Source organism: Giraffa tippelskirchi, chromosome 3, assembly GCF_054371585.1.
Source record: "Giraffa tippelskirchi isolate mGirTip1 chromosome 3, T2T-mGirTip1v1.2.pri, whole genome shotgun sequence".
NCBI classification, from domain to species: Eukaryota; Metazoa; Chordata; class Mammalia; order Artiodactyla; family Giraffidae; genus Giraffa; species Giraffa tippelskirchi.
This window is the reverse complement of record NC_137277.1, coordinates 149187145-149462404: the sequence shown is the minus strand read 5'-3', so window position 1 is coordinate 149462404 and position 275260 is coordinate 149187145. Positions and strand designations below refer to the sequence as shown.

General features: G+C 37.5%; 2 protein-coding genes, 1 long non-coding RNA gene and 5 other non-coding genes across 12 annotated transcripts; 2 read left to right on the top strand and 6 right to left on the bottom strand.

Annotated features, from left to right (window-relative positions):
* Window positions 1–39069: 39069 nt before the first annotated feature.
* BMPR2 (bone morphogenetic protein receptor type 2) lies at window positions 39070–195579 on the bottom strand. Its single transcript, XM_081581950.1, has 13 exons — window positions 194146–195579; window positions 103376–103546; window positions 102264–102434; window positions 76050–76160; window positions 75175–75266; window positions 72487–72717; window positions 71630–71744; window positions 65545–65705; window positions 64151–64298; window positions 55027–55163; window positions 46602–46774; window positions 42116–43395; window positions 39070–40849 (listed from the first exon to the last, which is right to left on the bottom strand). The coding sequence occupies exons 1-13, from the start codon at window positions 194219–194221 to the stop codon at window positions 40599–40601; spliced, it is 3117 nt and encodes a 1038-aa protein (XP_081438076.1). The 5' UTR covers window positions 194222–195579; the 3' UTR covers window positions 39070–40598.
* On the top strand, window positions 80265–80336 carry TRNAC-ACA (transfer RNA cysteine (anticodon ACA)). Its single transcript has one exon. It is a non-coding gene; the product is annotated as a tRNA-Cys (tRNA).
* LOC145542668 (uncharacterized) lies at window positions 154591–165291 on the top strand. Its single transcript, XR_014080058.1, has 2 exons — window positions 154591–156192; window positions 163059–165291. It is a non-coding gene; the product is annotated as an uncharacterized LOC145542668 (long non-coding RNA).
* Window positions 195580–244187: 48608 nt separating the features above from the next.
* NOP58 (NOP58 ribonucleoprotein) lies at window positions 244188–272475 on the bottom strand. Of its 5 annotated transcripts, none has more exons than XM_081581942.1 (16): window positions 272221–272475; window positions 266957–267033; window positions 265013–265065; window positions 264692–264811; window positions 261460–261581; window positions 260011–260147; window positions 258005–258069; window positions 257033–257167; window positions 255837–255982; window positions 254866–254992; window positions 253126–253289; window positions 252245–252379; window positions 251698–251759; window positions 250501–250634; window positions 244889–245052; window positions 244188–244487 (listed from the first exon to the last, which is right to left on the bottom strand). In XM_081581942.1, the coding sequence occupies exons 5-16, from the start codon at window positions 261565–261567 to the stop codon at window positions 244437–244439; spliced, it is 1428 nt and encodes a 475-aa protein (XP_081438068.1). In that variant the 5' UTR covers window positions 261568–261581; window positions 264692–264811; window positions 265013–265065; window positions 266957–267033; window positions 272221–272475; the 3' UTR covers window positions 244188–244436. The 5 variants fall into 5 exon arrangements, with proteins under 5 accessions (XP_081438068.1, XP_081438067.1, XP_081438066.1 ...); XM_081581941.1 differs by having other exon boundaries at window positions 272225–272475; XM_081581940.1 differs by lacking the exon at window positions 264692–264811.
* Window positions 254637–254721, bottom strand: LOC145544053 (small nucleolar RNA SNORD11). Its single transcript, XR_014081277.1, has one exon. It is a non-coding gene; the product is annotated as a small nucleolar RNA SNORD11 (small nucleolar RNA).
* On the bottom strand, window positions 255698–255783 carry LOC145544055 (small nucleolar RNA SNORD11B). The gene has a single exon (XR_014081279.1). It is a non-coding gene; the product is annotated as a small nucleolar RNA SNORD11B (small nucleolar RNA).
* Window positions 264831–264917, bottom strand: LOC145544029 (small nucleolar RNA SNORD70). The gene has a single exon (XR_014081253.1). It is a non-coding gene; the product is annotated as a small nucleolar RNA SNORD70 (small nucleolar RNA).
* LOC145544030 (small nucleolar RNA SNORD70) lies at window positions 265594–265682 on the bottom strand. The gene has a single exon (XR_014081254.1). It is a non-coding gene; the product is annotated as a small nucleolar RNA SNORD70 (small nucleolar RNA).
* Window positions 272476–275260: the final 2785 nt, after the last annotated feature.

Genomic DNA, 275260 nt, shown 5'->3' with positions numbered 1-275260 from the left:
TTTGGGTAAACTCCGGGAGTTGGTGATGGACAGGGAGGCCTGGTGTGCTGCGGTTCATGGGGTTGCAAAGAGTCGGACACGAAAAAAAAAAAAAGAGTCAGACACGACTGAGCGACTGAACTGAACTGAACTGGCACATAATAAATGCTCAAAAACTACTTAAGCTCCTGTCTGTCTTGTTCATTCTTATATCCTCACATTTAGGACAGTGTCCAGAATACAGCAGGAGCTCAATAATGTCCTGTGAATGAAATAAATGATTTTGCAACTATACCATTCACAGATTCAAAAGTCTTTTCATACCTATGTGTCTTAGACTCCAAAGACAATCTAATCTGCTCTCACTATAGGATGTTACTCTAGTTCAGTAGACAGTCTCAAAAACTGGTGACAAATACAAGTAATGTGGTATCCCCATTACAGAAATTATAGAAAATTACAGAAATTACGTGCTTGCTTAAAACTAGAACCCAGGTCTTTTGACTCAAATTTCAGCATTCTTTCAACATAGCAGGGTTGACTTTCAACCAACTAGCAGCTGCTCTGGGTATTTCAGTTCAGTTCAGTTCAGTTCAGTCACTCAGTCGTGTCCGACTCTTTGCGACCCCATGAACCGCAGCACACCAGGCCTCCCTGTCCATCACCAACTCCCGGAGTTTACTCAAACTCATGTCCATTGAGTCGGTGATGCCATCTAACCATCTCATCCTCTGTCGTCCCCTTCTCCTCCTGCCTTCAATCTTTCCCAACATCAGGGTCTTTTCAAATGAGTCAGCTCTTCGCATATGGTGGCCAAAATATTAGAGTTTCAGCTTTAGCATCAGTCCTTCCAATGAACACCCAGGACTGATCTCCTCTAGGATGGACTGGTTGGATCTCCTTGCAGTCCAAGGGACTCTCAAGAGTCTTCTCCAACACCACAGTTCAAAAGCATCAATTCTTCTGTACTCAGCTTTCTTTATAGTCCAACTCTCACATCCATACATGACTACTGGAAAAACCATAGCCTTGACTAGACAGACCTTTTGTACCTAATAATTCACATGTGCTGTGAAGAAAGAAAAAAGAAAAACCAAGGAATCAGATTTGGGACAGTGAGTATTATCACTTAAAAGAATCTTCTAGGGCTTCCCTGGTGGCTCAGCAGTAAGGAATCCACCTGCCAATGCAGGATACACAAGTTTGATCCCTGATCTGGGAAGATCCCTCATGCCTTTCAGCAACTAAGCCCATGCACCACAAATGCTGAGCCTGTGCTCTAGAGCCCGGGAGCCACAACTACTGTAGCCTGCGTAGCCTAGAGCCCGTGCTCCACAAGAGCAGCCATTGCAATGAGAAGCCTGCGCACCACAGCTGGAGAGTAGCCCCAGCTCACAGCAACTAGAAAAAAGCCCACACAGTTATAAAGACCTAGCACAACCCAAAATAACTAACTAAATAAATAACATTATTTTTTTTAAAAAAGCTTCTCATATTTCTCTGCCATGCGAGCCTTTCCATCAAGATTCAGCTAAAACATCATATGAACTTTTTCATTTCCCGAAAGCTAGGTATTCACTCCCTCCTCTCTTTGTTCCTTGATCTTGTGCTGTCAGAGATATGGTTCCCATTATACCAGCAGTTTTGTATCTTTTCAGAAACTCTTTGATCCGTGTATTAGAAGAAACATTAATGAACAAAGGCATGGTATAGAACAGTGTACACTGCCAATAGGCTTTTCTTTTCTCTTTAAGGATTATAGTTACGCACATGCTTGTATGTGCATGCATAGAATATTTCTGGAAATTCTCCCAAGAAACTGGCCTTTGAAAAGAGGAACTGGGAGGTGTAGGGGTAGGAGGAAGATGTTCTTTTTTATGTGTATTTTTTGTACTGCATTTGAAGCTTTTAAAGCATGTTTATGTATTAATTTTAGCAAAAAAAATTAATATAAAAAATTCTCAAAAACCAGATTATTTTGGTAAACACTCAGGTTTGAAATTATGATTTGTAAATGATAATTGCAGTCTTTTTCTCTCTCTTTTTTTGTTAATTTATTTATTTAGCTGTGCTGGGTCTTAGTTGCAGCACACAAACTCTGAGTTGCAGCATGTAGAATCTAGCTCCCTGACCCAGAATTGAACTCAGGGCCCCTGCATTGGGAGCCTGGAATCTTAGCCACTGGACCACCAGGAAAGTCCCTTTTTTTTTTTTTAATTGTAGTCTTATATAAGCTTCAGTATCCAAAATATTTCTCTATTTTGTTTCGATTGAGTAATATTGAGGAAATTCTGATTAATAAAGATAAGGAATTACAAATGGTAACGGTGTTCTTTTAATTGTTCTTCAACTGGATAGATTCAGATAAAAAGGAGTAATGGAAAATATTTATTAGAAAAAATAATAATCAAGTAGGGAACAGATGGAGATTTGGATGACGTTATGAATGGCAAACTATAACTGTTGAAGCTGGGCTATAAGTGTAGAGTTGTTCATTACTGTATTGTTCAGTTTGTATCTGTTTCAAAGTGTTCATAATACAATGGTTTACAAATTGGTTCACAAAAATAGCCAACCACTGCTCACATGCTTTACTACAAAAGTCAAACAATGAAAACTTTATAAAACTTTAAATTTAAGGATCTGCAAAATCCTATCTACCCTACCTGTTATACATTTATCTATTATGGCACATAAGAATGTCCATCAAGCAGATGAACTTGAACTTTGCTGTGTATTTAGTCATGTTCAGTACATATATGCTGTGGTTGCATAGTCTCATTGCAATTATTATATAAGCACATTTACGCAGATTAGATTTTTTGAAAGACCAATATAAAGCTACAATCTTTTTACAAAATATTTTTATTTTATTTTATTTTTGGCTGTATTGGGTCTTCGTTGCTGCACAGGCTTTTCTCTAGTTGCTGTGAACTGGAGCTACTCTCTAGTTGTGGTGTGCGGGCTTCTCATTGTAGTGGCTTCTCTTGTTGCAGAGCACAGGCTCTAGGGTGAGTGCGGCACAGTAGTTGTGGTGTGTGGGCTCCGTAGCTGGGGTTCCCGAGCTCTAGAGCACAGGCTCAGTAGTTGTGGTGCACAGGCTTAGTTGCTCCGAGACATGTGGTATCTTCCTAGATCAGGGATTGAATCTGTGTCTCCTGTATTGGCAGGCAAATTCTTTACTACTGAGCCACCAGGGAAGCCTAAAGCTACACCCTTCTAAGTAATGACACGTTTACAATAAATTCAAATATATGCTCAGAAATAACAGGAAAAATTTAGTGCTGATAGCCACACAGCTATATTTATTATACTAAATTAATCAATTTTATTACAGGTGTTTTAATATTTAAATATATTTTGAAATGAAATTCAGATCAAACATTTGACCAGATCAAACACTCCATCCTTAAAGCACCAGGCAATTTAAAAACCTTTCCACTAGACTGTGATAAAATTGAAGGAATATATTTTATTCATCTCTGTCTCTCTAGTACCAAACACAGTATTTTGATGAATGAATAGTGTTAACTGAAGGTATGGAAAAATTGATTTCTAAGCTCCAAAGTAATCTTATTAAAAATTCATCTGATAGTATTGCATAAAGGATGGATAGGCAATAAGGTCATACTGTATAGCACAGGGAACTATATTCAGTACCCTGTGATAAACCATAATGAAAAAGGATACAAAAAAAAAAGAACATCTATATGTGTATAACTGAGTCACTTTGCTGTACAGCAGAGATAGCACAACATTATAAATCAACTGCATTTAATAAAAGTGAAAATAAATAAAACTAAAAATTCATCTGTGTTGATTTTTCTTAGTACATGAAGTCCATCCTCAGTATGAACAATGATTCAACACAAAAATTTTTAATTAGGAAATAAAAATCCACAGTTCCTCAAACTTTTGTTTTTCTATGTATAAAGTAATATATAGAAGAAGTTTTTTACTTTAAAAAATAGAGTCACATCTTGGATACAAATTCTGAGATCTGTTTTTTTTTCCCTTACACATATATCCTGGACATCTTTTTGCTCAGTATACATCTAGATTCTTTTTCTTTCCTTTTCAAGGGTACATAGTATTCCATCATTTGGCAGCACCATAATTTAACCAATCTTTCACTAATGGACATTTCATTTATTTTCAACTTTTTGATATAGCATACAATGGTGGAATGATATCTTTGCACTTATACTTTGCATTCTTGTGAGGGTATTTTAAATAAAATGTTGTATAAATGCAATCAGTTCAGTTCAGTCGTTCAGTCATCTCCGACTGTTTGCAACCCCATGGACTGCAACACGCCAGGCCTCCCTGTCCATCACCAAATCCCGGAGTTTACCCAAACTCATGTCCATTGAGTTAGTGATGCCATCCAACCATCTCATCCTCTGTCGTCCCCGTCTCCTCTCGCCTTGAATCTTTCCCAGCATCAGAGTCTTTTCAAATGAGTCAGCTTTTCATATCAGGTGGCCAAAGTATTGGAGTTTCAGCTTCAGCATCAGTCCTTCCAATGAACAGTCAGGACTGATTTCCTTTAGGATAGACTGGTTGGATCTCCTTGCAGTCCAAGGGACTCTCAAGAGTCTTCTCCAACACCACAGTTCAAAAGCATTAATTCTTTGGTGCTCAGCTTTCTTTAAAGTCCAACTCTCACATCCATACATGACCACTGGAAAAACCTTAGCCTTGACTAGATGGACCTTTGTTGGTAAAGTAATGTCTCTGCTTTTTAATATGCTATCTAGGTTGGTCATAACTTTCCTTCCAAGGAGTAAGCATCTTTTAATTTCATGGCTGCAATCACCATCTGCAGTGATTTTGGAGCCCCCCAAAATAAAGTCTGACACTGTTTCCACTGTTACCCCATCTATTTGCCATGCAGTGATGGGACCAGATGCCATGATCTTAGTTATATGTATACACAAATTAAGAGGTCAAATAGCTAAATGGTCATTTGCTTTCATTGCCCTTCCCAAATCCTCCAAAGAATTGTTAAATCTCTCTGAAAATGAATAGTGGTTTGTCTTTTTCCTTAAAGATGCCTTAAGAGAGGCTTCTTCTCTCCTGCTCTGTTTAAATCCCAGAAATAATCTAGGATTTCTGCATAGCTGTCAGCCTGGGATTTCCTGTCACTTCTTGGCTATGCATACATCATGTTCCCTCAACCCAGGAAACTTCTGTGTTTGTTTCTTTGCTTGTTCACTCCTTTGTTTTGAGATAGCTTCTTAAGAAAGGGTGTCTAGAGGGTAAACTTTTGAGACATTGCATGTTTGCCAAAATCTTTTTTCCATCCTTACAATTAACAAAGATTTGGCTTGGAAAGAATTTTCCCTCAGAAAGTTGAAGACATGGCTCCATTGTCATACAGTATTCAGTGTTGATCCAACCTAGTGCCATTGTGATTTCTGATCCTTTATATAAGATCTGTTTTTTCCTCTGTGGAAGCTTTTAAGATCTTTATTAATGGGGTTGTGAAATTTCATTATTCCGTGCTTTTGCTGAGCTTTTTTTTTTTTTTTTTTGTCACATTCTCTGGGATGGTCACCAGATGGTTTTCAGAAGGGAAATTGTTACAGTATTATTCTTCAGTAAATTATTTTCTTTCATATGCTAGTCCTGCCCTGCTCTGAGAGAATGACCCCTGTACACTACAGACTATATCAACTGGTTTCTAGTTAGGCTTGGCCAATGTGAGATCAGATCACAAAGAAAGAAGTCAGAGTAATTCTTCTCTGCTTATGAATCCCTGAAGTGGAGCCACATTTCTTGGGCAGTAGCTACATTTCCTGCTGGGAAGCCCTACTTCCTTGGCTGTAGTTCTTGCTGGGCTCTGTGTATACCACCTCCTCCAACCTCGTCCCTTTAGCCCTGGGAGTGTAAAAGCTTCTCACTGTGACTAGGAACACTATGCACACACTATGCATGTGTGCAATGCTAAGTTGCTTCAGTCATGTCTGACCCTTTGCAACCCTACAGGTTCCTCTGTCCTTGGGATTCTCCCAGCAAGAACACTAGAGTGGGTAGCCATGCCCTTCTCTAGGGGGATCTTCCCAACCAGGAATTGAACCCACATCTCTTAGGTCTCCTGAATTGGCAAGCAGGTCCTTTACCACTAGCACCACTTGGGAAGAACCTGGACACTATACCACCCTTGTTTACCCTTAATCCTTCCTTCTCACATTTCCATAAGGAGTCCATTCATAAAAATGACTTTATCAGAACCATGTAGGTTCAATTGGGTTTGCTGTTAGGACTCTGACTGCTACAATCTGCTCTCAATCTCTCTCTCTCTTTCCATTTTCCAAGAATTATTGAACTTCCTGGACTAACCCTCTAATGTTCTCTTCTATTTTCTAATAGAAACGTTCTCTTCTATCTCATCTCTCGGATCTACCTCCTGGGAAATTTCCTTGTCTTCATCTCCCAACCCTTCTACAAATTTCTTACTTCAGTCACTATATTTTTCATTTCCAAAAGCTCCCTTTATTCTCTGATCATTTCCCCTTTTTTATAGCATTCCATTGTTGTTTATTCATGTTTTGTGGATATAATTTATCTTCAGGCATTGTCTCTTTTTTCCCCTAAGTCCTTTTGTTTTGGGATCTGCCTTTCATGATGGAGGCAATCCTCAAATGTCAAGTGACTTTCACATAATAGCTGATTGTTAGCTCTGTGTACTCCAAAGTGCTTGTCTGTTGGTGGGCTTTACTTTCGGGTCATAAAGCAGGAATCCACCTGCTTAATTTGTAGAGCTCCCCAAAATAATTTCTCTTGAGATGTTACATTTTTTCAAAAGAGAATCCACCAATATCTTGTCTAGTATTCTTGGAGCCAAGTGCAGAAATTAGGCTGAGTAGCTTCAAGTTCAGAACAGACTTTTATTTACTGGAAATATTTTTCTGGAAGAAATTCCTTGAGGTGAAATTGTGGTATCTATGGGTATGCATTTTAAAATTTGATAGATTCCAATGCAATTTTAGAAGCATCCAAGGAAAAAAGTTTAATGTGGTTTAAAAGAACAAAGTAAATGGATTTTATAAGTTTTAAATGTCAGCAGAATTTAATAAAGTGCTTTCCTTATGGGATTAACGTTCTAAGAGGTAAAATAGACTGAAATAAATTCTTTTTTTCCGTGGGTCCTACTTGGCTTCAGAATTAGTGCTAATACAGGCTATTTGAAAGATAAGAATTTCTCACCTTTCAGAAAACAAAATTAGATTCTCTATAAAGGCCATTTGATTGGTATTGCAATAGAGGCAAAAATGTAAACTTAATAAAGAGGTACTTGGTCTTATTTATCTATAAGGACCTAAGGAAGTAGCAGTTAAAAAAATTGTTTAAACCAGATGATCTTTGGTAACTGATATGTGAGTTTATGACTTAATTGTTTGTGGGAGATCTATCTCAGGGCAGTGTTTGCTCTGTAAGTTACAAGAATAATTAGGGCAAGAAACTATTCAACCACACTCCAGAAAGAGGCAGGCCACAGAACATGAAGATAAGTTACTTCTAAAGTGCATGCGTGCTAAGTCATTTCAGTTGTGTCTGACTCTGTGCGACCCTATGGACTGTAGCCCTCCAGGCTCCTCTGTCCATGGGATTCTCCAGGCAAGAATACTGGAGTGGCTTGCCATGCCTTCCTCCAGGGGATCTTCCCAACCCAGGGATCAAACCTGCATCTCTTACATCTCCTGCATTGGCAGGCAGGTTCTTTACCACTAGCACCACCTGAGAAGCCCAATTTAGCTACTTCTAAAGTAGCTAAATTATATCCAGGTCATAACTGACCTGTAGGATCTACCTCTATGGTAATCAAAGTAGGTTTTTCCTTTTTTAAAATTGCTGATCATCTTACCCCATAGAGTTGCTCCATATTTTGTCTTAAATTCTTCACTACATGGCAGACAGTAAGAAATTCTTCACAAACTTTACCCTGGAGAGGCCAAGTCTCAGCCAGAAATAGACATTTCCCTTCTCAAATTATTGTAAGGAAGACTTTACGTTTTCTGTCTCTATGGTGACAACTTGATGGAGATAATTGAGGGCTGGTACACAAAATATGCTTTGCCCTTTCAAATTCTATAACAAGCATTCAACGTGAGCTCACAGGCTACCAATCATTGCTATGTAATAGTCACTGTACCATTGCTGAACTGGAGCTGGATTTCTTAACAGAGGGAAACAGAAGAGAGAAAACAGTCAGTCTACATTGTACCTAGTCACTCCTTCTTACCTAATCTTTTGCTTTATAGATACAGTTGAACTTTCCTGAAAGAAATGCAGTTCAATGCTGTATATTGGCAAATGTACAGTCCAAGCACTGGTTTGGAGTCAACAAAATGTGAGATCTTACTAGGTACTAGTACTGTATTCTATACTCGCCACCGTCAATAAACATTTGTGGATGGGTGATTTTAGGTCACTAATTTCACCAATGATTACGACTATCTTTTTTCAGTATCACTTAGTCATGCCAGAATACAGAGCGAATCCAAACAGCAGAATGCCAAATCACTGCTTCCTGTTAGATGCAGCGGGGAGTAGCTTAGCCCCCCATGCATGTGTCTCCAGTCAGCTGGGAGAATGAATTGAGCCATGGAACCCTGTGAGATGACTTAGGCAGTTCACATGTGAATAAACTTAATCACTTACCCCTCCCATGTAGTGAAAGCATAGGCCTGCCCAGACTTGGTCTTTAGAGAACTAAAATAAGACTGCTTGTTTGACTCAGCTCCTAAGTAGTCATTACATGGGCCACAAAGACCTTTCTCCTTAGAGATCTCTTTAGAGAGAAAAGCTGCTAGAGAACAAGTAGCTCTGACCTATGAACAATGACGATTGCCTATCATGTTCTCTTCATTGTATATATATATTTTTTAAAGCAATGTCCTTTAAAACCCACTCATAACTCCCTTTAAGTACTCAAGAGTTTTGAAAGAGAGTTGCAGCATGGATTACTTTTTAATATGGGCATCGTCTATTAACAGTGAGGATGAAAAAGCAGAAACAAAAAGAGAAGTTAAATTCACATTCAATATGCAAGTTAATAAAGTAGCAATCCCACTCCTTCCTGCCCACAAAACAGAGGCTCCACACCAACCAAAGTCTTAGCCTCCCTCCCTTTCTCTCACTTCTATATGGTTTTTCTCCAGTGCTCTGAATGACTGGCATCTTCAGTTAATTCTTCTCTTTGGAACATCCTTCAATTTCTCTTCACTGCCCTCAGCATGATTTCTACTGATCCCTAAATATTCTGTAACTCAAGAGCAAAGGACTTGTGTGTGGAAAGTAACCAAATGTCTCCTTTTTCTTATTCTTGCAATTACAGTACTGTCCTGCCAGGTTCTAAAACATAGGGTGATAATAACCATTTTATTGATAGTTAACCTTTATTGAACACTCACTATGTGTCAGGAACTGGGCTGAGTACAGCACACACTATAGCACATTTATACTTTATAGCAACCCTATACTTGGGTGCTATTATCTCTTTTTATAGATAAGGAAAAGGAAAGGTAGACTTTTAAGTGGATTGTTTAGGCATTTGTGGCTAGTCAGTGCCACAGGCAGAAATCCCAGGGAATCTGAATCTAGAGGTCATACTCTCAACCATGGAGATAGGGTAATTTTCTCCCTAACTTTTTTGAATTCAGAGATGTAGCCTAGTAGTTAAGTGGCTTTGGAGCCAGAGTGCCTGCATATAAACTCTGGTTCCTTGCTTATAGTTGTATCATCTGGAGCAAGTTATTTAATTTCTTCTCAAACCGTTCTGTTGAAGTTTAAACACATTAATTCACATAGCAAGCTGTTACCTTGTGACAGGCACAGAGAAAGCACTCAGTGAGGGGTAGTCCTGATAATTGTCCAAGTTATGATCAAGTTCTGTTCACTGGTCCATCCTATGCCTCCAGGTCACCTCCCCTTCATTTCCATAGCTGCAGCTCTAATCTGAGCGCAGCTACTAACTTTTCCATGTTAGTTTATACACAGGAGGAAGATTAATCTTCCTCAGACAACTTCATACACCATTACCATGCTTAAGAATCTCCAGAGGCTCTCTATCACAAATTTTATCAGATCCAAATTCTTCAACTCAGCCTTCAGGAATATTTCTACAAAATCCTGTTTAGCTTCCTCATTCTCTGTGTATTCAACCCTTTCCACACAGCTTGCCATGTCACTTTTTAGTTTGCAACTTTTGTGTTCTCTAGAATATGACTCTGTGGGGCTTTCTTTAATCATTTAAACTCTTTGGAAAACTGTCCCTGGGTTCTTTGGTAAGTATGTTAGTATAGTCAATTACATTTGCAAGGAAGTCTTCTAAGAAGCCTTCTCTGATTAACTCCCCCCAAGTTTGATCTTGCCAATTATCTCCTAAACCTGTCTGGAAATAGTCTGCATTATGTTAATTTGTACTTGTTTGTGTAGCACTTCATGTTTTTATGCATTCTCAAGTCTCTCCTCAGCAAGTTTTTAGTCCTCAAGGCCAGAGATCATGGTTTTTCTTCCTTTTCAACCTTTCCTTCAGGCTTAAAGGAAGTGCTTCATAAATGCTGTTGAGTGATGAATGGTGTGAAACAGTCGATGAAAAAAGAAAGTTCTGTTAGAGACAAACAAAGTAATGTGACACTGGGTCTTATGTTCCTTTAAGTGCAGGTATCATAACTATATGTTCTGCAGCTCTGCACATCAGGATGATTTTCAGTGTAAGGCAGGCCACTTGCCTCTGAAAAACAGGGCATCCTTTCAACAGCAGCCAGAAAGCTGATCTCTTGATTCTCCATTCCTGGGCGTGTAGGCAGAAGAAGGCAAGGGATAGGCTGCCATGACATGTCTAGGGGACTTTGCTGAGACAACGCAAAGTCAGTAACCCCACAGTGGGGAGAGGAGTCAGGTTGCAACTAACTCCTTATCACCTGCTATAGCAGAGTCAGCAACCTGGCAGCTTTCCCTCCATCTACTTAGAGAAAATGTTCCCCCTTCCAGGCATCTCCCTGGATCCCTGATCCTGAGGAGACCCTATGCCCTCTCTCTCAATTGCACAAGAAGAAAAAGAAGATAGGTTCCATGGATATCTTCCAACTCCAGATGAGTAACAGATAGAGGGGAGGAGGTCTAGAGATTTCCAAAGTAACACTTGAAACAGGACCCAAAAGAACTGAGTCATAGATCACCTTTAACCATTGTGCCAATTACTTCCTTGGTAGAATGACAAATGGAAGCCAATAATTGAAACCACTGAAATGAAAATTAAATCATTCCAGTTATACCAAGCAGAGCAGAGAAGGCCTGTCAACACTCACACAAAAATGTAAGGGTGATCAAATTCCATGGAGCTTAGGTGTGGCTTTTACTTTAAAAATAGAAAACAGTTTTAATTCTTCATGATTCAGAAGTGGAAACAGGTAAACTCATAGAATTTTAGAGCTTATATAGTGCAAATTCATGCTTTTTAAAGGAGGAACTGAGGCCTAGCGAGGAAAATTAACTTTCCCACAGCCACAAAAGTGTGACCAAGTCAAGGTGAGAGCTCAGGTCTCCTGACATTCCAGGGCAAGGCACCTCTACTGAACAGTAAAGATGCTTGCACCTGGGCAAGGCTCCCACATTCAACTACGGCCCAGAGAACATAAGTAAATATAAAAGCTTTCCAGAAAGAGAAAGTTCCACCCCTACACTGGGCCACAACACAACAGCCCTGGTTTTTATAAAAAGTTCTAAATTCTCTGATTTGCCTGTTGATCTCTTGTACAAGTAGTGGGATAAAGCATGTGAAGAGAGAGAGAAAGAAGAAAGAGGAAAAAATCAAAATGAAACAGTATAACCTAAAGTGGAAGCAGTCTTCTCAGTGGCTTTGGAGTGTTTAGTAGCAAACTGGGACCCAGGGGGATCTGCCTTCTCCTGCCTCTATTTCTGCCACTAACTAGCTTTGAAAAGTCATTTAACCTCTTGGTGTCTGTTTCGCATCTGCAAAATGAAGGCTGTTGTTGTTCAGTCGATCAGTCGTGTCCGACTCTTTGCGATCTCATGGACTGCAGCACTCCAGGCTTCCCTGTCCGTCACTGTCTCCCAGAGTTTGCTAAAATTCAGGTCCATTGAGTCGATGATGCCATCCAACCATCTCATCCTCTGTTGCCTCCTTCTCCTCCTGCCCTTAATCTTGCCCAGCATGGGGATCTTTTCCAGTGAGTCAGCTCTTCCCATCAGGTGGCCAAAGTATTGGAGCTTCAGCTTCAGCACCAGTCCTTCCAGTGAATATTCAGGGTTGATTTCCTTTAGGATTGACTGGTTTGATCTCCTTGCAGTCCAAGGGACTCTCAAGAGTCTTCTCTAGCACCATAGTTCACAGCATCAATTCTTACGGATTCAACCTTCTTTATGGTCCAACTCACATCTGTACATGACTACTTGAAAAACCATAGCTTTGACAAGACAGCCCTTTGTCAGCAAAGTGATGTCTTTGCTTTTTACAATGCTGTCTAGGTTTGTCATAACTTTTCTTCCAAGGAGCAAACGTCTTTTGCTTTCAAGGCTGTACTCTAATAGTAAATTATTTCTAAGGCCTACTTCATCTTTAATGTTTTAAAATAATATTCAGTTCAGTTCAGTCGCTCAGTCGTGTCCGACTCTTTGCGACCCCATGAATTGCAGCACACCAGGCCTCTCTGTCCATCACCAACTCCCGGAGTCTACCCAAACCCATGTCCATCGAGTCTGTGATGCCATCCAACCATCTCGTCCTCTGTTGTCCCCTTCTCCTCTCGCCCCCAATCCTACCCAGCATTAGGGTCTTTTCCAATGAGTCAACTCTTCACATGAGGTGGCCAAAGTATTGGAGTTTCAGCTTCAACATCAGACCTTCCAATGAACACCCAGGATTGATCTCTTTTAGGATGGATTGATTGGATCTCCTTGCAGTCCAAGGGACTCTCAAGAGTTTTCTCCAACACCACGGTTCAAAAGCATCAATTCTGCGGCGCTCAGCTTTCTTCACCGTCCAACTCTCACATCCATATATGACCACTGGAAAAACCATAGTCTTGACTAAACAGACTTTTGTTGGCAAAGTAATGTCTCTGCTTTTAAATATGCTGTCTAGGTTGGCCATAACCTTCCTTCCAAGGGGTAAGCATCTTTTAATTTCATGGCTGCAGTCACCATCAGCAGTGATTCTGGAGCCCAAAAAAATAAAGTCTGACACTGTTTCCACTGTTTCCCCATCTATTTGCCATGAAGTGATGGGACCAGATGCCATGATCTTAGTTTTCTGAACGTAGAGCTTTAAGCCAACTTCTTCACTCGCCTCCTTCACCTTCATCAAGAGGCTCTTTAGTTCTTCTTCACTTTCTGCCATAAGGGTGGTGTCATCCACATATCTGAGGTTATTGATATTTCTCCCAGCAATCTTGATTCCAGCTTGTGTTTCTTCCAGCCCACCGTTTCTCATGATGTACTCTGCATATAAGTTAAATAAGCAGGGTGACAATATACAGCCTTGACGTACTCCTTTTCCTATTTGCAACCAGTCTGTTGTTCCATGTCCAGTTCTAACTGTTGCTTCCTGACCTGCATACAGGTTTCTCAAGAGACAGGTCAGATGGTCTGGTATTCCCATCTCTTTCAGAATTTTCCACAGTTTATTGTGATCCACACAGTCAAAGGCTTTGGCATAGTCAATAAAGCAGAAATAGATGTTTTTCTGGAACTCTCTTGCTTTTTCGATGATCCAGCGGATATTGGGAATTTGATCTCTGGTTCCTCTGCCTTTTCTAAAACCAGCTTGAACATCTGGAAGTTCACGGTTCACATATTGCTGAAGCCTGGCTTGGAGAATTTTGAGCATTACTTTACTAGCATGTGAGACGAGTGCAATTGTGCGGTAGTTTGAGCATTCTTTGGCATTGCCTTTCTTTGGGATTGGAACGAAAACTGACCTTTTCCAGTCCTGTGACCACTGCTGAGTTTTCCAAATTTGCTGGCATATCGAGTGCAGCACTTTCACAGCATCACCTTTGAGGATTTGAAATAGCTCAACTGGAATTCCATCACCTCCACTAGCTTTGTTCGTAGTGATGCTTTCTAAGGCCCACTTGACTTCACATTCCAGGATGTCTGGCTCTAGGTGAGTGATCACACCATCGTGATTATCTGGGTCGTGAAGATCTTTTTTGTACAGTTCTTCTGTGTATTCTTGCCACCTCTTCTTAATATCTTCTGCTTCTGTTAGGTCCATACCATTTCTGTCCTTTATCGAGCCTATCTTTGCATGAAATGTTCCTTTGGTATCTCTAATTTTCTTGAAGAGATCTTTAGTCTTTCCCAATCTGTTGTTTTCCTCTATTTCTTTGCACTGATTGCTGAGGAAGGCTTTCTTATCTCTCCTTGCTCTTCTTTGGAACTCTGCATTCAGATGGGAATATCTTTCCTTTTCTCCTTTGCTTTTCGCTTCTCTTCTCTTCCTAGCTATCTGTAAGGCCTCCTCAGACAGCCATTTTGCTTTTTTGCATTTCTTTTCCATGGGGATTTTCTTGATCCCTGTCTCCTGTACAATGTCACGAACCTCTGTCCATAGTTCATCAGGCACTCTGTCTATCAGGTCTAGTCCCTTAAATCTATTTGTCACTTCCACTGTATACTCATAAGGAATTTGATCTAGGTCATACCCGAATGGACTAGTGGTTTTCCCTACTTTCTTCAATTTAAGTCTGAATTTCCATTTAAATCTTCAATTTAAGTCTGAATAAAAATAATATTAGGACAGCACTAAAGCCTCACAACACTAACACAGTTTTATCTTACCCCAGATTAGTAACAGAAAAATATATATGTAAAGAAGGTGGTGAGCAAGTAGGTAGCTGATTGTGAATTCAACCAAAGAGATAATTATTATTATTATCCCTTTTATCTCTTATCTGCTTGCTCTATGCCTGGCCTTCACTCTCAGGACAAAGAAGATACCACCCAAGCTCTTGAGGACCTGTCAGCCTAGAGGAAACACCTCTAAGACTCTGTATTCATAGATAATCTCTAATCTAAGTACTATGGGTCTGACCAAAGATCAAACAAAATTCAGTCTGTTCAGGAAGGTTTTGCCAGAAGCATCTTGGTAGGCAACTTCCTGGTTTCTTTTCTCTTCTTACATCTCCAACCACTCCCAAGTATTGCAAGCAGTAGGAGCTGCCTGGTCAGGGCAGGAACCCACATGAAGAGCATTCCTAATTCATGCTAACTGGCCAGTAGCATGGTAGTTCAGACGCTGGAATATCAAAGCTGTTCACTGAGAGTACTATACACAATAGATGTAAATAGCCATTAAGTTACATTTTATCAGGGATTAAAGCAAAATGCTAGGAACTCGGAGCGCACACAGATGACTTTGCTCTGAAAATGGACAACTTGGCATAAGCATCTCTTTCTGTTTAAGAAATGAGAGCAAGAAGGGGTCTGTGACATGTGTGCCTCTGCAGAGGATTCTTAATTCTAGAGGTAGTCTCAAGATTTGTCAGAAGTGTAAGCAAGGTGCTTAGTTCAAGAGGCCCTCTTTATTGTAAAATTAAATTTTCAAGTTCTGCCATTGTTGCACACTACCTACTTATACAAGTATAGTGTACTAATCCATTGCTACTCCATGTAATAACCAGAGTAGTAGCTGCATTTTGATGGCCATGTAGGTGTATTATATACAAAGTGAAAGCTTACCCTGCGGAGTTGTGTGCATAGGTAACCTTGAATTACTTTATGATGTCTTAACTTAGGTGTGTTGTCCTTTTATTCAAGTAGTACCTGTTTCGAGCATAAATTACCCATGCTACAGAAGTTGGGGAAAAGAAAAGAGAGGCAGGACTCTAAGAAAATAGGTAGAGTGGTAGGCCCAGCCTATAAGAAATAGCAGACTTTAAAAGAAAAATGCCTATAGTCAATTCTCCCATGAATGAGATGTGAACACCACCTTCTGCTTCCTAAACTAGAAATCATAGAGATCAGGACTCTGAACATACCTACCCTGCTCTCTTCTTGGGAACCTACCCTCTTGAAGTTTTTCTTCTCTATTCAAGTTTGAAAATAGAGTTTAGAGCCTGTCTGATCATAAGCCCTAAACCAAGATGAATCATTCAGTTATAATGTCACTGGCAACGTCTTATGATTACACAAAAACCTTTCCAAACAGCATCCAAAAAAGACTACACTGAGTATAGTCTGAGCACTGTAAAAAAAAAGCACAGTGAAAAAGGGCACACTGAGCACTTCATTGCACTTTAAATGAGCAGGCCAACCCTATATAGGGGGAAACAGACCCAGTCAAGAACACTGAGTAAGCTTTCATATCCCACTGAAACTCACTTTAGCAGCAAGAAAGCTGAAGGAAAACTACCTAAGCAGAGAACTGTTCCCTAAAATGTGCTTTAGGAAAAGGTAGATTTCCTCAGCTTCTGTGTGTGTGTGTGTGTGTGTGTGTGTGTGTGATGATGAGGGGGCAGGGAGGGAGGAGTTTTTTTAAATATTGCAAAAACTTATTGTGGAAAAATTTTAAATGTACAATTAAGCAAAAAATAAGTAAACAAAAATAAAACAAAGGAAAAACACTCATCATACCCTCAATGTAATTTCTATGCTTTTGTGTATGTGCTTCACACATAGAAGAGAATAATACTACACATATTAATTTGTAGCCTATTCTTTTCACTGAGTAACATACATCATGAAATTCTTTCCATGTCATATAGATTACTAGGGCTATTTTTAATGTCAATATTAAAAATTTGCATGAACTAGAATGTATATATTATGTGAATGTATAATTATGTGAATGAATCATAAAATATTTACCTAACTTCCAATTCTTGGATAGGTTATGTTATGGGCTGAATCATGTCCTCCTAAAATTCATATGTTGAAGTCCGAAGTCCAGTGTCTCAGAATGTGAGTGTACTTGGGAGATTAGATTTTAAAGAGGTAATTATGTTAAAATGAGGATATTAGCACAGGCGTTAATCCACTATGACGGGTGTCTTATAAGAGGAGGAAATTTGGACACAGACATACGCAGAGGAAAGACTGTATAAAGGTACAAGGAGAGGATGGCTATCTACAAGTCAAAAACAGAAGCTGTAGAAGAAATCAATCCTGCCGACACTTTGGATTTCTAGCCTCTAGAACTGTGAGAAATTAACTTCTGTTAAGTCACCCAGTCTGTGGTGCTTTGTTAGGGCAGCCCTAGCAAACTATATAGGTTGTTTCTAGTTTTTTCCAATTAGGAACATGCTTGTATTTAACTCTCTGGGCACGTGTCTCATTATTTTCTTGGAATACATTTCTAAACAGAACTGCTGGGTCAAAGGGTGAATAGCATTTTTAGGCTTCCGATATGAATTGTCAAATGGCCCAGGACAAGAGCAGGTTTCAAGTTACTGCTAAGGATATTAGTCAAGGTACCATAATTTTTCATAAGTTTCTCTCTTTTTCTTATAATTATGTGTTTTTCAAATTTTCCATTGGGAATACATATTGCTTTTATAATAATAAAATATATTTGTTTTTAAAAAAGGAAAAGAGAGCCCTATACAGTATATATGATCTCAACATTTCACTGAATTAAAATAAAAGTTACAATGAAACCGTGGTCTGAAGAGACAAAATTGAAGATTAGCCAAGATAATGAGAAGAGAAGCCACAGACTGGGAAAAAATATTTGCAAAAGACATATCTGATAACCATTATCAAAAATATACAAAGAACTCATAAAACAGAACAATAAGAAAACGAACAACCTGATTAACACATGAGCAAAAGACCTGAACAGACACCTCACCAGAGCAGATACATGTGTGTGTGATGATGATAAATAAGCATATGAATGACGCTCAACATCATATGTCATTAGGGAACTGTAAATTAAAACAGCAGGAAGATACCATACAACACCTATTAGATAGGTGAAAATCCAAAACACTGACAACATCAAATGCTGGCAAGGATGGGGAGAAGCATTCATTGCTGATGGGAATACAAAATGGTGCAGCCATTTTGGAAGACAATTTGTCAGTTTCTTACAAACTAAACATACTTTTAGCTTATGACCCAGAGATTATGCCCCTTCATATTTACCCAAAATAATTAGAAACTTATGTCTACCTAAAAACCAGCATTTGAACTTTATTGCAGCTTTGTTCATAAATTGACAAGGCTTGAAATCAACCAAGAAATCAACCAAGGATAAATAAACTGTGATACATCCACACACTGGAATATTTTTCTCTGTTAAAAAAAAATGAGCTACCAAGTCATGAAAAGATACAGACGAAGGTTAAATGCATATTAATAAGTAAATGAAGAGGTGGCAAGAATACACAGAAGAACTGTACAAAAAAGATCTTCACGACACAGATAATCATGACGGTGTGATCACTCACCTAGAGCCAGACATCCTGGAATGTGAAGTCAAGTGGGCCTTAGGGAGCATCACTACAAACAAAGCTAGTGGAGGTGATGGAATTCCAGTTGAGCTATTTCAAATCCTGAAAGATGATGCTGTGAAAGTGCTGCACTCAATATGCCAACAAATATATAAAACTCAGCAGTGGCCACAGGGCTGGAAAACGTCAGTTTTCATTTCAATCTCAAAGGCAATGCCAAAGGATGCTCAAACTACCGCACAATTGCACTCATCTCACACGCTAGTAAAGTAATGGTCAAAATTCTCCAAGCCAGGCTTCAGCAATACATGAACCGTGAACTCCCAGATGTTCAAGCTGGTTTTAGAAAAGGCAGAGGAACCAGAGATCAAATTGCCAACATCCGCTAGATCATCAAAAAAGCAAGAGAGTTCCAGAAAAGCATCTATTTCTGCTTTATTGACTATGCCAAAGCCTTTGACTGTGTGGGTCACAATAAACTGTGGAATACCAGCCCACCTGACCTGCCTCTTGAGAAACCTGTATTCAGGAAGCAACAGTTAGAACTGGACATGGAACAACAGACTGGTTCCAAATAGGAAAAGGAGTACGTCAAGGTTGTATATTGTCACCGTGCTGATTTAACTTACATGCAGAGTACATCATGAGAAATGCTGGGCTGGAAGAAGCACAAGCTGGAATCAAGATTGCTGGGAGAAATATCAATAACCTCAGATATGCAGATGACACCACCCTTATGGCAGAAAGTGAAGAAGAACTAAAGAGCCTCTTGATGAGAGTGAAAGAGGAGAGTGAAAAAGTTGGCTTAAAGCTCAACATTCAGAAAACTAAGATCATAGCATCCGGTCCCATCACTTCATGGGAAATAGATGGGGAAACAGTGACTGACTTTATGTTTTTGGGCTCCCAAATCACAGCAGATGGTGATTGCAGTCATGAAATTAAAAGATGCTTACTCCTTGGAAGGAAAGTTATGACCAATCTAGATAGCATATTAAAAAGCAGAGACATTACTTTGTCAACAAAAGTCCCTCTAGTCAAGGCTATGGTTTTTCCAGTAGTCATGTATGGATGTGAGAGCTGGACTATAAAGAAAGCTGAGCACTGAAGAATTGATGCTTTTGAACTGTGGTGTTGGAGAAGACTCTTGAGAGTCCCTTGGACTGCAAGGAGATCCAACCAGTCCATCCTAAAGGAGATCAGTCCTGGGTGTTCATTGGAAGGACTGATGCTGAAGCTGAAACTCCAATATTTTGGCCACCTTATGCGAAGAGCTGACTCATTTGAAAAGACCCTGATGCTGGGAAAGATTGAGGGCAGGAGCAGAAGGGGACGACAGAGGATGAGATGGTTAGACGGCTTCACTGACTCAATGGACATGAGTTTGGGTAAACTCCAGGAGTTGGTGATGGACAGGGAGGCCTGGCGTGCTGCAGTTCATGGGGTCGCAAAGAGTCGGACATGACTGAGCGAGTGAATTGAACTGAATTAATAAATGAAGCCAATCTAAAAAGGCTATTTACTACATATTTTTATCTATATAACATTCTGGAAAAAGCAAAACCATGGAAGACAGTGAAAAAAAAGGGAATGATTATCAAAGAAAAGGAAAAGGGAGAGTTGATTAGGCAGAGCCCAGAAGATTTTTAGGGCAGTGAAACTATTTTGTTAAATAATATAACGCTGGATACATGTCATTATATACTAGTCAAAACTGAAGGAATGTACAACAAGAAGAGTGAAACTTATGTTGGAGAATAGTACGGAGGTTCCCTAAAAGACTAAAAATAGAGTTACCACATGATCCAGCAATCCCATTCCTGGGCATATATCCAGAAAAGACAAAAACTCTAATTAATTAAAAGATACATGAACCTCAATGTTCATATTTACAATAGCCAAGACATGGAAGCAACTTACGTATCCATCAACAGATGGATAAAGAAGATGTAGTATATATGTACAATGGAGTACTACTCAGCCTTAGAAGAATGAAGACTGCCACTTGCAGCAACTTGAATGGACCTAGGGATTATCACACTAAGTGAAATAAGCCAGACAGAGAAAGACAAATATCAGATGATATCACTTATATGTAGAATCTGAAAAAATGATACAAATGAATTTATTTACAAAACAGAAACAAACTCACAGACATAGAAAACAAACTTATGATTACCAAAGAGTAAAGGTAGGGGAGAGATAAATTAGGAGTTTGGGATTAACAGATACATACTGATATAAACATATATACATATATATATGTATATACACATACATATATATATAAAATAAACAACAAGGCCCCAGCACAAGTCCCTGTATATAGCACAGGGAACTATATTCAATATCTTGTAATGACCTATAACGGAAAAGAATCTGAAAAAGAATATATATATATGTGTGTATATATATATATATATATATTGCTGAATCATTTTGCTTGTACACCTGAAATTAACACAACATTGTAAGTCAACTATACTTCAATTTAAAAAAAGAGTGAACACTAATGTAAACTACGGATCTAGGGTGATGGCATGTGAACGTAGATTCACTGATTTTAGCAAAAGCATGACTCTGATGCGAGATGTGGACAGTGGGAGAGGTTGTGTGTGGCACCAGAAGGAATTCTCTGTATTTTCCACTCAATTTTGCTAAGAATCTAAAACTGTTATAAACGATAAAGTCAATTAAAAAACAAATAACTAAAAGCTCATTGAGAGATGCATTATTAGGAAACATGTCACCAAACTTCACATTTAAGTAAAAGACACCACCTTCCTTGGCTCAGTGGTAAAAAAAATCTGCCTGCAATACTAGAGATGCAGGAATTGCAAATTCAATCCCTGGGTCAGGGAATTTAGAAAGTTGTTAACAATGACCCTATATGCAAGACAGCAAAAGAGACACAGATGTAAAGAACAGACTGTTGGACTCTGTGGGAGAAGGTGAGGGTGGAATGATTTGAGAGAATAGCATTGAAACATGTATATTATCATATGTGAAATAGATCGCCAGTCCAGGTTCGATGCATGAGGCAGGGTGCTCAGGGCTGGTGCACTGGGATGACCCTGAGGGATGGGATGGGGAGGGAGGTAGGAGGGTCAGAATGGGGAACACATGTACACCCATGGCTGATTCATGTGAATGTATGGCAAAACCCACCACAATATTGTAAAGTAATTAGCCTCCAATTAAAATTAAAAAAAAAAAAAAATCCCTGGGTCAGGAAGATCCCTTGGAGAAGGAAATGGTAACCCACTCCAGTATTCTTGCCTGGAAAATCCCATGAACAGAGGAGCCTGGTGGCTACAGTCCATAAGGTTGCAGAGGTAGACATGACTGAGCACACACACACACCACCTTTCTCCTAGTTACACAAACCAGTAACCCGAGGATCATTCTTGAAGATTGCCCTTACCTCACTCCCCACTTTCATCCCTCTTGCTGAAAATATAATCTTAATATTCTTCCTAATACTGTTGCCACCTTTGTAGGCCAAGCCAGACTAGAGACAGTCTCTCTTATGTTTCTCCAGACTAGAGACAGTCAGTCAAACTGTTCTAGTTTCTGTTCTTGCCAGATTTTAATCCGTTCTCCACACAGCAGCCAGAGTAATCATTTGGAAACATAAACTTACGTCATTTCACTGCTTAACATTTGAAAGGATTTTTTTTTTCTGCGATGTGAATAAAAGCCAAACTCTTCAAAGCTAGTCAGGTGTCCACTTATCTTCCAACCTCAAGTCACTCCCCTCCCCGTCTTGATCATCAAGCACTGAGAACATAAGCCTTCTTTCACCGTGTTGTCTAACAGAATTCCCATTACTCTCCGTCTCTGGATATGGTTTGCTTCCTTCACAGCCCTTGGAATTTATAACTTGTTTGTGTACTTATTCTCTCTTGACCTCTCCCACTAATGTGGAAGTCCCATGAGGACCAGAGTTCATTAGTTGTGCCTAATGTGGCATTCTAATACCTAACAGTGTGGCTTGAGCTTAGTAGGCAGCTGTGTATCAGGGATGGGCAGTGGGAATAGTACCCCCATGGCTCAAGCAATAAGAGGATGTGTTTAAAAACAGTAATTCAAGGCAACTAGGAGTTGGTTTGCTTTTTATCATCACCATGAGTCTTAAACAGTGTGATAGACTACTCCTCTCAAATTCTTTTCTAAAATTAATTTTTATTGGAGAATAGCTGATTCACGGAGAAGGCAATGGCACCCCACTCCAGTACTCTTGCTTGGGAAACCGCATGGATGGAGGAGCCTGGTAGGCTGCAGCCCATGGGGTCACGGAGAGTTGGACACGACTGAGCGACTTCACTTTCACTTTTCACTGTCATGCACTGGAGGAGGAAATGGCAACCCACTCCAGTATTCTTGCCTGGAGAATCCAAGGGACGGGGGAGCCTGGTGGGCTGCCGTCTGTGGGGTCGCACAGAGTCGGACACGACTGACGCGACTAAGCAGCAGCTGATTCACACACCCCCAAATTCTTTTGTTGATATAAATTCTGTAACAATTGTTGCTGGACTTCCCAGATGGCTCAGTAGTAAAGAATCTGCCTTCCAATTCAGGGGCTGCAGGAAATGGCAATGCACTCCAGTATTCTTGCCTGAAAAATCCCACATACAGAGGAGCCTTGTGGGCTACAATCCAGAGGGTCTCAAAGAGTCAGACAAGACTGAGCAACTGAGCATGGACACAATTGCTGCTAACTGAGTTTCACTGATGAAAGCTTCAAATTAACATACTTGTATCACTTTTGCTTCAATAAACATTTTATTTTACATAAAAGTTAATTGGGAGAATTCCCAGTTAGACATGCAGACTCAGCTACACATAGGCACTTCAAGAGTAAGTTCACGGGATGTAGGTTCAAGAGTGAGGGGACATCGCTTCTCGGCCTTTTGGCTAAGATCAAGTGAAGAGTGAGGGGACATATATGTATATGGGGGTACATATGTATACATATATGTATATGAGGGGACATAGGTATACATATGTATACCTATGGCTGATTCATGCTGATGTATGGCAGAAACCAACACAACACTGTAAAGAAATTATCCTGCAATTAAAAATAAATTAATTAAAAAAAGAGTAAGTTCATAACAGTTTAAAATTATTCTACTCATCTCGGGAGCAGTTCACATCTCAAGCCCCTGTAATACAACATATTCTTGAATTTAAACATTAGATTCAAAATAAATGATAGCCTGTGATTATATAGGTTAAGACATGGAATGATTTCTATTCTCTCACTCTATGTGATCATTTAAAGTTTCATTTGTGTTTAAAATTTACAACAATGAAACGGTGCACATGGTAAGATTTTATCTGGTTAATGTATGTTTTAGTTCATACATGAAATAATTTACTGAATTTGAATAATATCTTTGAAATTGAAAGTCTTTAAAATTGTTATTTTTATTATTTAATAAGCTAAATATCATTATTCATCAATAGATGAATATATAGGAATAAATTTTTTTCAATTTTTTTTCAAAAAATACATTAATGCAAATAAAGAGTATCAACTGCAGGAATTCCCTGGCAGTCCAGTGGTTAGGACTTGTGCTTTCACTGCTGAGGGTAATGGCCCAGGTTCAGTTCCAGTTTCAGTTCCTGGTTGGAGAACTAATATCCCAAAGCTGCATGGCATAGCCAAAAAAAAATTATCAATTACTTCTTTCCTTTTTTGTACTGTATTTTATTATTTAGTCATATCAAGAGTATATATATATGTGTGTGTATATATGTATGTATACATATACATATACACACATATAAAATTCAATGAAAGAAAATTTTTGCCTTCAGATTTCTTTTCTGGCAACTATTGTTCATTTCATGATTCGATAAAAAAATGTTGTAGATTGTATGAATTAGTCAATTTGAAATGTCAGCAATATATAAAATGATTTAATCACTTTCCAAAATATCTAGCCTACATACTATTTAACATTATACCTAAAGACAGTGACAATTTTATTTCCATCTGGCAAAAACTATTTACTTACAGAAAATTCAAGCCCAGACAAAGCAAAACATTCCTACCCAGAACATGACACTGACATCAAGGTTTGACACAGACCATAGTCACAAAGCAACAATTTTAAAATGACCCTTAAATTCTGTGAAGTAAGCCACCCATTTTGGAAATCCAGACTCCTGAGTTCACCAGACAAATGTGTGGAATTGATAGAGAGCATTGATGCTTCTGCTGTTAGTTCCCTGAGAAAAGGTGGGAAGAGGGTCCCCCCACCTCCTCCAGGAGAAAAGAGTAGGCAGCCTTTTCAAACCACCACCTCCTTTACCTTTGTGACTGTACCCTGCTCTGTTTCCAGGACAGTAAGTTCCCTATGTTTTGTCACTTCTAACTTCTGGGTAACGATGTAAGTGAAATGGATTTTCCACTGCTCTAGGGATCAAAGGAGTTCTCGGCTTTGAGCTTCACGAATTCCAGCCACTGATACTGTTTTCTCAGTTTTCATTTTCTGTCTCTCTTTCTCTTACATACACACACTTAGCCACTAGGAAATAAAACTCCCTAATCCCAGCTACATAGGAGTTTTGGGTATTGGCTCACAACTTTGAGATATTAGTGCCAAGGGTGGAGCTTATCTGAAAAATTCAAGGAACTGTTTGAGTTAAAGGGAAGTTCTTGCTTTGCCTTGTTTAGTTAAAATGTAATCTTAAAAAATAAAGAGTAAGCCTCCAAATCAATTTAATTATTTTGAAACTTATAAAGGAAGAGAAATTAATAAATATGTTTACTTCTTTTTTTTTTTTAATTGAGGGGTTAATTTCCTTTCTGTTTATCCACTACCTTTTTAGGAAGAAGCTTATTTATTTAGGCTAGAGGATAGTAGAAATAAAGCCCTTTAAATTTCACTTTTGAGTAGAGACTTATTAAGAAAGGTGCAGGAAGATGGAAGGGAGGTTCGGGAGCAGGGGACATGGGTGTACCTATGGCTGATTCTTGTTGATGTATGACAGAGAACCACAAAATTTTGTAAAGCAAATATCCTTCAATTAAAAAAATTAAGTGGCAAAAAAAGAAAGAAAGAAAGAAAGGTGCAGGAAAGGCAGTATAGAATAATTAGACACAAAGTCATATTGGTACTTTCTCTAAAATTAGCAGTTCTTACATTGCTTCAGTTAGCACGTAGTTTTCTTCTCACCCTCTCAAATCATACAAGTGCATGTTAATTCACACAAAAAATGTATTACTGAAAAGATGATTTGTACCAGAGGAAAGCCTATTTAAAAAAAGGGTGGGGGGGCGGATTGGTGAATCCTTGAATCCTTTTAATTGAAGAATCTCTTTCTATTCTACAAAGCCAGGTTTTCAGGTAGCAGATTTGCTCGTAAAGAAAGGCACAGCTGTCTGCTGTATAATAAAACACACTCCTTTTGAATTCTAGCCTAAATTTCACTCAAGTTTTGGTCTAGAAAATCCAGCTTAGCAGGGTTAGTAGCATCAATAACCTTCCCCAAGATGAAATTTTAAGTTATCCATTGAATGTTAAAGGTGAAGGTACTAGAAGGTCTGATTTGGGCCACATGATTTAGGTGAAAACAAATCAGAGAAAGGTTAGCAATAAATGAGGAGAGAAAGAGGCTTACAGGAAAGTGGAAGGGGATTTTAGAGTCTGGAGAAGAAAAAACTATGGAGAAGGTTAACTGTGAAAGCTGTTTAAAAGCACATCACCAATTATTTTTGTTGACATGAACAACTGAAAGAATTTCCCAGTGTTAAAACCAGAAAAAAATTAGGTGAGCAACAGTACCAGTAGGTCTTGACTTATGAAGGTGAAGAACACGGAGGTAAGTTCCTGAGGTCAGTATCCCCATTCTGTACTTCTCTGGTTCAGTGTGCCATGAAGCCAGGGCTTGACTTGGAGAAAATAATTTCTGAAAGCCTCTTCTCTCTGGTCCCCCCATTCTAAAAGGCTGAACTGAAAGAAACTTGTCTCACCTTTCCTTTCTCAAGAGTGGCCTTTCTTGTCTACTTTTCCTGACCTTCTCACCTACCAAGCTAAAAAAATTAAAAAGGGTAAAGAAACAGAAGCTGTTATAAAAACCAAGCAGGCTTCAAGTAGGGGTGATAGTTGATGAAATTTTCTTTGGGTTTAAAGAAGCCATATTGGGACAGGATACAGCGTTTAAAAATATATATATTTAAAAGTAGTCCTCTATCCCATGAGTGAGGATTAGACCCATATTCATGTTCAGGTTTCAATGGGAAATGAAGGGAGAATAGAGAAATAAAACAACAGAGGACTTGCTACGGAAGAAGAGCGCGCACCAGTGGAAAGAGCACAAGAACTGCCTTGCTTCACAGTTTAAGTTGGGGCTGTCACTCCTCTCAAGTTTCCTCCAATATTATAAGCATTTCCTCTAGGTCCTTATTTCCATGTTATGCCTGGGACAGAAATTCCTGGAAAGGGAGCGCACATCAAAGTTAAAAAGATTAGGAAGGAAACATAAATGGGTCAATCTTTGGTATAAGACAATAAGGAATTGCTGGATTTGGAGAGAGTTCAGGTCACATCTAAAAGACATTTAAATTAAAACACAGTTTAAATATTATGCAGGTCAAACAGCTGGTTGGCTGAGTTCAGTTCTTGGCTCCTTTTTATTCCTTCCCTAGATAATAAAGTATTCTCCTCTCATGTGTCAGATACAGAAACGATATAGAGAAACAAAACTAATTAAGAGGAAGGTCTAGATAGAGTACAATTTAGTGAACTTTTGCATAGCTTAGGAGAAGTTATTTCTAGAATTTTAGTCACACTGTGAATTTAAACCAATCCTGGTTCTGATTTCTTATTTTAATTCTTCAAATCAATTTTGGGCTGGGCAATATATTTTTGTGTAAATCTTTTTGAAAGGATGGAGCTTTCCCTCCTCCCCCTCAAATAGTTCAAAAGTCTGTTACTGCTCTTTTTGGTTCTTGCTACAGTCTTCATTTTTTAATTTATTTTTTAAAATTTATTTTTAACTGGAGTATAGTAGATTTACAATGTTATGTTAGTTTCTGGTGTAGAGCAAACTGATTTAATTATACATATGTATATAATCTTTTTAATATTCTTTTCCATTATGGTTTACTGCAGGATATTGAATATAGTTCCCTGTGCTATATAGTAGGAACTTCTTGTGTATCCATTCTATATATAGTAGTTTGCATCTGCTAACCCTAAACTCCCAATCTACTCCCTACCCAAGCCCCTCTCCTCCGTGGTAACCACAAATCTGTTCTCTATGAGTCTGTTTCTGTTCATAGATAGGTTCATTTGTAACATGTTTAGATACCACATATAAGTGATACCATCTGGTATTTGTCTCTCTCTGACTTAACTTTCACTTAGTATGATAGTCTCTAGTTTCATCCATGTTGCTGTAAATGGCATTATTTTGTTCTTTTTATGGCTGAGTAGTATGCCTTTGTATATATACGTACCACATTTTCTTTATCCATTTGTCAATGGACATTTGTTGGTGATTGGATGTTGTGAATAGTGCTGCTATGAACACAAGGGTGCATGTATCTTTCTGAATTATAGTTTTGTCCAGATATATACCCAGGATTGGGGTTGTTATTTTTATTTTTTTGAGGAAACTCTGTACTGTTTTCCATAGTGGCTGCACCAATTTATACTATGAGAATATCATTCTTGATGTTGCTAAAGATTTTCATGTTGAAAGAGATCCTCTTGAAAACAAATGGAAGTCTTAAAATTTGTTACAGGAGAAACAGCCCTCAAATCCAAAAAGACTTGAAAGATTGGGAAAATAATTTATCTTTTGAGAACTTGAGAAAATAGTGGCTCAGATTTAGATAAAAGACAAAATAATATTGAAAAGTATCCAACATTTCTGAAATAGGTAACTGATGTCACATTTGACTCAGGCATGATCTATTCTAGACCAATGCTCTGATCATTTGGGGTATTTCGGTTTATCAGGATAGAGGCAGTGATGTCTTGTCCTTCCCTCACTATCTCATTTGCATCCTTAGTAAAGGAGATATCAATAGCTTCATTTACCATCTAAAATTTCCAAGTAAGTTCTTAGAATTGGGGAAGTTCCTGTCAGTTTGTACACCTGATGGCATCTTAATGGAAACTTAAAGACACAAAAGCTTTAGAGTAAAAGAAAAAAAACTGTACCCATTTCCCCCTTCTTATGATACCATACAGAATAATTAAACAAATTAAAATTAAATAAATAAATAAAATCAATTAAAATTATTTAAAAATTAAATATCAAGAAAGCCAAAGTAAAAATAGTTTTGAAAAAACCAAAACCCTAAAAGCTAAGTTTGCTTATAAAATGCCTTTATAGAATTTTGCTAAATTTTGATAGCATTCTGGAAAAATGCCACTGTTTCATGCAAGTGTTTGAACAACTTGCGATTAGTCACCTCTTCCAATGTCTCAGGAATTGTACACCATGTTTCATTGCAGGGCTGTAGTGAAGTCATAAAGAAGGTCATGTTTGTCAAATCCAGGCTTTGGAGAAAAAGGAAACTGGACTAGTAGCTCAAACCTTCTTAGTCAACAAAATGCACTGGACTCTTCTAATGTAAATTGTGTTCATAGAACCTGTACTGCTTATTATTCATAATCAACAAGAAAACACTATGAACCAAATTTGAGATGTGTAGACACTGAAAACAATGGAGAGGCCTCTAGTTCTTGGAACATGAAATAAGAGAGCCGCCTGGTGGTCAACATGAAATAAGAGAGCCGCCTGGTGGTCAACATGAAATAAGAGAGCCGCCAGCAAGCACAGGCTTGCTGCTGAGGGAGAGTGATTTTACTATTAACATGACTGAAAAAGTAAAGAGAAAAAGATTCTATCATAAAAAGATAAAGAGCATTTAACTGAAGGACCTATTTCCCAAACCCACTTACTCTGACTTTTGCTAGAACCATGTCTGCTGAATGTAGTTTCATAGGCAATACTGGTATTCGTTTATTTAAAACTCTCTGTACTTAAACAAATAAAGCACATCCACATGTTCTCTCAGTGCTTATCATTTTGGTCAATTTTAACCCCAAAGGTGTGCCATGAATCTCACAAAATAACTTACAGAATGACCTGCAGTTAAGTTATTGCAGTTCAACACAGAGAGAACTCAGGTGGACTAAGAAGTCTGAATAATAGAAGTTAGGTGAGAGTCTAAAATATTTTAAAAACTATTTTAATTTTCATCACTCCAGGGATGGATCGCAAAAGGTCTTGCTGTGATTTGTCAGAGAGTGTTCTGCCTACAATCTCCTCTAAAAGTTTTATAGTATCCAGTCTTAAACATTTAGGTTTTTAATCCATTTTGAGTTTATTTTTGTGTATGGTATTGATATCAGCATCAGTTCAGTTCAGTCACTCAGTCATGTCCGACTCTGTGACCCCACGGAGTACAGCAGGCCAGGTATCAGCATATCAGTCAATTAAATTTGGAACTTCAGAGACAGAAAAAATTGATGACTCCCTCCTGGAAGTAAAAAGATAAAAATCCAGTAAGGAGGTAACAACAAGCAGCTACCGACTATAGATGGAATTGAGTAGTGGAAGGTAAGGCTGGAAAGGAATTGGCTGATGCACTGTAGACAATTTAGAATTTCAGGTTGAGGAGAATGAATCAATGGCAACCTGATAAGGGTACTGACAAGATGACTGGCAGCAGAGTATAGAATTGCTTGGAGTAGGGAGAAAATAAAAAAAGGAAGACTTAAGACCTATCAAAACAGCTCACAAAGGGGTTTTAGAATTTAGTTAAGAAGGTGCAGTGGGTGTTAGGAGAAGGAGACAGAGATGTAACAGGTTTTATTTCAGAATTTTCTCAATTACATTCTTTTTTTTTTTTACTTTTCTAAATGTGAGAAGATGTGACTTACAGAGGGCATCACCAGTGTCACAGAGAAGCAAGTTTAATAAATGTTGTTTGCTTAAAAAACTAAATAAAATTCTTGCTTTAAAAAACCCAGGTAGTTCTGAAGTTTTGCATGACATTTAAAAGAAAATAGCTTACTTTCCTACATATATTTCTTTAGATGTTGTATTTTCTCTGACATCTTACACTGAGTTATAGGTTCAATTTGTGGAAAGGTTGCTAAGCAAAGGAAAACTTTCCTCTTACCTGTCTTATTTATCACAATTACAAAAAACAAACACCCATTTGGGGGGTTTGTTTCCTTGGATAGAAAACAAGTTTCTGGGTTTTCTACCTTCCTTTCATATTAAGTAGAGAAGAAAGGAAGAGCTCCAGTGTTGAGAAGTTAAGCTGCCTGAGGACATGATGGGAAAGGGAAGCACCAGGCAAGAGAAGAGGAGCTCTCCTTGGAAGATCATGCAGCTACAATCAACACAACCTCTGCAGTATCTTCCCACCACCCACCACTTTAGGATATCTTTTTGTTGCCATAGTTTAAGGCTGCTTTTAATACTCTTTTTATGGGGCAGGGTAACCCCCAAAATATCCCAGTACAATCATTTGTCAACAAGGTAGTCTAATAAGGCACACAGTCAGAAAAATAGAAACTTGTGTGTGACTTACTAAGGGAAGGCCCTGTACTTGAAGTGTTTCTACAGAAAATAGGTGAAAGGCATCTGTATATATTTTTTGAAACAAAAATTTGAACACGTCAAAAATGTCAATTTTAAAACCTATAAAGGTAGTCTCCTCTGGTAGCTGTGCATTCCCTGAGATTCCTTTTTAATCCTGACGCAATCTGCTTCCTCTTCCCTACCATTACTGACTCAGCCTTGGTTCAGGCTCTCATATTCTCTCAGGAGTGAGAGTCTCCATACTCAACTATACTTCACTCCCTTCCTCTCAATCCATGCTTTATACTACCAGCTGAGCTATCTAATTTGAACCTTCCCTGCTTGAATTCCACTGGTTTCCAGATAGGTCCAAACTCTCAGTATAGTATACTAGCGTTTCTGTGTCCTAGTCCTGTTTGGGTCATCTTTCCACACTTTCAGCTAGCATTCCAAACTCTATATCCCATCTAACAAGAAAAAGCTCCACGCTTTCTAGCCTCTAGGGCTTTGTGGATGCTCCAAGTTCTGCTTAGAAGGTCACTGCTCATCGCTTAACTGATTCCTTATATTTTAAGACAATCAGTAAAGTTATCTCAAAATGAGAAATTCTGACTCAGTAAGACTGGATTAGCTTTCCTTGCCATGTACATCCATAATATCCGTAGTTTTCACTCCATCATAGTCCTTACAATCTGCACTAGTTTTCTTCAAGTCTACTGTGGGGTGGGCTGTGTCTTTTATCTCCTACTACAGTGTTTGCAACACAACAGGTATCAAAAAAAGTTTTTTGATGACCCTTCAAAAAAGGAACTTACTGGTAACAACTGAAATTGCATTTGGCTTGAAGTTCCTCTCATGTCCCCAGTCCTACCACTCTCCTTTACTTTATCCTGCCCAACTGTGACTCTAAACTTCTCCAAATTACTTCTAGGCCTTTCCTACTTAAGAAACTTCAACTTGCCTATTGTCTATGACAGCAAGTCCAAAACCTGGCTTTCCAAAGTCTTAATGTCTGTTTGGTACTACATGTTCTGCTTTATATCCATTCTCTATGCTCCTTTATTTCTGGTCACTTCAAGTATTACGCCTTTATTTTTCCTATTGAAATCCCACTTGTCAAGACCCAGCTCAATAATCATTCCCTCACTGAAGTGTTCCCTAGCTCTTCAAACACATATTGAACATGTAGTTTATCACTTATTTGGGCACTTACATGTCATCCTGCCTGATGTCACCACTTCTTGGATGAGCCTTCTCTCCTCAAGATGGCTTCAGTTCCTGAGGGGGAGGAATCATGTCACACTCCATACACAATAACGATTCAATTTTAAGAAAGTGAATATATTATTTACATTATACCAATAAAATGAAGGCCGCCCAAATATGGAATTTGGCCTTAAATTTGAAAGATACCAGGTAGTGCAGTGGTAACGAATCCACCTGCCAACGCATGACATGTGGGTTTGATCCCTGGGTTGGGAAGATACACCCTAGAGGAGGAAACGGCAACTCGCTTCTGGATCCTTGCCTGAAAAATCTCATGGACAGAGGAGCATGGCAGCCTACAGTCCATGGGGTCACAAAGACTCAGACACGACTTAGCAACTGAGTACAGTATGAGAGGATAAAAAAAAGATTAGTCACTATCTCAGTTTGCCCTTTGCAGAGAAGTATATAAACTGGGAGGATGAGTCACACAGGTGTAGGTGTAAATGAGAGTAATTTTACTTGTGGCTAGTCGTTACTAAAGGTTCAGCAGTTCATTACTATGCATTTTCCCCAGGTCATCATATTTTCCATAAGGACATTTAGTTAATCATCTTGAATATTACATAGTGGGTTTTATAGAGGACTGCAATGGTACCTTGTAACATTATATTGTTAAGGCTGGGCATGTGAGTCAAAAGGAAAAAGATATCCCATACCTATTATCCTCTACAATATTTTTTAAGGTGACAACAGAGCAAATAGGAGTAGACCATGCTCCTCCTCAAGCAAAAATTCCTTCTAAAAATACAAAGGTCTAACTGAAAAGATTATTTGATGCTGTGAAGCACAACTGCATTGTCAGGCCAATAAAGATAGTTGTTTTGGTTAACTTTTCAGTAATCTCAAATTGCTTCATGTTATGTTCCTGGCTACTCTATTGAACCAGTAGGTGATTTCCATTTTTAATTTTGAGTTTCTCTTCCTATAAGCATAAACTGAAAACTATATAGTTCAAAGCAAAATGGAAAATACATTAGAATCTCATCTTTACAAGGTCTGAGTCATTTTTTAATATATAAAATGGAAATAGTAATATGCATTTTGTAGAACTGCTGTAAGAATTACCAACATACATAAAATAAATAACAGTATACCTGGCATACAGTGAGTGTGCAACTATTACTCTGTTAGTTGATTTTTTTTTGATGTATCATACTGAGTAATGAAAGTCACACTATATGAAACAATTACTATACTGATGCAAAATACCTCAAGTATCATACTAACAATCATATTTGCTGATAACCTCATAAAATCAAGATACAATCACTGCTGTCATTAATATGATCTTTAATAAATGGAATAATGCACCATTTTACAGCAAGCCTTTTTTAAACCTAAAGAACTCCCTTAAAATCTCCTTCTCCAATGTCTCTGTATCAATACAATCTTTTTATTTAGGTTTATATATATCAAAGCATTTACTTACAATTATTCATAGAAAACTCTTTAGTGGCTTAATGTCAGCTTTCATAGTGGCATCCATAGATAATACAAAAGAAAAGTGATTTGCTTTATTTCATACTCACACCGATCCATCAAATACAACTTATACAGCATAGCAAGGTTTCAGACGGCTTATACAAAAGCAAAATAACTGAAAGCAATTATTCATAAATTCATATATGATATTCTATTGGTAATGTAAAGAGCAAAACACACCAACAAGAGATACCCGTTAACAAGAAAGAGGGTTCTGAGGAACTGCCAATATTTTTCAGCCTTTCTCATTAGAGAAAAGCATCCTCAGAAATGAATACTCTGTAGCTTATGTTTCTCCTGTCCATTTAGAAAAAGCACGGTGGCTACACATTTCCATGTTTCAGCTACTACAACACCCTAAGAGTTAGTGTATTTTACAATTATCCACTTATCTTCATCTGAAAAATTACCAACAGAAAATTAAGGATGATTCCAGCTTATACAAACACTTACACAATATGATCTCTATGGAAACATGACAAGGCATACAAAAACTGCTTAAATAAATAAATGTGACCAGAAAAAGAAAAGCCACAGACTCCAAGCGATTTAGCATTAAACCAGGACTTATCTTGGAAGTTCATCTTTTATTTGTAGTTCAGTTTCCTTACTGTTAAGCTTTAAAAATATGTTTCCCTATCACACTTTAGAGGATTGGTAATAAGGTGGAGAGCCTGAGACAAGAGACTTGTTACAAGTAACTTCACTGCAAGGATTTTAAATATACAGCTTACTAATTTGGAGCTTGAACTTGTCTGGAAGAAAAATTCTATTTGGATGTGACGATGTGATAAATAGGTTACCGTAGGTTACTTTCTCAAAACCATCCAAGCTATTACTAAAGCTATAAACTCACTAGTTCACTTTTGAAGACAGTTTAATAATGTTAAATTACCTCTTGAAAAATTTTATTTCTGAGGAACTACTTTACCAAATTCCCCCATTAAAAAATAAACGAAATGAACTGTCTCATGTATAACTGTTTAACCAAAGAACAGAAATGGGTTGAAAACTGCGCTTCAACTCTAAGGCCTACATATGCTGCAACATGTAGTGAATTAGTTGAATCATTTCTCTCTATTCAGTAATTATAAAACTGGGCAAGTTTTTATGATTAATGAAATCTGGTATCTATGTAAGTTAAATCATAAGATGAAACATTAAATGAACTCTGTAACAAAAATTTAAATATTCAACTGTATCTAATTGCTTGTTTGCTATCAATCGAAGTTTTTCAATGTGCAAAGGGATGAAAGGCACCCTGAGTTTTTAAGTAATATTATGTCTATAGAGTGAGTCTAAAATAGGAAGATGGTTTTGAAATCTTAAAGTACAAATAAAATGGAAAAAACCTACATGTTGCCTTTAAAAACATTAAAGACAAAAACAAGTTGCAGTTTAAAATACAGCAATTTGCTTAAATACTGTCATAAACTGGACGTGCTAATCAGTGGTAAGATTCTTTGTCTCTTACCCAGATTTTAAAATCTGGGTTTCAAATTAAGTTTAAAAAATTAATTTTACACAATTTAATAGTAACACGATGGATATCACAGTAATAACGGAATTAGAATTTTCAAGATATATTTATTTGGGGCATAATTTTAATACACAGCATAAATTCTTAAATATTTACTTTTCAAATGTCATGAGATAAACCGTAAATTTTTCTTTATATGCACAACACTCAATTTAAACCAGTCACTTAAAAGTTAAATAAAAGTTATTATAGTCCAGTCTATGTTGCAAAACAATGACGAGTATTTCAAAAGTGGTCTGCAAAAATGTTTGTAGATAATACTTGATTGTTGTAGGGTTTGTTTTGGAAAGTTAATCTTGCATTTTGTGTTTAATATTTGATGCAAAGAAATATGTAAAATGTTGTAGCTCAATCATAATGCTAAGCCTGTTGCAATTCAGGTTAAAAATAACAAGTGAAGTGATATACAATTCTATATGCATGGCTTTTAGTTATAAACTATTGACAGTATAAAATCACAAAACTCCACAATTTGATTAAAAAAATGTTAGATAATATAAACTGAAGTGCTGATTTGCTGACAATCTGATGGTTGGATCTACTGTCAAATGGAAACATCTTAATTCTCAATTCTACCCTATTTAACTATAAATGGAGTAATAAACTTGAATATAACAAAACATAATTTTAGGTGTTCTCAAATATAAGTAGGTATGAAAATAAAACTGAGGAGAAAATGGTAAAGGAACCAAAGAAATTTTGTGGGAGGAACTGAGACTTGAGTGTTGAGAAGCTTGAAGCATACTGAATAACAGATGTTGGAGAGGATGACCAGTTGGTCATCCTCCTTTTTATTTTATCTGCTGGTTAAGAGAAACAGATACAAAATTAAACAGGAGGGAAGCAGAATAAATGTGAAGAAAACCTTCCAGACACAGAAGACTGCAAGTCAGATAACCAAGGGACAGAGTAAGACAGAAACTAAGAGGTGAATGAAGTAAACCCAGAGTGCCACCCTGGGATTTCCTCTTTTCTTGTATGTTAATCAGGGAACCGTAGAAAAGCCTACTTTTGATATTTGTGTAAACTAGTTCAAATAGTGATTTGCCAGATTTACTTAATCAAGGATTATTATCTAGGAGTGGATCACACAAGGTAGTTTTGGCTAAAGTTTACATAGTTAACAATCTAAAAGTTAAAATGAACTTTTATTTGCTGATGAGCAAACTGACAGTAAAAGGTATGGATATTTAGAAAAATCTTACTCTGAAAGACTCCTGAGGTGTCTATGGGAGAATTACATAATTTCTAGGATATTGGTCTAGATAATCAACTAATATGTGTGTACAGATTCTAAGTTTAAGAAGTTAGCTTGGAAGATAGAGTAATATATATAGCAATCTGTGAATAGTTATTGATATGTAATAGCCTGCATACAACTGGTATTAAGTTTAACATAAATTTATAAAAGGTTGTATAGAAATAGAATGTAATCTCACATTCTAGGAGCTAATTATTCCAATGAAATATTTATTTGTATAAATAAGAAAAAAAAGTTTGTTGAATTTCATACAGCTTTAGAAGCCAAGATGGAAAATATTTTAAATAAACATACTTGCCAAATTTTGATAATTCCCACTGAAACACATACTTATTTGAGTGTTCCTACCTTTATTTAATTATTGTCACATTCAGAACCGACACATTTTCCAGAGTGAGTGGATACACCTAAGGAAGCTATACAAATTGCTTTATAAAAACAGTATTTTCCTTCTATCCTTCCTACAGCCTCTTCTATTAGTTCTCTGGATTAGTAAAATTTTCTAAAGTCATTAAAAGTAGAAATTTTCAAAATGAAGTGCAAGGACTGATGGGACACATTAATTCCACTAAATCAAGAATGGAAAATTTAGGAAAAGGCCTCTGTTCCCACAATCCACCTTTGCCTTTCCCATTTAGTTTTGCAATATAAGAATGTCGGGAGTGAAGAGAAGTTAAATGACTTTAAGATTCATGATGGCACATGTGGGATTGAATTTTGTCTTGAATTAGTAATTATTTCTCAAGCAACAAACACCAGACATGTCTGTACATCTTCTTATGTTTTCCTAACTCTAAAGCCATTAAGGTATCTGGTTTGGCTTATATTCAAGCCACAATTGTGCTGGAGTTTAATGACTAAATTTCTTACAAAATGTTAGTCTGTCATGCATCCTGTCATACAGCGTGTAGGCAGTGTGGTGTGGATGAAAGAGATGTGAAGAGAGCAAGCCTAGGTTAAAAGAATCACAGCTTTGTCAATTACAAGGTGTAGACCTCAGGCAAACTAGTTTGGTTCTCTTAGCTTCAGCTTCCCCTACTGTAAAATGGGAATATTAACCATAATCCTCATATGGTTGTCATGAGGAATCAAAGAGATAATGTATTTATATCCCAGCATTCAGTATGTAATAAATGGCCAATTAGTATCTGTATCTACTCCTTTGTCTTCCCATAACTTTTTACACCAGTATTTTTTTCCCCCCAACTATGTATTTAAAAAGAGGGAACTTTTTAGGAACTATCATTAAATCATTTTGTCTACATTCAATTCAAATTAAGTTCTTTCAAAGACTTAGTTCTGATATACAATTATGATAGTTAAGGGAATCATTTTGATTACCTATTATGATGCTTTTAAGGTTATAATACTTTTAAAGTTGAATTTTAGTATTTTTTTCATTAAATGAAGGGCCTCTTATTCAAAGGGATCCAAATGCTTTTCTACATGCAAAAATTTTTGAATACAGTTAAATATTAGATTTAAGATACATTTAATATTAAATAGTTTGCAAATGAGTATTTTATGTAATTTTGCAGCTTGTATATTTGCAAACAGATTCTAAATCAGTCTGAGGTAAATTTAACTTAAAATTTATTAAAATGATCTACACTCTCTATTTCTCCTACCTTACTAAGAGTCTGCTAATGAAAACATGGAGAAAGGAAATTATTTGTTTTAAGCATGCTTGCATAAAATGGGAAACTATAAGGAGTTCTTTTAATTTGGTATACCAATTTTTGAGAGCATTTTACTATTAAATACCAAAAAATACTGAAAAACTTACAATCAACTGGCCCAAACACAGTGTAGTAGAATGTAAGGCAACTCTTCTTCTGTCTGGAAAAGATCAGTTAGACCTCAAATAGTCATTTATCTTTGATGCTTCCAATTGAAGAAGAAATATAATTTATTTTGACTCAAAGATGTTCTACAATTACTTAAAAATAATATCCTGAAATGCAGCTGGAAGACATTTAAAATTAAGAGAACCAAGGGAAATTTTACAGGAAAAAATATAAATAATTCATTACATAGATTAAAAAAATAAATGAAAAAATTTTATGCCAGATGACTGAAAAATATATTAAGGGTCTGAATGAACAGAAGGGCCAATAAAATACAAAAGGTGGAAATCTCGGGCACTAGCAAAATAATGTCATTTCTAAGATTTCAAAACCGTGTTCAGCAATCCAGCTGAATAAATGGTTAAGCACTGTAACATCTCTCTTCATAAGATCACAATAGATGGCAAACAAAAGAAGGCTTATATACACAAGTAAGTCATACATATTTTGGATAGCAAATTGAGAAACAGAGTCTGTCTTTAGCTAAGTGATGCAGATAGAAGAATATGAGTGAGAAAACTTTGTTCAGGAGACAAAAACCTCAATCAGGAATTTGTGTTTTCCTCTGAGCTTTTTATCTCCAGAGAAATCTTAGAACTGAAAGTCTATGAAGTAATCTGAGAATCTGGGGGAAAAAGGGAGCTCTTCATTGTTTGCAAATTGATAGAAAATAATTTGTGCTTATAAAAAAGTCCCTTATTTGACATAAAGTGCTTTATTTAAAAAGAAAAAAAACATGCAGAAGTTGTTTTAGAGATGATTATCAGTAATGAAAGAAGCAAAGGAAGCTTTAAAAAAAAAAACATGATCTGAATATACATGATGTTATCACTAAAAGGTACATTCTAATATAATGTAAATCATAAAACTCACATATCAAAGATGATGAAAAATCTGGCAAATGGGACATCTATGAAAATGAGATTAGTGAAGAAACACCGTTTTGAAAAGAGAGAGGTAAGTCTCAGTCTGCTCAAAAATGATAGGTTTGGCAGCAATTCTTCCTTCCACAGGGACTTGGCATGACAGTTGAATGATTTTCCACACAGTGTTTTAGGTCATGGGAACAGGAATAATTTCCAGATAAAGTTACCAGGCCTCGTTTGGGAAAAGAATAAAAAAGATACTACAGGTTCACAACTATGAATTACTTTTGAAGTTGTTTTAAACAGGATGTAATTTTATTTATGTCAAACAGCGTATTCAGAGAATGAAGACTATAACACTACATTGTGTTAATCATCTACCTACTTAAAAATTCCATAAGGAAAGCTCTGTAAGTTTTCTGATAAAAATGTGCTTCTTAAATAAATGAATATGGAACATGAACATATATATAAAAAATAAAATGGAAAAAGCTAATAGTTGACTTGCTCTTTGTTCTGTGCTCTTACGAACTTCCAAAACCAGAAATCAAATAAGTTTATTAAAATGCCTGGAAGGAAATGTTTAGGATTTGGAAGGATAAAAGAAATGGCATTTCAAATTAGGTTTTGGTAGTTCCTTCTTTAGAGCCCTTTGAGACAATGTTTCTGCATTCTCCATAAGGAGAGAGAAAGCAAGAAATCAGGTAGCTGCTTTCTCTTGTGCAAAAACTCACTGTCAAAGAACTGACCTGCCAAAAGTATGGAGGGTGGGGAAGGAAAATGTTCATATCTTGGAAGAATGTGTGCTCTGTTAGGAAGAGAGCTTACGAGAAAGCTTATTTGTGGCCTATAGACTATTGCACATTCAAACAAAACACAGAGAAAAGAATGTCCAACAGATAATGCGCTCAGGAACGTATCAACATACAAACTAGCTTGTGCCCAGAAATAAAACATGGATACCAGACACCACTGCAGTCAAACCTGTCTTAATTTGCTTCTGATTTAATGACCTTTAGAAACTGGTCCAAACTGATTATCAGCAATACATTGTTTCTGCTTTTTCTTCTTAAAAAAATATTTTGAGACCACTTTTGATACACACACATATAATTCTGTGGTCATAACAGACAAATATAACTTTAGCAAGACTAAACAAAAGTGCAAAACTTAAAAAAAAATTAAAAAATATGGAAGCATAAGCTAAATTTTTCTGCATAGCTGAAATCTATTTAAAGCAAGTCCTTGTTGCAGGGGTAGGAGGGGGAACTGACAGGAGGATAAAGCAGTTTTTTCTTTTAATGTCTTCTGCACATTTAAATGATGCAAAAAATAATTTCACTCCATAAGTTTGAAAACATTTCACAGACAGTTCATCCCTATATCTTTAGACACCATCGTCGTGGCAGTGCCTCCGTCTGCAAGGTAAACAGTGGTGCTGGATTTGGAATGCACTGCCCTGTCTTTGCCATTGTTGTTGACCTCACAGTCCAGTGGTTCAGTGGAAATGACCCAGGTGGAGGGGCGCCACCGTTTAAGAGAATAGGGAGTTTTCACTCGTTTCTTGATCTTTTCACCAGATCCTGATTTGCCATCTTGTGTTGACTCACCTACTGAAAATAAAAGTGCAGAAAAATGAACTATACATAAAGAAACTACTAAAAAGTGAAAATTAGGGTTGTAAATGGAAAAGAGATCAAATGAATGTCTACAGGAGAAGCTAACAGACATTTCTTGAAATTCATGATGCCCAATAGTATTTTTCTAAATTTACCAAAGTATTTTTGAGATTCTTTAAGCACAATGTTTCTATAATTGGTTGAATTATTCTATAGGCAAGGAAGAAAATATAGAAAAACCTCAAAAAGCAAAAACAGAGGAGAAAATTTCAAGTTCTCAACTGTATTCTCAAATCCTTTGGTTATGGGTAGAAATCCTAACTTGGCAAAATGCATTTAATCTTTTTATTTCATGATCAAAGCAGGAACCTAGAATATAATTATTTTTCAGAAGAATGACATAAACACTAGAGTGCAAATTTTCTAGTAATTTCCCTTTCCCATACCTGACAAGACATTTTACAGATGTGGACCCTTGCCATAATTTATGTCAACTCTTCAATACAAGCCACTCAAGCAAGGGGCTAGATTCTACTGATTTTTTGCCAGCCTAATCCCACTAGCCCATTTTGTAGTCTTTGACAACAAACATAAAATGTGACTTTTTTTTTCATAACTGCTATCAGTCTAAAAGAGATATCATTTTGTACAATAATGACTGTTTTAGTGAGCTCTCCTGTCTTGTGTTATAATCCCTCGAGGGCCATAAGCCAAGTATCAAGTTATTTGTGTAAGTGGCTAAGGGCCCCATAGCACAATGCTACAGGCACACAGCTCCTGAAAAAATTGACATGGAAAACCAAGAATAGCTTTGTAGTCTGTTTACAGTGACTTTTCTGAATTTTCTCTGCACTTTTCAGATTTATTAAGATTAGTCTGATTAAGCCTAAATGTGTATATAATAGGTATAATATGCTCAACAAAGGGTTTCTAAAGTTGTATCGGTATCATTTTACTTGGATGCTTTAAACTAGAAAGTACAAAATCTCAACTACGCACAGCAAGTATGTGAGCTGCATTATAAGCTAGAAGCTACATAAGGTACACAATAAGTTGGTAATTATTCTGATTATTGTGAGACTGACTTTTTAATTATCAGCAAAAAATTACCTCCTTTAAAAAAACAAATGTCTAATTACTTTTGAAATCCAACCAAATGTGGTAAAAGTAAATAATTACCAGTTGAAACATAATCTGTTTCTAGCTAAGTATATTTAAATGGTCTCAAAATCCCGCCACTTACACAATCCCTCCACTTACACTGCAAACTGCTGTCATCAAGGACATTGGTGGCTGAAAGATCCAGAGAATTAGGCCTCTGTGCTCTTCTAGGCTTTGATGGTCCAGGGTCTGCTACTGTGCTTGGAACACCCTGTGTGAGAACTTCTTGCTCGGAACATGGATTGCTGTTGTTGTTGTTGGAATTAGTTCGGCCGCCTTCTAGGGGCCGTTCTCTCCTGTCCACAAGACGATCCAGAACACCTTCATCATGGCCAGCCTGCTGCTCTCGTCTCAGTAAAGGTTCATGCTCATCAGGACTGGAATTAATGTTCAGCCGGGTGTCCTCACCAGTGAATTGATTCTGCAGCATTTCTTGGGCTCTGTGTGCCACTGTGTTAGCTGTCTGGCCAGATAGTACTACCCCATTGGCATACTGAGTAGTGGCAGTATGGGAATTAACGCTGTGGTTTCTACCTGCCACACCATTCATAGTGACTGTCACTATGTGAGGTTCTGCAGCATTGATTGTATTCATCTTGGCAACTCCAGTTTCTACTTGTTTCAAGTTTGATTTGTGCTTGCTGCCAAATTTCAGCCTGGGCTCCTTTGTCGAATTTTTGGTGTTTAAAGGCAAACTAGTAGGTCTCTTAGGAAGGTTCTGTTGCTTGGGGAGAGGATAGATCTGAGCAGGTGGGACATCAGGAATTAAACATGCTTGGCCATTTGCAGCCTGTGTGAAGTCCTGCTGCCCAGTCACTTCAACTGCAAGCTTTATAAGTGGGTAAAGCAAGCTAGAACTGGTACTGCTCAGTGGGTCTGGCCCACTGAATTGTTTAAGAGAATGCTCCATGAGATTCTCATCAGAACTTTCCTTGAGGTTTTTATCGACTTCTTTTGGGTCCAGCTTGTTGGTCTCCAAGTCTTCTTCGGTCAGTTGTAAGCAGACAGGTGTTGGCCCGACTGGCTGTGAGACATTGGTGGCATGCAGACTTGTTTCATCCGGGTACGGCACCTCGGATATAGTGGTCATGCCGGTGCTTGGAGTGAGGCCAGTGGTGTTTGTGGTTGTGGTGTTGGTAGACAAGCTGGTGACACTTGTTTCAGGGCTGGGGATTCGAGCTTGTGCTTGCTGCCGTTCATAGTTAATTGAGTTTCGGTTCTTTTCCCCTATAGTCAAAGGTGTGCTGGACATTGAATGCTCAGAGGAAATGTTCTTCACGATGCTGTCAGTGTGATGGATAGAATCTTCAATGTATGAGGAAGAAGAATAATCTGGATAAGGGCCAATCTTTGGCACACGCCTATTGTGTGACAGGTTGCTTGAAGAAAGAAAAAAGAGAATACATTTATGACAAAGTGACTCTTCAAGTTTAACAACTCTGATTTTTAAAGTACAAACTGCCTTCTCTTTTATTCCTAACTCATGTTATTCTTGAAGCTATTTAAAAATTCTATCCAAATGTTAATCCAGTATTGACAAATATTAACTAATAATTTTCTACAGGCTAGTTTTATACCATTTAAGCTTATCAGAAAACTGATGGAGATCCATATGATTTTTACAGATGTTCATTATTTTAGTTTATAAGAGTTATTAATCTAAAAAAAAAATCTCCCCTATAGTTTTGTAATGTTAGCAAATGTCTTTATGAATTGTACATTTGCTCAATTAGACATAAATTTCCATGAAAGGAGGAACCAAGGCACTTGTCTTTTGTGTTTCCATAATTCTAGATACACAGTGGCTGCTCAACAAATATTTTACCAATTAAGTTCCAAATGGTAAAAAGAACACAAGCTTTTAGGCTGTTTCAAAGTGCTCCATTAAGCAGCATACTCTAGCAAAGGAACGTATCTTCCTAGGTAGAGACTGAGCCATATCAATGGAAGTCCTCGAGCCTAGAGTATAAGGCAGAATGTGATACTCAAATTAAAAAAAAAAAAATCAAAGACTCAGAATTGCTCTCCAGTCACCAAGGGTTTTACACTGTCACTGTGACATCTTGACAATGATGGTTCTTGAGCAGCACACTGTAATATATTTATGGTTTTAAAAATAAAAGCTAGGCCAAGACACCTAAGCAACCCGATATTCTTCACTGATCGGTGAACAAATATACTATATGATTTTACTTTTATGTTGAATCTAAGAAATCAAACAAATGAACAAACAAAACTAAACAGAAACACAGGCAGAGATACAGAGAAGAAACAGGCAGTTGCCAGAGAAGAAGGGGTTGCAGGTAAGAAAAGGAATAGGTGAAGGAGATGAAGAGGTATAAAATTCTACTTTCAGAATAAATGAGTCATGGATATGAAATACACACTGTGGGGAGTATAGTAAATAACTATGTAATGTCTTTGTACGGTGATATACCATAACTAGACTTATCTTGGTGATCATTTTGAAATGTACAGAAATAACAAATCACTATGCTGTAAAACACGAACTAACATAGTGTTGTAGATTAATTATATTTTTTTAAAAAACTCACAGAAAAAGCGATAAGATCTGTGGTTAACACAGGCAGAGGAGAACAGGTAAGGGGAATGGGATGAAGGCAGTCAAAAGGTCCAAGCTTTCAGTTATAAGATAAATAAGTACTAGGGATCTAATATATAGGATAAAAACAATTAACACTGCTGTATGCTATATATGAAAGGTGTTAAGTTCCCTGGTGACCCCGTGGCTAAGACTCTGAGTTTCCAATGCAGGGTATGCATGTTTGATCCCTGGTTGGGGAACTAAGATCCCACATACTGCTAGACATGGCCAAAAAATAAAACAAACAATAAAATGAAAGCTGTTAACAGAGTAAATCCTAAGAGTTCTCATCACAAGGGGAAAAACTGTTTTTTACCTATTTCCTTAATTTTGTATCTATATGAGAATGATGAATATTCACCAAACATTATGATAATCATTTTATGTATGTAAGTCAAATGATCATTTTATACATGTTAAATTTGTAGAGAGCTACATGTCAATTATATTTCAATAAAACTGAAAAGAAAAATAACATAAAAGTGAAGGGAAGTTTAAAATCAAGTATAAACAATCAAATATAGACTGTGGGAACATTAACAGATACAAGCATCACAGGAGAAAAGCAACAACTAAAGGAAAAGTGCTATGAAGAAAAACTGATGAAGTTACTAGGGGAATGACAGGAAGGCGAGGAGCTGAAAAGCTTTTGCACTGCACAAGAGGGATGGAGGGAAAGAGTCAATACAATGAACCCTAGAGTAGAATGAATGTGAGATGAATTACGATTTGGAGGAAAATTCAGAAGTCACCGGACATGAAAAGCAGCATGTAAAAAGGGTAGAACTGAATAGCTCAGGAGGCAAAAATGGCCACAGCAAAGGGAAGCATTCAAAAAAAAAAAAAAAAGCATTTCCTCCTCTCAGTTAAGGAAAGTTCAAAAGCACTTAAAGTAAAAGTAGCTGACTCTTATGAGAGGTACAAATAGCATACTAAAGCACACAAAAAACACAGAGACAAGGGGTGATGGAAGCAGAAGACAATCTTCAAGGTATTTGTAAGGGGAGAAATTTATATTTAGAAATGCTAATTTCTATCTTCCTTAACTTGCTGATATATTAATAACAGAAATAAAGGTTTATACCCTAAAGGTAATTCAGTCCAAGCACAAGCAGCGTAAACCCAATGTGGGATCCATAGTTCAGAATACAAATTTTCTTAAAAATTAGAACAACAGAAAATATCAAAGAAAATGATTCAAGAATTCAGTTCTTTTTTATCTCAATTTTCCCTGCTTACTCTTTCTTTTCTGAATGCTTCTCTGAAAAATTTTGAAATGTTTTATTTAGATAAAATGAAAATTTGTGGGAAGACTATCCCCTAAACACAGAATGAAGAAACACAGACTACATGGTCTGAAAAGTTTCAAGTTTTAGAATTTTTTCTAAAAGCCTTTCTAAGAAGTTCTAATAAAGATAGTTTAAAAAAATCATAGTTCTAATAAGTGTCTCATAAGATAAAGTTCATGATGAGACAAAAAGACTTATGAATTGCTTTCATGTAAAAGTAGTAGCATTCTATAAAGAAAGACCACTGGATAGGGAGCTTGGAAACCCTAGTTTCCAGTGGTTAGATACATATGCAAATTCACAGTTCTATTTGCTTTGAACAAACAAAATTCAGGGGAAAAAGAAATAACAACCACAAAGGATAATCAAGACAATATAGTATGCAGAAGTGCTTATAAAACTTTTAGAACTATGAAAATGCTTTTCCTTTATTATTGTAGGGAACTTTGTGCATTAACAAAGACTAATCTTTTACCGTATTGTTAGATATAAAAACCCATGGATTTCATCCTGCACTTAAACTAAATAAGAATATTCAGTAAAAGAACAGGAATACTGAAAGAAAAGTTATGACACTAGATTGCAGGAGTTAATCATTGTATGCTTAGACTGGTTTAATAGTATTGATTTCCTATTCTCTGGTATCAGAATTAAATTCTGACAGATGTATTCCAAACCCTTAGTGTCTTACCGCTCATTCTGCATAGCAGTAGACATTGGATTGACTGTTGGGCTCACAGACTTGTTTCTTTCCCATATCATCATAAGTTCAGCCATCCTCTCTTCAGCACACTGTGCAGTAAGCCGAGCCTCTGCATCCTGGTCCCAACAGTCTTCGATTGTCTCCTTGAGTGATCTCACTGCCTGTAGTAAAGTATATGTCAAACACTGTATCTTACCAAAACCTAACTGATTTTTTTTAGTGACATGAGGTGAAAGAAAAAAATCAATTTTATTTAACCAATATTTTACATAGCTCTAATAAAATATCTTAAGACATCAGAGATTTGTAAAGGGCCATATTTCTCAAAAGGTGAGGAACAAGTACAGTAAGAAAATTTTAACTGAACTCAGTGAAGAATTATCCACAAGAGTAAGCAGTTGTAGTAAGTCATTTGTTTCTTCAATGCCATGTGTTTATGTTGTTGTGGATCCACAGCACTGTTATTTCAATCAATAACCACTAATTCTACTTCAAAAATGAGTCAAAAAATTTTGACACTAGGCTGCCTTCAATCTCTAAGCAAGCTTTTCCTCCTTTACTCTAGTAAAGAGTGCTTCATTCCAATCATAAATCTTAAAAGCCTGACATTTTCTTCTTATTTAAACTAGTTTCATTAGTATTATCAAAATCAATCTTATTCTGTAACATTCATATATATCAGCAATGAACAGCAGTGTTCCGTTTGGAGAAAGTTGGTGCAAACTCCCTTTTAAAAGACCGACTTTATATACTTTGATAGACTGGCATCCAGAATTCTTACTCACACTTGTACTCTGATTTTTTTATTAGGTGTCAAGCTCTTCACCTGCCAGTACATTTCCTGTGTCTTCAAGACATTTTCAAAATAGTAAGGCCAGGATTGCCAGATTTAACAAGTAAAAATATAGTATACTACTTAATTTTAATTTCAGATAGTTGGACAAATCATTTTTTAGAGTAAGTATATTCTCGGCAATTCATAAATTGAAGTATCTTATCTGGCAAGCCTATTTTAAGCTAAAAATTCTTGTGAGGAATCTTGGTAACATTTTTAATGTTTCCTAATAAAACCTGGGGTCTCTAGGAAACATCTATTGTTGCTGTTGTTCAGTCACTCAGTTGAGTCCGACTCTTTGCGACACCATGGACTGCAGCACACCTGGGTTCCCTGTCCTTCACCATCTCCCAGAGCTTGCTCAAACTCATGTCCATTGAGTCAATGATGTCATCAAACCATCTTGTCTTCTCTTGCCCCCTTCTCCTGCCTTCAATCTTTCCCAGGATCAGGATTCTTTTCTAATAAGTTAGCTCTTTGTATCAGGTGGCCAAAGTATTGGAGCTTCAAGTTCAGCATCAGTCCTTCCAATGAATATTCAGGATTTATTTCCTTTAGGATTGACTGGTTGTATCTCCTTGCACTCCCAAGGGACTCTCAAGAGTCTTCTCCAACACCACAGTTCAAAAGCATCAATTTTTGGGTGACTCAGCCTTCTCTAAGGTCCAACTCCCACATCCATACCTGACTACTGGAAAAACCACAGCTTTGACTAGATGGGCCTTTGTTGGCAAAGAAATGTCTCTGCTTTTTAATATGCTGTCTAGCTTTGTCTGGGAAACATGATAGTGTTCTTTCTGAACATATGCTCACTGTGTACATGCACCATGGCCCACCCTTAATACCATTTTCCCCTGGCTCTTCTGAGCTGTATGCCTCAGTACAGTATTGCTGATTCTCCAATCCTGCCCAGAACACAAATCAAAGAGTATATCTTTTAAGGCTCAACTTTACTTTGAGTTTTGAAATCTACTTAAAAGTATGTTCCAGGCTCTACTGAGTAAAAATTAAAATATGAACAATAGACATAAACACCAACTAATAATTTTCTCATTAAGCAATAAAAATCTACCTATTTCTCAAGATATCGAAGAACCTAAAGGATAGATAATGATAATCTGGAGTTTAATAGCAAGTGCATCACCTCCCTGAGGTAAAAGTTTGGTGTTTATAAGTATGGTTGAGTCTGTTATCGATAGTAGTCATGTTCTATAAAGTTGCTGTGTACTGAACTAATGATGAAACCTTAATCCTAGAGGAAATACAGGATTTAGGGACCTGTGAGTCCCTGAATATAACATTTTTGTCAACTGATCAATAAATAATCTTGTTTTACTTGTGTTTCTGTTTAAAGGCACCTTTTAAAATGTATATTATCAGTTTAAGTCAGATGGAAAAGGAGAAATACTGTATGACATCCTTTATATGTGGTATCCAAACAGAGATGATACAAATGAACTTACAAAACACAAAGCGACTCACAGACTTAGACAAGAACTTACGGTTGCCTATACACACTACTGTATTTAAAATGGATAACCAACATGGACCTACTGTACAGCACAAGGAACTCTCTTCAATTGTTATGTGGCAGCTTGAATGGGAGGTGAATTTCAGGAAGAATGGGTTTATGTATACGTATGGCTGAGTCCCTTCACTGTTCACCTGAAACTATCACAATATTGTTAATCGGCTATACTCCAATACAAAAAAAAAAGTAAAAAAAAATACATAAAATCACTTTATAAACTTGTACTCATGGTCACAACACCAAACCTCATAACCTAATGGAGTTCATCTAGAACATGTTTTCCTTTCTTCATAAGGAATATCAAACCTTTCTTAGGCTTAGGAATATCAGATAAGAGTTCAGCATTATACTTAAGGGCCATTTTAAATGGTGCAATCACCAAAAAATGCAAAAAAAAAAAAAAAGCGAAAAATAAAGCAGTGAATACATAGCAAAAAGGATACTTGTTTACAATACAAGAGATTAAACACAAAAGCCTTATTAGACCTTCAGTTGGGAACAGGTACATCTGAACTCAAATTTTTCACTGCTCTGCACACATACACAAATGACAGGGACAGTGTTCTGACCATTGATTTTGGGATTACAAGCACACTTTAGCAAGTAGTTGAATTCCAAATATGAAATTCGTGAATAATGAGGAAAGACTATATTAAATGGATTTAAAAATGACCTGGATTTTAAGATAATTCAAGAATGAATTATAACTAACTTTATTGGTTTGAAAAAATGAACTTGTCATAAGTTATGAAGAGAGGAATTTTTCTTTTCCTTTTGAAATAATTTCAAAAGTACTTTTCTTTTCCTTCATGATCTTGACATTTTAAAAGATTATGTAGACCTAAAAGTAGACCAGTTACTTTTGAAAATGTTCCTCAATTTATCTGATATCACAGTAGAGATTTGTGTTCTTCCCATTATTGTTCCTATCATGTACACATTTTTCACTTGTCCCATGACTAGAGAAGTTAACCGTAACCACATGACTAAGTTGGTGTCTGCCAGGTATTTTTCCTGTAAAGTTCCATTTTCCCTTTAATAATTAATTACTGTCTTGGGAGGGGGAGAGTACTCAAAGCTGCTGTATATATCTTGCTCTGCATTCAACTTTTCACCCATTGGTTTCAGCTTCTCTTGCTGTTTCTTGGATAAATCAATTATTTCTATGACGCTTGCCAGTAAGAAGACATTTAAAAAATGATAGTAAATCCATAACAGGAATGTAGCAAAAGGGCATATAAGTAAGAAAAACAAACACCTTTAAAATATACTAAAATGCTCAACCTTATTCACCATGTTGAGGTAGTACAATGAAGTAGTTAAGAATATTAGTTCCAAATTTGTAGTGTTAGTACCAGCTCAATCAAGATCCTTGGTTTCAAATACTGCCTTTGTTATTTACTAGGTGCAAATCAAAATAAGATTTATTTTTACCTAACACATTAACTGATGAGAAGAACTGACTCACTGGAAAAGACTCTGATGCTGGGAAAGGTTGAAGGCAGGAGAAGGGGATGACAGAGGATGAGATGTTGGATGGCATCACTGACTCAATGGACATCAATTTGAGCAAGCTCCGGGAGCTGGTGATGGACAGGGAAGGCTGATGTGCTGCAGTCCATGTGATTGCAAAGAGTTGGACACAATTGAGCGACTGAACTGAACTGACACATTAACAAAGACAAATAAAATTTCATACCACCTAGTGTAAGTGATGGGAAAACAGGCACTTATATATTATTATTGGGAGTGCCATCAACTTGGAGGGTAAATTTGTATTTTAAAACTTTCCCACGAAAAAAACTCTAGGTCTGGATGGCTTTTGGAATGAATTCAACCAAACATTAAAAAATAATAATAATAATGCCAAGTCTTCACAAGTCTTCCAGAAAAATCAAACAAGGGAGGTTATTTCCTAATTCATTCAATGAGGACATCAGTCAAACTAGAGCATAGCAAGGAACTTTGGGGGACATTCCTCCCAAGAAGCACTGAAAACTTGGCAAATATCAGAATCAACCTTACTGAAACTCTGGATGTTAGTCAAATTTTACAGTAACCAACTTAAAAACATAAACGGAAGGAGAAAGGCCACTGAAATAGGCTAGGAGAACTCTGTCATGTTTTAATTTAGTGCTGTTCCTGGATTGATGGAAAGGATGAAGATGGCAGTCCATTTTTCCCAAGACAGGTACCTGTTCCCAGGGGGAGCAGACTGACCTTGTTTCCAAAGAATTATGCTGTCTGTTTTGACATGTTTTCCCTGAAGATCCAATGCAATAGGCCTGTCTTTGTTTTGCCTAACTCAGAACTCTCTTAGCATAGGGAAGTGGCTATGACTAAATGGAGAACATTCTTTGGAAAAACTGAAAGACCAATGAACAAGTGCTATAGCCTGGGGCAAAATATAATAGTTGAGGCACACAAAAGAAATGCTGAAAGTCAAGGAAGAAAAGTTGAGTATGAGAAACTTTGGGGAATAAGGGCATTGAAAAGCTTCTGCATATACTGAAGAATCTAAAAATCCACACACAGGTTCAGGGCAGGATGCATGCTAAGAGATCACAAGCTTTCACAGCTGGCTGGCTCAGCCAATGAGAAGTCTTGGCTCAGTGCTAGCAGGAAGTGAAGTGTTATTAACAAAGGGCCCCAAGACAAAGCCAATCTGCAATGACTTGGAGAGTCTTTTCCTTTTTTGTTTCCTTTTTGCCCATAATGATATCCAAACATGTGATTTTAAACAAAAAATTACAAAGCATGTGAAGAAACAAGAAACTATGCCCCATTCACAGGAATGAAGAAAGGGACAGAAACTGTCCCTCAGGAAATACAGACATTGGAGTTACTGGCAAAGACTTTAAATACGCTCAAAGAACTAGGAACCGTGGATAAAGATGAAAGGAAACTGGAAAAACAATGTCTCGACAAATGGAGAATAGCAATTAAGAGATAGAAATTATAGAAAAGAATTAAAAAGACACTTGGGAGGTCAAAATTAAAAACACTGAAATGAAGAATTCACCAGAGTGGTTAATTGAGGATTTAAGCAGAGAGAATAAAGAATTACTAAACATGAAGACAGGAAATAAAAATTACCTAGTCTGAGAAGCAGAAAAAAGCAGAAAAAAGAATGAAGAAAATAAATAGAGCCTAAAAGACTTGTGAAGCACAATTAATCGCATCAAAACACACAAAATGAGTGACAGCCCCAGAAGAAAAAATGGAGAAAGAATATTTGAAGAAATAATAATTCAATAACTTTCCAAATTTAGTAAAAGAAATGAATCTACATATTCAAGAAACTCAATGAACTCAAGGAGAGTTCCATACCGAGACACATTATAATCAAATTATAAAAAGCCAAAGAGGAAGAGAGAATCTTGACAGCAGCAAGAAAAGCCACTTGAAATACACAGTTCAGTCTGGTTCAGTCACTCAGTCTTGTCCGACTCTTTGCGACACCATGGACTGCAGCACGCCAGTTCTCCTTGTCCATCACCAACTCCCAGAGCCTACTCCAACTCATGTCCACTGAGTCGGTGATGCCATCCAACCATCTCACCCTCTGTGGTCCCCTTCTCTTCCCACCTTCAATCTTTCCCAGCATCAGGATCTTTTCAAATGAGTCGGTTCTTAACATCAAGTGGCCAAAGTACTGGAGCTTCAGCATCAGTCCTTTCAATGAATATTCAGGACTGATCTCCTTTAGGATGGACCAGTTGGATCTCCTTGCAGTCCAAGGGACTCTCAAGAGTCTTCTCCAACACCACAGTTCAAAAGCATCAATTCTTCAGCGCTCAGCTTGCTTTATAATCCAACTCTCATATCCATACATGACTACTGGAAAAACCATAGCTTTGTTGGTAAAGTAATGTCTCTGCTTTTTAATATGCTGTTCAGGTTGGTTCCCTGGCAGTTTTTAAAATTGGTTTTTACATTCATTAATTTTTAGAAGATTTTGAGTTTTGTTACTACAAAAATGTTTTGTAATTTCAATGCAACTATGAAGCAAAATGTCTTCATAGAAAGGGGGCATATTTCATACAGAAACTACGTATTTGCTGTATAATTCTAGTACTAGATTGTCATTGCACAGAAGCAGAAATTCTATTGACTGTAGCACATTAGATTTAAATGGATTTATTGGAAGTGAACCAAATATTACTTATTTCTTACTTAGCAACCTCATCTAAATTGAGAGTAAAAAGTTTTCAGAAAAATATGCATATGGTGTATATCTCATAATGGTAAGGTTGTCAAAAGTTACTTTAGAATAAGTAGTCCAATTTCTCTGGTGAAATTAAACCATTTATGGAAGATGAAGTTGTATTTTAGTAGATAAAATTTCACAAAGAGATTTTTCTTTGAAGCATACTCTACTGTGAGGCTGGCATATCTAATGAATCCTGGGAAAGGATTCAGTCTCTTATTTGATGTCAGGGACCTCTTAAAAAAACTCTGTTCCAGTTCCTACAGTAAAGTAGAAAGTAGAAGGAAGGGGAGGGAAGTGGGAGGGGAGGAGGGAAGGTAAGCCTAGGGCCAAAAAAATCAGAAAAGCCAGTGGATGGTGACTTGTAAAACATTATTCCTCAAAAGGCAGTAACTTCTAATGACTAACATAGGATTTTCACTTCCTCCTTTATGAGTCCAAGCACAATAGTACATTGTGCCAAGGATGTTTACACAACCATAATTCTACAAAATTCTGTATACAAAATAGAATTTAATACACTATTATACTAAATTATTATACTGTATTATACAAATACAGTACTATAAAACTACAAGAGGATAAATGAGAGACAAGAATAAATAAGAATAAACATAATATTTAAAGTTATAATGGGAACTTCCAGAAGAGAAAGTTTAGAAACAAAAACAAAACCTCAGAACATTGTTAACATGAATTACTTCTGAAGGTAGGACAGGAGTAGGTAGTCTTTTCTTTTCCCATTTCCTATTTTAGCCATTCCATTTAATTTGATTTTGTTTACCATATGTAAGCATAACTTTAATTCTTCTAAAAGGTTTTTAAAATAATACAGGGTACTATCATTAATAAAGAGCAATTCAATAATTATGACATATAATGAAATACTGACCAAATGGAGAGAAAGTGATAAATATATATATGTACTGACATGAAAAATTAGTTAAAAAACAAGCTTCAGAAATGAGTGTGGATAATGAGATGATCCTGCTGCTGCTGTTGCTAAATCACTTCAGTCGTGTCCGACTCTGTGCGACCCCATAGATGGCAGCCCACCAGGCTCATCCATCCCTGGGATTCTCCAGGCAAGAACACTGGAGGAGGTTGCCATTTCCTTCTCGAATGCATGAAAGTGAAAGTGAAGTCACTCAGTCGTTTCCGACTCTTAGCGACCCCATGGACTGCAGCCTACCAGGCTCCTCCGTCCATGGGATTTTCCAGGCAAGAGTGCTAGAGTGGGTTGCCATTGCCTTCTCCTGAGATGATCCTACTCATGTTAAAAAAATATATGAGAGTGTGTGAGTATATCTGTTGTATGCAAATCTTTGTTAAGATGTTTTTAGAATTGTAGCAACAATTTACTGAAATGGTAGGAGCCTCTGAAAATATTTCAGCATTGTAACCTTCATTTTTAATAAGCGGAATTTATACATGGTACTTTGGTTTCTTTTTGGTGCAGTTTAAATTTCTATCAGTCAGTGTATATGTAAGCCTGCACTAATTAACATTTTTGGTACCACTCTCAAGAGAATAAATGGAATGGAATTTCAATCGTGTTTGAAATATTATCATGTTAATTATTCCAGCTGTTACCCAATGTGGCAAACTGCAGACACAACAGTTAGTCTCTCTAAAGGGTATTTTATACTTGAAGAAAACAAATTAAAACACCTTCAACTTTGAAAATATACAACATCATACAAATCAAGTAAGTTAGATTTTTGGCATTAAACAACTCTAAAAACTATTACCATTAACAATCTATTTTTGCTTCAAGCAACATTTGAAACATATTTAGTCATAAGTCCTCTTTTTCAATAATTTAGTTTTTCCTTACCAGGCTATTTTCTTTCCAAGCTTCTGGGAACTTGGGTCTCTGTTTTTCCCTAGACACCAGAACCTGCATATCTTCAAAAGTGGGATGATTTCCAACCTCTGTCTGAAAAGCCATCTGGTATTCTGGTACAGATTCACCTGTGAATTTTTTTAAAAAGGAATAAAATTTATAATTATCATTGTGGATTTCATACATTATTAATAAAAGCTCTACTTATAATAGTCTTTGATAAATTAAATGTTGCTATTAATTAAATGGTAGTTACAATGATGGGCAATTATTTTTAAATGGTTTCCAATATTACTGACTTGGGGGGAGTGAGGGATGGTGATTGACATTATTATATACATGCTGCTAAGCTGCTGCTAAGTCGCTTCAGTCGTGTCCGACTCTGTGCGACCCCATAGACGGCAGCCCACCAGGCTCCGCTGTCCCTGGGATTCTCCAGGCAAGAATACTGGAGTGGGTTGCCATTTCCTTCTCCAGTGCATGAAAGGGAAAAGTGAAAGTGAAGTCGCTCAGTCGTGTCCGACTCTTAGCAACCCCATGGACTGTAGCCTACCAGGCTCCTCCATCCATGGGATTTTCCGGGCAAGAATACTGGAGTGGGGTGCCATTGCCTTCTCCAGATTATATACATGAGTTAATGCTTAAAACTATACCTGAATTCTTATCCCATACAGGGAATTGAGGGTGGTGAATATGAGGAGAAAGTCCAAGATCTAGTACAACAAATGTATCTGTAGAACTAAATATACGTGGGTGGGTTGTACAATAATGTCTTATCACATCACTGGCTCTATAACAATCTAGCCAAATTTATCAAATGGCACAAAAATTTTTATGATAATGACCATCTGACAAAACAATCAATATACTGATCGATCCTTCCCCTTAAAAACAGTATCTAGATCAAGGATTTTAAAAATATCATGAACTATTCTATCACTGTTTAATAATTCTATTTATCACCAATATGTAATAGAGAATCAGCTGTTTGTGGTAAGAAACTTATGATTCTTACATAATTTGATCAAATTAAACAATCAACATACTGAGCCACACAGAAGACCTTTGGGACCAAAACTTAGAAAATCAATAGTAAGGCAAAAACTTGGCAAAGAACACAACAGAGATTCTTGATGTCTCCTTGTGCCTCCCCCCACACCATTAAAATGACAGGATAAATTAGAAGAAAGGATATCAGGATGGAGGAAAGACACTTAGGTTCTAATCTTGGCTTCATCTCTAACTTGGAAAAGTCTTTTAACTATTATGTGTTTCAGTCTTCCTGTCAGCAAAATGGCAATGTCTGCCTTCCTTATCTCACTCACATGAAGATAAAAGTCATAATTACCCAGATAGAAAGTACATTACAAAACATGCAACTGAAGTTTTATGCTTCAACTTGAATATTAAAAAAACCCATATATTTGCCCTCCACCAATATTTTTTGAAAAGTTACAAAAATCAATTCTATAATTTATGTAGCATAGCTCACATTTTTTGGAATATTACACTACCTATAAATACAAATGATATTTTCACATACTCTGTAAACATTTAAGCATACTTAGTTTTTTATCAATAAGCATCAACACTGAACTTGAAAGACACAACTCAAGTACTTCATCTGCCACATAGTGTATCACCTTCTTTCATGAAATCTCATATGATAAAACCTCAACCCATACCATCTGTTAATTATACTTAATTACAGTTACTGTACTAGTATCTCTTCTGTATTTCTGAGACATATAAACAACATAGATACACACTTTTCAAGCATTATTTTTTCTTCAAAAGTTCATTCAGTAGAATAATATTTACAATTTTACTTATTTGCTTTAATCAGATCTAAATTATCATTAGAAAACATGCTAAATAAAACAAATGCATAATCTTGTTTTGTGAATGGAATGACATTAAGAATTATCAAATTTCTACTAAATCTTCATGGTTCTCATTTGTTACTTGTATGTCTCTAAGTAGTTAGAAACTTTCTAATCCATTTCTTAATTTACACTTGTTCTTTTCCTCTTTCTTTCTTTCTCCTGTCTTTTTTCTTCCTTCCTTTCTCTCCTTCCTCTTCTTCCTTTGTACAATAATATAGAACCAAATTTATTTGTACTGTTAATATTTTACAGAGAGAGACAGACAGCCATCAGCACAAACTGTTTCCATTTAATAAAATGGAATAATAATCAAAGCATGTGAGGCACTTGGAGTTTTATCATAGAAGTTTAAAGAATATTTTTTAAGAATTTTACAATCAATATATGCTTTCTTTAGGTTTATTAATATGTTTGCGGAATATTTACACCTCATTTCATTGTTAAAAATTCTAAGAGTGCCCTGTATCCGCTGCCTGTGCTTTCTTAATATGTTTCCCTGTAATATAATTCCTGTAATATTTCTGTCTTCTCTATTTCACAGAAACTTCTCTATGAATACCAATGATCTCCTTGTATTCAAATTCCAAGATCACTCCTCAGTTCTACTTCCTTTTGACCTTTCAATTACATATATTTCTATCAATCTTGGTTCTTAATACTTTCTAACACTGACTTCACCAATTCTATCATTTCTCGGTTTCCTCTGTATTTTTATCTTCTTCACTAACCTATAATGGTGGAAGTAGCCTAACACTTAGTCTTTACTTACCAGTGTTTCTCTGTTTGTTCTCTTAGGGGAGTGGAGTACATCCACTCATAAATTCTCAATTATCATCTCTATGTACACAATTCCCCCCCAAAAATTTTAATCTTAAATTCTTCATTCTTAAAGTTCTTCAGCAGCTTTTCAAATGCTCACAGGGTGCATAAGGAAAATGATAACTGCTAAAGCCATCAGCGAGGCGGCTGCGACGGCTCGGCGCAGAAGCGAGGCGGCTGCGACAGCTCGGCGCAGAAGCATGGCCGACAGGAGCTAGGCCGGCCTGGGGCCGGGAGCCGGGGGTGGCGGCCAAGAGGGGCGGCGGCCAGGCCGGGGCCGGGGTGGCAGCTGAGAGGGGCTAGGCCAGGCCGGGGGTCGGGGACGGCGGCCGACAGGGCCTAGGCCGGGCCAGGGGCCGGGGGCCGGCGGCGGCAGCCGAGAGGGGCTAGGCCAGGCCGGGGGCCGGGGCCAGCGGCCGACAGGGCCTAGGCCGGGCCGGGGGCCGGGGCCGGCGGCAGTGAGAGGAATTACCCAAGGCCCAAGGTAAGAGAAACCCAAGTAAGACAGTAAGTGTTGCGAGAGGGCATCAGAGGGCAGACACACTAAAACTAAAACTACAGAAAACTAGCTAATCTGATCACACGGACCACAGCCTTGTCTATCTAAATGAAACTAAGCCATTCCCTGTGCGGCCACCCAAGATGGATGGGTCATGGTGGAGAGGTTTGACAGACTGTGGTCCACTGGAGAAGGGCATGGCAAACCACTTCAGTATTCTTGCCTTGAGAACCCCATGAACAGTATGAAAAGGCAAAAGGATAGGACACTGAAAGATGAACTCCCCAGGTCAGTAGGTGCCCAATATGCTAATGGAGATCAGTGGAGAAATAACTCCAGAAAGAATGATGGGATGGAGCCAAAGCAAAAACAATACCCAACTATGGATGTGACTGGTGATAGACGCGAAGTCCGATGCTGTAAAGAGCAATATTGCATAGGAACCTGGAATGTTAGGTCCATGAATCAAGGCAAACTGGAAGTGGTCAAACAGAAGATGGCAAGAGTGAACGTCGACATTCTAGGAATCAGCGAACTAAGATGGACTGGAATGGGTGAATTTAACTCAGATGACCATTATATCTAATACTGTGGGCAAGAATCCCTTAGAAGAAATGGAGTAGCCATCATGGTCAACAAAAGAGTCCAAAATGCATTACTTGGATGCAATCTCAAAAACGACAGAATGATCTCTGTTCGTTTCCAAGGCAAACCATTCAATATCACGGTAATCCAAGTCTATGCCCCGACCAGTAACGCCGAAGAAGCTGAAGTTGAATGGTTCTGTGAAGACCTACAAGACCTTCTAGAACTAACACCCAAGAGGGCGGGGCTAAGATGGTGGAGGAATAGGACGGGGAGACCACTCTCTCCTCCACAAACTTATCGAAAGAACATCTGAACGCTGAGCAAACTTCACAAAACTACTTCTGAACGCTGGCAGAGGACATCAGGCATCCACAAAGACAGCGCATTATCTTCAAAAGAGGTAGGAGAAATTATAAAAGATAAAAAGAGAGACAAAAGAGTTAGGGACGGAGACCCGTCCCGGGGAGGGAGTCGTAGAACTAACACCCAAAAAAGATGTCCTTTTCATTATAGGGGACTGGAATGCAAATGTAGGAGGTCAAGAAACACCTGGTGTAACAGGCAAGTTTGGCCTTGGAGTACAGAATGAAGCAGGGCAAAGGCTAATAGAGTTTTGCCACAAGAACGCACTGGTAATAGCAAACACCCTATTCCAACAACACAAGAGAAGACTCTACACGTGGACATCACCAGATAGTCAACACAGAAATCAGATTGATTATATTCTTTGCAGCCAAAGATGGAGAAGCTCTATACAGTCAGCAAAAACAAGACCAGGAGCAGACTGTGGCTCAGATCATGAACTGCTTATTGCCAAATTCAGACTTAAATTGAAGAAAGTAGGGAAAACCACTAGACCATTCAGGTATGACCTAGATCAAATCGCTTATGAGTATACAGTGGAAGTGATAAATAGATTTAAGGGACTAGACCTGATAGACAGAGTGCCTGATGAACTATGGACAGAGGTTCGTGACATTGTACAGGAGACAGGGATCAAGAAAATCCCCATGGAAAAGAAATGCAAAAAAGCAAAATGGCTGTCTGAGGAGGCCTTACAGATAGCTGGGAAGAGAAGAGAAGCAAAAAGCAAAGGAGAAAAGGAAAGCTATTCCCATCTGAATGCAGAGTTCCAAAGAAGAGCAAGGAGAGATAAGAAAGCCTTCCTCAGCGATCAATGCAAAGAAATAGAGGAAAACAACAGATTGGGAAAGACTAGAGACCTCTTCAAGAAAATTAGAGATACCAAAGGAACATTTCATGCAAAGATAGGCTCGATAAAGGACAGAAATGGTATGGACCTAACAGAAGCAGAAGATATTAAGAAGAGGTGGCAAGAATACACAGAAGAACTGTACAAAAAAGATCTTCACGACCCAGATAATCACGATGGTGTGATCACTCACCTAGAGTCAGACATCCTGGAATATGAAGTCAAGTGGGCCTTACAAAGCAACACGACGAACAAAGCTAGTGGAGGTGATGGAATTCCAGTGGAGCTATTTCAAATCCTCAAAGGTGATGCTGTGAAAGTGCTGCACTCGATATGCCAGCAAATTTGGAAAACTCAGCAGTGGCCACAGGACTGGAAAAGGTCAGTTTTCGTTCCAATCCCAAAGAAAGGCAATGCCAAAGAATGCTCAAACTACCGCACAATTGCACTCATCTCACATGCTAGTAAAGTAATGCTCAAAATTCTCCAAGCCAGGCTTCAGCAATACGTGAACCATGAACTTCCAGATGTTCAAGCTGGTTTTAGAAAAGGCACAGGAGCCAGAGATCAAATTCCCAATATCCGCTGGAACATCGAAAAAGCAAGAGAGTTCCAGAAAAACATCTATTTCTGCTTTATTGACTATGCCAAAGCCTTTGACTGTGTGGATCACAATAAACTGTGGAAAATTCTGAAAGAGATGGGAATACCAGACCATCTGACCTGTCTCTTGAGAAACCTGTATGCAGGTCAGGAAGCAACAGTTAGAACTGGACATGGAACAACAGACTGGTTCCAAATAGGAGAAGGAGTACGTCAAGGCTGTATATTGTCACCCTGCTTATTTAACTTATATGCAGAGTACATCATGAGAAACGCTGGGCTGGAAGAAACACAAGCTGGAATCAAGATTGCCAGGAGAAATATCAATAACCTCAGATATGCGGATGACACCACCCTTATGGCAGAAAGTGAAGAAGAACTAAAGAGCCTCTTGATGAAGGTGAAGGAGGAGAGTGAAAAAGTTGGCTTAAAGCTCAACGTTCAGAAAACTAAGATCATGGCATCTGGTCCCATCACTCCATGGGAAATAGATGGGGAAACAGTGGAAACTGTGTCAGACTTTACTTTTTTGGGCTCCAGAATCACTGCTGATGGTGACTGCAGCCATGAAATTAAAAGATGCTTACTCCTTGGAAGGAAGGTTATGGCCAACCTAGATAGCATATTTAAAAGCAGAGACATGACTTTGCCAACAAAAGTCCGTCTAGTCAAGGCTATGGTTTTTCCAGTGTTCATTTATGGATGTGAGAGTTGGACGGTGAAGAAAGCTGAGCGCCGCAGAATTGATGCTTTTGAACTGTGGTGTTGGAGAAGACTCTTGAGAGTCCCTTGGACTGCAAGGAGATCCAATCAATCCATCCTAAGAGATCAATCCTGGGTGTTCATTGGAAGGTCTGATGTTGAAGCTGAAACTCCAATACTTTGGCCACCTCATGCGAAGGGTTGACTCATTGGAAAAGACCCTAATGTTAGGTAGGATTGGGGGCAGGAGGAGAAGGGGACGACAGAGGATGAGATGGTTGGATGGCATCACTGACTCGTTGAACATGGGTTTGGGTAGACTCCGGGAGTTGGTGATGGACAGAGAGGCCTGGCGTGCTGCAATTCATGGGGTCGCAAAGAGTCGGACACAACTGAGCGACTGAACTGAACTGAAAGCCATCAGAGACCAAATTTTCAGTAGTCTATCAATATTCCATCCAAAAGTTACCATAATTAACTTATCTTTCTGATATAAACCATGACTTTTTCCTAAGCTCCTGGCTGGCACCCTTACTATTTCTCAAATCTTTGAATATTTCTCAGTTTCCTAGACTGTCTCCAATAGCTAAAGAAAACCAGATTTCTTTTCTACATTTTATCTCACATACACCTCTTTTTCCCCATTTCCATATCTAAGATTACTGGGTATCTTGATACAACTCTCTTCTTTTTCCTTTATTTTTATTTTAAACTGTGTTTAAATGTATGTAACATAAAATTAACCATTTAAACTATTTCTGAATGTACAGTTCTTTGGCACTAAGTGCATTCACAAAGTTGTGCATCCATGTCCAGAACTTTTTTTATCTTCCTAAACTGAAATTGTATATACATTTAAAAGTAACACTCAGTTTCTTCATTTTTAAACTCTTTCTAGCATTATTTCATCTTATATCTCCATTAAAATAATATTCTGCAAACAAGATATAATTGCCTTTCTTGTGCAAACATCTGATATTGTACTTCATAATTTACCAGTCCAAAAGCAATAGCTATTCTTTGAATGTAGTAACCGTTCAAAAAAACGTTGCTGATAGCAATGTACTAACTTAAGCTGATACAAGAATCATTTTAGTCACACACGCTTCTAAAAAACAAAAATTCTGGATTAGGATTTCTAAAACACTAGGCCAAAGTTTTAATAATAGAAATTAAAACTTATAAGGTTCCAATAATATGTGATAATACTGCAATCACTTCTATTTCCAGAAAAACACTTTGAGTACCCAACCAGTCAGTCAGTTCAGTAGCTCAGTCTTGTTCAACTCTTTGTGACCCCATGGACTGCAGCATGCCAGGCCTCCCTGTCCATCACCATCTCCTGGAGTTTACTCAAACTCATGTCCATTGAGTCAGTGACGCCATCCAACTATCTCACCCTCTGTCATCCCCTTCTCCTACCTTCAATCTTTCCCAGCATCAGGGTCTTTTAAAATGAGTCAGTTCTTCCCATCAGGTGGCCAAAGTATTGGAGTTTTAGCTTCAGCATCAGTCCTTCCAATGAATATTCAGTACTGATCTCCTTTAGGATGGACTGGTTGGATCTCCTTGCAGTCCAAGGGACTCTCGAGTCTTCTCCAACATCACAGTTCAAAATCATCAATTCTTTGGTGTTAACCTTTTCTTATAGTCCAACTCTCACATCCATAGATGACTACTGGAAAAACCATAGCTTTGACTAGACAGACCTTAGTTGGCAAAGTAATGTCTCTGCTGTTTAATATGCTGTGTAGTACCCAATACTTTTATTTAATTGGAAAATGTACTTCTCAATAATAACTGATTGACTTGCTGGTAATCTAAATAATTATTAATTTATTCCATTATACTATAGAATTATAAACTATTCATAAATGTTTACTCTTTTTTTGGAGGGGTGTGGGGGTGGGATGTGGGATCTTACTTCCCTAACCATGGATGAAACCTGTGCCCCTTGCAGTGGAAGCACAGATTCCTAACCACTGGACCACCATGGAAGGCCCAAATGCTCACTATTTTTGAAGCAAAAAAAAAAATCAACCCCACTACTAATCTGCTTTATTAAGTAGTTCCATTTGTCCAATGCTGGGTCAATTGACTGTTTTTCATTTCTCCATGCTATTAATGCTGTTATTCCTACAAAATAGAGACCACTTATGTCAAATTATTTTTATACATCTTAGAAGAGTGCAATGCACTGGTAAATACACTGGTAAAAGTTTTATTAATATATCACAATGACATTGATATAATCGTAACAAACGGAGAAAAATATATACTCATTTTGCTATTTCAAGTTAGCCTCAAATAAATATTTACATTGAATGAGTTGTTCTTTCATGAAAGGAAGGCAGACAGACAGGAAGGCATGAAGACAAGAGAAGGGAAATTTTTTTTAAAACGGAAGAAAAGGAGAATTTTAAAAAAGGAAGAAAAAGATAATCCAATGGATAATTCACTCCTTTTAATTCCTTACTGAGTCAATTCAGGAAACACTATGAAGTGCAGCTTCGCAAATGCTCAGAGGGTGCATAAGGAAAACGATAACTGCTAGAGACATCAGAGGCCAAACTGAACACAGGTAAGCTATTATGAGCAATTAATTAAATTACACTCAGATGCAAACCTGGAGTTCTTTCTAAAGTTTTTTTCCGACTGACATCTTTCTGCTAATAATATTTCTGAACACTAGATGGCAATGAACTAAAGGTTTAAATGAAAGCACAAACACATAAAAGTAGACAATATAGGTAGAAAAAATATGTAACTGCTTCACTTGAAAACATACGTTAACAATTCCCTCACCTGGAAAGAGGTCTGTACATCTCATAAATATCTCCCAATAAATTAGTCCAAGTGCATACATATCTACTTGTTTCAAAGCTGATTCACAGTCCCTAAGGTTCACAGCTCCTTCCAGAACTTCTGGTGCCATATATCTGATTGTGCCAACCTGATAAAAAAGAGTGATATATATTTTAGGAAATAATGTAGCATATTCTGAAGGGCATACATTAGGCCAGAAGTTATACATAAATTTCGGGCCAACAATAGGTCAATATGCTTATTTGAACCTAATTATGTCACTGAACCTTTTTAGACCTCATTTTTTCAACTATAAAATACCCTTTTTAGAACATCTTGGTTGCTTCCAGTTTTCGGCAATTATGAATAAAGCTGCTATGAACCTTGATGTGTAGGTGTTTCTGTGAATATGAGTTGTTAACTCAACAGGGTCTATATACCTAGGAGTATGATTACTGGAATACTATGTTTTCCAAAGTGAATAATATCAAGCATTCCTACCAACAAGGAGTGGGTTGCTGTTGCCCCACATTGTCACCAGCATTTGAAATTATTGCTTTTTTAAAACCATTCACAGGCAACGGCATCCTGTTTTGATTTGCAGTTCTTGAATCATGAATCACGTTGAGTAACTTTCACATGCTTATCTCCCATCTGTATACCTTCTTTGGTCAGGTGTCTATTTAGATTTTCTATTTATTAATTGACTTGTTTGACTTCTTACTGTTGAGTTTTAAGAGTTTTTATATTCTGGATACAAGTCTTTTATCAGATATGTGTTTTTTAAATATATTCTCCCAGTTTGAGGGTTGTTTTTTCATTTTCTTAATATTGTCTTTCATAGAGCAGAAGTTTTTAATTTTAATAAAATTCATCTTAGCAACTTTTTCTTTAAAAAAATACCCTCTTGAAATAATTAAGCTGTGATTTAGTCATCCTAGTCAATAGTGCTAATGCTTGTGTGTGCTTAGTTGCTCAGTCGTGTCTGACTGTTTGTGACCCCATGGACTGTAGCCCACCAGGCTCTTCTGCCCATGGGATTCTCCAGGCAAAAGTACTGGAGTGAGTTGCCATGCCCTCCTCCAGGGTATCTTCTCAACCCAGGGATCAAACCCAGGTCTCCCACATTGTAGGTATGCTTTATCATCTGAGCCACCAGGGAAGCCCAGTCAACTGTATTCCTCCTAACGCTTGACAAAAATAAGTTGGAATGGCAGTGATTTCCACAATGAATTGATGAACATCATGCAATGTTTTCTGTATATCTTAATTCTGTAATTCCTAATATGCTATAATTGGATAAGGACAACCGTCCTGAGTAGTTAGTAGACTTTTAAATTCAATTTATTATGTTTTAAAAGTATGGCAGTGCGATACCTTTTGTATACACTCACCTCACTTATGGCTGCATTATCTTCCTCCCCTGGGCGCACCAGTCTATTTCCAGTCAGCTTCATGGACAACCCAAAGTCACTAATAACACAGGTTCCATCATTTTTCACCAGAACATTTCTGCTGTTCAAATCTCGATGGGAAATTGCAGGTTTATAATGATCTGTTTGGATAATTTTCAAATATTTATTAATGCTTCAATTGCATTACTGGACACAGAATGAGCAGGAAAGTAATATAAAGAAGACTGCTTTTTTTCTTCCCTATACTTTTCTAATAACAAAAAGTACGTAAATAAAAATTTCAACTCACAATCCTCACTGTTTTCATTATATTTCACAACATAATTCCTTTCGCATCTATAATTAATTAAGCTTTAAACATTCAGCTGCAATTACTAGTCAATAAGATCTTGCTTCTAATTTTAACATATACTATTTTGGTCTCCTTTTTTTCCCTATAGTAGCAAAAGTAGGCAATAAAAAAAGGAATATTTAGCAAAAACAAACAGTAAACTTATCTAAAACAATTATCACTGTAAAACTGGCATGGCTCTCAAATTGGTATATGTGTCTTATAACCTATGACAGAAAATCCCAGTTTTGCCCTGAGGCTTAGCTATGTATCTAAGCCCACCACGGTTCTTCAAAGCAAACTAGAAATAGTTTTGCAATTGACTGTTTTCTGATTTTACAAAACAAAATACTATTATACTCATTCTGTTACTTGTTTATCAGAAGACTTCTATGTTCTATGAAGGCAGAGAGAGGACATGTTCTGCCTGAATTCAAAAGGCTTGACACACAGTCACACACACACACTGCCTGAAAGAATATATCCAACCAAGGCCTCTAACTAAAATTATAATTTTTTTCCTCCTGTTAAGAAAACCATGGAGGAGGGAGGAAGGAAGGAAAGGATTGGGAGTTCGGAATTAGCAGATGCAAACTATTATATATAAAACGAAAAAACAACAAGGTCCCACTGTATAGCACAGAGAACTATATTCAATGTCCTATGAAAAACTACAACAGAAAAGGATGTATGTGTACAGCTGAGTCACTCTGTTGTACAATAGAAATTAATACAACATTGTAAATCAACTATACTTCAAAAATTTAAAAAAGAAAACTTTACATAAATCTTATATTGAAATAAAACCACAGCTCTTAAAAGGAAAAAAAATTCTATAGTACAATTCTCAAAATTTAAAATAACTCCTTAGTTATATAAAGAAATAGAGCAATGAAAACAAAGTCAATGATAAATATAAACAGAATGTTTACATTTAGGCACAAAAAGACTCAATATTTACATTTACTGCTCTCATTATTACATGTATTAAACTGCAATTTCACCAATAATAAAACCAAAGACAGAAGATAATGATTCCTTTGACCAAAAAGAAATGATACAAATGAACTTACAAAACAGAAAGAGACTCACAGACTTATAAAACAAACTTACGGTTGCAGGGCTAGGGGAGGGATAGTTAGGGAGTTTGGGATGGTCATGTACACACTGCTATATTTTAAATGGATAACCAACAAAGACTATTGTATAGCACATGGAACTCTGCTCAATGTTATGAGCTAGCCTGGATGGGAGGAGGGTTTGTTGGAGAATGGATGAATATAACTGAGACCCTTCTCTATTCACTTGAAACTATCACAACTCCTTTAATCAGCTATAGCCCAATACAAAATAAAAAGCTCAAAAGAAAAACAAAAAAAGGATTCTTTTGGTACGGTGAGGAAAACGCAATAGCACAGTTGGAAGAAAAATAGCAGTTACTAGGTTGCTAAGAGTTGATTTCTTTCTCATTTGTTCCCTTTCCTACTTCCTGGTCCAGTCTTCCAAAGTTTGTACTAACATGGCTCACTCAACCCGTAGAAGAGCTGCATTTCTTATTCTGGATAAAACCATAACATAAGTATATATGGTTTAATCTTGGGCTGATATTTATATAAGAAAATTTATAGAGATACCTGAAAATGTTTATATAACACCATACCAATAATTAAGCTAAATTATCTCACACTAGAGAAACTGGTTTAATCATGTGAAGAACGACGCAATGAGTCAGTCAGTGAGCCAGGCAGAGGGGAAACTAGAGTAATACTTTCTGATACTATTAAAAAGGAAATAACAGGTGGAGCAACTGAGCCCATGTGCAGTAACTACTGAGCCTGGGCTCTAGAGTCCAACTACTGAAGTCCATATCCTTTCCCCCCTTCCCCTTTGGTAACCATAGTTTGTTTTCTGTATCTGTAGGTCTATTTTGTTTTGTAAATAAGTTCATTTATATCTTTTTACAGACTCTACATACAAGTGATATCATATGATATTTGTTTGGCTTAATTCACTTAGTATGATAATCTCTAAGTTCATCCATGCTGCTGCAAATGGAATTATTTCATGGCTAAGTAAGCACAAGATTCCCTTTATATGTGGGTATAATTTTTATATATATATATATATATATTACCCTTTTATATATATCATATCTTCCTTATCTTCATCTGTTGGACACATACGTTCCCTGGATATTGTAAATAGTGCAGCAATGAATGTTGGGATACACATTATCTTTTTGAATTATAGTTTTCTCTGGATATGTGCCCAGGAATGGGACTTCAGGATAATAAGGTAACTCTATTTTTAGTTTTTTAAGGAACTTCCATACTATTCTCCATAGTGGCTGTGCCAATTTATATTTCCACCAACAGTATAAAAGGATTCATTTTTCTCCACACTCGTTCCAGCATTTATTACTTGTAGACTTTTAGATGATGACCATTCTGACCAAAGTGAGTTGTGGAATATTTTTTAAATAATTAGGTACTAAAAATTCAAATAGCTATTATACTGATGTTTCTTACAACAGCATATACTCAGTTGTTTTTTTATTTCAGGTTAACTATTTAGTAATAATATAGATCAGTTCAGTTCAGTCGCTCAGTCGTGTCCGACTCTTTGTGACCCCATGATTTGCAGTGCACCAGGCCTCTCTGTCCATCACCAACTCCCGGAGTCTACCCAAACCCATGTCCATCGAGTCGGCGATGCCATCCAACCATCTCATCCTCTGTCGTCCCCTTCTCCTCCTGCCCCCAATCCTACCCAGCATTAGGGTGTTTTCCAATGAGTCAACTCTTCGCATGAGGTGGCCAAAGTATTGGAGTTTCAGCTTCAACATCAGAACTTCCAATGAACACCCAGGATTGATCTCTTTTAGGATGGACTGACTGGATCTCCTTGCAGTCCAAGGGACTCTCAAGAGTCTTCTCCAACACCACAGTTCAAAAGCATCAATTCTGTGGTTCTCAGCTTTCTTCACCGTCCAACTCTCACATCCACACATGACCACTGGAAAAACCATAGTCTTGACTAGACAGACCTTTCTTGGCAAAGTAATGTCTCTGCTTTTAAATAGGCTATCTAGGTTGGTCATAACCTTCCTTCCAAGGAGTAAGCGTCTTTTAATTTCATGGCTGCAATCACCATCTGCAGTGATTTTGGAGCCCCCAAAAAAATAAAGTCTGACACTGTTTCCACATCTATTTCCCATGAAGTGATGGGACCGGATGCCATGATCTTAGTTTTCTGAACATTGAGCTTCAAACCAACTTTTTCACTCTCCTCTTTCACTTTCATCAAGAGGCTCTTTAGTTCTTCTTCACTTTCTGCCATAAGGGTGGTGTCATCTGCATATCTGAGGTTATTGATATTTCTCCTGGCAATCTTGATTCCAGCTTGTGTTTCTTCCAGCCCAGCATTTCTCATGATGTACTCTGCATGTAAGTTAAATAAGCAGGGTGACAATATACAGCCTTGACGTACTCCTTTTCCTATTTGGAACCAGTCTGTTGTTCCATGTCCAGTTCTAACTGTTGCTTCCTGACCTGCATACAGGTTTCTCAAGAGACAGGTCAGATGGTCTGGTATTCCCATCTCTTTCAGAATTCTCCACAGTTTATTATGATCCACACAGTCAAAGGCTTTGGCATAGTCAATAAAGCAGAAATAGATGCTTTTCTGGAACTCTCTTGCTTTTTTGATGATCCAGTGGATATTGGCAATTTGATCTCTGGCTCCTGTGCCTTTTCTAAAACCAGCTTGAACATCTGGAAGTTCACGGTTCACGTATTGCTGAAGCCTGGCTTGGAGAATTTTGAGTTTGTGTTTCTGGACTTCCTACTTTTGCATTCCAGTCCCCTATAATGAAAAGGACATCTTTTTTGGGTGTTAGTTCTAGAAGGTCTTGTAGGTCTTCAAAGAACCGTTCAACTTCAGCTTCTTCGGCGTTACTGGTCGGGGCATAGACTTGGATTACCGTGATATTGAATGGTTTGCCTTGGAAACGAACAGAGACCATTCTATCGCTTTTGAGATTGCATCCAAGTACTGCCTTTTGGACTCTTCTGTTGACCATGATGGCTACTTCATTTCTTCTAAGGGATTCTTGCCCACAGTAGTATAAGGTAATGTTTAAGCATAGAATCTGTGTTTAAGAAAAACTCATATTTGATGCAAACACTCTTTGCAGCCAAAGTTTGACTGGAAAACTTTCGGAATCATGCGAGACTTGAAAAGGGGGATTAGGATGGTATTTTAATTTTTGTGCTAAGCCAGCTCTTTAGAGGAGTTATAATATTTAAGAATGAAGAAACACAATACAAATGGTTAATGAGCTAATGCACTAAAGTAAGTGCATCAAGTTGCTGACATAGGCAATAACACTGAACAATTTTGTATTCAAGAAAAGCAAGACATGAAGATAAATGAACTGATAAATTATTCAGGAGAAATTATTTATATATGAAGCAGCAGCTAAAAAAGATGATCCATGCTATTATACAATGGAACAAATATCTAAGAAATTGATACATTAAAAATTCTCTTCATTACAGAGGTCAGAGAAAGTGAAAAAAGAATGTATGGCAAGAAAATTGCTGTAAGGGTTATGTAAACGCAAAGACATATTTTCATAGCAAAGCTAATTTTGAGGGGCCTGTGATATGATATGAGGTGTACTTTGAAACAAAGTGTAGAAAGCAAATATATTTAAAAAGATGCTTTGGAAAACTAGCAAAAATGTACATAAAGGCTGAATAAAACTGTAATTACAGCACTACATTCAGTATTGACACACTGACAAAGACTGACTCCTCAGGATGCATTCTCATTATCTGAAGCAGCAATGCACCTAGCTAAAACTAACCAACACACACTGCACTGAAACATCCCTTGCAGCTAAGTGTGGTGGGAAAGCATGGACTAAGCTCTGGGAAAGAAAACATAAGCACAAGAGTGGGACTTCTGGAGGTAAAAAGGGGCAATTCCTTCTATTCTCCCTTTTCTCTGATTAGCATATGGCATGTTGGACAATCCTGAAAACATAAGCTACATATAAAGATTAGTGGAGGAGAAATATAGGGTCTGGGGCCCTAATACTACTATGGTGCTGCCAAAAAAATGTGAAGACTGTCTCTCTCTAGATTCTTACATGAGAAAGGAAAAAAATAGTCATTCTCATTGAAATCTGTTATATTTTTCTCCCTGATAAATTTGAGCAAATCTAATGCTAGCTAAGAGAAGCACGGATTTATAAAAAGATACATTTGGGTTTTATACTAAAGACCAACCGAACTGTAGAATGTGTGCGTAAAGAAGTAACAATGCATTTGTAGTTCATTTAAATAAGCAAAATAAATACAAGGAAAATACAATGCAGTCCAGCTAAGAGGTTCTTAACCTAGGGCCAGAGAAGAACTTCAAAAGATTGACAACCCCTACAATCACAAGAATATTTTTTAAAGTATGCCCATACATGTATCTTTACAGGGAGAGTGTTCATAGCTTTAATTAAAATCTTAATGGAATCCATGACTTGTCTAGAGTAATGAACTTCTTTCTCTTCTTGTTAAATTTCAAATACATTTCCTCACACTAGATCTTTTAAACTGGCTAATAATACATCTGCTGTAATATAAAATATACTTTTATTCCGAAGACACAAATAAAGCTTCCCTTTGTGAATTGTGTCCCCACATGGTTTTCAGTATCTTCTTGTCATTGTCTTACCTCCCCGTGGTAATTCAGTATGAAGATAAGCCAATCCTCTAGTCACAGAATGAGCCAGACGGCAAGAGCTTACCCAGTCACTTGTATGGAGACTTAAATACTTGCATAGAGATCCCTATACGGAAGGAAAAAAGTAAAAGGGGAAGGGGAGAAAAAGTGGAATTACTTTATTTGAACATGAGGAGGTAAGTGAGCAGCTGAATAAAGGGATTTGCATATGTCAGGATTCAAAGGAGGTCTAATGAATCATGACATTTCAGAAAACTGAAGTAAGAAAAGACATCTCTGTGCGTAGAGAAAGGAAGAGAGAATGGAAAGTAGAATTTAGACATTATCAATTTTTATGCCTCCAGTATTAAAAATCATGAAAGGTTATTTAATTTCATTTTAAAGGCTTCTTTATCAACTTAAGATAGAAAAAAAGTATTTTCAACTGTTTCTTTACACGGTATCGTTTACCAGGACAAAACCAAATTATCCTATTATGTTTTACAAGTAGAAAACTTTTTTACAATCAGAAGGATTTTGTAAATATATGCTACTCAAGGTGCTATCCATAAATTCTTTATTACCAGGCTGAGATAAAGAGCATGCATGAGAGTAAATGTCAATCAAAGCACTGCCTCCTTCATCAAGAAGTCTTGCTAAGAGAGAGACAGACAGAGTGACGGAGGTTCAGGGCACTAAACAGTTTCACTCACATTCTGGGATAAAATCCTTATCTCACTGTAGACCTTTAATACTCAGTTTACAAACCAGCAACTCTCTACGTAACAGGGATCCTCTTACAAATCCGATTAACATAAATGTCAGTAAACTTTTTTTTTTTTTTAGTAAACTTTTTAAGAAGAACTTACATTGGGATAATACTCCATCACAAGCAAATACTCCATGCGTCCATCTGCAGTGACTCTCTCATCTCCAACTATAAAGCGAGCAATGTTGTCATGTTCCATCAAAGGCACTCTGTAAATGTTCTTCTCATTGATAAAATTCTGACGGTTTGCAAAGGAAAACACTTTTACAGCAACTGGACGTTCATCTAAGGAACCTTTATATACAGCTCCATATCGACCCCGGCCAATCAGCTGTAAGTTTGTTTTGAAAAAAAGCAAGACGTTATTTCTTCACAACTGAACAATCAAATTTACTAAATAATAAAGTATAAATCTGTATGTATCCAACAGGTCTCTAATGCTTAGTCTGAATTACTCCATTATTAATAAACTAACAAATTAGGCATCCTACACAGCTCAGAATCAAGTACCATACCCAGCCCTTGCACAGATGACATTATAAACTCTGAACAAATTTTTTTAAAAGAAATTTAAAAATGTGGGGGAATGAACAAAGGTAGATCCTGAGGGGAGTCAACATTTATAAGAAAGAAATGGCACAGGGTGAGATACTCATTTTATAGTGTTCAGTCTGTGAGCAGGCTGAAATCTGCACTGTGTATTGGATCAAAAATTGCAATAGAAAATCTTTCTGGCCTCAGAAACCACGGAACAGAACTTAGGGCAACCACTGCTGATGGAGAATGAAGGCAGAATCCCAAAAAGGAGAGTCTGAGAGTGGGAAATCCAACTAATGCATGGGACAGACTCCAGGTAAAGGATCAATAACAAGAGATAAGTTTGTAATACGCCTAACCAAGATAACTGCCTATCAAAACCAACAATGAAATGAACACACTTTATAAGAACCGAACAGAATACAGAGGCTCCACAATATAACATTCACAGATTCTAGTACAATACAATAAAAAATTACTCAAACAAACCCCCCAGCAATTTGCAACTGTTCTCTTCATTTCTGGCTTCTGAAACTTCTCTGCCTTTTGACGGAAAAAAGCTTAGGAATTTACCACCATTTATTTAATGATATTTGTTATATTTCATTCACTATTCCTAATTTAAATTTTTACAAACAGATAAGATTACCCTTTAGAAAGGCTGTATCAAAGCAAAAGTTAAATCAGCAATGGTTGGTGTGTTTCTTTTACTCAATCCAGAACAATATGCTAATGGTTTTAATTCATCTTTTTTCCAATTTAGTAAACTGGACATCTTATTATACATTTACTAGGCATACTTCCCTGTAGCTCAGACAGTAAAGAAAGTCAAGTCACTCAGTTGTATCCGACTCTTTGCGACCCCATGGACTGTAGCCTACCAGGCTCCTCTGTTCATGGGATTTTCCAGGCAAGAGTACTGGAGTGGATTGCCATTTCCTTCTCCAGGGGATCTTCCCAATTCAGGAATCGAACCCAGGTCTCCCACATTGTAGGCAGACGCTTTACTGTCTGAGCCAGGGAAGCCAGACGGTAAAGAATCTACCTGCAATGTGGGAGCCCTGGGTTCGATTCCTGGATCAGGAAGATCCTCTTGAGAAGGGAATGGCAAATCCACTCCAGTATTCTTGCCTGGAGAATTCAATGGATAGAGGAGCCTGGCGGGTTACAGTCCATGCGGTTGCAAAGAGTCGGACACAACTGAGTGACTACCACTACTACAACTAGGTATACTTACTTCTGTGAATTGACAATTCATCTCTTTTGTCTATTTTTCACAGATTGTTTATTTCATGTTGATTTCTACCAGCTCTTTATCACTGAAATACCTTTTTTGAATTTTGCTATTCACTTTTATGGTATTTTCCTCCCAAAAAGAAAGTTCTTAAAATGTTTTATATACCAGATCTATCATTTAACAGTCTCTGGTTTAGACATTATAGTTCAGTTATCCTAATAAATGGCATAAAAACATTCATCATGGTGAGACTTTTAACACAGGTCCTGAGATATTACCAAATGAAAATTTAATTTTATGCAAAACATAATATTTGTATGTACCTATACAATACATAATATATACACAAACAAGTAATGTTTATTTGGCGTCTACTATGGATTCCTTGCCTGTACATTTTCTCTGAGAATTTGATATGTCTTTATGCCCATACTCTGTTCATCTCTACTCAAAGATTATCTCCTTTCTTAATATACAATATACTTTCCTTACTAACCCCTTTCTGTAACTTTCTCGTCTTATTTGCATTTCCTTCTCCATAGCATGTACTACTACTTGAAATATATAGTGACCTTTCCACAATGTGGGGTTAGGGACACCTAATCTCCACATAGTCCAAAAATCCACATATAGCTTATAGGTGACCCCTCATACACACATGGTTCTTCTGGTCCATGGTTCTACATCCACCGATTTAATCAAATATGGATGGTATAGTAATATCTACTACTGAAAAAATATCTGTGTATGACTGGACCCACACAGTTCACATCTATGTTGTTCAAGGGTCAACTCTACCTTCATTTATTTACCCTCTTGTAGACTCCTTCTCACTAGAATATAAGCCTCATGTATCTGTATTGGTCACCAACATTCTCAGTGCCTTGAACAGGTCTTGACACAAAATTTATAAGAAACAGTCATTGAATAAATGAATAAATGAATTAATCACTGTCTCAGATGTACTACATGGACAGAAAAAAAAAACAGTCCATAATCTGACAGCAATCTTACCTCCAACAGTTTCAGATTATCTAGGTCAAGAGAGGGCTCTGATGCTGCTGCCTCCATCATATTCATACTGTGAAGACCTTGTTTGCGGTCTCCTACAGAAATCAGAAAAACAACTTGCTAATGAGTGGTTCTCTTAAAAGTGAAAATATTTATTATACGTTTTTATATATTACAGTTAAATAGAAGATCTGCAGAAGGACAGACAGCATAACTTATACCTAATATCAATGGGGCTAAAACTATTTACTCAACTAAGAATCTAAATGAAGATAAATAATGAATAACATGAAAGCTGAACTCTGGGAGATGGTTCCAGTACACCCAGTGTAAAACCCTAAGAAATGGACAGAAATATCAAGGAAAGTTTTATTGAAATTATTCAAATCAATGAATGGGTGCTCATTTCCTAGAAAGCTTATCAAATCAAAAGTTTATTAGAACCAACTAGACAGCTGATGATTAGGAATTATTTTTAATTATTGTTATTTTTAGATGTGAAAATGGTATTGTGGTTATATATATTTTAAGTCTTTATACTCCAGACATAATACTAAAATATTTATAGATAAGGGATACCTTCAATTTATTTCAAAATAATCCAACAGCATGGAAGGGTAGGGTGAGTGGGCCTATAGATGATACACAGATGTGACAATCATTGAAGCAGGTGATGAGTATTCTGTATACGTTTGAAACCTTTCATAAAAACTAGGGAAAAAAGTTTAAGACAGAAGGATGGCTCCAGGGCTACTGAAGAAAACAATGCTTTTTACAATGAAAACTTGTTTTTTCAAGAAAATCAATTCTGATTAAACACAATGTTTAATAAACATTATAAAATAAATAATAAACAAAACAAAAACCTGCATTTTTACCTGTCAGCATCCTATATCCAAAGCATAAGGCAACTATCAAAACAGCTAATACAGAGACTGATGCCAATGCAATGATTATTGTCTCATCTCGGTTAAATGAATGAGGTGGACCTAAAAGAAAGTAAAATTTTTAAATATAGTCATCCTTTCTTTCCAGTATTTTGCTAACAACTTACAGACAGGCTACATCAATATACAGTCAAATCAGCAATGTTTTTGCATCAAAGGAAAAGAAAGAAAAATTAATAACAAATTTGTAATAATTGCAAATTGCACATATATTTAATCATACAAATTATTTTATATAGACCCAGAACACTGAAATGCCTGGTAGTTTTGCTTCTGTTTTCTAGGAGAAGTTGTAGATAACTGGCATCATTTCTTCTTTAAACAGTTGCTAGAATTCAACAGTGAAACCATCTCAGCTTGGTACTTTTGGTTTATTTATTGAATTTCTTTAATAGATAAACATCTATTCAGATTATATATTTCTCCCCATGTGAGTTGTGGTAGATTGTATCTTTCAAGGAATTGGTCCAGTACATTGAAGCTATCAAATTTGTTAACACAAAGTTGTTTATAATTTTCCTTTACTATCCATGGGATCTGTAGGTATGATATTTCTTTCCCTTCTGATTATTAGATATTTATTTTTTTAGTTTTATCGTGGAAGCCTGGCTAGAAGTTTATCAACTTTATTGATCTTTTTTAAAAAACAGCTTTTGGTTTTGTTGCTTTTTCTCTATTAATTTCCTGTTTTCAACTCAACTGATCCCTCATCTAACTTTTAGTCTTTTTCTTCACTTACTTTGGATTTAATTTGTTCCTCTACTTGTAGTTTTCCAAGTTTTTACTTTTGAAAGCACTACAATTTATAATGAAATAATAAAAAGACATACAAAATTAAATCCAATTACATGTAACATTTAAAAAGAAGTACCTGCCCGGAATTTTATCACCAATGTGAAACCAAGAAGGACCCTGTGGGGTTTTGGGGCACAAAACCCTGTGTCCCCTGTTTCTTGTTTGAAGGAAGTAGGTTTCATTCAGCCTTTAAGACTTCTCCTGAGTTTCAAAGGATAGATTCAAACAGTTGCTAATCAAGGAAATGAGAAGCTGCAGAAAACGGAGGAGCAGTCAAGAAACAATAGTGCAGTTTGGGAGCAGGGTCCTGGTTCCTCCTCAAGGAATATACATATCAATATCCTTGAGTTCTTCTACAGTACTCAAACCTCCACCAAATGGAACATGTTAACTAGCTGATGAAGCATTCTTCATTCCAGAGAGAAGGTCACAGTTACTACAGAATCCCTGAATCCCATCAGGAGACCACCAGATGAATTCTAAATTGAAGGAATGCAGGCCTTGCAGGAACCCAGGTCCTTATCTGCAACCCCACTCCTTGACTCTGAGACTCCTCACAAACCACCTCTCCCAGGTTAGGACACAGTTTTGAGGGCACTAGCTGGCTGTGGCCCCCTTTGCCTGGCAAAGCAATAAAGCTATTCTCTTCCGTTTCACACAAACTCTGTCTCCAACATTCAATTCAGTGTGGATGTACAGAGATAAATTATCAGTAGCAAATGTGACAGACAAAATTTATTTTTGATAGAATGAAGTTGTTCTCTGACTGGATTAGTAAAATTCACAAATCTAATATAAAACAAAGGTTTCCTATTTTCAAATTAGAAAGGCTAATTATTTAAATGGGTATTTATTTTCTTGTGTAATTCAAACACATACATGAGTTAATAATGTCTTAAAAACACGACAAGACATTATAAGATTATAAAAACACTGTAAGATTACTAAAATAGGCACATAATAAATCAAATAGACCAGGCTACCTACATCTTAGAACAATCATCAATATAGGATAATCAAATGATTTATTTAGAATGATCTATATAGAAGGGAAGGGAGAAAAAAACCATTTAAAAGATGTTAAGCATCAATATAATTAAACTGTTCTGCATAGCTGTAAGCTGTTGAAAAATCATTGCTAGATAGATCAGACTGATATGAAATCAGAAGTTTTGGAATGGTGTTTATGAGGAGAAGCTTGGCATTGATTATGAAGCCAACAAGAATATTGCAGAAATAAAAAAAGAACAGATTCTATAAGGAACAAATGCAGTCTTAAATCAAACAATGTTCCTCACAGTTATATATCTATTCAAACAGCAGCCTGTTCAGCATTATCTTTATGTAAATGATTTTGATAATGACATTTTCAGATCACAAAGCAATGGCTACCATTAGAACCATAATCAGGTTAAGGTTTTCTTCTGCAAAAAATCCACATTTTATTTAGCAAAATTAATAAACATGGCATTATCTTTAAATAATGAGGAGAAGATAAAAACAAAGGGGCCAGAAACCTAAATAAAAATCCATCTTATTCTGTAGTGAAATTCAATAGATTTTGTAGTCATCATATGTTTCTTTACTATGGAAAGAAAACCTGAAATAGCTGAGAAGAGCTATGTACCCAGTCTTAAAAATGGTACTGGAGCCACTGACAGATGTTTTAAAGGGTGTGATTTAAACATGCTTGGTAAGAACATAACTGCTGAATTTACAAGTAATAAAAGGCAAGTGATATCCTCTGGACAGGCCAGATGTTGAAAAACCTCAGGGATGGAAATATGAGGTACTATGTTTCACATTTGGCCTAAATGAAGACATTCTTGAACAGGAAACTTGTAGGAAGAGTCAAAATTTGGATTCTTTAAACCAGTGTTCAGGAGCTAGAACTCACAAGCTTTTATCTGACACAACTATTTCAGTTCAGTTCAGTTCAGTCGCTCAGTCGTGTCCAACTCTTTGCGACCCCATGAATTGCAGCACGTCAGGCCTCCCTGTTCATCACCAACTCCCAAGGTCTACCCAAACCCATGTCCATCGAGTCGGTGATGCCATCCAACCATCTCATCCTCTGTCGTCCCCTTCTCCTCCTGCCCCCAGTCCTTCCCAGCATTAGGGTCTTTACCAATGAGTCAACTCTTCGCATGAGGTGGCCAAAGTATTGGAGTTTCAGCTTCAACATCAGTCCTTCCAATGAACACCCAGGACTGATCTTTAGGACGGACTGATTGGATCTCCTTGCAGTCCAACGGACTCTCAAGAGTCTTCTCCAACACCACAGTTCAAAAGCATCAATTCTTCAGTACTCAGCTTTCTTCACCATCCAACTCTCACATCCATACATGACCACTGGAAAAACCATAGCCTTGACTAGATGGACCTTTGTTGGCAAAGTAATGTCTCTGCTTTTAAATAGGCTATTTAGGTTGGTCATAACCTTCCTTCCAAGGAGGAAGCATCTTTTAATTTCATGGCTGCAATCACCATCTGCAGTGCTTTTGGAGCCCAAAAAAATAAAGTCTGACACTGTTTCCACTGTTTCCCCATCTATTTGCCATGAAGTGATGGGACCAGATGCCATGATCTTAGTTTTCTGAACGTTGAGCTTTAAGCCAACTTTTTCACTTTCCTCTTTCACTTTCATCAAGAGGCTCTTTAGTTCTTCTTCACTTTCTGCCATAAGGGTGGTGTCATTAGCTGTGTACAAATAATTATGTGAATGCACCACGAAAATCTCTTTGATTAAGACATACACAGCTGATTTCTAGAATATATGGATTAAATAACTGCATTCTGCTGGAGAAGGGATAGACTACCCACTCCAGTATTCCTGGGCTTCCCCTGTGGCTCTGCTGGTAAAGAATCCACCTGCAATGCAGGAGACCTGGGTTCAATCCCTGGGTTAGGAAGATCTCCTGGAGAAGAGAAAGCATACTCACTCCAGTATTCTGGCCCGGAAAATTCCATGGACTGTATAGTCCATGGGGTCGCAAAGAGCTGGACACGTCTGAGTGACTTTCACTTTTTAAACAATTCATGTGGATCATAATACACTGTGGAAAATTCTTAAAGAGACAGGAATACCAGACCACCTGAACTGCCTCCTGAGAAACTTATATGTAGGTCAAAAAAAACAGTTAGAACCAGATATGGAACAATGGACTAGTTCAAAATTGGGAAAGGAGTACGTCAAGGCTGTATATTGCCACCCTGCTTATTTAACTTATATTCAGAGTACATCATGTGAAATGCTAAGCCAGATGAATCACAAGCTGGAATCAAGATACTGGGAGAAATATGAATAACTTCAGATATGTATATGATACCACCCTAATGGCAGAATGGACTTCCCTGGTGGCTCAGACGGTAAAGTGTCTGCCTACAATGCAGGAGACCCAGGTTCAATCCCTGGGTTGGGAAGATCTCCTGGAGAAGGAAATGGCAACCCACTCCAGTATTTTTGCCTGCAAAATCCCATGGACAGAGGAGCCTGGTAGGCTACAGTCCATAGGGTCACAAAGAGTCAGACATGACTGAGCAACTTCAATTAACGGCAGAAAGCAAAGAGGTACTAAAGAGCCTCTTGATGAAGGTGAAAGAATAGAATGAAAAAGTTGGCTTAAATCTCAACATTCAAAAAACTAAGATCATGGCATCTGGTCCTACCTCTTCAAGGCAGACAGATGGGGGAAAAATGGAAACAGTGACAGACTTTATTTTCTTGGGTTCCAAAATCACCGCTGATGATGACTGTAGCCATGAAATTAAAAGACACTCACTCCTTGAAAGAAAAGCTGTAACAAACCCAGGTAGTGTATTAAAATGCAGAGACATTCCTTTGTAGTCATGTACAGATATGAGAGTTGGACCATAAAGAAGTCTGAGTGTCGAAGAACTGACGTTTTTGAACTATGGTGCTGGAGAAGACTCTTGAGGGTCCATTTGGACAGCAAGATCACACCAGTCAATCCTAAAGGAAATCAACCCTGAATATTCATTGGACGGACTGATGCTGAAGCTGAAGCTCCAATACTTTAGCCACCTGATGTGAAGAGTTAATTCACTGGAAAAGACCTTCATGATGGGAAAGATTGTTGGCAGGAGGAGAAGGCGGCAACAGAGGATGAGATGGTTGTATGGCATCTTCTACTCAATGGACATGAGTTTCAGCAAATTCCGGGAGATAGTGAAGGACAGGGAAGTCTGACATGCTGCAGTCCATGGGGTCTCAAAGACACGGCGTAGTGACTAAACAACAACAACAATCAATTGATGTACATACAGTTCCTTTAACAAATATACTTTATATACCCAATTGAATATTTTCAGTTCAGTTCAGTTCAGTTCAGTCGCTCAGTCGTGTCCGACTCTTTGCAACCCCATGAATTGCAGCACGCCAGGCCTCTCTGTCCATCACCAACTCCCGGAGTCCACCCAAACCCATGTCCATTGAGTCGGTGATGCCATCCAACCATCTCATCCTTTGTCGTCCCCTTCTCCTTCCGCCCCCAAACCTACCCAGCATTAGGGTCTTTTCCAATGAGTCAACCCTTCGCATGAGGTGGCCAAAGTAATGGATATTTTAGAGATATCCAAACAACATATTCAAAACTAAGCTCCTTATTTCTACCCATTCCAAAAAAGGGGGGGCAATTTACCTTGCCCAGTAGCACCACGGAAAAACAATTAGTACAGAAGAGCAAAAAATCTTGGTAAAAGACAATGAGCAGCATGGAAGCATATATACTAACCTATGTAAAACAGATAGACAATGGAAACTTGCTGTATGACTCAAGGAACTCTGAAACAACCCAGAGGGGTAGGAAAGGGTGGGACATGGGAGAGAAACTCAAGAGGGAGGGGAATATGTACACATATGGCTAATTCATGTTGATGTATGACAGAAATTAAACCAATATTGTAAAGCAATCATCAATTAAAAATAAACACAATTTTTAAAAAAAATTTTAAAAAAAGACAGTATGTACAATTAAATATATTTTTTAACTTAAAGCATTTTGTATAAAATGCTCTTAAAAGTAAAGTTGTATTTTTTATGCCTTTTCAAACTAAACATATTAGAGCAAATTTCTACATGACTGGGCCATAATTTTGGATATCAACTAGACTATAGTGATAGTCTCAAGAACTATTAAAGATTCTCACACCTTTGAGTTTTCCTGAATTACTGCATCTGATTTCCATATTTTCCATCTCATCCTTTGCAATCTCTTCTTTATGTTGTCAATATGCTTGCCTTCAGGTTTTTATAATCTAGCTCAGGTTTTAAAAACAGACAGCTTAATTTGTTATAAATGAATATAAATTTTAAGAAAACACACTTTTAAAAAAGTCTAAGAGACTTTTCTAAAAATAGAAAAAATTTAATAGAAAAATTTTGTAGCATCTATTGTGGCTGCTAATAGTAAAGAAAATTAATTGATAGAGACTCGGTACTGCAGCAGTCCATAAAATTAGACATTATTAGAAGTTCACTGATGGCAACCCACTCCAGTACTCTTGCCTGGAAAACCCCATGGACGGAGGAGCCTGGTAGGCTGCAGTCCATGAGGTCGCTAAGAGTCAGACACAACTGTGTGACTTCACTTTCACTTTTCACTTTCATGCATTGGAGAAGGAAATGGCAACCCACTCCAGTGTTCTTGCCTGGAGAATCCCAGGGACGGCGGAGCCTGGTGAGTTGCCATCTATGGGGTTGCACAGAGTCGGACACAACTGAAGCGACTCAGCAGCAGCAGAAGTTCACTGAAATTTGATTTCCAAACTTTCCTTTCAATATCTGGTGTGAGAAATTACCCAGGAAGTCAAAACATATCTGCACTTTCACCGTGCAGGAAGCAATGAAGCCTGTGTGTTTGGCCTTTACTGAAGATACAAACCTGTGTGTTACCCATGCCAAATGTGTAACAATTATGCCAAAAGACATTCAACCAGTATGCTACATGTGTGAAAAATGAGCTTAAGAACCCACTCTGATGGAAAACATTTCATTCTCAAAAAAAAAAAAAAAAAAAATCTTTTTTTCTCTCCTTCCTGTTATTCATAGTTCTGAATATTAGACATTTCCCCCTGTGGAGTCAAAAGATAGGATTCTGAGTGGAAAAGTAGAGGACAGAAATCAGGTATTGGCAGTTTTCCCATTTAAACTTGTATGTCAATTTTTAATATAAATGTAGACACACCACAAATGCAAGTCAAAATGTCTCAGTGAACAAGTTTCAGCAGTTCAACGTCATAACAGTTATAAATAAACCTGTTAAATGTTTCTGGACAATGCCACTACTTGGGATTTTTTTTTTTTTAAATAAGCAAACTTCTTATTGACAGCAACTGAATGGTGTTTTAACATTTTTATCATACAGTAGATTCGACCCATTTACTATACTTTTCAGAGTTGTACTACATGCAATAACAGATTTTGAATGTTGTCTGTCTTCTGTGCTATTACTGTAAGTTTGCTATTAAAATAAAACCATTTTAAGAAGGTATTTATACTAGGTGACTTCCAAAAGTTCTTCTAACTCCAAAATTCTGTTTAATTCTTCTAGTTTTTTTTTCTGAAGGTTCAGCATTCTCTTTGCTTTTATTCTCAAATTCACACAAAAAAGTTAAACATAACTTTTCATAAAATAATGCAAAATCTAAAATAGAGATTATTAATCCACATAATAGTAAGGAAAAAGGGTGTTAAAATATTTTAAAACATGTTAAAATCATGCTAATGGTTAAATATTTTTAATTAAAAGCTTTCCGGATACATCACATGATCTAAAATATGAAATCCCTGAAAAACTTCCAGGAAAAATATTTCAATATGTGTATTCACACACGTGTGTAATATAAGAAGCGTTTACCAAAAAAGCTACAAACATTTATTCTCTTATTTCTTTTTATAAAATATTTTTAAAAGAAACATATATGCTATATATAAGCTATCCCTGAAATTGTTGTGTCCTGCTAGTTCTAATACACCCTCTTCTTCTTCCCTATTAGCTTTTTCAGTTAAATACTCAGCCAAATGTAAACACTGCTATGTATGCCTGTGTGCAATGTCTGGGCTTGTAAAAGCAAGCGCTTCCTGAATGCAGAACAGACAGGGAACTGCTGTCTGCCTCATTGGAGCCTGGGATGTTTCTGTTTACAAATCCTGGAGCCAGGCAGGGGCCACTACTGGAGGCGTGCTGTCTGCTTCCTTGCTACACTTAGCCTTTGTCTGGGTCTGTGTCAAAGAAAGAACAACATTGTTGCATGTGCAGTAAGCAACAAAGGAAATCTTAAACATAACACAAACTGGTTATGTTGGCTCCTTAATCTTTTACAACTTCAGTGCAGAAAGGCAAATTAGGGATTCAGTTTAAAAAAAAAATTTAAGCATGTGCTTCTCATAAAAGCAGAGAAAAACATTTAAAATCAAAACAATTAATGTGATCAGAGTTAATGCACTCCTTAGCAAAATAATTCAGATTGCTAAATACTGTTCCAGTAACGATGATATATTGTGCAGCTCAGTGTTTTGAACAAATATTTTTACAAGGAATAAACAATGTTAACTTGTTTTAATTATGATGTTTGGAATGGCAACTATACCATAATCATAATCAGATTAATGTTTATGTTTAATGTCCCAAAAACAAATTGAGTGGAGGCACATTTCTTATTTTTCCCAAGATGGTATTTAATACTGAATATTTAAGATCATTTTAAATTTAATTTGCCTTGTTAATCACTGTAAACAGAACTAGCCTGTAAGAAACAAATACAACAGTAAACAAAACATTCCATATTCTTCTGAGTTTAAGTATTCTATGACTGAATTATCAAAGGAATAGCAGAAAACTAGAGACAGACAGAAAGAGAAACAAACTGCACTAACCCTCTTCCCTATAAAAACTTTTTAAAAGAAAACAAAAGAAAGGTATTCAATGTCTATCAAACTTAACTTGTATGTAAGTCTTTATAATAATTCTAATATCTTTAAAATAGTTGCTCTGTGATTGAAAAGACTAAATTGCAGAATTTTGCTTCTCTTATTAAGGAATAAATTAAAAATAACAAAGTTAAATTAAATTTCACTGGAATAAAGTCATTAAATAAGTGCAAAATCAGTATTTAAATAAATAGGTTAAAATTCTTAGTAAATGTAAGTAAACAGGAGATACAGATTAATCTGCAGACTATGCTACCTTTAAAAAAATTACATAAAAATATAAGGAAACATCATTAGACATGTTCTCAAAATATTTTTGGTATAATTCTACCAGGATGCAACCGTCTCTATTTTGTTCAGATTTTATTTTTCAGCTTTACGTGTAGATATGACAAAAGTATTATTACTGCACACAAAAGCTTTTGAAAATAACTATTTCTATTTCTTAGAAATCAATAACCTAATTGAGTGAGAAAAGATAATTTGAGCCTAAATTAAAACAGAAACCTAATCATTGCAATATTCAATATGTAAAACAAACCAAAAGCAAATTAAAATTTTCATAATACAGAATCAAACCAAAACGTCAAATCACTCAAGAGATCGCTAGTCAATTTTTCTAACTGGCATATGAATGATACTTCGAAATCCAGAATTCATACTAAAGATCCTTCAGAAAATGACCATGAAATAACCTGACTATAAAAGCGGAAGTTTTATCTTCCAGTCATTTGCCAACTAGACAACAAAATATAAATTGCATTGTACAAATAACTCCTGCCCGTCTGACTGATGTTCCTTTCATCATGATCATAACTTGTGCCCATTCTTATAAGGAAAGCAAAATAAGATGTATTAAGAAAAGCTATCTTTTTTCCTATTAAATTTCTATTTCCTAGTTTTTCCCATAAATGGCTTCCTTCTTTTAAACCATTTTTATTACAAAACATAACCCACATACACAAAACTGTTCATAATACAAATGTAGTGTTTGGTGAATTATTATGAAGTAAATACTCATGTAGTTACCACCTAGGCCAAGAAATAGAACATCTAGGTTCCCCCAAAACCCTTAACTGCTCTTGGGTCATAGTAGCCTTTCTTCTTCCCAGAAAAAGCCATTATCCTAACTTTTGTGGTAATCATTTCCTTGCTTTCATAATAGTATTATATTTTCTACCTGCATAGTTTTGACCATTGCTCTATTCCATATAAATACAATTTTTGTGCCTTGACTCTGTTATCCAATAGTACGTTTTCAAGATTTAACTGTGGTATATGTGCAGATAAAATTCATTCAGGGTTGCTCTTCTATATAACAAGGTTATTAGGTTATTTTTCCTTGCAATGAGCCCGGGAGTTATGATAATAATAATTAAAAGACCATTGTAGCTAATCCCTATCAAGCATCATAGAAACATTACACAGATATATACATTTGATCTTCCACTTATATTTAGTACTTATCCAATTTTATTGATAAGAGAAGAATATTAAACCAAGCAGACAAATGAAAACCTCTCATAGTTTCTACTGTTGTGGCAGCAGAGGCAGTAGCAGCAACCAAAATGGCCAGAGTTAATAAAAGATGAACTGAGGCAGAACAGAGCAGAAACAAAAGCTTGGCGACTGAGAGATAGGATAGGGGGAAATATGTCTTACTGGACAGTTTATATGTAATTAGCGCCATTCAGAAAACCATCCTTAATACCTATTTAAAACCTTAATTTACCTATCCCATAGTTCCCAAACTATTTCCTCATCCCTCAAAGCATCTACTGTGTTATATCTGACAATTCTTTAAAAGGGACCTTTGAAACAGCACATCTGGTCTTCCATGAAAAGATCGGCTCATCCATCATTGATTATTCCCACTCACACTGTTCATAGATAGTGAGAGAAGGGTGGTAAAGTGAAACAATACCTAGGGCACTGATGAAGCCAAAGAGGAGTTTAGAAAAACTGTGGCTGGTACTGTACTATTCTCCAACACAGACACTTCTCTTTCTTATGTCCTCGACTCTTCCTTTTTATAATACGTCTTTTTATCTTTCCTTCTCTTTTACGTTCCTTTCTTTCCCCTGAACAAATTTTTGTCTGCAAACTTGTCTTAAAGGCACCCACATGTCCTGCTTGGACTATAAAAATAGCTGAGCCCTGAAGAATTGATGCTATTGAACCGTGGTGCTGGAGAAGACTCTTGGAGAGTCCCTTGAACTACAAGGAGATTAAACCAGTCAATCCTAAGGGAAATTAGTCCTGAATATTCAACGGAAGGACTGATGCTAAAGCTGACTTTGGCCACCTGATGCGAAGAACTGATTCACTGGAAAAGACCCTGATGCTGGGAAAGACTGAGGGCAGGAGAAGGGGACGACAGAGGATGAGATGGCTGGATGGCATCAACAACTTGATGAACATGAGTTTGAGTAAGCTCTGGGAGTTGGTGATGGACAGGGAAGCCTGGCGTGCTGCAGTCCATGGAGTCACAAAGACTGGGACACGACTGACTGACTGAACTGAACTGTCCCGCTTAGAAGCACTAATGAAATGCTGGATATTGTTAAGAAGTTGTAGTTTCAGTTCAACTCTACCTAGGTTGTCAAACAAAAGCAAAAGATATTTATCACATAATCTCTGTGAGATAAAACCAATTTATGTTTTTATAAATATCTTAGTATTTTATCAAATTGGAAAGCAAGACATACTACTCTTTAAATGAGTGACTTGTTTAGCAGCTCTTAATCCTTTGACAGATCCACTTCAAGAATCATCAATTAAAAATACCAACCTAATTTTTAAAAACTATTGATCTTTACAGTAACTAATAGGCTATTTTAAAGTATGAAGAAAATCACCTAACTAGAGTATCTGTATTAAAAGCTAGCAGAGTGAAAATAATTTTGATTTATACCACTTGCGGGTATATTTTGGATATCCATTCTTATATACGACAGATTTTATTTTAAAAGGAGTGAGGAATTTATTAGGAAAAAAAAGAGCTGGTACTAAATATATATGTGCTAAAGAAATCTGCCTTTTAAGTTTAGAAAGTAACTCTTCTTGCTTTCTAAAAGTCTCTCTTTGCTGTAACAGAAATATATTCACATTCTCCTATGGTCTCATGGTAGATGGAATGTACTTCCCCACCTGTTGATATTGAATCTGGCCACGTGACTTACTTGGACAACAGAAGGCTGGCAAATATATAAAACTAGTAGAGATCTAAAATATGCTCGGGCAATTCTATTTGAGCTCCCTGTGATATACTACCCCATTCTGAGTAGAATGCTGCCCCTTTATCCTGAGCGCCAGACAGCGAAGGCCTGACTGACCCTGCAGCCTGGACCTGAGTACAGCCTGTATCGGGCAAATCCAGCAGATCTTCAAGAATGGTCATAATATATGCTTGTTGTTAAGGCCAGTGAACTCAGAGGTGGCTTACTGAAGAAGTATTATTGGCAACAGTTGACAAATAAGTATACCTCCTACTATAACATAGTAAAGAAATGTGTGCAAATATACACAACTTTTGGTTATCTAAAAATTAGACATTTAGGAATAGTTTGGAAAAAAAATTTTTTCTACTTTTACCTGTTTTTCTCATAATCATAGACATATTAACATCCAAACAAAAGAGGTTATATAAGAAATGCCTATAACCCTGCTATTAACTACAGACTGAACTATTAACACTGGAAAAATAAATGGTATTTGTTTATTTAAAACACAACACTTTGGTTGTTTTGTGGAGTAAGACATGTAATACTGCCCAAAGATCAACATTTTATTTAACTTTTGTGAGCTTCAGATTTCCAAGATGAAAAGAGATTTGGAGATTGGTTGAATAACAATACTGAACTGAACTACACACTTAAAAATGGCTAAGACGGTCAATTTTATGTTACGTGTATGTTACCACAATTTTAAAAAAACCACTCTATGAGGGAAGTTCTCACTTTTTTCAAAGTTAACTTTTTCTTTTTAAAATATCAAGGATATATACATATGCATAAAGACCAGAACTCAGTAACATAATTTCTAGTAGTTATAAAAATGTTTTACAGGTACTATTAGCATTTATTTCATTATATTTTTAGTCTATGATAAAGGAAATAATAAGGTCAATTTCCTTTTCCTTCACTTCCAAGCAATGACCTCTGGTCAGCAGTTCTGGCAGCTAGAAATACCATGTGACTTGCTAGGTTGAAGGGCACTAAAATGTGTCTGATTGATTTTTTTTAAAAAAGGAAAAGAAGTGCTCCTCTACTTTATAAAATGCACTGTGGCAAACAAAATCATCCCCAAATTAGCATGGAGGAACTCAGGACAGATAGAAAAAGAGAAGTCCTTATAGTGAAATAATTGTAAACAACTCTTTTAAATATGTATAAATTTCTATTGGAAAAAAAATACATAAAAACCTCTCTTAAAATCACACATAAAAATCAGCAGGGAAAATTCTTTTACATTGTAACAACAGCAACAAAAACCAAAAAAACAATGAACAATAACAACAACAAAAAAAGACAGCCAGAAAAAAATGCTCCATAAATTCTAAAACAGAAAGCCTGAATTTTGAATTAAACATCAGGCTTTTAATTTCTGTGCCAATATTAATAGAAACTGAAATTAAAGAATGCCATTTTTTATTGCCATTTGCAGCATGGAAGGAGTTAGAGATGATCATACTAAGTAAATTAAGTCAGAAAGACAAATATTGTATCACTTATATGTGGAATCTAAAAACTAATTCAAATGAATTTATTTACAAGACAGAAACAGACTCACAGATGTAGAAAACAAACTTATGGTTACCAAAGGGGAAAGGGGGTGATAAATTAGGAGTATGGGATTAACAGATACACACCACTATACATAAAACAGATAGATGACAAAGATTTACTGTACAGCATAGGGAACTATATTCAATATCTTGTAATAAACTATACTGGAAAACAATCTGGGAAGAATATAAATATATGATTATATATATAAATATATAATCAAATCATTTTGTATATACGGAAACCAGAACAGAATTGTAAATCAACTATAGTTCAATTAAAAAAAAAAAAAGAATACCACTTTTCTCCATCATAAAACACTTCAAAATTTAGATCAATAGGAGTTTTTCTTAACATACAACCATTTAAACATTGCTTTCTCATTGCTTTAAACCGATTGATCTTGTTGGGTAAGCCATTTTCACCGAGCTATGTCAGTCTTTTATTCTATCAATTGATCTTTAATTAACTTAACAAATTACTGAACATCTTGAAATACAGAGGGATAACTAGAAGAAAACAGGGATATGTAATGGAAAAGACTGAGGTCTTGTGGATGTAGCCTAGGATTAAAAGGTAATTGAAATGACTGGCAAGGATATGAAAAAAATTTTTAATTTTAAAAAATCAGTTAAGCCTTTATAGTAGTTAGTAAATAATTGAAAGAAAAAAAGGGAAAGCCAAAAAATGGTCCAGTGATAAACATATTAGGGTGACCACATCTCCATGCTACTATCAAACATTATTTATCAAAAGGACAAGAAATAACAAGTGTTGGTGAAGTGTTGAGAAAAGAACATGCTGTGTGCTGTTAGTGGAAATGACAATTGGTGCAGCTACTGTGGAAAACAGTATGGAGTTTCCTCAAAAAATTAAAACTAGAACTAACATATGACACAGCAACTCCACTTCTGGATACTTATCTGATGTCTGAAGAAAATAAAAACATCAACTCAAAAACATACATGCACCCCATGCTCACTGCAGCATTATTTTCAACAGCCAAGATAAGGAAACAACTTAAGTGTCTATTGATGAGTGTATGGATTAAAAAATGTGGTATATGTGTATACACACACACACATACATATTCACCATAAAAAAGGAAGGAAATCTATTTGCAACAACATGGACGCACCCTTGAGGGCATTGTGTAAAGAAAAATGAATTGGACAGAGAAAGAGAAATACCATATGATCTTTTATGTGTAATATTAAAACAAAAACACAACCTGCTGGCCAAGGTAGGTAGGTGTAAGAGACGTGGGTTCAATCCCTGGGTAGGGAAGATACCCTGGAGGAGGAAAAGGCAACACATTCCAGTATTTTTCCCTGGAGAATCCCATGGACAGAAGAACCTGGTGGGCTACATTTCACAGGGTCACAAAGAGTCGAACACAACTGAAGTGACTCACCATGCATGCATAGAGAATGTCAAGGTTACTATAAAGATTATGTTGAACATATGAAACTAAATATAATGTTATATATGTCAATAATCTCTCAATTTTTAAAAACCAATGTATTATTTTGAAGATATTTGCTATACAAACCACAGCTGGTTTTGAGACAGGCTGGAACCCGGGACCTTTTGCTGCAGGGCCTGCAACTGGACCAGTGTCTCCTCAAGCAACAAGAAACAAACAAACCAAAAGGGCCTTAAAAAGAACTGCATGCATTCGTAGATGGGACAAATTATGAACAAAAAGACACAAAAAAGATGAAAAACCCAACTGCCACTTCTGAGAACACAGGAGCAAACGCAGGGTACTGCACGTGAACCCTGTACTTAGCGCCACCAATGGGATGGGTAAGGCATTCCATCACCTCCCTGCCCTGACTTATGGACCCACCCCTAAAAGGGACCAGTCCCATCCCTCCACCCTCAGGAAAGGAGCAAGGGAACATTTTACTTGTTTTCACTCCCTCCTGCTGGAACAGAAGTCCCAATAAAGCCTTGCCTGAATTTCATGTCTGGCGACTTATCAACTTCTACTGATTACAGAGTCTTAGAACTTACTTTCATCTTGGTTTTAGATGTATTGGAAAATTTTCATGTATCTATAACTCTACTTTTTATGATATTTTGGCATCTGAAACCACTAAATATTTATGGTTTAAGAATAATGCGTTCTTTCATATGAAAAGATGCAAAAAGTTCTCAGTAATCAAAGAGATACAACAAGAAAATGAAGCACAGTTAATGCAGGCCGACAGGTACAGAAGAATACGTATGGGACTGGAAATCATAAAAGACATGAAAAGTTGTAGTTATTAAAATCAGTTCAGTTCAGTCGCTCAATCGTGTCCGACTCTTTGCGACCCCATGAATTGCAGCGCACCAGGCCTCTCTGTCCATCACCAACTCCCAGAGTTTACCCAAACCCATGTCCATCCAGTCAGTGATGCCATCCACCCATCTCATCCTCTGTTGTCCCCTTCTCCTCCTGCCCCCAATCCTACCCAGCATTAGGGTTTTTTTTCAATGAGTCAACTCTTCGCATGAGGTGGCCAAAGTATTGGAGTTTCAGCTTCAACATCAGTCCTTCCAATGAACACCCAGGATTGATCTCCTTTAGGATAGATTGATTGGATCTCCTTGCAGTCCAAGGGACTCTCAAGAGTTTTCTCCAACACCACAGTTCAAAAGCATCAATTCTTCAGTGCTCAGCTTTCTTTATAGTCCAGCTCTCACATCCATACATGACCACCAGAAAAACCATAGCCTTGACTAGACAGACTTTTGTTGTCAAAGTAATGTCTCTGCTTTTAAATATGCTATCTAGGTTGGCCATAACCCTCCTTCCAAGGAGTAAGCGTCTTTTAATTTCATGGCTGCAATCACCATCAGCAGTGATTTTGGAGCCCAAAAAAATAAAGTCTGACACTGTTTCCACTGTTTCCCCATCTATTTCCCATGAAGTGAGACATGGAAATTATTTCTTGATCAATATCCACATTTGTATCTCAGAAGACGTTTATTTTTAAATATAGTCTATTCTATTTTAGAGAGTTAGGGCCAAGTTGGTAGATATGGAATGGGATGGACTTTCAGTAGGGTAGAGCTAGCAAAACTTCAGAATGAAAACTGTCTGACCAAGAACATAAAACATACAACATGTATAAATAGAATCTTGTTACTGTAGCATTATAGGTGATTATATTCTTACCACAGGGCTTCCCTCGTGGCTCAGTGGTCAAGAATCCGCCTACCAATGCACTTGGGTGTGATCCCTGGGTGGGGAAGATCCCCTGGAGAAGGAAATGCCAACCCACTCCAGTATTCTTGCCTGGAAAATCTCATGGGCAGAGGAGCCTGGCGGGCTACAGTCCATGGGGTCGCAAAGAGTCAGACACGACTTAGCAACTAAACAACAACTACGGCATTAAAGAATTAATATTTTCTACAGGAATGCGTTCCTCTATTTCTTTTGTGCCACTTCTCCACTAATATTTTTTTTAACATTTTAATTTATTTATTTTTACTTGAAGGATAATTGCTTTCCAACATTGTGCTGCTTTCTGCCATGCATCAACATGAATCAGCCACAGGTATACATATGCCCCCCTCCCTTTTGAACCTCTCTCCCACCTCCCACCACTCTAGGTTGTCACAGAGCCCCAGTTTGAGCTCTGAGTCATACAACAAATTCACACTGGCAAACTATTTTACATATGGTAGTGTATATGGTAGTGTATTATGTCTAATAATATTTTTAGTAAGTATAAAAGGAAAGACATACTTTGTTTTGATTCTTACTAAAATGCTTCATGAAGTATTAAGCAACGATTTTTAAGACATTCTCATTACCCATTTTCTGTCTACTCATTTGCTTTAATGCTGTCACAGAAGCGTTAAAAACTGGAAAAAAATCACTATAAATTCACAATAGCTAAAAACCTACCTGTGGCCCTATGCCAATGTCAGTGACTCTGAATGTAGGCTTTCATTTCTAGCTTAGTGTGAGATAAAGACATTTGCTGCCAGATGCTGTAATTAGAATTTCTATTCTTAACAAACAGCACAGCATAAATTAGAATTTCTTAAACCTAGCATTAGATGTACTTCAATCTTTATTTTTTTTTGCAGTTTAATCTCTATTATCAACCTCATCTAAACCATCAACTTAATGAATAACATACATAAAAGAAAAGTAGTCTACATTTTTATACTGACGGTAACTCAAGAACTTACAATACAAACACAGTGAACAAAGTATAATTCTTTTAAATGACAAATTTTTGCCTGCTTTTCTACTAACTTAATTATCTTGTTTACAGTTAGGGAGGTTGATTACACCAATTCCAGAAGTGTTATGAAGAAATTTTTCAAAAATAACGGCAAATACTGCATTAATTATATACTTCTTTCAAACTCTTGGAATTTACAAACACATAAACAGTGAACTGAGGGTTTAAGAAAATAAAAGAATACTGTAGATACAAATTCCTTTACTTAAAAGACTGGCTTTCTTTTTAAACAGAGTAAGTACCACAAAGTCCCTCATGGTCGGAAAAAACTCAAAACAATATAGTTCACTTTCCTAACGTGTCAGACTTTGTAGGTGCTACATGGACATGTGTTAGTGACGTTTCTTTCTTTCTTTTGTCTGGTTATTAAAGAATAAAATCTCAACATGGTGACAGTTTAATTCTATTACCTCACAAACATTTGCTAGTCTCTTCTTTTAACACAAAGAAAACAAGCCTCAAGTTTCAGACAATTTGATAAGCAACAATATCTAGCTAACTAACTAACTTACTTTCAACTTATTTACAATCAAATACGAAATTTTTTAAATTTATTTTTTATTGAAGGATAATTTCATTATAGGGGACTGGAATGCAAAAGTAGGAAGTCAAGAAACACCTGGCGTAACAGGCAAATTTGGCCTTACAGTACAGAATGAAGCAGGGCAAAGGCTAATAGAGTTTTGCCAAGAGAACACACTGGTCATAGCAAACACCCTCTTCCAACAACACAAGAGAAGACTCTACACATGGACATCACCAGATGGTCAACACCGAAATCAGATTGATTATATTCTTTGCAGTCAAAGATGGAGAAGCTCCATACAGTCATCAAAAACAAGACCGGAAGCTGACTGTGGCTCAGATCATGAACTCCTTATTGCCAAATTCAAACTTACATTGAAGAAAGTAGGGAAAACCACTAGACCATTCAGGTATGACCAAGATCAAATCCCTTATGATTATACAGTGGAGGTGAAAAATAGATTTAAGGGATTAGATCTGATAGACAGAGTGCCTGATGAACTATGGATGGAGGTTCATGACACTGTACAGGAGACAGGGATCACAACCATCCTCAAGAAAAAGAAATGCAAGAAAGCAAAATGGCTGCCTGAGGAGGCCTTACAAATAGCTGAGAAAAGAAGAGAAGCGAAAAGCAAAGGAGAAAAGGGAAGATATTCTCATCTGAATACAGAGTTCCAAAGAATAGCAAGGAGAGATAAGAAAGCCTTCCTCAGCGATCAATGCAAAGAAATAGAGGAAAACAATAGAATGGGAAAGACTAGAGATCTCTTCAAGAAAATTAGATATACCAAGGGAACATTTCATGCAAAGATGGGCTTGATAAAGAACAGATATAGTATGGACCTAACAGAAGGAGAAGATATTAAGAAGAGGTGGCAAGAATACACAGAAGAACTGTACAAAAAAGATCTTCATGACACAGATAATCACGACGGTTTGATCCCTCACCTAGAGCCAGACATCCTGGAATGTGAAGTTAAAGTGGGCCTTAGAAAGCATCACTACGAACAAAGCAAGTGGAAGTGATGGAATTCCAGTTGAGTTATTTCAAATCCTGAAAGATAATGCTGTGAAAGTGCTGCGATCAATATGCCAGCAAATCTGGAAAACTCAGCAGTGGCCACAGGACTGGAAAAGGTCAGTTTTCATTCCAATCCCAAAGAAAGGTAATGCCACAGAATGCCCAAACTACCACACAATTGCACTCATCTCACATGCTAGTAAAGTAATGCTCAAAATTCTCCAAGCCAGGCTTCAGCAATACGTGAACCGTGAACTTCCAGATGTTCAAGCTGGTTTTAGAAAAGGCAGAGGAACCAAAGATCAAATTGCCAACATCCGCTGGATCATCGAAAAAGCAAGTGAGTTCCAGAAAAACATTTATTTCTACTTTATTGACTATGCCAAAGCCTTTTTGTGGATCACAATAAACTGTGGAGAATTCTTCAAGAGATGGGAAAACCAGACCATCTGACCTGTCTCTTGAGAAACCTGTATGCAGGTCAGGAAGCAACAGTTAGAACTGGACGTGGAACAACAGACTGGTTCCAAATAGGAAAAGGAGTACGTCAAGGCTGTATATTGTCACCCTGCTTATTTAACTTATATGCAGAGTACATCATGAGAAATGCTGCGTTGGAAGAAACACAGGCTGGAATCAAGATTGCCAGGAGAAATATCAATAACCTCAGATATGCAGATGACACCACCCCTATGGCAAAAAGTGAAGAAGAACTAAAGAGCCTCTTGATGAAAGTGAAAGAGGAGAGTGAATAAGTTGGCTTAAAGCTCAATGTTCAGAAAACTAAGATCATGGCATCTGGTCCCATCACTTCATGGGAAATAGACGGGGAAACAGTGGAAACAGTGTCAGACTTTATTTTTTGGGTGCTCCAAAATTACTGCTGATGGTGATTGCAGCCATGAAATTAAAAGACGCTTACTCCTTGGAAGGAAGATTATGACCAACCTAGATAGCATATTTAAAAGCAGAGACATTACTTTGCCAAGAAAGGTCCGTCTAGTCCAGGCTATGGTTTTTCCAGTGGTCATGTATGGATGTGAGAGTTGGACTATCAAGAAAGCTGAGCACCGAAGAATTGATGCTTTTGAACTGTGTTGTTGGAGAAGACTCTTGAGAGTCCCTTGGACTGCAAGGAGATCCAACCAGTCCATCCTAAAGGAGATCAGTCCTGGGTGTTCATTGGAAGGACTGATGTTGAAGCTGAAACTCCAATACTTTGACCACCTCATGTGAAGAGCTGACTCATTGGAAAAGACCCTGATGCTGGGAAAGATTGGGGGCAGGAGGAGAAGGGGACGACAGAGGATGAGATGGGTGGATGGCATTACAGACTCGATGGACATGGGTTTGGGTAAACTCCGGGAGCTGGTGATGGACAGGGAGGCCTGGCGTGCTGCGATTCATGGGGTCGCAACGAGTCAGACACGACTGAGCGACTAAACTGAATTGCTTTACAGATGTTTTCCATCAGACCTCAACATGAATCAGCCATAGGTATACATATATCCCCTCCCTTTGGAACCTCCCTCCCATCTCCTACCCCATCCCTCTAGGTTGATACAGAGCCCCTGTTTGAGGTTCCTGAGCCATACAGAGAATTCTCGACGTCTATCTATTTTACACATGGTAATGTAAGTTTTCACGTTACTCTTTCCATACATCTCACCCTCTCCTCCCCTGTCTGTTTCTCCATTGCTGTCCTGCAAATAAATTCCTCAGTACCATTTTTCTAGATTCCATATATACGCGTTAGAATATGATATTTATCTTTCACTTTCTGACTCACTTCACTCTGTATAATTGGTTCTAGGTTCATCCACCTCATCAGAACAGACTCAAATGCGTTCCCTTTTTTTTTATAGTTTTTTTTACATTTATTTTTTTATTGAAGGATAATTGCTTTATAGAATTTTGTTGTTTTCTGTCTAAATGCATTTCCTTTTTTGGCTGAGTAATATTCCATTGTGTATATGTACCAAAACTTCTTTATCCATTCATCTATCGATGTACATCTAGGTTGCTTCCATGTTGTGGCTATTGTAAATAGTGCTGCAATAAACAATAGGATACATCTGTCTTTGTCAATTTTGGTTTCCTCAGGGTTTACGCCTAAGAGTGGGCATGCTGGGTCAAATGGTGGTTTTATTTCTACTTTTTAAAGGAATCTCCATACTGTCTTCCATAGTGGCTATATCAATTTACATTCCCACCAACAGTGCAAGAGCATTCCCTTTTCTCCATACCCTCTCCAGCACTTACTCTTTGTAGACTTTTTGATGATGGCCATTCTGACTAGTGTGAGGTGATATAAATAAGTAATTTTTAAAGTTCTTCTTTCTTATAATACTTACAACACCTTCTACTTACCATACTGGCTTTCCATTTACAGTTGATGAGAAATTTCCCTTTAAAATACATGTAAGTATTTTTTAATGAGATGATACAAAGAAAAATAGATGTCCTTGAATTTGGGGAAAGTGTCATAAGCATGCTCAAAAAAATCTTTTCATTCTACCAAATGAATGAACAAACAAGTATTAATTTGGCCCCGTTTGTGTGTAGAGAGTAATGGTTAAGGATAAATGAGTATAGACAGTAATGGTTAAAACTAATAGAAAGTAATGTTTAGTAACACATACTCTGGAGTCAAAACATCTGGTCTGAACCACTTACTAGCTGTGTGACTTGGTAAATTACATATCTGTGCCTCAGTGTTCTCCATGTAAAACAAAAATGGAACAGTAACCATTTCATATGTTTCTGTAAGGGTTAAATGCAAATGCTTAATGCATACAGAGCACTTAATGAGTACTCAAAAAATGTTATTTAGCTAGTTTCACTTTCCCTATGTAATAAAGGCCTGGATTCCCTTTAATATGTTTACTGAAAGGAAATAGCTCTATCAACTGTATAATCCTGATAGACTGAATTGAAATTTCATTAGTAGATGTAGCCCATCTGAAAAAAACATTCTAAGAATCTAAAGTTTACTGTAAGTAGTATTTTAAGAAGCAACACTCATTAAATAAATATCTAACACTAATGTCTTGAATATCTAACACTAATATCTTGAGGCCAAAAGGAAACAGAATTAAGAACAGCATATGCGGATGGGGGAAGGAAACAAAGTACCTCAAAAAGTTAACCTATCATACGGAGCACAAAAGATGGACGGTTTCCTAAGAGAAAGTCAAGGGCCACAGAAAAGGAGATCTTGAGGGAAGAAAAGTACCTACTGTTCCTGAAATTCATAACTGTGTCTAGAACCAGGTTTACTTATAATAATGCATAAACAGGTACAGAACTACTGGACAGTGTTTGTTAAGATCCTCATACTTTCTCATTTTTAAAGTTCAAAAGTCAAAATATAGTACCTATCACCTTAAAAGAGAAAAACAACTGAAACAGACTTATTAGTAGAACAGAAAAATCTTTGAAAAAAATTATCAAGGAGCAAAGACCTATATGAATATCAATCCATAAATCTCCTCATTTCTAGCCAGTTTTATTTTGGAGAATCATCTGATAATGTGACTCAGTTTGAACACATGCTAAAGCCTCTGTTGCCAACAACCTGAGATCAGGGGTTACAGAAAAATAACTGACATGAATTTCTAAATATCAGAAGCTCTTTTACTTTTCTTTTTCAGTGGTAATAATTCTTCTTAAAGGAGAAATATAACATATAGAAAACTATACTTCAGGTGCTGTGACTGGAGGAAAAAGGACTGAGACCAAAGGGCTAGCGTCCTAACTCGCTAGCATTGGTGATCTATAGTCCAAATAGAATCTTAATTTTTATGGCATATAACAATGCTCATATAACTTTTTCCAACATTAATAATTAACTGCTCGTATTTAATTATTTTAAAACAGTCATTTCACTTATGCCTCAACAAAAGCATCAGTGGACTTCCTATATTCCCCTGAATTTTTTAGGAACCAGTCACACTTAACTTACAGCTGATCTTCCTGTAACTTTTTACCTATTATTATATTGGTAGACAATAAATTTCAAATGTTAATATTTTGGGCCCCAAATTAAAAAAATTTAACCTTTAAATTAGAGGTTATGTTAAACTTACAAAAACTTATATATATATATATATATATATGTTACCCAGATTCACTTGGAAAATCAGTCCCAAATATTCATTGGAAGGACTGATGCTGAAGCTGAATCTCCAATACTTTGGCCACCTGATGCCAAGAATTGACTCACTGGAAAAGACCCTAATTCTGGAAAAGATTGAAGGCAGGAGGAGAAGGGGATGACAGAGGATGAGATGGTTGGATGGCATCACCGGCTCGATGGACGTGAGTTTCAGCAGGCTCTGGGAGTTGGTGATGGACAGGAAAGACTGGCATGCTGCACTACATGAGGTCACAAAGAGTTGGACACAACTGAGCAACTGAACTGACATTTTTGAGGGAAAAAAACTCCCTTTTTGTAACAGAACATTCTTAATTTATGACTTGCCTGATTTACCTTTGTGATTAGATTCAGGATATGCATTCTTGGTTAAAATACAGTACTGCTTCAGCACACTGTGTCCTCAGGATATCATGGATGTCCATCTGCCCTTCATTAATGACACTATTAATACCTGGCTAAGGTACTGTCCAATTTTCTCACATCATAATTACTAATTTTTCCCTTGCAATATATGTTAGAGAAATTCTAAATTCAAATACCCTGTCTTTACTGACTGCCCCCTAGATTTGAGATCATTTGATGATTCTTGGCTGACCCAATACTTGGAATGATAGCTGCATAATGATAATTTTCTAACTTCTCCATTTACCACTTGGCATTCTACTATAAACAACTGCCTATCTTCTCTCTCTCTGCTATTAACAGAGAACCAATTCATTTTCCCTCCAATGGTTTATAACTTGATACTGTAGTTTTTTAGCACTATATGGATTTCAAACATAGCTCATGGGAGGATCCTTCACACTGATGATTGTGACAAGTCTCCATTCTTTTAGGAGGTACTTCTTTCCTTACTTTCTAGTGTTACAAGATGTTGCAGGCTTATTTTGTACCTATACTGCGCCAGTCCTAGAATAAGTCGTTTTTCCAAGGAGTCGAAGTTTCGTTGACTGGGGAGTCATCAGTTCAGTTCAGTTCAGTTGCTCAGTCGTGTCTGACTCTTTGTGACCCCATGGACTGCAACACACTAGACTTCCCTGTCCATTACCAACTCCCGAAGCTTGCTCAAACTCATGTCCATCAAGTCAGTGATGCTATCCAACAATCTCATCCTCTGTCATCCCCTTCTCCTACCTTCAATCTTTCCCAGCATCAGGGTCTTTTCCAACGAATCTGTTCTTTGCATCAGGGGGGCCAAAGTACTGGAGCTTCAGCTTCAGCATCAGTCCTTTCAATGAATATTCAGGAGTGATTGTCTTTAGGATTGACTGGTTTGATCTCCTTGCTGAGAAATGTTTATGTGAAATATAACTGGGTTCACTTGCTTTCAGTTTGAAATTTTGGGGAGTCATAGTAGAAACTAAATCTGGGAGTTGTGTACACTCATAGTGACTGGGGTGTTTTTGTTTCATATTCTTTTCAACAAAGGTAAGAAATGTATGTAGGTAGGTATGTATGTACACACACAAACATATATATATATACACACACACGGCTTCATATAAATGCATATAACACATATATGTGGATATTTTTAAAGTCATGTGTCCATAATGATATTTTGAACTACAATGTATTCACATAGGATTCTCTTTTATTTCCACATCTATAACTATGTTTTCTTATTTCCTTCAGTGAGAACAAGGGCTCCCAAGAACATCAACATTTACATTTATTTTCTTCATCCTATAATATAAATATATCTACAATTTCCGAACTGCTTTGTCCACACTACTAAAAATAAAATCTTCTCAAGAGATTAGTATTTATTTGCAATTACCCCCACTATCTCTTACATCACATCTTGCATAAAAGAGTATATACAGTCAAATACCGTTTTAGTAAAATGCTTAGTTCTTTCGTTTTCCCTTAAGTGTGATTGCAATGTTTATGTGAAATACAACTGGGCTCGTTTGCTTTCAGCTTGGAATTGCACCCACTTCCCATCCTTAATGATTTAATTATACTTTTACACACAGATTAGCAACATGATTCCAAAATTTAAAACTACATGCATAAAGCTATGTTCAGAGGACTCTCTTTCCCTGTATCCTTTTTGCTCCATTCCCTCCAACCCTTGTAAGTAACCAACTTCACTGTTTTCTGGTTTATCCTATCTTCACTTCTTTTTGTAATGTTTTACATAAAAGACAGCATATTGTATAAGCTTATTACACACCTAACATTACCTCCAAATATAGCCGTAAAGTTAGTACTCCATTACACACACATACCATAGTGGATTTCAATCAATCTTCTATTCTTAGGCTTTTACGTGGTTTCAATACTATGCAGTTACACACAATACTGCAATGGATACTTTATGCATACACATTTAATACTGTTGGGGGTATGTCTTCAAAGATAAATTTCCCACAAATGGGAGTGCTGGGTAAAAAGCAGGCACACATGTTGTATTCTTAATATTGTCACTCCCTTCAAAATACAGTTGGAAAGTACTACATTTTGATTCATATCTTGGAAATCCTGGTGTACCTTTTTTCGATTTCAGGTGTTATCTAGATGTACTCTCATAATGCTGGAACTCTCTCTCCCTTTTACTTTGGCCAAGCTTGAATATTTTCATAATATTTTAAATTCTGAAAATCTCTGGAGAAAGAAATTTTCAGGAAAAAGTATGTTACTTTACTTACTGAGTGGTGTTGTGTCTGGAGGTGGAAAATTCTCAGTAAAGTTGACATTACACAAGTCTGTGCTACAGCAGCAGAACCGGTATGTTCCATTCTGAATTGAGGGTGGGGTGGTAGTTACTACACATTCTTCATAGTGACACTCCTGGGGATCACCAATGTGAGACCAACATCCTACAAGAAGATATTAATGTAAACAAGTTAGGAGTCCATAGAACTAAAAGGAAAACAACAAAATAATTGCAAACAATGTGATGGAGTACAAATAAGTTGTAAAACACTCTTGCAAACCAAAAGGAAACCACATTTTTTTAAATAACAGAAAAAGGCAGAGCATAAAAAGGCATTTTGTGGGAGGAAAAAGCCATTAATAAAATGTTTCACTTCATAATTAATCAAAGAATTATTATTAAAACATCTATAAGAATACTTTTTTATCTATTAAATTGTTCTGATTTTTTAAATAATGATATATAATGATAACAAGGATTCAGTAATACTCTCATACAGTGCTGGAGGGAATGTAAACGTATACAACATTTCTAGAAAGTTACATGGTAGTTTTTATGAAGAGCCTTTAAAATATTCATGTTTGATAATCTAAAAACTGTACTTCAAGAAGTCTATTCCATATGTATGGCTAAGTCCTTTTGCTGTTCACCTGAAACTACCACAAAATTGTTATTCAGCTATATACCAATACAAAATATTTTTGGTGTTTAAAAAAAAAAAAAAAAGAAGAAGAAGTCTTTTCTGGGGCTTCCCTGGTGGCTCAGTGGTGAAGAATCTGACTGTCATTGCAGGCGACACAGGTTCGATCCCTGATCTGGGAGGTTCCTGCAAGACACGGAGCAACTAAGCCCAAGAGCCACAACTACTGAACCTGTGCTCTCTATGTTATTATATTATTAACATTGTAATAACATATTATTAAAATAAGCTAAAAATCAATTACCCTTTGTAAATTTGGAGCTTGTTTGTGAATACAAACATGATTACATACTTTTAAATTTACTATTCTCCTGCAGACAGTGTTATAATCTATCTCCATGCCCTTCTTAGATAATCTTCAATTGTATGAAACATTTATTTCAGGTAAGAAAAGTATTACTTGCCTTGTTTTACCAGATTTATGTCCCCTTTTGATTTCTCCCAAAGGCCATAGCAGGTGCTACCTTTTGAGCATAATATTGTTCCGTTTTCATGAGAGATTCTACTTTCACCTATCCCAAGGTCTTGTTGATATGGATCTTTAAATGCACAGAGACGTTCTTGATTCTGAGAAGCTAAAACAAAGGAAAAGATGACAAATTAGTTTTATGATAATCTTTGGAAAAAATTATTACAAAAGTCTTTATAGTCTTTTAGAAAGCCACTTTAAATTTCCCTACTAAATTCCTAACAAGGTGTGGGTAACTGAGAAATTTTATACATATTTAGTAATATTTTCTATTAGTTTGTTAACTTCCAAACAAGAAGCAAACTTACTGAATACACATTTCTCAAAAGCAATACCCTCTTATACAAATTATTCTCATCACTCTATGGAATATTAATGTCTGAATTAACAAATATCATCAGAAAAATGTCCATGCTCTAAATTATTAAAAATTCAAAATAAACAAATCAACAAACCTAAAAGGCTGAATAATTTTTGGAAATTCTACAGTATTCCCTTCTACCATATTTTAGAGTAAACTGTAAAATGCTAAACCTAACAGCATTAGCCATATTAAACTAAGGATGAGGACTGACTGCAAATGGATACGTGATTTTTATCTGGAGAGATGGAACTGTTCCAAAATTAGATGTGGTAATGTTTGCACAGCTTTGAAAAATTTATCAGGAAAAAAAACTCCTCACTTAAAGTGAGTGAATTTCATGCTATATAAATTATACCTTAATAAACCTGTTTTTAAATATTAAGCCTATCAGTGGTCAAAACCAAAATGATTTTCCATTAAAAATATCAATAAAATAGCAAGAAAAAGAAATGCTTAATAATCCCTTATACTGAAGGTCACCCGAATGTATTTTCAATGCCAGTCAAGCTTTCTCCATATACATAATCGATTTAACTAATCTCAGCACATTTGCCACATAATTTATCAGCTAACAAACATTTACCAACACTGCTGAGACTACCAAAGAAGTTAATGGTCATCAAAAGCAACGGCTGATCTTTATTTGGTTTCATAAAGCAGACATTCCTAATGGTTTGACTAGCTAGTAGCCAGGCTCTTCTGTCCATGGAATTTTCCAGGCAATTAATACTGCAGTGGGTTGCCATTTCCTACTCCAGGGGGATCTTCCTAACCCAGGAATCAAATCCGTGCCTTCTGCATTGACAGGTGAATTCTTTACCACTGCACCACCTGAGAAGCCCATGTTAGCACTACAGACGATCTATTAAAATAATGTTTCTCATACAAAACTAAGGACCAAACCCTAGAAAAGAAATGAAAGACCAACAACTGTGGGCTCAAGTCCATTCAGAAACACAGACCTGTCATATTTGTTATAACAGACCACATTCAAAGTACTGGGCTAAGTAAATAGGGGATTTATAAGTAGATAATATAGAGTTCCACCCCTTAAGCATCTTAAAGTCTACTTGGAGACAGACAGTAATTACTTAAAAAGAAAAAAAAGTGATTTCCACAATTAAAAATTACTTCACGCAGTCTTCTAGAAGATATCCATAATACCAAATAAATGGCCAGAAAATACAGCATATTCTATTTCATAAAAAATAATCTTAGGACATTAGCCTGATTATGATTCTATCATATTTTACCATAAGTAGTAACATATTCAAATTCCTTTAATGAAAAACATTTATCTTGTATATGTAATATCAGTATTTCCTTAGATATACCCTAATTTGAAAACTTTAATAAATTATTAAGATCAAAATAAAATATATCTCTACATATAAACTACATACAGCACAGAGACTGATACTTAAAAGAGGCAAACTAAAAACAAAATTCTATAATGTAGATCTTTCAAAAAAGCATGCCTATTTAACTCCCTATCCCCGTTTCTTGATTAAAGTTAAAGGCTCCTTAGCTATTACCACTTGCTGAAATTATATAACCCACTCTGTTTCTCTTTATGTCATTATTGTTAGAAATTTTGTCATTATTGTTAGGAAGGTCAGAATGAATTTATAAACTAAACATCTCTAGTTTTTCACAACCAAGATAGTCTATTTTTTCTCCTCCTCTTCTGTTCTTATCCATTTTGTCTAGAATTTTGTATTGAATATTGAGTTAATGAATAGGGATCTAACCTTACCTGGTAGTAGAAGAAATGCCTTATTTAATTTAAAAATAAAAAGAAAGCAAATACTATCATGAAATGATACAAAATAAAAATTTTTCCTCTGCCTGGATTTCCTTTACAATAGAAAAGCAGCAAAAGGCATGAGCATAACAGCATAAAATTTTAGTGCTATTATTAGATAATTCAATGAATGAAATCTAAAAGACTCCTTATGGAGAAAGACAATAAACAAATCCAATCCCCTCTATGTTTCCCTCTCTCTTCACCCCAATATCGTCAAAGCAATAAAGGTACAAAAGTAGGTACACTGAATCATACCTTTATTGTCTCTCAGTTCTCACTAATTTTTTTCTTAAAATTACTTCATCCTGGGCTACCCTGGTGGTCTAGTGATTAAGAATCCACCTGCCAATGCACGGGACACGAGTTTGATCCCTGGTCCCGGAAGATCCGACATGTCCCAGAGCAGATAAGCCCAGAAGCCTCAACTACTGCGCCCATCTGATGCAACTACTGAAGCCCATAAGATCCACAACAGAGAAGCCATCACAATGAGAAACTCCCAACAAAGAACAGGCCCTGCTCACTACAACTAAAGAAAGCCCACAGGCAGCAATGATGACCCAGTACAGCCTAAATAAAAAAGTCTAATTAGTATAGGGAAAATATACTTTGCTATTTTAAGAGTAACTCTTTCAAATTTTGATTCAGCAAATTACCACATAAAATAAAGATGTCCAACAAACTACTTTTTGGTCAAATCAAAGAAAAGAAATCCATTTCATAAAAAAGTGCTTATAGCTTTTTAAATGCTATTTGTTGCAATGTTTCAGCAGTATCTCTATACAAAGTTTTGGATTCTTCATAAATCATGTAGGCAAAGTAGGCATGAAATAAAAAGTACTATGAGAGAGTCTAGCCTAGCATCATACTGTCACATACAGAGACCCGATTATTTACATGTGGTTTTCTAAATTTGTCAACAGCTAGGCAAATCTTGATCAGGTGAGTATAATCAATTAGCTCTCTTAAGAGACATCCTTAACCAAGTACTGTGATTAGACGTGAGTCTTTTAAAAATTGCTCTCCTCATTTTAAAGAGGTGATATTTGGTTGTAATAAGCACTAAAACAATTTTGATTAACATAACTATGTTAAAATGCAAACAGTAACATCCAAACTGCTAACAGAGATATCTTCATAAAAGACAAAGTGGACCATGCTTAAAATCTGTTAGCTCCCTCAAGTTGCTAGAATGAAATTCAAGCACTTCATTTAGCATTGAAGGCCATTTATAATCAAGACCCAATAGGAACATGACCAATTTTGTGGGCCCTAGGAACTTTTGTTTTCAAGGGACCTTTCCTTCATTAAAAAGTATACTTTACAACTGCATTGGGAAAAAAACATGAATACTAAATATTAGAACATCTTCAACAATAAACTTCATTTTTTTCCTTCTGATTTTAAAACAAATTAAAACATTTTCATGGGCCTGCAAAAATACCATGGGCCCTGGACTCTATGCCTACTGTGCCTAATGGGTAAGTCAGTCCTAGGACTCAATCTACCACTTGCCATTCACGCCATTCCTCCATTCTTCACTTTCCACCACACAAATATGCCAAGGGCTTTCCAGGCCTTTACATATAATATACCCAATATCCAGAATGCCATTTTTCATGCTCTGCTTTAGCATTATATGGTACTATATTTTATCAATTTAACATACATATCTTCCCCACCAAGCAGGAGGGTGACTTCACTTGTTCCCAGAGTCAGATTAGGTTTACATAACTCATTTTGTATACCACAAATCCCCAAAAGTGTTAAGGGCAGTTTTCATGTCTACATGAATTATACTCAATATCATATTCCCACTCAAAGATTATATATCTAGGCAATAATCATCTAGTCCTTTAACCATGAAACTATAAATGAAGCAATAAAAATAGTATCAGTATAGCAACAACATATACTATTTTGCTCCATATACATATAAAACTGAAAATAAAGTAAATATTTTCTGTTTACATAAGCTATCTGGGATCTGCATTTGCTAATCATATGCAGCATTTAATTCCCAGGAACAGATGTGGCATGTCTAGAATACTCAGCTGTCTTACATTTCCCACTCTGTGACATAACACTATCAAGAATGCAGGGTATAAAGGTATGGCATAGTTTCATCATGTCAGCATCAGTTAACTGTCATTACAGACATAAATCAGCATCATTATGCTTACACTGAAAAACACTACCTACTTGCTTTTATGAGGGAAGAAAAGAAAGGAAAAAAAGGCTGTACTGAAAATATTAACTCTGTGTACTCAGTCATGTCCGATTCTTTGCAACCCCACGAACTGTATAGCCCAACAAGCTCCTCTGTCCATGGAATTTTCCAGGCAAGAATCTTGGGAGTGGGTTGCCATTTCTTCCTCCAGAGGATCTTCCCAACCCATGGGAATCGAACCTGTGTCTCCTGCATTAACAGACAGATTCTTTACCACTGCATCACCTGGGAAGTGAAACTATTAACTATTTGCCCTTTTTTTTAAAAAAACCAAATACTATCATTACCATTTAACCTTTCATGAAAATATATTCATGATTACTTATATGTTTCAAAAACAAAAGGTTTTGAATGATTTTTATGTTAGATTTTTTACTTTTAAATACCAACATATCCATAGGTAGTTGAAAAGAAATACTGGGAAGAGAATTTGATTTGCAAACTAGGTTCCCACATCTCCATTCTTTGGCCACTGAATAAAACTTATGTTAGTCCAGTCTAGAAAAGAAAAGAAAAATAGAGAGTAGTCCAATAACTCTCTCAGCAATGCAAACATCCCACACAATCAGTATCCAGTAGTAACAAAATCAAGAGATCAATATTAGCATAATCCAGAGTTTAATCAGATTTTATCAGTTATACATGTACTTATCTGTGGAGAAAAAATTTAAGCAATTCCGTCATACACTATCACAATCAAAACATTCAACTGCATTATCACTCTCATGTTAACCCTTTATAATAATGATCCCTTCGTCCCCCATTCCTAATCAATAGTAACCACTAACCTGCTCTCCAACTCAATGATTGATATTTCACAGGTGTTCATGTAGTACATATCCTTTAAAGACTGACTTTTTTCAATGAGCAAAAATTCCTTGAGGTTCACCCAATTTGCTGAATGAATCAATAGTTAATTACTTTTTATGTAGTAATATTTCATGATGTAGCATGACATGCACAATCTGTCTAATGTTTCATCTTATGAAGCTTATGGGGTAGTTTTCAGGTTTTTTTGGCTATTAGAAATAAAACTGTTATGAACATTTGTATATATGTACAATTTTATCAGGATTTTTGTTTAGAGTAAAATAAGATTAATATCCTAGAAAAATACAGTATGACATCAGCAAAAAAGAAACTTGACACTAAGACCATGTGCTCTACCAACAAAATGCACTGCACCCCATTATATACATATATCCATTAAAAGTTTATTACAGAGCATTCAAAAATCTCTAGCCTCTGTTAACCAAGTAGTTCTAGTATGGGGAGAACTGGGTTGTGCTATGGGGATCTTGGTTTGAAGAACCATTCATGTAGTATACTCTTTATACATATATATATATACACACACACACTCTTTATATACATATATATATATAAATACAACGTACTTATGGCACGAAGGCTTTAGGATGAGAGATTCCAGTTTGGGTATGCCGATGTTTAAAGGAAGCCTAGTTTTTTGTAACAAGGTCCAACAAGCACAGCAGAGCTCTTTCCCTTTGATGCCTGGACACCCAGAGCCCTTTAATGTGGAAGCCTCTGCTGGTCAGCTTTTCCTACAAATATAATAACACTGATCCATCCTTCTTTATTTCCTTTCCCTACATTAAAAACATACGGCAAATAAATTTTCACATTAAAAGAAGGTGAGTCTAACATGAAAATTCAAATTAAAACTGCAATGAATGATAAAATTCAACATCCATTTATGACAAAAACTCTCAAAAAGTAGATATAGAATGAATGCACCTCAACATAATTAAGACCATATATGACAAATCACAACTAACAAAGTACTCAATGGTGAAAAGCTGAAACCTTTTCCTTTAAGATCAGGAACTAAGACAAGGATGCCTAGTTAACACTTCTATTCAACACTGTATTCACAGTCCTAATCACAGCAATTAGGCAAGAAAATAAAATAGAAAGCATCCAAAATGTAAAGAAAGAAGTAAAACTGTCACCATTTGCGGATGATATATTATATATACAAAACCCTAAAGATTCTACCAAAAATCCAAAACCTATGAGAACTAGCGAATGAATTCAGTAAAGTTGCAGGACACAATACTAATACACTGAAATTTGCAGCACTTCTACACACTAAGAGCAAACAAACAGAAAAATGAAGAAAACAATCCCATTTACAATTGCATCAAAACAAGTAAAATGCCTTGGAATAAATTTAACCAAGGAAGTGAAAGACCTGTAGTCAGAAAATTGTAAGACACTGAACAAAGAAATTGAAGATGATGTAAATAAATGCAAAGGAATCCACTTATCAGTGCTCATGGATTGGAAGAATTAGTATTATCAAAATGCCCATACTACCAAGCAACCTACAGATTCTATGCAATTCCTATCAAAAAACTAATAGTATTTTTCACAGAACTAGAATAAATAATTCTGAATATGCATAGAAACACAAAATGCCTCAATAAACAAAACAATCTTGAAAAAGAACAAAGCGGGAAGTAACACATTCCCTAATTTCAAACTATACTACAATAGTATAATAATCTAAACAGTATGATACTGGCACAAAAAGAGATACAGAGATCAACAGAACAGAATAGCAAGCCCAGAAATAAACCCAGGCTTATATGCTCAATCAATATAAGCCACAGGAGGCAAGAATATTCAACGGATATAGTCTCTTAAATAAATGGTGCTGGGAAAACTGAACAATGACATGCAAAAGAATGAAATTGGACCACTTTTTCATATCATACACAAAAACAAACTCAAAAGGGGATACAGAATTAAATTTAAGATCGAAACTATAAAACTCTCAGAAGAAATCATAGGCAGTAAGCTCTTAGGCATTAATCTTAATAATATTTTTTGGTTATGTCTCCTCAGGCAAGGGAAACAAAAGCATAAATAATCAAATTGGATAATATCAAACTAAAAAGCTTTTGCACAGCAAAGGAAACCATCAACAGAATGAAAAATCAGCTTACTTAGTGAGAGAAGATATTTGCAACTCCAATAAGGAGCTGACATCCAAAGTATGTAATGAACTCATTCAACTCATAAAAAACTGAAAAATTCTTAAGGAGATGGGACTACCAGACCACCTTACCTGCCTTCTGGGAAACCTGTATGCAGGTCAAGAAGCAACAGTTAGAACTGGACACAGAACAACGGACTGGTTTAAAACGGGGAAAGAATTACATCAAGGCTGTAAATTGTCACCCTGCTTATTTAGCTTATATGCAGAGTACATCATGTGAAATGGCAGGTTGGATGAATCACAAGCTGGAATCAAGACTGCCAGGAGAAATATCAAGAATCTCAGACATGCAGATGATACCACCCTAATGGTAGAAAGAAGAGGAACTAAAGAGCCTCTTGATGAAGGTGAAAGACGAGAGTGAAAAAGCTGGCTTAAACTCAGCATTCAAAAAACGAAGATCACATCATCCAGTCCCATCACTGCATGGCAAATAGATGGGGGGAAAAATGGAAACAGTGACAGACTTTATCTTCTGGGGCTCCATCTGGGGCTCCAAAATCATTGCAGATGGTGACTGCAGCCATGAAATTAAAAGACACTTGCTCCTTGGAAGAAAAGCTGTGACAAACCCAGACAGTGTATTGAAAAGCAGAGACATCACTTTGCCAACAAAGGTCCAGCCATGGTTTTTCCAGCAGTCATATATGGATGTGAGAGTTGGACCATAAAGAAGGCTGAACCCTGAAGAACTGATGCTTTCAAACTGTAGTGCTAGAGAAGACTTGAGAGTCCCTTGTACACCATGGAGATCAGAGTCAATCCTAAAGGAAATCAACTCTGAATATTCACTGGAAGGACTGATGCTGAAGCTGAAGCTCCAATACTCTGGCCACCTGATGCAAAGGGCAGACTCATTGGAAAAGACTCTGATGCTGGGAAAGACAGAAGGCAGGAGGAGAAGGGACGACAGAGAATAACTGACTCAATGAACGTGAGTTTGAGCAAACTCAGGGAAATGGTGAAGGACAGGAAAAGCCTGGCATGATGCAGTCCAAAGAGTCACAAAGAGTCGGACATGACTCAGCAACTAAACAACAATATTCAACTCAATACCCTTCACCCCCCAAAAAACCCCAAACACCACAATTAAAAAATGGGCACATGTACACCTGTGGCTGATTCATGTCGATGTATGGCAAAAACTATCACAATATTGTAAAGTAATTAGCCTCCAATTAAATTGATTTTAAAAAATGGGCAGAAGACCTGAATAGATATTTTTTCAAAGACATACAGATGGCAAACAGGCACATGAAAAGATGCTAAACATCAGTAGTCGTCAGGAAAATGCAAATCATAACCCCTAAGAGACAGACACCTCACACCTGTCAGACTATCTCAAAAAGACAATAAAGAACAAGTATTGATGAAGATGTGGAGAAAATCAAAAAGACAATAAAGAACAAGTATTGATGAAGATGTGGAGAAAAGGAAACCACTACATAGTGGGAATATATTTTGGTGCAGTCACTACAGAAAACAGTAGGGAGATTCCTCAAAAAATTACAAACAGAATTACCACACAAGATAGGAATTCAACTTCCATTTATCTGAAGAAAATGAAAACATTAACTGAAAAACTATAAGTATCCCTATATTCACTGTGGCATTATTTATAATAGCTAATATATGGAAGCAATTTAAGTACCCATCAACTTAGATGTGATGTTTATAAACACACAATGGATATACAAGAAAAATAAGATGTGGTTTATACATACACAATGGAATATTACTCAGATATAAAAAAAGAATGAAATCTTGCTATTTGGAACAACATGCATGGATTTAGAGGAAATTACACTAAGTGGAATAAGTCAGACAGAGATATACCATGTGATTCCACTTTTCACATGTGGAATAAGCAAAGAGATAAACAGAACAAAACAGAAACAGCCCCACAGATACAGAAAACAAACTGGTGGTTTCCAGAAAGGAGGAGGATGGTGGGGTGGGATATCTAGGTAAAGAAGATTAAGAGGTATAAACTTATACTTGTAAAATAAATATATCATGGTGCTGTAATATACAGTATAGGGATTACAGCTAATAATACTGCAGTAATTGCAGTAATATTGCAGTATGGTGACAGATAGTAGCTGGATTTATCATGTGATCATTTCATAATGTATAAAAAATACTGAATCACTATGTTGTACACCTGAAATTAATATAATATTGCATGTCAATTATAACTCATTTTTCCTAAAACTATGAATGAAAAAAATTTTTAACTACAATGAGATATAATTGCACACCTATTAGAATGACTAAAATTTAAAAACAACAAAACAAAAAACCCTTGACAGTATCAGTACTGATCAGGGTGCTGACACAGATGGGACATATACTTACCGATTAACTCAGTAATCCCACTCCCTGATACCTACAGATACTGATCTAAATGTAATGAAAATCTATGTTCACACAAAAATCTTCATGTGAATGCATATAGTGATTTTACTTATAGTCACACAACACTATTTATAACCCAAATGTACCTCAACTGAAAACCAGATAAGCAAAAAACTACTCAGCAATAAAAAAGGAATGAACTATTGACGTGAGCAAGAACATGAATGAATTTCAAATACATGATTCTAAATGAAAGAAGCCAGACTAAAAAAGCTGTATACTATTTGATGCATTACATGACATTCTAGAAAGGTAAAATCACAGGACTGGAGAAGAGATTACTGGTTACCAGATACCAGATGGGAGTAGGAGGGAATAACTGATTATGGTGGTACTGAAAGAGTATTTCTAAGGGGTAGAAATGTTCTGTATCTTAATTGGGGTGGTAGTAACATGATTATGTACTTGTCAACCTTCACAGAACTGTATAACCAAAAGAGAAAATTTCACTTAAGTAAATTTAAAACTAAACCTTAAAAATAATTTGGTACAGATAATTTTTGAATATGTATTAGCAGATTAATATATTAATTCCTTTTAAAATTCCAATTTGAATTCTAAAAAGGGATGTCTTCACCTTATAAAAAGAAAAGTAAAGTAAATTAACCCAAAATCTCTTCAATTCCATGAAGGCTGACAGAGGTGAAGAAGCTGCAGAATAAGAGTTTGAAGTGAGCAGAAGTTGGTTCATAAGATTTAAGGAAAGAAGTCATCTTCTTAACATAAAAGTGCATTGAAGTAGCAAGGACCAATGTAGAGGCTGTAGCAAGTTACTCAGGAGATCTAGCTAACATATTAATAATTAAGGAAGGTAGCTACCCTAAACAACAGATATTTTTAATGCAGATGATGAAACAGACCTGTGTTGAAAGAAGATGCCATCTAAGACTCTGAGCTAGAGAGAAGTCAATGCCAGTCTTCAAAGTTTCAAAGGACAGGCTGACTCTCTTGTTAGGAGTTAATACAGCTGGTGACTTGATGTTGAAGCCAATGTTCATTTACCATTCTGAAAATCCTGGGGCTCTCAAGAATTATGCTAAGTCTACTTTGCCTGTGCTCTATAAATGGAACAACAAAGCCTGGATGACAGTACATCTGTTTACAACATGGTTTATTGAGTATCTTAAGCCCACTGTTTGGACCTACTGCTCAGAAAACAAGAATCCTTTCAAAACATTACAGCTCACTGACAGTGCACCTGGTTACCCAAGACCTCTTATGGTGATGTACAAAGAGATTAATGCTGTTTCCACACTTGCTAACACAATATCCATTCTGAAGACCAAAGATCAAAGCGTCATTTCAACTTTCAAGTCTTACTTAAGAAATACATTTTGTAAGGGTATACTGGAATAGATAGTGATCTCTCTGACACATATGCACAAAGTCAATTTAAACCCTTCTGGAAAGGATTCACCATTCTGGATGCCATTAAAAACATTTGTGATTCATGGAAAGAGGTCAAAAATTTCAACATTAACAGGAGCTTGGAACAAAGGATTCAGAACATTACATAAACTTAGTAGATAAACCAACACCTGGGTTTCAGAGGATTGGCTCCACTTTTGAAGAGTTCTAGTGTGGGTAAATTGCTATCAAAAAGCACCACATGCAACAAAGAAGTTTGTTTGTGAAAGCAACAGTCAATTGATGCAGCAAACTTTATTACTCTTATTTTTTAAATTATCACAGTCACCTACTTCAGGAACCACCACATCAGTCAGCAGCAATCAACATGGAAGAAAGACTCTACAACTACAAAGATTATGAGTTGCCAAAAGTTCAGATGATGGTTAGCATTTTTTAGCAATAAAGTATTTTTAAATTAAGGTGTGTACTTCTTTTTTAGACATAATTTATACATGTATTAGGAAAACAAGAAAGTTACATGACTTACTTTTTTGGTGGTATTCTGGAACCAAACTCAGAGAGAGAATCTCCAAAGTTAAATAACCCAAAATAATACTCTAGGTTATCAATGCATACATTATGTATTAAAACTATAGGTACATGGGGAAAAAAAGCAGATTCATACCAACTCAAGAAAGCATTAGTTTTGGGGAGCAGGACAGGGGATGAAATTAGGGAGTGGAGTTTTAACTAATGTGATCTATGCACACACACATTTTTAAAACAAACATAGTACAAATATGACAAAACGTAACACTTATTAAATCTTGGTATTCACCCATTTGTCTCTGAGTGTTAACGTGTTTAAAATACTTCACAACAAAAAACTGTTTAAGCTTAAAAAGCTGGGCTTTTTGGCAATGACAGCTTAAATATTCTAGACATGATTCATAGAACTAGAGCACTGAGAAGAACTTCTGTGTTAATAGTTCAAAACTGGAGTAAACTAAAACAATGCATAAAAGGAGAATACCTTGACAGAGTTTTGAACATAGAAGGCTAAGACTCACCAGCCCAGTTTACAGTTGAGCATTTGGGGAAAATTTTTTTAATGGGGGAATGTATCCCAGGGGTACAAGGTTAGTATGAAATTCAAAAATCAATTAATGTAATCTATCACATCAATACAATAAAGAAGAAAACTCATAGGATAATATCAATAGATGAAGGAAAAGTGACAAAACAACTACTCAAGACAGTAGATAAAACAACTACTCGAGAAAAGCCCTGAATACAGAGGAACTTCTTCATCTTGATTCTGATAATGAAAGAGTCTGGGTTGGGGGGTGGCGGGGAGGTATGTGGGAATTCTATACTTTCCAGGCAATTTTGCTGCAAAACTAAAAGTGCTCTAAAAATTAAAAGTCTCTTTAAAAAAAAAAAAAAGAGGATGGGAGATGGGGAATGGAATGGCACAATGAAAAACTGGGTAAAAGACGGAATTACTGAAATAGCTGCATTTTAAAAAACAATTAGAAAGCCACTAAATGTATTTTAAGTGGTGGTAGTGGCGGTTTAGTCGCTAAGTCGTGTCCAACTCTTGCAACCCCCTGGATTGTAGCCTGCCAGGCTCCTAGGTTCAAGGGATTCTCAAGGCAAGTTAACACTCTGAATACAAATCAACAGATGAATAGTCATTCCTAATCTGGGCAGGATGGCCTGTGGTGGGAGGGTAGCAATTTAGAGACAAGTTAAAGAAGTATATTTTGTTTTGTTTTGGTTGCCAAAATGATTGGGGGTTTTCACTGGCTTTAATGTCAGTGGCCAGGGATGCTAAATATTCAGCAATATGCAAAACAGCTCTGCAGGCAAAAGAATTATCCCTTCCAAAATGCAACCAGACTCCCACAGTAGGGAGGTACAAAGGGAATTGATGGTATGATTTCTGACATTTAAGGAGACAAGTATAATACAGACAATCCATATTATGTGAATATGCTTGCCAAATAACTAAGAGGATGTAAAAGAAATCTTTTTCTTTGCTTTACCATAAGGTAGCCAACTGCAGTCAATTCTTATTCCAGCCAAATGAACTGTTGCTTCTGATTTTAAATTCTCATATTTTCTTGCTTCCCCTGAAGCCTGGAAGCATCATTTTTATGTCAAAACTGTTCATAGTGAATATCAGCTTTTCAAAGATGAAGCTTGATTTTAATAGTTCTCTTTCACCAACCTAGGAAGTTGGTAGGCTAATTAAATGCTCGTTTTTTTCTCTTTAATTCAATAAACTTATAAGCATGAGTCTAAGTATTGTTCTCTTTTTATTATACATTTATTGATACTCAGATAATCCTTTGAATATAAAGAGTACAGTCTTTTATTAAGATCAGAAAAAGAATACAGTTTCGATAACTGTTTTCATTCCTTTTCCCTGTTTTGAAAATGACAGTTATATTATGAACCCATGATACCCAAATTCAGTATAATCTATTTCACCAATTCTTCCACTTTCTTCTGTGACAGCTTTTTGAGATATCGTTCCAGACCTCTTTAATTTTGTGGTAGCACATCTATTTTTTAAAATAATGTTTATTTATTTATGGTTGTGTTAAGTCTTTTATCTTTTTTTTTGGGGGGGGGGATGTTAGTTCTAAAAGGTCTTGTAGGTCTTCATAGAACCGATCAACTTCAGCTGGTTCAGCGTTACTGGTTGGGGCATACACTTGGACTACCATGATATTGAATGGTTTGCCTTGGAAACGAACAGATTTCTGTCGTTTTTGAGATTGTATCCAAATACTGCATTTTGGATTCTTTTGTTGATCATGATGGCTACTCCATTTCTTCTAAGGGATCCCTGCCCACAGTAGTAGATACAATGATCATCTGAGTTAAATACATCCATTCAAGTCCATCTTAGTTCACTGATTCCTAGAATGTCAATGTTCACTCTTGCCATGTTCTGTTTGATCACTTCCAATTTGCCTTGATTCATGGACCTAACATTCCAAGTTCCTATGCAATATTGCTCTTTACAGCATTGGACCTTGCTTCTACTACCAGTCACATCCACAACTGGGTGTTGTTTTTGCTTTGGCTCCACCCCTTCATTCTTTCTCGAGTTATTTCTCCACTGATACCCAGTAGCATAGTGGGCACCTACCGACCTGGGGAGTTCAACTTTCAGGGTCCTATCTTTTTGCCTTTTCATACTGTTCATGGGGTTCTCAAGGCAAGACTACCGAAGTGGTTTCCCATTCCCTTCTCCAGTGGACCACATTCTGTCAGACCTTTCCACCATGACCTGTCTGTCTTGGATGGCCCCACACGTCATGGGTTAGTTTCACTGAGTTAGACCTTTTAGAACTAACACCCAAAAAAGATGTCCTTTTCATTATAGGGGACTGGAATGCAAAAGTAGGAAGTCAAGAAACACCTGGAGTAACAGGCAAATTTGGCCTTGGAGTACAGAATGAAGCAGGGCAAAGGCTAAGAGAGTTTTGCCAAGAGAACACACTGGTCATAGCAAACACCCTCTTCCAACAACACAAGAGAAGACTCTACACATGGACATCACCAGATGGTCAACACCGAAATCAGACTGATTATATTCTTCGCAGCCAAAGATGGAGAAGCTCCATACAGTCATGAAAAACAAGACCGGGAGCTGACTGTGGCTCAGATCATGAACTCCTTATTGCCAAATTCAAACTTACATTGAAGAAAGTAGGGAAAACCACTAGACCATTCAGGTATGACCAAGATCAAATCCCTTATGATTATACAGTGGAAATGAAAAATAGATTTAAGGGATTAGATCTGATAGACAGAGTGCCTGATGAACTATGGACAGAGGTTCGTGACATTGTACAGGAGACAGGGATCACAACCATCCTCAAGAAAAAGAAATGCATAAAAGCAAAATGGCTGTCTGAGGAGGTCTTGCAAATAGCTGTGAAAAGAAGGGAAGTAAAAAGCAAAGGACAAAAGGAAAGATATATCCATTTGAATGCAGAGTTCCAAAGAATAGCAAGGAGAGATAAGAAAGTCTTCCTTGGTGATCAATGCAAAGAAATAGAGGAAAACAACACAATGGGAAAGACTAGAGATCTCTTCAAGAAAATTAGAGATACCAAGGAAACATTTCATGCAAAGATGGGCTCAATAAACGACAGAAATGGTAGGGACCTTTAGAAGCAGAAGATATTAAGAAGAGGTGGCAAGAATATACAGAAGAACTGCACAAAAAAAGATATTCACAATCCAGATAATCACGATGGTGTGATTACTCACCCAGAGCCAGACATCCTGGAATGTGAAGTCAAGTGGGCCTTAGGAAGTATCACTACAAACAAAGTTAGTGGAGGTGATGGAATTTTAGTTGAGCTATTTCAAATCCTAAAAGATGATGCTGTGAAAGTGCTGCGCTCAATATGACAGCAAATATGGGAAACTCAGCAGTGGCCACAGGACTGGAAAAGGTCAGTTTTCATTTCAATCCCAAAGGAAGGCAATGCCAAAGAATGCTCAAACTACCGCACAATTGCACTCATCTCACACGCTAGTAATGCTCAAGATTCTCCAAGCCAGGCTTCAGCAATACGTGAACCGTGAAATTCCAGATGTTCAAGCTGGTTTTAGAAAAGGCAGAGGAACCAGAGATCAAATTGCCAACATCCGCTGGATCATCGAAAAAGCAAGAGAGTTCCAGAAAAACATCTATTTCTGCTTTATTGACTATGCCAAAGCCTTTGACTGTGTGGATCACAATAAACTGTGGAAAATTCTGAAAGAGATGGGAATACCAGACCATCTGACCTGTCTCTTGAGAAACCTGTATGCAGGTCAGGAAGCAACAGTTAGAACTGGACATGGAACAACAGGCTGGTTCCAAATAGGAAAAGGAGTACGTCAAGGCTGTATATTGTCACCCTGCTTATTTAACTTATATGCAGAGTACATCATGAGAAACGCTGGGCTGGAAGAAACACAAGCTGGAGTCAAGATTGGCGGGAGAAATATCAATAACCTCAGATATGCAGATGACACCACCCTTATGGCAGAAAGTGAAGAAGAACTAAAGAGCCTCTTGATGAAGGTGAAGGAGGAGAGTGAAAAAGTTGGCTTAAAGCTCAATGTTCATCTGGTCCCATCACTTCATGGGAAATAGATGGGGAAACAGTGGAAACAGTGTCAGACTTTATTTTTTGGGTGCTCCAAAATTACTGCTGATCGTGATTGCAGCCATGAAATTAAAAGACGCTTACTCCTTGGAAGGAAGGTTATGACCAACCTAGATAGCATATTTAAAAGCAGAGACATCACTTTGTCAACAAAGGTCCGTCTAGTCGAGGCTATGGTTTTTCAGTAGTCATGTATGGATGTGAGAGTTGGACTATAAAGAAAGCTGAGCACAGGAGAATTGATGCTTTTGAACTGTGGTGTTGGAGAAGACTCTTGAGAGTCCCTTGGACTGCAAGGAGATCCAACCAGTCCATCCGAAAGGAGATCAGTCCTAGGTGTTCATTGGAAGGACTGATGTTGAAGTTGAAGCTCCAGTAGTTTGGCCACCTGATGTGAAGAATTGACTCATTGGAAAAGACCCTGATGCTGGGAAAGATTGAGGGCAGGAGGAGAAGGGGACGACAGAGGATGAGATGGTTGGATGGCATCACCGACTCAATGGACATGAGTTTGGGTAAACTCCGGGAGTTGGTGATGGACAGGGAGGCCTGGCGTGCTGCGGTTCATAGGGTCGCAGAGTCAGACACGACTGAGTGATAGAACTGTACTGAAGTGATGCTAGGTCTTCGTTGCTGCACTGGCTTTTCTCGAGGTGCAGCGTGTGGGTTTCTCATTGTGGTAGCTCCTCTTGTTACAGAACATGAGCTTCAGGGCACATGGGTTCAATAATTTAGGCACATGGGCTCAATAGTTGCAGCTCCCAGGCTCTAAAGCACAGGCTCAATTATTGTGGCTCAGGGGCTTAGTTACTCCATGGAATGCAGGGTCCTCCCAGATCACAGATCAAAGATCAAATCCATGTCTCCTGAATTGACAGGTGGATTCTTGACTCCTGAAGCCACCAGGGAAGCCCCACTTCTATCCTTTACTTCCTTTAATACTATTTTTCCTATTGAATTGTTTTATCATGAAAAATTTCAAATCATAGAAAAGTATAACATAAACCATAGTACTCACCACTCAGATTTAACAAATGTTAATACTCACCCATATTAGATTTGATCTAGTCTAAATGTTGGAAACTTATCTGATCTTTCCCTGATCTTATCTCCTGAGGAGTAACCACATTCATGAAATTTGTGTTTAACCCTCAAATGTATCTGTTTATAAATATATGGATCCACAAACAATATTTGACAATGTTCAAGGGTGTTTTAAATTTGCAAAAAAGGTACTTCATAGAATCCTGAAACTTATTATAAAACATTATACTTTTGAGACTCATCAAATTTTATTGGACTTTTAGTTACATCTCTTAAAATATAAGAATGTTCTTCCTCTCTGGTTTCAAATAGTCTTATGGTTTTATTTTTCTTAATAGCAGAGTTATTCTAATGCCAAATGCCAAACAATTTAAACATTGTTGTGGTTTTAATTCTATCTAGTTTTCAGAACTGAATCAACCTCTTAAGAATTCTAAATAATGTTCTATTTTTCATAGTACGAGTTTTTATTATTTTTATTCACCAGAACTAAGTAGAGCTCTATTGATAAACCATGTTTGCCAAATAACTGAAAGTGGATAAAAGGAGGAGCATGAGGAGTTTGAGTAGCCAGGTGGTAGCTAACAAAAGTTTTGATTAACAAGTATCAAAAAAACTAGAACTTTAGGAAAGCAAAGGAAGAATTCACTTAAAGGGGAATGCTTCAAGAAAAAAAGCAAGAATTCTAGCAGAGACATGAAAACAACAGTATATTTGGCAGCAGGACATCTTACTTTCTCAGTCCAACATTTTGAGAACAGCCTACACTTTTTCTATCTTTAAGATACAGCTTGCAAGCTAGGTCTATAAATGTAAAACTCTAGAAACTGTACACCAATATAGAGAATAATTTTTTCAAATTAACTCCACAACAGCTTTTTAGAACCTAGTGATAACCAATTTATACCCTAGGAGATTTGAGAGACATGAAAATTGTAGTTATAAATAACAGACTACTTATAGGCACATGCATATTGGAGAACAAAATAAATAAGAAAATTAGTTTGAATAATGCAGAAAATTCACATCTCAAGTAAAAGGGAAGGCAACTTTAAAAAATAAAATGAAGGAAACTGTGACATGAAAGAAATATTTACTGTTTGGTTGGCATCTACTTTGAATATCTGTTCAACTCAGAGATACAGAAAGGGGCTTCCCTGGTGGTTCAGGGGTGAAGAATCTGTCTGCCTATGCAGGAGACACGGGTTCAATCCTTGATCCAGAAGATCCCATGTGACATAGGGCAGCTCGGCCCATACACCACAACTACTGAGCCTGTGCTCTAGAGCCTGGGAGATAGAACTACTGCATCCACGTGCTGCAGCTGCTGAAGCCTGCCAGCCTAGAGCTCCACAAGAGAAGCCACCACAACGAGAAGTCCACAATGCAACCAGCGAGTAGCCCCTGCTCTCCACAACTAGAGAAAAGCCCGTGAAGAAACAAAGACTCGGCACAGCCAAAAATAAAAGTAAGTAAATAAAATTATTTTTAAAAAATTCTAAGAAGCTGATCAAAAACATTTTTAAAGAGAGATACAGAAAGAATAAAAAGAGTTGGAGACAACAGGGCAGAGGTCAATACCTTCTAACAGAAAATAGTAACAAAGAAAACAAATATTAAGCATTTAAATTTTTTTAAAAATCAATTTTATAGATGTGGCAAATGAATGTTTTCAGCAGAAAGTATCATTACATAGAACTGGCCATGTGTTGTCATGCAATTTAAGCAAAAGGTGTCCAATTGTTTACTTTAAAAAGTGAAATTTGGAGACTTCCCTGGTGGTCCTGGGGTTAAGAAACCACCTTCAAATGCAGGGGGCACAGGGGAGATCCCTGATCAGAGAACTAAGCCCCCACCTGTCACGGGGTAACTAAGCCTGCATGCCTTGATCAGAGAACTCACAGAATGCAGCTACTGAGCCCGCGCGACACAATTACTGAGCCCGCCAGTTGCAACTAGAGAGAAGTCCAAGCATTGCAACGAAGGGCCTGCATGCTACAATTAAGACCCAATGCAGCCAAAAACAAATACATAAAGTTTTTTTAACTGAAATTTTGTCACCTATGTTTTGTTCTTGGAGGAAAAATGTCTATTTTAACACTAAAAAGATTTAAAAAAAAAAACACTTTGAAAAATAATGAGCATATGTTTCCAAAGGTCTCAATGGCTTATCTACAATGCCTTAAGAAATATATAAAACCAAAGCTTGCTAAAAACAAAAATATTTATTTGTATTACTTTCTCTCCTTCTAAAAGAATCATTAAATATACACACTGCTGAAGAAATCAACAAAAATATGATTGTCATGAGAAACAGTTATCTTATAGCCATGTAAATGAGCTATACTAATCAAGATTCACTATAATAGAGCTAGGGTGTTGATTCACTATAATAGAGCTAGGGTTTCCCCGATGGCTTAGTGGTAAAGAATCCACCTGCAATGCAGTGGACGAGAGTTCAATCCCTGGGTAAGGAAGATCCCTGAAGGAGAAAATGGCAACCCACTCCAGAATTCTTGCCTGAGAAATCTCATGGACAGAGGAGCCTGGTGGGCTACAGTCCATGGGGTTGCAAAGAGTGGGATACAACTGAGCACGCACACATAATAGAGAAAAGATCAAGATTCATTAAGTGAGACTTTACTATAGAAATTTATTATGTTGAAAGTTTTACATAAGAAATGGTTAAAAATTTTCACATATTATCTGCTGTTATAAAACCAGATCTCCACTTATGATCTATCTTGAAATGAATGTCTCACTATAGTACATACAGGGAACACACATTTACAAACAAATACTGATTTGGGGGCAATGTGTACACAGTACTAGACTAGATGCCATATGAAATCTTAAAATATTTACAAGACAATTGTCATGCGCTGAAGTTTGTTAAACAAATAACTACAGAGCACTTTCTTCATGAGAAAGTTGTGCCAAATACTGAGGATGAAACGATGAACAAAAACCTTCATCATATGAAGCAATAAATAACTGAAATAGGATGTGCCCATTGGCACATGTGCCCAAAGGTACTAAGGCTATTATTCTATCTCAAAATCTCACAACATGAAGTTTAATCTCATTCATTATTTTGGATCAGATGCTAATAATACTAGGGTCTATAGATAAGATACACAAATGATAAATCTATTCTGAAAATAGGAGCAATTTGGCAGACACTGGTGTACGGCTGCTGCTGCTGCTAAGTCGCTTCAGTCATGTCCGACTCTGTGCGACCCCATAGACGGCAGCCCACCAGGCTCCCTCGTCCATGGGATTCTCCAGGCAAGAACACTGGAGTGGGTTGCCATTTCCTTCTCCAATGCATGAAAGTGAAAAGTGAAAGTGAAGTCACTCAGTCGTGTCTGACTCCTCGCGACCCCATGGACTGCAGCCCATCAGGCTCCTCCATCCATGGGATTCTTCAGGCAAGAGTACTGGAGTGGGTTGCCATTGCCTGGATACTAGAAAAGTATATTCTCCCTCTAAAACTTCAAACTGATATTTAACACTTTTAAAACAAAAGGGAAGGAGGGAGGGAGGCGAGGGAAGAATACAGGTCAATTTATATATTTATTGCTATTAGAAAGGAGAATTTATACTACTCTGAACCTTTCAAGAGATGTCCACATGTGAAGCTATACATACTGTATAGTTGACACAATCTCCAAACTCATGTCCACCATAGTTTACAGGATATGTGAAAGGGCTTTGAAAAGTATTATACATATAGAAATGACTTTTCTGAAGAGATCTGGAACAAATAACTAGCAATACTACTTTTAAGTAAGAAGTATACAAAAGAACACACCGTAATAATAATATAGCAAATAGAAGTTTAAAAAATCAACTTTAAAATGAAACGAACCATTGCTTCCAAACAAAAACTCTCCACTTCTTAAAAGGATTAATTATAGTGGATTTTTACTTTGTTTTCCTAGCCTCAGAGCAAGTACTATAAAAGTGTTAAGTATCTTAACAAGACACTAGGTTACAGAAGGTCAGACTGTCACCAACCCTCTTATAAATCAGGCCTCTTGCCAAACTGATTTCCTGCAAATAAACTTCTCTTACATATATGAAAGTTTGCAACATTGGTATTCCATTAGTATCTTGATAAATTCTACTTAATCGGAAATAAACAAGAAAATTAAATGAGTAGTCATCTCAGTCTTACTCTAACATTCTGCTCATCTTCCTAATAGCAATCCTCATCAAAATTTAGGATTAACATTTACATTAACATTAGACTAAAACTTGATTAAAAGTAAACAACAGAATTAAAGATGGCAGGTAGAATTTCTGGAAATGAGATTATAAAGTACCTACTCAAAAAACTTAATCACAGTATCTGCAAGTTGATCTTATCATTTCCTTGATTTTCATTTCCAAAATTCTTAAAATGATGTATAAGCACCTTCTTGACTGAGTAACTACAGCTACTCCCAGCTTCATCCAGACAGAAATATAGAGTACCATTCTCTTTCTCATCTTATCATGCATTCTATTTCCTTTACTTAGAAGGCCTCATTCACTCAACCTCTATTCATCTTTACATTTCTTCCTCAAAGACTCTCTCCCCGTTCAACCCAGACCTGGCTGGGGGGATCTGCTTTCACATTCTCCATAACATTCTTTACACAACCTCCATTTCTTATTCCTTGTATGTGCCTGAATTATTCATCAAATTGTAAGTTCTACATAACAGCAGGGGCTGAGTTATTGTTCACCACTGTGACTTCAGCACATGGCACTATATCAAAAGCATTCATTATACGTTCATTGAATAGGTGAAATATTAATGTGTTTCCCTCCCTTATTTTTTGCCTAGGACAAGAAGTACAAATTTTTTTAAAAAGTGGGGCACACCAGCAAAATGAAACCCTACGCCCATGCAAAAACAAGTATAATATCAGCTTTGTTTACAATGGCCCCCAAATGGAAACTAACCAAGTGTCCATAAATTGGTAGACAGATCAACAAAATGTAATATATCCAAATAAATATTAATGAGCAGCAAAAGGAATAAACTGCTGACACATGCAATAATGTGGATAATCTCAACTATCACTGCGTTAGTGATAGATACTATATATGATAACATATCATATGATTTCACTTATATAAAATCCTAGAAAATAAAAGAAATTTAAAGTAGATCAGTGCTTGCCTGGTACTAGTGGTAGAGGGAAAAAAATGACTATAAAGAGCACAAGAAATCTTTAAGGAATGATGAAAATTTTCTGTATGCTGATTGTGGGGGAGAGATTTCATAAGCACACACAATTATAAAACTTCATCAAATTGTACAGTTTAAACACATGCAGTTTACACCTCAACTGGGTCTGTTTTCAAAAAGACAAGTACACAGAGTAAAACTGAACAAGAACAGGACAACACAGCTCAGAGGAATTTTTTCAGGCATGTTGTGAAATGATATATACAAATGTTTTCCTGAGTCACAGAATCTTATGCCTAATCTGTAATCCTCTTAAAAGCTGGTTCTATGAATGAATATAAATTTTCCCTTGGTTTTGTTGGCAGGAATTATTTTAAGACCTTCACTGCTTATCTAAACAATCCAAGAGTCACATAACATCCATTTTTCAGTAGCTGTAATATATTTATCTGTACTGGAAAAGTCTAAATGCCTTATCTTTACCCTGGAACAAAGTTCAAGGACTAGTTCTGGGTATGCTGTGTGTTTGGCTTCTGTTTATCTAAGTGTCAAAATGAACTATCTAAAATAAACAACACAGGAACCTTGCAGTAATGGGGCAAATAACTGAATAACTAAAGCAACCGTATCCTGTTCTTGGAACACAAATTTCTCAGGGCAAACATAACCAGGATTTCAGAGTATCACTACAAAGAGAGTGTCTTAACCTAACAGAAATGTTCCTAAAAAATTTGGTGTAAACTCAAATTTCTAAATTCAATTATAATAAATCAAGTACTGACGTTTCTTCTTACGAAAGTTAAAAAATTACCTTTTAACTTATACATTTCTTAATCCAGATTACAACAGATTAAACTGTCATTCTGCTGTGCGTTCCCATAATGTCAAAGAGAAAGCAGAGTGGGAAGAAGATTACAGTCTTCAAAAGCTGCCTCTTTAGGATGTTCCTGAATTTGATGTTATGGTGGGAGTCCCTGAAATTACGCAAGGACTCACAGAACTCAGAACATCATCGTACTCACGGGTATAATTTACTAAAGCAGATTATCCAGAACCAAAGTCAGCAAAGAGAAAAGCTCTATGAGGTGATGTCCAGAGGAAACCAGGTACAACCTTCCAAGGATCTTCTCCCTACAGAGCCACAGAGGATGCACTTAATTCCTCCAGCACCGAACTGTGACATGTGTGAAATGTCTAACCAAGGAAGCTCATTAGAGACTTAGTGTCCCACAGTTTTTATCAGGGTCACGTACACAGCCTCTGCCTGGCACACACAAAAATGCCAGACTCCAAGAAGAAAAGGAGGTGCTTGACATAAACCATATTGTTTGTGCAAATAGTTCAAGCATAGTAAACCACTCTTATCAGTTATGAAATGGTGATACACTCCCAGAATTCAATTTTTTTTTTCAGATGCCAGCCAAGGGCCAATCTTACAAGCAGATCTTTCTAAGGACAGCAATCTTGCTGTGTTAACTCCTTTTGTGCATAGATTCTGAAAGAGAAAGGCAACCAAACGCTGATTAAAACACACACATTTTGAGCACTGGGTTGCAAAGCTAACCAGCTGTCTGAACAGACACGGGCCTCGGACACTGTGTTGCCAGATCGACCAGCTGTCCAACTGGACATGGGGCCCCAGGTCACTAGTTCAAATAATCAGACATGGGGCCCCAGGTCACTAATTCAAATAATCTCCTGGTGAAACATGGCTGAGGTGAAATATTATATAACTTTAAAGGTAAATCATAGAATATCTCAGATAAATTCTCTTTCAGAAAAAAGGCAAGAAATAACAGTTTTATCTTTACTGCAATTATTACCATCATTTATAAATGTTTCAATGTTGTAGCAATGGTGGTAGCCAAAAGTAAAAAAACTCAAGTAAAGTTTCTCTGTCCACAAAGATGCCCACCTGACTGAGGAAAAAAAAAAACGCCACACACACTCAACAACAACTCTGGATTGACAAAATGCCTCAGGTAATCCAAGCCCTTCAGAACAGTGACATACATTGTTCTCCCCTAATCCACAGCAACAGAAACAGACTGCACAACAATCAGTCATTCAAGAGTCACTCAAATATTTATTAAGTTCCTGTTAACATGGAAAGCACTGTTCTAAATCTGGAGATATGGTAGGAATAAGATAAGAGTATATACATATAAAGTAATAGATAGTGATTCTACCTTTAAGATGCTTATATTCTAGTGATGGAAATATAAAAGTCATAAAACTATAACAAATAAATATATAAAAATTTCATAGGATGGTTGTGAATGACTCAGTTTTTCCTCCTAAGTTGCAATCAGTGGTCATTCTCAATAACTACTCTTTCAGGAGTAAATTTTAAAACATTTGAAAAGTAGTCTTTATCTACATACTTTGCCAGTTTTCCAAAAGAGCAATTTAGTGTTTTACATAAAAAATGTTAATGCAGGTGTTCTTAAGCCCCCAAATTCCCTTTCAAATTTTTATGCTTGAAAATAAAGAACCAATATGTAAATATGTAAAACGAAAACTTACTGGAGCATTGTTTATAATAGTAAAACTTGGAAACAATCAGTTCTCTACTAATAAACATTTAAGTTACCAAAATCAGATACATCCAAAAATAAAATACTATGCAGACATAAATAATTATTTAGATTTGATTTCCTGATATAGGTGAGGGGGATGATGATATATTTAACAGAAAAGGCGATATTAAACACTGGTGTATCATAATTTCATTTTGGAAATTTATGTGGGCAGGAAGAGAAGGAGAAGGAAAGAATGTGTGTGTGTAAAAAAGGTCTGGAAGGATATATTCCAAAATATTGTGAGATTATGACTTAGCATTGTTAACACATTCTTTACTACATCAAACTAATAGGATATCAAAACTGGAGGCCTAAAAGACCCATTATTATGTTTTATAGAGACGATCAATCAGCAAAAACAGAACCAGATGTAGTATTTCAGAAATTAACAATTATACTGAACATATTAATTATGAAGAATTTTCTCACGAGTATATTAATCTTCAAGTTTAAAATTCTTCACAATTATGTTTATATGTCTTAAAAATACTTACAAAAGGACACAGACAGTATTTTAAAGTATATGGTGACACTGTAACTAGGATGTCACTTAACTACTACTCTTAAAAATGTCTAATTCACTACAAACGTTACTTGTTTTTGATTTTTAAAAATTAAAAAACCTAAGGTATATTTCTAAATGGAGAGTTAATTATAGGGGTAAAGATGGGTAAATAAAAAAGGATTGTTCAATCAAAGATTTTACTGATCAAATTTCTAGTACTCAAAAACACACACACAAAAAACAGAACAAAACAAACACTGGCACCCTTCATAAAAAATTTTTACCCAAAAGAGTTTCACTTATGAACATACTAAGGGCTTCAAAGTCATGATATATATAAACTGACACACCAAAAAAACAACCTGGGAAAGAATGCAGAACAACTGGAACTCTCATACATTACTGGTCAAATGCAAAACAGTACAGTCACTTTGGAAAAGCTGAGCAGTTTACCAATGTACACAGCAATTTCTGTCCTCCATGAAATGGAAAACATACCAGTATTCAAGATATTCATTTATAACAGCATTATCTACAATGGCTTAAAGAATGCTACTCAATAAAGAAGGAACTACATAGATGACACCACCCTTATGGCAGAAAGTGAAGAACTAAAGAGCCTCTTGATGAAGGTGAAAGAGGAGAGTGAAAAAGTTGGCTTAAAGCTCAATGTTCAGAAAACTAAGATCATGGCATCTGGTCCCATCACTTCATGGGAAATAGATGGGGAAACAGTGGAAACAGTGTCAGACTTTATTTTTGGGGGCTCCAAAATCACTGCTGATGGTGATTGCAGCCATGAAATTAAAAGACGCTTACTCCTTGGAAGGAAGGTTATGGCCAACCTAGATAGCATATTTAAAAGCAGAGACATCACTTTGCCAACAAAAGTCCGTCTAGTCAAGGCTATGGTTTTTCCAGTGGTCATGTATGGATGTGAGAGTTGGACGGTGAAGAAAGCTGAGCGCTGAAGAATTGATGCTTTTGAAGTGTGGTGTTGGAGAAGACTCTTCAGAGTCCCTTGGACTGCAAGGAGATCCAATCAATCCATCCTAAAAGAGATCAATCCTGGGTGTTCATTGGAAGGTCTGATGTTGAAGCTGAAACTCCAATACTTTGGCCACCTCATGCAAAGAGTTGACTCATTGGAAAAGGCCCTGATGCTGGGTAAGATTGAGGGCAGGAGGAGAAGGGGACGACAGAGGATGAGATGGTTGGATGGCATAACCGACTCGATGGACATGGGTTTGGGTGGACTCCGGGAGTTGGTGATGGACAGAGAGGCCTGGCGTGCTGCAATTCATGGGGTTGCAAAGAGTCGGACACGACTGAGCGACCGAACTGAACTGAACTGAACATATCCATGCAATAACATGGGTAAATCTTTATATATATATAAAATACTGGGGCTTTCCCTGGTGGCACAGTGATAAAGAATCTCAGGAAGATCTCCTGGAGAAGGAAATGGCAATCCACTCCAGTATTCTTGCCTGGAAAATTCCATGGACAGAGGAGCCTGGCGGGCTACAGTCCGTGGGGTCACAAAGAGTTGGACACGACTGAGCAACTAAGCACACATGAAATACTAGAGACAAATAAAAAATGTCTAATGACTGTCAGAGTCATTTATTTTTAAAGATGAAAAAGCGTGAGATGTACTTCTGAATGAACAGTTAATTCTACATTAGTTAAATTTATGATTCTAATCAGTAAATTGATTTCACATATATTAAGTACTAAAGATAAAATCATAGAAAATGGATCAATAGTAATCTGAAGCAAGAGTTGAGAACACGAAGCAACGGCAAACAGTTAAGAGGGAAAATTTTGAGGATGATGAAATGTTATTCTTTGTGGTGATAATCACACAAACATATTCATTTTCCAAAACTTATCAAGCTGGGTACTTAAAAGAAATTTATTTTATGTACAATAAACTTCAACAATACTACATACACAGATAACTCAGACTTAACTTACTATTTACTACGTGCTAAAACAAATTCCACCAAAAACAATCTCCAAAGTCTTAAGTAAAATACACATGCTACTGGATCAAATGTCATTATATAATAATACCTACAATAGCCACATAAATACTTAAGTATACATATATCCATGTGCCCAGGTATCTAAGAAGATAAATTCTTAAAAGCAAGTCCTAAGCTTTTACTGTAAGCAGTTCTTCATTCATATAAAAATTTCTACCAAACCACTTATTTATACACACAAGTATATTTTTCATAATACAATCTATTCCAGAACAAATTAAATTGGTCAAAAAGAGTTTATTACTTCAATAAAACATGGTGTTATAGAGAAAGTACTAAACTGGGAACCAAAAGAACAGGACTTCCTAATGATATAATAGAGCACAGAAGTTTTGCTTTGTCAAAAAGCAAAGAGGCTCAACTTTTACTTATTCAGTCTATCAAGATTTTCTTTTTAGTTTATTTTTCCATCACACTAAACACAGAAAAGCCTTTTCCTTCCAATTAAAAAAAAAAATTGATTAGCTTGGTTGTTTTTTTGTGTTTTTTTTAAAGATCAGCTTTAGAAGTTGAAAGCAAAATTGACAGGAAGGTATAGAGGTTTCCATATGCCCTCTATTCCCACACGTGCCTCCCCTATTATCAGCATCCTCAAGAAAACTGCTGCATTTGTTACAACTAATGAGACTACAAGGACTCATCACCATCACCCAAACCCTGCAGTTACCCTAGGGTTCCCTCTTCTACATTTGAGGGTTTGGACAGACGCATAAATGACATGAATCCATCATTAAGTGCCCTAAAATGTTGACTTTATTTTATTCTCTCATTGTCTTTTTTTTTTTTTACAAAATTGTTTTTTATTGTTTATCACTATATTCCATCTATCATCTATTTTGCAGTTATGATATGAAGTGAGACTATAAATTAACTTTTACCCAAAGGCAAACTGATCCTTCCATCCCTCTATATCAAATAATTTACCGACTCCACTAAAAAAACAAACAGAACAAAACTCAAAAAAAACACAAGTACACCTTCACCCCCTACCCAAAAAACACCGCATGTCTTTTGAACTGATTTCTGTCAGTCAGGTTACGATGGTACTTCAAACAAACTACATAACTTCTCTAGGTTTCATTCTAAATATCAAAAAATATGTTAAATTGAACCTTCCTTAATGTCTTATGTAGCTCAGTATCTAGGGTTATGTAATTCTAAGAATTTCTTCACAAGCAAAATCTTTACTTCGAAAATAAATTTTCTAAAGAAAAAAATGAATATAAAATGAATATACTTTATCCTACAAATCTAACTTCAAACTCACTGAGGAAACACTTTCCCAAGAATTATCAAGCAAGTTTTTAGGCAACAATCCATTTTTCCTATTTGAAAGATTAAAAGTCTAAGCAAAATTAAATACTGTGAATGACAAAAACAGCAAAATCTACACAGACAAAAAAAAAGGATATGAGCAAAGAATAATATTTTCTTTCTTTGCCTAAGGCAGTAAAGTTCTCAATCAGGGCCAATTTTCCCCCAGGGGACTTATGGCACTATAAAGAGGCAATTTTAGTTGTCACAACTGTAGATCATGGTACCACTGGTATCTGCAGCAGAGGACAGGGGTCCTGCCAGAAATTTTACAATTCACATATACTTCCCTCACGCAAAAAAAAATCATCAATAATGCCAAGGCAGAAAAGCCCTGCTCTAAGGACATTACAATGCAACAAATCTTCCGGGCAGAGATATACCAACAGTAGAATTATCTCCTATTTGGAAATACAAATAAACACAAAAGCATACTCTTTCTTGCACCAATCTCAAAAAAACCTATGTGAAACATCCAGAAAATTACAATGGCATCTACTAGGATGGCTATAATGAAAACAACAAACAAGAAGTGTTGGCCTATCACAACACTGTTAATCAGCTGTACTCCAACATAAAATAAAAAGCTTAATAAGAGAAGGATTGCTGGCTAAGTAGAATGTAGAAACAATGGAACTCTCATATATTGCTCATGGGACTATAAAATGCAGCAGCCACTTTGAGAAACAATCTAGCAGAGGCTAAAAAGGTTAATCATAGAGTTGCCACATGACCAAGGAATTACTCTCCTAGGTATGTACCAAGAGAATTAAAAATATACATAAAAAACTTGTACACAAACATTCATAGCAGCATTCGCCAGAAGAAAAACAAACTTGGAAGCAACCCAAATGTTTATCAACTGATAAATGGATAAACAAAATGTGATTCAGCCATACAATGGATTCTGGGATAATGTTTTTAAAATGAAGTAATCATATGGAATCTCAAAGAATCCTGAATAACCATAACATTGCGAAGAAAGAACAGAGCTTAGAAGCCTCATATTTCCTGATTACAATACACTACAAAGCGACAGTAAGTAAAATGGTAGGATACTGGCATAAAAACAGATATATACACCAAGAGAACAGAAGAGAGTGCTTAGAAATAAACCCTTCCAAGTCATCAAAAAAAAAAAAAAAAGTCATCAAAAATCATTGATGTCCCACGCATGGATTGTCATGCTTAATACTGATAAAATGCTCAGTTCATTTTGGTTGCTCAGTCGTGTCTGACTCTTTGCGACCCCATGCACCACAGCACGCCAGGCCTCCCTGTCCATCCCCAACTCCCGGAGTTTACCCAAACTCACGTCCAATGATTCAGTGATTCCATCCAACCATCTCATCCTCTGTCGTCCCCTTCTCCTCCTGCCATCATTCTTTCCCAGCAGATAAAATGCTAATACTCCCCAAATTGATCTACTGATATATACTCAATGTAATCCTTATCAAATGCCAACCTCCTTTCTGCAGAAAAGATAACCTGCTTCTGAAATCATGCGGAAATGCAAAAGACTCAAAACAAGACCATAGTTAAAGGGCTCACATTTCCTGGTTTCAAAACTCACCACCAAAGTGACACTAATCAACACAGCATGGTACTGGCATAAAGACTGACATACATATTAAGGAAACAGAACTGAGAGTTCAGAAATAAATCCTTACATGCATGGTCAATAGATTTTTAACCAAGGGGTACCAAAACAACTTCAATAAGGGGAGAACTTTTCCTTTCTTTCCCATTTCCAAGAATGCAGTGGGATCCTTTCACATCACACCACATTCAAAAATTAACTCAAATCACAGCCTCTAAATATGAGAGCTAAAACCATAAAACTCTCAGAGGAAAACATATTTGCTTGTGACCTTGGATTAAGCAATAGTTTCCTAGCTATGACACCAACAAAGCACAGTAACAAAAGGAAAAACAGGTAATTTGAACTTCATCAAAATTAAAAGCTTTGATACTTCAAAATACAACATCCAGAAAGTGAAAATACAATAGAATGACCCCCAAAAATGCAAATTATGTTTCATAAATGTCTCAATTCAGTACAGTCACTCAGTCGTGTCCGACTCTTTGCAACCCCATGGACAGAAGCATGCTAGGCCTCCCTGTCCATCACCAACTCCCAGAGTTTACTCGAACTCATGTCAATTGAGTCGGTGATGCCATCCACCATCTCATCCTCTGTCGTCCCCTTCTCCTCCTGCCTTCAATAGTTCCCAGCATCAGGGTCTTTTCCAAGGAGTCAGTTCTTCCCATCAAGTGGCCAAAGTATGGGAGCTTCAGCTTCAGCATCAGTCTTTCCAATAAATATTTAGGACTCATTTCCTTTAGGATGGACTGGTTGGATCTCCTTGCAGTCCAAGGGACTCTCAAGAGTCTTCTCTAACACCACAGTTCAAAAGCATCAATTCTTCTGCGCTCAGCTTTCTTTACAGTCCAACTCTCACATCCACATATGACTACTGGAAAAATCATAGATTTGACAGAACAGACCTTTGTTGGGAAAGTATGGTCTCTGCTTTTAAATATGCTGTCTAGGTTGGTCATAACTTTTCTTCCAAGAAGTAAGCGTCTTTTAATTTCATGCCTGCAGTCACCATTTACAGTGATTTTGGAGCCCCTCAAAATAGTCTGTCAGTTTCCATTGCTTCCCCATCTATTTGCCATGAAGACATAGGACGAGATGCCAGGATCTTAGTTTTCCGAATGTTGAGTTTTAAGCCAACTTTTTCACTCTCCTCTTTCACTTTCATCAAGAGGCTCTTTAGTTCCTCTTTGCTTTCTGCCATTAAAGTGGTGTCATCTGAGTATCTGAGGTTATTGATATTTCTCCTAGCAATCTTGATTCCAGCTTGTGCTTCATCCAGCCCAGCGTTTCTCATGATGTACTCCGCATATAAGTTAAATAAGCAGGGTGACAATATACAGCTTTGACGTACTCCTTTCCCAATTTGGAACCAATGTTCCAAATGTTCTGGACATCCACTTCTAACTATTGCTTCCTGACCTGCATACAGATTTCTCAGGAGGCAGGTCAAGTGATCTGGTATTCCCATAACTTTAAGAATTTTCCACAGTTTGTTGTGATCCACACAGTCAAAAACTGTAAACAACCTAAATGTCCATCAGTTGAATGGATAAACAAAATGTGATATATCCATAATGGAATATTAGGGAACAAAAACAAATGAATTACTGATACCTGTTACAACATGGATGTACCTTGAAAAGACAATACTAACTGAAAGAAACCAGACAGAAAAGGTCACGTATTTTATGATACCATTTACCCGAAATGTCTACAACAGGCAATTTCTTAGAGACAAAAAAGTAGATTCAGTGGTTGCCAAGGGCTGGGGGAAGGAATGAATGAAGAATTACTGTTAATGGGCATAGAACCTTTTCGGGGGGGGAGGGATGATAAAAAGGCTCTAAAATTGCTTGTGCTGACAACTGAACAACTCATAAGCTGCTATAGAAAATATTAGATATGAGTAAAATGACATCTGTGAAATAGTATACAATAAGTGAAAATTTATTTACAACAACTGAAAATAGAAGAAGCAAAGATATAAACAATCAATTGAAATTCCTGAGAGGTAAATTTAAGGCTTTTGAGAGAAGCCCCCAAAGAGATGCTAATTTACTAAAAGAAGAATTTTCCATTTGGATAATATGAGAAAATATGAAAATAAGAAAACGTAAGCTGAGTAAAACACAATTCCTCCAGCAAGACAAAATATTTTGCAAAGACTTGGTAAAGAATTCTATAGTCATATTTCTTGCAAAACTGCCAAGTTTGAAATAGTCAATTTGGGCTGAGGTTATTTTAAGTACAACTGAAAAAGCTGTAAAAAAAAGAATACATCATTTTCTAGGAACAGGACCTTAAATAAGCTAGAATCACAAAATCTTACTTGGAAAGAACCAAAAATGTCAAATTTCCCATAGAAAAGGCAAAATTTCACCCTATATGTAACATCTTTGATCAATGATCTACTTGGATGTTTTCCGAGCTCTCTAATTCAAAAGATAGGACATGCACTGTTGCAAATGACAATGCCAAGAAATGAAATTTCTGTATTAAGATAAAATTTTTCATGAAAATGGCCAATTTATTAACATTATTAAAAAAATGATGTGTCATTTTACATAGTTAACTTACAACAGAGTAAGAAATGCTTTTTTTGAGCCATATGCCCTAGTACACATATACATACACATACAAGTTAAACAAAAAATTCATGAAATAATACTTTTTTTACTATGGACAATGCACTATAATGCAAGTCACAGATAACTCAAAAGCTCAGAAGACGAAACTCTCCAAACCGCAATAGGTACAGTGCAGGACAAACTGTATCCTTTTGAAGGAAAACACGGTAGTAAAGCATGGATTCTTACTGTTCCCAATCCATTACCTGGGTTAACTGCAACCAATTCTGCCCTTACCCTCTTTCAGCAGGTGGCTGTACTTTTTTTAATCAAATTAAAGTCAACTCCCATCTATGTGCTCATTTTTAAAGAATTTGTTAGGGCAGGTGAGGATGTGGAGAGTGATCTTCTATTCCCTACACACATACAATAATAATGCATATGCCCGTGCATAGAGGACAGATGAGAGGATATTCCCTAGAATTAATATTTCTTTCAATTAACTTGTACATATCTGCTGTCTATGATTGTAGCTATAAGCTGTGTGTAACCACATTTACATGGAGAAGGCAATGGCAACTCCAGTACTCTTGCCTGGAAAATCCCATGGACGGGGGAGCAGTCAATGGGGTCTTGAAGAGTCGGACACGACTGAGCGACTTCATTTTCACTTTTCACTTTCATGCATTGGAGAAGGAAATGGCAACCCACTCCAGTGTTCTTGCCTGGAGAATCCCAGGGACAGGGGAGCCTGGTGGGCTGCCGTCTATGGGGTCACACAGTCGGACACGACTGAAGCGACTAAGCAGCAGCAACCACATTTACAAAAGTTCCTGTGAACAAATGCAACCACTTATCAATTTGGGAAACATTAAGTTCATTTGTCAATAATTTCCATTAAATTATATTCTTCCTCCCTTTTGTAATATCTTATCTCTATTAACATACTACTCTTCCTCAGAAAATAACAAACTTCAGCCTTTTCTAAAAATTTGACAATCAATACTAACAGGAATAAAAAAATTAAACATCAACAACTAAAAATGTCAAGACATTAATTTAGAGTTGGTCTGGGCCCTAGAACACAAAACCTTAGGATCTAAGCCATGGTCCCAATAAGAAAAAAATCATCACAAAGAGCATCTTTGTTCTTCCCTCAAGGAGTTGCTTACCATCTTCAGCTCTACCACAACCATATAATTAAACACCGTCTCTTAACAAACTAAGCTTTATTCTCAGTCTCTGTTACAGGGGTCCTAAATCTAAAGCAAATTTGGAAAACTCAGCAGTGACCACAGGACTGGAAGAGGTCAGTCTTCGTTCCAATCCCAAAGAAAGGCAATGCCAAAGAATGCTCAAACTACCGCACAATTGCACTCATCTCATATGCTAGTAAAGTAATGCTCAAAATTCTCCAAGCCAGGCTTCAGCAATACGTGAACCGTGAACTTCCAGATGTTCAAGCTGGTTTTAAAAAAGGCAGAGGAACCAGAGATCAAATTGCCAATATCCGCTGGATCATCGAAAAAGCAAGAGAGTTCCAGAAAAACATCTATTTCTGCTTTATTGACTATGCCAAAGCCTTTGACTGTGTGGATCACAATAAACTGTGGAAAATTCTGAAAGAGATGGGAATACCAGACCATCTGACCTGTCTCTTGAGAAACCTGTATGCAGGTCAGGAAGCAACAGTTAGAAGTGGACATGGAACAACAGACTGGTTCCAAATAGGAAAAGGAGTACGTCAAGGCTGTATATTGTCACCCTGCTTATTTAACTTATATGCAGAGTACATCATGAAAAACGCTGGGCTGGAAGAAACACAAGCTGGAATCAAGATTGCCGGGAGAAATATCAATAACCTCAGATATGTTGATGACACCACCCTTATGGCAGAAAGTGAAGAAGAACTAAAGAGCCTCTTGATGAAGGTGAAAGAAGAGAGTGAAAAAGTTGGCTTAAAGCTCAACGTTCAGAAAACTAAGATCATGGCATCTGGTCCCATCATTTCATGGGAAATAGATGGGGAAACAGTGGAAACAGTGTCAGACTTTATTTTTTTGGGCTCCAGAATCACTGCTGATGGTGATTGCAGCCATGAAATTAAAAGACGCTTACTCCTTGGAAGGAAGGTTATGGCCAACCTAGATAGCATATTTAAAAGCAGAGACATTACTTTGCCAACAAAAGTCCATCTAGTCAAGGCTATGGTTTTTCCAGTGGTCATGTATGGATGTGAGAGTTGGACGGTGAAGAAGGCTGAGCGCCGAAGAACTGATGCTTTTGAACTGTGGTGTTGGAAAAGACTCTTGAGAGTCCCTTGGACTGCAAGGAGATCCAATCAATCCATCCTAAAGGAGATCAATCCTGGGTGTTCATTGGAAGGTCTGATGTTGAAGCTGAAACTCAAATACTTTGGCCACCTCATGCAACGGGTTGACTCATTGGAAAAGACCCTAATGCTGGGTAGGATTGGGGGCGGGAGGAGACGGGAACGACAGAGGATGAGATGGTTGGATGGCATCACCGACTCGATGGACATGGGTTTGGGTAGACTCCGGGAGTTGGTGATGGACAGAGAGGCCTGGCGTGCTGCAATGCATGGGGTTGCAAAGAGTCGGACACGACTGAGTGACTGAACTGAACTGAAATCTCAAGTCTGTGAAATTTTGTAGAGGTGAATATGTACATTTTTTAATGCGAAACACCCGTAACGTTTGCTTTAAAGGAAATGATAATTCTGCCCTTAAGGATGCTACTGTCTAATAGGTGAGAGAAACAGAGTACAATGTGCTGAATGCGCTACTGAAAGCAACAAAAAAAAAAAAGGATGCAGACAATCCTAACACTGCCTCATTCTTCCAGGGAAAGTCAAGGAATATTGTTAATGTCCACATCACGGAACTGTAGCTTGAACTGAACTGTGAAAGAAAAGTAAGGATTTACAGGGCAGTCCAGGAGAGAAGGCAATTGCATACAAGGGGAAAATTCCAAAAGCAAAATCTTGATGAGAACATGTTAAGTTTCAGTAACCATTAACAGTACAGTGTTGCTGGAATGCAGACTGGGGAAGGGAGAGTAGTAGGAAATCATGTTGAAAATGTAAGCAGGAACCAGATGATGGATGTTCCACGATAAGGAGTTTGAACTTCATTTTGTGGGCCACAGGGAACAACTGAAGAATTTTAAGCAGGGGAATAAAATGAACAGATTTGTATTTTAGAGAAGCACTCTGGCAAAGTATGAAAAAGAGATTGCGGGGGGGAGAGAAGAGAGGCATTGTACCAGTTAGAAAGCTATTGCATATATTCAATATCATGTGATAAACCACAATGAAAAAGTATTTTAAAAAATCTACTAATTAAGAGAAAAAATGATAAAATCAGTAACAGAGAGAAATAAAGAGAAGAGAAGAGATTAGAGAAATATTTATAGGGCCAAATAAAACTAGCACAGGCCTTGAAGTCACATAAAAATGTTAACATCTAACCCTAGCCTCATTGAACCTGGTTCCCTCACCTGTATAGTGGAAATAAGAAAAATTCCTCAAAGATAAGAGCTAAGAAAATAATTTCTCTATGCTGTATATGCTACAGTTGTTTCTAGATGATGTCAGTTATTTCCTCAGCAATGATACAATTACCTTGGTGTCTAACTGGATGCTCTGGTGGAAATGGACATGGAAATGGAGAGAATAATCAAGAACCAAAGATAACCCCTGTAACATGTGGCCTAGGCAACAGGATAAATAGTGGTGTCAGTAACTTATCCAGGAAATAAAGGAAGAACAGTTTTGCATGGAAAAGTGCCATGACAGAAGTAAACAGAATGGTACAGACACGTGGGAAAACTAGCTAGAGGCATGAGGAATGATGATGGATTTGTGATGGACTCAAAAAATTTCAGTAAGATATCAAGAGGCACAATGGCATTCAAAAACAATAAGAACAGAAGCAGAGAAATAGGAGCATTTCATGGCAAATAGATGGAGAAGCAATAGAAACAGTGAGAGATTTTATTTTGGGGGACTCCAAAAATCACTGCAGATGGTGATTGCAGCCATGAAATTAAAAGACACTTGCTCCCTGGAAGAAAAGATATGACCAACCTAGACAGCATATTAAAAAGCAGAGACATTACTTTGCCAACAAAGGTCCATCTAGTCAAAGCTATGGTTTTTCCAGTAGTCATGTGTGGATGTGAGAGTTGGACTATAAAGAGAGCTGAGCACCGAAGAATCAATGCTTTTGAACTGTGGTGTTGGAGAAGACTCTTGAGAGTCCCTTGGGACTGCAAGGAGATCAAATCAGGCAATCCTAAAGGAAATCAGTCCTGAATATTCATTGGAAGGACTGATGCTGAAGCTGAAGCTCCAGTACTTTGGCCACTTGATGTGAAGAACTGACTCACTGGAAAAGACCCTGATGCTGGGAAAGACTGAAGGCGGGAGGAGAAGGGGATGACAGAGGATAAGATGGTTGGATGGCATCACCAATGCAACGGACATAAGTTTGAGTAGGCTCCAGGAATTGGTGATGGACAGGGAAGCCTAGCATGCTGCAGTCCATGAGGTCGCAAAGAGTTGGACACTACTGAGCGACTGAACTGAATATAAATCATTAAGTTCTGATAAACTATGGACTACAGAGAGCAAGTATATGTATGTGAGAGAAGGGGAGGAAGAGAGGAAAAGAGGGATGAGGGAGAGGGAAGAGTGGAGAGAAGGAAGGAGGAGGGGGTGTGTGTGTGTGTGTCTTAGGGAAGGAGTTATAGGAAAAGGTAGAGGAGAGAAGGAGGGAGGGAGAGAGAGAGAGGGTGTGTGTGTGTAGAGAAGGAGGGAGGTGTGGGTGTGTGTAGAGGTGTGTGGGGGCGTTTCTGTGTGTCTTAGGGAAGGAGTTACAGGAAAAGGTAAGGTCAGTAAGATGGAGGATTATACTCTGTTCTTTAAAACATTAGCTTACAGATAGGAGTCTACTACAGTTGTTGGTGTGTGTGTGTAAAAAAAACTGCACTGCAATTATACTTGCACAAGATCACACTGCTCAAAATATGGAAGAACTGTAGTGGGAATAGATAGAAGGTGGGTGAAACAATAAAAGGTATTTCTTACAGTGATGCAGTGGGGGGCAAAATAAAATTCTTCACAGAAAAGTGCTATGGGAACAGAAATAAAGGTGCAAGTGAGTAAAGAAATCAAACTACCTGAGAGACAATAATATAGAACTGAGAAAGTTTTAAGGCTCAGAAAATAATGTAATCTTATTATAATATAGGCCTACTTCTTTTTTTTTTTTTTTTTTTTACTTAATAACTGCCAACTAAAGAATGTCACTTGCCATCTGGTTCTACAACAATTAAATCACTAAGTCACTGCAGTCCCTGACATTCAACAAACACACTCTGAAAGGAGCTCTGAAGGAGATTGGAATGAAGCACTCTGTGCTCTGGGAAAACTAGTAGAAAAGGCCTCTAGAATACTTCCAGGAGAAAATTTTATGAACCCAATTGTTCCTCTTCTCATTCTTAGAAAAATCACTAAAATCATTAACTGAGATATGTGTTCCTCATGACCAGTAGCAACCTTCTACTGAGATATGTTCTGGATTGCATGTACCCTTTCTCCAAAATCACTGATATCACCCTCCACCTCTTTGGAACATTGTCTGCCCAGGCTATAGTCCTCAGTGAAAGTGAAAGTGGAAGTGTTAGTCACTCCGTTGTGTCAATCAACTCTTTGTGACCGCCAGGCTCCTCTGTCTATGGAATTCTCCAGCTAAGAATACTGAAGTGGGTTCCCATGCACTTCTCCAGGGGAATCCTCCGACCAGGGATTGAACCCAGGTCTCCTGCATTCCATGCAGATTCTTTACCATCTGAGCCACCTGGGAATAGTCCTCAGTAAGATCACAAATAAAACAGAAACACAACTCTCATGTTGTGCATTTTTTATTTCAGTCAACATAACTTCATTTTGATAGTGAATGCTTGATATAGGCCTATTTCTTTAGTTTTTGCTTAAAGCTTGTTATAGGTCTACTTCTTTATTTTTTAATCACTTTATTTTGGACCCATAAATGTACTATATGCTCACTATAAAATTTCCAATGCAAAAATACATAACGTCCAATTCATCACAAAGTGCAGTAAACTCTACCTCAAAATATCTCTAGACTCCATCTATTTATGTTAATCAGTACGCAACGCACCATCCTACTTTTGGCTGTCATCATCTCCTGCCAAAACAACTTTGATGGGCTCCTTACTAGTTCCTCATCTAGTCTCTACATGATACCAGAGTAATTTTATATTTTAATATAACGCATGCACATAGTAATTTAAAGGTATACCAGGACATATACTTCAAAGTCTCCCCTTCTTCCTCATCCCAAAGCCATTTTACTGCCTCTTTTTACCAAAATAAACTAGATTATATGGAGTAATAATCCCAAAATCTCCATTGCCTTACACAACACATTCTAACTCAGAGCCTAAGTGATATATTACTTCCAGCCACTTACTTGAATTGCTAATGTCAGACTCTCCAGAATTTTTTATCTTCTTTCTGGCATTTCCTTGATTAATCCTGTGTCTTTTCAGAAGCTTATTAGCCATCTAGGTTCCCTATTTTGTGAATCCAAATCCTTTCCCATTTTCCTTTTGAACTGTTTTTTTAATGTTTTTCTTATTTTAGATAATAATCCTTATTTGATTGTATATTTCACAAATATCTTTCTCAACCTGTGGCTGCTTTTTTCACTTTTGTGATATCTCCTGTTGTAAATCTTTGGCTGCTCTGGGTCTTACCTGCTGTGCAAGGGCTTTCTCTAATTGCAATAAATGAGGGCTACTCTCTAGTGCACAGGCTTCTCACTGCAGTGGCTTCTCTTGTTGTGGAGCACAGGCTCTAGGGCACATGGACTTCAGTAGGTGATGCACAGACTTTGTTGTTTTGTGGGCATGTGAGATCTTCCCGGACCAGGAACTGAACCCATGTCCCCTGCAGTGGCAGGTGGATTCTGAATCACTGGACAATTAGGGAAGTCCCAGAATTTTTTATTTTTGAATTTTTTGGCCATGCCATATGGCATGCGGGATCTTAGTTCCCTGACTAGGGATTCAACCCACACCCCCTGAATTGGAAGCAGAGTCTTAACCAATGGACTTCCAGGAAAGTTCCCTAGAATTTTTAATTTAATGTAATTACATTTATTAATGTTCCTTTATTGTTTTTTACACTTTTTTAAAGAAATCCTTTTCCAGACCACAGTCAAAAAGATACAGATTTTCTTCAAGCTTTTTCACACATAGATTTTTTTCCATACATAAGTGTTACTTCTGGATCATTTCTAATGACCTTCATCAGTCTTGGGTTTTATTCCTCAGATGTTTTGAAATTTGACTTTGCAGCCTCAGACTTCTTGTCTGTCCTCTCTGTCTCCCCCAACTTCCTCTCACCATTTCATCTCCAGGAGACTTTAAGGTATTTCCCCCAGATATCTATACTTTGCTCCTAGCTCAAAACTATAATGTCATTTTGAAACTCTAACCCTGCAAATATAAGGGGGATGCTGCACATCCAGTCACAGATCAGAGAGACCTTGGCTAAGTTCTGGCCATAAGGGTGAGAGTCTTCATTCTGGTGCTCCTTAGGTCCACAGTTAATGAAAAAAATTAAAAATTTTTTAACCCTGAGAAGAAAGAAGCTTCTTGTTTTGCCTTCTTTCAAGAAGAGAGAACATCTGGGATCAAGACAAGCCTAGTTCTGATTTTGTCACATGGTCACTTTTGGAACCTGCTAAACCTAAAAACATCTATTTCTGCTTTATTGACTATGCCAAAGCCTTTGACTGTGTGGATCACAATAAACTGTGGAAAATTCTGAAAGAGATGGGAATACCAGACCATCTGACCTGTCTCTTGAGAAACCTGTATGCAGGTCAGGAAGCAACAGTTAGAAGTGGACATGGAACAACAGACTGGTTCCAAATAGGAAAAGGAGTACGTCAAGGCTGTATATTGTCACCCTGCTTATTTAACTTATATGCAGAGTACATCATGAGAAACGCTGGGCTGGAAGAAACACAAGCTGGAATCAAGATTGCCGGGAGAAATATCAATAACCTCAGATATGCAGATGACACCACCCTTATGGCAGAAAGTGAAGAAGAACTAAAGAGCCTCTTGATGAAAGTGAAAGAGCAGAGTGAAAAAGTTGACTTAAAGCTTAACATTCAGAAAACTAAGATCATGGCATCTGGTCCTATCACTTCATGGGAAATAGATGGGGAAACAGTGGAAACAGTGTCAGACTTTATTTTTTTGGGCTCCAAAATCACTGCTGATAGTGATTGCAGCCATGAAATTAAAAGACGTTTACTCCTTGGAAGGAAGGTTATGGCCAACCTAGATAGCATATTTAAAAGCAGAGACATTACTTTGCCAACAAAAGTCCGTCTAGTCAAGGCTATGGTTTTTCCAGTGGTCATGTATGGATGTGAGAGTTGGACGGTGAAGAAAGCTGAGCGCCGCAGAATTGATGCTTTTGAAATGTGGTGTTGGAGAAGACTCTTGAGACTGCCTCGGACTGCAAGAAGATCCAACCAATCCATCCTAAAGGAGATCAATCCTGGGTGTTCATTGGAAAGACTGATGTTGAAGCTGAAACTCCAATACTTTGGCCACCTCATGCGAAGTGTTGACTCATTGGAAAAGACCCTGATGCTGGGAAGGATTGGGGGCAAGAGGAGAAGGGGACGACAGAGGATGAGATGGTTGGATGTCATCACCGACTCGATGGACATGGGTATGGGTAAACTCCGGGAGTTGGTGATGGACAGGGATGGCTGGCATGCTGCGGTTCATGGGGTCGCAAAGAGTCAGACACGACTGAGCGACTGAACTGAAATGAACTGAACTGAACCCTAAAGGAACCTATTTCATACTCATCACTGCCAACTTTCAGTCCCAGAGCTTGGCTATTCACAACACTTTGCTCTTGTACTCCACGGAGATATTACACTTGTTTTTGAGCTTAAGCATGTTATCTTCTAATATTATACCTGTCAATGCTGTTTTTGGAACAGAAGTCACATATCAAACTATGAAGTTAGAAACACCTTCACCAACAGTGATATTTTCTGCTTTTTGAAGTGAGCTTAAGACTTCCCTGGTTGTCCAGTGGCTAAGACTCCAAGCTTCCAATACCAGAGGGCTGAGTTAGATCCCAGGTCAGGGAACTAGATCTCACAAGCCTCAACTAAAGATCCACATGCCTCAACTAAGACCCAGTGCAGTGTTTATAAACAAACATATAAATAAATAAATATTTTTTAAAAAATAAAATGACCATACATGTTATTTACTATACAGTCACTTTTCAAATTCTTGAGTTTTCCTCCTCACCCCAGCCGACATGCAAAAAATCAACGTACTGCTGCTTTTCCAACATCTATAACTTATTGGAACTGTCTCTTTTCTTAGGGAAAGAGAGTGGCAAAAAGGGGACATTTCTTATCTGTGGCTGAACTGTAGTGATACTCACCTTATTGCCTCTAAATTTCTAAAACTCCCCTCCCTTAAGCACATTTCAGTATTAAGAACTCATTTAAAAATTTGTTTCAAGGTAATAGTTTTACTACTAAATACTATAGAAAGTGTTAAGAGTGGTAATTATACAGACTTAAAATTCTAGGGGAGAAAACCTTCAGTGACACATAACTATGTCTGTAAATATACCACTGCCTGATTTTAAAAGAAAAACGCCAACTTTTTTTTTTAATGAAATACTAATTTTTTCTTCTGTATTGGATCTCATATATTAAAAAAGTAACTAAACATTGTCATTACGACTCTTTCACCCTCCTATAAATGTTTTCATACTCCAGGCAGGATGTAGGGTTACAAATGCACATTTAGGAATGCCAGCAGGCCCCAAGTGTGTCTGCGTGTTGGTGGGTAGGTATGTGTACATGCGTGCAACTCAGTTGTGTCCAACTCTTTGACACCCTCTGGACTGTAGCCTGCCAGGGAAGAGTACTGGAGTGGGTTGCCATTTCCTTTTCCATGGGATCTTCCCAACCCAGGGATTGAACCCGCATCTCTTGCATCTCTTACATTGGCAGGCAGATTCTTTACCACTGCATGGGAAGTTCTGCAGGTCCCATCCTCCAACTTAAACTCAGAACACTTAATTAGAAGCAATATTTGAAAGGAGTTTCTGGATATGTAAGACTAATCAATAAAATTTGTGTATAAATTAACTTCATTAACTGTGCTATATTATTTAGTAAAAATACTCCCTTCAAGCTTAATTTTGCAATTGCTCAATATTTCTTAGGATATGTGTATCTCAAAGAGAGGTTAGACCTTTACATTATTGCCTATGGTTAGTCTTTTATTTTTTTCATAGTCTCTTATTTTTAATTTTTTGTTAGATACATCCTAACTCCTCTGTTTATGGTAAGCAATAAGCAGCACTAGGCAATTAATTAACCAATTCTACCTCTGAGAGAAAAAGAAAAGAGATAAGTAAGCACTGTTAACAGAAATATTCTGATTCCTTTTGGAGGAAATGCATATCATTCCCTTCTTTTATTTATATAGTAAATTTTTTTCTAATTTCTCACTGTGCTTTTTGGAAAACAAATAGTAGTGAAAAGTTTAAGAATCAACAAGATACTGTTTTTTTCTGGAGACATGAGATACACTAAATATGTAAGACCTTACTTATGGAAACAGAAACTCTAATATTAGTTTCCCATTTTCTACTCTAGGCTGTACTTAAGAGAATCAACAAAAATTACCTAGAAAAAGTTATCCTAATTAGAATATTTATTTAAATAAATCAATCACTAAAAAAAAAGGTATTTAAAATTTAAAACAAAACAGTACATGATATTCAATTTTACCTTAAAATCAAGGCAATTTAATTATCAAATAGAAAGATGTGAGGGGAAAACTCATTATTCCTGGAATCTAACAATCACAGTTTTTTATATGATATTTCTTAGGCAAAGCAGACAGTAAGAATCTAAAATGAAAACAGAATTTGGAGCCAGACCATGAATTTTGGCTATTATATTGTGTCTAAACTCATTTTTTTCATTCATAAGAGTGTGGATGCTTTTGTAGGATCTGGTGAGAGCAGTATATATTTAACACATATATAATTAATAATATATAAAATATGTAATATCATTAATAATATATGTAATTTATAATACAGAACACAGGTATCATAATAACATGCACACACACAGAATTGATTCTTGTATGTTCTGTAAAGTTGCTGCAAACACTAAATTAGCAAATAATGAACTGGGAGAAAAACAAGGTTAGATTCCTAAAGCCTCTGGTCACAACATTTTCATCAACCAAACAATATATAATACTGTTCAGTGTCTGTATGTCTCTGCTTAAGAAACCTTATCTAAAAAAAAAAAAAAAAAAAAAGAAACCTTATCTAATATATATTAAACCTTTTTTAATATATATTGTGGCTACATTAACACTGAACTCATGATCAACAGCACTACAACTAATGTCTGAATGAAGTTTATCTAGTATTTTCTCCACAAGGAGAAAAGTCTTCTTGCATTCAGGAACACCAGACAAACTCACAGTACTATATTTGCAGGCCATTTTAAGCAGTGAAATCATCAACAAAAATGAGAAAATGTGGCAAATAAATAGACCATGGGAAGGATATTTGTTTTATAATTTAAGAACTGAAACAAGGCAGTGCATTGCCTTGTTTGACCTCAACTGGGAATATTCACATCAGATGACTCAAATTTTTCACAGTTCTGCGTATGTCCATAAGTGACCACAAAAGTGCCACAAGTATCCATTTTAGGGTTTACAAATTTTAATGAGTAGATGAATCTGCAAATAAATCACTACAAATAATGAGGATCAACTGTCCTATACTTACACATAGAGGCAAATAATAAATACACATGTAAAAACTAGTCTTCTTCCTGCTTCAATTACATAATCCTAGAACTACCCATGAAAGAGTAATTACTGAAGACGCTGGATCCATCATAGGTGGAAACATAGAAAAGTAAGTTTGAGAAAAAAATTTTTAAATAGTGTGGTTAGTGCTTATATCAACTCTAGTTTTCCTTCAAGATTTATTATCTCCTGATTATAAAATTTACACAACACTTCTTGCCTGTATTTGAATTGAGAATTATTGGTGACACACACAAATTACATCTTAAAACTATGACAAAACATACCTTAATAAGTGATGACAGACTGGACTACTATTCCCACCATAGAAAAAGTATTGATATAACCTCTAGCAAATGAGGAAATATGCGAGAACACTTTGAATACTATAAAATACTACTAAAATTCAAAGTGATAAATGCTGATATTGGCAAAGCTCCTCAGAAATATAATGGATATTTTCTTTATAAGACTTCAAATAAAATAAGGGCAGAAAACCCATTCCATCTGGCACAAAGCCAATAGGACAGTAGTAATGTTATAAATTACCCATTTTAAAATGAGGTTAATAAGTAATGGGAGAGCCTGAAGTATGCTATAGTTCATTTCCATAGACACTTAAAAAAACATTTTAGCATGTAAAATACATTGGCTCACTATGGAGAATATTCAGATAACTATCATTTGTACACCCGGGCAGGCTCTGACAAACTTCATCTAAAGACAAAGATAGTAGACAGACAAGTATCAACATAGGACAATTTTAGTATATATAACATTAAGTTAGTAATATATAAATTATAGGATAATAGCTATACTCTAATGATCTATCTTTGGACATGTACTCTAAAGTGAAGAGAGTAGAGTTCTAAGTTCTTGATCATAACTATAAAGAGTATTTGTGATACTGATGGAGTTCAAAGCAACTCTAAAATATGGTACCTTTGCATATTGAATATATTTAGCTGAAGGAATCTGACTAACAACAGATGCAGGAAGGGCTTTCTGATCTCCCCCATCTCTTCTGAAGCAGGTCAAAAAACCTCTATATGAGAGGTGGCACCCCTATACCTGGAGAAAACAAGAGCATCCTTGACTCAAAGCCAGAGGGACACCAAAGGAACAGGTCTTATTCTGTTTCCCCCTAGTTTACTACCTTTATAGCTCATATCCCATTGTCCTATCACATTCTCTCACAATTCCCCACTCTTCATCCAACCTAGTGTAAGACTGCTCAAGCTCTTCTACTTCTCTATATATTCATTCTATTAATTTTTGAGAATTTGATACTGAAACTCCAACTAAAAATCTTAATTTATCTACTTTAAAAAACTGTAATATATAGTGAAACTATATGTAACTTTGTTCCTTATCTTCCAAGTCTCCTGTAAATGTGTCATATTTTAATAATTTTAAAAAATTAAAATAAAAAAACCTAGAAGACATCTTTGCAAAAAAAGAATGCCCAGGCTTATCTAATTCTTAGGCCCTTCATTTCCTTATGAAAGCCCCTATGTCATGTACAACAAATAAATTTTTTTAATTTTTAAAAATAATAAATGTGTATGCTTTTCTGCTGTTAATTAGTCTTTTGTAACAGAGCCCTAGTCAAGAACACAAAAGAACACAAAAGGTAGAGAAAATGGCTTTTTCTTCCCTACAACACTGTTCTGTTTGCAACATGTGATAGCCTCAGCCTCAACCTAAGACTTCAAGTCAAACTGAAAACAAGCCTATGTAAACAAGGATAAACCAGAAAATGAAGTAAACTCAGAATTCAGTATCTATAATGACTCTCACACCAAACAGTGATGCTGCTGCTAAGTTGCTTCAGTCGTGTCCAACTCTGTGCGACCCCATAGACGGCAGCCCACCAGGCTCCTTCGTCTCTAGGGTTCTCAGCCAAACAGTGCTACAACCTGTAAAATCAGTAACATACTGGAGGACACCAAGATTTATGAGAACCAGCACCAAAAAGATACCTTTTAATATCTTTATACTGGGAAGATTACTCTCCTGCTGTGCAGATACCATACCAAACCACAGTTTTTCCGAAAGCTTTAATTTAAGCCGTCCTAAACTGATACAGAGGCAGCACAAAGACACTTATAAGGGTGTTCCAGTACAGAAACAAGGGAAGTCATATATAAACTATGACATGCCCGCCCAGGTAGAGCTTTATTCTGTCTGATTTACTGATAATATTTTTACTTATTTGTTCAATACAAGTATACATTAAAGGTAGAAAGAAACCAACAGTACAGTATCTGGGTATAATATTTTTTGTCTTTAACCTTATGGTTTTTCAAAGTAACTTAGGCTTATTCTTTTCCTCTCTAACTTCCCTCAGTATGATTATGTATTACTCATTTATAACACAATTAGGTTATTACTTACATATCTTTTTGAGTTCTTTCCACATCCTGTTTGATCTAAATGATTTGATTTTTGAATCGCATACCTGTTTGCATTAGGATTTAAGAATACTTTGTTCCTTTGACTAATGAATGGGAAAGGAAAGAAAACTTATCTCTTTGACAAAAAAAACATAATGTTCCTGATATTAATGAATCAATTCAGGACATTCCAGGCATCCAGACACAGAACCCTCCATCCCCAGTATTCTAAAATAAAAATATAAAACAAAGTAGATAAAGTGATAGATAAAAAGAAAAAACAATCCATATACAACTATTGTCTGATGCTTTACCCTGTGTTTCCAAGATACTTCAAGTGGAATGTGAAATAAAAACATGGGTAGACTTCCTGTTTCCTTTTAGGTCTGACGCCCTATTTCCTGCTTCTTTCAAATCTAAAAGATAGAAGACTGATTATACAGTCCCTAATATAATTAATACTAATGCTTACAAGAATCTAAATTTTTATTTATTTTAAAAACACTTGCTGCCAACATCCTCTATGCCAGGCACAGTGCTAAGTGCATCACATACATTTATTTATTTAACTAAGTGAAAGCTTTGGGGAAGACTCACTAACACTCCTATATCACCGATTTGTTTCTTCCCTAGATTTCATATACCACTGTGCCAGTACAATTAACATCCAGAGATAATAAAAACCAAACAACAAAATTTGTCAAGATCAATCTGTTATGAGAAGCAATTTAACTAACAGTGCAGATGGATGGATATTTGATAGTTAGAAGTAAGAAGCAACCATAGATGATCTCTATGAGAAAATGAACATATGGAATTATTTTGCCATGTAAAATAACAAAGCTTTTAAAAAACATTTTATAGAAAGTATTTTATACAACACAATCCACAGACTTTTGGACACCAAGACCTGGCATTACATCTTTTAGCATTTTATTCATCATCCCAGATAACTGCAGTCAAGAATTACGCATTATTTTTAGATAACAGATTTATTTTCCCTCAATGAATTCTATTTTCCTTATGAAATTCTGAGTTTAAAAACCTCCTTAAGGGAGTTCCCTGATGGCTAGTGGTTAGGATTCTGGGTTTTCACTGTCATGGCCCAGCTTCAAACCCTAGTTAGGGAACTGAGAGCCCACAGCAGCGCTGCATGGTGCCACTCCCTCCCCAGATAATCTCTTCAAAACATTAGCTGTGTAACTCCTAGGTGTAATATATATGCACAATACAATGTGAACACAGTAATACTAAGGAGAAGTACCTGAACTAGATGGATCACACCAATATTTACAATAGCAAGGTGCCACAGGTGGACAGAACAAATATCAGCACAGAGAATGATGTCTGCACAGGACCCACTCAGAAAGACTACCCCAGACCTCAGCCACTACCAATACCAATTACAGCAGCACCACAGCTGTAAATTTATTCGAACACTGTTGCTGTCCCTGTGTGTGAGTCAGCGCACACTGGTGATAAAGTGAAACAGTTGAATTACCAAGTCACAGCCTCTAATACCATGTCTAACTTCAAGTTTGTATGACACCATGACCCAAAAAGTCTCCTAATCTCTGGCACAGAGATTTACTTACTCATTGATGTTCAATTTTGTTTGGTTTCCATTAAAATCGGGTTCAAATTATAATGGATTAATTAACTGCATGTAGAGAGAAATTTTAATTTGACAAACATATTCCACACTCGTGAAACTATGTTCATGTCCCAGAAAACAGAACAATAAGACTTGTATTCTGGTTCTTCGATTCCTATTAAACAATTTAATTCTATGCAAAAGGTTAATCTCAATTTCCTTAACTCACTGGTTACAACCTGGGGTCCTTCTGACAATGATCTACCAAAAAGGACTAGCAAGATCCTCAGAAAAATAAAAGTTTCTTTTCCAGCCACAGAGCACAAAGACTACTCTAACAATTCTTATTTGGAGAAGAGGGCACTCAAGAGGCCTCAAGAGGCCCCCAAGAGGCCATGCTGCTGCTGCTGCTGCTAAGTCGCTTCAGTCATGTCCAACTCTGTGCGACCCCATAGATGGCAGCCCACCAGGCTCCGCTGTCCCTGGGATTCTCCAGGCAAGAACACTGGAGTGGGTTGCCATTTCCTTCTCCAATGCATGAAAGTGAAAAGTGAAAGTGAAAGTGAAGTCGTGTCCGATTCTTAGCGACCCCATGGACTGCAGCCTACCAGGCTCCTCCGTCCATGGGATTGTCCAGGCAAGAGTACTGGAGTGGGGTGCCATTGCCTTCTCCACCATAGTTTGCTTGGAACTCAGAAGGCAATGGTGTCCTATGAAACATGAACAACCAAAGGGCACTATCATATCCTTTCTTACTCCTCTTACTTGTCCATTTTACGCAACCACTTATGCAGAATATGATGACAAAGAAGGAAAGGTAAAGACAGGACAACCCATAATTTCTATTTTCTCTTAGGCCTTCCTTATTTATCAGTAAGCCAATATGCATGTATCAAGAAATAAAATAAAAACAGCTGAGTTAGTTTTGTGTTTCTTCTGTTTTGGTAAAAACTACACATGTAAGAAAAAGTTATAAAATATAATTGTATAATTTCAGTGATTCCAGAAATTAGTTAAATACTCTTATATTTTCATTTTAAATGAGCATCGTGCAAATATTAAAAATGAATGGTAAAATATATGATAATGATAAATTTTTTATTTTTATTTCCTTAAAATGACATTAAATGAAAAATTTTAAAACCCTATGACAAGTCAAATGAAAGACATGGAAGAAAAAACTATATATTTTACTACCTTTAGCAGTTTTTTTTTCATCCTTTTTGAACAAAGGGACCCAAACTTTCACTTTGCCCTTGGTCCCACAAATTATGTAGTGCCCTACAAATACTCAACCTTTCCATGTTTGGACTTCTAATGAATGAATAAAAGCATGATAGCAGAGGAAACTGCTTAACAGTTAAACAGTATTAACTACCATATCTGATTTTCTCTTTAGGCTTCAGGAACACAAACTTCATTAGTGTCCAGTTTATTGTATAATAAGAAAAAGCTAGGAACCAATGCTCTAAATCGAGTTCAGTAAGTACTCAGACATAGCTTGACATGACAAAAGATAGCTCTGGAGGGAAGGTGACAGCCTTTGACACAGCCTGAATCATATTAGTCTTTTTCTATCTATTATAATACTTTTTAAGAGTAAAAATTTTAACCAAGTCACATTCTACAAAACATACTCCTACAAGCAACTCCATGAAACACATGCCTAACTATACAATAACAAAATATTACAACATACTAGGTCAATTTTAAAGTTAAAATACTACCCTAATAAATAAGTCATCAAGTCAGATAGGAGTCACTCACTACCTTTTAGAGTTAAAAAGGGCTCAACTTCAACTTCTCATTTTAAAAGAACAAAGTCTAGAAAAGTTAAATGACTGAAGTCTAGAAAAGTTAAATGACTTACCAAGTTCATACAGTAAGAATGCAAATCTAGACCATTGGCTCCTAAGTTTTTCTGTCCAATACACTGTAGTGAATCAACTGAAAACAGTTTGCTAAATCAAACTGAATCACTATTTTATATTCTTTTAATTTTCTATAAGCAGAACGAAGTTCTGAATTTTCTGATACTGAAAAAGTATCAAGCAAGTACAGTATAAGATACCCCAAAGGTAAAGCATAGTTCCCTATGGAACTTACTCTGGCCAGTGTTCAAAAGGTGGTGTTAAACTTTAATCCTGGCAAAGAGATCTAAATTAATTTGCTAGGTCCATTGAAACAAAAGTACCACAAACATGGTGGGTTACCCAACAGAAAATTTATTGTCTCTCAGTTGTGGAAAGTAGAAATCTGAAGTCAAGACATCAGCAGGTTTGGTTCCTTCTGAAGACTATGAGGGGAAAATCTGTTCCGCTTCTCTTAGCTTCTGGTAATTTCCTGGCAATCTTTAGTAACTCCTTGGCTTACAGATCTCTACCTTCATCTTCACGTGGTACTTCCCCATATGCATGTCTGTGTCCAAATTTTCCCTTTTTATAAGGACACAAATCATATTGGATTACAGTTTGGCCTTATTCTAGTATGGCCTCATCTTAACTAATTACACCTGCATTAATCTTATTTCCAAGTAAGGGCATGCTCTTAGGTAAAGGAGGTTAGGACTTCAATGTATAAATTTATAAGGGGCAAAATTTAACCCATAATAGAATTTTAACTAGAAATCCATGAATGCGCTCTAGGAGACCAATTACAAGCTCCTAAATTGTTCACAACTTTGAGTGAGAGTGTGCTTATGTGACCCTGTGAGTGTTTGACTACATATATGTGGGTCATGTGATAAAAGAGGGTACATAGATTTCATTAGATTCTTACATGAATATTTGACTTTCAATGAAAAGCAAAGAATCATTGGCCTAAGTGAAAAATCATTGGATTGAGGGTTTATAATGTTCCAAGACTCCCACAACTTTCAGCTGATAAAAGCAATCATTACCTCTAGAAGAACTGGATCCCAGTAAATATCATCATCCTTTGGTATGCAACAGAAACACTTGTGCTTCCCATTTTGCCACACTAAATATTAAAAAGGCAATTATTTAATAAAGGACTAGATTTAATAAAACTAATTTCTGTAACTTCAAGTCAGTGATATTAAGTGAAACTGGGTGGTTCCATTTCACGTTTTTTTTAGTGAAGATCACAGTGAAAGCTAGAACAGTCTGGTGCCAATACCTTGAGTTGTGCTAAGGAACCAGTTGTTTTCCTTTCAATTGCTTTAACAGTACAAGTATCAACATAGTGAAAAAAGCAAATAACATCCTAGAACTATGCTAAAAATATGTTTGACCTCACAGATCCTCTGAAAAGGTCTTAAGGATTCTCCAGAGAGCCTTCCTTAAAGCTTTAAAGACTTAACCCAAAAGTCTGCTAAACCCATCTGACACAATAAATTACACAATAAGTTACGCTTTAACCTCATTCCCTTTATCACCTGCTCCTCTTGAGACTCAGAGAAGGCTGGGGATCAACCACTAAATGTCTGGCTATAATCAGTTCAGTTCAGTTCAGTCGCTCAGTCGTGTCTGACTCTTTGTGACCCCATGAGCCAAAGTATGCCAGGCCTCCCTGTCCATCACCAACTCCCGGAGTTTACCCAAACTCATGTCCATCGAGTCGGTGATGCCATGCAGCCATCTCATCCTCTGTCATCCCCTTCTCCTCCTGCCCTCAATCTTTCCCAGCATCAGGGTCTTTTCCAATGAGTCAACTCTTTGCATGAGGTGGCCAAAGTATTGGAGTTTCAGCTTCAGCATCAGTCGTTCCAATAAACACCCAGGACTGATCTCCTTTAGGATGGACTGGTTGGATCTCCTTGCAGTCCGAGGCACTCTCAAGAGTCTTCTCCAACACCACAGTTCAAAAGCATCAATTCTTCGGTGCTCAGCTTTCTTCACAGTCCAACTCTCACATCCATACATGACTACTGGAAAAACCATAGCCTTGACTAGAAGGACCTTTGTTGGCAAAGTAATGTCTCTGCTTTTTAATATGCTATCTAGGTTGGTCATAACTTTCCTTCCAAGGAGTAAGTGTCTTTTAATTTCATGGTTGTAATCACCATCTGCAGTGATTTTGCAGCCCAAAAAAATAAAGTCTGACACTGTTTCCACTGTTTCCCCATCTATTGGCTATAATCTGCACTAGCTAAATGAAGTCCTGGCAACTTTTAGGCATTACAGCCTTCCCCTAAATGAGAGGAACCACAGACTGAATTGTGCTAACAATACAAGATTTTTACAAAAAACCACTCTTGAATCCTTTTTGCTGCATGTTCATTTTAAGCAACCACTGTATTTTCTAACTTTTTACTGCATCATAATTACAGACCAATCCTAAAAGGAAAATGTAGATAGTCTTGAAATCATTTAGCAACAAAAAAGCTAGGTTAATACATATGAGACTCCTTGGTTGCTGCTACGTGATTTCTTAAACTGGCACTTCAACAATTTTTGGACACTGTATGTGCTAAAGATTAACATTTGGCTTATCTTTTTGCTTTAAAAAATAAAACTCTAAAAAATACTGCTCACTTCTATCAACTGAAATGTTACATAATAAAGATTTATCATGTTACTGACTTCTACCAATGAAACCAATGACTAAATATGTATGTATTTTAAGGATTAGCAACCTATTCAAAATAAAGAAGATAAAGCTATATCACTGGCATGCAAAACTTGGAGCAAATGTGGTCTTACTGAAAGATAGCTTCAAAATTAACAAAACAAAATCACTTCTATCTATTCTCATTTCAGAATACTTTTCCACTGAAATTCTTAGTATATTTTATTTGTACCAGCTACCAGAAAAATTTGCACCCACTATAGTTTAAAAGAAAATCTACAACTGACAAAAAAACAAAACTCTCCAATTCACTTTTAGAACCATGATCCTTTCAGGTACTGCCACCACATGCCATCCAAGTTTATGATTACATAATGGGGGGAGATGAGATGAGAGGTACTGTTGGCAATCTTCACTAGTTTCCCTTCACTCACTACTGATGAATGGGTGGTAAGCAAACAGACATTTGTATACTCAACAGGTCGACTGACATCTAACTGAAAGAAGGCTGCCAACCTTTCCCTGGCTTAGATAATAAGAATATTATAAAATGTTCATTTCATTGTATGCTCTTTCATTTAACTTCCAATTTTTTGATTATGGCATGTATTCTTTGGAAGTAGTTTTACCTTTTTAAGTTAATAATTTGAAACTATTTTATCTGAATTAAGCTTAATTTAGAGAGTTTAAAATTCAGTATTAGAACTAGAGAATAAAGAAGTAGAATTAACTTAAATATGAAAAAGTTTGAATTGATTTACACGAATAATAGAACACCAAAAAACTGATCAAAAATAAGTCTCACAAGTAGTAACTAATTTAATAACTGAGAATTTCTAGTGATAAAGCTAAAGACTTTCAACACTATGTCAGTTCTGTTCAGTCGCTCAGTTGTGTCCGACTCTTTGTGACACCATGGACTGCAGCATTCCAGGCTTCCCTGTCCATCACCAACTCCCAGAACTTGCTCAAACTCCTGTCCACAGAGTCAGTGATGCCATCCAATCATTTCATCCTCTGTCGTTGCCTTCTCCTCCTGCATTCAATCTTTCTCAGTATCACGGTCTTGTGTAATGAGTCAGTTCTTCACATCAGGTGGCCAAAGTATTGGACCTTCAGCTTCAGTATTAGTCCTTCCAATGAATATTCAGAATTGATTTCTTTTAGGATTGACTAGTTGGATCTTCTTGCAGTCCAAGGGCCTCTCAAGAGTCTTATCCAACATCACAGTTCAAAAGAGTCAATTCGTCGGTGCTCAGCCTTCTTTATGGTCCAACTTTCACCATAGCCTGGTGGCTCAGATGGTAAAGCATCTGCCTACAACGCGGGAGACCCAGGTTCAATCCCTGGGTTGGGAAGATCTCCTGGAGAAGGAAATGGCAACCCACTCTAGAATTCTTGCCTGGAAAATCCCATGGACAAAGGAACCTGGTAGGTTACAGTCCATGGGGTCGCAAAGAGTCGGACACGACTGAGCGACTTCACTTTCTTTCTTTCACTTTTCATCATAGCTTTGACAAGACAGACCTTTGTCAGCAAAGCTTTCTACTATGCTGTCTAGGTTGATCATAGCTTTTCTTCCAAGGAGCAAGCATCTTTTAATCTCATGGCTACAGTCACCATCTGCAGTGATTTTGGAGCTCCCCCAAAATAAAATCTGTCACTGTTTCCATTGTTTCCCCATCTATTTGCCATGCACTGATGGGACCAGAGGCCATGATTTTAATTTTTTAAATGTTGAGTTTTAAGCCAACTTTTTCACTCTTCTCTTTCACTTTCATCAGGAGGCTCTTTAGTTGCTCTTTGCTTTCTGCCATAAGGGTGGTGTCATCTGCATATCTGAAGTTATTGATATTTCTCCTGGCAGTCTTGATTCCAGCTTGTGCTTCATCCAGCCCAGCATTTTGCATGATATACTCTGTATTTAAGTTAAATAAGCAGGGTGAGAATATACAGCCTTGATGTACTTCTTTTCCAATTGTGAACCAGTCCTTGCTGCATGCCCAGTTCTAACTGCTGCTTGTTGACCCGCATACAGATTTTTTAGGAGGCAGATCAGGTGGTCTGGTATTCCCATCTCTTGAAGAATTTTCCAGTTTATTGTGATCCACACAGTCAAAGGCTTGAGCGTAGTCAATGAAGCAGATGTTTTTCTGGAATTCTCTTGCTTTTTCTATGATCCAACGGATGTTGGCAATTTGCTCTCTGTTCCACTGTCTCTTCTAAATCCAGCTTGAACATCTGGAAGTTCACGGTTCACGTACTGTTGGAACCTGGCTTGGAGAATTTTGAGTTCTACTTTGCTAGCGTGTGAGATGAATGCAATTGTGAGGTAGTTTGAGCATTCTGTGACATTGCCTTTCTTTGGGATTGGAATAAAAATTGACCTTTTCCAGTCCTGTGGGAATTGCTGAGTTTTCCAAACTTGCTGGCATATTGAGTGCAGCACTTTCACAGCATCATCTTTTAGGATTTGAAATAGCTCAGCTGGAATTCCATCACCTCCACAAGCTTTGTTCATAGTGATGCTTCCTAAGGCCCACTTGACTTCGCACTCCAGGATGTCTGATTCTACATGAGTAATCACACCATCATGGTTATCTGGGTCATGAAGATCTTTTTTTGTATACTTCTACTATGTATTCTTGCCACCTCTTCTTATTATCTTCTGCTTTTGTTAGGACCATATCATTTGTGTCCTTTATGGGGCCCATCTTTGTATGAAATGTTCCTTTGGTATCTCTAGTTCTCTTGAAGAGATCTCTAGTCTTGCCCATTCTATTGTTTTCCTCTATTTCTTTGCATTGATCACTTAGGCAGACTTTCTTATCTCTCTCCTTGCTATTCTCTGGAACTCTGCATTCAGATGGATACATCTTTCCTTTCCTCCTTTGCCTTTCACTTCTCTTCTTTTCTCAGCTATTTTAAGCTATTTGAAACTATGTACTATTCAGCTAATTTATTTTGAGACTTGAGCATAACTATGTTTTTTACAGAAATCACCATGTAGGAATAAAAACAAATTTTAAAATTTACATATAGTAAAACCATTATGTTTATTAACCACGGAAATACAGCAAAGTATGCCGTTATTATTATATTCTACTAAGATGTAAGACCACTTCCTGACAGTACTCTAAAAAACTTACTTTTCAGTCAAGGCACAGGTAAAATCTGTCTTTATATCATTTAATATGAATTTAATTCTGCAGTCATAGAATACTACATTAAACATTAGCTAAAGTCACTGGGTAGTTGAGGAATGGCAGGACAGTCTTTATTCTGCAGTCGTATTAAAGCATCCTTTCAATCTACCTAAGTAGGCAGAGAGGAGAAAGAGCATTAGGAATACATTAGGAAGAGCAGCCAGCTCAGCAGTAAGAATGAAAAAACTCACAAGGGAATCTGATCTCCCTAGTTGTATTTAAAATAGGACAAGAAAATACCTTACAGCAAAGGCACTGCTGCATTTTCTCCTTATTCTTTGCTTTTTCACCCAAAGCTGAAAAGACTACTCTAATTGTGTGATAGTCTTGGTTACTAGTATTGTAACTATTAGCATCAATTTTTCCAACTAGATTAGTTGGGTAGTATCAACATATACTCACAAATAAATAGAACCTCTCTGGTACAACAGGTCCTCAAGTCTTGATATGAAACCTTTATAACCAAATGTGATTTAAATTTTGAACTTTTCCAGGTTGTACAAAGTATCGATATCATGTGCATATGCCACATTTTACAACATTCCCAGCGGAGTGTGCAGAAGTTTCCAGTAATTAAATCTATCAGTATTTCTTCAGCAAAAAGTATGAATATTCACACTTAGGTAAAAACTCTTTAGAGTTTTCAAATTTATTTTGCCACCAAATGATTATGCTGTAAGCTAACAAAACAGTTTTAATTTGAAAATTTCGTAAGAGAATATAAACCTATTATAATTAACATTTGACTAGCATTTTCATATCTTTCACTGCATTAAATCATTGTAACGCCTTAGGAACTGAGGCTTAACAGAGTTAAGTGAATATCACACAAATTAGAACCTAAAAAGCAGGTCTCTCTTCCATCACTTTAGAAACGCATAACAAAATCCACTGACTAAAATAAAAACCCACATTGACATAAACAAATGAACAAAACAAATAAAAGAAAGTTCTTCCTTATGGTAGAATGACAATTAATAAACATAGAAAAAAATATTAGGTTTAGGAAAATATCACTAATTCTCAAGAATCATCAATGAATGATGAAACTAGTCTGCTGAGAAAAAGTCCATTCACAAAGTTCCCAATATCTCTTCACAAGTTGCCTTTTAATTACAAAAGGGAAAATATTAACTTTCTATGGCAGGTTATCATTTAAACAAGTGATAAAAGTTAACATTCACAGTAATGAGGAATACTGACATCATATACCCCCAATAGGACAGGCTAGAATGGCAGAACCCAAATTATTTCTATAGCATTTCTGCTAAAAATGCATACCCCAACTTTAATTATGAAGAAACACGAGCTAAATTCAAACTGAGGGATATTCTGCAAAATAACCTGTATTCTTCAAAGCTGTCAAGGTCATAAAAGATAAAGACTAAGGAACTGTCACAGAGTAGCGTATAAACAGACATTAACAACTAAATGTAATGCATGATCCTGGATTTGCCCCTGGACCAGAAAAAAATTTTCTTTGGTTATAATGGACATTATTAAAACAATTAATGATATTTGAAGGTCTCAGTATTAGAAAGTGGTATTGTACCAATTTGATCTCTGGTTCCTCTGCCTTTTCTAAATCCAGCTTGAACATCTGGAAGTTCATGGTTCACATACTATAGAAACCTGGATTGAAGAATTTTAAGCATTACTTTGCCCTTGTGTGAGATGAGTGCAATTGTACAGCAGTTTGAACATTCTTTGGCATTGCCTTTCTTTGGGATTGGAATGAAAACTGACTGTGTGGATCACAACAAACTGTGGAAAATTCTTAAAGAGATGGGAATACCAGACCACCTGATCTGCCTCCTGAGAAATCTGTATGCAGGCCAAGAAGCAAGTTAGAACTGGACACGGAACAACAGACTGGTTCCAAACCGGGAAAAGGGTACGTCAAGGCTGCATATTGTTACCCTGCTTATTTAACTTATATGCAGAGTACATCATGCAAAATGCTGGGCTGGATGAAGCACAAGCTGGAATCAAGACTGCCGAGAGAAATATCAAGAACTACAGATACACAGATGACACCATCCTTATGGCAGAAAACAAAGAACTAAAGAACCTCTGATGAAAGCAAAAGAGACTGAAGAATTTGGCTTAAAACTCAACATTCAGAAAACTAAGATCATTGTATCTAGTCCCATCACTTCATCGTGGCAAATAGATGGGGAAACAATGGAAACAGTGACAGAGTTTATTTTGGGGGGGCTCCAAAATCACTGCAGATGGTGATTGCAGCCATGAAATTAAAAGACACTTGCTCCTTGGAGGAAAAGCTATGACCGACCTAGACAGCATATTAAAAAGGAGAGACATTACTTTGCCAACAAAAGTCCGTCTAATCAAAGCTGTGGTTTTTCCAGTAGTCATGTGTGGATGTGAGAGCTGGACTATAAAGAAAGCTTAGCGCCAAAGAATTGACTCTTTTGAACTGTGGTGCTGGAGAAGGCTCTTGTGAGTCCCTTGGACTGCAAGGAGATCCAATCAGTCAATCCTAAAGGAAATCAGTCCCAAATATTCTTTGAAGGACTGATGCTGAAGCTGAAACTCCAATACTTTGGCCACCTGATGGGAAGAACTGACTCACTGGAAAAGATCCTGATGCTGGGAAAGACTGAAGGCGGGAGAAGGGGATCACAGAGGATGCAATGGTTGGATGGCATCACCGACTCAATGGACGTGAGTTTAAGCAAGCTCCGAGAGTTGGTGATGGACAGGAAAGCCTGGCGTGCTGCAGTCTATGGGGTCGCAAAGAGTCAGACATGACTGAGCGTCTGAACTGAACTGATTGTACCAGTGTTAATTTCCTGACTTGGATAAACTATCTTGTCCTTATGTAAGAAAATGTTTTCATTTTTTAGTAAATACATTGACATATTTCGGGGTATATGAGCATCATGTCTACAATTACTCTCAAGTGTTTCAGAAAGAGAGAATATGAACAAATACAGAAAAGAATAAAGCAAATATAGCAAAACATTAACATTTGGGGAAGCAAGGAATTCCTCCCCATACATACAGGAATTCTTTGTATTATTCCTGCAAGTTTTTATGTCTCAAAATAAAAAGCTTAAAAAAAATGTTACTGCCAACATCATTAATAGCTAGACCTAAAAGAGCAGTCCCTCCAACAGTGCAGTGAGACTCGTAAGTCCAGAAACAAACACTCTATGTCAGGCGAGTAACCAAGGAATCAGTGCACAGTAGGGCTCAAGAATAAAGGCATACTGGAGGGTATTACTGTTACAGAGCAGGATACATATGGATAGTTTCAAGCAACATTTCAAACTACAGTAGTTAATGGATTATGAGACCATAAAAAGGACTGGCTTGGTGGCAACTGAAAATGCAATAGCTTTCACTGAACTGAGAAGTTTAGATGGACAAACAGCAAGTTGCAAAAGAGTTCAAAATAGCAAGGATATGGCAAATGATTATACCTGAAATGCCTTTTGTTTAGAACTTGGAAGGAATCTGGCATCTTCTAATGAACTCTGCAGCTCTCTTCATCTAGGTATTTCGCATACAGTGAGCATGGTGTATAACACTGTCTTCAAATCTGAAGTCAAGTCAAAAGTCAAACATATAAACTGTGGGAGCATCTCACCACTAGTAATTACTGAACCAAACAGACAGGCATCAGGCCAAGTTTCTAAATGGAGCTTCTGTGCCCTCCTGAAGTAAGATACAAACAAACTATAAGATACAAACAAACTACTACTCTTCTGGAATACAGGGAAGGCAGATGGCAAATAAGACTAACAACTCTGAGATTTATACATTATTTTCAGGATCTAAAAAATTACTTAACACCTTAAAAAAGAAAGAAATTCTCATATATGCTACAACATGGAAAAATCTTGAGACTATTATGCTAAGTGAAACAAACCAGTCACAAAAAGACAGTGCATGATTCCATTTGTATAAAGTACTGGGAGTTGTCAAAATCACAGAGACAGAAAGTAAAATGGTGATTGCCAAGGACTAGGGAGAGGGGAGTTACCATTTAATGAGAAGAGAGTGCAGATTCAGTTGGTTTCAGTTTCACCAGAAGAAAACAGTTGTGGAAATGGATGGTGGTGATGGCTGTACAACATTCTGAATATATTTAATACACCTGAACTGTACACTTCAAAATGCTTATGATGGTAAATTTTTAAGTATTTTACCACAATAAAAATAACTGGTCACATAATATTATGTCAGTTATAACAATCAAAAATGCAATACATGAATGGATTGGGGGAAAACTACTTAGCACTTTCTAAAGACTATTTTAAAAATGATGATTAATTGATGTGTTCACTTTATGAAAATTCACTGAGCTAAATATTTAGGATCTGTGTGCTTTTTCACATTTATATTATACATCAATAAGCATACTTAATAAATAGTTTACTTACAAAAGAAAAGCAGCGATTACTAAGTGGTTCCCAATACTGCTGCTACTTTAATCAAATTCTTTCCCTTCAACCCCTTGTCCTTACGTGGGAACTCTTCAGTGTGGCCATCTTAGATGTCTGGGAAAGTGGTTGTGGGGAAAGGTTGTTTTAAATGAAAATCAATAAACGAAAGAGGTAATTTAATTTGATGTTTAATTTGATGATCTAAAGACTTACTTAAAATGTTATGGGCTTTTATTTTTAATTTTATTAAGTGCTTAGAAGTCAAGACATAGCTATTATTACTTTTTAAGATAGGTGAATAAAGCACTGGAGTCATGTACATGAGTTCTAATGTTATCTGTGATACTAATCAGCTGTGTGACACAGGGTTAGCCACTTAACCTCTCTGGATCTTTTTTATTTTCTTTTCCATTTTTTAACATGATGGAATTTAAACTTAGAATATGTTAAATCATCTTTGTTAGGATTCTTAGAAAAAGAATTTCACAGTTCAAGGATCTTAACATAGACTTGTTTTAACCTATGCTTGAGAGTTTGTCGCTTATCTTCTATTCTTTGATGTTAGGCCAAGACAGGAGAGTTTTCCTGTGCCTCTCTCCACCACACAAAATAAACTGAGAATTCCCTAGTGGTCCAGTAGTGAGGATTCCGAGCTTTACTGAAGAGGGTCCAGATTCAATCCCTGGTCAGGGAACTGGGATCCAACAAGCCTCAGGCATGGTGAAAAAATAAAGAAAGAATTTGTTTTGAACCTATTAAATTTGATTTTTACTTCAAAATATTTGTGTTTATGTATTTGCATGTGTGGCTTTTTTTCTCGTGAACAACCATTTCAAATCTAAAGGACAGAAATTATCTCAGAGACCAATTTGTTGTTCAATCGCAAAGTCGTGTCCCAACTTTTTGCAACCCAATGGACTGCAGCAAATCAGGCTCCTCTGGCCCTCCACTATCTCCGAGAGTTTGTTCAAATTCATGTCCCTTGAGTCGATGGTGCTATCTAACCAAGTCAATCTCTGCCACCCCCTTCTCCTTTTGCCTTCACTCTTTCCCAGCATCAAGATCTTTTCCAGTGAGTCAGCTCTAGGCATCAGGTGGCCCAAATATTGGAGTTTCAGCAACAATCCTTCCAACGAATATTCAGGATTGATTACCTTTAAAATTGACTGGTTTGATTTCCTTGCAGTCCAAGGGACTCTCAAAAGCTTTCTCCCACACCACAGTTCAAAAGCATCAATTCTTTGGCACTCAGCTTTCTTTATGATCCAACTCTCACATCCATATATGATTACTGGAAAAACCATAGCTTTGACTAGACGGACCTTGGTTGGAAAAATTATGTTTCTACTTTTTAATATGCTGTCTAGGTTTGTCATCGCCTTCCTTCCAAGGAGTGGAAGGAAATTAATTAATTTCATGGTTGCAATCACCATCCACAGTGATTTTGGAGACCAAGAAAATAAAATCTGACACTGTTTCCACTCTTTCCCCAAATATTTGCCATGAAGTGATGGGACCGGATGCCATGATCTTAGTTTTTTGAATGCTGATTTTTAAAGTCAGCTTCTTCACTCTCCTCTCTTAACTTCATCAAGAAGCTCTTTAGTTCCTCCTTACTTTCTGCCATCAGGATGGTATCATCTGCCTACCTTAGGTTTTTGATATTTCTCCCAGCAATCCTGATTCCAGCCTGTGATTCATCCAGCCTGGCATTCCATATGATGTACTCCGCATATAAGTAAATAAGCTGGGTGACAATATATAGCCTTGACGTACTCTTTTCCCAATTTTGAACCAGTCCGTTGTTCCAGGTGTGGTTTTAACTGTTGCTTCATCCCCTTCTCCTGCCTTCAATCTTTCCCAGCATCAGGGTCTTTTTCAATGATTCAGCTCTTCTCATCAGGTGGCCAAAGTACTGGAGCTTCAGCTTCAGCATCATTTCTTCCAATGAATATTCAGTTTTAAGTGATGACTATTTCTTTCAATATTAACTTCCTTGGTAAAGATAAATTTTAAATATACAAGATCACTCCTGATAAAGATTTACTTTCTATCACGTTAACTGTCTTCTCCATATTAGCTGTAAATATTATGTACTAGGACTTTCCTGGTTAAGAATCCCCCCCCTTTCAAAGCAGGGGATACAGGTTCAATCCCTGTTCAGGGAACTAAGACCCGACATGCAACAGGGCAATTAAGCCTGCAAGCCACGACTACTGAGCACATGTGCTCTGGAGCCTGCACACAACAACAAAGACCTAGCTCAGCCAAATAAATAAATAAAATATTATGTATGAAGGTTACGGATAAGAATATACTTCTGTGGAGGATTTAAATTAAATCCCACCTTTAACATAAATACTATTATTGTAATAGAAATAGGTTCAAAAGAGAAAAACTCAATCTTGAGAAAGAATCATACTACCTGACTTCAGATTACACTACAAAGCTACAATAATGAAAGCAGTATGGTACTGGCACAAAACAGACACAGAGATCAATGGAACAGGATAGACAGCCCAGAAATAAACCTATGCACTTAGGGCCAATTAATCTATAATGAAGGAGATAAAAATATACAATAGAAAAAAAAGTCTCTTCAATAAAAGGTGCTGGGAAAACTGGACAGCTGCATGACGAAGAATGAAATTAGAACAGTCTCTAATACCATATACAAAAATAAACTCAAAATGGACTAAAGATCCAAATGATACATGCCTACTATTCATCAAAAATCATCTTTTAAATTTAAGTATTTTAAATGATGGCTATTTCTTCAAATATTAATTAAAATATAAAAATAAATTTTAAATATCCAAGATCAACCCTGACAAAGATTTACAACAGGAAGCCATAAAATTCCAAGAGGAAAACATAGGCAGAACACCCTTTGATGTAATTTATAACAGTATGTTTTTAGATCTGACTCTGAAAGCAAAGGAAATAAAAGCAAAATTAAACAAATGGGACCTAATTAAACTTAAAAGCTTTTTCATAGCAAAGGAAACCACTGACAAAACAAGAAGACAATCTACTGAATGGGAGAATATATTTTCAAATAATATGATCAATACGAGGTTAAGTGTGGTGTTGGAGAAGACTCTTGAGAGTCCCTGGTACTGCAAGGAGATTAAACTAGTTAATCCTAAAGGAAATCAATCCTGAATATTCATTAGAAGGACTGATGCTGAAGCTCCAATACTTTGGCCACCTGATGCGAAGAACTGACACATCAGAAAAGATCCTGATGCTTGGAAAGACTGAAGGCAGAAGGTAAAGGGGACAACGGAGGAGATGGTTGGATGGCATCACCGACTCACGGGTAAGAGTTTGAGCAAGCTCCGGGAGACAGTGAAGGACAGGTAAGCCTAGCGTGCTACAGTCCACAGGGTCACAAAGAGTCAGACATGACTGAGCGACTGAACAACAAAAAGACATTAACATACAAAATATAAAAACAGCTCATACAACTCAACATCGAAAAAACAGAAAACCCTTCTGCCACTAAAAATAAACAGAAAACCTGAACACACGTTTCAAAGAAGAAAATGCTAATGGCCAAAAAGAACACGAAAAAATACTCAACATCACATTAATCCTCAGGGAAATGCAAATCAAGACCACAATGAGACATCACCTCACACTTGTCAGAATGGCCATCATCAAAAAGAACACAAGTAACAAATGCTGGGAAGGATATGGAGAAAAGAGAAACCTGTACACTGCTGGTGGGAATGTAAATTGGTGCAGCCACTGTGAAAAACATTATAGAGGTTTCTCAAAACACTAAAAAGATAACTATCATATGAGCCAGCAATTCCATTCCTGGGTATCTATCTGAAGAAGAAAAAAACCCACTAATTTGAAAAGATATATGCACCCCAATATCATAGCAGCATTATTTACAATTGCCAAAATATAGAAGCAATGTAAGGATCCATCAACAGATAAATGGATTAAAAAAATATATAGAAAATACATACAATGAAATACTACCCAGCCATTAAAAAAGAATGAAATTTTGCCATTTGCAACAACATGGATGGACTTAGACGGTACTATGCTACATAATAAAAGTTAGAGAAAGACAAACACACCAGTAAACTTTGCCTGACTGAAATCCAAAGGTTGTTTGGTGAGCAGTATAGGCATGCTGCGGAGAAGGCAATGGCACCCCACTCCAGTACTCTTGCCTGGAAAATCCCATGGACGGAGGAGCCTGGTAGGCTACAGTCCATGGGGTCGCTAAGAGTCGGACACGACTGAGCGACTTCACTTTCACTTTTCACTTTCATGCACTGGAGAAGGAAGTGGCAACCCACTCCAGTATTCTTGCCTGGAGAGTCTCAGAGACGGAGGAGCCTGGTGGGCTGCCTTCTATGGGGTCGCACAGAGTCGGACACGACTGAAGCGACTTAGCAGCAGCAGCAGCATAGGCATGTTGTTGTTGTTTAGTCACTAAGTTATGTCCAACTCTTTGCGACCACATGGACTGAAGCCAGCCAGGCTCTTCTGTCCATAGACTTTCCCAGGCAAGAATATTGGAGTGGGTTGCCATTTCCTTCTCTAAGAGATCTTCCCAACCCAGATATCAAACCCATGTCTCCTGCTTGGCAGGTGGATTCTTTACCACTGAGCCACCAGGGAAGCCCAGTACAGGTATGGGGTGACTTAATGAGCTACATAAACCATAATGAAATATCATTTTGAGAATGGGATCTGAGGTCTTTTTAAAACTGTGAATTATGGGAAAATCATCTGACTAAAGTAAAACAATTTAAACAGAAAATAGCTAAGCTTTATTCACTTGCAAAATTGTCAGATTTTTATACCCTGTGGAAATGTGAAATTGTTGCCATTGTTAAGTAACAACTGACTATTTGTGTGTATTCTTTACTCTTACTGCCTCATTTCCCTCTGAAGTCTCTGAAACATGGATCTCCAGGAACTTTGAAACGGGAAATTTAAGAAACAGGCTTTTTTTCCTTCTATCTACTTGGTTCTATCTGATGTTAATTACTAACCTTCAGGTTTTGCTTCATATTTTCAAAAACATCAAATAGTCAATTATGCCCATTTTGTTTCGTTTTAGTAGAAACTCTGCAACTGTTTGTGTCCCTCATCCCCAGGAAGAGAGCTAAATAACATGTTCAACTGTCAAGTAAGTACAGAAACAACTGCAATAACTGTAAGGCTTATAGAAAAATTAAGAAAAGAAAGTTATCAGGGGGAAAAAGTTGGATAACTAGTCAATATTATCCTGAAATTGGCAGAGCCCCATTGCCTGTCTGCTTGCATTGCTCACAAATGTCCTATATTAATAAATATACTTCTTATCAAAAAAAATTCTAAAATTAAGGAAAAACAGTTAATTGCTTTTGCCTATTAATACAAGTTCAGGAAGAATTTTAATATAAGACTAAATTAGTAGAAAACCTAAACACTAGTACTTCAATAAGTGCAGAACAGTGTGATGAGTACCAAAGTTAATAATTACCATTCAGCCTACATTAAATACTAAGCCACAGTATCACAGGGCAGGATGGTGACAGAAAAGGCACAACAAGGCGTCTGGAGTTCTGTTACTGTACAGGGTGCTGATTACTATGTGTGTTTTCAGTCTGTGAAAACGTCTTTGTGAAAATTCATCATACTTAGGATTTACAATATACCTTAGAAAGTCAAATATGGACAGTATGTAGCTCTTAAAAGGTAATTTGCAATTTGCTTAGATCTGTTTTACTTTATGAGTCTAAATATGCTTTACCAAAAAAACATATTTTTCAAAATTAAAAGTCTGAGAAACGAATAGTAAGGCTGCTTCCTTCTCCACAGAAAAGTACTAATTCGTAAATAATTCTCTTAGTTCAAGATCATTTTTAAAGAAAGAATATGAAAATTTCCTGTAGAGAAAATAACTAAGAAAAGAATTTTAACATATTGGGATATTGTAAGCTAGAAAAGCTTCTTCTGAGAGGTTTTTTAAAAAAAAAACAACTCTGATGGAAAACCTTTCTTTAAATTTATACTCCCTGTACATCCACTAGTTTTTAAGTAATAGAAGAAAGCAAAGCAACGAAAGATACATCTCCTGTGAATTTTTAGATATCTACAAATTTAAAAAATTAACTGTAAACTTCTGCTGCTGGAGTATCAAATTAGGAAAATAGACTCTGCCAGTTATGTCACGTCTTCCAACAGTTAGCTGTAAAATCTTTACTTCATTTAAATTCTACCTTAATTCTGCCCCCAATTATTCTGTTACTTTATGGAGTTTTCACTTTACTATAAAAGAAAAATCATTGGTCAAATTCTGTTATTGCTCATAATTTAAAGTCTGGTTTAGAAAAAAAATTCTGATGAGACACTACAGACTGCAATCACACCAACTATTCTAGAGTCCAAGTATGAAAACTAGCAGCCTCCAGTATTATTTGAAAGTAACCAAGAATGAGAAACGTTACTCTGACCAAAAAAAAAAAACTACTAGGGACATAAGAATGAGCACTTCTCTGTGATAATGAGGAGAAAGAATATCAACAACAAAAAAAACAACAAAAATCTCAAAGTGAAATACGGACTATGTACCTATGTGAGAAAAGAAAGACTACATGTGCTTTAAATAAGAATACAAATGAGACATGACCCAAGTCTTCAAACATTGCAATAATCAACTTTTTAAGAACAGGACAAACAGGAAAGTCCTGATCTACAAAGGGCCATGGGACTAGCAATTATTCTTCTAGTCTGTATTTCTGCATCATAAAGGAGTCCAGGAAGATGCACTCTACCCCTATTCTTTGAATCATTACTTGAGGCAAAATACTTTCCATGTTTACATTTTTCCAATAAATGAAAAATACAGATTATGCTAATACATATTTGTAGTGCTTCCAGAAAATTTTAAACAACATAGATCTCTAAAATAAATGTTTGAGGGAAACAGGTTTTTAAAACTAATTCAACTGTACGTTCCAAATCCAAGAAATAGTCCCTGCTATTTAGAAAACAGTATACCACAGAAGGAAGATGTGTAATGATACCAAAATGTAACCTGACAGTACCAGGGAGAAAAATGCAACCTGCCATCTCCCTTGTCTATCTGGACTACTACAACTGCCAAACCAGGATTTTGATTTCTCCTTAGTTCCTCTCTAATCTTTCACCACATACAAGACAAAGTCATCACTGAAAAATAAAAATTAGATCATGAATTGACCCGCTTAAACTCTTTCAATAGCATTTCTCATTTTCTTACACTAAAATTCAAAAACTCTTCATCTTCTGCCATGGCCTAAAAGGCCTCACACGATTTAGCTCCTGGCTGCCTATCTAACCCCTTGTCATTGATCTCTCTCCCTAGTTACTACACTCTAGGCCACATCAGTTTCCTTTTTGGTTGTAAAATACAAAGCTCTTTCCCACCTTCCAGGCTTTGGACCTTCTGATCTTCCTGCAATTATTCACAAATTTGACTCCTTTTAATTCTTCAGAAGTTACTTTGTATGGAAGGCTTCATTAACCACCATAACCCTTTAAATATAGCCCTGTTGACATTTACCATAATCTCTGTCTTGGGCATTTATGTATTTACTACTTACTCATGATCTATCTTCTTCTGGACAAGGAAGTGCCATTAGAGGCAGAAATCCAGATGCCTTGATCATGGTCTCTTAACCTAACCTAATCTTCATAAATACAACAGGTAAAAACTAGATGACAGAATATAAGGTCTCCTACGTATTTTGCTCAATGTCTTTTGCTCAATATCTCCTTTCAACATTTCTAAACAGTGCTCAAAGGCCAGAAAATATAGGAAAACCATAAGAATATTCAAAACTCAGCAGATGAGTCTTTGATCTTGGTTCATTTCAGGAGTGTTTCAAACTTGCCTCCTCCTTAAGCTTATGATGTCTTCAAACCTATTTTAACAGTTTCCCTACAGAAAAGCACTAGGCTGAGTTGCCTCCCTGCATAGCTAAATGGCCTCCTTGGCAACACTGGGTACATCACAGCATATAATTTGTTTCACGTACAGCCCTTTTATTTTAGCACCAGTTTTTTTTTTCCCCACATGTAATTAGAAAAGAGCTAAATGAAACATTTCCCCAAAAATAATGAAAAGAAAAATCTCTAAAGATGTAATATGAAGAATTTCGAATTTAAATTATCAGTGCTTTTCTCTACAGAAATGCCATCATAAAACGTTGAAACCAGAAAATCATTTTCTCTTACTACTGTTACCTGCTTACTTGAAATTATAGATCAAAAGTTCTTAGGTTTACCAGAAGGGTAGGATAGGGAGGGAGGTGAGAAGGATGTTTAAGTGGGAGGGGACATGGGTAAACCTATGGCTGATTCATGTTGATATTTGGTAGAAACCAACACAATACTGTAAAGCAATTACTCTTCAATTAAAAATTTAAAAATTACTTTAAAAAAAAGTTCTTAGATTTAGTGAAACAGTATTTTTTAGGGGAAATGTTACTCACTAGAAAGATTTAAAATATCAATAAAACTTTCTTGCTCAAGAAAACTATAAGGCACTCCAATCAGAAAGATACACTGTGGTTCTGTTTAAAAAAAAAAATCAAGCGTACAATATCTCTGATGAATTATTTAATATTTATAATACATTACTGAATGATTAAAATAGGGCTTCTCTTCCTATATTGGTTTGTGACACCCTCTGCTTTCTTTTGCTACTTTTCATTTTAAGTGCTTCCTCTTACCTGATTTAAACTGTCATCAAAGCAAATGTTGCTAGATACCTCAAAAACTCCAACTATCAAGAATAAAAATAGTAGGAGGAATGTACGTGGGAAATGCAATCCTAAACAGTTATCAGTGAGCTCTTCCATATGTCTGTCTCTCTGTTTTGGATTACTACTTTTATTGTTACCTCCTTAACCATCTATACTCCTCTTACAACCCTTTCCCCACAAGGGATGGTAAGCCATTAGCCAGATTTCAAGACTCTAGAGCTCAGTACAGCACATGGGCCAATGGTGAATAAGACAGAATATAACGCACCAAATAACCTCAGCCTTCATCACACTTCACCACCAGGGGCTTAGGAGGATGACCATCAATCAAATATAAAACTCAGTGGCCACAGGAATGACAAAGGACTACTCAGATTGCTGAATTTTCCCTTCCTCCTCTTTTCTGTACAGTCTAGCCCACTTGACTAGGCCTCTGAGCCTCTGTCCCTGCTCCTTACGGTTGTCTCACACCTACGTTTACCACACATTTGGTCACTGAGAGACGCTACTCTCAATATAATTCTTTTTATTCAAGTATTACTTTATTAATGTCACATTTTTGGGAGGAGGTAAATCTTACACAACAGGTTCCTTTAAGCAATAATGAAATATTCGTTAGCTGCAGAAATTCACTGCTTCTCCAACACAATTCTCAAGATAATTACCGAGGCTATGACTCAGTTGAATCTCACAGGACTCTCTCCAAACACCTTAACTAGATGCAATCTTCTAAACAACAAATTCTATAATTAGTGACCTAAATAAGTACAATGGGCTGAAAAGATTTCAGCAATCAGTTCACCTAAGTGACAGGATGATAAATACAAACACAGTAATTTTAGTACTTGTAACTGTATTAACTTTCTTCTGATAGTAATTTATTTAATTGTTCAGAATTATCGTTTCAAATACAATTCTTTGCTCCCAAACTTTCCAATATCATAGCTACTGTTTAAAAATATCTGAATTCACAAACCTAGAGGAGCTTACACAAAGAATGGTATGCTGCTTTGGAGCCTATACTAATTTAGAGATAAAAGGCAAGGGCAATAAGGCCAGACCAAGCTGGGGAAGTTGGGGTGGAGAAAGACAATTTCCTCTTAAGAGGAAATTAAGTAAATTACTTTTTCTCCCTTCACTCAGACGGGATCCCCCCAGACTTGTCCCTTCACATTTTTCTACCACTATTCTTTTCTACATTTGTACCACTCCTATGAAATATGAGCACTGGAATGGAAAACTAGAATGACAAAAGTATTACACTTAGTGCAATGTATTTCCACACAATGTATTTGGTACTGCAAAGAATAGGTTCTAACTCAAACTCGTTCTGAATACATTAAATGAATATACATGCTGAGGCATTTTAAGCCGTTGATATCAGTCATATATTTTACTTATTCGATGCTCCCTCAACTTTTAAGTTAGAAACTTAAACAACTAGAGTTCTTAGAAACTTCTAAATTAAAGTAACAGGTAAGGTGCTAAATGAGAGCTAAAATGTCTGAGTGCCAATGCTGAGGCATTGGAAGCAACTGATATTAGTCACCTATTTATCAGGACAAGCAAAAAAATCTACTACAAGTTAGCAGAAATACATTTTATATATTCCAGATAACCTGTCCCTAAATGATGCTCTTCACTACCCAAACAAGACACTTTTTCTACTTGGAATTCACTGAATAAAAGACAATCTGGCTATATAAGGAGCGGTAGAGTGCAGCAGTTAAGAGTATGAGCTGTCCATGTCTATATTCTCCCTCTGCTGCTGCTGCTAAGTCTCTTCAGCCGTGTCCGACTCTGTGCGACCCCATAGACGGCAGCCCACCAGGCTCCCCCATCCCTGGGATTCTCCAGGCAAGAATACTGGAGTGGGTTGCCACTTCCTTCTCCAGTGCGTGAAAGTGAAGTTGCTCAGTCATGTCCGACTCCTAGCCACCCCATGGACCACAGCCTACCAGGCTCCTCCATCCATGGGATTTTCTAGGCAAGGGTACTGGAGTGGGTTGCCATTGCCTTCTCCTATTCTCCCTCTATCACTTGTTGACTATATCGCTTTTGGCAAGTTTCTTAATTTTTCTGTGCCTAAAATTGCCCATCTGTAAATGAGGATAATACATAACATCTACCACGTTATTGAGTTAATAAATGTACAACACAAAGAACAGTTCCAGGTGGATTAAATTATCTAAACATTAAAAAGAAAACAACTACAGACTCACCTACTATAAGATAAAATTTTTGGTAATTGTGGATATACTAAGGGTTTTTCTAAGATAACACAAACCCAGACCTCAAAAAGCAAAAATAAACAGTTCTAACTGCATAAAATCATTTTTTAATATTAATATCACCCTAAAACTAGTAAGAAAAAGAAATAAATCATCAGTAAAATTAATCTGAAACCTGAACACATAATTCAAGAGAAACGTTAATTGTCCAGTAAGCATACAAAAATAACCTTGGCTTAAGCAACCTAAATGTCCATCAAGAGAGGAATGGATAAAGAAGGTATGGTACATATATACAATGGAATATTCCTCAGCCATAAAAAAGAACAAAATAATGCCATGTTGCAGCAACATGGATGGAGACTGTCACACTGAGTGAAGTCAGACACAGAAATATATGATATTATTTATCAGTTCAGTTCAGTTAAGTCGCTCAGTCATGTCCGACTCTTTGCGACCCCATGAATTGCAGCACGCCAGGCCTCCCTGTCCATCACCAACTCCCGGAGTCTACCCAAACCCATGTCCATCGAGTCGGTGATGCCATCCAACCATCTCATCCTCTGTCATCCCCTTCTCCTCCTGCCCGCAATCCTTCCCAGCATTAGGGTCTTTTCCAATGAGTCAACTCTTCGCATGAGGTGGCCAAGTATTGGAGTTTCAGCTTCAACATCAGTCCTTCCAATGAACACCCAGGACTGATCTCCTTTAGGATGGACCAGTTGGATCTCCTTGCAGTCCAAGGGACTCTCAAGAGTCTTCTCCAACAACACAGTTCAAAAGCATCAATTCTGCGGCGCTCAGCTTTCTTCACCGTCCAACTCTCACATCCATACATGACCACTGGAAAAACCATAGCCTTGACTAGACGGACCTTCGTTGGCAAAGCAATGTCTCTGCTTTTAAATATGCTATCTAGGTTGGCCATGACCTTCCTTCCAAGCAGTAAGCGTATTTTAATTACATGGCTGCAATCACCATCAGCAGTGATTTTGGCGCCCAAAAAAATAAAGTCTGACACTGTTTCCACTGTTTCCCCATCTATTTGCCATGAAGTGATGGGACCAGATGCCATGATCTTAGTTTTCTGAATGTTGAGCTTTAAGCCAATTTCTTCACTCTCCTCTTTCACTTTCATCAAGAGGCTCTTTAGTTCTTCTTCACTTTCTGCCATAAGGGTGGTGTCATCTGCATATGAGGTTATCGATATTTATCCTGGCAATCTTGATTCCAGCTTGTGTTTCTTCCAGCCCAGCGTTTCTCATGATGTACTCTGCATATAAGTTAAATAAGCAGGGTGACAATATACAGCCTTGACGTACTCCTTTTCCTATTTGGAACCAGTCTGTTGTTCCATGTGCAGTTCTAACTGTTGCTTCCTGACCTGCATACAGGTTTCTCAAGAGACAGGTCAGATGGTCTGGTATTCCCATCTCTTGAAGAATTTTCCACATTTATTGTGATCCACACAGTCAAAGGCTTTGGCATAGTCAATAAAGCAGAAATAGATGTTTTTCTGGAACTCTCTTGCTTTTTCGATGATCCAGCGGATGTTGGCAATTTGATCTCTGGTTCCTCTGCCTTTTCTAAAACCAGCTTGAACATCTGGAAGTTCACGGTTCACGTATTGCTGAAGCCTGGCTTGGAGAATTTTCAGCATTACTTTACTAGCATGTGAGATGATTGTGATATTATTTATATGTGGAGTCTAAAAAAAATAGGGGGTACAAATAAACTTCTTTATAAAACAGAAGTAGAGTCATGGGTACAGAAAACAAACTTATGGTTACCAGAGGATAAGGGGAGGAGATAAATTGGAAGACTGGGACTGATGTATACATACTACTACATACAAAATAGATAACTAATAAGAACCTGCTGTATGGCAGAGAACTCTACTCAATACTCTGTAATGGCCTATACCCTGTAATTTCCTATATGGAAAAAAACACTCTGTAATTTCCAATATGGAAAAAGAATCTTAAAGAAAAAAGACTAGATATAGGTATTCACTTTGCTGTTCACTTGAAACGAACACAACATTGTAAATTTGCCATACTCCAACAAAAATTTTCAAACAAACATAAAGCTTGGCTTCACTAACAATGAAAGCACTGCGAACAAACAAAACAATGCTTTTGCTGTGGCAAAAAAATTAAAAAACATTCACATTATAAAATATTTGGAAAAGGTATAAGAATGTATATTCTGATATACCATTGGTGGAAATGAAAACTGATACCATCTTTTGATGGGAAATTTGAAAGTTGGTATCAAAATTTTTAAATGTGCAAACTTTGAACAAATGATTTTACTTCTAGAACTATCCTGTATGATAATCACAGAAATCTGTGTTATACAGTACATAATGATTCTACCTTTGTTTAAAAAATAAAATCTCATTATATCCATATATTTATTTATAGTACATACAAAAAAAGTGTGTAAAATTATACACCAAACTAGTAACAGTGGTTATATTTAGGGATTGGGATTAGAGAAAAAGTAAAGAGGGAATGGGTCTTTTTATTTTCTATACTTTATTATTACCTATAGAAATGTTGAATGATTTTGTGTTACAACTTTAGAGTTCGAAAAAATAAAGATTCTTTTAAAGAAATAAAAATCAAAGTCCAGAGGCAAAAACAAGTATTAAAATACAAAGCAAAGTCAATACAAGTATATCTTACTACTTCCTACAGTCACTATCAGTACTATTACCCAAATTCCTTTTGTAGACACTTGGAAAGATCACATTTCCTAGAGGTTGGGAGACCATGGGGCTAAATAGTTACGAAAGTAGTATAAGTAGAAGTGGTAGAATCTAGAAGAGTAGAATCTCTTCTAGGCAGAAAGAACACTTAAATGCCAAGAAAGATCTTATACTTTGCCTCTGGCAACCAGCAACTTTCAAGATGGTGGCCCTCCATCAACCCAGATCCCTGAATGATGAGCAGAATACCCCTGCCAGTCTTCAATGGATAGGTAGCATGAGCTAGAAATAACCATTGCTGTTTTATAATAACCTAAATTATCTAACTGATACAATTCCATAACTAGAATTTAATCTTTCTTGGTAACTGAATTTAACCTATTTTCATAAACAGGATGATGTGAAATATAAAACTAATTAGCTGCTTTAGTGTACAAATCTAAACTGACTTACTACAAATCTAAGAGTACTGCCTTGCTCTTAAAAGGCCTTAGCAAGAACCAGTAAAGCTGAATTTCTCATAAACCTAACGGACAAAATAATAATCCTAGAGAAGTGCTGGATAAGTTGAAAAAGTTGGTGCTAAAGTGAAAATGGAAGTCGTTCAGTCATATCCAACTCTCTATGACCGTATGGACATTAGCCCACCAGACTCCTCTGTCCATGGAATTCTCCAGGAAAGAATACTGGAGTGGGTTGCCATTCCCTTCCCTAGGGGATCTTCCTGACCCAGGAACTGAACCTAGTTTTCCTACACTGCAGGCAGATTCTTTACAGTCTGAGCCACCAGGAGTGCTAAAGGCTAAAGTGAATTCATAGTTTAACATTCTTGATAAAATTTCATCAAGCTAACACACTGGTTCAGCCAAAGAAACAAGTAATTAAATATCCCAGAAAGTTATCTCCCACCAAAAACTGTTTCAATAAGTAAAATAATAAATTCATGTATTGACATCATTTGACTGTTTCTAATCTTGCCTTTCTTGTCACCATAATACGGCCCTTTGTGTGGTAACTGGATATAAAAAGTTACTCTTCACAACCAGACTGGCCCCTAGGGGTTCTAATCACTAACAACAGATGGAAACACTGAAAACTTATCCTCAACCAAATATTTTATCATCATTCTTCTGATCTAACTGGTTTTCCTTTCCAAAACTTAAAACTTTGAATCTTCAATGAAAATTTTTATTAGCCACCAATATCTAAATGCTATACAACCAAAACCTAAAATATCTGCTGTCATTTATAATAAAATAAATCCTAACTAAGAAACAGTTTAGTCAAGGCAATTATTTCTGAATTATTAAAATGCCAATAAGATTTTCAGATGCTTAAAATATTCCAAGTATTTTATACCTTCAGGCTAACACTGTATCTATTATATTAATGCTGTTCTTTGGAGATATAAAGGACTTTATTTACTCATCTATGAAATCAGGAAAAATAATGGTAGCGATAAGTCTATTTTGAGAATGATGAGATAACATAGTAAATATGTAAGGCATTTAATGGATATATTAAAGGCTTAAGAAATATTCATGTGGGAAAAAAAAAAAAGACTTGCCTGGCAGTCCACTAGTCCTTCTCTTTACCCCAAACAACCAATTCCATCTAAAACTATTATAGCCAATACCTCTGTCACAGTTTTATCATGTTCCATAATTCCTTTTTTTTTTTTTTTGGTTGCACCAGGCCTTTGATGCTGCAAGCAGGCTTTTTCTAATTGTGGTGAGCAGGGGCCACTCTCTAAGTTACAATGCACAGGATTTCTCACTGTGGTGGCTTCTGTTATTGCAGAGCATGCGGGCTCAGTAGTTGTGGCACGCAGGCTTATTTCCCCAGCATGTAGAATTTTCCCAGAGCAAGGATCGAACCTGTGTCCCCTGCGTTGGCAGGCAGATTCTTAACCAGTGTACCACTAGGGAAGTCCGAATGTTTCATAATTCTTCCATTAAGTCCACAGTCAACACATTTCAGGTAAAAAAGATTATACAAATTTTGCATTATAGCTTGATAATCTGTGCAGTGCAGTTTCAGTGTTTCTTAATATACTGAAGGCAAGGTTAATGGACAGTGTTGGACACCAGGGCTCTAGGTATATATGTAAACTTTTACATATCTATTTTGGTAATAATTGCCTTTATATCTTATTGCTATGTAATTTGACATATCATATAGACTCTTAAAGTCACATCATACCATAGTAGAAAAATGTACTTTATATCTACCAGTTCCTTACATAGAATTTCTTTAAAAAGAATTTATTGGGACTTCCTTGATGGCCCAGTGGTTAAGACTCCATGCTCCCAATGCAGAGGGCATGGGTTTGATCCCAGTATGGGAATTCCAAATGCCGAACAGTGTGGCCAAAAAAGAAAAAGAAAAAAAGAATTTATTGAGTAGACTGCATAATATTTCAAAGAAACAGGATATTGGGCCCCTAATTTAAAGATGAAAGGACTGCCCTTTGTATAAATAAAATGTACTATACTTTGAATACATCCTGAGAAAAATATTCAACATATATGAAGAGTCTATGAGAATATATTCAACAAGTGTTAGGAAAAAAGCAGGTTTCAAAGTACAATTTTATGTGTTTGTGTTGTGTATACAGGGTACAGTACCACTTTAAAATCTATGTATGGAAATGGGCTTAAAAAGAAATCAAAGTATTAAAGATTCTTATATCCAAGTAAGCATAATTATGAATTTAAAAATTGTCTTTCTTATTTATTGTATTTGTATGAAATAACCATGTACATTTTTCATAAACTTATTTTTGAACAACTTTTGTTTTACAGAAAAACTGCAAATATACAGAGTCTTTTCTATATATCACTCACCCAGTCCCCACTATTATTAATATGGTACATTTGTTACAACTAAGAAACCAACAATGTTACATTACTATTAACCAAACTCCACATTTTATCAGGATTTCACTAGTTTCCCCTAATGTTCTTCTTCTCTTCCAGGATAGTTAGTAGCACATTATTTACATCAATCATCATGTTTCTTTAGGCTCCTCTGGACCTAAAGAAACTTTCTCAAACCTTCTGATAACCTTGCCTCTGATAACTTTGGTAGTTTTAAGAAATACTAGTCAGGTATTTCGTAGACTGTCGCACATTTTAAGACTGATATTTTCCTCCTGGTTAGTTAAACTAGGACTGTGGGTTTTGTGGAGGAAAACCACAGAAGTAACGTGCCATTCTCTCATCTCACATCAGTACTATCAACATGACTAATCATTGATGATATTTATCTTGATTAATTGAGGTAGCATTTGCATCTTTCTCCACCGTAAAGTTACATTTCCCCCTCTGCAGTTTTGGTCATAAGAAAAATGTAAGTATTTAAATTTTCCTTAACTTGTAATTTCATATTAGTTAATGGGTAATGATCCAAAATTCAAAAAGTGCAAAAGACACTGAAAAGGACTTCCCTGGTGATATAGTGGATAAGAATCCACCTGCCATGCAGAGGACTTGAGTTCGATTCCAGATGGCAAGATTCCACATGCAGCTGAGCAACTAAGCCCATACATCACAACTACAGAAGCCAACTGAAGTTTTAGAGCCCATGCTCTCCAACAGCAGAAGCCATCTCAATGAGAAGCCCACTCACCACAACTAGAGAAAGCCCATGTACAGCAACGAAGACCCAGCACAGCCATAAATAAATAAATAATGTTTCTAAAAAATAAAAGAATGAAGTTGGGGGGAGGGAGGTGGGTGGGCGGTCCAGGAAGGGGAACACATGTAAACCCATGGCTGATTCATGTCAATGTATGGCAAAAACTATTACAATATTATAAAGTAATTAGCCCCCAACTAAAATAAATAAATTTATTAAAAAAAAATCATCCCATGAAACTACAAGAAACACAGCAAATTTAACTCAAATAAGGTATAAGAAAGTAAATAAAATATAATTTAATAAATTATTATAAAAAAAAAAAAGAATGAAGTTGGATAACTTACACTCCCCAATTTTAAAACTTAACACAAATTTACAGTAATCAAAACAGTATGGTACTGGCATAAAGAGAGACATACAGACCAGTGCAAGGTGCTATAACTGCACATGGCAGAAGGTTTCTCTCTGGATTCTCTTTCATAAGGATACTAATCCCATTCATGAAGCCACATGTTCATGACCTGATCACCTCCCAAAGGCCTCACCATTTAATATTATCACCTTGGGGGTTGATTTTAACATATGAATTTGAGGGAGAACATGCAGTCCATAGCATTTGAAAATCATCTATCTGATAAGGAGAGGGAATATATAAAGAACACCTACCACTTGACAACAAAGACAAACATGATTAAAGAATGGGCAAATGCTTAAGAGTACAAACTTAGGCAATCAGTCAATAAAGTATTCCTGGAAATATAATGCATATCATAGTGAATTTAGACAATATCATATTAAAAGCTTCAAAGTTGCTGAGACTAGGTCCTAACTGTTCCCACCACAAACATACACAAAGATAATTATGCACATAATTAGACAATAGAAGTGTTAGCTAAATCTACAGTGAAAATCACACTGCAATATATAAACGTATCAAATCAACATGTCATACACCTTAAACAAGGTGTTATATGTCAACTGTATCTCAATAAAATTAAAACTTTAGTGAATTCTCTGGGGGCCAAGTGATTAGGACTCAGTGCTTTCACTGCTGTGGCCCAAGTTCAACCCCTGGTTGGGGAACTAAGACCCAACAAGTCACGCAGCATAGCCAAAAAAAAAGTAATTCTTTAAAAATAGTGGACAAAGAATTTGAATAGACATTCCTCCACAGGAGATATACAAACAGTCAACAGGCACATGAAAAGATGCTCAACATCATTTATCATAAGGGAAATGGAAATCAAAACTACAATGAGACAACATTTCACACACATTAGGATGGTTATAATGAATAAAAAAAGATTGGCAAGGATGTGGAAAAGGTAGAACACTTGCACATTACTGGTAAAATGGTAGAGCCACTGTGAAAAAAGTTTGGCAGTTCCTCAAAAAACTACACACAGAATTACCATATGATCTAACAATTACACCCACAGATATATATAGGGGCTTCCGTCATAGCTCAGTCGGTGAAGAGTCTGCCTGCAATGCAGGAAACCCAGGTTTGATTCCTGGGACGGGAAGATCCCCTGGAGAAGGAAATGGCAACCCACTCCAGTATTCTTGCCTGGAGAATCCCATGGACAGAGGAGCCTAGCAGGCTACAGTTCATGGGGTCACAAGAGTCAGACACAACTTGGCAACTACACCACTATATATATGTGCATAGGTATTGAAAACAGGGACTAGAACAGATACTTGTTCACCAGTATTCACTGCATTCGTTGCCCATTAACAGCCAAAAGGTGAAAACAACTCAAGTTTATCAACAGATGAATGAACACATACAATGAAATGTTTTTCAGCCTTAAAATGCAATGGAATTCTGACACATTCTGCAACAAGTATAAACCCTGAAAACATTATCCTAAGCAAAATGAGCCAGTAACAAAAGGACAAATATTGTATGATTCCACTTACATGAAATATCTAGAGTAGGCAAAAATCGCAGAGACAGAAAATAGATTAGAGGTTACCAGGGGCTGGGAGGAGGAGGGAATTGGGAACTATTGCTTAATGATAACAGAGTTTCTGTTTGGGGTGATGAAAATGTTTTGGTGATAGTTGTACACACTTTAATGTAATTAATACCACTAAACTGTACAGCTGAAAATGGTAGAAATGGCAAATTTTGTTTTATATATATATTATATATATATATATTTTTTTTTTAACCACAATTTTTATAGTTAATAACACAATATACCCAAAGCTGATGCTGGGAATGATTGAGGGCAGAAGGAGAAGAGGGCATTGGAGGATGAGATGGCTGGATGGCACCACCAATGCAATGGACATGAACTTGGGCACACATCAGGAGATGGTAAGGGACAGAGAGGCCTGGAGGGCTGTAGTCCATGGGGTCACAAAGAGTTGGACACAATTGGGTGACTGAACACCACCATCTGAAAGAACTGTACACGTCAAATGGGTGAATCATATGGTACAGGAATTATATCCAATAAAGCTGTTAGAAACAACTTACTAACCTAAAATTAAAATGGCATTAATTACATATCACTAATTTAGCATGTATGATAACTGGGTAAAGGCTGAGATGAAACTGACCTTGACATAATTTATTTTAAAATTAAGATGAAAGTCAAGATTGTAGAGAAGTCTAACCTTCTTAATTAAACTTCTACCTATTTAAAGTTTACTCTAAGGTTTTTCCAACTCTAAAATTTAAAGATTCCAACTATTTAAAAAGCACTCTTTGCAGCTTCCCTGGTGGCTCATTGGTAAAAATAAATCCACCTGACAATGCAGGAGACACAGGTTTGATCCCTGGTCCAGGAAGATCCCACAAGCATCGAAGCAACTAAGCCCCTGCACCACAACTACTGATCTGTGCTCTAGAACCCAGAAGCAGCAACAACTGAGCCCAAGAACTGCAACTACTGAAGCCAGCTCGCCCTAAAGCCTGTCCTCCGCAACAAGAGAAGCCACCGCCATGCGAAGCCCACACCACACACCTGCAACTAGACAAAAACGCGCAGCAGCAAAAACCCAGTGCAGCCAAAAAATAAACAAAAAGTATTCTTTAGTTATAGACTATTTTTTTTGGTGCCGCACAGCTTGTGGGATCTTAGTTCCTAGGCAAGAGATTGAACCCCTGCCCTCAGCTTTTAAGGCAGAGTCCTAACCACTGGACCACCAGTGAATTCCCTAAAGGGACCTTCTTTACACCACTTTTGTGGTCTTAACTCAACAGTCAAGCTACAAAACGCATCTGCAAAAAATTTTATATTTTCTTCAAAGTAGTACCTTCACAATTTCAGAATACTCCAGTTTCCCCTATCCCATGGATGGAGGAGCCTGGTAGGCTACAGTCCATGGGGTCGCTAAGAGTCAGACACGACTGAGCGACTTCACTTTCACTTTTCCCTTTCATGCACTGGAGAAGGAAATGGCAACCCACTCCAGTGTTCTTGTCCGGAGAATCCCAGGGACGGCGGAGCCTGGTGGGCTGCTGTCTATGGGGTCGCACAGAGTCGGACACGACTGAAGCGACTTAGTAGTAGTAAAAGTACCATATACTCCATAATAACCAAATGTATCATTCAAAGTGCTACACACTTACTAGCAACTAAGCATAACACTGGCTTTTCTTATATCCTAAGCAAAAGTGTTATGAGGCCAACCGCCTCACTTTACAAGTGAGGATGAAAGTGAAAGTATTAGTCCCTCAGTTCTGTAGACTCTGTGACCCCATGGACTATAGCCCGCCAGACTTCTCTATTCATGGATTTCTCCAGGCAAGAATACTGGAGAGTGTAGACATTCCCTTCTTCAGGGGATCATCCCGACCTTCGGACTAAACCCAGGTCTCCTGTGTTAGAGACACCCTCTTTACCACCTGAGCCACCAGGGAAGCCCCCACAAGTGAGGATATTGAGACCAAAAGAGGTGATGTGCCAAAGTAAACAGCCAGGGACTACCCTGGTGGTCCAGTGGCTAAGACTCCACACACCCAATGCAGGAGGTACAAGTCTGATCCCTGATCAGGGACCTAGATCCCACATGCTGCAATTAAAGAGTTTGCATGTCGAAATTAAAGATCCTGCATGCTGTAATGAACACTGGAGATCGAGTATGCCACAACTAAGACCCAGTGCAGCCAAATAAATAAATAAAACAAAGTAAACAGTCAACAATACCACTAAGAAGGAATTCAAGTCTTTCTAGTTTCCAATTCTGGTTGCCTATTTAATTTAGAAATCATCTCTTTTTGGGGATAATTAAAGCCTGGGAGAGGAGGAGTAATAAGAGAAAATCAACAAGGGACAGAAGTAGCAATAAGAGAAAAGTATACTCAAGACAATCTAAGGGAGATTTATAACACACACACACATACACACAACCATTTAGAAGGGGAAGTGAAGATGGAGAAGATATAGAATAGAGGAAAAGGAAAGTCACTAGTCAAAAGGGGAGAGTTTCAAGGAAAGAGTGATCAAACTACCAAATTCAGTAGAAAAGTCAAAGAGAACAAGACTGAAAAGTGACTGGATTTGGCAATTAGGAAGTCACTGCTCACCTAACATACAGTGTGGGGCCAGGAGGCCAAGTAAGGAGTTAAGGATAGAGAAATCAAGAAGTGTTCACTGCTCTTTCTTTAAGAAGATTAGCAGAGAAGATAGATATAAAAGGAGAGTTCTCTGGTGGTCCAGCGGTTAGGATTCCGAGTTTTCAGTGGTTGGGAAGCTAAGATTCTGCAGAGTGCAAACTCACCAAAAAAAAATTAAAAAGTGTGGATCAGCTAGAAGACACAAGAACACAGTCTCTTCTCCTATATTGGAGAATATATATAGGAATTTCTCATCCTGAAAGATAGGCAGAGAGAGAAAATAATACAACGCTAAAGGGTTTACAAGGGTTTACTTATCCTTGCTTCCAACAGCATGGGATTGAATTCCCTTTCATAAGGTGATATAGGCTATAGCATGAGATAGTTGGGAGAAGGGAAGCAGTGTTTCTTATTTTTCTTTGAATCCACCAACATTTAGAAAAGAACTATGCTTGAAGGAAGCACTAACAAATATTTGTTAGCTGGACATTTTAGTTCTCCTTCCAAAAGTCCTATTATCTGTCCTATTAATGTCCCCATACCTTTCAAGCTGCTCCCATGAGTGCATATTGGAATAGAAACTGGGTCTAACACAAAACACTTCTAGTCAAGCAATTACTGTATTGCAATTAAGAGCAAGCAATAAATGTTGTGTTCTAGTATTCCTGATGAGGTAATGTATTCCAAAATGTTCATATCATTTATTTACAGGCTTATTTCTAACCTTACATAGACTACATATATATGTATTGTTGTAATCTTAGCTGTCATATCCATCTCACAGACCAAACAAAAGTTTAAAAAAAACAAAGTCAAGTTAAGTCTATTGCACTCAAATGTCTACCAAAGTCACCTTCTAGAAAGCAATTAAAAAATTATTTAGATTATTTAACTAGAAGGGGGAAATACTTTGATAATATGAGTCTCTTTGGCATGTGTAAGTGCTATGCAAGAAGGTCAAATCTCATGAATTTCTAGATACCATATTTATTTTCTTCATATTCACCTATACTTATTTTCTTCCAGAAGATATCAATCAAATATTTCTTCTTTGGTAGACAGAAATTTAATATAGGCAATTTATTCACCTGGAGGTCTCCATGTATTACTAATTTGTAACTGAAACCAAAACAATGTTATATTAATATATTCTAGTTTAGCTTAGCACTAGTTCTTTTTTCTAAACTTCATCAACAGTTCTCACCTAAGTTTACTAGGAAAAAAAACACTTTTTTCTTCCTTTTTGGCAGAAGGAAAAGGAAAATAAAATGGCCCTAATAAAAGTACAAACTAAATAAACATAACATAATACGAAGTGAGTAAAACAGTTAAATAACATAACATCTTTAAGACTAAGAATAATCAGTAAAAAAAAAAAACTGTGCAAATTTTAAGAAAAAGGTTTTGGGTAGTTACTTAAGAGTATAAAAATAAGAAAAGTTTGGTTATCAGTACTGACAGATTAGAAGGTCCAGAATAGGTTATAACTGGCACAAAAAGTAAGAAAATAAATAAAGCAAAATCTCAGAAAAAAATCTTAGATCCAGTAGTTCTCAAACTTTTAAGGTACATAAATTTTACTTGGGGGAAATCTGTTTAAAATGCAGATTCTTAAACTCAATGTCACTCAATGCCACTCAGTATTAAGTGGGTCTGGGCTGGTGTCCAGGAATCTGCATTTCAAACATAATCTTGTCCAATTCCATAATACTGCAACTGAGAATACTATATTAAATAATCTATTTATCCAGAATCACATAGAATGCAAACCTCCTTAACTCAAGATAGTACTCTTCCTAGTACACCATTTAAACTATTTTGTAGTTAAAAGGCCTGAGACAAAGAAAGAATAAGTTATTAATACATAGTCTGCTGTATTGAGCAATTTTAAAATTCTTTTTTATTATTAATTCATTTAGTAACTCTTAAACTCTTGTATGTGCCTAGCAATATGCTATATTACAAAACAACTTAAGATATGAACCCTGTCCTCTAGAAGCAACTATCAATTAGGAGGACAAGTGAAGTGAAGTGAAGTGAAAAGTCAAAGTTGCTCAGTCGTGTCGGACTCTTTGCGATCCCATGGACTATACAGTCCATGGAATTCTCCAGGCCAGAATACTGGAGTGGGTAGCCTTTCCCTTATCCAGGGGATCTTCCCAACCTAGGGACTGAACCCAGGTCTTCCACATTGCAGGCAGATTCTTTACCAGCTGAGTCACAAGGGAAGCCCTAGGAGGACAAAGCAAATACATAAAACTAATCGTCAAAAACAAGGCAATACATGAGTAAGCACCAAAATAAGTGGTATGGTCACTACTCTAAAGCAATCTACAGACTTAATGAGAACCCTATCAAATTTTTCACAGAACTAAAAAGAATAATCCTAAAATTCATAAGGAAAGATAAAAGACCCAGAATTGCCAAAGTAATCCTGAAGAAAAAGAAAAAAAATGGAGGTAACCCTCCCAAACTTCAAACAATACTACAAAGCTACCGTAATTAAAACAGCATGGTACTGGCACAAAAACAGACATATAGATCAATGGAACAGAAGGAGAGCCCAGAAATAAACCCACATACCTACAGTCATTAATCTCTGAGAAAGGAGGCAAGAATATACAACAGAGAAAAAGACAGTCTCTTCAGCAAGTGGTGTTAGGAAAGCTAGACAACTGAATGTAAACCAGTGTAGTTAGAACATTCCCTCACACTACACAAAAATAACCTCAAAATGGCTTAAAGACTTAAATATAAGACATGACACCATCAAACTCCGAGAAGAGAACATGCACAAAACATACTCTGTCATAAATCCTAACAATGCTTTGAGGTCAGTCTCCCAAGGCAACACAAATAAAAACAAAAATAGGGACTTCCCTGGTAATTCAGTAGTTAAGACTCTGCACTTCTACTCTAGGGCATGTGGGTTCAATACATGGTTGGGTTCAATCCCTGGTCAGGGAATTAAGATCCCACATGTTGTGGCCAAAAAAATTAATAAATAAATAAAAGCAAAAATGGGATCTAATCAAACTTAGAAGCTTTTGTACAGCAAAGGAAACCATGAACAAAATAAAAAGACAAACTCAGAACTGGAAGAAAACATCTGCAAATAATATGACCAATAAGGACTTAATTTTCAAAATATATAAACAGTTCATATAACTCAATAACAAAAAAAAAAAAATCAAAAAATGAGCAGAAGATCTAAACAAACATACAGATATCCAATAGGCACATGAAAAGATGTTCGACTTTACTGATTACTACAGAAATGCAAATCAAAAGCTACAATGAGGTATCATCTCACACCAGTCAGAATGGCCATCACTAAAAAGAACATAAAAAATAAATGCTAGAAAGCGTGTGGAGAAAAGGGAACTCTCCAATACTGCTGGTGGGAATATAAATTGGTGCAGCCACTAATGAAAATATGGTGGTTCCTTAGAAAACTAGAGTTGCCATATGATCCAGCAATTCCACTCCTGGGCATATATCCAGAGAAAACTATAATTTGAAAAGATACAAGCACCCCAATGATCATAGCAGCACTATTTGCAATAGCCAACATGGAAGTAACCTAAATGTTCATCAACAAACAAATAGATAAAAAGGATGTGGTATATATACAAATGGAATCCTATTCGTTAATAGAAAAGAATGAAATAATGTCATGGATGTCCACATGGATGGACCTAGAGATTATCATACTAAATGAAGTTTAGGTTAGAAAGAGAAAGACAAATACCATATGATATCACTTGTATGTGGAACCTAAAATAGGATACAAATGAATTTATTTACAAAACAGAAACAGATTCATAGACTTAGAGAACCAAAGAGAAAGGCAGTGAGGGAGCGATAAATTAGGAGTTTGGGATTAGCAGATACAAACTACTATACATAAAATATATAAGCAACAAGGTCCAACTGTATAGCACAGGGAACTATATTCAATATTCTATAATAAAGTATAACGGAAAAGAATATGAAATATGTACAACTGAATTACTTTGCTGTACATCAGAAATTAACATAACACTATAAGTCAACTATACTTCAATTTTTTTTAAAAAGTGATATGGCCGGTTATAAAATTAACTGATTTACACTGACTTCATTCTGTACCTTTTAGAATTAAAACTTACCCATCAGAGAACAATAATCAATTTTTTCTTTCACTGTTAAGAAAGTTGGCCTTTAATGTAGTAAAGCTGGAATAAACATCTCTCTTCCCACATTTTACACACACACACACCAACACCCACTCCAACAATACCACCACCACCACAACCCATATGCCATGATAGCTTTTGTAGACAACGTGTGTGTTGCTGAAGAGATGTATGTAAAACTGAAACCTAGTCAAGTGAACTATTTCAAATGCAGGAAGAATCAGCTGACACCAATGAGGCAGAATCAGCTAACATGGGTGCCAACTGAGCCATGGACACAACTGAGCCAGACAAGGAGAAAGGATTAAGAAAGGATGTAGGACTCCTGAACTCCTTTGGGTCCTGGAGAACCTTCCAAGTTTGGATCCCAAAAATGAGACCATTCGAAATACCACGGACTCCCTGGCCTCCGAGGCCAACAAAGATAGCAGGAAGGACAAGAAGGATGAAAACAAGAACAAAGACTGGAGGAAAAAAGAGTAGCTGAGTCTGCTCAATGGGCTGCATATGGTGGGGAAGGACACAGGGTTAGATCTGTTATTTGTAACCATTACAACCTAAATGAACAGCTTGGCAACTTAAATAAAAAAAAATTTTTTAACAGAAGCTGACTCTTAAATAAGTATTACATTACACTGCATCCTTTTATTAAAATTAAGACTTCATTTACAAACCAAACAAGCATGTATCTTCTGTAAATTGTAATTTCTGAATACCAACTGTTCTTAGAATTAAGGATCCAAGAACTAGATAGAATAAGTGGGAAAGAGGGACCCAAAAGAAATAGGATTTATCCATGACTCCACAGAGGGATATGACGTCAATCTTCCAGTATTACTTTCCTGTTCAGCTGCACCATTTGCACCTGTCTAGTTACATCATTGGATCTGTACATCCCAAATTCACACAGGCCCTCTCTAGCTACCTTACACTTAATGAAACTGCACCAACCACTCCGATGTTAGGCAAAGTTTTACACATTTAGAACCATGATAACTGCATAACAAGTGCTGTACTAAGATACTGTCAAAAGTCCCAGCTTCTTTTCAAAGGTTAATCTGAAGACACTAACTCTATCTCATGTTCCCAATTAGACTGAGAAGTTGTTGCCTTCATTAACATGGTAGGTAAGGGTGCAGGTTGTAATTTCAGCTCCGCAATTTACTGTGTTTACTGTGTGGTGAGTTATTTAAATTCTCTGTACTTCATCTGGGGCTTCCCAAGTGGCTCAGATGGTAAAGAATCTGCCTGCAATGCAGGAGACCCCGGTTCAATCCCTGGGTGGGGAAGATCCCTTGGAGAAGGACATGGCAACCCACTCCAGTCTTCTTTCCTGGAGAATTCCATGGACAGAGGAGCCTGGTGGGCTAAAGTCCATGGAGATGCACAGAGTACTTCACTCTCTATAAAAGGAGCATAATTGAACCTGGAGTAAAGAACTGTCATGAGGATCAAATGAGAAAATACATGTAAGGCTACTAGAACAGTTCCTGGCACATAGCTAGCACTCAGTAAATACTGTTGCTATTATTATTGTTACAGATCTGAAATTCAACTTCACAAATTTTAGCATCTGGTAATTAGTAATACTGAAGAAAAAAGATGACTAAAATCACTTTTAAACAGTGATTAGTTTAATCTATCCCTTTTAAGGACCATTATTCTAATATTTCATTTACCAAACAGAAATCACATTTATTTTTTTTAAGTCAATTGATCTTTCTCTTACTTTCATCAGTTCTAATTAAAAAATGATAATTCTGTCAACTATAAATCAGAATCTGTGTTGTAGAAAAGTCAAGAATAACCAACACTGAAAAGTGTATGCTCTGAGATTTCTGCTCTTAGAATGACTGCTTAAACTTAAGGCCTTTTACTGTCTTCATATTTTACAGGGACCAACCACATGGCTTATTACTAGAGAATTTAAAGAGGTAACACAATATAAATTAATCTAGAGAAAAATCATTCACTTTTCCCCAAAAGGAATTGTGATGATTAGTAATATTAAAGTATCAGTGTTAAATTCAGAACTTCATATTATTTTAACACAACTATCATAAACATAATAGACATCAATCAACAATATCAAAAGCACAAAAGTTCAAAATTTTTTTCAGTGTTTTCCAAATGGAAATATGAAATCGCCATATCTAACACAAGAAATGAGAAATTTACTGAATGTGAAAATATGCAGTTTTTAAATGGAAATATGCAATCTCCATATCTAACACAGCATTGAGAAATTTATTGAAGGCCAAAATTATACTTATTAAGAAAAAAATGACTGGAAAGGTGTATGTTGTCCTCTATTCATTTTTAAATGTATAATCTATCTGGCCATCCTAAACCCAATTTAAGAATTATATGCATAATTCACTCCCTAAAATTTCTAAAAGCAAATCACCAAAAGACTGCTTGAAAAGTAATTGCCAACAAAACGAGGTTTTTTCCTAAAGGTGTCTGAGAACCAAGAACAAAATATCCTAAAGAAAGGACTTCCCTTTAAGCTTCAGTAAAATGTCAAAAGAACTTTCAGGACTCAAATCTCCTAGAAGTCTTGATGTGAGGTCAAAGTTGCCTCAATGACAGGAAAGCCAATAGAAAGCCAGATGACTAAATGAAAACTTACCGAAAATACTTCTAAGCCCAAAAGTAATTCCAAAAGTATACAAAATATGAGTGTCCAGATTGAAAAGATGAAAATTACTAATATACTTCAAAACAAAATAATGATAATAACGATTAACAGCAGTATACAATGTATTAAGAATCTCAGTTCTGCCTTCCTCAACATTTTTTGGAATAATCAAAGTACCAGGGATTCTCAAAGAGTGATCTACATCTAAAAAGAAGCTTCAAGTGTGTGTTCTACAGTGGATGTTCTTTCTACTTACAGCCAAATCTACTTCTTTATATTAAAAAAAAAAAATCTACAGGTCTATTCCCAAAGATCTCCTAATAGGCACTGTTCACTGGTGATTAAAATATTATTTTTAATCCCTGCATTACCTCACAGCTAAAAATGTCAAGATACCACACCCAACGTGTCTTTCTTCCCCCCCGCCCCGGTGGGGGGAGTGGGGGGTGGGGAATACGAGGTGTGGGGATTTGAAACTCCACCAAAACGTGAAAGGTTCTCGGGAGGACCGGGAAAGGCGCGCAGGTCCGGGGCGATCAGGGGACGCGCGGCGAAGGGCGAGCGCAGGCCTCAGCCTCTGCGGGCTCCCTCCCCGCCAGCCGCAGGGAAGTGGCCCGGACGCGCCACCCGGGGCTACTCACCGGCCGCAGCGCTGACCAGCAGGACGGTCCACAGCAGCGAGGGTACCCGCCGGGGCCGCCGCGGCGACGAAGTCATCCCTGGGTCAGCCGAGGAGAGCAGAGAAAAAGAAAGACGGAAAGTGAACACGGGCGGAGAAACGCGGCCGGGAGGCTAGTCCTCGCTCTCGTCGGACTTCTCCGGGCCGTATTACAATGCAGTTTGAAAGGACAAATGGCAGATGAGAGGACCGAGCGGCAGAGTTTTCATTCCGCTGCACAAATTCCCTTCATTTCTCTCCCTCGCGGCTAGGGGTGTTCATTCGCCCGGGACTCGGTGCCTTGGCGCCCCAAACTGAAGGCATGTCCATGGGGAGAAGCACGGAAATAAGGGAGAAAAAAAAAGCCCCGCAGTTATTTCCCCCGTAGTTTCACGATATCGAAGAAATATCCAGGTCTGGGAGAAAACATATCCAGGGTGCCGAGGGGTGGGCAGCGGGGATTCGAGGGGCGCCGAGGATCAGAACAAGTTCCCGACTGCCGGGAAGGGCGAAGCCGGACGGCCGGCGGCGGCGCCCGGCGACCCGAGGCGCATCGCCTGTGCTCCGGGAGGGCAAGATTCCTTTTAAGTTTCGCTTCGGTGCTTCCCTCACTCCGATCTTGAGCACAGCAAATCCTCCTCCTCGACTGGATCGAAAAAGGTGCCTGCCTCCATGGACAAACCCACCGCCTTCACGCCTTCGCGGAACAATCCTGCGAGGGTTGGGCAGGTCCCGGCCGGAGGGCTGAGGGGCGGTGGGAAGCGGGGGAGGGGAGGGGTCGGCAGGCTGCCTTTCTAGCCCTCCCGGGTGCGCTCCTCGCTCTTTCTCTTTTTTATTGCTGCCGCTCCATCTTGCCTGAGGTAAATTCCACCGCAAAAGCTTCGTCTTCTCCCTTCAAGGGCTCCTGTGAGCGAATTACAACCCCCTCCCCAGAGGAAGCCGCCGCCGCCGCCGCCGCCTCGTTTTCCCGCAGCTCTAGGCTCCGGGCGGAGCTCGGGTGTCGCGGGCCGAGGGCGGGGGGCGGCGGGAGGGCGGATGTAGGTGGCTAGGGAGGTGGAGTGGGCAGCGAGGCGGCGAGACACCCCGCGCCCCTCCGGGAAGCACTTCCAGAGGCTCCGAGCAGACCAGACACAAAGGGGGGAGTCGCCGCAGCTGCCAGTCTGCGGCGCTCCCGGTCACCGGAGTCGCCCCGCCTCCGCCACCGCCTCCGCCTCCTCCTCAGTCTCTAGCTCTTCCCGGCCCTGTCTGTCTCGGGCCTGTGGTGCAGCGCGGGCGGCGGCAGCGGCGGCGGCGGCGCGACGAGGCCCGCACTGCGCCTGCGCGCTCGCGGCCCCGCCCGGCCCCGCCCGGCCCCGCCCCTCGCTCCCGGGCTAGCTGAGGCGGACTCCTGGGCTCTCGCGCTGCGACTCTCCCCCCGAGCCACCGAGAGCAGGGCGGGGCTGGCCGCCCGCGATGGGCGGCAATGGCCTTTCTCCTTGACGCTCACATACCTTCTAGACGGGCACGCGTGGGATTTGTGTGCTTAAGAGAGGGCAGCCGCGTCTATTGTCCAACCTTTGGCAAACTCGTCCGAGCTCAGTGATTTAGCCTCTGACTCCTCTGGGACTCTTGGAGTAAAAGCCTGGAGGGGCAGAACTACCCCCCCTTTGTTTCTTGGGGCCGGCGCCTGCCTCTCCACAGCTCAAAGAATCGGGACGGACCCGCCTTTCCCAGAACCGGAGACTTTGGCCTCCTCGGGCTACCCTCACTGACTCAAACAAAAGCCGGAATTGGAAAGACCACCCCTGTATTGATGTTTTTTTGCTGTAATCGGTGGCCTGCTTCCTTCAAGTACCCATTACCGGAACCCTTCTTGGCTAACAGGAGTATTGAACATTCGAAGGATTTCTTTTACAATTCTGTTCGCTGTCCTGCTGTCTGTGCATATTTCTCTATGCAGCGAGGTTTCCACTTCGAGGGTGGGCCTTTATTCACAAAGGCTGGGAGCCTTGGAAGCCCCTAAGGCATTTGAAAGGAAATTTGCGGTGAGGAGTAGCTTCTCAGGGTAAAGAGTGGGGTCGAGTCTACGCACCCAAGGGAAAGAGCAGGTCTTGTTGGTATCTAAGCCTCCTTTGAATCTGGCTCGGATCTGTTTAGCAGGTTTTTTTGAATTGCAAAACCCCAAGCAACCAGGATTGTGGAAAGGAATTCTCCCCCCGCCCTGCAGCTTCTACACACTCCTGCAGGATCTGGTCGACTTGGGTGGGATTTTGCTATGCGAAGAGGGAGAAGGTGACGTGCGTGGCGCCATGATCGGAAGTCTGGGTTTAATTCTTAGCTGCTAGGTGGAAAATCTGCGTGGGAGGGCGATCTTAGAGGTGAATTCTAGCCTTCCCTTCTACTAAGCAGAAGGTTTATTCTGAAGGCTGGTTTTACTGGTCTTTCATTGTCGCTAAGGGGCAGTTCCAAAGATACCTTCAAATATACACTCCTGAAGTCCTAATCTTTGCTTGCTTATTCAAGTCCCCTTTTATCTCTTTATCTGAACTTGATGTAAATAAATCTGCACATTCCTTACACTAGTTGGTGTTATCATACTAAGTATCTTATATAATTAGGGGTTGTGGTAATCCCAGCTCAGAATTCTCAAACTCTTTTTAGTGGAAATATTTTTATACTGTTTACCCTTAAGGCAGAGAGGGTTTTTTGTAGTAAAATCCTTTAAACAGAGAAGAAAAAAAAAAAGGAGCATATGCTTTGATTCACTAGCTTTATGGTGTGTATATACCCGTGCGCGCGCGCTCGCGTGTGTGGCTTCCCAGGGGGCTCAGTGCTAAAGAATCTGCCTGCCAATGCAGGAGAGGAGGGTTTGATCCCTGGGTCGGGATGATCCTCTGGAGGAGGAAAATGGCAACCCATCCCAGTATTCTTGCCTGGAAAATTCCATAGAGGAGCCTGGTGGCCTACAGTCCATGGAGTCACAAAGAATCAGACACAGCTGAGCACACACGCCATATATGTGTGTATGTATATCTGTGTATATGTATATATTGGGTCTTCGGGCAATATATATATATATATATTGCCCGAAGACCCAAAATTGTTTTTCCATTTGATTTTCAAGAAATAAGATTAAACATTCAGAGTAATAGAAATTAAGTACGTCAGAGGTGTAGACAGTGGTAGTATACTGTTTTACTTTCTCAAATTAGGATTAAGTATTTGGTTACTCTTTATTTGCATAAAAGTTCTCCTAAGAAACAGTGTGCTGCTGCTGCTAAGTCGCTTCAGTCGTGTCCGACTCTGTGCGATCCCATAGATGGCAGCCCACCATGCTCCCCCTTCCCTGGGATTCTCCAGGCAAGAACACTGGAGTGGGTTGCCATTTCTTTCTCCAATGCATGAAAGTGAAAAGTGAAAGTGAAGTCGCTCAGTTGTGTCTGACTCTTCGGGGACCCCATGGACTGCAGCCTACCAGGCTCCTCCATCCATGGGATTTTCTAGGCAAGAGTACTGGAGTGGGGTGCCATCACCTTCTCCGAAGAAACAGTGTACCCTTATACATATTATAAATATATAATAAATTATATAGAAAAGAAGAAAGAGTCCTAGAAAAGTTGCATGAAAAAATTATGCCACCAACTTGATATGAATAGTTAGTAGATAACTAGATATACAACCCCCTTCCCTTTTCTGTTGTTCCTTGTAATATCTCAGTTGGGACATGGCTGTTCACTCATTATGAGAAATAACATCAGAGAAGAACTAGAACTTGGCAATCAATCTGTTCAAAAAGACAAGACAGACATTACAAGTCAGACTCAGGTGAGAATAAAGATACTGGCAGGGCAGGAAAGTTGGTTATCTGTACTACTTAGGATAAACTGGGTTATAACAAACAGCAGCTTATTACAACAAAATTTGGTTCTCACACATGTTACATGTTTGATACAAATGGTTAGGAAGCCTATCACAAATGTGGTTCACTGGAAACCAAACCACTGAAATTGAGATTTGCATATAGGAGGTTTTGGAGTAATGCTCTCAAGAACAATCTCTGAAGACAGCGGGTTACAAGATCAGGCAGAGGGAGAAGTTGTCAGCATAGTTAGCACTAAGGCTTCAGCCAGTTCTGCAGAGAGCTCTGGCACTTAGCATGGCCCTTCAACATTCCCCTTCCCCTAAACTGAGGCAAGGGGCTGGGTCTTTATATCCTCACATCAACCCATCACTGGATATGGGCTGCACCCAGGGAAGGGAGGTGCTCCTTGGGTGAAAGGGCTGTCTTTATCCAAAAGCAACACCTCCAGGGAGGGACACAGCTGAGGACTGTCAGCTACCAGTATTTCCAGCAGTTGGGAGAGATGGTGTTTCAATTCTAAATGGTGGATCTTGGAGTTCAGTACAACATCCTCTACATGGACTCTACTCATTGTAGTCACTGAAGTCCCCAGACTGGTGGAGGCTTCACTGAGATATGTGCTTTCAGGATTACCACAATAGGGACCATAAAATTTAACTGCTAGTTTACAGTGTCTTGTATCAGCCATTAAAATGCTTCCTCTCAGAAGCAATATGCTTCACTTCCACTCACATGTTATTGGCCAAAGAAGTCACATGGCTAAACCTAACTTCAAGAGAAAAGGGAAATGTAATTCTATCCAACATGACTAGAAAGAAGAGAACATGAAAAGCTGTGAACAACTCTAATAACTACCATGGTGTCCAAGGGGAAGTAAATCCTCGGACCTCTAATCAAAAGCCCAACAAGTAGTATAGGAGGGTTTCCTAACATATGAGAAAAGCTCTGGGGTAAGAAACTGGAAAATGAAGGGAGCAACACGGACATTCAGGTGTACAGACCAAGATATATCTCTTCATGGATTATATGTTTCCTCTGAGGTGGAAGACTTGCAAAGGCAAAATAAGGCCCTGGGTTTAGGAGGGGCCTGGGAGGACTAAGCAGATTATTAGAACTAGGATTGGAATAAGGACAGAAACCCTATTATGCTCTATGAGTACTAGTAGGAGTTACCTGGGCTCAGAGATACTGAATACTTTTAAGAACAAACTTTATCACCATAAAGCAGTGGTGTCAAAGAAAAAGAGAAGAAAAACTCTTAAATCTAGAATAAAAAAATACAGATGCCCAGAAATTAGCATTGAAACAACCTTCAGGGTCCAGTAACAGAAGGCAATTTAAAGCTGCTTATACACTTTAAGATTTAATCTTTATGATATAAGTGAGCAATATGCAACATGGCACTGTCTCCTATTGTAAGACTAAGTTGTAGTTCTGGGGAGAGGGGAAAACCCAGATGTGAAATATGAGGAAAATCAAATTGGAGATTGACCTGCACTCTCACCCCAACATGCTCTGGATCTAAAAGCAAACTTAAGTCTCTCTCTTTCTGAAACAAACAAAGCTTTAAAAATAAAACAAACAAAAAAATTTAGTGTTTGGAACATAGATCTATTGCCGCATCTCTTTCCTACTCTTTTTATATAACTTTTGAAATATTAGTTAGCCTAGCTTCTGGGGTAACCCTTCCCTATAAATACAAAATAAAATCATCTGAGCCTCCCATCCTGAGTGACTCACAACAGGAGAACCCAGCCTCTCCCTAACCATGTGAAAGATTCCAAACCTGGAATGGAGGGCTTATGTTTTCCACAGATTTATCTGATTTGGTCTGAACTTCTCTACTAAAACCTTGTAAGAGCTTTTTCTTGCAGATGTCAGACACTGAGCTCTGCTTTCCTCCAAGGAGTAGCAACAGGACCCTTCCTTTATTTCCTAAGCTATTCTAAAATATGGTTAAAATTTTTACTAAGACTTAGAATTTTTTTGAAGTTTAACATAATAAAGGAAATCTCAGAATATCAGATATCCTAGCTGCCTATAGTCTTTGAAGCACACCAATACCTGCCCAGTGCATCCACTTTAAAAGGTACTACCCTTTGAAAGTAGTATTCCTTAGCCTATAGCCACTAGCCATTTTTCTAGGATCCAGTCTTGTCCTCTTGCTATGTCCAGCTAAAGTTCATCCATTCATCCACCCATCTGTCCTTTCATTTTTTCATTTATATAATCAATAAATAAACATTTCATTGAACTATGTTCCAGTTACTATTCTAGAAATAATGATACAGAAATGAACAAGGGAGCTAGGTTCCTTATGTTCATCCTCTCATGACACTTGTGTTTTTTTTTTCTATTGTTTAACAAATTTCCACAAACTTAGCAGCCCAAAACCACACATACTTATTATCTCACAGTTTCCGTGGATCAAGAGTCCAGGCACAGTTTAGCTGGGTTCTCTGCTCAGAATCTCTCAAGTTTGCAATCATGGTGTCAGCCAGGCTGTGTTCTCATCTGAAGGACTGACTGGGGAAGAATCTCCTTTTAAGCTCATTAACATGTTGACTGTCTGCCTGGGACTGCTCTCAGCTCCTAGAGACCCGTACAGTTGCTTGCCATGTGGCCTTCCCATAACTGTTTTCACAGTATAGTAACTTATTTATGCAAAGCCAACAGGGAGAGTCTCTCTTGCTGGAGTCTGCTAAGACTGAGTCTTATATAAATAACGTAATCATGAGAGTGGCATCCTATCTCCTTTGCCTTATTCTATTGATTAGAAGCACATCATAGTTTCTACCCACACTCCATGGGAAGGGATTTTAAAAGTATGTGGATAATTGGGGGTCACCTTAGGTTATGTTCATCACATTATCTTTTAGCAAGGAGAAAAATATGAGAGGGAGAGTCATATTCTACCTTAAAATAACTTACCAGAGAAGTCTGATCTGAGGAAATGTCACTTGACCTGGGATTTGAATGATGAAAAGGATTCCACCAGAATGATCTCTGCTAGAGATCTGGTAGAAGAGCCTTTTTGGCTTAGGAAACAAGCAAAAGCCCTGAACTAGTTAGGACAATCTTGGTATGTCTGGCTAATGAAAAGGGGGCCCATTTATTGGAGCATAGGAGATACAGTTAAGAGAGGTAGGCATGCCTCACAAGGTTAATAGGCCATAATAAGGATGTAGATAATGTGCCTATTTGTTCTCAGTTCCAGTCCCTCCCCTTTTCTCCTTTGTCAGAGACTGATTCCTACAAATTAAATTTCCATGACTCCATTGCCCACTGGCTTCTAATTAGATTCAGCCAATGGGAGGTACAAGATTCAGTCCAAACTCCTCTCATTTACTCCTTTGTTCAGCAAGTATTTATTGTCTACTGTGCTCCAGGATCTGTACTACGCTAGTAAGAACTTCTGTTCTCTAGAACTTTATGCTAGCAAAGAATTTACAGTTCCTCAAACACACACACACCTTTGTGTCTTTACACTTAACCTTGTATCTACCAAGAATGCCCTTTTCCCCTCTTGTTGTCTTATTAATTTTTGTTCATCACACAACATCCAGGTCAGACAGTACTATATTTAAGAATATTTCCCAGACCCCAAATCCCAATCAGAATTATTCCCTCTTTGTGTTACCTCTGTGCCTTTTATAAGCTTCTAGTGTTGCAGTTTTCAGGCTGCATTTTTATTATTTGCTTTCCTTTTCTCCCTTAATAGATTGTGAGCAATTTAAAAAGAGGGATGAACTCTTATTTATCACTCTACCCCCAGCAATAAGCACAATACCTAGCACAGAATAGGTTCTCAATAAAGACTGTAGAAATGAATTGAACTGTTTATGATCGCCTTTATGACAGTGTTAACAATGATGGTGGGTGTTGAGATCTTGGATTTTCTAGAATCTATGAATTTTCCTTATAACCTAGGAATGGGGTAGTTAGGATTAACAGCTGATCTTTATGAATACTGTCCTTTTGCCTCTCCTTATATCAATATAGGGCTTCCCAGGTGGCCCTAGTGGTAAAGAACCTGCCTGCCAGTGCAGGAGACATAAGAGACATCAGTTCAATCCCTGGGTTGGGAAGATCCCCCTGGAGAAGGAAATAGCCACCCATTCCAGTATTCTTGCCTGGAGAATCCCATGGACAGAGGAACCTGGTGGGCTACAGTCTATGGGGTCACAAAGAGATGAACATGACTGAACAGCTAATACTTTTTCTTATATCAATACATTTTAAGGACACTTTTAGATTTCCTTCTACACTAAAATAGCCTTTTTCAGGTTAGAATCACTAATGATTTTAGATGTTATTAATTAGAAACTATTAGTTCTCTGATCTAAGAGTCTAAGAAAGCAAGTAGGAGGTAATATGACAAATGTTTACTAATTTGGATTAAATCAGGTGAAAGGGCACCTGAGACAATGAGTCAATGAGGTCTGACTTGTGAGACTTATAAAATATTAAAGAAACACAGTGTGTCAAAGTAATAATGAGTTAAATGTAATAATTAGTCTATAAAATTTCATGAAAAGAGAAGAAGAAAAAGTTTTCCTGGAATGTTTTTGATGCTTTTGAGTTAACTTGAAGTGTGTTAAGCAGAGGAGTGGCATGATCAAATATGCATTTTGCACAAATCATCAGACTGCTAGAGACTGGTTTAGAATGAGTGGTTCAGACTGCTAGATAGAGATTGGTTTAGAATGAGTGGATCAAGGGATCAGCTGGGAGGCTACCTAGCTCAGGAGGAGAGATCTTTATGTTAAGAATCTCTTAGGGGATTCCTTGGTGGCTCAGTGGTAAAGAATCCACCTGGCCATGCCGGAAACACGGGTTCGATCCCTGATCAGGGAAGATCCCACATGCTGCAGAGTAACTAAGCCCATGAGCCACAGCTACTGACCCTGTGCTCTAGAGCCCTCAAGCCACAACAAGAGAAGTCATCACAATGAGAAGCACTGTAACGAAGAGTAGCCCCACTGGTTGCAACTAAAGAAAAGCCCATGCAGCAGTGAAGACCCAGAACAGCCAAAAATAAATAAATAAATAAAAATTATTAAAGAAAAAAAAAAAGAATCACTTAGACCAAAAGAGCTATGTAACCAGAAGTTAATAATAGAACCACTAGTTCATGATTGTAGCTAATTATTAAAAACCAGCAACATTTTCCGGTATACTTCAGTTCAACTTTAGACTAGTTCTTTGTGTCAGTCTCAAAATTACCAGTTAAAATAGGAATTCAGGTACAAGGAATAAAATAAGGATGAAACAGGAAACAAGGTGGGCTGCTCTACTTTCAGAAAGAGAGAGAAACTTAAACCCGGATTGAGTTTTAACCCAAAAGTTAAAATGCTAAACCCCAGAACTATCATTGCAGAATCCCTCTTGTCTGTGCTCATGGGAAAAGGGGAGACTAGGCTTGTAGCTGGAACTCAGGTAAACTATGTGGAGAAGGATGCAGAGTCTGGACAATAGGTGACTGTCCTATAGGAAGTGTGGCTACTTTGACATTAGTAGCAAAGACATTGGTGCTCCACAAACACATCATCTGCTCCCCAGTTTTTCCAGCTCCTTTGTGAAGCTGTAGTAGAGGTAATGTGTATCATTTCCAACCAAAGCACGGAAGAGTCAGTATTATACGTCTGCCTTTTCCACAACAACCACGAAGGTCAAGTATTCTAGGTAGTACAACTACAAGATGGTGCAGCCTCCATTACTTCAGTTCTCTTATAACTGAATGGAAGTCCACATGAACCTAGGCTGGACATGTATCTTGAGTGAAAATATGCCTTTATATTAAGATACAGAGATTACAGAATAGTTATTGAGCATAATCTAGTCTGTGTGTGTGTGTGCTCAGTTGTGTTAGCTTCAACAGATATAGTATGACAGGCTACATCAGTATAAGACTAGTATTAATATCATGTCAGCGCATTTTTACAAAACAGGATCATAATTCACAAATAAGAATCATGAAGGAGAATAGCTAATATTTTTTTTAATTACTGAAACGTCTCATTAAAAAGTACAAAGATTACCTGAGGATCAACCTAAGGATCTGGAGCAGATGACCTTAGTCATGGGTGCCAAGGGAACATCAGATACAGGCAAATTACAAAGACTGACCATTAGAAGAAAATCATCTGAAACTATTATGGTTTAAAAGAGTCACAGTGGGCGATAGGAGAATATGAACATGGAATTTGGGGGCAGTTTTGGAAATTTAGGATTTGATTGTTTACATAGTAAGAGAGGGTTTCCCCCATGGCTCAGTAGTAAAGAATCCACCTACAAATACAGGAAACGAGAGTTTGAGTTGGATCCCTGGGTCATGGAAGATCCTCTGAAGGAGAAAATGGAAGTCCACTCCAGTATTCTCGCCTGGGAAATCCCATGGACAGACCCTGGTGGGCTGCAGTCCATGGAGTCGCAAAACAGTCAGACAGACTTAGCCACTAAACAACAACAAATAGTAAGAGAACCGTATCAAACTATCAATTAACTGGACCAATTCAAGCCATACCTTTAAAAAAAACAGTAAGCCAAATGGCAAAATTTGGCAACCGTAGAGTTCTACCTCCTCACGTCAGTAAGCTATCGAAATCTCTCTCATTTGTGATTAAAGGAAACAATTAGATGTAGGGGGGAAAAAACATTAACCCAAAGCTTTAGAACGGCTCTGCTGATTCTGTGACATCAAGCAAGTCATTTCACTTCTGTAGGCCTCAATTCTTTATCTGTGAAATAATTGTGGACTATCTAGCCCTGTTTCCCTTCAACTTTAAAATCCATTATTTATTTACATCACTGACTTTCCTATATTAAGAAAATTATTTATGACAGGTTTCATTTTTACTCTAAATGACATAAGTTGAAAACAACAATATTTGAGAAAAAAGCTTTTCTACAGTATATTACTTTGTATTAGTGGAAAATGTAGTGATTTTTAAAAAATTATTTCACTAAATAGTTGGAGCTATTTGTATGATGTTGAATCCTGAGTTAAGCAATTTATAAAAAAAGAAATTGTTGTTTTTACATTTTTCTTCTTAAAACAATCATGATTCTTGCTGTTCATAGCCAAAACTGGGCAACAGAATTGCCCAGTTATATACTAATATCTGCTCAGAGTACACACTTTGCCCTTTATGATGCCCAGAAAGGTATGACTCATACCTTACAACTTCCTCAGAAATACAAAGACTTGGGAATTCCAGGGTAGTCCAGTGGTTAGGACTCTGCCCTTCCATTGCAGGGGGCACAGGTTTGATTCCTGGTCAGGGAACTAAGATCCCTCGAGTAGTGTGGCCAGTAAACACACGCACGTGTGTGTGTGTGTAACACACATATATATATCAGTAAATGTTTATTGAATCCCTTTTGGGTATGTAACTTTATACAAATGCTATAACAATACTATTTTTTTTTTGGTTGTTCTGGGTCTTTGTTACTTTGTACAGGCTTTTTTCCAGTTGGGGCAAGTGGAGGCTACTCTTTATTGAGGTGCGCAGGATTCTTATTGCAGTGGCTTCTCTTGTGGTGGAGCACAGGTTCTAGGTACACAGACTTCACTACTTGCAGCACTCTGGCTCAGTAGTTGTGGCTCACAGGCTCTAGAGCACTGGCTCAGTAGTTGCGGTGCAAGGACCCAACCACTTCACTGCACGTGGAATCCTCCCAGACCAGGGAATGAACCTGTGTCCCCTGTATTGGCAGGCAAATTCTTAACCACAGTGTCACCAGGGAAGTCCTATAACAATACTAATTTTTAAAGCTCTCTATTTCAGTATGATGAGCGTAACATAATGTTGTCAAAGAAATTTAAATACATGAGATATTCCTAATTATTTCATGTACAATTATTTGATGTGTTAAAATCTTATTTTCCCAGAAAGACTCATAATACTGGTGGTGGTAGTGGTTTAGTCACTAAGTTGTGTCCGACTCTTGAGACCTCATGGATTGTAGCCTGCCAGGCTCCCCTGTCCATGGGATTAATACTGGAGTGGGCTGCTGTTTCCTTCTCCAAGGGATCTTCCCATCCCAGGGAATGAACCCAGGTCTCCTGCATTGCAGGCAGATTCTTTACCAACTGAGCTACTGTAATACTGAAGAGCAGTGGCTAAATCATTTGCCACTACATACCCAGAAAACGTTCAATAAATAGTAACTTGAGTGAAAAACCAATTGACACAAAACAAGGCAAAAATATTTAACCCTACATAGCTTATTTGTATCTTGAGGATCAGGGAAAAAATTAGAATTATTTTTTTCTTATTGCACATTTTCAAAAGTTTAATACTTTTTCTATACTTTTGTCAGTTATTAAGCATATCAATAGTTTCTCACTTAGATTGCTAAGGCTGTTTCATAAGCATTTGAAATACACTGATGTTAGAGAAAAAGACTGTTTTACAGCCTTGCATTCTAGTTTTTCTGACTTTTGGCCTTTCATAATGACCTCCAAATAACTGCATTACATTATCTGCTTGCAGAAATTAAACAAATAATTTCAAGAGCAGCTGAAGCTACTGTAATACTCATCCTGACAACCTTCACCCTGTGCCAAACAAGTACATATTCATCCTTTTAGATGCCCCTGAAACACAGAAATATCCACATCAAAACTTTCTTTCTCTCTCTCTTAACCTTGAATTTCCCTAGTTAAAAACTGATTAGATATTTAAAGCTAGATTCTAAACAAAGCTAATCATGCTCTAAAATTTGAACTTCTTCCACTTCAATGTGTTCCTTTTCCCTTCACCTAAACAACCATTTTTAAGTGTACAATTCAGTGGGTTTTATTATTTTATTGAAGTATAGTTGATGCACAATATTATGTAAGTTACAGATATGTAAAAGATCATTTTTAAAACCTCTTTTGCAGTAGGAAATCAAGTCCTACAGCAAATTTAGGATAAAATTTTTATCTTAATTTGGTCTCAAAAATGTTCAAAAAGCAAGGTGACTACTTATTCTTTTTCATGGAGAGAAATCCAATTTTCAGTTTTAAAAAAATAACAGTTTAAAAGAAGGTTGAATGTATATTACCAGATGTAAAATAGATGACCAATGCAAGTTCAATACATGAAGCAGGGCACTCAAAGCTGGTGCTCTGGGACAACCCAGAGGGAGTTGGGAGGGGGGTTGAGAATGGGGGGACACATGTACACCTGTGGCTGATTCATGTCAATGTATGGCCAAAATCACCACAATATTGTAAAGTAATTAGCCTTCAATTACAATAAATTAATTAAATTAAAAAAAAAAAAGAAGGTTGATCGGGCTACTCTCAGGGCACATCACTATTTCACTCAGCATGAGGCTTACAGTATCTCTGGCATCTTTAATATTCTTCTGCTTCATAACGATCATTGCCTTCCACTGGCTAACTGTTGTTCTTGAGGGGACTGTTTGCCTATATATAGTTCTCATATTAATCATTTTTTTTGGAATATATCTGCTACCATACAGAAACAGGCTCTATACATTTATTCTTCTTAAAGCACAGAATTAAAATATATGGAACTACCAGACTTGTGGATTTTTTCTCTAAAAGAGATTATTACAGAATAATCTTTCCATATACCAAAAATAAATGCCTTTAGGAAAATGCACTAAACACAAACTATTACTAGAACAGTTTCACAGCTAAGGATTACTCATATGCATTTTGTTTGCCAAGTTTTTATGTAGAACATCTGTAAGAAATCTTATTTGCCATTGTCTTGCCTTCCTACATCTCCCTAAAAGGAGTTTTTTTCTCTTGGCCACGAAAGTTCAATAATAGAAAAATGGGAAAGGAAGGGTAAATCTGACGGGGTGATTAGGCTAAGTAACAATTTTCTAGTTAAAAGGCTAATGTTCAACATCACATTTCCAGTTAGCCTTTATGTCACTTATCTCAGTATAACTAAGGACAATTCTGTAGCCTTATGAACAAAAGTCCTCACAGTAGTTCCAGCTTTATACCTCTTTTTTACCCCCAAGAGTCCAGAAATCCAGACAGACTAAACTTCTTACAATTTGCTAAATAATCCAGGCCCTTTTCTAAATCTTACCTTCTTTATAAATTAAAATTTTTTTAAAATTTTTTAAAAGGTAAAGAGACATCTATAATTTTCTAAAGATTAGTTATTTCACTGGCAAAGCCTTTTCCTGCCCCTTCTTCAGGCAATCTCTATACTTTTTTCAAAACCCAGCCTAACTGTTACATCCCAGGTTAAGCATTCTCCAATTCCCAGGTCAACATTACCTGTCTTGTCCTCCCTTCACACTCTGGAGCAGTGTAACATTCCTCCTCTATTTTGTTTTGTTTTTTTAAATCTTCTTCTATTTTTATTGCTCCTAATTTTGATTTGGGAAGGGAGGGGATTGTGGGTAATTTTATTTTCTTCTCTATGTGAAAGTGTGTTAGTTGTTCAGTCGCATCTGTGACTCTTTGCGACCCCATGGACAGTAGCCTGCCAGGCTCATCTGTCCTTGGAATTCTCCAGGCAAGAATACTGGAGTAGGTTGCCATGCCCTTGTCCAGGGGATCTTCCTGAACGAGGGACTGAATCCAGGTTTCCCACACTGTGGGCAGACTCTTTACCATCTGAGCCACCTGGAAAGCCCTTTCTTCATTATACTTTTTCTATATATTTTGACTTCCTACAATGTATTGTATTTTTAATTAGAAAAATACAAATATGACAATAGTTCAGGACAAAGAAAATAAAAAACAAGCAATCTTTGGCATCCAGAACAAAAATTACACTCAAGGTAAGAAAATGCAAAAAATTACACAAATTCTCTGCATATCATCAAAAAACAAATTACTTCACAGATAATACTTTTTCATTGGCATCATATCCAAATATTTATTTAAATCTTCTGGATATGTTAGTATTCTATTTAATATTATGGTTTATTATTAGTTACATGTGTGACTTTATTTTTATTTTTTTCTATTCTATTGTATTATATTGTTAATGTATTGTATCATTCCTCAAGCCCTTGGTGGAATAGAAAGGGTATAAATAAGCCACTGGGGACCTAGAATTTTAACTTTCCCTGGCAGGTTCCACTAGATCCACATATTTAAGTGGAATGGGAATGCTTCCTCAGAGCAAGACATCATGAACACAGCAAAACAGCTATCCAAGTGGCTAAAATCCATAGTTTAAAAGAGGTCCCATAGGCAGTCAACACAAGCATGTCTATATGCAACAAGCCATAAATGATGTGTAAATGATTCCTATAGTTATTTCTGTCTCCTCTTCATTATAGAACTGGTAAAAACCCTTAGCCACAGATGACTGTCATGTTTTCTGTTTCAGTTTATCTTCTTGCATCGTCCAGTGCTGATTTCCTTTCATGTATACTGTTCTTGCACCATGCAGATCTGACTGGGATGCAAGGTGGCATCTGAGATCAATGACTTTATTATTATTTGCAAAAGCAGTGATACTTTAACCTGTAATTGCTGAATGATCACTTCAAACAGAGACTCTATCAATTGTATTGGCCAGGAGGCTAGGCCAGTGCTCTGCCCTGCAAGCTCTGCTCTATGCCAGGGTCTCTTACTCAGCTATCTCCAGGCTTGATGTGATCAGTATTTTCTGTAGCTAATGACTGGTGAGAGGTGTAATCTGTATATTTTGGCTTTTTCCACCTTGAGCAGAAACAGTCTCCATTATATTTCCTCTGTAACATTAGTTAAAACATTCATGTCCACATCCCTGCAAGGATATACTGAAGAACCATTTTAATCTTTCACTGTGAGGTCCATGATAGCACTTACACCACTGTATTGCAAATTACCTCCTTAGGAAGCCAGGAGATGATCAGTTCCTTAAGGAAATGGATTTTAGTCTCAGAATCTAGCATAAATCTGACACATTTTAGGTCCTCAAAAATTCAGTACTTATTTTGAGTAAATAAATGAACGACTAAATCATACCTTTTAAGACACAGAGAAGCATCAGGAGAATTTTTCAAATTAATTAAAAATATAAAATGAGGGGGAAATTCCCTAGCAGTCGAGTGGTTAGGACTCTGCAATTTCACTGCAGAGGACACAGGTTCAGTCCCTGCTCAGGGAATTAAGATCCTACAAACTGCACAGGATGACAAATATATATATATATATATATGAAAAGTGAAAATTGTTAGTCACTCAGTCGTGTCTGACTCTTTGTGACCTCATGGACTGTAGCCCACCATTCTCCCCTGTCCATGGAATTCTCCAGGCCAGAACACTGGAGTGGGGAGCCGTTCCCTTCTCCAGGGGATCTTCCCAACCCAGGGATCAAACCCAGGTCTCCTGCATTACAGACAGATTTTGGTAAAGAATCCCTGGATTAGGAAGATCCCCTGGAGAAGGGAACAGCTCCCCACTGCATTATTCTGGCCTGGAGAATTCCATGGACTGTATGGGTTGCAAAGAGTCAAACATGACTGAGAAATTTTCACTTCACTTCATATATATATATATTCCTGAACTAAAAGTCAACCAATTTTTAAAATAGACAAGAGAGCTATATAGACATTTCTCCAAAGAATATACAAATGACCTTTAAAAACATGAAAAGATGTCAACATCATTAGCATTAGAGAAATATAAATCAATACCTTGAGATACCACTTCGCACTCACTAAGGGGGCTAAAATAAAAAAGACAGATAAAAGTGTTGACAAAGATATGGAGAAATTAGAACCCTGACATATTATTGGTAGGAATGTAAGATGATGTAGCTGCTTTGGAAAGCAGTTTGATAATTCTTTAAAAGTTAAGCACAGAAGTACCACATGACACAGCAATTTCATTCTTAGGTATATACCCACGAGAAATGAGAACATGTCTACACAAACATTCACAGCAGCACTATTCAGAATAACCATAAAGGAGAAACAACTCAAATGTCCATGTGTTGTATTCATGCAGTGGAATGCTATTTTAACTATAAAAAGGATTGAAATACATATACATTCTACAACATGATGTTGAATGAAAGAAGCCAATCTCAAATGACCACAAGCTTTATGATTTCAATTATATAAAATGTCCAGAATAGGCAAATCTGGAGTTAGAAAGTAAATTGGTGGTTTCCTAGGGTTAGAAGCAAAGGGGCGTGTGTGTGTGTGTGTGTGTGCTCAGTCACTAAGCCATGTCTGACTCTCTGTGACCCTTTGGGGTGTAGCCTGCCAGGCTCCTCTGTCCATGGGATTTTCCAGGCAGGAGTACTGGAGTGGGTTGCCATTTCCTCCTCCAGGGGAATCTTCCCAACCCAGGAATCGAATCTGGGTCTCCTGCACTGCAGGCAGATTCTTTACTACTGAGCCACCTCAGAAGCCAGAGGAAAGGGGAGTGGGAATAAATGGGGAGTGACTGGTACTGGGTAAAGAGTTTCTTTTTGGGATGATGAAATGTTCCAAAACTGATTGTGGTGATGGTTGCACAACTTTATGAATATGCTAAAAATTATTGAATTGTCTACTTTAAATGGGTGATTAATTCTGTGTGAATTTTATCTCAGTAAAGATATTTTTAGAAAAGGGAACTAAAAGGCATTTTGCCAGTAACAATTACATTGCTAATCCTCAAAATTTTATTTTGCAGAATATTTTTAAATAACATGAAGATACTTGAGAAATACAGCAGATTCTTAAAGGAAAAATCTGTTATTCTTAATAGAAACTTTAAGAGCAGGATAAAATTAGGGTGATGAAATTGAATCTTTACCTGATATTATCAGCATATTTATAAACAATTTGGTTTGTTGAAAACAATATGTGAAATCTTAAGCTGTTTTAGGATATATAAAGGGAAGAGAAACCTTTAATCTGTAAACTTTGGTGTTAAAGTAAATACCAAAATTTGTAAGCTTTCCTTAAATTACCAGTGGCCTTTCTACTTTCTTCAAACTCTTATATAAGTAAATGGTATATTAAGCAAGAGATAGAGCTGTGATACAAGGAGAATTTCTTACAATAACAGTGTGCCTGCACTCCTGCTGAGATATCATTGATTTGTTTTAATTATCATTTTGTTTTAATTTTTCTCAAAGAACAGTCAGCCAGTAATACTGTCATTCAATCCCATGCAACAATTACAGCAACCAAGATGATGAAACTAATAACCAATAGTATGACTTTATTACAGTGTCAGTGTTGGTTTCTACATCACAGAGGATTTAAGTACTAGGACTAAAGAAAAAGAAAGTTAATGAGGTCAGAATAGAAAGCAAATGCCAACAGAACAGTGAGTGAGTGGTCACTATCTCACTAGGAAATACTTAGAAAGTCAGATGAAGTCTGCTAGCATTTTTGCAAATAACATCAAAACAGGAAGAGGAAGGTTTTTGCCTTCTGGAACAGTTCCAGGAGGATGGATTTATATGATTTGTTTTAACAATTAGTAAAGTGACATTTACCTAATTTTTACAGATTACAAAGCACTTTCACATTTATTTTTTTCCATTTGAGCGTCTCACTGGAGAGGTAGCTAGAGCAAGTATTACTTGTCTCATCATATATTAACATAAAAATGACCTATATTAAATTCTTCTAACCTAGGCAAAAAGAGATATTTTGACTCTACCACTTTAACCCAATGAATGTTTTCACTGGGTCACAGAGAAAAATAAAATTTCATGGCAGTAATAGAATAATAGTTACAAAAGAAAGTTTACCATTGAAGTAGTTAAAATTGACAGCTTGATAAGGCTGAAAACCTGATGACAGAAACAAATCTGATTGTAAATTATACATGGAAAAAGTTGATCCTGAGCATAGTCATTTCAGCATAATAAAAATGAGACTAGAGAGTCTTCCCTGGTGGCTCAGTGGTTAAGAATCTACCTGCGCATGCAGGAGACACAGGTTCAATCCCTGATGAGGGAAGATCCCACATGATGCAAAAATACTAAGCCCGTGTGCCACAACCATTAAGCTTGTGCTCTAGAGGCTGGGAGCTGCAACTACTGAGCCCAAGTGCTGCAAATACTGAAGCCCTCGTGCCTAGAGCCCGTGCTCCACAACAAGGAAAGCCACCACAACGAGAAGACCATGTACTGCAACTAGAGAGTAGCCCCCACTCTCCGAAACTAGAGTAAAAGCTCATGCATAAACCAAGACCCAGGGCAGCCAAAATAAATAAGTAAATTTTTTAAAAAATGAGAACAGAAAAAACTGGAAATCGTTTCACTGTTACGGCATAGAAACTTGCTCATTAATTAAACTGTTTATAATTATTGTTTAAATGGATATATTCATAAATATATCCATTCAAAATGGCAAATTAAAATCATGTGCCTGATTCAAGTAGCAGGGATTAAAAAAAAGAAAAACAAGGAGGAGAAAGTGGCAAGATCAAATTCAGCATTACTGACTTGATTTTTAGAATCCTGCCTTGCATTCTTAACTTATGTAATGTGACTATGTAATGTTAAGTAAGTCTCACTATCAGGCTCTCTCTTTATCTGTAAAATGAGCAGCACAATGATAAGAACTGCTTCATCACGTTGCGGATTTAATGAAATAATGCATAGAGAGTGGTCAGCATACTTGTGGCACAGGAAAGGATATTTTAACCCTGCCTTTTCTAAGAATTTGTTTTATCCTTTCAGTGTGCCAAGCCAGGATCCTTAACAATAGGATTCCCAGGACTTCCCTGGTGGTCCAGTGGTTAAGATGCTTCACTTTTGTTGCAGGGGATACAGGTTCAATCCCTGGTCCAGGAACTAAGATACTGCCTGTCCCACAGGGAGATCAAAAAAAAACAAAACAAAACAGGCTTTGCGAGGGAGGGGAGTTTAGTATTAGTAGATGCAAACTATTATATATAGAATGAATAAACAACAAGGTCTTACTGTATAGCACTGTATATTTAATAGCTTGTGATAAACTATAATGGAAAAGAATATGAAAAAGAATATATATATGTGTGTATGTGTGTGTAACTGAATCACATTGCTATAGAGTAGAAATTAACACAACATCGTAAATCAACTATACTTCAATAAAATAAATAAATTTAAAAAAAAAAGAAATATATAGGGACTTGCTTGGTGGTCCAGTGGCTAAGAAACTCTACACTCTCAATGCAGAGGGCTAAGTTGGATCCCTGTTCAGGGAACTGGATCCCACATGCTGCAACTAAGAGTTCACATGCCACAGTGAAAGATCCCAAATGCCACAGTGAAGATCTGGCACAGCCAAACACATAAATGAATAAAAAAAGGAAAAGATGTATATGGCTGATAAAACCCCTTGTAGTCCCATGCCCCAGAAAACCACTGCTAGTAGTTTTGTATATATTTCTTTTTATTTCCCATTTAATACACACACACACAAACATGGTAACTAATACATATTACATAACCAATGTGTATATGCGTGTATACTGCATATACAGTTAAACCTTGAACAACATGGTTTGACTTACACAGGCCCACTTACATGAGGATTTTTTCAATAAATATGGTACTGGTATTGTTGTTTACAGACCTTTAAATTAACTAAGTGTGCAGGGAGAATTTGTGTCTGATTAGAGATCACAATATGTGGAATCAAAACAACTAGGGTTTGAGTCCTGAGTCTATCCAAACTGTTTCAGCTTCCTGCCCTTGAATGAGTCATTTACCAATTCCTTTGTTTTTGAGGCAAGATAACAGCACTTGGATTTTCAACTGCACAGGGGGTTGGCGCCACTAACCACCTCCTCCCAGTTTTTCAATAGTCAACTGTGTGTGTGTGTGTGTGTGTGTGTGTGTGTATACATCCTCAAAAAATTTGTACCAATTTACACAATGACATATACACATATATATATATATATATAATTATTTAAAGATATAGGATTATATTATGTGTACTATACTGCAGGGCTGAGACTAGAATGAGGCAAGTGAGAAAGAGACTAAAAAGGAAAATTAAAGGACTCATCACTCTCCAGGACCAGCCCTGCACTCTCATTGTGCTAACGGCGTGTGCCTCCTTAGGTATTGTGCACCAGGCCTACGTCTTGCCTCAATTAGTTCCAGTCCCTTCTGCAAACAGCCTTTATCTTTTGATATAGAACTCCTTCCAGTGACTGAATAACCTTCCGTTTATGAATAGATCAAAACTTATTTATCCTATCACCTTTTAAAAACATCTTTTGGCTGTGCATCTTAGTTCCACGGCCAGAGATCAAACCCAAGCACCCTGCACTGACAGTTTGAAGTCTTAACCACTGGACCACCAGGAAAGTCCCTACCCAATCACCTTTTGAAGGACATTTGTTTCTAATTTTGTTGTTGTTCACTGTTGTTCAGTCGCTCAGTCGTGTCCGACTCTTTGCGACCCCATGGACTGCAGCACGCCAGGCTTCCTTGTCCTTCACTATTACCCAGAGTTTACTCAAACTTATGTCCATTGAATCAGTGATGCCATCCAACCATCTCTTTCTCTGTCGTCCTCTTCTCTTCCTGCCTTCAATCTTTCCTAGCATCAGGATCTTTTCCAGTGAGTTGGCTCTCGTGCATCAGGTGGCCAAAGTACAGGAGCTTCAGTTTCAGTCCTAATGAATATTCAGGATTGATTTCCTTTAGGATTGATTGGTTTGATCTCCTTGCAGTTCAAAGGACTCTCAAGAGTCTTCTCCAACACCACAGTTTGAAAGCATCAATTCTTCCATGCTTAGCTTTCCTTATGGTCCAACTTTCTCATCTATACATGACCACTGGAAAAACCATAGCTTTTACTATACAGACCTTTGTTGACAAAATGATATCTCTACTTTTTAATACTCTGTCTAGGTTTGTCATAACTTTTCTTCCAAGCAGCAAGCATCTTTTAATTTCATGGCTGCAGTCACCATCCCCAGTGATTTTGGAGCCCAAGAAAATAAAGTCTGTCCCTGTTTCCATTTCCCCCCCCACCTATTTGCCATGAAGTAATGGGACCGAATGCCATGATCTTCATGATTTGAATGTTGAGCTTTAACCCAGCTTTTTCATTCTCCTCTTTCACCTTCATCAAGATGCTCTTTAGTTCCTCTTCACTTTCTGCCATTAGGGTGGTGCCATCTGCATATATGAAGTTATTGATATTTCTCCTGGCAATTTATACTCATCATATACGCCTGTTTCCTAACACTCTGACCAACTCTGGACATTATTAATTTTTAAAAGCTCTGGCAGTTGGATAGATAAAAATAATAGCTTGGGTTTTTTAATTAATTATTTTGTTTTTGGTTGTGTTGGGTCTTCTCTGCTGCACGGGCTTTCTCTAGTTGTGATGAGTGGGGGTTACTCTGCAGTTGCACTGCATGGGCTGTTCATTGCAGTGGCTTCTTTAGTTGTGGAGGACAGGCTCTAGGCACGTTGGCTTCAGTAGTTGTGGCTTGTGGGCTTGAGCACAACTATTGATAGTTGTGGTAAACAGGCTTAATTGCTCCTTAGCATGTGAAATTTTCCCAGACCAAGGATCGAACCTGTGTCTCTTGAACTGGCAGGCGGATTCTTTACCGTCGAGCCACCAGGGAAGCCCGATAGCTTGTTTTGATTTTAACTTGTATTTCTTTAAATGATGTGGGATAATTTTTACTCTTAATTTATCATTTATATGATTTCTTTTGAGAATTGCCTCACCTTGCCCTTTGGCAATTTTCCCAAATTGTTTTTCCCTGAAATTTTATAACATTTTTGTATATTAGGAATCTTAAACTTTTTCTAAATTTATTTTGACAATTCTTCTCCCCAGATTGTCTCGTGTCATTTTGTCTTTTTATTTTGTTCATTTTTTGGTTTTATTGTTTGTTTTGTTTTGTCTTAGTTTTTGGAGTTCTATTATTTTGATGGAGTCTAACACATCAGTCTTCTTTTATGGCTTCTGGGTTGCATTACATGTTTAGAAAGCCTTTTCTCATTCAAAGCAATTTTTGTAACAGCTTGAGATTTAATTCATATACCATAAAATTCACCCGTTAAAATACAGTTTAGTGGTTTTTAGTATAACCCTGAGTTATGCAACTGTCCTCACTATCTAATTTTAGAACATTTCATTACTGCAAAGAAAAATCCATACCCCTTAGCAATCTTTCCCCATTGCCCCCTCCTTCCATCCCCTAACAACCACTAACCTAGTTCTGCTTCTATAGATTGCCTATCTGGACATTTCAAATGAATATAATCATGCAATATGTGGCCTTCTGTGCTTGGCTTCCTTCACTTAGAATAATGTTTTCAAGTTACATTCACATTGTGGCGTGTATCTGTTATTAATTCCTTTACACAGCTGAATAATATTGTTTACAGATATAACAATTGATGGATATTTGAGTTGTTTCCACTTCTGGCATATATAATTAAAGCTGCAGGAATTCCCTGGCAGTCCAGTGATTAGGACCCTGAGCTCTCACTGCCAAGGGCCTGGGTTTGATCCCTGGTCAGGGAACTAAGACTTGGAGCCAAAAAAAAAAAAAAAAAAACCTTCTATAAACATGAGTATACACATTTTTGTTTGAAGACCTATTTTCAATTATTTTGGGTAGATACCTAGAAGTAGAATTGCTGGGTTATCTGGTAACTCTATGTTTGACATTTTTGAGGAACTTCCTGTGTCTTAAGCAGCAGTAGTATTTAACAATCCCACCAGTAATGTATTAATATTACGTTTCCAATTTCTCCACTTTCTTGTCAATTTTTTTTTTTTTGGCCATGCTACATGGCTTGTAAGATCTTAGTTCCCCAATCAGGGATTGAACGTGGGCCATGTCAATAGAACTCTTAAGTTCTAACCACTGGACCACTAGGGAACTTCTGTCATACTTTTTATTGTCTGCCACTTAAATTTTAGCCGTTCTAGTAGGTGTGAAGTGGTCTCTCATCGTGGTTATGATTTACATTTTCCTAATGGTAATAATGTTGAGCATTTTTTCATGGGCTTATTGGTGATTTGTCTAGTTTCTTTGGACAAAGTTCAATTGAAATCCTTTTCTCATTTGTTAACTGGATTTGTTGTTGTTGTTGGATTGAGTTCTTTATATATCCTGGATGTGTGTGCGTGCGTGAACGCTCAGTCACTCAGTCATATCTGACTCTTTGTTACCCCACGGACTGCAGCCTGCCAGGCTCCTCTGTCCATGGAATTTTCCAGGCAAGAATACTGGAGTGGGTTGCCATTTCCACTCCAGGGGATCTTCCTGTTCCAGAAATATATAAGCTTATATATCTTGGATACTAGAGCCTAATTATATATGTAATTTTCAAGTACTTTTTCCCATTATGTGAGTTGTCTTTTTCTTGGTAGTGTTCTTTATATTTAAAAAGTAGTGTTTATACTTAAAAAGTATAATATTTTTGAATTTTGATAAAATCCAATTATTTATGTTTTCTTTTACTTGCTTGTGCTTTTGGTATCATATCCATGAAACTATTACCTTATCCAAGATCATATTTATTCCTATATTTTTTCCTAAGAGTTGTACAGTTTTAGCTCTTAGTTTTAGGTTTTGGGCCCATTTTAAGTTAATTTTTGTGTATTAAGTGAGGTAGAGGTCCAACTTCATTCTTTTGTGTATAGGTAACCAATGGTCCTAGGCTTCCCAAGTGGCTCAGTGGTAAAGAATCTGCCTGCCAGTGCAGGAGATGCAAGAGACACAGGTTCAGTCCCTGGGTTGTGAGGATCCCCTGGAGAAGGAAATGGCCACTCACTCCAGTATTCTTGCCTGGAAAATTCCATGGACAGAGGAGCCTGGTGGGCTGCAGTCCATGGGGTCCCAAAGAGTTGGACACGACTGAGTGACAGAACACACGCACGCACCCATTGGTCCGAGCACCATTGGCTGAAAAGACAGGTTTTTTTCTTTAAATTTTTTGGCCACTTGGCATGAAGGATCTTAGCTCCCCGACCAGGTGTGGAACCCGTGCCCTCAGCAGCAGAAGCTTGGAGTCTTAACCAGTGGATGTCAGGGAAGCTCCCAGAAAAGAGGTTTCTTTATCTTTTGAGCTGTTTCAGCATTATTGTAAAAAATTAGTTGATCCTGGGGACCCTGGGCTTCCAATGGAGGGGGCCTGGATTCGATCCCTTGTCAGGGAACTGGATCCCATATGCCACAACAAAGACCTAGTGCAGCCAAATAAACAAACAAATATTAAAAAACAAAAAAACAAAATTAGTTGATCCTGGAAATTCCCTGGCAGTCCAGTTGTTAAGGTTCTGCACTTCCACTGTAGGAGGCATGGGTTTGATCCCTGGTCAGGGAACTGTGATCTCACAAGCCTGGGGGGCAGCAAACAAATAAATAAATAACATTGTTTTTTCAAAATTAGTTGATCCTTCATGTATGTGTTTATTTCTGAATTCTCAATTTTATTCCATTGATCTTAATATTTCTGCTTATGCTAGTAACATAGTCTTTTTTTTATGTGTCACAAGTAAGATTGATGCAGCCAAATAAATAAATAAGAATAAATATTTATAGAAATAAATAAATTTGGTTTGCTTTATGACTCCATAGAGTCTTGATTTACTGTCACTTTGTAGAAAGTTTTGGGATCAAGAAGCATGAATCTTACCCCTTGTTCTTCTTCAAGATTGTTTTTGGCTTTAATGGGCTCCTTCCATTTCCATAGGAAATTTGGAATCAACTTGTCAATTTCTGCATAAAAGAAGCAGCTTGAATTGTTCTCATTCAAATTTTGTTAGTATATTTACTCATGATTTCTTTTAGGACTTTTGCTATGCCAATATTATCCCCAAATCCCTCTGAAATCCATCTTACTAACTTCAGTCTTGCCATCTAGAAACAGGCTGTGAAAAGATACAGAATTTGGGGACTTCCCTGTTGGTCCAGTGGCTAAGACTATGTGTTCCAAATGCAGGAAGACCAGATTCAATGATTAGTCAGGGAATCATACACAGCTAAAAATGCCACATACTGCAAAGAAGATCAAAGATCCTGTGTGTGACGACTAAGACATGGTACAGCCAAATAAATAAAAAGATTAAAAAATTTCCTAGCTCTCTGAATACTTGCCTTCTCTGTCCAGTTAGGCATAAGAGATGTCAAACACCAAAATATTTGGTTACTACTTATAGGGTATCATTAATTTCAAATATAAATATAGCTTAGTCCTGTGCCCATATCCAGAAACCAGGTTATGAATCCTATATTGCCATTCTTGGTTTTCTATTGCTACCTTGAAAAGTTTCCTCCCTTTTTATGTCCAAATGCCAAATGTCTGAAACTTTAATTCATGTCTATTAGTACCTTGCTCATTTCTGCTCATTTATTCCTGGTAGCATGGTAAAGTCAAAGCAAGACATTCTAGTTAATAAGAAAATTCTATATCTTATTTTATGAAACACTTCTTTGTTATTGTTATTCAGTTGCTAAATCATGTCTGACTCTTCGCAACCCCATGGACTGCAGCACGCCAGTCTTTCCTATCCTTCACTACCTCCAGGAGTTTGCTCATTTCATATCCATTCAATAGGTGATGCCATCCAACCATCTTATCTTCTGTCTTCCCCCTTTCCCCTTGCCTTCAATTTTTCCCAGCAATAGGGTCTTTTCCAATGAGTCAGCTCCTTGCATCAGGTGGCCAAAGTACTAAAAGCTCAGCTTCAGCATCAGTCCTTCCGACGAATATTCAGGGTTGATTTCCTTTAGGATTGACTGGTTTGATCTCCTTGCAGTCCAAGGGACTCTCAAGAGTCTTCTCCAATACCAAAATTCTCAGTGTAATAAAAAAATGAATTTATGATAGATTTGACTTTAACTGCCCTGGCCAATATTATAATTCTGAGAGCTATTCCCTATTTTATCATGTAATTCCAAATATAGATCATGTGTGTGGCATTCATTTTAGGATACTTGGGTTAAAAACCATGTGACACATTTATGTAAGTAGTACCTTTGGGTCCTAGACAAAATTAGCATTTGGCTATTCCTTTTATGGGGTTAACTGACAATACCTTCTTGTAGCAAGCATTTTTATTTCTTTACAAACTGGTCTACTGTTTATGTTTACTGGCTTCATTAGTACAAGTTTTCCCAGTTGCCATTAATGATGTATCTTTCCAACCAATAATTTAAAAATAAAAGTTAATCAAGAATTCTCTGGCAGTTCAGTGGGTAGGACTCCAAGCTTTCAATCCCTGATTGTGGAACTAGGATCTCAAAAGCTTAGAAAGCAAAATAAAAGGGAAAAAAGTTAATCTAATCTTATATTTCATTGTGCTTTGTCTTCCAAATCAAAAACCTTTTCACCAGGACTTCCCCAGTGCTCTAGTAGTTAAGAATCTGCCTGTCAAAGTAGGGGACATGAGTTTGATCCCTGATCCGGGAAGATTCCACATGGCCTGGGGCAACTAAGCCCGTGAGCCACAACTGCTGAGCCTCCTCACTCTAGATGCTATGCTCTACAACAAAAGAAGGCACCCGAATGAGAAGCTGGAGCATCCCAACTAGAGAGCAGTCCCCGCTCGCCACAACTAGAGAAAAGCCCACGTGTAGCAACAAACACCCAGTGCAGCCAGAAGTAAATAAATAAAATCTTTTCAGCAGCCAGAAAATTAACATGAATGAACATCTCCAAACTTTTGAAACGCATTCAACAGTAACTTGACAGAATCAGGCACAGGCTGTAATGAGACTAAGTGAATAAGGGAGAGACTCATCAACAAAGTAGTACAAGGATCCAGTGCTGAGAGTTAGTTACTTACCATTTTCATGTTCTGTCCTTTAAATCCATTTCTCCAATTTCAAGGAAAGACATAGACTTCACCAGTGAATGGGAGAAGTTCCAAAAAGTTGGGTGCTGTTTTATAATCACCAACATTTGGTTTCTACATGTACCCAAGAGCCTTAAAGCAATTTTTTTTTTCATGTGTTTAAAAGCAATTTTTTTAGCCCTCTATTAATGGTATAGTTCATGAGGTTCTCACGGCAAGTCTGCCATTCCCTCCTCCAGTGGATTGCGTTTTGTCACAACTCTCCAGTATGACTTGTTTTGGGTAGTCCTACATGGCATGGCTCATAGCTTCATTGAATTAACCAAGTCCCTTTTGCCATGACAAGGCAGTGATGGTACAGCTCAGAATAACAGTCTCCAAACTGTGGTGGTCATTATTATATTTGGTTTCTTGGTCAGCCTAGATGTAGCAGCATGATGTGGAACTTTCTCAACTGAGGTTAAAAGTTGTTTCAACCATAGATGCTATACAAATTACTAACACTAAACATCAAAAACGTAAAGATAATGTGAAAAAGAAATTTGTATTTATGTACAGGTATGAAGATTTATTCACTGATAAGGAAGAAATAGCAACATGATTACTTTCCCATGGCCTAATGTAACCAATATGATTGCTTAATGGCAGCAAGCCTATACAATAATGAATGAGTTGTTATAAAATTTTATGGCATACAGTATTACAGTCATATTCATAATACAGTATTGGAAATGTTGTTACTTAAAAAAAAATAAAACCAAAAACACTTACCTGTGAAGACAGGCTGAAACACAATTTCTCCAATTATTAAAGAGAGAGAAGCATACTGTACAGTAATGATATTTTTTGAAAGCAAAATTATAAAACAGTAAGGAAACTAAAACATTATTAATTTTATATTAAGTATTACTCACCTTATGCTTATGTAAGGATAGACTGGTATCTGCATATATTTTATGCATTCATGACATAGTTAACTTTTTCTTAATTTTTCAACATTTTTAGAGTATGCAGTTTATTTTTTCAAATTGTGACAAATGTCCAAAAAATTTTCCAATATACTTATTGAAAAAATCTGCACATAAAAGGATCCATCAATTTAAACCTGTGTTCAAGGGTTAACTATATTAAAAATACACTAAAAATAAAGGCTAAAAAGAAACATGGCAGAAATAGAGGCACAGACATAGAAAACACACTTGTGGACACAGCAGGGGAAGGGGGGACAAATTGAAAGAGTAACACTGAAACATTTATGTTACCATATGTAAAATAGATAGCTAGTGGGAAGTTGCTGTATAACACAGGGAGCTCAACCTGGTACCAACCTAGAGGGGTGGGAGGGGCTTCCCAGGTGGTACAGTGGTAAAGAATCCACCTGCTACTGCAGGAAACAGAAGAGACACTGGTTCAATCCCTGGGTTGGGAAGATCCCCTGGAGTAGCATCCCACTCCAGTATTCTTGCCTGAAAAATTCCATGGACAGAGGAGCCTGGTGGGCTCCTCATGAAGTCAAAAAGTGCAGGACATAGCTGAGCACGCACACAGAGAGAGGCGGGTAGAATGAGGGGTTAGAGGGAGGTTCAAGAGGGAGAGAACATATATTTACTTCTGTCTAACTCACATTGTAGTAGAGTTTTGCCACGAGAACGCACTGGTAATAGCAAACACCCTCTTCCAACAACACAAGAGAAGACTCTACACGTGGACATCACCAGATGGTCAACATCGAAATCAGATTGATTATATTCTTTGCAGCCAAAGATGGAGAAGCTCTATACAGTCAGCAAAAACAAGACCGGGAGCAGACTGTGGCTCAGATCATGAACTGCTTATTGCCAAATTCAAACTTAAATTGAAGAAAGTAGGGAAAACCACCAGTCCATTCAGGTATGACCTAGATCAAATCCCTTATGAGTATACAGTGGAAGTGACAAATAGATTTAAGGGGCTAGACCTGATAGACAGAGTGCCTGATGAACTATGGACAGAGGTTCGTAACATTATACAGGAGACAGGGATCAAGAAAATCCCCATGGAAAAGAAATGCAAAAAAAGCAAAATGGCTGTCTGAGGAGGCCTTACAGATAGCTGGGAAGAGAAGAGAAGCGAAAAGCAAAGGAGAAAAGGAAAGCTATTCCCATCTGAATGCAGAGTTCCAAAGAATAGCAAGGAGAGATAAGAAAGCCTTCCTCAGCGATCAGTGCAAAGAAATAGAGAAAAACAACAGATTGGGAAAGACTAGAGATCTCTTCAAGAAAATTAGAGATACCAAAGGAATATTTCATGCAAAGATAGGCTCGATAAAGGACAGAAATGGTATGGACCTAACAGAAGCAGAAGATATTAAGAAGAGGTGGCAAGAATACACAGAAGAACTGTACAAAAAAGATCTTCACAACCCAGATAATCATGATGGTGTGATCACTCACCTAGAGCCAGACATCCTGGAATGTGAAGTCAAGTGGGCCTTAGAAAGCATCACTACGAACAAAGCTAGTGGAGGTGATGGAATTCCAGTGGAGCTATTTCAAATCCTCAAAGGTGATGCTGTGAAAGTGCTGCACTCGATATGCCAGCAAATTTGGAAAACTCAGCAGTGGCCACAGGCCTTGAAGAGGTCAGTTTTCATTCCAATCCCAAAGAAAGGCAATGCCAAAGAATGCTCAAACTACCGCACAATTGCACTCATCTCACATGCTAGTAAAGTAATGCTCAAAATTCTCCAAGCCAGGCTTCAGCAATACGTGAACCGTGAACTTCCAGATGTTCAAGCTGGTTTTAGAAAAGGCAGAGGAACCAGAGATCAAATTCCCAATATCCGCTGGATCATCGAAAAAGCAAGAGAGTTCCAGAAAAACATCTATTTCTGCTTTATTGACTATGCCAAAGCCTTTGACTGTGTGGATCACAATAAACTGTGGAAAATTCTGAAAGAGATGGGAATACCAGACCATCTGACCTGTCTCTTGAGAAACCTGTATGCAGGTCAGGAAGCAACAGTTAGAAGTGGACATGGAACAACAGACTGGTTCCAAATAGGAAAAGGAGTACGTCAAGGCTGTATATTGTCACCCCGCTTATTTAACTTATATGCAGAGTATATCATGAAATATGCTGGGCTGGATGAAGCAGAAGCTGGAATCAAGATTGCCGGGAGAAATATCAATAACCTCAGATATGCGGATGACACCACCCTTATGGCAGAAAGTGAAGAAGAACTAAAGAGCCTCTTGATGAAAGTGAAAGAGGAGAGTGAAAAAGTTGGCTTAAAGCTCAACATTCAGAAAACTAAGATCATGGCATCCAGTCCCATCACTTCATGGGAAATAGATGGGGAAACAGTGGAAACAGTGTCAGACTATTTTTTTGGGCTCCAAAATCACTGCTGATGGTGACTGCAGCCATGAAATTAAAAGACGCTTGCTCCTTGGAAGGAAGGTCATGGCCAACCTAGATAGCATATTTAAAAGCAGAGACATTACTTTGCCAACAAAAGCCCATCTAGTCAAGGCTATGGTTTTTCCAGTGGTCATGTATGGATGTAAGAGTTGGACGGTGAAGAAAGCTGAGCGCCGAAGAATTGATGCTTTTGAACTGTGGTGTTGGAGAAAACTCTTGAGAGTCCCTTGGACTGCAAGGAGATCCAATCAATCCACCCTAAAAGAGATCAATCCTGGGTGTTCATTGGAAGGTCTGATGTTGAAGCTGAAACTCCAGTACTTTGGCCACCTCATGCGAAGAGTTGACTCATTGGAAAAGGCCCTGATGCTGGGTAGGATTGGGGGCAGGAGGAGAAGGGGACGACAGAGGATGAGATGGTTGGATGACATCCCCATCTCAATGGACATGGGTTTGGGTAGACTCCGGGAGTTGGTGATGGACAGAGAGGCCTGGCGTGCTGCAATTCATGGGGTCACAAAAATTCAGACACGACTGAGCGACTGAACTGAACTGATCTCACATTGTTGTATGGCAGAGACCAATACAACATTGTAAAGCAATTATCTTCCAATTAAAATAAGTTTTTTAAGGATGTAAAAAAATAAATTTTTTAATTAAAAAAATTAACAATATTTTCTTGAGATAGTAGGTTCATTGATTATTTTTAATGTTCTTCTTTAAATTTTCTGTACTTTCCAAATTTTCTGAAATCTCCAATCTCACTTTCATGATCAGAATTTTTTTTAAAAAAGTAAGTATAGGTAAAAGAAATCTGACAAATATTGAGATTTTAAAAGCTACTGCTAAGAAAATGAATCAAATATAATCACATTCCTCCCCTTTAACAACAAGTAGCAGAATACAATGAAGTAACTCACAAAATTTGAGAGAAAACGACTGTGATCCAACAGTCTATTTCCAGCTATGTGGTTCTTCACAAGTTGTACAACAGAAAGTATCTTCACACATTCTTCATTCTTTCAAAGACCCAGAAAATATACTCTCTATGTATATTTTGTGGCTTCCCAGGTGGTGCTAGTAGTAAAAGAATTCTTCCTACTAATGCAGGCGATTCAAGAAATTTGGGTTCCATCGTTGGGTTGGATCCCCTGGATGAGAGCATGGCAACCCACTCCAATATTCTTGCCTGGAGAATCCCATGGACAGGGGAGCCTGGTGGGTTACAGTCCATGGGGTCTCACAGAGTTGGCCATGACTGAAGTGACTGAGCATGGCACACATTTTGTAGAATGATATTACCCAGAGAAGTACTACTCTAACTGACCTCCAAATGATTTAAGTTAAAGAACTCTCTTGAATAGGAAATGCTATGATAAAAGGAAGTAAACTTCTCCAATAATACAGTTTCACCCAAATGAACTGTATTTTTAAAAAATTTTAACTAAATTTCCCTACTAATTTCCCTAAAAATTTCCTAGGAAGAAACTAGGACTTTTCACTCCTGTTATGCATTTTTAAATGAAGTTCCATCATGGAAAATAACACCTACACACTTGAGAAATTTTCATCACAAAGCAGAAGTGGGAAGAAAATCAGCCCTCAGGTGTTTGGACTGCACAGTATAACTGTATCATTTGGCTTTAGTGTCTCCAGCCACTAAATCAGCCCTCAGGTGTTTGGACTGCACAATAAAACTGTGTGATCTGACTTTAGTGTCTCCAGCCAAGTAATAAACACAGAGTAAACCTGAATGTCTGTGCAGGACCCAACTTGATGTGGAATCAAGGGAATTCAAAAACAATCATCCAACATTACATGGTTTGGGCCTTTGTTTTTCAGAACACTGTAATTTTTCACAATCTTTGCTTTGAACTCTCTGTTATTGTAATATCCCTTCCTGTGGATTCTTCTGAAAGTCTCTCATCATGTCACCCTGAGGGTCAGATTTGTTCCAGAAGTGAAATGAAAAGATGCTAGTCCTAGTCAAGATGCCTGGAGTCTGGTTGAGCTTAGATAGTTATGAGAGTGATCCTTGACCTAGTGATCAAAACACTCTTTCAGAATCTCAGTGTGCTTTTTCCTCACTATCTCAGTCATGTCTAAATAAATTAATGGATGCACAGATGCTTTGCACATTCTCAGATGCTCTTATAAAGGTAAACTACTATTGTTATTCTTTTATTTTTTTTTAAACATTCTCCTTTTATTCATTTATTTTTTCTTTTGGTAGAGCCGAGTAGCATGTGGGATCTTAGTTCTCAGACCAGGGATAGAACCCTTGACTCCTGCAGTGGAAGTGCAGAGTCTTAACCATTGGACCACCAGAGAAGTCCCTAGTTATTCCTTTAATTTGAAATCACTATTATTGTCAGTCTTTTTTTTACATTTATTTTTAATTGGAGTATAATTGCTTTACAATGTTCTATTAGTTCCTGCTGTACCACACCGTGAATCAGCTATATGCATACATATATCCCCTCCCTCTTCAGCCTCCCTCCCACTCTCACATCCCACCCAGTCTTGATCATCTAGCATGCATTATTTGCCCTTCAGATTAGTGTCAAATCAGTTCCACAGTCTTCATGCATAGAACAAGTACCAGACATTTTCTGAGTATTAAGCCAGATCTTACTGGAGATAAGCAAAGCTATCTTTGGCACTTTCACATTTTGGATAAGTTTTTCCACCTTGTTCTGTGCTGTGTTTAGTTGCTCTTTGCAATTCTTTGCAACTCCATTGGACTATAGCCCACCAGGCTCCTCTGTCTATGGGATTTTTCAGGCAGGAATACTGGAGTGGGTTGTCATTTCCTTCTCCAGGGAATCTTCCTAATGCGGGGATCAAACCCACAGCTCCTGTGTCTCCTCCATTGCAGGCAGATTCTTTACCAGCTGAGCCATGGGGGACACCTCTTCCACCCATTTCTTTGTCCTTAAAGTCCTCTCCATTCAGCAGGAGAATGGGTAGTGAAAGAGGGAGGATTGTGCTTGGGAGGTTTTAATGGACCCAGACATTGTTCCTACCATGCCTGCTCACATTCCATTGACCAGAACACAGTCACATCTAGGTGTAGCGCAAGTTGGAAAATGGATTCTAGCTATGCAGTCAGGAAAAAAAGAACACAATTATGGGTGAGCACCAAGTCTCTTCCACACATCGGCAATCATGTGACACCAACATGTCAGTGGGCCTGCTGTCTTAAGTCCCTATAGGCCCACACCTACCATGGGGCCCAACCCTGTCCACCAGATGGCCCAGAACTCTGCCCTATACACCAGTGCTCCAGCACTAGCTCCATGACCCCCAAGACCCTACAGTCAGAGACCTTTTGACCCGGCTCCACCCACCAATCGGCCAGCACCAGGAATAGCCTAACCTATAGTCGATGAGCATCAGCTTCGGGATGTTTTAGATGGTGCAGCCAGCCATGTTATGACCTGGCCCTGCCCACCAGCATGCCAGCACCAGCTCTGGGAACCCAGGGCCCTGAAGCAAAAAATCCGAGGTCTAGCCCCCGTCACTAGCAGGCCAGCACCAGCTTTACAACACCCAGGAAAGGAGCACATCAAAGGGACATACTGAAAGAACTCCAGACAGGCAAAACTGGGACAATGTTAGCAGCATAATAACATAGTGTTGGATTATAACTCAGAGTAAAGTTTAGTATATATGAGTCCATACAGATACAAATGAATTAATGAATAAGTAAATGAATGGAAAAGAAGAAACAAATCTTCCTGACAGAATTCCGTTTAATATGTATATAGATTGGCCCTCTTCCAGATAAGCCTAATCTCCACCCCTCCCCATCCTGTTCTTCCTCTACCTTCTTGTGAATAGTCTAGATTTATTGGTTTGCTTCAAAAAAAATAGATGAGAGAAAAAAGGTAATTTTATAGTTGAGAAATCCGGCAAATTCTGCCTCAACCTAGTGATAAAGATTAATTTCTCTAGTGATGATACGTAAGGTCATCTACCCTTGATATAAGAAAGGCACTTCATCTCTAAAGTGTTCAGTTTCAAAAACCCATAACTCCAATCTATTTACGATTAAAAAAAACCTCCAAAAACAGAGAAATCCTAACTTGAGGGACATTCTACAAAGTATTTGACCAGTACTCCTCAAAACTTTCAAGGTCATCAAAATACAGGGAACATCTGAGAAACTTTCACAGCCCAGAGGAGCCTAAAGATTCATGACGATCAAATGTTCTGTGGTACCCTGGATGAAATCTGAACTAGATAAAAGACATTAAGGGAAAACTAGTGAAATCTACAAAGTGTGGGGTTTACTTAATATCTGTGGACCAGTCAACACTGTTCCTTAGCTGTGACAAGAGTCCTATAGTAACATAAAACGTTAAAGGCAGGAGAAACTGAATGAGTGGTCTATGGTAACTATATTATTGATGTGACTTTTCTGTTAAATCTGAAGTGATTTCCAAATTAAAGCTTTTATTTAAAAAATTCTTACTAGGAAAGGTTATTTTTTGGAGGGAGCCTCAGGTTGTAAAATATGATTTTGTATAAATTATTCTCTCTTGAAAGTGGTCCTACCAAGCAAGAAATAGTGGCCATGAAGGTGAGGGTTAGGCACCCTTGGAAAAGATCCTTTAATTTTACAAACTGTGCTTTAGGTCAGAACATATTAGCATTTGGTCTAAGAACTCCAGGCTAAGCACTTATGAGGAAAGTTCACAGAAGCAACATAAGGGCCTGCCTGTCCTTGCCTGAGGCCTTATTCATCTGTCCTTGTTCTCTGGTAGAAACTATGGATTTGACATCTAAAGGAACATTTTCCCACTGATTTCTCATGCTAGCCTGGGGCCTCTGAGAGCCAGGGGGTGAGCCTTCATGTGGAGCTCTGAATCTGGGGAGGGCCAGCAGGGGGTTGATTATGCAGACCGAGCTTTCTTCATTTTCCCTTTCTCTGCTTGGCAGCGCAAGTACAAAGTTCTGAAGATAAAAGGCTTCCATTAATACCAAACCAATGGAAGTCAAAGAGATTTCCTGACTACAGTTAGGTCACATCTACAATTTCTCTTTTTCTTTTCTTTCTTTCTCCACCCCTCCTCACCCCACCCTTTTTAAACATGTGTATGAAGCAAGTCAGGATTTTGACTCTGTTGGGCTGTTTTCCAGCTTCTATATTATAGGAGTGCTGCAAAGATTCAGATGAAGCTTTAACAGTGAGTAGAAGCAAATGCCTTAATCCCTGGCAGCTCCATTCCAGCCTCCAAGGAAGGGAGATAAATGGGGAAACAATAGAAACTGTCTTCTTCTAAGCAACATCATTGTTCCTTACTTCATAAACATCTGCTCTCTTCACTCATTCAAAGAGCTGCCTCCCCTGCACTTCAGGGACTCACACCCACTTTTATACCCGGACCTTATCATCATGACTGCTCTACTTCCTTCACTAATGTGCTCTCTGGCCACAATCTCCTTCCTTGTTTGTTCATTTATTTATTAAAAAACTATTTATTGAGCACATCCTCTTATACTGAATTAAGTGCAAGAGATACGGTGATGGACAAAATGAAACAGATCCTGCTCTTGGGGAATTTATAGTGTACCAGAGGAGACAAGCATAGACAAGTAACATCAATAAAGAACCGAGGTTCTGAAAAGTTTGGGGTAGAGGGATGAGATTAATGTAAGAAACGTGGTTGGAGAAGGCTAAAAGGTAATGCATGTACTGCAATCTGAATGAAGAATCAGCCTGGTGAGTTGTAGAAAGAATTTTTCAGATTGAGAGAATCAGAAATCCTAGGACCCTGAGGCAGGAATGAGCTTAAAGTACTTAGGGAGCTATGTGGCTGGAAGGCTGTGATAAAAGAACAGAAGGAGATAAAGCCGGGAAGATAAGCAGGTTCCACTTCTCAGGGACTTTGTATGTCCTAATGAGTCTTCATTTTCACGTCTTGGGAAGCCAGCAGAGTTACTACCAGGGGACTAACATGATCAGTTTTCTTTGGAGGGAATATATCCTTTTCCATATGAGTGAGTGAGTGAGTGAAAGTCACTCAGTTGTGTCCAACTCTTCCCGACCCCAAAGACTATGCAGTCCATGGAATTCTCCAGGCCAGAATACTGGAGCGGGTCGCCTTTCCCTTTGACAGAGGATCTTTCCAACCCAGAAATCAAACCCAAGTCTCCTGCATTGCAGACGGATTCTTTACCAGCTGAGCCACAAGGGAAGCCCAAGAATACTGCAGTGGGTAGCCTATCCCTTCTCCAGTAGATCTTCCCGACCCAGGAATTGAACCTGGGTCTCCTGCATTGCAGGCAGATTCTTTACCAACTGAGCTATCAGGGAAGCCCCCTTTTCCATATACCTTTACTCAAATTCACCAACTGTTTTGTTTTTTTTAAATGTTTATACATTTGGAAGTCCCTAACCAATTCTTTATATCTTATCCTTATTTGTTTTTCTCGCATCTTAGAAAACCTCTCCCATCTTGTAAACAAATATACCAACAGCAAAAACCCGTCCCTGGGATTTCTTTAGTGGTCCAGTGGCTAAGACTCTGTGTTCCCAATGCAGGGGTCCTGGGTTCAATCCCTGGTCAGGGAACTAGATCCCACATGTTGAAACTAAAGATCCCAGATGCCAAAACGAAGACTGAAGATCTGTGTGTTGCAACTAAGACCCAGCACAAATAAGAAAAACAAAGACCTCTCCCTGGATCTCACTTTCCCTTCCAACTGCTGACCTTATTCTCCTCCTTCTCTGGCAACTTCTCCACATCCTTGCCATTAGACTTTCCTCCACCTAGATTGCTTACCTTTTATTACCTCCTCTTTCATGTGGCTGATATTTATTTCTTCAGGACTCAACTTAAAAGTTACTTCCTCAAGGAGACTTTCCCTGACCTCCTGCGTTTTCCTGGAGTCCTGTACTTTTCCATCACAGCATTCCTGTACCTTGTGGATTACCCCCTTGCATGCATGGTCAGTTGCCTCCAACTCTTTGTGACTCCATGGACTGTAGCCCGCCAGGCTGCTCTGTCTATGGGTTTCTTCAGGCAAGAATACTGGAGTGGGTTGCCATTTCCTTTTCCAGGGGGTCTTTCCAACTCAGGGATCAAACCTGTGTTTACTGCATTTGTAGGTGGATTCTTTACCACTGAGCCACCTGGGAAGCTCTATGCTCTGTGAAAGTAGAGATTTTAGTTTTCTTGCTCCCTGTGTACCCAGCATCTGACAATGCCTGAAACACAGTGCTCAACACATAGTTGCTGAATGAGTACATAACTGACCTTCAGGCATTTGGTGGCTTGCAAGGGCAATGTATTACTGAAGTGAGTGCTATATGTGATGACAGTATTTTTGGAATCCTAAAGGTTTCCATTAACTCTGCATATGGATTATTAAATTAGGAGATGAGCATCCGGTGATGAACTTGCAGAGCAGTAGACATAGGAGACTGGATACCTGGCAGATTTCTGGCCTTAATGTCCAGGGCAGCTAACTCCACACTGGGAGTCTCTTCAACAGCCCAGACTGGCTCATTCTGTTGTGAAGTCAAAGTCGCTTGGTCGTGTCTGACTCTTTGCAACCCATGGACTACAGCCTGCCAGGCTCCTCCTCTCCCTGGAATTCTACAGGCCAGAATACTGGAGGGGGTAGCCATTCGCTTCTCCAGGGGATCTTCCCAACCCAGGGATTGAACCCATGTCTCCTGCATTGCAGGCAGATTCTTTCCCATCTGAGTCACTAGGGAATGTCTCGAAAAAAGCTTTGCATCAGTCTTTATTGGTTTCCCTGACAAAGACAACTTTCAGATGTACAGCAGAATGTTACCTGGCAGAGACACTGCCCAATCTATGCCTGGTTTTCAGTTATGCAAATGAAAAGACTCTCTTTGAACAAACAGATTTTCTATTTGCTTAAGAATTAGATATTGGTTTTAAAAGAATGGGTCAGAGTGTGAGTATTCTGACATTGGGAAGAAAAGCGCTAACAAGGAAAGCTGGTGAGCCATGAATTGGTGGTGAGGTAGACACAGGGTCAGTTAACACCATCCTAGGTTTTGAAAGGGGCAGTGGGTATGAGTAAAGCAGGTTTAGAGAAGATGAAGAACTTTTTTTGGCACATGGTGAATTTGAATTGCCCTTGAGACATCTAAGTAGCAATTATGAGTATATACAATTTATACATATGTATGTTCATAGAAAATATTCTGGAAAGCCACTCTCCTAAGTTTTAAGTTATTATGTCTGAGTGGCAAGATTATGGGTGATTTTAATTCTTTTTATTGTATATGTGCTGTGATGAACATGTATTATCTGTGTATCAGGGAGGCATAGAAGAGGATCTTGAGGCTTCCCTGTGTTGCTCAGGGCATGCATCCTAAATTCCTTGCTCTTAATCTACTTCCCACTTTGTTTCATGTCCATTCAAGATTTTTTAGATTCTGATGGAAAATAACTTCAAAAATAATATATGTGTATATGTATAACTGAATCACACACAAAAAATGGAATTCTACTTTTTGAAATTTAGTAATGTTTATCTTTTTGCCAGTTTTTCTAAATGTTCTATGGACATCTAATAACAACGTATGAGATACAAAATTTTAAATATATTTGTGTAGGATATGATTAATATAGATATAAATCTATTATATTTAAATTATTAATGACATCACTCAGTTCAGTTCAGTTCAGTCGCTCAGTCATGTCTGACTTTTTGCGACCTCATTGACTGCAGCACGCCAGGCTTCCCTGTCCATCACCAACTCCTGGAGTTTACTAGAACTCACATCCATTGAGTTGGTGATGCCATCCAACCATCTCATCCTCTGTCATCCCCTTCTCCTCCCGCCTTCAATCTTTCCTAGCATCAGGGTCTTTTCAAATGAGTCAGTTCTTCACATCAGGTGGCCAAAATATTGGAGTTTCAGCTTCGCATCAGTCCTTCCAATGAATATTCAGGACTGATTTCCTTTAGGATGGGCTGGTTGGATCTCCTTGCAGCCCAAGAAACTCTCAAGAGTCTTCTCCAACAGCACAGTTCAAAAGCATCAGTTCTTTGGCACTCAGCTTTCTTTACGGTCCTACTCTCACATCCATACATGACCTACTGGAAAAACCATAGCTTTGACTAGACGGACCTTTGTTGGCAAAGTAACGTCTCTGCTTTTTAATATGCTGGCTAGGTTGGTCATAGCTTTTCTTCCAAGGAGTAAGCGTCTTTTAATTTCATGGCTGCAATCACCATCTGCAGTGATTTTGGAGCCCAGAAAAATAAAGTCTCACACTGTTTCCATTGTTTCCCCATCTATTACCATGAAGTGATGGGACCAGATGCCATGATCTTAGTTTTCTGAATGTTGAGCTTTAAGCCAACTTTTTCACTCTCCTCTTTCACTTTCATCAAGAGGCTCTTTAGTTCTTCTTCACTTTCTGCCATAAGGGTGGTGTCATCTGCACATCTGAGGTTATTGATATTTCTCCCGGCAATCTTGATTCCAGCTTCTGCTTCATCCAGCCCAGCATATTTCATGATATACTCTGCATATAAGTTAAATAAGCGGGGTGACAATATACAGCCTTGACGTACTCCTTTTCCTATTTGGAACCAGTCTGTTGTTCCATGTCCAGTTCTAACTGTTGCTTCCTGACCTGCATACAGGTTTCTCAAGAGACAGGTCAGGTGGTCTGATATTCCCATTTCTTTCAGAATTTTCCACAGTTTATTGTGATCCACACAGTCAAAGGCTTTGGCATAGTCAACAAAGCAGAAATAGATATTTTTCTGGAACTCTCTTGCTTTTTTGATGATCCAGTGGATGTTGGCAATTTGATCTCTGGTTCCTCTGCCTTTTCTAAAACCAGCTTGAACATCTGGAAGGTCCATACCATTTCCGTCCTTTATTGTGCCTATCTTTGTATTAAATGTTCCCTTGCTATCTCTAATTTTCTTGAAGACATCATTCAGGATGTTCGTATTCTTATTTTTTTCTGCACTTGATAAAATATTCTCAGAGAAATGTTAATATGTCTCACTATGATTATATATTTTTTCTTCCCCTGATATTTCTTCGGATTTTTGCTTTATGCGTGTCTTTGTTTTCTTGTTGTTAGGTGTCTAATGGTTTACGGTGTGTATTTTCTTTGTGAATTGTACTTTCACAATTCATCTTCATTGCATTTAAAAATAAATAAATTTTTTTAAAAAAGAAAAGATTTTTAGATTCTGACATCAGGAGTTCTTTTTTCCCCCATGTAGGGGCTCTCTCTGTCCTCAGACCAAACTCCAAGCACAGTCTCTTTGCCCTTGCCACTTGGTTCTTCCTTCTGGCATAGTTTGGACTCTCCCATAGGCCATGGTGCTGCTGGCCACCCTGAAAGATAGAGAAAAGATGCTGGGGTACACAGCAAGGTGCTTTTCCCTGTGAAGTATTATTTCATTTTTTTAGAATTCTATAGGACTTCGAGAACTTGGACAAAAAGATCACAAATGCAAAATAAAGGGTTGGCAAAATAGGACAGACTTAGGGAGTAGATGAAAAGACAAGGCTTATTTAAGACTGAATGGTTGATTATTTCTTGAGAGGTTCTTAAAATGAGTTAGATAGCAAAATATTCTTTGTCTTCACTGAGGGAAGAGAAGAAGAAAAGGGGCTTAAGTTGAAAAGAGGAGATTCTGGTTAGATCAGTGACTTCTAAACTCTTGGCAATAGAACGTTTTCTTTAAAAAAAACAAAACCAACACATAAAACAGAGAAAAGGAGAATGACTAATGGAAGCATGAGTGGGGACTGCCTAGCACACCAGCTCTTTCACCCCTCAGAGGACTTGCCAAAGCAACTTGAAAACTAGTGGCTTAAATCAGGGGTCAATAAACCTTACCTGGTTGCCTATTTTTGTACAGACTATGAGTTAAGAATGATTTTTCCAGTTTACCAGAAGTTATGAATGGTTTTTCCAGTTTTAAATGGCTGGAGGAAGAAAAGGATTATTTTACATGCCATGTAAAAATTAGAAGAAATTCAAATTTCAATGTCTATAAAGTTTTATTGGAAAATAGCCAATCTCATTTGTTTAGATATTGTCTATGGCTATTTTTTCTCTACAGGGGTAGAGTTAAACGGTTGCAGTAGAGAGTACATGGTCTGTGAAGTCCAAAATATTTACTGATGCTTTGCAGAAAGTATGCCAAACTCTGATTTAGATGAAAGAAAAGGACTGATGATATTGTTTTTTAACACTGGAATATGTGATCAACAGAGTTTATATGACTTTTCTTTTTGGAGAACACTGAGGTTAGGCCAGGCTGTGGTTTAAAGAGGTCCTGTCTGTAGGGAGGGAAATGACTGGTCTCAGTCTCCCAGGATTCCTGAAGTCTGTCCCTTCCAGCCCTGCTAGGCTGTGGTTTTATCCTTGGGCTCCAGCCAGTCGCCTTCAGAAGGCTGAAGGGAAAAGAAGGCAGTTACCTGGCAGTATGCCAAAAATTCCCCATTCCATCCTCCTTCCACTTCCCAGTTTGGAGCCTGAAATTCCTGGCAGTTAAAAAAAGGACTTCCTTCAGAAGAACACAATTGTGGTAATGCTCTGGCCAGCCAGTCACTACATTTCACAGGGTGGGAAAACATCTGTGATTTGGGAAGAGGAAAGAAAGTCCAATGCTAAGAACTGATGAGAGAGATGGGGGAAAGCACTACGTAAGATCACGAGAAAGAAAAGCACATCAAGAACAAGAAGAGAATGAATAATAAATGCTTTCTTCCAAATTATGACAGATCGTTTAAGATCAAATCAGATCATCTGCCTTAATTTACTACAACTCTTTGGTCCAGAGACTAGCATTTCATAAAGATAAGCTTTTCCCCATTATATTGAACAGGTGACTCTTCTGTGATTCTAGTTCTGCTATAAAATGGGGTGAGACCCTAATATCTTCAAAATCATAGAGTGATTTCTCAGCATAAAGTGTAAAGACTAGTAATTGGGGGCTTAGGGAGAACATGTACAGGCTACTGATGCATTTCAAATAATTTGTTCATTCATACTTTATGCTCCCCACTCTGTTCTTTATTTGAAAAGGTTTGGTGATTACACTGGTGAAACCACAAAGCTAACAAAAAAATATATAGCTCTCCAGCTCTCTGCAGGGAAAAAACTAAATCAATAAACAACAAAATAAACAGCCAGAATCATGGCTTTAGATACAACATATATTGTGGTAGCTTTGGACTATGCCTTCATTTATTTTATATTAAAAAAATAAAAATAATACATGTGAAAAACAACACAAGGGCATGATTTTTATAAAATGAAGCCATACAGAAAGGAATGGAAAGCAAAGATCTTTCTCCCTATCCTCTGATTCTCAAATTTCTAATCACTCTCTCAAAAGGTGTCAACTGTTAATAATTGTTTCTTATATATGGGTCCACTGGGGAAAGAAAAATTACATACATATCCTTTCAAAAATTTTACACAAATGATGTAAACAGTTAACTATTATTTCCATTTTATAGATGCAGAAACTGAGGCTCCAAGAGGGCATAGGTCGACTTGTCCAAGGAGATGAACTAGTGATGGACAGGGAAGCCTGTTGTCCGCAGTCCGTGGGGTTGCAAAAAATCGGACATGACTGAGCAACTGAAGAGCTCATACTAAAAGGAAGGATATTTGTACAGTATTTTTTGGCTTAAGCTGCACTTTCATGTGAATTATTTTCTCTGACCACTAGTTTAGGGATCTTCCAATCCTGACAGCCAGCTTGTGGCCTATCATGCCCAGCTGGTTATTAGCATGTTGCTGGCCTAGCAGATCATAGGATATAAATAGATGCATTTGTTGTCCGACCAATTTTTCTGAAGTCAGGTACATTTAATGTTTACTATAGACAGAGGAGCCTGGCTGACTGTAGTCCATGGGGTTACAAAGAGTTGGACACAACTGAGCAAGTGAGCATACATGCACACACACACTTGCTTCTCGGTTCAGGTTAAGAAAGGAGTTTTGAGGTCCCAAGAACTCATAGGATGGCTTCCCCACAGTCTGTGTCATAGCATGGCTCCAAGTGAGTACCAAATCGTCAAGGCTCAAAGGCTGTTGGAGAGCAGATGTAGGGTGAGGATGCAGCTGTACTAACAATTCGGTGCTGCGCTGTGCTTAGTTACTCAGTTGTGTCCGACTCTTTGTGACCCCATGGACTGTAGCCCTCCAGGCTCCTCTGCCCATGGGGATTCTCCAGGCAAGAACATTGGACTGGGTTGCGATGCCCTCCTTCTCTCCTGAAGGATCGAACCCAGGTCTCCTGCATTGCAGTCAGATTCTTTACCATCTATCTGAGCCACCAGGGAGATCGGAGCCACCAGGGAAACCCACTAAGGACTCTATTACCTGCCAAATGGTAGGTCTCTGCTGCTATTTCTGCTGTGCTTTACTTTCTTCAGAATTTCCATAAAGGCAAATTCCATTTTCCAGCTTGTCTTCATAATTTCTGTATTTCTCCTCTTCTACTGTGATCTCTGCTTGTTGCGTCCCTGAATTTCCCCTTCCTTGGAACAGAAAAGACTTAAAAAGAGAACAAGACCTTCATCCGAAGAGGTGTGAGGCTTGAAGCTCACTTTATAAACTCCTTGAGGGTAGCCACTGCTGAATCTGTTTCCTTGATTCTGGCCATCTAACAAGTGCCTGGACTGTAGTGGGTTCCCCAATTGCTTGTTGACCATCAATGCTGTAGCAATCTTAAAAGTTTTCAGTGATAAAGAACACAGAATTAAAGCAAAAAAAAAAAAAAAAAAATTAAAACTTTTAATTACAATTATTTTCAAGCATAGAGGTGAAAAAAATAACATCCATATACTCACCAGCACATATTTCAACAGGATTCCAATTATCTTGAGGCTACTAAGAAAATGTTTCATCTTGCACTTTTCAGATTCATAGAGCAGTGGCATTAGAGTGAGAAATGGAACATGTCCTGCTCTATCAGTAAACAAGGATGTCACAGTCATCAGAGTCAGTGATTACAGCCCTCCAACCTGAGCTGGTGAGTCCTCAGGAAGCTCAGGAAAGAAAATACCTGCTATCAAGCATGCATCAGACTGCAGCCATTCCCTGTGGTGAGCCTTGAGGAAACTCAGGATGTGAAAACACAAGATACTGGCCCCTGATAGCTGAGGTGCATATCAAGGGAATGACTGCAGTGAGCCCAGACTCGCATATTTCCATACATAGAAAAGTGCTAAATTTCTATCTAGTTTTAATTAACAACCTTTTGATGTTTCCGACTACCTGCCATTTGTTGCAAAACCCCTATAAATCCTAGCTCCCCACTTAGAGCAGTTTCTCAGAGCTATCTGAAACCTGTCTCTCAGGCTGCAGTCCTCATATTGCCCAAAATAAAACTTAACTTGAAACTTTCGCATTGTTCATTTTTTTCTTCAACAAGAAGCATTCATAATGATTGCAACGGTATTGACTAAGTTCCTAAACCTCTCCGAGCATTCTCACATGTAAAGGGGGCATAAGAGTATTTGTTAGAAATTGTTGACTAAAAATTAACAGCACGTGACACATTACAATAAGTGCTCAATAAATGATAATTATCATTTTAGGCTTGAGTTCAGTTCAGTCGCTCAGTCGTGTCCGACTCTTTGCGACCCCATGAACTGCAGCACACCAGGCCTCCCTGTCCACATCTTCCGATAAATGATAGTAGATCATAAAGAAGAACCAGAGGTGCAGGGCTGTGCTTACTTACAACTGTGCAAGTTGTTCTCTGCACAAACCTGGGGTGGGAGTCATTAATTTGTATTTTCTGGCACCTAGTGGTATAGTTGTTGAAGAAAATTTACCTTTTTCTACTCAAATTCTCCCTTTGGAGGGTTGGATGCATGTGTATAATATGATTCAGCTCTGTTCTGATAAACTGGAATCCTCTTGTACATCTAGACTACTGAATTTCAAAAGATAGAAAGGGAAAATTATCTAATTTAAAGCCACTTAGTTTAAATTAGTATTTTAAAAAACCATATGCAAAATTGTGTTAGCAAGAAAGAGACAGGGATAGTGATAACAAAAAGACAATTATGAGACTGTTCCTAAAACAGGAGACTTCTCTTAACACTACTGGTTGGAGTATAATTGGAAGCAAACTGGCACTATTTTACACTTAATCCCTTTGATACAGTAATTTTACACCTAGAAATTTATCCTACAGAAACATAAGTACATGAAGATAAACGTGCAAAAAACATTCACTGCAGCTTTGTAATAAAACAGCAAAACAAACCAGCAAAAACAGAAACCATACGTACACCAAAGAAAAATACTAAATAACAGTAGACAAAAAGGATGACGCTGGTATGAGCACTGGTTTAGTATGTTGATAATCAAAGGAAGACTGAGAAATATGCAGCCATTTGCATGTCTGGGACTAGTTCATAAATTTATCTCATTGATGTTTCTTTCAAAAGATGCTTTTCTGTGCTTTTTGCAATATGTTGTGTGCTGCTCATATCTGGTGTTTTGGTCTCACAAACTTAAAACAGGAAGATTTTTCTCATTTTTTTATATACTAAACAGGCACAGAACACTTGCAGAATCAGCAACTAAATTCATTCCTTCGAATGCAAATTCTTCTGGAGAGGAAACAATTGTGATAATTGTATTTCTTGTACCTATTCAAACCTTGCCGTATTTGTGTGGGAAGAGCACTGACCTGATTAAATGCCCAGCCCCAGGACCTCCTCTACTTACAATATAGCCACTGTCTGATACTGGTATCCTGGTGGTCCTCATTTTTAGAAATTTTTATTTTTTAGTGACACTGCACAGGATGTAGTATCCTAGTTCCCCAACCAGGGATTGAACCAGTGGAAGTGGGGAGTCTTAACCACTGGACTGCCAGCGAAGTCCCTGGTCCTTATTTTAACAAAGTACACAGGTCTGACTTCTTGGCTATCAATTTAGGTTCTAGTTTGGAGTACCACAGGGACAGCAAAATAACAGAAGGCAGCCCACCCAGAAGTGAAGTTGTACCCATCGTCAACTGCAAACTTGCGAAAATGCAATATTCTTGGGCACTACGTCCTAGATCTACCCAAGTAATTTACCTTTTAGTGTTCTCCAGGTGATTATAAAGTGTTAGTCGCTCAGTCGTGTTTGACCCTTTGTGACCCTATGTACTGTCACCTGCCAGGCTCCTCTGTCCATGGAATTCTCCAGGCAAGAGTACTGGAGTGGGTTACCATTTCCTTCTCCAGGGGATCTTCCCAACCCAGGGATTGAACCCAGGTCTCCTACATTGCAGGCAGATTCTTTACTGTCAGAGCCATCAGGGAAGCTCCATGTGATATTAATTCCCACAAATTAGTAATAATATTCACTGTTCTAAATAATTGAGCCTTGATCAACAGCAAGGGTTAGGAGCACTGACCCCCATAGTTGAAAACCTGCATGTAACTTTACAGTTGGCCCGCCATACCCGCATTTCCTCACCTGCATACTGTAGTATTTACTACTGAAAAAAGTTCCTATATAATTGGAGCTGTGCACTTCAAACCCATTCATTCAAGGGACAACTGTACTTCTAGTTTCTCCTTGAAACCAAACTCAGTATAAAGTGCTCCAGAAGAATTACAATTTGACACTTGCTGCCAAAAACATTTTTGAACAAAAAACTATTGAGAATAATCTACCAAGTTGTATTTGACTTTTGGTAACAGAGCTTACAGTTAATGGCCACAGGACAAAATAGATACAAAACTGTGTTCAGTGTTCCAAAACCTGGATATATCACTTAAAACATTCATAAAAATCAGATGTAGCATTAATTTTACTTTCATCTGAGTAACACATAAGCCTAGTTAATTCCTCCACACCCACTCATTCATCACTAAACAAATACTAAGTCCCTATTACTACTGGCGTTAGTGATAGAACACATGGAAAGGTCTTCAACTGGTAAGGGGAATGTTCCAAGGAATGTAGAAGGAAATTAATGGCTTTTAAAAACCCCTTTACATTCTCTCATTTAATTCTCAGAGAAATCCAGTTTCAGGTAAGTATACAGGCTCTGAATACTTTTACTACTCTAAATGTTACCTCCACACATCATCGGAGAGCTTGTTGGAGGTCTGGACCTCATCCCAGACCTGTTTTCAGATCTGCAATTTACCAAGAGCCTCAGGTGATTCCTAAGTACGTTGAAGCTTGAGGTATTTGGCCCTGATGCATAGCTTCTCAGCAGTAGAGCTGGCATGGGGGATGAGCCAAAGCCACAGTCTAAAAGATGACCTTAAAAAGGCAACAAATGGATTGAAGAGAATTCAAGAACGCAGAAAGTGTTGAGGTTGGAGCCCTGGCGAGGGAAGAGCTCAGCCAAGGTTAAGTAAGCATACTGAGGACTCAGTAGGCACTGGAGACAACACTCCTTTAAACCAGAAAACAGAAATTTGCATTTCTGAATGGAAAAGGTAGTGTACAATGGAGAATTAAAAGTTTTTAAGCATGGATTATTTTATGTGCTCTGATCAAAGAAATTCTTTAGATTTGCTAATCAAACTTAGGTACACACAATTCATCTGAACTTTCAATTTCAGCCTAAATATCCAAGATTTTTCTTCTCTTTTTTGGTCACAGCAACTGGCTTGTAGAATCTGTTAACTGATCCAAGATTGAACCTGAGCCCTAACCACTGCACTGCCAGGAAATTCACTTGGTTAGTGTATTAAACAGTTAGGACATAGCTGTGATTCATCTAGGTTTTACACAGGCCTGTTGGAGACCACTCAAAATGACTAGGTTATTAACTAGTATTCTCAAGGTCTCTCATTTCAGACATAGCCTTTTTTGACTTACAATATAGCCCTTGTCGGTTGACAAACCCCTTTCACCAAAATTCATTAAATACACATCTGTTATGCTCCAAAGCAAGTATGTGTCGGGAGTACTTTGGTGTGACATACAATGGCAATCTTCTCCAGGAGGCAAAATAACCAATTTTATAATTTTTTCTAGAGATGGCTACATGTACTTCATGTAGCATTTACTTCAATTAAAATATGTATATGAGAAATTCATTTTCACCTCTAAAAATTTATATAATTTCATTTTCTACAAACCACTGTTAGGAGTAAAGTTGACCATTACCTCTGATTTGCAAATGAGGAACTAAAGAGGTATTGACTTGCTCAAGGTTACAGGAAAAGCAGAGGTGGAACGCAAAAGCTTACAAATCAGTATAGCTTCTTCACTGTTGAACCCTTTTATAAAACTGAGCTATTTATTAGCACCATGCCTCTGGCATACACAAAGATGAAAAACAAAAGTCCACGAAACTTGTAGCTGTCATGACTATAAGGCTGACATTCACTTATTAAATATTGTCTTGTGAAACAAATATTTCTCTTTTTTGGTTGCACTGGGTCTTTGATGCTGTGTGGCTTTCTGCAGTTGCAGTACACTGTCTTCTCACTGCAGGCGCTTCTCTGGATGTGGAGCACGAGCTCTAGGCACGAGGCCTTCAGTGGTTGCAGCATGTGGGCTCAGCAGTAGTGGCATCTTGGGTGTTCTATGTCTTGGTTTATACTTTACTCCTACTGACATTTTATTTTTTCTCCTCTTGTTTTTCCTTTATACACCCCCATTCTTCACTATAAAATTATTTTGTATTATCTTTTTAAAACATCACTTTAGATTACTTTAAAAACAAATCAGGGTCTAGATTAATAATGATTTTCTTCCACATTCCAGAAATGCAAACTAAGTTAGGGATAGTTTTTTTCTTCCTAAAGAGACAGAAGGAAAGTTTGTTGATCTAATTTTAAAGCTTTGAACACAAAAGACAGCTTTACTTAAATAACAAAAACAGAAAGGTAGGAGAAAAATAGAAGACAGTCCAAAAAGGCAAAGAAATACATTAAGTGGGATTCTTAAACTGGTCCATCTAATTACTGCCTTCCAAAAGGCTAAGTTTCAGATGAATGGTTCACAGCTCTCACTTTTCAGGTATAATTATCAAAATACTAATTATCAAATGCTACATAACATACAGAAAGAGCCCCAAATTCTCGACCTAAAATAGAGAAATCACAGAACTGCTTTAAAATACAAAGAAAATATTTTTATTTGTATAACAAATATCCTAAGAAATGATGACATAATAAAATTAACATAGTTGAAGTATGTCAAGACACAAATAGGTATGAAATGCTAATGATTAATCTTTCTTTCTCATCCAACCTCCAATCAATTATTTTACAGTTTCTCGGGTATATTTCTGACTGAATCATAAGCATGATGTATCCAGGTGATTCAATCACGAAATCTTTGAAAGAATGGTTCCTTCCATTAGTCCTCATTAACTTTCTTTTTTTTCTTTTTCTTCTTTTTCTCTGGACTCTGAAAATAATCAACAAGAATGCTTTTGAAAGAGCTGGAAATGTACAAGTGACTAAAAATAACTTTTCTTTATAAAAAGCACTCTATTTTATTTCCCTTGAAAACAAGCTTGGAAGAAAGACTAAAATCTAAAAATCACCTCGGTGATTTGTAGCAAATGATATTCTCTTCCATTTCAGACCAAACCCATTTTGTAATAAGATTCTAGGTTTGGGAAATGGCTTTTTATAACATGGGGGTTCTGAACACAACAGTGAGTTTTCTAATTGTTTCCCTTTAATGAAACCATTTTTAAAAACAGTTTTTAAAAACCACCTGTTCATTTCTAACATACAGAGTAGAATAAAATATGGAAACCCTGCCAATGTCAATAAAATATTAATAATTAAAAACAAACATACAGCAACTGCTGTGCTGGTGCATGGCTCTTCTTCAGAAAGTGGTTCTTCCTTCACATGTTTCTTTTTGTCCTTTTTCTTCTTCTTCTTCACAGACGTTTCTTGTTCTTCTACAACTTGTACTTCTTCTTCTTCCGAGTCTTCTACGTCTTCTACTGCTTCTTCAACTGAACAAGTGTAAAAATACTACAATTAACATTTTATTAGGCTTCTCTCCCTTCAAACCCCTTTGAGAATCTGTTTTTTCCCCAACAGTCTGGTCAACTCTCCAATGTTTATTATATATAATTTTATAGCTGTAAAGGTCCTTCAAATATTTACCTAGTATAATAGTACTAACAATAAATGATAGTAAGCAATTTAATACCTCTGTAAACTCAACCTCATTATTTTAAAATTTAGTAATATCTATCTCATTTGACTGTTTCTAGGGTTTGCACGTTTAACAAATGAAAATTTATGCAAAATACTTGCATAAATGTTTAGCACATTAAAATAAGGACTCAATAATGGGTAGATATTATTAGAAATTCATTGACCAAACACTTATTTAGTACCTACTATATGCCAGGGCTTGTACTAGACAACTGGAGATATAGCAAGGAATAGCACAGACAAAAATCCCTGCCCTTACAAACCTTTTACTTTACTAGGAAAATAGACCAAAAAAAAGAAAAAAGGTACGCTATAAAATATTTTACGTAGTAAACAGTACAAAGGATAAAAACAAAGAAGGAAAGGAGCACCAATGAAGGCAATTCCTGTAGACATTTTATACAGGGTAGTCAGGCAAATACCTAAAAAAGAAAAGGAAGTGAATGATGCACCTATATTGAGGGAAAATATCCCACATTAAGAGAAGAGCAAATACTAAGATTATTTTAGGAGAGAAGGGAAATCGGCAGGTTCATGGAATAGCAAGGCGGCTAGTGTGGCTGGAGCAGAGTGACCAAAGGAATAGAATTAGTTGAGAAGGCAGTGGGAGTGCCATTGCAGCTACTATACTAAGAATGGCAGTGATGGGTATGATAAATGGTTAGGTGCTAGAAATACTTTCCAAGTAGAATTAAGAGGATGTGCTACCAGAATACACTTGGGTTATAAGACAAGTCAATGTTAAAGGCCAAAGCAACTAGGATTCCCATTTATAAGACAGAGAATATCATGTAGAAATGGATTGGGAGTGGCAAAGATCCAGGAAGGTTAAGTTTGAAAAGCTTAATGAATATTACAAGTCAAGATTCAAATCTACTAATGGGTTTACAGTTCTTTTTGTTCAACAAGGAAAATGAAACACAGGAGTTAAATAACTTGCTTATGTTTTCTTCACCCAGGGCAGAAATCCACATTTGCTGATAGTGCTTTTTGACCCCTAAGCTATTTAGAAACTATAAGTCAAATCGGTAATTGCTTTAATGCTAAGCACTCAAAACAAGTGCAGCTAATAAATAAATGGGGGAATTTACTTATCAACTTAAACAGAGCCTAGTTGACTGGGGAGCATCTATTAATTATTACTCTGATGGTAGGCTACCCAGTTATTATTCTAGTTCTTTTCATGTAACAGAAACAATGAAGTACTGTTGCATCAATTCCATGCTCAACAAAAATATTTCAGCTACTAATTTAGAAACCACATACCTTGTTTTCTACTGTTTTAAGTTGATTCTCAAAATAGGTCACGTTAGAAATTAAAGTTTTGATACACTTAATATAATCCTATATATGCAAAGAGATGCTTTTCCCATTTCTCTTATGAAACATGATAAATTTAACAATATTCTAACTCCCTAGAGAAGATGGCCATTAAAATAGAATTAGCTTCCAATATGGTCAGTTCCATTCAGTCGCTCAGTCGTGTCCGACTTTTTGCGACCCCATGAATCGCAGCACGCCAGGCCTCCCTGTCCATCATCAACTCCCGGAGTTTACCCAAACTATGTCCATCAAGTTGGTGACGCCATCCAGCCATCTCATCCTCTGTCATCCCCTTCTCCTCCTGCCCTCAATCCTTCCCAGCATCAGAGTCTTTTCAAATGAGTCAGCTCTTCGCAACAGGTGGCCAAAGTATTGGAGTTTCAGCTTCAACATCAGTCCTTCCAATGAACACCCAGGACTGATCTCCTTTAGGATGGACTGGTTGGATCTCCTTGCAGTCCAAGGGACTCTCAAGAGTCTTCTCCAACACCACAGTTCAAAAGCATCAATTCTTTGGCACTCAGCTTTCTTTATAGTCCAACTCTCACATCCATACATGACTACTGAAAAACCATAGCCCCGACTAGATGGACCTTTGTTGACAAAGTGATGTCTCTGCTTTTCAATATGCTGTCTAGGTTGGTCATAATCTTCCTTCCAAGCAGTAAGCGTCTTTTAATTTCATGGCTGCAATCACCATCAGCAGTGATTTTGGAACCCAGAAAAATAAAGTCTGACACCGTTTTCTCATCTATTTGCCATGAAGTGATGGGACCAGATACCATGATCTTAGTTTTCTGAATGTTGAGCTTTAAGCCAACTTTTTCACTCTCCTCTTTCACTTTCATCAAGAGGCTCTTTAGCTCTTTTTCACTTTCTGCCATAAGGTGGTTCAGTTCAGTCCAGTCGCTCAGTCGTGTCCGACTCTCTGCGACCCCATGAATTGCAGCACGCCAGGCCTCTCTGTCCATCACCAACTCCCGGAGTTTACCCAAACCCATGTTCGAGTCGGTGATGCCATCCAACCATCTCATTCTCTGTCGTCCCCTTCTCCTCCCGCCCCCAATCCTACCCAGCATTAGGGTCTTTTCCAATGAGTCAACCCTTCGCATGAGGTGGCCAAAGTATTGGAGCTTCAGCTTCAACATCAGACCTTCCAATGAACACCCAGGATTGATCTCTTTTAGGATGGATTGATTGGATCTCCTTGCAGTCCAAGAAACTCTCAAGAGTCTTCTCCAACACCACAGTTCAAAAGCATCAATTCTGCGGCGCTCAGCTTTCTTCACCGTCCAACTCTCACATCCATACATGACCACTGGAAAAACCATAGCCTTGACTAGACGGACTTTTGTTGGCAAAGTAATGTCTCTGCTTTTAAACATGCTATCTAGGTTGGCCATAACCTTCCTTCCAAGTAGTAAGCGTCTTTTAATTTCATGGCTGCAGTCACCATCAGCAGTGATTCTGGAGCCCAAAAAAGTAAAGTCTGACACTGTTTCCACTGTTTCCCCATCTATTTCCCATGGAGTGATGGGACCAGATGCCATGATCTTAGTTTTCTGAATGTTGAGCTTTAAGCCAACTTTTTCACTCTCCTCCTTCACCTTCATCAAGAGGCTCTTTAGTTCTTCTTCACTTTCTGCCATAAGGTGGAGTCATCTGCATATCTGAGGTTATTGATATTTCTCCCAGAAATCTTGACTTCAGCTTGTGCTTCCTCCAGCCCAGCGTTTCTCATGATGTACTCTGCATATAAGTTAAATAAGCAGGGTGACAATATACAGCCTTGACGTACTCCTTTTCCTATTTGGAACCAGTCTGCTGTTCCACGTCCAGTTCTAACTGTTGCTTCCTGACCTGCATACAGGTTTCTCAAGAGGCAGGTCAGGTGGTCTGCTATTCCTATCTCTTCAAGAATTTTCCACAGTTTATTGTGATCCACACAAAAGCTTTGGAATAGTCAATAAAGCAGAAATAGATGTTTTTCTGGAACTCTCTTGCTTTTTTGATGATCCAGTGGATGTTGGCAATTCGATTTCTGGTTCCTCTGCCTCTTCTAAAACCAGCTTGAACATCTGGAAGTTGATGGTTCATGTATTGCTAAAGCCTGGCTTGGAGAATTTTAAGCATTACTTTACTAGCGTGTGAGATGAGGGCAATTGTGTGGTAGTTTGAGCATTCTTTGGCATTGCGTTTCTTTGGGATTGGAATGAAAATTGAACTTTTCCAGTCCTGTGGCCACTGCTGAGTTTTCCAAATTTGCTGGCATATTGAGTGCAGCACTTTCACAGCATCATCTTTCAGGATTTGAAATAGCTCAACTGGAATTCCGTCACCTCCACTAGCTTTGTTTGTAGTGATGCTTTCTAAGGCCCACTTGACTTCACATTCCAGGATGTCTGGCTCTAGGTGAGTGATCACACCATCGTGATTATCTGGGTCTTGAAGATCTTTTTTGTACAGTTCTTCTGTGTAGTCTTGCCACCTCTTCTTAATATCTTCTGCTTCTGTTAGGTCCATACCATTTCTGTCCTTTATTGAGCCCATCTTTGAATGAAATGCTCCCTTGGTATCTCTAATTTTCTTGAAGAGATCTCTAGTCTTTCCCATTCCATTGTTTTCCTCTATTTCTTTGCATTGATCACTGAGGAAGGCTTTCTTGTCTCTCCTTGCTATTCTTTGGAACTCTGCATTCAAATGGGTATATCTTTCCCTTTCTCCTTTGCTTTTCCCTTCCCGTCTTTTCACAGCTATTTGTAAGGCCTCCTCAGACTACACAGGAGCGTGGCCAAGAGGAACTACCCCAGGCCCGAGGTCAGGGGCAGCGGCCGAGAGGAGCTACCCCGCATCCGAGGTAAGGGGTGGTGGCTGCGCTTTGCTGGAGCAGCCATGAAGAGAGATCCCCCGTCCAAACTAAGAGAAACCCAAGACGGTAGGCACTGAGAGAGGGGATCAGAGGGGAGACAGACTGAAACTACAATCACAGACAACTAGCCAATCTGATCACATGGACCACAGCCTTATCTAACTCAATGAGACTAAGCCATGCTGTATGGGGCCACCCAAGACGGATGGGTCATGGTGGAGAGGTCTGACAGAATGTGGTCCACTGGAGAAGGGAATGGCAAACCACTCCAGTATTCTTGCCTTGAGAACCCCATGAACAGTATGAAAAGGCGAAAATATAGGACACTGAAAAATGAACTCCCCAGGTTGGTAGGTGCCCAATATACTACTGGAGATCAGTGGAGAAATAACTCCAGAAAGAATGAAGGGATGGAGCCAAAGCAAAAACAACACTCAGTTGTGGATGGGACTGGTGATATAAGCAAGGTTCGATGCTGTAAAGAGCAATATTGCATAGGAACCTGGAATGTTAGGTCCATGAATCAAGGCAAATTGGAAGTGGTCAAACAGGAGATGACAAGAGTGAACATCGACATTCTAGGAATCAGTGAACTAAGATGGACTGGAATGGGTGAATTTAAGTCAGATGACCATTATATCTACTACCGTGGGCAGGAATCCCTTAGAAGAAATCATAGTCAACAAAAGAGTCTGAAATGCAGTACTTGGATGCAATCTCAAAAACGACAGAATGATCTGTTCGTTTCCAAGGCAAACCATTCAATATCACGGTAATCCAATATGCTGGTTTCATAATAAAGTTCTATGGCATGCACTTTCCCCATTTTTCTTAATATATTTTTAATTGAAGGAGAATTGCTTTACAATAATGGTTTGATTTCTGCCACAAATCAACATGAATTAGCCCTAAGTGTACATATGCCCCCTCCCACCTCCCGCCCCTCTAGGTTGTTACAGAGCCCCAGTTTGAGTTTCCTGAATCATACAGAATTCTGCACTTCTTATGTAACAGGAGTATAAATGACATTAACAAAATTCAAACTAACCTTTAATTTGAACCTTGGCCTTTTTGGCCTTCTTTTCAATAACTTCATCCTCTTTGTCTACTTGTTCAATCTTGCGTTTTTTAGAACAGGTTGGTAGTGTGGAGTCACCAGAAGGATCATAAGTCTTCACTTCACTGAAAGAGCCACAAAATCTTAGAAAATCTTTACAAATGCGTATAATGAAATTAATTCTAAAGAGATTTAAAGAAAACGGTCATTAGGTAATACATGAGCATACCACACTTTCATTTTAGTGACTTTAGGGAAATTTATGAAAATTAAGTCTCCAAAAGGTACAGATGTCTACCTATTTTCTAGGGAGGTCAATCACACTTCAAGAGAAGTGAACTAAATGAATTCTGGTTTAGTAATCAATGTAGTGACTATAGCATAGAAGAAATATTCAACTAGAAAAGGGGAAAAATGGAAGAAATATCTTTAAACCAAATGATTATACTAGAAAGTAAAAACTGAAAAAAAAAAAAAAAAACTGAACCAATTGAAGTTTTAGGACACTGAGCAATTCAATGAAAACAAAAAAAGCCCCAAATCAAGTTTAATACAGAATACTCCATCATAAGATTATAAGAGGCAGAGGACTAAGAAGGGATACATCAAGGATTCCCTAAAACCAAGATACTTGCTTTTAACAAGGTAGAAAGAAATAATTAAAGTACTGAGTGTCAAAAATGTGAACTAAATCTCATAATTGGCATTTTAAGTCATAAGTAAAACGCCAGGAGAACATTAAAAAATTGTTCAAAATAAGCTAAGGAATGCTCTATTAATGTGTCTTGTAGGCTCATGGCTGTTAACTTTTACAGGTTAAAAACATGAAAACAAAGTGATGACTAGGTTCTCCAGGGTCTACCCCAGGTAAACAAACGTGTTATTAAATTTTGTCCTTGTTTAAAAAAAAACACAAAAAAAGAGAAACAAACATTCTTAAGGCTCTTGACACATGGTTTTCAAATTGTTATCCATGTTCTACTTGCATCATCACCACCTACTTCATCAGTATTGAACATTTCAAATAAGAACAAAAACACCTCTTCCAACAAATATCTTTTTTTATAATTTCATAGTGAGGTCTGAATACTTATGCTTCTTAGCTGCTTTTAGACTTTTCTTTTGTCTTCTGACTCTTTTTAAGTAAAAATTATTCATACATGCTTCCCCCAAATACACTCAACTTACCTTTTATGTTCATATTTTTCTGCTTTTGCTAACGCTTTTCCTGTCCCACTTATTTTTCTTATCTAAGAAAAGAAAAATTATTAATGTTTTCTAAGGCATAATCTCTTTATAATATATATACTAGTATGTCAATAATTTTTTTTGGCTGCTCTGGGTCTTTCTTGCTGCATACAGGCTACTCTCCAGTTACAGTGTGGGTTACTCATTGCAGTGGCTTCTTTTGTGGTGGAGCACTGGCTCTGTGGTGCATGGTGTAATTTATCTCATAGCATGTGGATCATCCCGGACCAGGGGTCAAATCCATGTCCCCTGTACTAGCAGGTGGATCTTAAGTAAGCACTAGACCACAGTCACATGCATCAATTCTTAGTATATACTAAGGAAACTGTTAACAGTAAGCAGAAACAGAATATATCAATATCAGAGACACTAAAATGTATCATAAAGTAAAACTGATTAGCAGGTAAAATGTACTTAAGCTACTAAGCTATGGTTTATTAATTTTTGACAGGTAACATCTCTACAATATGCAGAACATGATTCTTACCCCTCTATCTTCCAATGTTCTCAGCCTGGCTTCTAGTTTTGCTCTGTTCTCAACTCCCATTGCAGAACTGGAATCCTCACCAAAAGCATCATACCGGATAGCCAAAACAGTCTTGGCTGCCAGCATCCGAGAAATCTAACAAAGAACTTGAAGTTAGAGGCATTCAAAGTATACTCCAAGTTGAGATGTAAAAAAAATCGTTCAAGAATTTATTATTCATGAGAACACTACAGCTCAATCATTGACTTTACAAATCACTCTAGAGTTTTTTTTAAAACTTAGGAATTACAAATGTATTGTCAACCATATTTAAGCTGTTTACCTTCTATTAGAATCTCTGCCACCATATGATGGCTAACTGAAAAGATCTTGCCAGTAGTTCATGTCTAAAACTAGCTCAAACCATTTCCCCATCTTTTCATTTTTACTATGTGACATTAGACCTGTTAAATCAGGTATTGTATAAAAGCTTGAAAGTACTTTTAAGCGTCAAGATTCCTCCTCTGTAAAATAGACACTAACAACTTACAGGGCTATTAAAAGCATCCAGCAAAGGCCTATCCAGTGTTTAGCACAGTGTATGTGCTATCATTTTAAAATGGGTCATGAACATTGATGTTAAATTGATTTCCCGCTGCACAGAAAACTTCTGATGGGCCACATCCTACCCCTGCCCACCAATGAATGGGAGTCTGGAAAAGTACTACAACAGCAAACACTTTATCTTCTAACCTTTTCCTTCAGTGTACACTAGAGTTTAAAGAATTCACAATTCTCTATTTGATGAAAAAGAAACAACAAAGATTTATTGACCACTAGGGAATAGGATCAAAATGATTTGGAGGGAAAAAAAGGCCTACGCCAGGAAAATTGTAACTCACCTTTCCTTTGTGTTTGGGGCTCGTCTGGCCTACAAGTGAAGCATGATAAATGAGACCATACTTAGGGGTATCTCGTCTAGACTTGAGGGCTCTGAAGAGTGCCTTTTCTGCTCCAAGAATCTGAACTGTAGAAGCTGCATGTTTGGCCAAATTCAAAAGAGAGCCTTCAAAAGAAAAGTAGTAGTTATGAGGAAAGTACTTCCAAATATTTGAAAGTTCTATGTATTAAACAAAAGACCTACAGTCTAAGTATTACAGCCACAGAATATATAAAAATCAGATATAATATAGGATTCTATAGTTTGGAATTAGCCCAAATTCCTGATACTTCAGCATTTGTGATTCATCCATTAGCACTACAAGCAGAGCTCTGTGATGAATGTCTATGGCAAACTGAAGCTTATTTGTTCAATCATACCTATTTGCCTGAAGAGATGGTATTACTACCTCACATTTCAGTAGCATATCATGGGGAAGATAAAAGTATATGTATTCACAGACATCATCCAATATAGCCCTTATTTTTCTGAGACTTATTTTAGACATGAAATATTCTACTCCTTTAAATATTAAAATAATAGGCAAATGAAAAACTTATTATTAAGGCATCTCAGTAAAACAATGTGATAAATTCAGGCTGAGGAGATATAAACACAATCAATAATCAGGCATCAAAAGCTGCTGCTTTGTCAGATATGCTGCACCGATTTTGTCAGAGAATATCAATATTAATAGTTGCTCAACCACTAGATACATGTTTAAAATTCAAGAAACATATTATTTCTATTAATCCCTGCCTCTCTTCCTGCTACACATTTAGCTAGATCTATGAAATTTCAGATGTAGACAACAAAACCAGCCCAGATGAGCAACCTAGAAGCTGAGGAGATGTGAATGGCCTATTTTTCTGATTAATGATGCAGGTAAAAGAAGTACTCTAGTTTAAACACTTTGATGTAAATAAATTCTCTATCAATAGTATATATAGGCACACTCTGGAGATACAGTGGATTTCGTTCCAGATCACCACAATAAAGCAAGTGTTGCAATAAACTAAGTATACAAATTATTGTTTCCCAGTGCATGTTAAAGTTATATAGTATGGGTAGTCTACTTAGTGTGAAATAGCATTGTCTGGAAAAACAATGTACATATCTCAATTTAAAAATGCTTTATTGTTAAAAACATGTTAAACATCATCTGAACCTTCAGCAAGTTGTAGTAGTAACATCAAAGATCACTGACCAAAGACCAACATTACAAATATAAGAATGGAAAAGTTAGAAATATGGTGGGAATCACCAAAATGTGGCAGAGTCATGAAGTGAGCAAGTGGTGTTGGAAAAACAATGCCAATGGACTTGCTCTACACAGGGCTAATACAAACTATGAATTTTTAAAAAACACAGTATCTGTGAAGCACAGTAAAATGAGGTAAGCCTGATTTCACCCTCCTGTACTGATCCAATTACTCTAATTAACCACAACAAACTTCTGACAATGGACCACAAGTGTCTCAGAAGAGGTAGTGACTAAAGATGCCTTCACTATCCGAAAGGAAATCAGGCATACAAATAAAAAATCATCATTGAACACTTGGTCCTTAGTCCTTGCACATACACCATTCACTTCTATTTATTACCCAGATTTATCTTTAAACTCCAGTTTAAAAGAAAGTAAGATCCTACCTAGAAAACAACTCTCAATACCCATGCTTACAAATTATATTAAAATCATCACCTGCATGAGCAATAAGTCGTGCTCCAACTAATTCCCCAACCATGACTGTAACATTGGGTGCAATGGCCATCATTCGATTTTGCAGATACTCATAAAGCTGGGTTCTATATTCAGAGATTTCAATCACCTAGTTTAAGAAACAAAATGAGTAAGTCATAAATAGTTTAAGAGTAAAAGCAGTATAAAATTCACATGTCTAAAACATCAGAGCCCCAAATTATCACAGAGCAGTTAGTTGTACTGGAGAAGGCAATGGCAACCCATTCCAGTGCTCTTGCCTGGAAAATTCCATGGACAGAGGAGCCTGGTAGGCTGCAGTCCATGGGGTAGCGAAGAGTCGGACATGACTGAGTGACTTCACTTTCACGCATTGGAGAAGGAAATGGCAACCCACTCCAGTGTTCTTGCCTGGAGAACCCCAGGGACAGGGGAGCCTGGTGGGCTGCCGTCTATTGGATCGCACAGAGTCAGACATGACTGAAGTGATTTAGCAGCAGCTAGTTGTACAACCCCAGGAAAATAAACCATTCCTTACCTCAGTTGTCTTTAAAACGGCTGTTGTGAAATTTTAATATTTAAAAATTAGACAATATATGTAAACCTAATACACTGTTTAAAAATGTTAAATCAATATTTGTTATTAAAAAAAAAAAAAACTGCAAAGGCTAGACATTTGTGTCATCCTCTGTGATTCTCATATAGCTACCTTCAAATGAGGGGGGAAAAATTACAGGCTATAAACATTCCGATACTGCTAACAATAGAAATCAACTGGACAGTACTCCTTTAACCTCATTTTAGGATATATTTCTCCTTGCAAGTATATAAGTCAAGACGGCATCAGATGAGGTAGTGACTGAACACCCTCATATTTATTTATCAGGTGAACAATACATTTAAAAATCATCACTGCCATCAGAAACTACAGAGCTGGTACCACCACCACAAGTTCCCCTATGTGCATAGTGTACCTGAGTGCAAAGGTGCAGAATGTTGCAAATATCTTCTTCTGAAACTTCAGTTCCCATTGATATCTCTGCAGCCGCTTTCACTTCTGCTTCAACCTCCTCTGGCAGTAATTCAGAAAGTTGAGCTGAGGCATAATTCTTCCTATCGCCTATGGAATGTTTGCAGAGGATGAGGGAGAATCACTCTTCAGTAAATTACATAAAATCCACCAAACAGTCAAAAGAAAAAGTAGAGATAAGCCAATGAAAGGGATGCCTGAACAAAACAAAAAGCAAACAAATTTGACCAAGTAACTTTAGTCATATAAGGGCTTGATTTTAGAGATTACAGTAATTCATTTTATTAACAGTCCTCAGGTTTCTCTGCTAGTATTATTATAGTAATGGCATACAATTTAATATTAACAGTATAGATAGCAATATTATTTTTAATATTAATTACTATTAATATAGTTCAGGATACTTTCCAGTCCCACAGTTGTCCTTATTAGTGGCAACTTCAGTGAGACACATTCACTGGAAGAAGCCAGTTCAGGGGAGTGGGGAGCAGATACATTGGGAGATTGGGATTGACATATACACACTATGACATATAAAATAGATTACTAATAGGAACCTGCTACATAGCACAGGAAACTACTCAATACTCTGGAATGACCTACATGGAAAAAGTCTAAAGAATGGATAGATATATATTTATGTATAACTGATTCACTGTGCTGTACAGTAAAAAGTAACACACGAGCATGTGTGCTTAGTTACATCCTTTGTGATCCTATGGACTGTAGCCTGCCAGGCTCCTCTGTCCATAGAATTTCCCAGGCAAGAATACTGGATTGGGTTGCCATTTCCTCCTCCAGGGTATCTTCCTTGCCCACGGATTCAAACCATGTCTCCTGTGTTTCCTGCACTGGCAGACAGATTCTTTACCACTGAGCCACCTATACTCCAAAATTTTTTTAAAAAAGAAGCCCAAGGAAAACCAAATTAGAGAACTATGTCCTCTACTGCACAGGCCATTGAAATCAAATTTTGTTTCTGAAATCTAGCAGATGTTAATACGGATATACTCCTCAAACATACAAGACTAAAAATTCTGGGAATAGACAAAAAAAAAAAAAAACCAAAAACAGTAACTCATGTTTTAGGATTTAAATAAATCACTATTTTCAAAACCTTAAAGGATAAAAGTTACTCACCAACTTTCTGTAAACACTTGCAGTATGTCAAATTATCCGAAATAATTTTTCCTAACTCAGGGAAATGCCAGCCATACCATTCTCTACACCGCATAATGTAGTTGTTTAGTTCTTTATCTAAGTCATCTAACAGGGCTGCAGTAGATTAAAATGAAAAAGAAAACAGGAACTTAAAAGGGTTTTTAAAAAAACTTGTGACGAAATAGTCCATCATTCCAAACACAAACTCTGTACCCATGAAGTAACTATTCCTCATTCTTACCACCCCAGCCTGTTGATCTCTTCTAGTCCCTCTATGAATCTGCCTAGTCTAAGTACCTCATAAAGGGAATCACAGTATTTGCCTTCTTGCAAGTACTCTATTTCACCTAGCACAGTGTTTTCAAAATTTATCTATGCTGTAGCATATATTAGAACTTGTAAGGATAAATAATATTCCATTGTATGCATATACCACTTTGTTTATCCCGTCATCTATTAGTAGGTATCTGGATTGTTTCTACCTTTTAGCTGAATAATGCTGCTATGAACATGGCTGCATAAGTAACTAAGCAACTCCTTTCAGTTTTGGGGACATACACACCTAGAAATACAATTGCTATCTAAAGAAAGGTTTAAAATTGGAAATTTGTTGAGACTTTGATGTCCAAAAATCGCCAAATGACATGGGAGACTGACTTATTACATATATAAAGAAAAAAAAAACCCCACACCCATATCTTAAGGTTTTATCATTTTTCATGGAAAAAGACTAGTCCATCAGCTTACATGAATAGTGTAGTACAATTCCTATTATCCCCAAGTAGTCAAATTATAATTAGTGTTCCAATTTTCTATTCTGCATTTCCCAATTTACTTACTAAACTTCTAGCTGGTCTTTTTCTTCCTCAACAATCATACAAGATACAATTTTAATAGTAGGAAAAAACCACAATGAAGAGACAGGTTAGACCTCACACGTCCTATACTCACAAATTGCCTGAACAATCATGGTGTCCACTTTATCAGCACTAAATTTCAATCTGTATCGGGACAAGCTGGGGAGAAGGGAGAAAAATATATAAATTACTAAAATACCATCTAGGAAAAGGAAAAGCATTTAATTAACATCTTAAAAAAAAAAAAACCTTTTACCCAAACCCCTCTCCTGGAGGTACATTATTTTTTCTACATGGGAAAAGTCAGCTAAACAAGAATATAACATTCAAGATCCCAAAGCACACATTTAGAAAGAAAACAATACATTTGTCCTGCTATAAGCTACATTTCTGTAACATGAATTCATTTATGAATGACAAATGACCAAGTCATACCGGTTCGTATGACATGACTTCTGCAGCATTCTTAATGTTTTATGGCACCACCAAGAAAAACTACAGTACTTTCTTCTTTTCATAAACACCCAAAGAGAAGAAAACCATGGAAGAATAATATCGCACATATGGGTTTTCTTAATCCTGGCACTACTAACACAGAGGCCTAATTACTTGTTGTGGGGGCTATTCTAGGCACTATCTGATGTGCAACAACATTCCCAGCCTCAACCCAACTGCCACCTGTCTTCTGAGGGGTATCTGACTGCCTTAGATGAGAGCGACTACTGTGTACAATGCCAATTAATCTTAATTTGGATCCTAACTCAATTTAGCTATTTGTTCTCTCTTAGAAATGTTTTATTAAAAAGTTTTTCCTGACTCTTGTGCATTTTGCTCATTTATAAAACTCACTTTAGTCCTTTCATTAATCTATGTTCATATTTTATTTATTCAAAGGGACAGACCTTTGTTTATGTGGTATTTGTTTTTTTTAAGTATTTTTATTTGGCTGCACTAGGTCTTAGTTGTGGCATGCAGGATCTAGTTCTCTCACCTGGGATCGAACCAGGGCCTCTGTATTGGGAGCACAGAGTCTTAGCCACAGGACCACCATGAAAATCCCTGTAGTATTTAATATAAACTTGTCATTTTTTTCTCTTTTGGCAGCATGTGGGATTTTACTTTCTTGACCAGGAATCAAATCTATGCCCTGTGCAGTGAAGCACGGAGGTAAGTTTCAACATGTCTTTTTAACTGTTAACATTTCTTTAGGGCTACAAAGTTACATAGGATTTGAGTCGTTTACCCACAGTCCTTTTTATTTCACAAACCCTAGTATTGTAGTGCAATTTCACTGAATGCCATGTTTTTCAGGAATATATATATCACAGTATAGCAGAAATGCTTGTTCTAATGGACTTCTTGTTAAATAAACACGATAGGTTAACATGTTTCTCTTTGCCTTAAGGAAAAACTGAATAAAAATCAGAGTAAAACAACAAATACACACAAAGCAGAAGAGAAAGATCATTAGCAGATGAGAAAGTTCAGGGAGATGCCAAGTAGATGGAGTAGCAAATGATTTAGAAGATGTAAAACGGGTGGGGGGCCCCAAGAATTGTAGCATCTAATGCTGTAGAAGGCAATGGCACCCCATTCCAGTACTCTTGCCTGGAAAATCCCATGGATGGAGGAGCCTGGTAGGCTACAGTCCATGGGGTCGCTAAGAGTCGGACACGACTGAGCGACTTCACTTTCAGTTTTCCCATTCATGCACTGGAGAAGGAAATGGCAACCCACTCCAGTATTCTTGCCTGGAGAATCCCAGGGATGGCGGAGCCTGGTGGGCTGCAGTCTATGGGGTCGCACAGAGTCGGACACGACTGAAGCGACTTAGCAGCAGCAGCAGCAATGCTGTAAAGGTAGAGTGCCATCACGAGGTTAAGAGCCTAGACAATGAAGCCAAACTGCCTAGATTGAAATAATGGCTTCATCACTTAACAGCTATTATGACTTTGGACATCAATTTCCTCATCTGTTAAATGAGGATACTACATTCCTCTTTAGATTCTTGAGGATTACATTAGTATTTGTAACATGCCTAGAACAGTGCTATATAATTATTAAGTAAAAATAAGACGACTATCTTCCAGTAAATCTCACCTGTGTGCCAACCCAAGACACATAGCTGTCATTTCACGTGGTTCTACCCCAGGGATTAATCCATCCATCTGTGAACGGATTCCTCTCATAAGTTCATTAACAACAGGACTGTGGATACAACTGAGGTTCAGTTTCTCCTATATGAACAAGAACATTTGTATTAAATACAGAAACTTCTCCTAAATATTAAAATAGCATTGATTTAAACATATACATTTCTCAGTTTCATAAAAGCAGTTTCGGGTATGTGTGCGGGAAGACCACTTGAACATACTGTTGGTGGAGGTCAAAACCGGCATAAGCTTCTAGGAAGGCGGCCTGTGTACATGAATCAAAGGCCATAAATAGATCTGGGTCTCAGGTCCTTTCCCTACTGTCAGGGTCCCTGAGATACTTTCAAAATATATACTAATGTATATAAGTACAAATATACATAAATCATATATGCCTCATACAAACAGAATGAATCTGTCCTGCAAGCCTTCATTTTTTTCACTTTGTAGTGTATTTGCTGACTCCATACAAATCTACACCGTCGTATTTCATCAAATGCAAATGACAAGCATGCAAAATTATAAACGCCACATTACATTTAAAAGAAACAAATATTTCGTATTTACACAGGAGATATTCAGTTTAAGTTTTTCAAATGGAGAAAATGAAAAGGAGAAAAAGATACTCATAATCCCACCAGTCAGCAATTTGCCCTCCTATATGCCTATGTGTATGTTTTTTATGCTAAAGCTTAATGTTTTTAACAGAAAAATATGAACATGAGATTGATAGTACAGAAACTTTATTACCTCACAGTATTAGAAATAATCTATCTGAACAAATACTAAGTTCACAATTCTACCTTAAAAAAAAAAAACCCTCAAAGCTCTTCACCGGTTTGCTACCTTCAAATACCTACAAGGAATTAATCCTTACTTCAAGAATGAGGGGACTAAAAACCAACTATACTTCAATTAAAATAAGAAAAAAGAATGAGAGGTATGTTCATGTGCTTGCACTATAAGACCTATAGTAACTACTGAAAATCAAACCATCACAACTGGGTCCTAAAATGTCCTGCTTTTCATGTTTTGGGGCCTTACTTACTCACTCTTTCTTTCCATTCTTACTTTATATTTAATTTTTAGCAACTCTACCTCCAGTAAAGTGTTCTAATAAACATATACACTAAAAAATATATGATTCCATTTATACTGACAGGAAAAAAAGTCCCTAAACAAAAATATGGCAGGATATATATACATAGAGTGTTTTATCTGAGGTATTACTTATATATCCTTAGTTTTGACAACCACATTGAAAACCAATTATTACACAGCATAGCGGGAAAAGATCAAGAATTCAATCCTGAGAACTTATAATAAACAATTCATTACAAAGCCCAGGCTTTATAGTCAGCTCTGATTAGAAGGCTAAAGAAAACTATAACTTTACCTTTATAACCCCTCCTAGTTTAGCATCAGCCACAGCCAAGGGTTCATGGGCTTCTTTAACTATTTTCTTCAGAACTTTCTTCAATTGCTTATTGATTTTGCCTTCCATTAGAGCTGTGAATGCTTGTTAGGAAGAAAAACAAAAGAGCTAACTCAAAACTTTATCTTCAAGAGCTCATGATCTTATTTAAATTTTATAAATAAAGCCAACAAGACAAAATACTTCAAAAGCTTAATTTAACATTACTTCGGAAATGAAATGATAAACATTACAAACTTCACAATCTCATCTGATCTTCCCACCCTCATTTGCACTGGAGAACCAGGAGTTAACCCAGATCCAGCATTTCTTCCCTGTACGTCACTCAATCCCTCTCATTAGAAACAATCTGTTCTGTGATGGCAAATAGATTCACTCCCCTATGCCATTATGCATCAACTGATCTGATCCTCTGGATTGTGGAATACCATAAAAATCTTGTCAAGACTGGTAAAAAGGAGTTTATTCATTTTGAAGGTTCTGCCACATTGTAAGCATGCCTGAGTGGAGGTCTTATCTTTGCCAATCCTTGATCCAGATGTGCCAACAGGCCTCTACTAAGAATCAATGTCCAGTGATTGGGGAATTACTACTGAGGGCAGCCAATTTGATTTGGAGACTGTTTTCATTTTTGGCAAGCTCTAAATGTGTTACTTTTAACTCTCACCCTTTCTTAGACCTGTACTGAGATTCTCTGGACCCACATGGACTAATTAATACCCGCACCTCTTCTGGTATCTGTCTGGGTTTTAGCCAAATTTAAAGTTTGCCTGACAGAAAGTCTGTCACAATTTCTAAAAGGTCAGGCAGTTTGTCCTTAATCAGCCAGGTACTTGTTCTTTCCTCCTGACCAAATTTCCATTCATTTGCATTTCAAATCCATTTCATCTGTATCTGGAAGATGAAAGGCGAGGACAAAAGTGATCTAGCTGTCACACACATCTTACAGAGCTGTCTCTACAAATAAGCTAAGATTCAAACTACTTCTGTTGAGTTCTAATAATTTACATATTGTGAAACACTGACTCCTTTCTAATTTACATTTCTCTAATAAGTGAAATCTTTTCTTACAAGTGTTTAATCTTTTATAATTAAAAATTTTTATTCAATGTCCTCCCTCTAGCTCTCAATCTTCTCTATCATTTACTTTCACACTTTAACCTAACCTAGTGCTTTCCTTTAAGATTTCTACTCTAGATCCTATTCTAACATTCATGAATATTTATCTTCCCTTTATCAAAAACCCTGTTAATCACTCTTCATAATATGTATTTTAAAAAGATGGTATACAGAGATGGTGACAGGGATAAGGGGAAGCTGAATCTTTCTCCTTCTCTATTAGGCACTCTTCAGCATCCCTCAGCATCTTTACCTTTATCCAAATTTAGGCTGGCCCCAAATTTTACTGTTGGCTGTTTGTAAGACATGAAACTTCAAAGTGTGACCAAGACTAAAAATAAACCTTGCCATGCAAATGGCACATTTTAGCTTCTGAGACCAATATAAAACTGACATCATACCCCAGACTCTTTCTTAGGCTACAAGTTTTAAATGTATACCCTGACACCTACAATCACTCAGTTTCGGTTCTGTAATACCAAAACTGCCTTGTAACAAGGAGTGGGAAGTTAATTCCCAGGAAAGATTGTTCTAATAATAAGGTGATGAGGTTCAACTTTCTGGTAAAAAATAGATGGGAAAAGGCATTATAGGTTTCTAAGACCAGATTCCTGACGGAGCTCACTACTTTCATTCATTTACCCAAAACTATTTATGTACTAGGGATCTGACAGTGAACAACACAGCCTTTACCCTCATGGAAGTCAGACTGACTTTAAATTCTCATCTAGCATGGCATTTTCTCCATTTATCTGACATTATTTTAAGGAATACCAAAAGCTCAGTATGAGATAACCTCTCAATCCCTGGTTGGGGAACTAAGATTCCACAAACTGTGTGGTGCTCCCTTTCACCAGGGGCACTTGAGATCAGAGCTATAGCCCTTTACAACTCCAGGAGGAGTTATTCAATTCAGTCTATACGAACAATGCTCCCCAGAGTTGGAGAAAACCTAACACAATTTCACTGGAGACATTACCAAAATTCTACTCATACTTATTTTTAAAGCTGTGATGAACAGAACTATCTTTAAAAAAAATTTTCCAGGCCAAAATGACTATATTTATGCTCTATGGCTCTATGAGGCTTTAATTAATTGATCTATGCAGCCCTAGAACTATTTTAAAAATTTGCCCTACTGTTGACTCCTCCTTCCGCTTACCCCTCTGCCAAGGTTGGGGTAGCTCATTGATATGCCAAAATATTCAATTAGATTTCTAATTTTCACTATATAACTACCCTTTCTCTTGTGGGGTGAACAAAAATTAGTTGGGTCAGTCAAATGAATTTTATGGCTTAACCGTTAGCCATATTCTTCCTTATGATCCTTCATTTTCAAAATATACCACCAAGTAGTCAGCTGACTTGAGATACAGAATTCAAGCAACTGAAAAATTCATGATTAGTTTTATATTCAATCTTCCTGTTTTCCCTAGCACTAAAAAGAACATTAGAAAACCAAGTGCTGGGCTTCCCTGGTGGTTCAGTGGTAAAGAATCCTCCTGCTAAATGCAGGAGACAACGATTCAATACCTGGTCTGGGAAGACCCTATGTGCTGGTGGCATCTAAGTCTCTTTACCACAACTACTGAAGCCCATGTGCCCTAGAGGCTGTGTTCTTAAATAAGCACAACAAAGCATAACAAAGAATAGCCCCTGCTCGCTGCAGTGCAGCAACAAACACCCAGCACAGCCAAAAAGAAAAAAGAAAACCAAGTGCCTACTGCCAAGTCTACTTAGTAAACTCTTCTCTATATCTGTTGTCTCATCACTAGGACTAGTTGAAGGATGTAACAGTCATCACTCTTTCTTCTAAATCATAAAAAAAAAATCATGCCCTTTTAGGGAAACTCTTATGTATGCTTCTCCAGTTTTTGTTTTAAAAAACAAACCCCCACAATGCCCCCCACCTCTATTAGTTTTCTTAAATCTTTTAATAATATTGTGCTTTTTTTGGAACTTTAAAAATGTATATACCTGGAGAGCTGCCTTATTATTTCAGCTCCAAATCCTAGCTATTCTCAACTTTACCACTGAATTTAAAAAAATCAGAGATCCGTGTACTTGACATTACCTTGATCCCTTGTAGAACAGCTTTTACTGAATTGTGCTTCAGCATTACGCTGTTGGTTTCCACAGGGAGATCAACTTAACCACTTCTCACCTCTCATCACATGTGGGGGAAAAACCAGCCCTATAGTGAAAAAAGCTAACTCAATGTTGTCTCAGTGGTAGTGACGAATTTGAGTTAGATCACTTAAATTCAGTTTCAAAAAGAATGCATCATTGACAACATTGAATAAGGTTAACTTAGGCAACTAAAGCAAACAATTTCTTAATAAGAATAACAAATTACCAGTATTTAAAAAACAAAAAAGCTAGTCTTTGATTTTACCTGCCAATGCCTCTGCTGTATCCTGAAATTTCTCAAAATGTTTCAGCTTTACTCTAGAATTAAGGGGAAAAAAAATATTATGAGGGCACACTGATTTTGCAAATGCCACGTATTTAGGAGAAGAGGTAGTGGATTGCTTCCAAGGCACACACCAATAAAAGAAATTTTCCTGCCATTGCATATTGCTGCAAAGGAGGACACTTCATTAAATGACCAATTTCTCTAAATGCTAGGCTAGTAGCATTCAGAGGAACCATTACAGAGATTACAGGCTTTGAAGGAAACTTAGGACAACAGCAAAAAAGCATGCCACCGATTCTAAACAGGAAAGAAGCTGAAGCTTCAATATAACCTCTGCTGCTTAAAGCTAGACACAGATGCCTTTTACTATACAGGATAGAAAAGGCGTAAAGGTCCCTCTTGGTTTGAGAATCTTATGACACTGATTTGTCCATCTAGTACAAGTGTCACAAAAAAATAATTGTTAGATCTAATTTTTGCTAACCTCCCTTTCCATCCTCCTCCCTATTCATTTATGTGCAAGGCAACATTATTTTATATCAAAACAAATACATTGTTAACCCATTGTTGTCTCAGTGGTAGTGACGAATATTTGAGTTAGATCATGCAAATTCAGGTCCAACAAGAATACATCATCGACAACAATGAATCAGGTTATTCAAACAACTAAACCATACAGCCATTTAAAAGGGAAAACCAAAACCAGTCTTCCAGTGAGTCTAAAGCAGTATTATCTTCAACAATACTGTTCCCTTACCTAGTTGGGGAACATCCTAGTGGCACCTCAAACGCACACTTAACAATACAAAGATTTTAAGAAGAAGGCAGTTATTTCACCTTATTCCACCTCACCTCACCACCAATTTCACTCATCTGAGTGGCATCTGTTCATATCTCTATATTTGCATAAACACATATATAGCTGTACAACAACACGTACAAAAATGCAATCATGTCATATGTATTACTCTGAAGCATGGTCTTCCAGTATACCATGTTTCTGTAATAGTTTAGTATGACATCTCTTTGGGTTCAATACTCTTTAGCAAGCTTAAGTAGTTTCCTTCGATTCTAGTGAGTTTTTATTAGCATTAGCAGATTAATTATCAAATATCCTTTAGCATTCAAGGACACAATCAAGAGATTAGTTAGGTCCTTCCTAAGGACCACTTTCAGCAAATGGGCTATTTTACAAGGTGATTCACAGGTGGTGAAACAGCCTTTTGACTCTACCTTGAGGAAAAGCCAGCTCTCTCCCCAACCACTCATTTCTTAATCTGGGTATGAAGGTTATCATACTCTATTTTCTTGTCCCGAGACCTTGGGGAACACAGGTCTGTCTTTCTAGGATTTATTAGCTAGTTATTTAACCACTTCAGGGTGAATTAGGAAATATTCGTCATGAAGAGTGAATACACTAAGTTCAAAAACATCTGAACATCACTAAGAGAATCTGTAAGTTAAGTCTATTAGCAGCCCATGCTTTTTTCTTTTTGACCACACCTTGTGGCTTGTGGGATCTTAGTTCCCCAACCAGGGACTGAACGTGGGCCGCTGGCAGTGAGTGCTGAGTCCTAACCACTGAACTACCAGGAAATTCCCACAGCCCATGCTTTTGACAATTATTTTTAATAGAAATTTATATTTAATTCACAATCAATTTATAGTTTAAAACATTTTACAAAATAGTGATTTTGGGGTGCTTCCAATCTCGTCTGCAATTAATACAAATTAATTGAAACAGCCTATGTTCCAGATAAAGAATCTAATAATTAGGCTCATACCAATGTTACTCCTGAAACAGAGATCAAAGTTATGCATATATTATATGAACGAGGGGGACAAACTCGCAGAACAAGACAAAAACAAAAACACACACCTCTAAATGTTAACTGGTAAGTTCTTAGTTTCATGAGGACTTACATTTTATTTGCTTTCTCTGGAGTTTCAAATTCTTTCCATAAACTATCAACTTCTTGAAGTTTCTTTTCATTTAAAACCTGCAAATAAATGGATGGAATTTAAACTGAGTTGGATATTTGTAAAAAACTTTCTATTTTTAGAGAGCCCCTTGACCCCTTCACAAAGCCTGTCATATTCACAAATCAAAAAAATAAAAAATTTGCCTACTTTCTACAGAAAATTTGTTATTTATTGCTATGATCTCCCTGCTGCTGCTGTTGCTAAGTCGCTTCAGTTGTGTCCTATTCTGTGCGACCCCACAGACGGCAGCCTACCAGGCTCCCCCGTCCCTGGGATTCTCCAGGCAAGAACACTGGAGTGGGGCATTGCCTTCTCCATATGATTTCCCTAATATGAAATTATTAAGGATTTCTTTAAAACTTAGATACCATTAGTTCTAAAACACATTATGACATAAGAAATTTTAACATGGGAAGGGGAAAAAAGGGCACTTTTACCTATGAAACAGTCATTAACATTTAGGTATATATTCCTCAAGACTTTTTGACTATGCTCATTTCATGGGAAATAGATGGGGAAACAGTGGAAACAGTGTCAGACTTTATTTTTCTTGGGCTCCAAAACCACTGCAGATGGTGATTGCAGCCATGAAATTAAAAGACGCTTACTCCTTGGAAGGAAAGTTATGACCAACATAGACAGCATATTAAAAAGCATAGACATTACTTCGCCAACAAAGGTCTGTCTAGCCAAGACTATGGTTTTTCCAGTGGTCATGTATGGATGTGAGATTTGGACTCGAAAGAAAGCTGAGCGCCGAAGAATTGATGCTTTTGAACTGTGGTGTTGGAGAAGACTCTTGAGAGTCCCTTGGACTGCAAGGAGATCCAATCAGTCCATCCTAAAGGAGATCAGTCCTGGGTTTTCATTGGAAGGACTGATGTTGAAGCTGAAACTCCAATACTTTGGTCACCTGATGCAAAGAGCTGACATTTTTGAAAAGACCCTGATGCTGGGAAGGATTGGGGGCAGCAGGAGATGGCTGGATGGCATCACCGACTCAATGGACATGAGTTTCGATAAACTCCAGGAGTTGTTGATGGACACGGAGGCCTGGCATGCTGTGATTCATGGGGTCACAAAGAGTCGGACACGACTGAGCAACTGAACTGAACTGATGCTACATTTTATTAATGTGTACTTTCAGGAATCATGCTATACACTTAACATATCATGGACATAATTCTAGGTTTTAACAAGAATTGCACTGTATGAATATAGCATCATTTATACCCTTTATGTATTTGTATACATGTATTTCTATAGGACAAATTACTGAAAGTGGAGTTAAACGATCATATAAGAAATGCATGTTGACAGATGTATTATCAAAATGCCTTCAAGAGCTTCTAACAGTTTCACTTAAATCAAGAATGAATGTAAGTTCTTATTTTCCTCACTAATACTAGGTGAGAAGTCAACTGTTCAAGTATAAGCTAGGGTACTATCAGTCCTAAAATGCAGTTCCCCAATACTTAACATCTTGAAACTGGGATGTCTTACAAGTGATGGCAGGTCAGTTTAATCAGCAGTGTAAAATAATGGCATATTATATTTGATGAAATACAGTATTATAGATACATATATTTTGTACATGTTGTTTTACAGAAAGTTAGCTGATCAATGAAAAATTATACTTTAAGGCTAAACGACATTTCATCAAATCCCTAACATCACAGAACATTTATAGAGTAAGACTTATTTCCCAGTTATAGCCTAATACATATTTCATGATAAAACACCAAGAAATTTTCTGTCAGAGTGGCAAGATGATTTTAAGGATTTGCATTGTTTAAATTTAACCCCCAACAGAGCTGAATCAAACATATTTACAGAACTGGAAAAACAGGAATCAGAGTAATGAAGTAGTAAATGCAAAGCACACTTTCATATTAAAAAATTATGAGCTATGAACAGTTCTATTTTTGTCATGAAAACTTTAGAACCCAAAGACATTTCATTAAATCTCAAGAAAGCACTGAAACTTCTAATTCAAAGTTATTTTTCTGAAATAATTCACAGAACTTGTGGTTTTTGGAAACAGTTCACTCAGAACGTGATTAACCATACCCAAAGTCCAATGATTGCTGAGAGGATATGTACCACCAAATAGGGGATATAACTCATGAGTAAAACATTTTTTCCAGTTGAAAAGCAAGTATATTTGAAGACAATATTTGGATAACAAAATTGACATATTTAAGAGATATTATCAGTATTCACTAAGTTAAAGCACCAAAGGAAATGTAATGAAATCATCTTAATTCATAACCACTGAAAGGTCTTCAAACAAAACCTTGGCTACAGTATGTTCCCAATTGTGGGCAACATATTGAAACAAACATGAAGTCTGAACAAAAATAAAATTAGGCTACATTTTCTGTTATACATCTGTCTCAAACTTTTAATCATTCATTTTCAGACAAGGAAATCTGAAACATTAGTATGCAAAATTCATTTAGAGTTTATCATTTTGAATTAAGATGGAATGAATAGCTTAGCTATTGTTACCACTAAAATCTTCAGCACTGCTGTTGTATTGTTAATTATTTTACTACAAAAAGCACTGTATGTACTTATTTACATTTACAAAAGCGAGTTACATAGTAGGTAAGTTATAGTCAATAAAGCTGGTATTGTTAATTATTTTACTACAAAAAGCACTGTATGTACTTATTTACATTTACAAAAGCGAGTTACATAGTAGGTAAGTTATAGTCAATAAAGCTGGAAAAATATATTGCTTAGTAATCATGTTGTATAGGAATTGGTATTCACATAAAAAAAAAACTTTGAGCTCTCAAAAAATAAAGGAACACACAACACTATGCTACACAGCAGCACTGTACAATGTGATTGATGAATTAAAATTAAAAATCCTATCTCCCCAGCTTTACCAGTCACACTTCAAGTGCTACATAACTGTATCGAAGAAGGAAATGGCAACCCACTCCAGTATTCTTGCCTGGAGAATCCCATGGACAGAGGTGCCTGGCAGGCCATGGTTCACAGGGTCACAGAGAATCAGACACGACTGAAGCGACTAAGCACGCACACACATAGCTGTATGCAGCTACTGGCTACCACACTGGGAAGCACAGCTAGGAAAGATGTGGGATAGTAAAGGACTGGGATAGTAAGGCTTAAGAATGTTGAGTCTTATTCTGTGTGCCATGTGACATAAGGGACACAGGCTTGAGTTTTTGCAATTATCTACAAATAATAATAGTTCTTTTAGGTATTGTCTCTGCATTTATATGTAACTTTATTAACGAGTAACAATATTTGAAAGTTTTAAATTCTTTTTGAATCACTGTGTATATATGGATATGCATATACTGGGTCATGATATAAAATGTATTCCTTAAAAAAAAAAGTCTGAAAAAATGTTCTTAAAGGATTCTCATTCAAGCACGAATTTTAGGCAACCAATATACTAATAATTTTATACGCCAGCATTTTGAAAGATCATAGGAAAGGAGGCTAACAACTTTGTATTGCATATTTACAGGTATTTCATATACAGTAAGATTCACCCCTTTAAGGTGTACAATTTACTTTCTAGGAATTTTCACAAAATTGTGCAACCATCACTTATTCAGAATATTCTGGAAGTCTATTTTATTCAGAATCAATAACTGCTGATACTGAATATTTATAAATGAAGCATATTTCAATATATTCAAGCCTTTAGTTATTTCTAATATTGGGTTACATTACAGAAAAAAATTAACAATTTCGAACAAAAAACTTGCAGATAAACATTAAAAACTGCAATACAATACTCAAGACTTACTTTTATGGAAAGTACTCTTTATTAACAGAAATCAATAATTCATCATATGACTTTATACTTTATGATCCAGATCTAGAAACCATACAATTGCTAAGCCTATTCCTCTCCACCATTAGAGGCAACTACCAACAGTGCAAAGTTACCCTCCCCTCTTAGCATCCACATCAGGACAGTACACATTAACATCAATTTAGATGAAATTCATCCACAGACAGTAACTCAAAAGACAACAGACTATGTTGGCTAAGAGAATTTGGGGGCACATGCAGAACTCTAAGAATTTAGAAAAGACTGCAGGAAGCGGGGGAAAAGCTTAATACAGCTGTTGATAGGCTCTAAAGCACTTTAGTCTCTTAAAATTGCTAATATTACAATCTCAGATAAAAATAATGAAAGGAAAAACAAGCAAAATCAGCTTTGGGTTAATTATCTTACTGGTTTCTTAAAAATAGCAAGTATTTACCTCAACATGCAAATAGAAGTGTATTTTCAAATGTCAAAAGAAACTTGGAAAATAAAACGAAAAACTTCCCCAAATATTTTGGTATGTACACTTCCAGACTCTCTGCATCCATACCACATAGTTTTTAAATTCATAACTAGAATCATACTACATATTTTATCTAGCACTTCTTTTGCCTTGTCAGTACATATGCCAGGCACGTGGGTGGCACCTAACTTACCTCATTCTTCCTAACATCTCAACAGCATCGTACTATACGCATGTCCCATTGTTCAATTATTTCCTTGCTGATGAACGTGAAAGTTAACCTTCCTTATTAAACCAGCGAACTCAAATTGGGTACCTCCAGCTCAGATTTCTTCTCTGGGCTTCAAACTTGAAAGGACCATTGTATTTCCAAGTTTAACAGACAGCGAAAGCTTCACATAGCCCAAACTGGAACTCTTTATTATCCTCCCCTCTCCCAGCCCCCAAATCCCTAAAACTTCTCTTCTTTTCCCTACCTTCACACACCCAACTTTTTAACGCAAATCTCGCATACTTTAAAATCCCTCAGCCAATCCCGTCAATTCTACCTCCAATTCTGCGCAGAGCAAAGAAACTTCATTAACAAAGTTAGATGAGGTCATTTCTCTTGTTAAAAACTTCCTATCATTCCTCGAAACTCTCAGAACAAAATCTAAACTAGCTATCATAACCGGTAAAATTCTAACACGGCTCTTGCTCACCTAACTGGGCCAAAACCTTTTACCAAACCCGACGCGCCCAAAAGCGCGGCCACGTGTTCACCGAAACATGCGCCTCCCAGGCCCAAAGTCTTCCCCTTCTTTTCAGAGCAGGGGGACAGAAAAGGTATCCACGCGATCCTGAACACTGTCGTCCTCTCCTTACAGCTCTCCCTCTCAAACAACATCCGCCTTCCCCCTCCAAGAGCTCAATACCCACCGACCTTAAAGATGGCGTAGCCGACGGACGTTTCGAATAGCACCAGCATGGTGAAGACGGGTCAGGGCGCTGCGCGGCTCGCCGCGAGCTCTCCTACCAGTGAAAAAAGACCAAATGGACGGTCCCTAAAGGCCCGAAAGGCCGTGGCCGGCCAAAGACCAGCCTTCTGGCAAAAAAGCAAACCAAGTTCCCTAAACGTTCCACACCACACTACAAGCAGAACGCCGGATGCGGAGAGTTCCTCGCTGAGGCTTCTGGGACATGACCTCACTTCCGCCAGATGACGTACCACATAGAGCGCCCAAACTTCCGGTATGTTCCCGCCACAGAGAATCACAAAAATATCGCGAGATTTCTTCCGAACAAAACGAGCTTTTACCCTGTTAGGCTCACCAACTCTGAAAGCGAAAAACTTCTCTTTTGATTACTGATTTTTGAACTCCCATGTATGATGTATTTTACCTTGAGAGAAATGCGGAGCTGTCTCCTGTGTTTGCCTTAAGCAACTGAATTTGGGAAATGCTAGCCATTAGACTTTACTCCCCGATCGCCCTGTCTTGATGTGAAGTCTTTAGAGTGCCATGCTGCTGCTGCTAAGTCGCTTCAGTCGTGTCCGACTCTGTGCGACCCCATAGACGGCAGCCCACCAGGCTCCCCCGTCCCTGGGATACTCCAGGCAAGAACGCAGGAGTGGGCTGCCATTGCCTTCTCCTCAGAGTGCTATGATTGTCAGTTTATCTGGAAACGCTCGTAACCGTAGTCTTCTCTCTGGCCAAACTGATTTTTATAACCTAGATGTTGTTCAGATATATGTAGGCCATTCCCATTTTTGCTGCAAGGACTCTAGTATGCTTAGACTTTATGTCCTTGTTTCAGTATAATTTGCTTTTCTGGGTCTTTTCAGTCTCAGTGACGATAGGTACCTCAGTTATTCCACCAGTCTGGCTTCCAATAGGAATACAATTTCCTTCCCCACTTCCCAGGCCCTGTAGGCAGATTGCTTGTAAACGTTCAGTTGCAACCTGTTGAAAGGTTTTCCGGTAGTCATTTTTGGATGTGACAGCTGGACTATAAAGAAAGCTGAGTGCAGAAGAATTGATGCTTTTGAACTATGGTGTTGGAGAAGACTCTTGAGAGTCCCTTGGACTGCAAGGAGATCCAACCAGTCCATCCTAAAGGAGATCAGTCCTGGGTGTTCATTGGAAGGACTGATGTTGAAGCTGAAACTCCAATACTTTGGCCACCTCATGCGAAGAGTTGACTCATTGGAAAAGACCCTGATGCTGGGAAGGATTGGGGGCAGGAGGAGAAGGGGACAACAGAGGATGAGATGGTTGGATGGCATCACCGACTCAATGGATGTGAGTTCGAGTAAACTCCGGGAGTTGGTGATGGACAGGGATGCCTGGCGTGTGCCAGTCCACGGGGTCACAAAGAGTTGGACACGACTGAGGGGCTAAACTGAAAGTTATGTATATACTAAATAACTTGATGTTCTCAAGCAGCTCTGCAGCCTGGGATCAAAAGGAATGAAGATCCTGGGCCATGGAAAATCCTGGATCGTGGAACAGAAAAGATGAAAGTGGGGAAAAGTCAAGGAATGAAAAAATCTAGGGTACAGACAAGAGCATAGCCACAGGATCCAATGTGGTCAGAGAAACCAAAATGGATAGACTGGGAGAGGGAGTGGGTGGGTGGGGGGATGAAATAGAAACTCTTATGTCTGTTTATAGTGCTATATAACTTAATATTTTTTGGTCTGGTCTCCTTAATGGAAGTGCCTTCTGCTAGAGAGTGCACTCCGTATCTTACACTTAATTGTTTCCATACAGGGCATCATATTGTGCTACTCATGAAGTAAGATCTCATTAAGTAATTCTTAAACATTGAATGAATGAAGGAAGGAAGTAAAATTCTTTTCCTTCCATCCAAAGCATGCATCTTTTACCCAAAGAGACATAAAACCACTTATTCAGTGAGTAACATCTTTACTGTGGCATCTCCTAGAAGTTGTCTTTTCACATTGCCATTTATATGTGATGCATTAGTCATGGGTTCAGAGCTGCCTCTGACTTTGGGTTTGGGTCTTGGTCAAATACAGTAATCATCTGAAAATTCTCTGTTACAAGAAAAAAGCAAGAAATTAAATACTTCATTAAACCAAGTGCTAGTGAAGGGGAGATAGCACAAAGTATTAGGAGGAGACTATGGGAGAATATAGATATCTCAGAAAAGGGGGGGTTATAATTTTACTAATAGCTTAGCATGGTGACCAAAATAAGAAACATGGTTCTTCTGTTCTCTCCCATCCCCAGTCCCATCTTTGTTCCAGCTAGAATAAGTTCTGTGAAAATTCTTTTCTGGACTCCAGTACCAAGCTAGTATCTGGCATATAATAGGAATTCCATAAATATGAATGGTTAATGGGTAAAAGAATGACTGAAATTAATGAATGATGTGATCCAGTTATATCAAGGGGCTAATCAGGGCTTCTGGGGAACTTTTGAGAACTATCGATAATAGCAAAAGATATATTTTGCCGAGAGACCTCCTGTGTGCCATGTAACAGGAAGAAGACGTCCTGGATCTTTCATGTAGTTCATGCAGTGAATATCTTCCATGTAGTCAATAAATATTTGAGTATCTACTCTCTGTCAGGCAGTCTTATAGGCATTAAGGTAATGGTGAACACAACATGGAAAAACCTCCATATTTAATGAAACATTTTCTAGTAAGAAAGAAGTGAAAGTTGGTCAGTAGTGTCCGACTCTTTGGGACCCCATGGACTATGCAGTCCATGGAATTCTCCAGACCAGAGTACTGCAGTGGGTAGCCTTTCCCTTCTCCAGGGAATCTTCCCAACCCAGGGATCGAATCCAGGGCTCCCACATTGCCGGCGGATTCTTTACCAGCTGAGCCACAAGGGAAGCCAAAGAAGACTGGAGTGGGTAGCCTATCCCTTCTCCAGGGGATCTTCCCGACCCAGGAATTGACCCGGGGTCTCCTGCATCGCAGGTGGATTCTTTACCAACTGAGCTAT

What these genes read in the sequence shown, in the direction of transcription:
- BMPR2 (XM_081581950.1), bottom strand. Translation starts at nt 194,221, where the DNA reads ATGACTTCGTCGCCGCGGCGGCCCCGGCGGGTACCCTCGCTGCTGTGG. An exon ending in TGATGGAGTATTATCCCAAT is followed by an intron (nt 71,745 to 72,486) that starts GTAAGTTCTTCT and finishes CCTTCCGTATAG; the next exon opens with GGATCTCTATGCAAGTATTT. An exon ending in TACTGAATTACCACGGGGAG is followed by an intron (nt 65,706 to 71,629) that starts GTAAGACAATGA and finishes TTATCCAAACAG; the next exon opens with ATCATTATAAACCTGCAATT.
- NOP58 (XM_081581937.1), bottom strand. Translation starts at nt 272,269, where the DNA reads ATGCTGGTGCTATTCGAAACGTCCGTCGGCTACGCCATCTTTAAG. An exon ending in CAAGTGTTTACAGAAAGTTG is followed by an intron (nt 255,983 to 257,032) that starts GTGAGTAACTTT and finishes AACATTCCATAG; the next exon opens with GCGATAGGAAGAATTATGCC. An exon ending in TTCTGCACCTTTGCACTCAG is followed by an intron (nt 254,993 to 255,836) that starts GTACACTATGCA and finishes TTCTTAAACTAG; the next exon opens with GTGATTGAAATCTCTGAATA.